Below are 231582 nucleotides of genomic sequence, written 5' to 3'. Positions count from 1 at the left end.
TTCAAACTGGGAGCATTTAACGTGTTCTTTTTTTTCTGTGCCTGCATCAAAAGAAAAAGATGGCACGTGGAAACTTATATTACCATACTAGGACAGACCGAAGGTCCATCAAGCCCAGCATCCTGTATCCAACAGTGGCCAATAAAGGTCACAGGTACCTGGCAAGATCCCAAAAAAGTACAATTCATCTTATGCTGCTTATCCTAGAAATAAGTCAAAAAACAAGAAAAGTAGAGTGCTATGGGAGAATCTAATGGTGGAGATTATAGGCAAAGTCTCATACTTGAGCAGCAGTTATTTTCAAACTTCTTAATTGCTGCTATCATTATAATCATAGGCTCATGCCCACCCTCCTACCATAATCTGAGCTATCAAACACGCTAATTTCCACTTTTTTCTTTTTGTAATTTTGTAATTTTTGTGAAGCGTGCTTTAAGCTTTTTTTTATTGCATACTTGCTAAAGGTGGCTTAAATTATTCATGACATCTAGAAATAAGCAGTGGATTATCCCCAAGTCCATTTTAATAATGGTGTATGGACTTTTCCTTTAGGAAGCCATCCAAACCTTTTTAAAACCCTAACTGCATTTACTACATTCTCTGGCAGCAAATTCCACAGTTTAATTACACATTGAGTGAAGAAAAATTTTCTTTGGGTGCCCCCTAGTCAGTGGCGTAGCTACATGGGGCCTGAGGGGGCCTGGGCCCCCGTAGATTTCATCCTGGACCCCCCTCCCGACGACCCTCTCGACCCCCCCCCCCACGAACCCTCCCCCGCTGCCGCCTACCTTCGCTTTTGCTGGCGGGGGACCCCAATTCCCGCCAGCTGACGTCCTCTTCATCCTGCAGTCAAAAAAGTCTTTGTTCTGTTGCATGCTGACGTCCTGCACGTTGTACGTGCAGGACGTCAGACTCAGAGAACAGAACGAAGCTTGTTCTGTTCTCTGAGTCTGACGTCCTGCATGTACAACGTGCAGGACATCAGCGTGCAACAGAACAAAGACTTTTTTGACTGCAGGATGAAGAGTCAGCTGGCGGGGGATTGGGGTCCCCCGCCAGCAAAACCGAAGGTAGGCGATGGTGGGGGAGGGTCCATGGTGAGGGGGGGGTCGAGAGGGCGGGAGGTTGTGAAAAGTGGCGGCGGGTCAGCAATGGCGGGGGGGGTCAGCGGCGCCGGGGGGGGCTAAAATGTGCCCCCTCACCTCGGGCTCTGGACCCCCCTCACACCGAAGTCTGGCTACGTCCCTGACCCTAGTCCTAGCATTTTTGGGAACAGTAAACAAGCGATTCATGTCTACCCATTCCACTCCACTCATTATTTTATAGACCTCTTTCATATCTGCCCCTCAGCCGTCTTTTCTCCAAGCTGAAGAGCCCTAGCCACTTTAGCCTTTCCTCATAGGGAAGTAGTCCCATTGTCACCCTTCTCAGTTCCTTTTCTAATTCCACTATATCTTTTTTGAGATGCGGTGACCAGAATTGAACACAATATTCGAGGTGCAGTTGCACAATGGAGCGATACAAAGGAATTATAACGTCCTCAATTTTGTTTTTCATTCCTTTTCTAATAATACCTAACATTCTATTTGCTTTATTTATTTATTTATTTGCTGCATTTGTACCCCACATTTTCCCACCTATTTGCAGGCTCAATGCAGCTTACATTATATTGCAAAAGGTACAACGTGCAGACATCAGCGTGCAACAGAACGAAGACTTTTGTGACTAAGAAAAATGGCTAGAAATGTAAGGAGGGGTGACAAAAATTTCTTCAGGTATATTTGTGAGAATGACTAAAAAGGGAATTGTGAGACTAAAAGATACTGCGAACCGCTATGTGGATAATGATGAAGAAAAAGCAAATTTGCTAAATAGATACTTTTGTTCTATTTTCACAGAAGAAAATCCTGGAGAAGGACCGCGATGGACTGGAAATAGTACAAATGAGAATGAAGTGGATAGAGCACAGTTCACGGAAGAAAGTGTGTATCAACAACTTGAAAAGCTAAAGGTGGACAAAGCCATGGGACCGGACGGGATCCACACCAGGATATTGAGGGAGCTCAGAGAGGTTTTGGCGGGTCCTCTTAAAGATTTGTTTAATATATCCTTGCAGACGGGAGAGGTTCAGAGGGATTGGAGAACGGCGGAGGTGGTCCCTCTTCACAAGAGTGGTGATAGGGAAGAAGCTGGAAACTATAGGCCGGTAAGCCTCACTTCGGTTATTGGAAAAGTAATGGAAGCAATGCTGAAGGAAAGGATAGTGAATTTCCTGGAAGCCAATAAGTTGCAAGATCCGAGACAACATGGTTTTTCCAAAGGGAAATCGTGCCAAATGAATCTCATTGAGTTCTTTGATTGGGTGACAGGAGAATTGAATCAGGGACGAGCTATGGACGTAATCTACTTAGATTTCAGCAAAGCTTTTGACACGGTTCCCCACAGGAGGCTCTTAAATAAACTGGATGGGCTGAAGATAGGACCCGAAGTGGTGAACTGGATTAGGAACTGGTTGACGGACAGACGCCAGAGGATGGTGGTGAATGGAATTCACTCGGAAGAGGGAAAGGTGAGTAGTGGAGTGCCACAGGGATCGGTGCTGGGGCCGATTTTATTCAATATATTTGTGAGTGACATTGCCAAAGAGTTAGAAGGTAAAGTTTGCCTATTTGCGGATGATACTAAGATCTGTAACAGAGTGGACACCCGGGAGGGAGTGGAAAACATGAAAAAGGATCTGAGGAAGCTAGAAGAATGGTCTAAGGTTTGGCAATTAAAATTCAATGCGAAGAAATCCAAAGTGATGCACTTAGGGATTAGAAATCCATGGGAGACGTATGTTTTAGGCGGGGAGAGTCTGATAGGTATGGACGGAGAGAGGGATCTTGGGGTGATAGTATCTGAGGATTTGAAGGCGACGAAACAGTGTGACAAGGCGGTGGCCGTAGCTAGAAGGTTGTTAGGCTGTATAGAGAGAGGCTGTCTCCCACCTAACCCACCCTCATCCTGTTAGACTGTCACTGAAATACTTTGATGTTTCACTTATATATACTGTCATCTACCAACATTTGCTTATTTCTGATCTGACGAAGGGCTACCTTTGAAAGCTAATAAAAAATGTACTAAGTTATGTCCAATAAAAAGGTATCATCTTACTTTCTTTTCCATGTTTTATTTCTATTGATTACCTTTAAAAGCGAACTAACACAGCTACCACATCTCGCTATTGTTTTCGGTGAGCTAAAGCTCCACCTACTGCTGCAACTCAGCCCGTATAATGGACTAGATAGGAACACCCAATCTCCTGTTTTCTTCAACCTCCTTGAGTTGGACTAAGGAGGTTTGATTGAGAACAGGATGGCATGACTTCAAAAAGTTGAAGCCACTTAGGTTAATCTCTGTTTCTCAGCTGTTGTTCTGCATACACTCAAAACAAAGCAAATAAACCTATGAGCTGCTGTATCCACATTGTCGTCTTTATTGATGGTAACATTTATTATTTAATCTCACATATCTGCAAACATGCCAGCTTGTGCAACACTTTGGATATACAGAGAGGAAGTATAATAACGGAATAATCTTTCATATGTAATTTGTTATAAATTATAATCAGTGTGTCATTTGGAGGGGCTGGTTATAGGGACTCCCTAGCATGTGTTGTATTCGTGCAGACATTTTTTTCTCCTGGTAAAGGGCCACTAAAAATTAGGTGCTGAACATTTAGAGTTTCTATCTATTTATTTATTTATGACATTTATATCCCATATCAAACATGAAGTAGGTTGAAACCTGGGAGCATTTCAAATCTTTTTTTTCCTGTGCCTAGATCAAAAGAGAAAGATGGGAACTTGCTCCTTTTCCTTTGTGGAATGCAGTGGTATATTATAAAAATGCACTTAATATTGTTTATTATTACTACTATTTATTAGAGAGATATTGAATAATGTATATAGATGCATCCTGGGAATAATGATGGATAAGGGAAATCAGCAGTAAAAGAGTTGGAGCTGAATGACAGGAACAAATCTGGTGGAGGGGAAATGAATCAGCATGAGTTCAGTAAAAGTTTTTATTGTGCCATGTGGGATGGTTCACTGTTTTTGTTTTCTTGTTCTGTATGAAATTTATCAACATGTGCTTTGAATAAAGATGATTAAAACAAAAAATACATTTTGGCTGTTACTGAATTTTATTCTGTCTCACTGTATTTCCAGTTTTGGCACTGTATATGTCATCACAAGGACAAAATATTAGAAAGCCAATGGACTGCATTAGGGCTTATAGCCTATTTAGTTATGCAAATGAGAGATCTGCATGAAAGAAAATATTTATTTTTATTTTGACTTATGAAAACCACTTGTCCATGAAACATGCTCAAAACAGAATAATCCATTTACAAAAGAGATGAGGTCAAGGTGTGATTCCATGTGCTCCAATGAAAGGAGAATTTAATTTTACTTCCAATGTTTGTAATACCAGGCTTCCCAAGGCAGATTACAACAACAGTTAAGATGATCTCATCAGTAAATAGGATATCCTCACTGAAATTTGGCCAGGTATTACTGTATTGTATAGAACAGTGTAGAAAAACGAGCACAAAATACATCCTTTATTAGTGCTGTTTCCACCAGCTACAATAATTTTTGAAACTGTTTTAGTGATATTCAGTTTTTATTTCATGATATTTATAACTACATATGGGAAGCTTTCAAATATAATAAAAATCTGTCAAATAAGTTAAAAATATTTTTGTCCTCCACCTTTTAAGGCACTGCCTATCCAACTGGAACAGCTTTTGACTTTTTACAGATGGACTTCGCATAGGCAGTCTGTTATTTCTAATGATCTTTTACTATTGTTTTCAACAGCATTTGCTATTGTTTTGGGTAAACCAGTATGATGGCAATCTTCGCCTACTGGCTTCAACCCATATAATGGACTAGAAAGCCTCGTACCATCTCCTGTTCTCAATGTAACCTCCTTGAAATGCCAGGCTGAGGCAGGGAATTTGAGTTTGAGAAAGAGGGAGAGATACCATGTATATATCAAAAATAAACAGAAACTGAGTTGCATAAGTACATAAGTGTTGCCATACTGGGACAGACCGAAGGTCCATCAAGCCCAGCATATTGCTTCCACAGTGGCCAATCCAGATTACTAGTACCTGGCAAGATCCCAAAACAGTCCAATACATTTTATACTGCTTATCCTAGAAATAAGCAGTGGATTTGTGTGCCCCCTAGTCCTAGTATTTTTGGAAAGAGTAAACAAGCAATTCACGTCTACCTGTTCCACTCCACTCATTATTTTATTGACCTCTATCATATCTCCCCTCAGCAGTCTTTTCTCCAAGCTGAAGAGCCCTAGCCACTTTAGCCTTTCCTCATAAGGAAGCCGTCCCATCCCCTTTATCATTTTTGTCGCCCTTCTATGTACCTTTTCTAATTCTAGTATAATCTTTTTTGAGATGCAGTGACCAGAACTGCACACAATATTCGAGGTGCAGTCGCACCATGGAGCGATACAAAGGCATTATAATGTCCTCATTTTTGTTTTCCTTTCCTTTCCTAATAATACCTAACATTCTATTTGCTTTCTTAGCCGCCACCACACATTGATCAGAGGGTTTCAACGTATCATCAACGATGATACCTAGATCCCTTTCCTGGTCGGTGACTACTAACGTGGAACATTACATTACGTAGCTATAATTCGGGTTCCTCTTTCACTTTGCACTTGCTCACAACACCATGATACCCAGGGGGTTATGTATGAGTTTTTCAGTGTCTGCTTCTTCCTCTCAGCACATGACATTCATAGGGGCAACATCGACCTGGTTGAGCACTATGTTGAGGTTGTCTGGGAGCAGAACCTGTTCTTGGCAATCCCTAAGGAGAGAACTCCCATCCTGTAAAATCTAGAGCCGCAGTTTGAGATTGGCCTTGTCCCTCTCTTGTAGAGGGCATCATGTTTGGCAATTAAAATTCAATGCAAAGTGATGCACTTAGGGAGTAGAAATCCACGGGAGATGTATGTGTTAGACAGTGAGAGTCTGATATGTACAGACAGGAAGAGAGATCTCGGGGTGATAGTATCTGAGGATCTGAAGGTGATAAAACAGTGTGACCGTAGCCAGAAGGTTGCTAGGCTGCATAGAGAGAGGTGTGACCAGCAGAAGAAAGGAGGTGATTCCCCTGTACAAGTCGTTGGTGAGGCCCCACCTGGAGTATTGTGTTCAGTTTTGGAGGCCGTATTTTGCTAAGGATGCAAAAAGAATTGAAGCGGAAATGGTATGGGATTTGCATTACAAGACTATGAGGAGAGACTTGCTGACCTGAACATGTATACCCTGGAGGAAATGAGAAACAGGGGTGATATGATACAGACAGTGGTGTGCTAGAGCCAGCTCACACCGGCTCGCATGAGCCGGTTATTAAATTTTACTGATTTTTGTGAGCCGGTTGTTGATGAAGTCAGGCAATGAGCACACAAACATCTTTTTTTTTCTCGTCTTCTCTCCCTCCTCTCCCAGCCCCCACCTGCCCGTGAGCCCCCAGCATACCTCAGCTTCCTACCTCATCATATCGTCCCTTAGGTTCATCATCCCCCCCCTCACCACCTGACCAACCCAGAGCCTTTTCTCTGCCAGATCCCACCCATTTGTAAGCAGGAAGTTTCATCAGCGGGGCAGTACTCGGCAGATACAAGTCTCCGGTTCGACCAGAGCTGCTGGAAGAGTAAGGTTTGAAAAATGAGCAGAGAGGGAATGGAAGCTCGAGGTAGGACTCGCAGATGAGTGGGAGGGAGATGATGCTGGGTTTGGATGAGGATGGAGACAGCATGAAGTAAAAAAAAAAGTTGAAGCTATTTAGGTTATTCTGTTTCCCCTTCCAGCACAGCTGTCTTCGCCAATAAACCCAAAACAAAATCAAGCAAACTTATGAGCTGCTGCATCCACGTTGTCGTTCTTTATTGTTGGTAGCATTTTAATTTAATCTCACTTATAAATCGTACTCGGTGTATCATTTGGAGGGGCTGGTTATAGGGTCACCCTCTTGCATGTGTTATATTTGTGCAGAGATTTTTTTCTCTTGGTAAAGGGCCACTAAAACAGATATCATGTTATAAGAATCAGGTGCTGCATCCATGTTGTCGTTCTTTATTGTTGGTAGCATTTTAATTCAATCTTGCTTATATTTTCAAACATGCCAGCTTTTGCAGCATGCAGATGTACACAGAGGTCAGAGGAAGTATAGTAATGGAATAACTTTTCAAAGAGTAGTAATTTGTTATAAGTCATAATCAGTGTGTCATTTAGAGGGGCTGGTTATAGGGACACCCTAGCATGTATGATATTTGTGCAGAGATCTTTTTTCTCCTGGTAAAGGACCATTAAAACAGATGTCATATTATAAGGATCAGGTGCTCAACATTCAGAGTTTCTATCTATCTATTTATTTAGTTATTTATGACATTTAACTCTGTTATTGGTGCAGAGATTTTTTTCTCCTGGTAATGGGCTTCTAAAACAAACATCATGTTATGGGAATCAGGTTCTCAACGTTCAGATTTTCTGTCTATTTATTTACTTATTTATGGCATTTTATCCCACATTAAACATGAATTAGATTGGAACCTGGGAGCATAAAAAAAAAATTCCCGGAGAGAGTAATGCATGACCCCCCCCCCCCCCCCCCCCCCCCGGCTCTCTCCCTGGGTATAGCCAGCTCTGCAATTTGGGGAGGCACAGAGGTGGAGGGGAGCGCAGATGTGGATGGGGGGTGCAGAGGTGGACCGGGGAGAGAGTCTTGTTACAAATTTACCAGCACACCACTGGATACAGATGTTCAAATATTTGAAAGGTATTAATCCGCAAACGAACCTTTTCTGGAGACGGGAAGGTGGTAGAACTAGAGGACATGAAATGAGGTTGAAGGGGGGCAGATTCAAGAAAAATGTCAGGAAGTATATTTTCACGGAGAGAGTGGTGGATACTTGGAATGCCCTCCCGCAAGGAGTGGTGGAGATGAAAATAATAACGGAATTAAAAAATGCTTGGGATAAACATAAAGAAATCCTGTTCAGAAGGAATGGATCCTCAGATGCTTAGCAGAGATTGGGTGGCAGTGCTGGTGGTTGGGAGGCGGGACTAGTGCTGGGCCGACTTCTACAGTCTGTACCCTGAAAATGACAGATATAAATCAAGGTCAGGTATACATATAAAGTAGCACATGAGTTTATCTTGTTGGGCAGACTGGATGGATAGTACAGGTCTTTCTCTGCCGTCATCTACTATGTTACTATGAGCCTACAAAGTGTCTTCTACACTTCTGCATTACACTTGTTTATGCATGTGCTTCCCACACTTACTGCATTTAATTGTGTAAATGCAAGCTCTTTCTATACCTTGTGGCCTTATTTTACCTTTGTTGCTGTTTTGAAACAGTGGTGTAGCCAGACATTCAATGGGGAGGGGGGGGCACAACATTTTTCCCCAACCCTCTCTCCATGCCCCCCCTTGCAATTCCCAACTTAACCATTAAATGCCTGAGCTGGCGGGGATCCCCAAGCCCCGCCAACTGAAGTGGTCCTCATCCAGCGGCCAGAATCTCCTGGGTTGCTGCTGGACCACTCCCCTCCTTGGGTTGCTGCTGGACCACTCCCTCCCCCTGCATATACTTAGTTTTTACACATGTTCAAAAACCAAGCATGTGGGAGGGAAAGGCAGTGTATGGAAAATACCCCCAGCCATGAGCAGTACAGAGTTTCCAGCCACTGGAGGAGGACCTGTTCTGCTGGTAGAGCTTGGAGATCCCCACCAACCATAGCAACAGTGCTGCAGTTGGGGGAGCCCTAGCCCCGAGCCTGAAGTGGGGGAGATACAGAGGGGCATAATTGAATGAAAACGTCTATCTCCATGGACGTTTATCTCCGAGAACGGGTCCGTGAAGGGGCGGACCGAACCGTATTTTCGAAAAAAATAGACGTCCATGTTTTATTCAACAATTTGTGAGCTGGGCGTTTTTGTTTTTCAGTGATAATGGAAAATGAAAGCGCCCAGCTCAAAAACGAATAAATCCAAGGCATTTGTTCGTGGGAGGGGCCAGGATTCGTAGTGCACTGGTCCCCCTCACATGCCAGGACACCAACCGGGCACCCTAGGGGGCACTTTTACAAAAACAAAAAAAAAGGTAAAAGAGCTCCCAGGTGCATAGCACCCTTCCCTTGTGTGTTGAGCCCCCCAAATCCCCCTCAAAACCCACTGCCCACAAGTCTACACCATTACTATAGCCCTAAGGGGTGAAGGGGGGCACCTACAAGTGGGTACAGTGGTTTGGGGGGGTTGGACGACTAAGCATTAAGCAGCACAATTGTAACAGGTAGGGGGGGATGGGCCTGGGTCCACCTGCCTGAAGTCCATTGCACCCCCTAACAACTGCTCCAGGGACCTGCATACTGCTGCCAGGGAGGTGGGTATGACATTTGAGGGTGAAAATAAAAAGTTGTGAAACATCATTTTTTGTGGTGGGAGGGGGTTAGTGACCACTGAGGGAGTCAGGGGAGGTCATCCCCGATTCCCTCTGGGGGTAATCTGGTCATTTAGGGCACTTTTTGGGGCCTTATTCGTGAAAAAACAGGGTCCAGGAAAAGTGCCCTAAATTCTAGCTACAAACGCATACTTTTTTTCCATTATCGGCGAAAGGCGCCCATCTCTCCTCGGCCGATAACCACGCCCCAGTTCCACCTTCGCCACGCCTCCGACACGCCCCCGTCAACTTTGCACGCTTCCGCGATGGAGTGCAGTTGAAAACGTCCAAAATCGGCTTTCCATTATACCGATTTATTCGTTTTTGTGAGATAAACGTCTATCTCCCGATTTGGGTCGAAATCTAGGCGTTTTTCTCTTTCAATTATAAGGTGGACAGTCTTCCAGGACTGCCAACCCCTGTGGCCATGTCACTGATCAGTCCAACTTTTGAAACTCTTTATCATAGAAGCCTCGTGAATAAACTGAGCAGCATGGAGATGGGTTCCAGGCAGTGGTGTAGCTACAGGTGGTCCTCAGTGGGCACAGGCCTACCCAGCGTCAGCCACTGTGCCTCACACCCCTCTCTTCCTCTGGTGGCCCGGTATCTGTCCCCTCTTTGAAGCCCCTCATCCCTCTCCAGTTTACCTCAGAGGCATCCTGGCGGCTGCAGCAATTCATTTTCACTGCCTGTGCCAGCCCCTGCACTTCAGGATTCCCTCTGCCACAAGCTGCCCTTGCTGACGTCACTTCCTGTTTCCTCACTGGTGGCACTGATAGTGCCACAGAATACCTGGGTAGGGCTGAGGCTCTCTGGGACCAGAGTCTGGATGAAGCTGGGAATTACACAGTTAGTGGTGATATTCAGGGGGTTAATTATGAAGATGCAGTAAAAGTTGGGCTTTTCTTGTATCTTAATTTTCTGTGGGATGACTAGCCTGTGGTATCTTGGTACTGCAGATTAGCTACTCCCACGGTACAAGAATAACATGAGCTGCAATTAACCTTGAAGTTTCAGCATTTTTCTGTCTCATGACTATCAGGCTGCAAAGCTGTGGCCCAATGCTCCTGAGCTGCTTTGGGGCTGGGGTGAAATCTTTTCTGTCCTTGGAGCCAGTTGAAGGAAATGGATGGATTGTCCTCTGTCTTTCTTAGGACGCACTAATATGATTAAAATGGTTTCTTGGGTCCAACTACTAGAGGTGTACTGGCCAAAAAAATTCATTTTGTTTGGTTTCCTGTGTCATTTATGTGATTTTTAATTTTATTTGGGATTTTTTTTGTTTTTGTTTTTGTTTTGTTTCAGGGGCATCATCAGTAGTGTGGGCACTACTGTGCACTGTTATCCAATAGTGTTCCTATTGAAAAGCAGTGCGCTCTATTGAACAATAAGGCATGCTACTGAGCAATCGTGTGCACTATTTTAGAAATAAGGCACATTATTCTGGCAATAGTGCACATTGTTGATGATGCAGGACAGGGGCATAGCCAGACTTCGGTGGGAGGGGGGTCCAGAGCCCGAGGGGAGAGGGCACATTTTAGCCCCCCCCCCCCCCCGCTGCCACCAACAACTTTGACCCCCCCCCCCCCCCGCCTACCTTTGCTGGTGAGGGACCCCAACCCCCGCCAGCTGAGGTCCTCTTCTTCCGGCGCAAGGCTTCGTTCTGTTTCTGTGAGTCTGACGTCCTGCACGTTGTACGGTGGTGGAGGAGGGTTGGAGGCAGGAGGGGGGGGGGTCGAGAGGGTCATCAGCAGGGGGGGTCCAAGGCCAATTCTACAGGGGCCCCATGTAGCAACGCCACTGATGCAGGAAAACCATATAATATGGGAGGTTTCCCATCCTTTTGAGTTAAAATTGGCATGAAAAAAATTCACATGCCTACCAATCTATATTATGGGCTAATTATATAAAGGATTTTTTCCCATGTCAAGGCCTTTCTATACATGTAAAAAGGCTCTTATAAAATGGCCCCGGGGGCACATGTGTAAAAGTACACACATATTGTACGTGATGCACATGTAGGCATGTTCTAGGATGCAGCATGGGCACAGTCACAAAGCATATATGCTTTTTATAAGATATGTGTAATTGCACATATTGGGGGCAATGCTATAAAGGGTGCTAAAAATTAGGAACCAAAATTCAGTGCACTGAGCATGAATTCTATAACGGCATCTTGAGTACTGTCATTACAAAATTATGGAGACAAGGCCTGGCCATCTTTCACTATATTTTGAGATTCTGCTCCTTTAAATTTGGATGAATAATGTCTTGTTTAACTGAAGAATTATCATGGGGTCAACAGACCCTTAAGACCACTGATATCAAAATCTAAGTGGGGAATGTTATACATGGAAGGGCATAATAGAAAGGGGAGCCCAAGTTTTCCTGAGGACGTCCTCGCAGGATGGCCCGGCGAAGGGGCGGGGAAACCCATATTATTGAAACAATAACATTTTTGTTTTGATAACACAGTCGGGGACGCCCAAATTGCAAAATTTAGGTCGACCTTAGAGATAGTCATCCTTAGAGATGGTCATCCCCAATTTTCGGCAATAATGGAAACCGAGGACGCCCATATCAGAAACGACCAAATCCAAGCCATTTGGTCATGGGAGGAGCCAGCATTCATAGTGCACTGGTCCCCCTGACATGCCAGGACACCAACCGGGCACTCTAGGGGGCACTGCAGTCGACTTCACAAATTGCTCCCAGGTGCATAGCTCCCTTACCTTGTGTGCTGAGCCCCCCCCCCCCCCAAATCCACTCCCCACAACTGTACACTACTACCATAGCCCTAAGGGGTGAAGGGGGCACCAACATGTGGGTACAGTGGGTTTCTGGTGGGTTTTGAAGGGCTCATATTTACCACCACAAGTGTAACAGGTGGGGGGGGGATGGGCCTGGGTCCGCGTGCTTGAAGGGCACTGCACCCACTAAAACTGCTCCAGGGACCTGCATACTGCTGTCATGGAGCTGGGTATGACACTTGAGGCTGGCAAAAAATATTTAAAAAGTTTTTTTTTTAGGGTGGGAGGGGGTTGGTGACCTCTGGGGGAGTAAGGGGAGGTCATCCCCGATTCCCTTCGGTGGTCATCTGGTCAGTTCGGGCACCTTTTTGAGGCTTGGTTGTAACAAAAAATGGACCAAGTAAAGTTGGCCAAGTGCTTGTCAGGGGCGCCCTTCTTTTTTCCATTATCGGTCGAGGATGTCCATGTGTTAGGCACGCCCCAGTCCTACCTTCGCCATGCTTCTGACATGCTCCCGTGAACTTTGGTCATCCCCGCGACGGAAAGCAATTGAGGACGCCCAAAATCAACTTTCAGTTATGCCGATTTGGGCAACCCTGTGAGAAGGACACCCATCTTGCGATTTGTGTCGAAAGATGGGCGCCCTTCTCTTTCGAAAATAAGCCTGATAGTTGATATTGTAATTTTCACATTTCTTAAGAAAAGTCCTGAGCCCTTAATAAGCCTCCAAAATGTTTAAATATAAGAAATATAAAACTGATTAAGTCCTGAATGACACCATATGTGTAAGCAAATCCTTTGTGCCCCATCTTGTATTATTTGAGGCTGGAGATACTGGTCCACTAGTGTAAGGCAGCATTTATGTCTACATTTAGGAGTGCCCACTTACACCATGTCTATAGCAAGCGTATATGTGTTTGCTTTAGTGTGCAAATGACAGTATTCTATAACCTAAGCGTGTAATTCTGCCTCCCCTTGTGAAAGCCTCCTTGTAGTTATGAGCCATTAGAGGTCTTTAGACAAACAAAACAAAAAGTTGAAGTCACCAAAACCCCAATGTTCAAGACTTTAAATAAAAAGACAATAGACCAATACAAATGATGTCCATCAAATTTATTCATCCATAAAAGGTTAAACCTAACATTTGCAAGACGTGTCTGATTTTTTGACAAGAGTAAAGGCTTTCTTATTTGAACAAGTGAGGAAAGAATGCCGAGCTTGGCCCATGAAATTCTTCCAACCCCTCTTCTTTTTGTGTGTATGTGTGTCTGTGTGTCATGTCTGTTCTATTTGCGTTTATGTGTATGTTTCTTTTTGTGTGTGTGTGTATATCTTTGTAGGTGTGTGTGTCTGTCTCATGTCTGTTCTGTTTGTGTGTATGTCTCTGCTGTTTTGTATGTATCTATGTGTATGTGCGTGTGTGTTTATCTTTGTAGGCTATGTCTATGTGTGTATAAAATGTATCTGTGTTTCATTTGTGTATATTTATATGTGTGTACACGCTTTCATGTGTGTATGTCTGTATGAGTTGGTGTGTGTGTGCATTTATGTCTGTGTATGTATGAGTAGTTTGTTAGGATCTATTTTGTATATTTCATGCTATATTTATTATTGTATCTTGTTCATTTGATTAACTTGTATACTTCATTGTTATTTGCCAAGAATGTCAGATTGGTGGTTTATAAGTGTATTCTAAATAAATATAATAAGAGACAATAATTTAAAAAAAAGTGAGCAGCCAAGCCAGAAAATAAAGCCAGATCTAACAAAGATGTGAAAATTGTTTTACTGAGTGAAAAACAATATCTGTGACCTTATCAACATAAAACCTCCTGATTCAGTGTTTTATGGCTTATATATCTCTTGCTGTCAAGCCTCTTAAGACTTGTTAACTGTAAAGCTCAATATCTTGAAGTATAACCTTCGCACACCAGCACACACCTGAAGTCTCTTTATTTTCTGAAGTTTCCTTTATTGAATAAACACAGATAATTTACTCACAGTCAGATGTTCAGAAGTGTTGCCCCAGGGCACAGAGACTCCGTAATTCTGAGAGCTGTATCAGTGGTTGGAGGTAGAAATCTGAAGAGAGGCAACTTTATTGCAGAGGTGAGAAAATAGTTGAACTGGTAGAAGTAGCTCAGAGCTGGGTGACTATCTCATTAGGAAGATATATTCAAGGTAAAAAAAAAACAAGTTCATTCCAAGGAGTTTAGCAGGACAAGTGCTGTCTGAAGCAAGATGGAGAATGCCTCATAAAGGAAGAGGCAGAGAGGCCAAGAAGGCTCACACTGGCCCAGGGAGGAAGGGGTAAAGAGACCAATGGGGACAGAGCCTGCCATCAGGTAGCAAGGGTGGTCCTAGAGGACAGCCCTCGATTGGAGGCAAAGGTCATACCTGGCTGATGTCTCAGGACAGAGATAGTAAGAATCAGTGCTTTTTTTGTAGAAAAAAAGGTGCCGGTACTCATTATGGGCGGGGTCACCACATATGGCCCCACCCCTATGATAGCCACACCCACATTAACCACACCCCCTATACCAGCCATGGCGCATATAAACAGACATCATTGAAAATATTATAGTACTATAGGAGAAAAAAATAACGTGATTTTTTTTCATGATAAATAATCTCTGTAAGCTCTTACAGCTCCAGTATACCCAGTGCAAAATAAGACAGCTAATGTAAATTCTCAAATTGGACATATTACAAACACTAAAATGAAAATAAAAATGATTTTTTTCTACCTTTGTTGTCTGGTGACTGTTTTTCTTTCCATATTGGTCCCAGTCTGTGATTCTGTTTTCCTTTGTTTTCGCTTAACTCTTCTGTGCCATTTGTCATTTTTGTCTCCTTCTTCTTTGCTTTCTTCAATATTTTTCAGGCTCTCTCTCTGTCCAGATTTAATTCATTCTTACTATGCATTCTTTAATTTCCTTCATCTACCTGTGGATTTTCATCTTTTCCTCACCCTTGTTCTCCCCATGCCCCTTCCTCTTATTCTCCAGTCTTTCTCTATTCCCCTTTTCCATCCAGCAGCTCTGCTTTCTCTCCCCATCCTTCCAGTGTCTCCCCTATTTCTTTCTGCATTCTTCCATCCAGCGTCTTCCCTCTTTCTCTCCCCATCCTTCCGTTTTCCCTCTCTTTCTCCCCATCCTTCCATCTGTTTTTCCCCGTCTCTCTCCCCATCCTTCCATCTGTTTTTCCCCCTCTCTCTCCCCATCCTTCCATCTGTTTTCCCCCTCTCTCCCCATCCTTCCATCTGTTTTTCCCCTCTCTCCCCAATCCTTCCATCTGTTTTTCCCTCTCTCTCCCCATCCTTCCCTCTGTTGGTTTCCCTCTCTCTCCCCAATCCTTCCCTCTGTTGGTTTCCCTCTCTCCCCAATCCTTCCCTCTGTTGGTTTCCCTCTTTCTCTCTCTCCCCAATCCTTCCCTCTGTTGGTTTCCCTCTTTCCCTCTCTCCCCAATCCTTCCCTCTCTCCCCAATCCTTCCCTCTGTTGGTTTCCCTCTTTCCCTCTCTCCCCAATCCTTCCCTCTCTCCCCAATCCTTCCCTCTGTTGGTTTCCCTCTTTCCCCAATCCTTCCCTCTGTTGTTTTCCCTCTTTCTCTCTCTCCCCAATCCTTCCCTCTGTTGGTTTCCCTCTTTCTCTCTCTCCCCAATCCTTCCCTCTGTTGGTTTCCCTCTCTCTCTCTCTCCCCAATCCTTCCCTCTGTTGGTTTCCCTCTTTCCCTGTCTCCCCAATCCTTCCCTCTGTTGGTTTCCCTCTCTCCCCAATCCTTCCCTCTGTGGGTTTCCCTCTTTCCCCAATCCTACCCTCTGTTGGTTTCCCTCTTTCCCTCCCTCCCCAATCCTTCCCTCTGTTGGTTTCCCTCTTTCCCTCTTTCCCTCTTTCCCTCTCTCCCCAATCCTTCCCTCTGTGGGTTTCCCTCTTTCCCCAATCCTACCCTCTGTTGGTTTCCCTCTTTCCCTCCCTCCCCAATCCTTCCCTCTGTTGGTTTCCCTCTTTCCCTCTCTCCCCAATCCTTCCCTCTGTTGGTTTCCCTCTTTCCCTCTCTCCCCAATCCTTCCCTCTGTTGGTTTCCCTCTTTCCCTCTCTCCTCAATCCTTCCCTCTGTTGGTTTCCCTCTTTCCCTCTCTCCCCAATCCTTCCCTCTGTTGGTTTCCCTCTTTCTCTCCCCAATCCTCCCCCCCCCCCCCCCCCGCGACACTCCGGGCGAGTCCTGCACTTAGTTTTTTTTTTAAGACTCAGAACGTGCGAACGATGCAGCCGGCAGCGATTGAAAGAGGCTGTCTGGGCTGGCGTCTGCGTCAGAGCTTCCCTCACCCTCTGCGAGTCCCGCCTTCGTTGTTACAACTTCCCTTTTCGCGGGACTCGCAGAGGGTGAGGCCATGAGGGAAGCTCCGATGCAGACGCCAGCCCAGACAGCCTCTTTCAATCGCTGCCGGCTGCATCGTTCGCGCGTTCTGAGTTAAAAAATAAAAAACTAAGTGCAGGACTCGCCCGGAATGTCGCGGGGGGGGGGGGGGGCAAAAAAAGGTGCCGGTACGCCGTACCGTTGCGTACCGGCACAAAAAAAGCACTGGTAAGAATGACCAGGAAATGATAGCAGGTAGACAAAGGAGTCAAGCTTGGCTGAGAAAGAGAGGAGGTCTAGGCAGCAGCACAAACCAATAGTAACAGTTCTTATACAGACAGGCAAGTTTGGCTGCATTGCCTGTGAACTACATTACACACAATGCATTGCTCACGTATCTTTGCAGTGAGAACTGCAGCAATGAAAATCCTTAGAAGTGAGAATAACAGTAAAAGCATTAAACACATTTTAGGGTCACATTATAAACTAGTGCAAGGCTGTCAGAGGACAGAACACTTGCATAGAGAGAATTTGCATGCTGGTAAAAATGGACATTGATTGACCGATATATTAGCTTTCCCTGTGTGAAACTCTTTTTTGCAAGACATACAGTATATGTTGGCCCTGGTAATTTGCACGTGGACTGTTAGGCACAATCCCCAGTGTTAAGGGCAGATTCTGTGTCAAGTATAAAATTCTAAAGCAATGTTTCTGAAGGTTCTTTGGCAATTATATGGCATATTTGCATATTCGGTAGCACAAATTCCAAAGTTGCATGTTAATCAGACCTTGAAGAAATTAAAGAAAGAAAAGCAGGAAAGGGCACTTTTATTGCCAGGAAATGCTGGATGAGGCTCAGCAACAAAATGTTTACATACAAACCAATATAAAAAGATCATTCAGTTTAGCACACCTTGTTACTCAGGTGTAGTGGTGCTTTCTGTGACATAAACTTTACTCACCATTTCACAAGGTTTTTAACGCACAGAAAAGAGTGCATTAAAAGTAAACGTGAGTAAAAATGTGGGTTAAATGGAATATATCCAAGCAAATCCATTTAAAAAAAGGATTACCTATTACTTCTCAACTGAGGGAAGTGTGTTAAAGCTCTGAAGACTTAGACTTTTTTACTGCCTGGAATTTAACTCCTTGCTCAAAAGTGAAGTAAAATTAACTTATATTTCTTGGGTTGGTTCTTTGCCAGCAGGATCTCAGACTTGAAGATCTTTGGTGTGAGGATGCTAGATTCAAATCTCAGGTCTGGGGCACACCACCTCACCTGGGAGCCCTGGGTCTGGGGAACATACCTGACAACACTATAGACCAGGGATGGGCAACTACGGTCCTCAGGTGCCACAACCCAGTCAGACTTACAGGCTTTCTACATTGAATATGCATGAGGTATATTTGTATACAAAGGAAGCAATATATGCAAATTAAGCTTATGTATATTCATTGTGGAAATCTTGAAAATCCAACTGGGTTATGGCCCTCAAGGCCCATGGTTGCCCTCCCCTGTCAAAGACCCTTGGTGTTCACTCCCGGACCTTGACAACTGCCAAACAGGTCAGGTTTTCAGGAAAGCCCTAATTAATATGCATGAGAGAGATTTGCATGCCTGATACCACCATTGTATGCAATCTCTTTTATGCATATTCATTAGAGATATTCTGGAAAACTGATCTGTTGATGGCTGTCAGGGACTGGGAGTGAATACCACTTCCACAGACTAACACCCAGTCCCACAAATGTAAGTTAACTGTAGTCTGTAATTTCTTCAAGGTCTGATTAACATGCAAGTTTGGAATTTGTGCTACCAAATATGCAAATATGCCATAGAATTGCCACAGAACCTTCACCCCCACCCACCTACTCCTCTATCCATCTCTATTTCTCTCACACACTAACCCTACCCTATCTATCCCTACATAACCACTAACTCACCCCTAACCCATTCACTTAACTCACTTTCTCCACCTACTCGGTAACTATGCCCACCTAATTCCTGTACCCATTACTTGGGAGTCAGCACCCAAGAAAAAAATCTAGGTGTCATTGTATACAATACACTGAAATCTTCTGCCCACTGTTTGGCGGTGGCCAAAAAAGCAAACAGGATGATAGGAATTAATAGGAAAGGGATGGTAAATAAGACAAGAATATTATAATGCCTCTGTAATGCTCCAAGGTGCATCCTCACCTCAGTATTGGAATTCAATTCTGGTCACCATATCTCAAAAAAGATATAGCGGAATTAGAAATGGTTCAAAGAAGAGCGACCAAAATGATATAGGCTTTCCTCTCATATGAGGAAAGGCTAAAGAGGTTAGGGCTCTTCACCTTGGAGAAGAGTTAACTGAGGGGAGATATGACTGAGGTCTACAAAATCCTGCGTGGTGTAGAATGGGTAAAAGTGAATTGATTTTTCACTCTTTCAAAAAGGACAAAATCCAGGGGACACTCAATGAAATTACATGGAAATACGTTTAAAACAAATAGGAGGAAATATTTTTTTTCAAAGAATAGTTAAACTCTGGAACTCGTTCCCAGAGGATGTAGTAACAGCGGTTAGCGTATATGGGTTTAAAAAAAGGTTTGGACGAGTTCCTGGAGGAAATGTCCATAGTCTGCTATCCAGCTAGAGTGGAGGAGTGGCCTAATGGTTAGTGCAGCAGGCTTTGATCCTGGCAACCTCGGTTCAGTTCCCACTGCAGCTCCTTGTGACCTTGGGCAAGTCACTTAACCCTCCATTGCCCCAAGTACAAAAAAAAACTTAGATGGTGAGCCCTCTAGGGACAGAGAAAGTTCCTGCATATGGCTAGTAGTGTTATAAAAATGAGTAGTAGTAGCAGTAGCAGATAGACATGGGGGAAGCCACTGCTTGCCTTGGGATTGGTAACTTGGAATGTTGCTACTATTTGGGTTTGGTCTGACCCAGTATGGCTAGTCTTATGTACCCCACCCACTCTCCAACCCACCCCTATCTACTAACCACTCCCCTAACCCATTCACCACCTCCATCCACCTAACTACCCCACCTATCCATTGTCCCTTCCCTTCCCCTCCCTTCCACATTCACAGTGAAGAGATCTCTGGTCTTCAAAAGCTCATGTCTCTAAAAAAAAATTAGTCTATAACGTGTCACTTGCCTCTGTCACTTTTTTCACCCAATCACTGTATACCCATTTACATAACTACTTCTCTATCCACTCAATGGATTAGTGAATGAGCAAGACTAGTAAGGCAGGCAAGAGACAGGTGACTGCGAAGGGGCATAGCCAGACTTCGGCGGGAGGGGGCACATTTTAGCCCCTCCCCGTGCCGCCGACCCCCCCACCACCACTTTTGACCCCCCCCCCCCCCGGCAGCGCCACCCCTCCCCCTGCTGCCAATCCTCCCCGGCCACCGCCAGGTACCTTTGCTGGCGGAGGTCCCCAACCCCTGCCAGGAGAAGTCCCCTTCAGCGCTGGTCTCCAAGTCCAGCGCGTTCACTGATCTGGATTCTGTTTCTGTGAGTCCTGACATCCTGCACGTTCCTACTCTCTGAGCCAGCTCCTTTCTCTTTTGTCCTATAGTCAAAATGCAGCAGCTGAAGATGGGAGCAAAAAGGAGTTGAAGGGTTACAGCAGAGAGCAGAAGGCTCTTCTTTGCGCTGATGTGCCAACTCCATCCCTTCTTCTCTCCAGGAACTGACTGTTGCCATCAGGGACAAGAGGAGAGGGAGGGAGGGCCAGAACAGAAATATCCCCCAGCCATATCTGTGACTACTTTGAATAAATTGGTAGGGAGGGAGAAGTGGAGGCAAAGAATGAATTAAGATGAATGTTGTCTCCTCCCTGAAGCTGACTTGGACCGTTTAACAACTTTTTCTTCTTCAAGGTCCATTTTGTCATGTGGTTTACAGCAGGTGTGAAATGACCAGGAATAGAGTTTCAGTAATGGAGGGTGGAAGGTGCACGAGAACCATGTTGAGGAGGGGGCTGTGTGAAATATGAGGCAGGGAAATACAGGGCATGAGCAGGTGGTTACAAAAGCCAGACAGTATGAGGGCTAGAGGAGAAAGGAGCGTATGAAAGAAAGCCTCAGATAATATTGGGTGGAGCAGAGTTGTTGATGGAAAGTGTCTCTATGCTAGAACCAGAAATGGTGAAGGTGGGATGGGTGACAGAGACAGAGTTGATGAGGAAAGGGTGAAGGTCTAAAAGAGAGACAGAGGTAGTTATTGATAGGGGACAAGGTTTGAGAGACACACACAGGGGATTGATGGGGATGGAATGGGTGTATGAAAGCCAGAAGGAGTGATGGAAAAGGTATATGACAGAGAATATGGAAGAAGGGGAAACTATACAAAGGGTTGACTAAGAGTGAAAATTAAATTTGAGTGTGGATAACTGGGAAACTTGTGAAAGGAGAATTGGGAGCAAGGGAGTCAATCCAGAAAGAATTGGAAGAATATAATAATTAAGTAAAATGAAATGGTTGAGATGAGGTGATGACAGGGGATGACAGAAAGAAGGGATGATGATAGGGAGAGAATCAATATGGGGATGATGAGGAGTGGTGAGAGGGCTACAAAGGAGAAAAAAGAAGCTCGAAAGTAAGAGATTGATGGAGAAAGCAACCCAATTAGGCAGAGATGGAGAGCTGAGAGGAACAAATGTTGTGACATGGGTAAAAGATAAATAAAGCAACGTACTCTTCAATCTTCATTAAAAACTCGGGCACAGTTGAACTCATTGTGCTACTATCAACACCTTGGCTCAGGTTACCCTAAATTAACCACCCTGATCACCTTTATTATTACCTTATTGTTTCCCTGGACTTTAACTATGCAGTCCGTAAATTATCACTCCAGGTATAATGGATGCTCTCCTATTCTGTTATATTGTTAACTGTATGTTGTGATCATTTAAGAAAAAAATACAATAAAAATATTTTAAAAAAATAAAGTTAAAGCGAGGCTAGATTAGGTCTAGTTATGACTGTATATAGTTAGAAGAGATAATGCTGTAAAGGTAGAGATTTAGTGGTATAGAAGACAGAAAAAGAGGAAAATGAGATAAAAAGGAAAATATTGGTGTCAGAAGGGAAAAAAGATGAAGGGAAGAAAGGTAAAATGGAAAGGAGAACCTGGAGGAGGGGTTAGGAGAAAGACAAGGAAAAAAAAAAAAGAAAGAGAGAGACTGAGACTGCAATGAACATGATTAGGAAAAAATAGTACCCAGGCAGCAAAAGTAGAAAAACGCATTTTATTTTCAGTTTAATAATTAGAACTTGTACAGTGATCAAGTAGTGGTATGTCTTCTGGAGTAAACTGGATGTATGGGAGCCCAATTCAAAACCTCTAGCCTGGGTGTAACGCCCACATAGAATCTACTTTTGGAAATAATTGGATTGCGTTGGCTAATTAGATTTTTTTTCCCTGGTGCATATTTAATTCTGTTATATGCAGAATGTACTCACCAGCCCTGAGTCTTATATAGCTCAAAACTACATTCTGGTAAGCAACAAAAGTTAAGGAATGTGGTTTTAAATATAATTGAGAGTAGATTCTGTAAGTTTTCATAAAGAAAGTCCACTGGATTTCCTTCATTCTCCACAGTGAACTTGCTTACTACAGGGAGCGAGTCTTGGATTCACCCACCAGAAATCGGGTACCCTTACCCCCTCTTTCCTTCTCACCGACAGGAGACAGCAGTGCTTTCAAGGGATCGGCACCCAGAAATTGTTCACTTTATGTTTTTTTTCCCTATTTAGAAATAAATGTTGTTAAGAGTGCACACTTTTCTGATGTTATGCACATACATGAACCAGTACTCTTGTGCAAACTATCGCTCACTGCGTAGTATTGGGGAAAGAGTGTGCAAATAGCACACACTCTGTAAGAAAAGTACAGACTATGTGCCAGATTCTATATATGGTGCCTGAAAAATCCACATGGAAATTATTTCGGCTTAAGCATATTCAATAAGCAGCGCCTAGATTTAAGCATGATATATAGAATACACTTAGTTGATATCCTAGTGCTTAAAATTATGCACATCCATTTATACCACGGAAATGTGGCGTAAATCCTGGCATGTAGATTTAGGTGCAAAGGATTATGTTCTATAAACAGTGCATGTAAAATTTGGAACACCCATGAAATGCCCATTCCCCCACCCATAGCTATGCCCCTTTTTGCCTGCATGCATTAAAATTTAGGTGCAGTGCATTACAGAATACCCTTAGCGATTTATGCGCATAAATTCTAATTATTGCCAATTAGTGTTTGTTCAGTACTGTTAACAACGCTGATTGGCTTAAGCCAACTAAGTTACATGCGTTGTTATAGAATATGCCTGGATTTCAGCGCGGAACACTAGGCGGGCTATATATAATCCAGCCATATGGGGGGGATTCTATAAATAGTGCTCAAAAATCAGTGAGGGAAAACATCAATGCTAAGCGCTATTTATAAAGGAAACATGCTTAGTGCTTAGCACCGATTCCTTCGCCCAACTCCGGCCACTAGACTCGCACCTGCTGAAACCTGGTGTAAATCCCAGTACCCAAGTAGGGCACGGAAACCCATTATTCTGTAACACTGCGTGCAACTTTTCAAAATGCCTCGAGCCACCCATGGCCACGCTCCCTTTTGGGTTGTGCGCAGATTTAGATGCCCAGCGTTATAGAATAGCACATAGCCAGATCTGCCAATTAACATCAATAATTAGTAGTTAGCATCCAATTATTGATGGATAACAGCTTGTTAGCTAATTCAGGTGTGCATCCCCAGATTCTATATATGGTGCCCAAATTTGCGTATCTCCAAAATTCTGTAAATGCTGCCTAAAGCTGGGTGCACAATTGTGTGCCCAGTTACAGAAGAGGGTCAGTTATGCATGTAACATAATTAGCTGGTTGATGCTAAATTGGCACTTTGTTGGAGATAAGTACCAATAATTGACTTTAACAAGCGCTCATTGGCACTAATTAACCGTTGCGCATGTAACTATCTTACACCCCTATTCTGTAAGCTGAGCACCTAACTTCTCTCATGCACAACTCCAAAGGGGGTGTGGCAAAGGGAGGGGCATGAGCGGGTCATGGGCATTCCCAGGATTTAGGCGTGGTGTTATAGAATATTTCAATTTCCATGCTTGGCAGCGGTTAGCACGAACATTTATACCAGCCTTTGGTAGGCATAAATGCTTGTGCCCAAAGTTAGGTGTCAAAATGACAAGCTAGTATTCGATGAAACCAGTTCTGCACAGAACTGTTCTTTATAGTATTTGTGCTCAGCTCACATCATCCTGGTGCCTAACTGTGGGTGCCATTTACTGAATTTACTCCTATTAGCAAACAAGATTTGTTTGAAACAATTGCCCATTCCTAGTGCTTTCTACATGGGTTCATTCATTCATTTAATTATTTCTATACTGCTTAGACCTAAGCAGTTTACAGTTTCATTTTACAGTACTGGGTCTGTCCCTAGTGGGCTCACAATCTAAGTGGTACATTGTACTACTGTTGTACCTGGGGCAATGGAGGGTTGAGTAACTTGCCCAGGGTCACATGGAGTCACAGAAGGAACTGAACCTGGTTCCCCAGGTCCGCAACCTTCTACACTAAGCATCAGGTCATTCCTCCACTCCATGTGTGCTTCCTTGTGACTCTGGGCAAGTCACTTAAACCTCCACTGCCCCAGGTACAAATAAGTACCTACATATACTAAGTAAACTGCCTTGAATTAGTTGCAAGAACCACAGAAAGGCAGTATATCAAGTCCCATTTCCCCCCTTCCTCACCTGGAATGTAATCTTCTAGAACTTCCTGGCTTCATAAAGCTCTGGCATCAGACTGAAGACAACAGAATGAGGCACACAGGCAAAAAAAAAAAAAAAATGTTGTGCCCATCTATTGATGGAAGGGATTGAGGTCACAAAATATTTGGTTTGATGTGCTGTGAGACTTAAATAAAAGTAGAGAAGTAGGATGCTAGGAAGGTAAAGTTCCTGGTGAGCAAATTTGAGTTAATAACTGGAGTGAAGACACAGAGGAAATCTATTGCACCAACATTTTAACTTTAAAAAGAGTGACTGATAAAATGAGTAAAGTGGTAACAAAAAATACATTTAAAAAATTAAAGAAAATAAAAATTAAAGTTAGCAGCTGCAAAAATTAAGGGGCTCATTTTCTAAAGAGAAAAACGTCTCAAAAACACCATAAAGTGGCATTTGGACATTTTTCTACAAAACAACGTCCAAATTATGATTTTCAAAACTTGGATTTGAGAAGTTTTTCTCTGCAATTTGTGCAAACCACAAGAGGGCATGTTAGGAGTGGGATTTGAGCATGCCCAAAACGTGGGATGATTTTCTGCCATAATGGAACAAAACAAAAAACATCCAGCTAAAAGTTAGATGTTTTGGTCTAGACCTGTTTCAATCACATCTAAGGGTCCTGTTTACTAAGCTGCATTATAGGCGTCATAGCGTTTTTAACGCATGTTAACCATCTATGCGCATTAACTGTATTCGTGCCTACAATATCCCTATAGGAGCCTACACAGTTAGCACGCACGCTAATTGTAGGTGCGTTAAAAATGCCAACGCACCTTAGTAAACAAGGTGCTCAGTCACACAAAGGTGCCCTAAATGACCAAATGACCACTGAAAGGATTAAGGCATGGCCTCCTTTATTCCTCCAGTGGTCACTGACCCCCCTCCCACCCCCCAAAGATATGAAAGAAACAGTACATACCAGCTTCTATGACAGCGTCAGATGTAATGTCTGTTTCTATTAGAGCATCAAGCAGGTCCCTAGAGTAGCCTAGTGGTCAGTGCAGTGAACTGTAGAAAAGAGGGCCCAGGCCCATATCCCATTCTAATTGGTACACTTGTGGTGGAAAGTGTGAGCCCTCCAAAACCCACCAAAAACCTATATATAAATGACACCTGCAAGCATAAGGGCTAGTGTAGTGGTATACAGTTAGGTACAGTAGGTTTTTGGTGGGTCTTGGAGGGCTGACTGTACAATATAAGGGGGTAATGTTGAGATATGTGCCTGGGACTTTTTATGTGAAGTCCATTGCTGTGTCCCCTAGGGTGCCCCAGTGCTCTGCTGGGATGTCGGTGTGGGCCAGTTTACTAAGAATGCTGCCCCCCCCCCCCCCATATATATCCCAGTGGCTTGCTTTTGTGCATTTTTCCCTTTGATTTTTTTTTTCTCAAAACTGGTCCAAAAAGATAGATGCACTGAGCATAGAAACATCTAGCAAATTGCCATTTTCAAAACAAAAAGTTGGATGGTTTTTTTTGTTTGAAAATGGCCATTTCCCAAAACGTGCAAAATTGAATTTCGATGTTATATCAACAAATCATGGGTATTGTCTAAAAATACCACTTTGGAGTCCCAGAGCAGCTGTATTCCACATGCTAAAAAGGGTGGAAGGAAGGTAAATGACAACTGACATGGCTAAATGGTAAGGTGAAGGAGACTATTATAGTTAAAAGAACATTTTTCAAAAATGGGAAAAGGAACTGAATGAAGAAAATAGGAAAAAAAACATCAGCATTGGCAAGTTAAATGCAACATAATAAGGAAGGCAAAAGAGAATATAAAAAGAAGCTTGGCACAGAGCCAAGAACTCATAAAACTTTTTCAAGTATATTCAAAGCAAAAACCTGTGAGGGCAGCCGTCTTACAGTGCAAACGCTGATATTGTCCCAACTGGACTACTGCAATGCAGCATACATAGGGTGTAAAGAAAACACACTAAAATCGCTGCAGACTGAAAGATACTGTCAAGATTCTTGGTGTTATAATTGATAATTATCTTTTTCTTACTCAGCATCTCTCATCTGTCATGCAAAATTCATTTTTTATTTTGAGACAAATTAGAGGCTGCCCGTCCATTTTTTTTTACTTAGAATCTCAGCGTTTACTTACACATGCATTGGTCCTCTTCCGCTTAGACTATTGTAACTCCTTACCTCATGGCCTTCCACAATAGCAATTACATCATCTTCAGTTAATTCATGGTTCCAAAGAATGATAGCATCTCTCCTCTGCTGAAATCAGAACACTGGCTCCCAATTTATTTTTGCATCATTTTAAAGATTCTAGTATTAACACATCTGACTCTACTCTGACATCCCATAAGTACATCCTCCCTATCTCAGACAGCCTGAAAATCTTTGGCATTACAATGGACCATAACTTCACACTAGACAGCCAAGTGAAATCCACAACAAAGAAAATGTTCCACTCAATGTGGAAACTCAAACGCTTGAAACCATTCTTCCCAAGGGAAACATTTCGCAACTTGATACAATCAATGGTACTAAGCCACGTAGACTACTGCAATGGAATTTATGCAGGATGCAAAGAACAAACCTTAAAGAAACTTCAGACCGTTCAAAACACAGCAGCCAGGCTTATATTTGGAAAAACGCAAAACCCCTCCTTGAAAAACTACACTGGCTCCCAATTAAAGAACGTATTGCTTTCAAAATCTGCACCTTGGTTCATAAAATTATCTTCCGCGAAGCCCCGGGATACATAACAAGCCTCATAGACCTACCAACCAGAAACACATCCGGATCAACACGAACATATCTAAATCTCCACTACCCAAGCTGCAAAGGACATAAATATAAAATCAACATATGCATCCAGTTTTTCCTACATAAGCACACAACTGTGGAACGCACTACCAAAAGCCATGAAAACAACGTATGACCACCTAAACTTCCGGAAATCTCTAAAAACTAACCTGTTTAAAAGGGTATACCCTACCGATCCAACTTAAATGTCTGAACTCTGCAACACAACGAAACCAAAGCACGTAATGAACATAACATAACTTTTCCGCTCTACAATTCCCTCATGTGTCTGTTCCACATGAACCTTATTTTATCACAACATCACTTTGTATTTGGTGAACGCCTCTCCGGTACTATGTAAGCCACATTGAGCCTTCAAATAGGTGGGAAAATGTGGGATACAAATGTAACAAATAAATAAATAAGTATTGCCATACTGGGACAGACCAAAGGTCCATCAAGCACAGCATCCTGTTTCCAACAGTGGCCAATCCAGATCCCAAAAAAGTACAAAACATTTTATGCTGTTTACCTCAGAAATAAGCAGAGGATTTTAATAATGATCTATGGACTTTTCCTTTAGGAAGCCATCCAAACCTTTTATAAATCCCACTAAGCTAACCACCTTTACCACATTCTCTGGCAACGAATTCCAGAGTTTAATTACATGTTGAGTGAAGAAATATTTTCTCCGATTCGTTTTAAATGTACTACTTTGTAGCTTCATTCCATGCCCCCTAGTCCTAGTATTTTTGGAAACAGTAAACAAATGATTCACCTCTGCCCGTTTCACTCCACTCATTATTTTATAGACCTCTATCATATCTCCCCTCAGCCGCCTTTTCGCCAAGCTGAAGAGTCCTAGCTGCTTCAACCTTTCCTCATAGGGAAGTCGTCCCATCCCCTTTATCATTTTTATTGCCCTTCTCTGTACCCTTTCTAATTCCCCTATATCTTTTTTGAGATGCGGTGACCAGAATTGAACACAATATCTGAGGTGCGGTTGCACCATGAAGTGATACAAGCGCATTATAACGTCCTCATTTTTGTTTTCCATTCCTTTCCTAATAATACCTAACATTCTATTTACTTTCTTAGCTGCAGCAGCACACTGAGCAGAAGGTTTCAACGCATCATCAACAACGACGCCAAGATCCCTTTCTTGGTCGGTGACTCCTAACGTGGAACCTTGCATTACGTAGCTATAATTCAGGTTCCTCTTTCCCACATGCATCACTTTGCACTTGCTCACATTAAGTGTCATCTGCCATTTAGACACCCAGTCTTGTAAGGTCCTCTTATAATTTTTCACATTCCTCTTGCGATTTAACAACTTTGAATAACTTTGTGTCATCAGCAAATTTAATTACCTAACTAGTTACTTCCACCTCTAGATCATTTATAACTATGTTAAAAAGCAGCAGTCCTAGCACATACCCCTGGGGAACCCCACTATCTATCCTTCTCCATTGAGAATACTGACCATTCAACCCTACTGTCTGTTTTCTCTCTTTTAACCAGTTTTTAATCCACAATAGGACACTACTACCTATCCCATGACTGTCCAATTTCCTCTGGAGTCTTTCATTAGGTACTTTGTCAAACGCCTTTTCACAATCCAGATACACCATATTAACCATCTCACTTTTATCCACGTTTGTTCACCCCTTCAAAAAAATGTAATAGATTGGTGAAGCAATTTGTGTTCAAGTTCCTTATTCTTTATTCACCAATAAGTTCCTCGTGCCCTTCTAATCAGCATTTGCTCATCATTCCTAGTCATTCACAGGTCCATTCTCATCGTACTAGATCCGCCTGTTTTTCTGTTGTTGCACCTACCCACTAGGAATTCTGGACCCTGTGATTTTTGAGCCGAACTCTCACTAACAAATGTCCAGGTAGCCTTAAAAACACACTTTTTTTTTTTTAATAAGGCCTTTATAGCCATGTAAAATGAATTTAATGATTCCATGCTATTATTCACTTTACCCCCGTTTGTGAGCCTTGGGATGTGTAATAGTTATGCTTTATTTATTTAGATTTTAATTAAACCTTTTTCAGTAGTAGCTCAAGGTGAGTTATATTCAGGTGCAGTGGGTATTTCCCTTTCCCTGGAGGACTTACAATCTAAGTTTGTACCTGAGGCAATAGAGGGTTATGTGATTTGCCCAAAATCACAAGAGCAGCAGTGGGATTTGAACCAGGCACCGCTGGATATCAAGACCAGTTCTCTAACCACTGGGCCACGCCTCCACTCCTTTTTGCCTTTCTTTCCTCACTCCTTCCACCCCTCTTACTTGCTGTTTTAGGGATAATTATATTCTCTTGTTGGGTTGGAAGTAAAGGTTTACCTTTTTGCGGATGACACGAAGATAGCCAATAGAGTGGATACTCTGGAGGGAGTAGAAACAATGAGAAGGGATCTCCAAACGTTAGAAGGATGGTCAAGGGTCTGGCGGTTAAAAGTTAATCATATCTAATCTTTTTATCCCTTATTATAAAGTAAACTAAATAAAATAAAATGTAGTGAAATAAAACATACTCAGTTCTATCAAATTCTTACCATTACATCTCCAGGGGAACATTTGGTAGAATCAGAGGAACCATTATCGCACCAGACAGTATGTACATACTCATCAGCCCCCTACTGCGAGGAAGAATGGTTCTATTACGTGTGCGGTCTGACCTTCTGTTTGATAGATGGCAGTTAACTGTGCTTAATCAACCAAGAGTACAATGCCTTACCTAAACAGGAGGTCAAATCTGCACACAATTAAATTTAACTGGTAAATACCCATTTATCACTGCTCTTGTATATTCATATATAACAACAGTGGTATTTGTACTCTACTGCCTTCTATCATGTACTAAGCACAAGATATCATTTGTAATAGACTATTGATTACTTCAACAAGAAAATACATACGATGACATGTATAATGAATCAAAATCACTCCCCATATCACGTCTAAATTGTGCTGAATTTCCTATAAGGGATCATTGTTCATATTACATTTGTTAGTCAATATTTTTACCATCACAAAGTCCCCTATGAAGTGTTACCACACTTTTATTTCTGCTGGTTCCATCCCCTGTGGATATATGATATCCTGTGACTCAGTGAAAGAACCCCCACTGGGCTTCAATGGTAGTGGTTCTCCTAACTACATGCCAATACTTATGGAAGATATATTCCCTTCCGGAGGCTTTGTGCTTAATAGCCACCGTCTGTCTGCGTGAATGGCCCTTTTAAATGCCCTTTTCACTGTGTGTTTCATGGCTCATAAATTGATCCTTAGTTGAGCATAACCTCTTCATGTGTGAAAATTGGCTGATAGGAATGTTATCCCGTAAATGCCTCAGATGGTAGCTAGGGTAATGGAGCAACATGTTCCGATCCGTTTTCTTCCTATACACTGTAGTAGTAATTTCCTGGTTCACAAAGCTGATAGAAATATCCAGGAAATTACTATGTGCATAGTCCCATTGTGTTGTAAATTTAATGTTGATGTCCACCTGATTAATGTCATCCACATATAACAAAAATTCATACACCGGCCCTTGCCAGTCACAAGAATGTCATCAATAAACCGTTTCCACCCAATATATTGTTCATAAACTGACTTTTGTACACATACTTGTTCTCAAAATTAGACATATAAAGGCATGCCACAGAGGGGGCTACAGTCACCCCAATGGCCACTCCTTTCATTTGTAAATAATACTGATTTTCAAATACAAAATAGTTATTCTCAATAATCATACAAGTCATGTCATTCAACAACCTTAATTTATCCCCAGATACACAAGCTTGAGATAGATATTGATCCATTATGGACAGTGCCTCCTGCTGAGGTATATTTGTGTACAGCGCTATTACATCTAAAGTTGCCAACAAAATAGGGCTGGCATCTGGGAACTTGATTTCTGCAAGAAACTGCACTAAATGTGTCGAATCCCAAATATATAGTGGTGCTAATTCCACAAAATGTTTTAAATAATAATCCACATACTGTGAAAGTGACTCCAACACAGCCATGTCCCGACACTAAGGGGCGTCCCGGAGGATTTGTGACTGATTAGTGTATTTTGGGGACAAAGTAAATGTAAGGAATGACTGGATGTGGCCAGTACAGAAATTAGTATTCTTTAATCAACAGTCTGCCTGCCCTATTAGCTTCTACTAACAAGTCTGAAACTTTCACTTGCATATCTGGAGTAGGGTCTCCCAGTAAATGGGTATAAAAGTTAGAATACGCCTCCTGTTTAGGTAAGGCATTGTACTCTTGGTTGATTAAGCACAGTTAACTGCCATCTATCAAACAGGTCAGACAGCACACGTAATAGAACCGTTCTTCCTCGCAGTAGGAGGCTGATGTGTATATACATACTGTCTTGGTGCGAAGTGGGAACATCTAAATGTGTGATGATGGTTTCTCTGATTCTACCAAATGTTCACCTGGAGATGTAATGGTAAGAATGTGATAGAACTGAGCACGTTTTATTTCACTAAATTTTATTTTATTTAGTTTACTTTATAATAAGGGATAAAAATACTGAGCTTGGGTATATGTGATTTATTCAAAGGGCACACTAGTATTGAGTTTAATAATCTTCCTAGGTATATAGTAGTTAGTTAAAATTTAATGCCAAGAAGTGCAGAGTGATGCACTTGGGGTGCACAAACTCAAAATAGAGATACCAGATAGGAGGGGAGAGATTAGTAAGCTTGACTCATGAGAGAGACCTTGGGGTGTTGGTGTCTGAGGATCTAAAGTTTAAGAAACAATGCGACAAGGCGGCAGCCGTGGCCAGAAGGATGCTAGGCTGCATAGAGAGGGGTATAACCAGCAGAAGAAAAGAGATGTTGATGCCCCTCTTCAAGTCATTGGTGAGACCCCACTTGGAGGATTGTGTTCAGTTTTGGAGGCCGTATCTTACTAAAGATGTAAAAAGACTGGAAGCAGTGCAAAGAAAAGCTACAAAAATGGTATGGGATTTACGTTGCAAACCGTACGAGGAGAGACTTGTCGATCTGAACATGTATACCTTGAAGAAAAGGAGAAATAGGGGTGACGTGATACAGACGTTCAAATATTTTAAAGGTATTAATCCGTAAACAAACCTTTTCCGGAGACGGGAAGGCAGTAGAACTAGAGGATATGAATTGAGGAAAAAGGGGGGGCAGACTCAGGAGTAATGTCAGGAAGTATCTTTTCACAGAAAGGGTGGTGGATACATGGAATGCCCTCCCACGGGAGGTGGTGGAGATGAAAACTGTAATGGAATTCAAACATGCGTGGGATAGATACAAAGGAATCCTGTTTAGAAGGAATGGATCCACAGAATTTTAGCGGAGATTGGGTGGCAACACTGGTAATCGGGAAGCAAAACCAGTGCTGGGCAGATGTTAATCTGCTCGTGAACCCTTGTGCCTAGCCCGAGGCTTAGGAAGGACCTTGGCCAAGGCCTAGGGTAGACCAAACAGGCACTAAACAATACCACAGGCCACAAAGACCCACACACTCAGGGCAATCAACAAGCACCACCAGAAAAAGGAGAGAGACCACTCAGGCGGGCCGCAAGGCCGATCCGGAACCCACTCGTACAGAGTCCAAGGCCGAACTGGATCCAAATCATACACTAGGGAAGGAAAAAGAATAACAAGAGGTCCCTAAAGGGACTGGAGCTCAAGCAACGCACACAGTGCCAGCCAGTGACACAAAGGGAAGGGCGATAGACAAAACTGGTGGATACAGCCTACAACCAGAGGGAGAGAATACACACAAAGGCTTGACAGAAACCCAGGTAGTGAAGGGCAAAGCCCACAGGGAAAAGGGAAAGCCGGGGACAGAATGGGACACTATAGACACGGAATCTACAAGAGCAAAGCTCCACAGGAATGGCTAAACAGGTAAAAACAGACTGAAGGAAAAGAATGCTTCCAAATAAGGACAGGAAAGAAGCAGGAACACAAGAGTACAGAAAGGGATAAGGCAGATACCAGAGAAAGGCTGCCTAACAGAGGCAGTGCTCACAGAAGGCAAATACCAAGCACTGCACATAAAGGGTTAACACTGAGTAAAGGGAACCTAAACAAAGCAGGAACAAGCTTACCACAAACAGAAAGGCTGCCTAACAGAGGCAGGGCTCACAGAAGGCAAATACCAAGCTCTGCACATAAGGGTTAACACTGAAGGGAACCTAAACAAACAAAGCAGGAACGAACTTACCACGGACAGAAAGGCTGCCTAACAGAAGCAGGACTCACAGAAGGCAAATATCAAGCTCTGCACATAAAAGGTTAACACTGAATAAAGGGAAACTTAAACAAACAAAGCAGGAACCAGCTTACTACAGACAGAAAGGCTGCCTAACAGAGGTAGGGAGAAACAAGACAGAAGACAGACCCAGCTGCACTGCAGAGAAGCAATCAAGGAGAGGCTGGTTACAACCAGCACACACACACACACACGGAGACCACAAACAAAAGGAGAGCAAGCAAAACTCCTCAACATACACACTGTGCCACGAGCACAGACAGAGTAAGAGAACCAGAGCTCAGCTGACAGGAATTAATGCTAGAGCATCTGCTGTAGGGAGAGGTAAGTTTAAATAGGTCTGACTTCTGATGTCTGCTGTTTCAGATGTCAGCTCAATCCCTGACAGGCCAATCAGAAGCGAGTCCTAGTCATTCCCCTGCCTGTCTCAGTAGAATCATAACAGCAGACTTCTACGGTCTGTGCCCTGATTGTGACTGAATAGGATGGACTGGAGTGTAAATTTTAAGGGGCTTCGACATTAGTTTCAGAACTTTTAGTACAAGAAGGGTGCTGGGCAGACTTCTACGGTCTGTGACTCAAGAATGGCAAGGACAAATCAAACTCGGGTATACATATAAAGTATCGCATACCATGTAAAATGAGTTTATCTTGTTGGGCAGACTGAATGGACTGTACAGGTCTTTATCTGCCATCATTTACTATGTTACTTATTACGTTGAATTATAACCTAGCTTCCTATTCTGTTCTTCCCTTTTCTTTTTTTTCTTATGCCCCTTTATATTCGTATTGCTGTAAAGTTGTAAACTGCTTAGATTGTTTTGATATGCAGTATATTAAAGTTGAACCTTGAATTTCTACCTGTCTGCATCAGAATGCCTCCTAATCCATCTAGAACAGGGGTTCTCAGTCCAGTCCTCAGTAGACACCCAGCCAGTTAGGTTTTTAGGATACACACAATGGATATGCATGAGGTAGATTTGCAGTGGCGTACCTGGAGGGGGGGGGCTGTCCGCCCCGGGTGTCAACGGGTGGGGGGGTGCTCTGCTGGCAAGTCCAGCTCCATCCACCCGGCAGCTATGTGGTGCGGCGCCTCACGTCTGTGCTGCTGTAAAAGAAGAAAATCGCCTCGTCGGCCCTTCCCTTACTCTCTCTGTCCTGCCCTCGAGGAAATAGGATGTTACATCAGAGGGCAGGACAGAGAGAGTAAGGGAAGGGCCAACGAAGCAATTTTCTTCTTTCACAGTAGCGCAGAGGCGCCGGGTGGACAGAGCTGGTAAGACAGGTGGGGACTGGGACTGGGGGGGGGGGGTTCACACAGTAGCAATCCGCCCCGGGTGGAAGTGAACCACGGAACGCCACTGTAGATTTGCATACAATGGAGACAGTGCATGCAAATTTTTCTCATGCATATTCATTGTGGATATCTTGTAAAAAAAACTGGCTTGGTGTGTCCCTGAGGACTGGGTTGAGAACCCCTGATCTAGGAGATGAGAAACCAGCTCCTTGTGACTCTGGGCAAGTCACTTAACCCTCCATTGGCCCATGTAAGCCGCATTGAGCCTGCCATGAGTGGGAAAGTGCGGGGTACAAATGTAACAAAAAGAAAAAAAAATTTGACAACTCAGTCTACTGAGCACCTCACAATATGCCATCTGTACAGGAACTCCTAGATCTGTTATGGAGATAACCCTGGTTTTCCCTAAGTTAGTGTCTGAAACTCCAGACAACAGCAACGCTATTTTCTTCGACACAGTGACAATACTGGGATTCACACAGGTGATCAAATCTCCAACCCAAGAACAGTAACATACTAGACTTGGTGTTCTGTAAAGCAGCAGACCTCCTTGAACACAATGCTATAATGCTGAGATTACACCCCCTATCATGGATAGGTCATTTTCTAATAACATTTTCTATAAGACCAACCTAAAACAGAAGGGCCCTACCAGAGTTTGGAAAGAAACTAGAGACATGAGAAATCTGACTACTGAGATTTCCTGGAGGTCTTGTCCTACCCTTAAGTGGATGAAAAGATGACCACAGATCCAAAGCAGGTTGACATCTGGAATTCACAATTGGCTAAGTCCTTCAAAAAATGGCCCCCAAAAGAAGGTCCTGTGCCTTATACACAAATTCTCTCCTTGGTTCTCTCCAGAACAATGAGTGGACCGTTAGGCACCAAGGACATAAACTAGAAAGGAAATGACATATATCCCACCGAGAGAAGGGCAGGATAAATTGTAGGAAACACATGGCAAATGTACCACCATCCCTGTAAGGTCATAACTCATAAGAGCATAATTGCCAAGGTTCATTTTGCCCATTATTTTGCTTTCAACAATGGCCTATACAGTTCGGCTGTTGTCTGCAACACTATGCGAAATAACAACAGAGGCCATGATAACCAATGAAAACCAGCAGGAAAAACACACATTTTGTGTTTAATTTAATTTTTTGTCCACAGCTGACTTGGGATTTGAAGCACCAAAGAGGGGATGCACTTCAAACTTCAGCAAGGAAAAAGAACTAATGGGGTAAGAGAAACACCAATTCCACTTTCAAACAGACATTAATTAATATTACTGCAGTAGATGCATGGATATTTATATCACCGCATGACAACATAAGATGCTGGAATTCATGTGCATAAGCTTTTTCCATATGTCTCCAAAGAAAACAAGAGCAGGCTATCACATGACAACGAAAATACGGATCTTCCTGCTATCACAAGGCCAAGGACATGGAATTTATGTTATCATCTGATAATATGAATACTCAAAGGAATGCACGCCATTGATGTTAATGTATGCTAATAAAAAAAGTAACTATTTATGTTAATTCGTCCAAACGCCCCCATCCTTTTCCTAAATGCTAATCCGCTCATGAATAGTCATAAAGAGAAAACAGAATTTTTCGCACTCGCCTGGATGATCCCCACCCCACGTCGTATGCTAACCAACTTCGCCTTTTGGCTGGGATCTAAGCAACGTGGTTAAGGGCTCGGGAGTCTGGAGCTTGGCTCCCTGTCATGGGCTATGCATATTCATGAGCTGTAGGCGTGGCTGGGCGTGGCTTCCGGGCTCCTGCTCCTGGCGCTCCGCTGGCTTTCAGCTCCGTGGATGGTCTCAATATTTTTTTTCCTCCCGGATCATAAAGTGAAAATAATGAAAACGAACGTTCCAGAGTGAAGATCTACGTCTTTCCTCGGATTCTTGGAGTCTGTGGCTGAGAGAGAGAGGAAGCCCTACTTACTGCAGGAGGTTAGACGGGTAAGTTAAAGTTTGTACGGAAGTTGTGTTGACAGCTTTCTTGGGGAGGGAGGGAGGGTGGGTGGGTTACCGATCCTTGCAGTGCACATTTGACCGATGGCTCGTCACTTTCCTCTGCCGTAACATATGGCTCCCTGCCTTATTTAGTCAAACGTCCTAAGAGCTGAGGTGCGACTTTGAAGTACGTGACTGATTTTGTGCCTCCTTTCTCTTGGGTGGGGTCCCGAACTCCCGATCATCTGCAGCTGGTTCGTAGGATCCCTGAGGCGGGTAAGCAGTTGTGACACGATCTATTTTGCAGCGGGTCTTTCTCTCTTCCCCCCACTATGTACGTTTGTCTCTAAATCTGACCGCACACGCACGCACAGCCACCCACACACATTCCATATTTATTTTCACAGCATTAATATGATTATTTATTGAGCGCTGTTATAAAGCATTGGGGAGCCCGTGATACAGGAGAAACGAATACAGAGCACAAAATCCTCCTACCAGAGTTAAAGGAACAAGTTCCTGCTCCGATAAGTTTACAGGCTTATTGAATAGGGATGCCACTCGCACCTCAGACACGGTACCGGACTTCTGGACTTGCCTATATCGGGTGCAAGATTGTGGGGCGACGTCTCCGGTTCATTAGAAGGAAGCTCACCTTTAAATTTACCTGTCTCTCTTAAGTGACCATATGATCGCAGTGTCTCTTTCATCATTGTTCCTCCAATAATTGCAGTCATTCGCTTAATTGAAAGGTGGTGCTGGTGAGGGGGTCGGCCTTAGAACTACTCCCCTCCCCCTCTGTTCAGGTTAGATATGTGCAGGGTGCAGAAAGCAGATTGGTGGTGTGGTTTTTTTTTAGAAGAGCCTAATATGGAAATATGAGGACAGAAAGGAAGGGGCAAATTACACCCTGTGTTTGAATTTACATGGGTGGTGGATGGGAAGGCATTTTCTTCTTGTGTCCGTGACACCTAGGTGTGACAAGAGTTGGTTCCCTGCTGGTAGATCAAAATGTGGTAGTGACTCCTAGGTATGGCAAGGGTTAATATCGTGCCTCGTGTCTGTATTTACATGAGCAGTGGAAGGAAGCGCATTTTTTTGCCATGACATGCAGGTTCCTGAGGGTGTTGGTGGTGTCCTAAGCAAATGGGTGGATTATGACTGTTCTCCTTGCTTAAGCTCCAAAGGTCAGTCATGCTGTCTGGGACACACAGACTGAGAGCAGCACTATGGGGCCCAAATGAGAAGGGACTTTGAAGACTGAGGGTCATGCTACCAGAATAAAGTGAGCAGGGGTGTAAAGGCTAGAGGATAGGGTGTACCATGAGACCCAGGTATGGGTGTTGGTACCCTAATGCTTTTCAAACAAAGCTTGATACTAATTTTCCCTTTCTGGACACACAGTGAAGGAGCTTGCTCAATATTGGGATACTCAAGCCCCCGCAGAGCTGGCACTTATGGAGACAGGTGAATACAGAATGTGACGAGCGGAAGGTGGCATTTACCATCTGGAGCAGGTGAACAGTGTATGAAGATTAGGCAGCATGCCATGAGGGACAACCGAGCAGCTGTGGTGAACTGCCATGTGCTTTGTTTTAAAATTCAAATTAAACTGGATTTAGCAAATTGATTTGAATTGGAAACTCTCAAGGCTAAGAGATCACTTTTGAGTTTTACACCTGATCTCTGTTGTCTTGTGAAAGTCTACAGCAGTGAGTGGGCCTTGGGGGTAATCAGAAAAGTCATCTGGGCAGAGGGTTCTGGGTAACGAGCACATGGCAATAAGAGAAGGGTTGCTTGGATTTTAAAAAGCTGCTGTGAAGTCATTAGGGGAGGTCATTATGGGGGGGGGGGGGGGGTGTCCTAGATTTAAGAAAAGCATGTTGGGGAACAGTTCAAATGCAAAAGCTGCCAAGTTACCCGTTCCAGGAGGGAGACTTTTTTGGCCATTCCTGGATTTCTGCCAAACCTCCATCCTGGTGCATTATGGGACCTGCAGCACTGATTTTAATGGATAGAATCATGGACTACACTGCTTTGGGATGTAAGTTTAAAACCAGGAGTAGACAGTCTCCCTCCTGCAATGGGTAACTTGGCAGCTCTGCAGATGTAGGCAATAGCACCTGCAAAGAAACCCTAAGAATTGGGGGTGGGGGGTGGTGAATAGAGAGACCTGTAAGAGCGTGTGGATACTAGAACTGAACCAAAGAGCATATTTTACTATTTAGCCGAATACGAAGAATGAAAAGTTTTTGGCCTAACACAAATAATGGGCATTGAGCTCTAACATAAGAAATAAAAAAAAAAAAAAAGCAGTGTGAAAGAGATCAAGTGTTTATTTCAGTAGTATTTAGCACAGTACAGCCCCAGATTATTCGTGATCAAATTTAAACCACTTTTCAGCTGAATAGAAATAATGTATTTGGGGCCCAATCAAATTGGATATGAATATTCAGTAGAGCCAGGTAAACTTGCAATATGGCATGGGAATGAGAAGACTGTGGATAAGGTGACCTCGGAAGATGAATAATGGTTGTATGATTAGTGCAATTCTTGAGAAGTAAGAGGCAGGGAGCAAGAAAAACAGCTGGAAAAGTCACATGTGCAAACACTTGTTCGTTAAAAAAAACCCCAACTTGACCTAAAAGCTGCTATGGTGGAAAAATATGTTTTTGTGGTAATGATTGATTGCTAATCAGGAATGTAGGGGGGGGGGGGGGTTACATATACTGAGAGAGACCCTTCAGAAAGGACAGGATCAGGATGAATTGGGGGAATCCTGAAAACTTGAGTTGCTATGGACCCTCTTGAAGGGGTCTGGTATCAACTAAGTGTAAGTTATTGCAATGCATCTCAACCCTCTCCTGGAGGCGCATCAAGCCAGGTGGCTTTTCAGAATTACCACTACGCAGGAGACACATTTACATGTAATGGGTCTCTGTTATGTGCGCATTTATCTCTTGCATATTCATGGTGGTAATCCAGAAAATCCGCCTGGCTTGTTATGCCTCCAGGAGAGAGTTGTGATAGCAGGCCTATATAGATTAGTGCTGTGCTTCTGAAAGAGAAGCAGTAGATAGGGACTTAAAAGAAACCAAGTGAAGCATAGCAAACAAAGGTGAGGTGCTGTTAAACAGAGCCCTAAATCTACTAAACAGTACCAGCTACAGGGTCAAATAGAAGTCGGAGCTACTGGAGTCCTTGCAAGCAACCTCGCTCAGGCAACGAGGTGAAGAGCCAGTAGGCCTGGTTCTGATAAATGGTGAGTGTCACTAAGATTATAATTGGGTCAGTGAGGTGTCTGGTACTCACTGTACTAAAACCTGTGTCCTAGACTCCAGAAAGCCTGACTTTAATGACTGATTTTATTGGGGGAGGGGGTGGCGCTGCTCGGGAATAGGTAGAGGGGAACTATGAATAGCGATAGAAAAGAGCACTGATATGTCAGCAAATCATTGTATCAGGCATGTTAGCAAGGAAGGGGAATCAATTGTATTTAAATCAGGTACTGTCTCTATCATAACCTACTCTGTAAGCCACATTGAGCCTGCAAAAAGGTGGGATAATGTGGGGTACAAGTGCAATAAATAAATAAAAATAAAGAGGGCACTTTAGTACGAAAAGGAAGTAGGCACAGAGCCAGTGTCTAACGCAGAAATTTGCAAGGGGGCCCCAAAGCTGCCAGTAGGCTGTGCTGACAGTCTTGGGGCCCCTTCTGATGGGGGCCCAGGGCAAGTGCCCTGTTTGCACTTCTCTACTGCTGGTCCTAAATAGGAGACAACATAGGAGAAGCAATAGCATTCATGGAGTACAAGGACAGAAAAACAGCTGGGGGTAGGACCCAAGTGGGTACTGGGGATAAAACTAAGTGGGAGGTAGTGAGAAGTAAAGATGAAGCCAGAGTTAATGAGGAAGACCAGAAAAAGCACATTACCCCCCTCCCCCACCAGTGTCAAAGAGTGCTTCTTTCTCTCTTTCTGCTTTTTCAGGAAGCGTAGAATAATTGATTCTTGGGCCATCAGGGACAAGGTGAGGTAGTTTCGCTTTTGTCCCCATTTCATACAAGATCTGTTTCCAGTTTCTTTAAGATAATAATAGGGTAAGTCTCTGTCAGTGGTTCCCAAAAACTGTCCTTGGGGCTGCCCAGCCAGTGTGGTTTTCAAGATACCTACAATGAATATTCGAGAGAGAAATTTTCATGCACTGCCTTCACTGCATTCAACTCGCTCTCTCTCATGAATATTCATTATGGATATCCTGAAAACCTGACTGGCAGGGAGTTCCCAGAACAGGTTTGGGAACCACTGCCCTACAAGGCCGCTGAGAGGGGGAGCAGGGGGGACAAAATTCCCTGGGCCCAGGCCTCCAAGGGGGACCCGGCACCATAGTCCCCTCCACCCGCCCTCCTCCATCCACCACCGGGCTGGGCCCCCCTGAGTTCAAATCATAGCACCTCACCTCAGCCTCGTTCCGTGTGAAAGAAGTGCAGCAGCGGCAGTCTGCAGATCGCCTCCTTTCGGGCCTTCCCTCCCTGTGCCCCGCCCACGCGCAAGTTACGTCAGATGAGGGCGGGACACAGGGAGGGAAGGCCCGAAAGGAGGCGATCTGCAGACTGCCGCTGCTGCGCTTCTTTCACACGGAACGAGGTCGAGGTGAGGCGCTATGATTTGCATTCAGGGGGGACTGACCCAGTGGTGGACAGAGGGTGGAGGGGCAGCGGCGACGAGCTCGGGGGGGGGGGGGGGCGCCCTGGCCCAGTCTCTCGGCGGCCCTGCTGCCCTGTATGCAAAGTGATGACATGCCTGTATTTTATCAGTGTGCCATAGTGTGTGTTGTGGCACTGTGTATACAAAGAAGCACCAGGATTTTGTCAGAGCTGCCAAGTTACTGAGTTCCAAGAGGAAGATTTTGAGCCATTCTTGGATTTCTGGCAACCCAGTCTAATGCATTCTAGTACACTGGTTCTCAAACCTAGGGGACCACCAGCCAATGAGGTTTTCAGGATATCCCTAATGAATGTGCATGAGAGAATTTTGCATTCCTGCTACCTCCATTATAGGCAAATCTGCCTCTTGCATGTTCGTTTTACAAGGTACTCACTGTGGTGGATTGGGAATGTTTGAATAAATGATTGAAATTAGTAAATAAAAAAAAGAATGAAAGTGTTTATAATAAGGAGTAATTAGTGTAATTTGTGGGCAGTTGATACATTGTGACTAATTACAAATTGGATTGTAACCCTTTTAGTACGGATAATTGCATGTTTGTTAGGGATATCCTGAAAACCCGACTGGCTGGTGGTCACCCAGGACAGGTTGGAGAACCGCAGCTCTAGAACATGTAGTTCTCTCTTCTGCTGAATGATCTGCCCTGCAACTAGCACCGTGTCTTGAGATGCATTGTAAAGCTCACACACAAGTTTGGATGTTCTGCTATGGTAGATATGGTAACAGCAAACCCGACTATTGCAACAGATCATTCTATAAGTTACCAAAGCATCAGCTGCAGTGCCTACAGTTCTACATGTCTGCTTTTAGGAAAGAAAGAACATGATCTTGTTACCCCCATTGAGATGCTCCATCTGTGCCTGAGTATAAAGGATCTTGGTTTAGCGAAGGGGTTCTTAACCCAGTCAGGTTTTCAGAATACCCACAATGAATATACATGAGATAAATTTGCATCCAGATCTCCCACATGCATATTCACTGGGCCGCTGAGAGACTGAGCCGGGCCTGGGGTAAGGCTGCCGCCGCCCCCCCTCCCCAGGATCGTAGCCGCTGTTGCCCCCTCCAGGATCACAAGCCCCCCCCCCCAGAATTATTGCAGCTGCTGCCCCCCCAATCACTACAGCTTGCGCTGCCTGGTGCCCCCTCCCCGATCACTGCTGCCGCCGCTGCCGTACCACCCTCCATGATCGCTGCTGCCACTCGCCCGCCGTAACTGTTAAGTATCTTGGCTGGTGGGGATCCCAAGGCCCTGCCAACAGAAGAGTTCGTCCTCCAGCACTGCTCTTCTTCCTTCTGCCGTGTGGCCTTCCCTTGCAGATGCTTTTTCTCTCAGGTCGCGCATGTGCAGGCTGAGGGGAAAAGCAGCCACAGAGGAATGCGGCAGACTGTGAAGAAGAGAATCCTGCCGTGTCTGTTCCCCCAGGTCCTCCCCAGCCTCCAAGGGGGGCCCAACGCCGGAGTTTTCTCTCTCCTGCTCTTGTTGGGACTCGATCACCTGGGTCCCGTCAGGAGCTGGAGAGAGAGGGAGACCCCAGAGCCAGGGAATTTTGCCCCCCTCCCGCCCCCTTCTCTTGGCGGCCCTGCATATTCATTGTGGGTATCTTGGAAACCTGACTGGTTGGGTGTGTCCCACAGACTGGGCTAAGAACCACTGCTTTAGAGGGTCCTGGATATGTGGGAAAAACTGGTTCTTTACATATCACCACAAGGAATTTGTGGTCTTCACAGCAGTCCCTGGTGCAGGTGCCTGCTATGTTTTGGTTGGAAAGTTCCCATCACCATGTTGTTGCTTTTGTAGGTCCCTCTCTGTGGAATTGTATTGCCCTGGAATGTTGCCAGCAGTAAACTGCAGAAAGGTAAAGGCTTAGTTGTTGAAGCAATGCCTTTTTTATCTACCTGGGAGTGTCTTGATTTATTGTTGCTCCTGTGAGTTAGGGCAGTGTTTCTCAACACAGTCCTCAAGACACACCCACCCGGTTGGGTTTTCAGGATAACCACAATGAGTATGCATGGTAGAGATGTGCAGGAATGTGTGTAAAGAGGCCGTGTGTATGCAGGTCTCTCTTGATTTTCATTGCAGGTCACCTGAAAACCTGACTGACTGTGCCTCAAAGTTAGGGTGTTCAGATTTAATAGTTCAAGACTCATGGATCCAGGGCCAGGGTGGTTTGTCATTGGTTTGGTTGGGATGGAGATGGCTATGTTATTATTAGAATATTGTTTGGACTTTTTGAGTAGATATGGAATAAATACAATTAGGACCGGTTGGGGGGGGGGGGGTGATTGTTCCTGGAAACTGAGTCCTGCTCATAGTGTGATCCAGTCATCATTCTTTCCAAGCCTCCCAGAACCATCTCCTTTCTGTCTGCTTCTTGGCCTTACAGTGAAGATTGGGGGGGGGGGGGGGGGGGGGAGAGTGGAACAGCTGTAGCAGCTGGCCACTGAGATAGTTCCCTCGACATATGTAGTAGGCCTTGCCAGTGTACCCATCGCTCTTTTATAAAATTTTACACCACACCCCCTCAGCTTCATTCTGGTCTCTCAGTTCCAGCAGACAGTGCTTCTTTTTCCAGGTTTGGGCCTTGCAGTGGGGAAGGAATAGAATCAATTTCCTCTTGGTTCTTCCTTTTTAAAGCCCAGAAGGGTGTGAGCTGCTTGAGGAGCCCGGGCCCTCCCTTTTGTGTGCTTCTCTCCAAGAGTCACAACTCTCTCTAACACTCTTTTTTTTTCTTCATCTTTTTCTCTTGTGGAGCAGCTCTTTGGACTGGCTGGAGTTACTTGTCTCTCCAGTTATGTTTCCTCTCTAGAGCGCACAAAATCCATCACAGACTTACAGAGCAGTGTTCAGTGGATATTGCTAAATTCTGCTTTTATTGTTGCATTTTGTATGTTTGCATTGTGAGCATGTTGCACTACCACAGCACACACAATACTGTATGTTATGGAGGCAACGTAGCAGATAGAACCCAACTATTCTGATCCTCATATTTAACAATATATACCTGTTGTTGGCTGTAGAAGCTTGGGTGCTCATAGGATACCACTCCTTTAATCCAAGTCACATTTTGTTGTCTTGCCATTCTGGGTGGATGAACATATAAATTCCCCATACTTAGGCCCAGATGCACAAAACTTTAACGACCCTTTAACAAAGAAATTTTCAACCGTAGCATGCATTAAAGGCCATTTTCCGACGATGCTAGCAGCTAACGAAAACGGAATGCAAACGAGTCACTTCCAATTGAAATGTGAACAATTCACAATGCACTAACCATACCAACGATTGCAACGAATCAATTACCGTGATATATTTAACGTGAGGTCAGAGCTGTCATTAAGGCCTGAGCTGTCATAGAGACACTGCTCCCCGCTTCTCCCTGCAGCATAAAAATCCAAGCTGGCATGTTTGAAAATAAAAAAAACCCACACAAACACATGGCTCCCCGCTTCCCCCTGCATAAAATTGGAAAAAAAAACCCCAAAAAGCAAAAAAGGATCGGGAGGGGGCAAAGGTGCTCGTCAAGAGCGTCCTGTATGGATGCCCTTGCCCCCCCTGCCCGAGGTCGACGCTGCTCCCCGCTTCCCCCTGTATTAAATAAAAAATCAAAACAAAACTCCAAACTGTAGCAGCCACGGACCCCCTCCCTTCCTCTCTCTCTATTTCTCCTTCTCCCACACAGCTCCGCCTCCCGCCATCCTTCGCCTCCGTGCCCCGCCCCCCGAGGTCGTCGCCGCCGCTACTCCCCCCTCCACCAGACCCCCCTCCGCCTTACCAGGCCCACACAGCGCCTCTCACCTCTGTGTGAAGGTGCTGCATGGGCAAGAACAGCTGATCGGCAATCAGTGATGCCTCCTCCGACGTCCCTCCGTAGGTTACTTACGTCAGAGGAGGGTGGGCCCAGGAAGAACAGAGGGACGTTGGAGGAGGCATCACTGATTGCCGATCAACTGTTCTTGCCTGTGCTGCGCCTTCACACAGAGGTGAGAGGCGCTGCGCGGGCCCGGTAAGGCGGGGGGGGGAGTCCGGTGGAGGGGGAGCGGCATCGACGACCTCAGGGGGCGGGGCAGAGGATGGCGGGAGGCAGAGCTGTGGGAGAAGGAGAAATAGAGAGAGAGAGGAAGGGAGGGGGGCCGTGGCTGCTACAGTTTGGAGTTTTGTTTTGATTTTTTATTTAATACAGGGGGAAGCGGGGAGCAGCGTCGACCTCGGACGGGGGGGGGGGGGGGGCAAGGGCATCCATACAGGATGCTCCTGATGAGCGCCTTTGCCCCTTCCCGATCCTCAGCTTCTTTGATGTTTTTTGGCATGCGCAGAGCAGCCAGCATAACGCTTGGCTGCTCTGCGCATGTTTTACGGGCATATTAACGATGGGGATTACACTTCTTTAATGCATTCGACTTTCGTTTACTGAACCGAACATGTGGGACTTGTTGTTTTATTTTTTTACTGCATTCTTCGTTTTTTCAACTTCGGTAAGGACTTTTACGTTTTTGATTTTTTTTTTACGTATGGTTGATGCATCTGGGCCTTAATCCAGTCCCAACACCTCCCAACCCTCCCACCTCACTTTGTAATAGTGATTTGTGTAAACAGCAAAACTGAGGTTGTTGCCTGAACATCTGCTACCTTTGTCACTGTGGCAGTGGCGTTCTGACCCTAGCTGACACCCGGGGCGGATCACCGATGTGCCCCCCCCTCGGGTGCAGCGCGACCCCCCCCCCCCAAGCGAAATGACACCTCTTCCCCCCTCCCCCGGCGAAATGACACCCCACCGGGTGCACGCCACTGGGGGGGGGGTGCCGTGGCGCGTGCCTGTTGCCCTGTCTCAGTCCAAGTTCACAATTCGCATGTGTTCACTGCTCCTTCTGAGTCCCAGGGCAGACTCAGAGGGAGCAGTGAACACATGCGAATTGCGAACTCGGACTGAGACAGGGCAACAGGCGCACGTCACAGCACCCGGGGCGGACTGCCCCCACCGCCCCCCCCCCTTGGTAAGCCACTGCACTGTGGCCTTGCTGAATGGTACCCAGACACCAAGACTTTAAGAGAATTCAGACTTCATGGTAGGATCTAGATTTGGGAGGGAGGAGGGGACAGTGTCCCTTCTGAATTCCAGCTCTGCTTCCCTTCAAATCCTCACCCCTTTCTCCTCTCCTGCACAAGTCTTCTTCCTCTCTCATCCAGTCACCATCCCCAGGTGCCCTCTCAGATAGATGTACACCAACTCTTGGCAGTTATCCTGCCCATGGTCACCCCACCAGACACAGTCGGTCTTCTCTCACTTTCCAGCCAATATTCTTTCATGCCGTTCACCATAGCCAGGTAAGTGTTGAATATCACACTTAACCGGCTATGTTTTCACTGGCTGCATAAGCCCGGAAAATTCAATGCTAGAGCTTGAACATGGCCCAACATTGAATTTCAGGGGACAACGTCAGTGGTGGTCAGGAAATTCTGATCAATATTGGCCGAATATCAAGCCTGTAGCATTACATTGTGTAAATCAATGTAACACTCTTGTTTTAGATGCAGAATGTGAAAAATGTATGATAGTGTGAAAACCTTTACAGGGCACTGTATATTCAAAAATTAGCCACCAAGTGCCATGGAATTTTAAAGAAAGGGGATGGGATTTGATATACTGCCTTTCTGTGCTTTCAGTCAAAGTGGTTTCTATATTATGAACAGGTACTTATTGTGTACCTGGGGCAATAGAGGGTTAAGTGACTTGTCCAGAGTCACAAGGAGCTGCAGTGGGAATCAAATTTTTGTTCCCCTGGTTCTCATTCCACTGTTCAGAAGGAATGGATTCTCAGGAGCTTAGCCGAGATTGGGTGGCAGAGCCGGTGGTTGGGAGGTGGGGATAGTGCTGGGCAGACTTATACGGTCTGTGCCAGAGCCAGTGGTGGGAGGCGGGGATAGTGCTGGGCAGACCTATACGGACTGTGCCCTGAAGAGGACTGGTACAAATCAAGGTAGGGTATACACAAAAAGTAGCACATATGAGTTTATCTTGTTGGGCAGACTGGATGGACCGTGCAGGTCTTTTTTCTGCCGTCATCTACTATGTTACTATGTCACTAACCATTAGGCTACTCTTCCAACCATGTGGTTGGCTCTGCTGCCAACCAAACAAATGCTTTTGATCATTGGCCTCGTGGGGTCCATAGCACTCACTGAAATGAGAATTGGGCCTCCCGCTGTTCCTTCTGAAGCTTTACCCCTTTTCACCAGAAGGAAACTGCAAAAAGTCCTTGTATCCCTCTTCAAATACAAAATATCAGTTTAGTACCTCTTGACCTACCTTTACAAAAAATTCTATAGCTAAAGACATAAGCCAAAGATGGCCTACACCACTCTCAAACTGAAAATTTCACCCAACTTTCTAACTGAAAAACACAACTGTAACTTTGCCTAAATGTAAATTGTAAGCCACTTTGAACCAAAACTTGTTTTTGGAAAATAGTGGGATACAAGAATGCATAAATAAATAAATAAACTATGCCCAGGCTGGGCTCCTTCCCCTCTGACATAAAGATATTTACCCTCCCAAACTGCTGCTCCCGTGAGTCTCCTCGTGTTTCATGCCAAAAGACACACATAGGAGAGAAGAAAAACTGATACAACAGGCATCTGTAGATTTTGTACAAAAGAGCTGGAAATGGTTACTTATCTTGTAGCTGGCTGCAAAGTGCTGATGGCAGAACATTTCTGTATGGAAAGATACAACAAGGTTGCATGACTCGTTCATTAGAAACATTTGTTAAACACATACGTCACTGTACCAGAAAAGTATTGGGATCACGATCCCAAGAGAGTTTATGGAGAATGAAGAAGTTACGATAACTTGGGACATCCCTATCCCAACCACTAAAAAAACAAAACAAAAAAACAATCTAGATGCAAGGAAGCTAGAGGTAGTGGTGAAAGAGGAAAATGCCAGAAGGGTATTAAACTGTACAGGGTGAGGTGAAAAAAAGTAACCCCCTAAGAAAGTTTTTTTTTTTTTTTTGCTGTTCTCAGCAACTGCTTTGAATTTCAACATGAAATTTTACAGCTTTATTTGCTGTTACTATCTATGTTTATGTGCTGAGTGGAATGAGATTATCTTTAAATACAGCGAAGTTACTGACTTTTTAACGTGACCACCCAACAAGTTTTCACGCATTCAAAAATGTTTGCAGTGTTCCTAAAATCCATAAAATTCTTATTACACCAGAAGCTCTGGACATACTCTGAGAAGAATTGAAATCCCATCCTCATCCTTGGATGGTTCCCACCAATTTCTTAATACAGTTGACTTCCGTGGCCGTTAAGAACAAATCTTTGTTCAACGGAGAGTTTTATAGTTGAAAGGAGTTTCCATGGGGCGTCTTCAGCCACAGAAGGTACAAATCTCTTCATGGCCCATTTGGAAAGCAATAAGATATATATATATATATATCTTCCTCCTTACAATTCCCTAATGTGTCACCTCGGTGGTGTGCTAGTGGCATTTTCATTGATGTATTTTCTGATCTGGGGGATTTTGTTAAGGAGTTGAACAGTATACACCCCACTGTTAGGTTTCAGTCTGTGATTACATTTTTGGATGTCTGTATGGAGTTTTATCAAGAGACATTTAGAACTACAGTGTATTCCAAGCCCACGGACCATAACTCCTCTTGACCTCTGACAGCATGCATCCCATCCATATTAACAGCTTACCATCTCTCAGTGTTTGAGATATGTATGTATTTGTGATTCAGAATGTACTTATAAAACAGCTGTCACTAGTTTAAAGGACAAATGCATTACTAGAGGTTATCCTCAGAAGATTGTAAATAATGCTTTTAAAAGATTTCTCTATAATAAAAATAGGGGTTTACATCCACAAAAATATGTCCCCGATGAATTTTTTTTATGTGTATTTTAAAATATACAAATTTGTCTTCCAAAATAGCTAGGATTATAAAACATCACTGGGACGTGCTATCAGTTCATGAGATTTTTCGTCATTCTCACTACATGGTATCCTTTGCTCAAAATAAAACTTTGGCAGATGCCCTGTCAGTTTCTGATGTATGGTCGAAGCATGTTATGAATGCATGCAGGCATCAAAAGTGTGGGTGGTGGTCTCTATGTGGGATCATGGGAAGAGGGTCAGGAGTTTTGGTGGCCGAAGGGCTGCAGGACAGTTCAGATTCGGTGCTTCGAAGAGGAGATATTTCTAAGTTATTACAACAATGTGAACAGTGCTGGATTTACCAATTGCATAATATCCCCTGCAGGATTGAATGATCCAATAGAATGGGATGCATTATTTTAGATGAGTTTTGAAGGCTCTGTCTCTTTTTTTTTTTTTTTTTCTACTAAATGCTGATTTGGAGGTATTTAGTTTTAGCGTTTTAAACCGCTCCTCACCATCGTGAATCAGTCGTTCTTGTTTGGAGTTCCTCCTCCTGAAGCAGCTCAAACTAAACATATGCTTAAAACCAGATTAACTGAACATAAACATTGTTTAACTACTAGAAAATTGGAGGCCCCTATGGTCAAACATTGTGTAGAAATGGAACATTAATTCACAGAATTGAATGTAGGGGATTGATCATATGCCTTTAATATTCCTAACAATAAGAAAAGAGGAGATATTTCTAAGTTATTACGGAAACAGAAACAGCACTGGGTTTACCAATTGCATACAGTATCCCCCTGCAGGATTGAATGGTCCAATAGAATGGGATGCATTCTTTTAGATGAGTTTTGAAGGCTCTGTCTCTATTTTATTTATTTAATTTTTTTTCTACTAAATGCTGATTTGAGGTATTTAATTTTAGCGTTTTTAAACCACTCGTCACCATCATGAGTCAGTCGTTGTCGTTCTTGTTTGGAGTTCCTCCTCCTGAAGCAGTTCAGCAAAACAAAAAGGGGGGGGTCCTTGTCGGGGTCGCATATTTGAGTGATCGGCAGCAGACGTGAAATATGCCTCAAGGACTGCGTTGAGAACCACTGCTCTTGGCCTCCGCGATCCTTGGGACCTAAATCCTACACCCTTCAAATGCACTACCAGTACTCCAGGGCCACCAACAGGTCAGGTTTTTTGAGATATTCCTAAGAAACATTCCTACGAGAGATTTGCTTATAATGGAGGTAGCAGACATGCAGATCTCTCACGCATATTCATTAGGAATATCCTCAAAGCCCAACCCATTGGTGACCCTCAAGGGCTAGCAGTGAATACTTAGGAGTTCCCCTTGAGCCCCAGCTCTCTGCAGGAAGGGTAGTGAGGAAAGTACTCCAACTCCCCCTCCCCCCCCCCAGTGGATTTTATCCATCACCCTCCTCTAGTGTCATGAAAACATATACCTCCCACTGCGAATAAATTACTGCCAGAAACAGCGGGTCTTCAGAAGCACATTTATAGTAAGGGCAAATTTATTAACTCCCTTACATATACAGTATGCCAAAATATAGTGGAAGAGCCCTCGCCTTCCTCCAGCTACATAAAGAAGAACTTGTGAACACACTCTACAGTTACAGCACAAATAATGAAATTCTTATGTATATGCTTCATAAAAGAGGGCTAGAATTCTGCAGACATAAGTACATTACTGGGAAAGACCAAAGGTCCAACAAGCCCAGCATCCTGTTTCCAACAGTGGCCAATCCAGGTCACAAATACCTGGCAAGATCCCGAAAAAAGTACAAACATTTTATGCTGCTTATCCCAGAAATAGTGGATTTCCCCCAAAGCTAACCACCTTTACCACATTCTCTGGCAACGAATTCCAGAGTTTAATTACACGTTGAGTGAAGAAAAATTTTCTACAATTGAATTTTAAGTTTACTACTTTGCAGCTTCATTGCATGCCCCCTAGTCCTAGTATTTTTGGACAGAGTAAACAGATGCTTCACGTCTACCCGTTCCACTCCACTCCTCAAACTGAATAGGTTTCTATGAAATCCTAACTAGAACATCAGTCCTAGTTTGCTGGCCTTGTATGCAGTGGCGTACCAAGGGGGGGGGGGGGCGGTCCACTGCTGGGGGTGCCGCGGCGTGCGCCTGCTCCGAGTTCGCTAAACTTCGTTGCTCGTTTGCTGCAGCTCCCTCTGCCCTGGAACAGGTTACTTCCTGTTCCGGGGCAGAGGGAGCTGCAGCAAAGCAAAGTTTAGCGAACTCGGAGCAGGCATGCGCCGCGGCACCCCCCCAGCAGCGTGCACCTGGGGGGGGTGTCATTTCACCGGAGGGGGGGAAGGTGTAATATAGTGGGGGTGCGCTGCACCCAGGGGGAGAGGCGCATCGGCGCTCCGCCCCGGGTGCCATCCAGGCCAGGAACGCCACTGCTTGTATGCAGTGCTCCTTGCTTTGAGAAGGCTTCCCCTCTCCTGTTAAAACTTCAATGGCTTCCCATAAGCACAAGGATCACCTTTAAAATATGCATGACTGTTTACCAAGTCATATATAGTTTAGCATCCTCCTACATGCAACAACTAATTGATTTACCTTTATGTAATACGGTTAAAACATCTAGAGAATACCTCATGCTCCACTATCCAAACTGCAAAGGTCTTTCTTACAAATCAATCCTTGTTACAGGCTTCACATATCAGAGTACCAGACTTCTCTACGCAATCAATTAAGGTACTTAGAAGATTATGAGATTGCATAAATTACAAAAGGCTGTTCTATTAAGTACATATGTAATCAAAAGACAATAACTAATGTTGCCCTCTCTTATGTTTCAACATAGCCAATAATCTAGCCTAGCTTCATGACAAACACACAATCATTCCTAATATGTTAAATGCTACAATTATCTGACATATTTTTGATGTTCTTCTTGAATGTAAGCCACGTTGAACCTGAGCTTGTTCGGGATAATGTGGGATACAAATGTCATAAATAAAAAATAAATTCTAAAATACCAAATAGGTTTGAAATAATGGTATTGAAGGTGTATCACTTTGTAACTCCTAAAACCCACAATCAGGATCGTTTTTGATACATCAACAAGGAACCTCAAATCTCTTCATAGGGAATACATTGCAACATTTGCTTAATCCACTATTTTTAAGAAGAGTAAAATAATATCACTGGTTCCAGTGTGGAGACAGAAAAAAAACCAAACGCAAAAACTCATAACTACATGAGAAAAACGAATGGTATAAAAAAACTCTCCTTCTCCACACCAGCTACAAGAGTTAAACAAAATGAACACCTCCCTTGAGAACCCGGTGTACTTTGCATACCTCCCAATCACCCTACTTCAATTATAGCCTGGGCCCCTAATACAGGCAAATATTTAAATCAACTGAATGTTATTAATGTCTTTGAGGAAAACGCAGGCTTCTCGCCCCCACTTACTCTTACAACTAATCAAATCTCAAAGACTTATCTTATTTGTTGGAAGCTCCAGGTTCAATTTGTATGTCCTTTTTGAAAGTATAGTGAAATTGGAAAAAAACACCCGTCTGCTCAGTTTCAGTCTTTGACACCGTCCCGTGTCTCCCTTCAACAAGTGCGGCCTTGTTTCGCCAATATACAAGCTGCTTCAGGAAGGGTACTGCCTCGGATCCACGAACGGACCTCTCAATATCTCCAAACAGACTGCTGATCGTTGATCCACACACTAACAAATGGCGTAAGTGAAAAAAAGCCGCCGGCAGAGAATTTAAACTTGACTGCATCACACCCTTTGTCAGACCTAGCTCCGCCCTAGGGCAAGGCTGCTCCAATGTATGCATTCCAGCCCTGTCCCTGGGCGTGGTTTAAATTAGATTAGTAATAAGCCATCCATTCAATCCTACCGATTTAAACATTTCGGTTCCACTGTTTGTAATAATTAATCCAATATTGCTCTTTTCTCCAAAGAAGGCTTTTAATGTCCCCCCTCTCTACCCAATGTCACTTGGTCTATACCATACAGGTCAGTTGATCAAAATGATGTTGAGAATGGACACAATGTCGTGTCATAGGTGCCTCCATTTTTAACTTCGTCCTATGTTCTTTTGTTTTTGAGTCCAAACATCTGCATAACTGAAATGATCCTTGTAAATTACGATTCCGTGAAAAGGGCAATCATAAATGATGATCCCGGAAAGCTGGTTGAGTTGACATTACCTTCCAATGTTTCCTCATGATGGTAGCAATTTGTGGAGACCTGATTTGTATATTTAACACACAAGCGATTACTTTGAATCTCCTTTTCTTTGTTCCTGCTCAGTCGGATGTATAGGAATTCTCTATGATTGACCACGACAATTAAAACCGAGTTATAGAACATCGGCACTGTATCACGAAGTTAAAATGGAGGCACCTATGACACGACAATTGGTGTCCATTCTCAACATCATTTTGATCACTGACTGTATGGTTATAGACCAAGTGACATTGGGTAAGAGAGGGGGGGACATTAAAAGCATTCTTTGGAGAAAAGAGCAATATTGGATTCATTTATTACAAGCAGTGGAACCGAAATGTTTAAATCGTAGTATTGAATGGAATGCTTATTACTAATCTAATTTAAACCATGCCCAGGGACAGGGCTGGAGTGCATACATTGGAGCAGCCTTGCCCTAGGGCGGAGCTAGTTCTGATGAAGGGTGTGATGCAGTCAAGTTTAAATTCTCTGCCGGCAGCTTTTTTTCACTTACGCCATTTTGTTAGTGTGTGGATCAACGATCAGCAGTCTGTTTGGAGATATTGAGAGGTCCGTTCGTGGATCCGAGGCAGTACCCTTCCTGAAGCAGCTTGTATATTGGCGAAACAAGGCGCACTTGTTGAAGGGAGACACGGGACTTTGTCAAAGACTGAAACTGAGCAGACGGGTGTTTTCCCCCAATTTCACTATACTTTCAAAAGGACATACAAATTGAACCTGGAGCTTCCAACAAATAAGATAAGTCTTTGAGATGTGATTAGTTGTAAGAGTAAGTGGGGGCAAGAGATTTGAGGTTCCTTGTTGATTTATCAAAAACGATCCTGATTGTGGGTTTTAGGAGTTACAAAGTGATACACCTTCAATACCATTATTTCAAACCTATTTGGTATTTTAGAATTTAAGTTTAGAGGGTTTGGAATTCCCAATTTTTTCTAGAATATTTTATAAATAAAAAATAAAATACACATAATTACCAATGAAATTGGAGGATTCCCATACCATGCATGATACAATATCTTCTTTAATTTGGCTTCAGAATCATTATCCTAGACCACCACCCAAGCAGATCTTGGTACCCCAAAGCCTTTGCAAAGACATAAAACACTTCTTGTAATGCTGTATAACCCGCAGTTGGAGATACTGCCGTATACCAGTGGCAGGCAGTTTTTTGGGAAGTACAAACGTCCCCTCAAATCACAAGTCAGGAACCTTGGAATACAGTTAGATTCAACACTTACTCTGATTCCCCAAATCCAAACAACCTTCAAGAGCTGCTTCTACTATTTGTGACAGCTACGCTGCCATCTCTCCATATGTCAAGAAGGTAAATCTTATCCAAGTTCTGCATGCCATGATAACATCAAGACTGGATTACTGTAATGCACTCTACAGTGATCTGACTACAAAAGGCCTGCACCAGCTCCAATTGATTCAGAATGCTGCAGCAAGACTAATAGAAGGTTGCAAGCGACGTGACCACATCACTCCATTTTTGCAAAAATTTCACTAACCGTACAATACAGGGCTAAATTTAAAACTCTATGTCTGATCTTGAAGGCCCTTAAAGGAAATTGCTCCGAGTACCTGAAGAGTAGGATGATCCTCTACATACCTCCAAGGACACTAAGGTCCTCTCAAGGACTATCACTAACCACACCCTCTCCAAAAGAAGTGAGCCTTCTCTACAGTAGCCCTCACACTCTGGAATGCACTCCCTGAAAAGCTCCACTTAACACAAGACTATCTCTACTTCAGGAAGCAGGTGAAAGCTTGACTCTTCAACCAGACCTTTTAATAGAAGAAGTAACTAACTTGTTAGTCTCACTCACACATACAGGCAGTGACACAGGCTGCCCATGCTGCAGCAGGACATGTTTATCCACTCCTACCGTAGTTGAGATATTTAATCATCTCTCCAACTTCATGTGCACCTCTCTTTAAATTTGTCACCTTACTTTCTAACTCCTCTTACTCTCCTACCTATCTCTATATTAACCATCTCTTTGACCTCATGTGCAACTCTCTTTAAATTAGTCACCTTATTTTCTAACTCCTCTTATTCTCTTACATATCTATATGTTCCATCTTTGCTTATACCTTACACTGTCAATTAAAATGTCTATTATGTATTGTGTTGACATTGTAAGTAGTATACCGTGCCATTCTTTGTATTATTTGAATATTTTAATGCTGTAATTGTCTATTACTCATATTGATTTATTCTTACTGTTTACCCGCCTTAATTGAATTCCTTCAAAAAGGCAGTAAATAAATCCTAATAAATAAAATAAATAAGCACAGGTCATAGGTTCCTAAATTGTACCCCAGCCCACATCACTATTATTTCCATTGAGTGCAGCCTGCTATTGCTCGAAGCTCTGATTGTTGGCGCATCGTAAAAGGTGGGCACTGAAAGATCAGAGCGATGTTTATAAAAGTGACTAACGCTCCTGCCTCAGCTTTACTTGTGACAATGGTAGCACTGGGTATTGTGCTGTTTTCTGACTAAAGTAGTAGAAAATGCATGAAAGATGACACCCTCTCAAAGTAGACATTACGATGATAAAATCAGCTGGGTAGCTACTTCTGGCAAACCTCATGCTCTTAGACCAGAGCCTCAAGGGGTGCAACCCAGTCAGGTTATCAACATTTCCACAATGACATTGACATCCTTTTGCATACAGTGGAAGTAGTACATGCAAATCAAGCTCATGCATATTCACTGTGGAAATCTTGAAATCCTGACTGTTGTGTTCCCTGAGGACCATGGTTGCCCACCCCTGCCCTAGACCACAGTGGAGGAGACAATTCAAACAGCATTTTACTGTAAAATATACGGGCTTTATTTTTCTTTTTAGAAAATACATTTTCTGATACGTGTAAACATACAGCTTAACTAGATGATTAGCAGAGTCATTGATACAGTAGATTGCGGCAGCTAGAAGTGAGGCAGCAGCAGCCACATGGAAAAAGAAATGAGAGTTTCATAGCCATAATAAACTGTCCATGTAAAGCAGACTTAAGAAAGATCTCTTTATATGGGAAAATCATGAAGATCTGAGTTTATGCTTAAAGCAGGAGAGGCAGAGTTACACAACCAGCAGAGAAGAACAGAACTGGCAAAAACAAAACCTCCTCTTCAAAAATACTGGGAGATTTGCAATATCCCTGCTGGGATCCAGACGGAAGGTGTCTTCCCCCCCCCCCCCCCCCCCCCCCCCCCCCTCAAACTGTGGACTGTACCGATCCCCAGACAAAAATGTTTGCCCACCTCTGCCATATGACGTCTAGTGTAATAATCCTTGGGTTAGGGAACATATAGAAAATCCAATCAAGAGTTTAAAAAAAAAAGGAGAAAAAAAGCCTCAGAAAGCCAGGGTGCTCAGATATAAGCTTAATGACAGGCAAAAAACCAACTTAAATAGTGCAGATATCACCAGTCAGACTCCAAGGTTGGAAGCCAGACAACAGCTTAAAATACTGTGAGGCTCATTTTCAAAGCACTTAGCCTCCCAAAGTTCCATAGAAACCTATGGAACTTAGCCTCCCAAAGTGCTTTGAAAATATGCCTCTGTATGGACTAGAGAAGAAATCACTGTTTTTCAGATGGGGCAGTTTGTTTAAAAAAAAACCAACAACAACAACAACCCTTCATATGAAAGCCAAGACCATCACTGAACAAAGTGACAGACACCCTGTTGGCCTCCACTATCCTGTCTCTACCCCCCCCCCCCTCCCCCAGCTTTTATTCTCCCTATGGAAGCTTTTTTTTGTGGTACCACCTTTTCAACAGCTGTTCTGTTTTCTTCCAGCACCACATACCTCATAGTAAGTCTGAACTGCTTGCTGCTTTCTGTCTTGTACAATAGAATGGGATTTGGGGCAGCACATAGCTCAGACTCCGAGAGCTGTGCGGCACATGTATTAAACAGAATAACTGTTTATGGAAGTATGCCAGCAGCAAGTCTGAGGAAGAGGTGGGGGAGACAGTGTTCTGAAGAAAGAGTCAGGGAGCCACACTTGGGAATGAGGAGAGCCACCACTGAACCCCAGTGAAGAACAGTAAGTTAGAGTGTACAGAATGCAAGAAACCACCAAATTACATAAGTACATAAGTATTTCCTCACTGGGGCAGACCAAAGGTCCATCAAGCCCAGCATCCTGTTTCCAACAGTGGCCAATCCAGGGCACAAATACCTGGCAAGATCCCAAAAACAAGTTCAATGCATTTTATGCTGCTTATCCCAGAAATAAGCAGTGGATTTTCCCAAGTCATTTTAATAATGGTCTGTGGACTTTTCCTTTAGGAAGCCGGCCAAACCTTTTTTTTAAACCCAGCTAGGCTAACTGCCTTTACCACATTCTCTAGCAACGAATTCCAGAGTTTAATTACACGTTGAGTGAAGAAACATTTTCTCTGATTTGTTTTAAATTTACTACTTTGTAGCTTCATCGTATGCCCCCTAGTCATAGTATTTTTGGAAAGAGTAAACAAATGAGTCATGTCTACCTCTTCAACTCCACTCGTTATTTATAGATTTCTATCTCCCCTCAGCCGCCTTTTCTCCAAACTGAAGACCCCTAGCCGCTTCAGCCTGTCCTCATAGGGAAGTCATCTCATCCCCTTTATCATTTTTGTTGCCCTTCTCTGTACCTTTTCTAATTCTAGTTTAATATTTTTTGAGATGCAGTGACCAGAATTGAACACAATATTCGAGGTGCTGCCGCACTATGTACCGATATAAAGGCATTATAACGTCCTTGTTTTTGTTTTCCATTCCTTTCCCAATTATCGCCCAGTAGCATCTATTCCGCTTATAGCCAAACTCATGGAGGGCATAGTGACGAAACAACTCACCGACTACCTAGATAAACACTCAATTATACACGAGTCTCAATCAGGATTTCGGTCAAATCACAGCACCGAAACTGTACTAGTGCCTGTAATGAACTCATTCAAAAAATCAATTGCAACTGGCAACAACATACTCCTCCTACAATTTGACATGTCCAGTGCCTTTGACATGGTCAATCATGGAATATTATTACACATACTAGAATACTTCAGAGTTGGAGGTAAAGTTCTTAGCTGGTTCAAAGGATTCCTGACCACAAGATCATACCAGGTAACAACGAACGCGGATATATCAGCCCCATGGAAACCCGAATGTGGAATACCCCAAGGATCCCCCCTCTCACCCACCCTCTTCAATCTGATGATGATACCCTTAGCCAAATTACTAGCTAATCAAAACCGCAACCCCTACATATATGCAGATGATGTCACGATCTATATCCTGTTTAAACATGATCTAAACGAAATCACCAACGAGATTAACCAAAGCCTCCAAATCATGCACTCTTGGGCAGATGCATTCCAATTAAAACTGAATGCAGAAAAAACACAATGTCTTGTACTCACCTCACAGCATAATACAAGCAACTTCACCACTATAACCACTCCAAACTTTTCTCTTCCTGTCTCAAACAATCTGAAAATTCTTGGAGTTACCATTGACCAAAACCTCACACTCGAAACCCACGTGAAGAACACTACGAAAAAGATGTTCCACTCCATGTGGAAACTCAAAAGAGTAAAACCTTTCTTCACGAGATCCATCTTTCGTATCCTGGTACAATCAATGGCAGGGCCGGTCTTAGGCAGAGGCGACAGAGGCGGCCGCATAGGGCCCCGCGCCTAAGGGGGCCCCGCGTGGTGCGCCTTAACTCTGCCTCGCTCATGCCTCCGCTCTGACCTCCGCCGCTGCTCGCCTTAGTTGCCTAAGATGATCCCCATTCCCGTGGCTCAGCTGCTCTGCTCCCGCCACCACCGGCGCGGCGCCCACCCCGGCTTGGGCCCGCTGAGTCCGCTGTCAGCTCCAGAGTCCCCGGACCCTGGCGACTAACTGAGCGATGCCAGCGAGCCAGCCCAGGCAGTGACGGCCCCGCCTCCGACGGCGACAACGACAGACAGTTGCAGCGCGACGGCTCACCTCCAGGCTCCAGCTTACCGCTCAATGTCCCGCCTTCTGATGTATTTTCTGTTTCCAGACGCGAGGGCGGGAGTCACTGAGTGGGAAAAGCTGGAGCCTGGTCGGAGGTGGTGAGGACGTGAGGTGAGCCATCATTGCTAACGCCAACAGTTGTGCACTTATGCCAAATCGAAATCTGATTCCATGAAGGCAGGAGATCAGAAGTGTCTCCCTCATCTAACGATGCTTGCGGATGGTGCAAGGGTTGGAAATTTGTGCCTCCCTGAGAGGAATTTGGCCCAACAACATTAGTTGCTGGAGAAGCTGAGCAAGTAAGATCTTCTGGCATGGAAGAGGCTGTTTCTAACATATCTGGGTTATTTTCACATAGATCTGCAGATATTTCTCCTGATAAAATTTGGATGGCAATAGCAGATTTAGCTAAAACACTGCTTCCAGTAATTAATGATATGAAACCTCGAATTAATCATTTGGAAGCTAGACTGCAGTCACAGGAAGCAAAGGTTACTAAGCTAAAATCTGAGAATGGAAATCATGAAGTAGCAAAATCTGATATAAAGTAGGTACAATAAGTTCAAACTATTTTAGTAACTGATGTGGCTACTTGCCTCTCTGGTTTGATGGGTTACAGAGTAATAGGGGAATTTGAAAGTACTGGATCTTTTCTTAATATTTTTCCTTTATTATCCTTTGTTATGAGAATTGGAACTACTAATTGTAGTGGACTTGAACTGAATAATTTCTGGGGAGGGGAGGTTTCATGATAGCATTGTGCTTATTATTTCAATCAGTTTTTTGTACAAGTTTAGCTTCATTTGTCTTTATTTGAAATTTCATAAATAAAAAAAAATTTCTAAAAATGGAATAATCTTATCAATGGGGCAGAGCTAGGGTGGGGGTGGGGCTAGGTGGGGCCCCACCAAATTGGTCTGCATAGGGCCCCGCACTTGCGAAGACCGGCCCTGATCAATGGTATTAAGTCATCTGGATTACTGCAACGCACTGTATGCTGGCTGCAAAGAACAGACCATCAAGAAACTCCAAACAGCCCAAAATACCGCCGCCAGACTCATATTTGGAAAACCAAAATATGAAAGTGCAAAACCCTTAAGAGAGAAACTCCACTGGCTCCTACTTAAGGAACGGACCACGTTTAAGATCTGCACGATCGTACACAAAATCATCCACGGAGATGCCCCGACCTACATGCTAAACCTCGTGGACCTGCCTCCCAGAAATGCCAAAAGATTATCCCGAAAATGTCTTAACCTACACTTCCCCAGCTGTAAAGGAAATACAAGCTTATACACGCGACCTCCTTCTCCTACATGAGTACGCAGTTGTGGAACGCACTACCAGCTGATCTGAAAACAATCGACAAAATATCCAACTTTCGAAAATCCCTGAAGACGTATCTCTTCAATAAAGCCTACAAAGAGGACCCATAGCTTAACTATACCACCTCATCAATCCATCCCAATCCGAAAGTCATCTTTCTATATCTACTTTCTTAGTACTTCTTTCCATCCTTAATCTCTTTGCAGCACCAATTGTATCTGACACCCTGGGATGGCAATGCCATAACAGACCTCTGTAAGCCACATTGAGCCTGCAAATAGGTGGGAAAATGTGGGATACAAATGTATCAACAACTACGCCAAGATCCCTTTCTTGGTGATTCCTAACGTGAAATCTTAATTTGTGTAGCTATAATTCGGGTTCCTCTTTCAAACATGCATCACTTTGCACTTGCTCACATTTAATGTCATCTGCCATTTAGACGCTCAGTCTCCCAGTCTCGTAAGGTCCTCTAGTAATTTTTCACAATTCTCTGGCGATTTAACAACTTTGAATAACTTTGTGTCGTCAGCAAATTTAATTACCTCACTAGTTGCTTCCATCTATAGATCATTTATAAATATGTTAAAAAGCAACGGTCCCATCACAGACCCCTGAGGAACCCCACTATCTACCCATCTCCATTGAGAATACTGACAATTTAACCCTACTCTCTATGTTCTATCTTTTAACCATTTTTAAATCCACAATAGGAACTACCTCCTATCCCATGATTCTCCAATTTCATCTGGAGTCTTCCATGAGGTACTTTGTCAAACCCCTTTTGAAAATCCAGATACACAATATTAACCGCCTCACCTTTATCCACATCATCATTGACCCCTTCAAAGAAATGTAATGAGTGGAGGAGTGGCCTAGTGGTTAGCATGGTGGATTCTGGTTCTGAGGAACTGAGTTCGATTCCCACTTGGGCACAGCTCCTTGTGACTCTGGGCAAGTCACTTAACCCTCCATTGCCCCAGGTACAAATAAGTATCTGTATATGTAAGCTGCATTGAGCCTGCCATGAGTGGGAAAGCGCGGGGTACAAATATAACTAAAAAAATAATAATAGATTGGTGAGGCAAGATGTCCCTTCACTAAATCCATGTTGGCTTTCTCTCATTAATCCATGCTTTTGAATATGCTCTGTAATTTTGCATATTACACAAAATCCTCTCTGGTAGCTGAAAAGGAACACAGAGAGCAAGCTGAATCCTCTCTTAACTAGAGGAACTTCCTCTAAAAAAAAACAGAAAAGCTGATTTTTATAAATTTAAAGAGATTACAAGCAGAAAAAATAAGGGATATATAAGAAATAACTCTACAACATAAAGGGAAATAACCAAACCATCTACGTAGCCCACATTACAGGAAAAATTGAGCAGTAATAACAAATAGCAAAAGTCTAAAGAAATTGTAGCATATTCCCATCATTTTGATACCTGTATTAGCTAACGCACCCCATCTGATATTCCTACCCCCCCCCCCAGTGCATCAGAAATCACCAGGATGTCTGTTTCCTGTTAAGAAAACACTCCAGCTGCAATGGATTCAGAAAAGCATAATGATTCCTCGGAAACATTCACAGGGGAAAATAAAAAATAGTACCTACTGCTAGCCCCCTAGCCTTCAGCAACAAAAAGGTCTTCTACACATTTGAGTGACCTGCCCCACATCCAGAGATACTTGAATCTTCTTTCCACAAAGTAAAGCGCCTCCTTTTTTTTAAATTATTTTTTAAAGCATGATTTAAAAAATAGTAACTTATCTGATTTGTAAGAAAAAGACTGAGTGAATCTCAAGGAAATATCATCTTCAATGATTCTTTGGCTGGGCCTCCCTGATTACCTCTCATCCCTTACTATCCCCTATGCTCCCTCACGTTCACTCCGCTCCATAAATGACCATCGCATTGCCCTTCCAAACCCTAAACAAGCAATCTTAGAAACTATTAGACACCGAGCATTCTATTTTGTCGCACCTGCTCTCTGGAAATCAATACCCCTACCTCTTTGTGCTGAATCCTCGTTAAAACAGTTTAAGATTGACGTTAAGACTTTGCTCTTCCATCTTGCTTTCACATCAGATTGAGAGTTTCTGTCCTAACTCACTGGGGTTTCTCTGTTTGTGTGTGTGTGCTCCATGGGGTTTTTTTCAATTACTCGTTATGATTGCACCTTTCCTTTCCTATTCGATATTGTAGTTCCTTTCGTTCTTTGTGTTTTGTTGTAATTTTTAGATTGTAAACCGCTTTGGTCTGCTAGTCAGCAAGGCGGTAGAGAAGGTTAATAAATGGAAATGGAAATTCTAAGAACTTGGTCAAATTAGAAGATGGGAGAAATCATACCCTACTCCACGCCATTAACAAAAATTTTAGTTCTACGCATATAAATACACATGAAAACCCAATTCTATCCACAATTAGGAATATTGAATACTTAAAGCAGTGGTTTCAAAACCTGGTCCAGAATATCAACAATGAATATGCATTAGAAATATTTGCCTGCAGTGGAGGTAGTGCATGTAGATAATATCTCTCATGAATATTCATTGTGGATATCCTAAAAATCCTTGACTGGCTTGAGATGCCTCCAGGACCAGGTTTAGGAACCACTGACAAAGTATTTTCTCAACAATATTATAGGTGAAAGCAATTGGGTAATAGAAGTACGTGGGGGATTTTTAAACTTTTTCCTAACAGAATTTTCCAGTGCCTCCAGTTTATAATGTTATATAAAATTAATCCATAAACAATTATTACTTTACTAAACTGTGTTTCCAAACAAAAACCTCTACAAGTGTCCAGTCTGTAAAGCAAAATCACTAATACTGGATGTATAGAAGGAAAAGCCTTAGAAGCTAGAAATGGCACTTTGATCTATGTTCAACATGCTTTCAATCTTCGGCATAAAAACTTTTCATTTTTTTCAACATCCTCTTAAGATCACTAAATTTACTTTATTTATTTGTGACATTATCCCAAACAAGTTTGAGTTCAGTGTGGCTTACAATAAACAGTATAGGATACATTATTATTATTATTTATTTTTATTTATTGCATTTGTATCCCACATTTTCCCACCTATTTGCGGGCTCAGTGTGGCTTACAATACATTGTGAGTGCTGGAAGTACAATATGTTACAGTACAATTATGGTTACATTGTGAAGAGTTATGAGAGACAGAGTCAAGTCAGAACATCTTTGGGGCGTAGAACAATGGAATGATACAATGGGGTGATAGAACAATAGCAGATAACCATAACAAATAATAATGCATAAGAAAGTAATTTGTTGTAAGAATCCAATTTTACAATACAATATCATAAACATACTGGGATAGCTACGGATGTTTAACATTTAGAAAATCTATTATGAATGTGAAATTGTACCTGAAGCAAAGAGAAAGTAAATGGTAGATAGAGTAATAACCAATTCAGGTAATAATTAATTGTTTGAGATATGGTTGTTCTTTGTAAGGGTTTGTTTGAATAGGAACCAGTGGCGTAGCCAGACTGCCAATTTTGGGTGGGCCTGAACCCAAAGTGGGTGGGCCCAAAATTTGTCTCTAAACCCCCCCCCCCCTCCCCCCCCCCCCCCCCCAGCAAAATTTAGTCACACTCAGATGCATTTGTCGCACAGGGTAAAGTGCTGCTTTTCAGTTCATCCGATTTCAGACAATTTATTTAATAGCCTAATCCTTTTCAGTGAGCTTTCAGAGGCCAAAACTTCCTGCCTCAGGGCAGTATAATGCTGTTACGGTATCCTCTCCTGACCTAAGGAAGGAAGTATTGGTCTCTGAAACTTTATTAACACCATATTACTTTATCCTAAATTAAAAATAAAATTATTTTCTTTACCTTTGTTGTATGGCCATTTACTTTTTCTCATTGTGTTGCTCCCAGTCTCAAGATTGTACTTTCCTTCGTTTTCGCTTAACTCTTCTGCCAGGGTTTCCTGGCCATTTGTCATTTTTCTCTCCTTTTTCTTTGCTTTCTTCAATATTTTTCTGCCTCTCTCTGTGTCCAGATTTAATTCATTCTTACTATCCATTCTTTAATTTCCTTCATCTACTTATGGCTTTTCATCTTTTTCTCACCCTTGTTCTCCCCATGCCCCTTCCTCTTATTATCCAATCTTTCACTACTCCCCCTTTCCATGCAGCAGCTCTCCTCTCTCTCCCCATCCTTCCAGTGTCTCCCCTCTCTCTCCCCATCCTTCCAATAGTCTCCCCTCTTTCTTTCTGCATCCTTCCATCGTGTCACCTCTTTCTCCCTACCGTTCCATCCAGCGTCTTCCCTCTTTCTCTCCCCATCCTTCTACCCATCTACCCTCTCTCCTGATCCTTCCATCTATTGTCTCTCTCCCTCCTTCTAACCAGTGTCTATCTCTCTACCCTTTTCTGTTCAGTGTCCCTTCTCTCTCCACATCCTTCCAGTCTCTCCCCTTTTTCTCTGCATCCTTTCATCCATCTCCCCTCTTTCTCTGCCATTCTTCCATCTGTTTTCCCTCTTTCTCTGCCATCCTCCCATCTGTTTTCCCTCTTTCTCTCCCCATCCTTCCGTTTTCCCTCTTTCTCTGCCATCCTTCCATCTGTTTTCCCTCTTTCTCTGCCATTCTTCCATCTGTTTTCCCTCTTTCTGTCCCCATCCTTCCATTTTCCCTCTTTCTCTGCCATCCTTCCATCTGTTTTCCCTCTTTCTCTGCCATTCTTCCATCTGTTTTCCCTCTTTCTGTCCCCATCCTTCCATTTTCCCTCTTTCTCTGCCATCCTCCCATCTGTTTTCCCTCTTTCTCTCTCCATCCTTCTATTTTCCCTCTTTCTCTGCCATCCTCCCATCTGTTTTCTCTCTTTCTCTCCCCATCCTTCCATTTTCCCTCTTTCTCTGCCATCCTCCCATCTGTTTTCCCTCTTTCTCTCCCCATCCTTCCGTTTTCCCTCTTTCTCTGCCATCCTCCCATCTGTTTTCCCTCTTTCTCTCCCCATCCTTCCGTTTTCCCTCTTTCTCTGCCATCCTCCCATCTGTTTTCCCTCTTTCTCTCCCCATCCTTCCGTTTTCCCTCTTTCTCTGCCATCTCCAGTGGAGCAAAACCAAATTGGGAGACCATAGACAGACTGCGTTTGAAGTGGGAGACACAGCCATCATGCAGAAGGTTTTAAAAACAAAAACACCATCTACCAACAAAGGGATGTTCGTGGCTCATTCAGCCTGCATGTCTAAGGCAGAAGACGGGCCCAGCTCGGGATGCTCTCCTGAGCAACTCCCAGGAAGTGGTTCTCACCGATTGAGAGTCAGGTTGGTCCACAGTATAGAAAGAACTTAGAGCCATGAAGTCTGAGACCGTAGATATGATGGTGGCAAGGATTGAGGAGAAGATGGAGGCCTTAGTGGCCCAAGTGGATGCAGCAGAAGGCTGCATAATGGACTTAAAGGAGGACCAGGCAGTGGCGGAACAAAAAGAACCAAACATTCCAATGACTGGAGGACTTGCAGGACAAAATGGAGAGCTATGAGAACGATAATAGGAGATCAAGCCTGCGGATCCTGGGCCTCTCCTGAGCAGAGAGGACAAAGCCTGTGGAGTTTGTGCAGAAACTGCTATTCATGTGCTTTCTTCATGATGTGGCCTCCTCTCTTTTTAGGGTTCATAGGGAGCTCAGACTCTGACTGGGCTCTTCCACCTCATGCCATGATTTTGAAATTGCTGTGTTTTTCAAGAAACTGAACTACTGCTGTGACAGGCAAGATCACAAAAGATTACTATGAAGGGATAGAACTGCGCGTATTTCCAGACCTTAGTCTGGAAACAGTGGGCTGGAGGCGAGAGCTAGGACACTTCAAAAAGGAACTGTAAGATAAAGGAGTCCAGATGAGCCTCTGGTACCCCACCAAATTGGTGGTAACAGTTCAGGGCAAAAGGAAGTTTCTGACAACGTCGAAATAGGTGAGGGCTTCACAGGGGTGTGCTGGTAAATTTTTTAACAACGGGCTCTCTCTCCGGGCATAGCTGGCCCTGAATTTTTTTTATTTTTTTTTAGGGGGGGGGGAAATACATGCCTCTCTCTTCCCTCCCTTGTGCGGGCACGCTAGGCATACCTTTGCTGAGCCCCACCAGCCAATAAATGGACTACCACCATTCTCTGCTGCTTGTTTCTGGCTCTGAGTAGCATGATGGAACCTTCTTGCGCTTGCATGAAATGTCCCAGCCTGATGCTCAGAATCAGAAACAAGGAGCAGGGAGCAGCAGCAGTCTATTTACTTGGTTGGTGGGGCCAGCATCACTGCCAGCAAAGTAAAAGAGAATTCAGAAGGGGGCCCAAGCCCACATTTTGGGAGTCAGTTGTGAAAGTAGCCATGGGGAAGCCTACTTTAACAACCGGCTCCCAAAATTCTTAAAAACTTAACAAATGGCTCTCGCGAGCCCGTGAGAGCCCACTCCAGCACACCACTGGGGCTTCAGAACCTCTCGTGTTTCTCCCAGTGGGAAAAGCACACAAACCAAGAGTTGAAAACTTTGATTGCAATGAGGGGCTCAGGCCGGACCTAAAGTTTTCCCAGAAGGATATGTCCAGGAGGCTGTAAACCACAATCGACTGACAGGGGGATCTCCACGAGTGATATGTTGAGTCCTCCCCCCCCCCCCCCCCCACCTTTAGATCGAAGCTGAATATGTGAAGGTATCTAGCGGTGAACAGAACTCTGAGGAGGAGACATCTGGTGAGGAGTTGGGGGACAGGACACATGAGGTCCAGGAAGACAGTCCAAATGTGCTTGAGCTGTGGGACAGACATCCTTTGTTATATTTTGATGCAGCACACCAGGCTAGCGGTAACTCATTTGACTGGAGAAGGAGCTGTTTTTGAATATTTTGATCCAGGCTCTTTCACAGTTATGGGCAAGAATTGGGGGGAGGGGATAGTGGGTTAAGAGTTTTGAATGTTGTATGACTGGTATTGTGTGAATAGAGGTAGAGGATAACTGTATGGGGAGGAGAGAATTCTTCTACGGTTTGCAAAGAAGGAGAGGGGCAAGGGGAATGCGGGAAGGGAGGGGAGGGGATAAAGGGAAGGACTGACGGTAAGGTGGTGGGGTTTTGGATCCATTAGATGGAAGTTAATTTTATCCTATAAACAGTGATTTAAGGGGAGTTGTGGCTTCTCTTGGGAAGTGGTAGATCCTCTCCCCCCCCCCCCCCCCAGAGTCTAGTCAGAGAGTGTGGGGGAGTCAGAGGCTGGATCGGACTGCTCACAACTTGCTACAGATTTATTTATAACATTTATACCCCACATTTTCCCACCCATTGGCAGGCTTAATGTGGCTAACTTCATTCCGTAAAGGCAATCGCCAATCCGGTAAACAAACAAATGAACTGTAGTAAGGTGAATAGGAAGGATAGTAATTACAAGGGACAAGGGAAAAGAGGGGAAGGGTAATAGAGTCCATCAGGTCCATAAATTAGTTGTATTCCAGGAATTATGGATTTAAGACAGGTCCATTAGGGTAACTCTTTCCAAAATAATTTACAAGTATATGATTTATTTTGATCATTGAATAGGCCGTAGTCTGCCCCTTAACTAGAGTGAGGAGCATAATATTGATTGAGTTGGAATTATAGTCGAATGGGTTCGATGTCCTGCTGCCCCCATTTTGTCAGCCCTTAGGGGAATTGGGGAAGGGAGGAAGCTGGGCGGGGGTTTCTTCTGGAATGGAAAGGGGGCAATGGGGGGGGGGGGGTGAAAAAGAGGTACTTTTGTTATTATGTTGGGAGTACAAAATTTTAATGAATTATGAGGCGTTAATTTGGTTTTATGAAAATTCTCTTTATTGAATAAATAAAATAACTTAGTAGAACACTTACAACAATCAATCAATTGAGGAATTTAACCCAGTGAGTTGCGTGGTGGAGTTTATATAACCAGTATTGTTCTCACTGTTGGAGTCATAGCATATTTTCAAAGAACTTAGCCTTCCTAAGTTCCATAGGTTTCTATGGAACTTTGGAAGGCTAAGTGCTTTGAAAATATGCAAGATAGCTGTCTATTTCCTCCTCTGGGACTAGCCAGAATGTGCTGTATTACAAAACCCCGCTTGGAGTATTGTGCTCAGTTTTGGAGGACATATCTTACTAAGGATGTAAGACTAAGAGGGGCATAATTGAACGGGACGCTCAAGTTTCGATAATACGGTCGGGGATGCCCAAATCTCCACATTTAGGTTCAGTGGTAATTGTCCTAGGTGGGAATTGTGCCACGCAGCTGCTCCCAGCAGCTAGGAATGCACCCGGGGGGGGGGGGGGTGTTGATGCGCCGGGGGTGTCATTGCGTCGGGGGGGGGGTGCCTCCCCCGTGTCCGTCGTCATTCGTTGGGAGAGCCTCCAACTTGTGAATGTTTAGTTTAAACCCTGAGGAATCCCCAAACTCTGCAAACCTCTCCATAAGAACTGGGGAGGGAGTCCCTTGGGTCGGCTACATGCACCAACAAATGGTCTGCATATGCGGCAAATTTAAATTCTTGGGACCCAGAATCCACTTCTTACACCTTCAGGACTATTTTTCTTAGCGAATTCACAAAGCTGGAATATAGAGCCCCTCAGCATAGTCTGTCCTGGTACGACCTTCCAACTATCTACCAAGGAAAACTAATCTTTAATACTTGATGGAAGACCCACTTTAGGTATAGAAGACCTGGGAGAAACTGATGTGCCTACTGGCTGAACAGGTGAGGTGTTCCAATCAACTGCAGTGCCTCCCCCAGTAGAACCAATATTACCTAGGACCTCCAAGGAGACCAGAGGAGGTGGGGATGGGGGCTTTACCACTGGAACTCAGGAAAATGACCTCCTCAGAAGATGAACTGTGTGCTTGTCTATGGCTCCAACAGGAGATCATAATACTAGTGGTTTAATATGAGCTTTATTCTTACTCATAGCATCGTAATCATGGTCTGACTGAGAGAGTACAAGTGTTTCCTCCAGGCTTCAAAGGAGTGTGCCCCTTTGGCCCCATGCCACAGGGAGCAGCCCTTAAATAGCTCTTCCTGGCATATGATGTCCACAGCCAATTAATTCAACTACCCCAAGCATGATGAAACTCAGACACCAGTCCCTGCAAGTACACAGTCATTCTCCTCTTCTAAAAAGCAGCCATTTAAATAATACATATAGAGTAAAGAAAAGAACTGAATGGATATCGACATATCTTTGTATATCATAAGTGGTTTCAGAATTTTATGCTTTCTAAGACATTTTCTAAAAAAAAAAACTGGTGTTCTTCAAGCATTTTCCAGAATTTCTTCCTATATTAAACTTTAATATTTCTTATTAAAAGCAGCATTGTTTTTTCCAAACCAGACTCACCCCAACATTGTTATATAAATCAATTTCATGCCAAGAAAGGCAAACAAACCTAACTAAGATCTTATTGTTGAAGGTCCTTGAAGACTTCAGGCCTTCTTGCTTGCTTGTTTCTGGCATCTCCGCTTCTGTTTAGTAAAATGTTCAAATGTTCATAATCACAGCTATTAATCATGGGCATATCTTCTGCCCTTGGCTGGATCTTTCCAGCACCTACAGTAAATTAAAGGAACTCACAAAGAAAACATAGGCACAACATGTAGAAAATGTCCTTTGACAGCAGGAGCTGCGCTTAATTATTTTGCAGCAAACAGAAAAACCAGTTTCACTTCACTCGTAACAGTTCAATTCATTGTTACCAGTCTTTCAGCAGTACTCAATGATTTTTTTTTTTTTTCAAGGACTGGGTTTTTAACAGTCTATCCTGGCAAGATATGGGTAACTGAGTAGTCCTCAGGTATTCCATCTGAGTTCACTATTATATGTGTTCTCTATCTGCTGTTGCTCAAATTGTGTTATGAATGGTGTCCTGTACCAAGGGACGGTCTCTGGAAAATGTGTGATCTTGGCAGATGCCTTGCTGGACCTCATCCCTGGCCCTGTCATCTCACTTTAATTCTGCCAATTTAACATAGGCATATGAAACTCTTCAAAGTTTCCCCAGAGAAGCTGTTGGATCAATCTGTCCTAGAGCTAGTAGGCAAGTTCTTCTTTCGTAGGTATCCTGATTCTATATAGTGCTCTTGGAGAACGTCAGCCGATATATTCATTGCAGCCAGATTTATTGTTCTATACCTATTCAAAACTTGGACTGTAAACTTGAGGCAATTCCAGTAGACTGTATCCATAATGGTTACTGCTGTATAAGCAAGTCCTCTCCAGTTCTGGGCTGAACATAGACCACCCTGAGAAAATGTTTGAAGTAGCCTCCATTAAAGTACCCAGAGCTAGGGTTTGTAATATTGGCAGTTCCACTTCTGGATCCATCTGGAACATCTCATACAGACACTAGTTACTGAAGCTACTTTAAAGCCAACCACAGTCTGGGCTTCCTAAATGTCATTCACTTTGCTTAAGTTTGACACAGTCTGCAGGAGCTCAGATCTAGGTACCCAATCATAGTATGACTCCCAAAATTTTCTCAGGATTTATTTACCACTTTTTTGAAAGGTCATTCAAGGTGTTGTATAGCGAGAATAAGTCAAACATAGGCAATTACAATTACAACAGTAAAAATATTCAAATAGTAGTACAAGATTCAGCATAGTTTGCTACTCCTACCCTAGCTGAGATAATATTTAACCATCTCTCTGACCTCGTGTGCAACTTTTTTTATCAGTCACCTTACTTTCTAACTCTTCTTACCTATATGTTACATCTTCGCTTTACCCTTCACTATCAGTTAAAATGTTCTATTACGTATTGTGTTGACATTGTAAGTAGTATACCGTGCCATACCTTATTTATTGTTATTTGAATATATTTACTGCTGTAATTGCCTGTACACTGCCTTGAGGGAATTCCTGCAAAAGGGCGGTAAATAAATCTTAATAAATAAATAAATTTCGACTCATTTTCGAAAGAGAAGGGCGCCCATCTTTCGACACAAATCGGGAGATGGGCGTCCTTCTCCCAGGGTCGCCCAAATTGGCATAATTGAAAGCAGATTTTGGGCGCCCTCAACTGCTTTCCATTGCGGGGACGACCAAACTTCCCGGGGGCATGTCGGAAACGTAGCAAAGGCGGGACTGGGGTGTGCTTAACACATGGGTGTTGTCGGCCAATAATGGAAAAAAAAAGGTCGTCGCTGACGAGCACTTGGCTGACTTTACTTGGTCCATTTTTTCTTGCGACCAAGCCTCAAAAAGGTGCCCCAACTGACCAGATTACCACTGGAGGGAATCGGGGATGACCTCCCCTTACTCCCCCAGTGGTCACTAACCCCCTCCCACCCTCAAAAAAAACTTTTAAAATATTTTTTGCCAGCCTCAAATGTCATACCCAGCTCCCTGACAGCAAGCAGTATGTAGGTCCCTGGAGCAGTTTTAGTGGGTGCAGTGCACTTCAGGCAGGCGGACCCAGGCCCATCCCCCCCCCCACCTGTTAAACTTGTGGTGGTAAATGTGAGCCCTCCAAAACCCACCACAAACCCACTGTACCCACATCTAGGTGCCCCCCTTCATCCCTAAGGGCTATGGTAGTGGTGTATAGTTTTGGGGATTGAGTTTTGGGGGGCTCAGCACACAAGGTAAGGGAGCTATGCACCTGGGAGCTTTTTCTGAAGTCTACTGCAGTGCCCCCTAGGGTGCCCGGTTGGTGTCCTGGCATGTCAGGGGGACCAGTGCACTACGAATGCTGGCTCGTCCCTTGACCCAAAGGGCTTGGATTTGGTTGTTTCTGAGATGGGCGTCCTCGGTTTCCATTATCGCCGAAAATCGGGGACTACCATCTCTAGGAACGACCGTCTCTAAGGTCGACCTAAATGTGGAGATTTGGGCGTCCCCGACCATATTATTGAAACAAAAGATGGCCGCCCATCTTGGGTTTCCCCGCCCCTTCACGGGGACGTCCTGTGAGGACGCCCTCAGGAAAACTTGGGCACTCTGTTCGATTATGCCCCTCCATGTTAACACGATATGCAGTAAAACATTATAGACGGCATAAACAAAGATGGAACATCTAGATAAGATAGATTAATGGAAGTTAGAAAATAAGGGAACTAATTTTAAAGAAAGTTGCACATGAAGTCAGAAAGGTGCATGCATATAATCTCAGCTAGGGAAAGAGTGGATAAGCGAGCCCTGCTGCAATATGTGCAGCCGGTATTAGTCCGTGTGTGACTAACAAGTTAGTTATTTCTTCCATTAAAGGCCTGGGTGAAGAGCCAAGCTTTCATGTGCTTTCTGAAGTTGAGGTGGTCTTGTATTAAGCAAAGCCTTTCAGGGAGTGCATTCCAGAGTGTGGGTGCTACTCCAAAGAAAGCTTGCTGGTGGGTACTGTATTGTGTGATGCCCTTTGGAGAGGGTGTTGTTTGAGATACTTATATAGCAAACATGAAAGTAGAGGAGGACCAATACAATTCCAACTTGAGAGTAATAAGCAGTTTTATTAGTCAGACTCAACACAAATTTGTATTTCAGCACGAGGGCGCCTTCCTCGGGAGTCAACAAATCAATCCAGATGGGTGTGGATATCGGTATATACAAACTCATGCAGACACTTTACAAGGTGTGTGGGGGGAAAAAAACTAAAAAACAGTGTCCTTGGTAATGCAAATACCAACAGAATAAAATATGGTGTGCTGCAACTAAATTACAGGTTTCAAAAAGGACACTTAGGTTTTTTTCACACGCCTTGTAAAGTGTCTTCATGAGTTTCTGTACATCGATATCCACACCCATCAGGATTGATTTGTTGATTCCTTAGGCAGGCAACCTCTGCACTGAAACACAGATCTGCATCAAGTCTGACTAATAAAATTGCTTTTTACCCTTGAGTTGGAATTGTATTGGTCTTCCCCTACTTTCATTTTTGCTCTGTGCCTTGATTCATAGGGTTTCTCTTCTTTTTTTTGTTAGAGATACTCGTATGTCACTGCATTATCATTGTCACAAAACTCCTAGCCACCCACCTGGGGCTACCCCGCTGTCACTTAAAGGCTGCATGTGCTCTACACTAGCATCCTCCTCCCACCAACTGAGTCACAACCGCCTCTGGGCGAGTCTCCCACTCTCAAATTATCCCCACTGATTTCTAGGGACCACACTTCCAGTGGTCCCACAGTTTCCATAAAGCACTCGCAGACCCAACCACCAGGATTCTTTCAGTCCAGACAAGCAGAGTCAACAAACTGAAAATGTTTATTGTCAGAACTTGAACAGTGAAACAGAAAAAGTGCAGTGAGCAAAACAATAACAGGTAACTGAAATATGGACCAATTATAACACTAACTAAACATTTGTATACTATCTAAGTAGTACCTGGGAAGATCAGGAGATATAACTGTTCACAGAGCCTCAGCAAAGAGATCTACTCTCTTTTCTTCCTGACTAAGACTGGAGCAAAAGCCTGTAGCTCCTGGGTAACTTCAAACTCCAGGCCAATTGGAACCCAGAAAAACAACATTTGAAAAATAGCTGGCTACATCACTGCAGGTTACTTCTCTATGTTAACTAAACAAGGAAAGGTCAGTTCTCTGTAATAGCTTTAAGCATAACATGCACCACCTGCTGGCCAAACTAGAGAAATACATTGCAGGAAAATATCAAAGCAATTGTCGCAGGCTTAAAACACACTGTTCTGTCACAATCATTGAGGGTTGCAGCTTCCAGGGCCTCCCTCTTTGAGTGTAGAGACCAGTTCTCATAGGTGTTTTGTATCACAGGATGATGGAGTTGAATGCCCCTGAGAAACACCTTCTTTAGCACTTAGCTCATTTAAACATTCAGGTAGGTCCTTGGTTAACAGTTCATGTCTTCAAGGACATGAACTTTCAGGAGGAGATGGGCCCACCTTTCTAGTACTTTCCCTATTGATTCCGAAAAAGGCACTTCATCTTGCTGAAGGGCTGTTGTCAGTTCCTAACAGGATATTAGCTCACACTGGATCCATCAGACCTCTAGAATTCCTATCTGGTGTGGTGGCAGTAATGCTGATGTAGGTCTGTAGCTCTGCTGAGGCAGTTGTTGAAGACTGTAAGGTAAATTAAGCTTCTCACTCATATAGGGCTTCTCTGCAAGGTGGTTCCCCATGTTTGGGCTGTGAAGGCACTAATGTCACTCACTAAGGTGTGAACCTTCTCTTTGTAGGACTGTGCTTCCTTATGCTACCTTTTTCGTCAAAAAGCCTGCCAGTTGGAACAGTGGCCAGTTTGAATTTTCCAAAACTGTAGAGAAATCACAAACTGGCCTAAAAAGACAAAACACAACTGTTTCACACAAAATCCACCATAGTCAGTGGTTCTCCCATAACTTATTTTTCATTATCTTTTGTGCTGTGGCTACCTTTAATATACTCCATAACTATACTCCAGCATTTTTGCACCAGGATGTCCAGAAGAGGTCAAATAACACAGCAATCACAAAACGTCTCAGGGAACAGATTCTTTATATCCAACCTGCCTTTCCTCTTCCACCCTCTCCCCAAACCAATTCCATCCTGTATGGGCTCTGGAGCTACCGAATTCCCTATTAGAGGCTGCAACAGAAATCACTGACTGAAGTGCCTGGGAACACTGGTTCTTGGGATTCTGCCAGCAATAGCTGGGAGGCTTTAGGCACAGGGAATTGCTCATTCCCTTGCCCTCCAGCTCAAAAATAGTTCACAGTCCATGTGTTTGTTCCAAACCAGAGACATTTACTAAGAAAAATCAAGGTTATACATTAGTACAGTAACTGTGTAGACGAACTCAAGGTCTGTAAAGTTCAGTTTTCAATCCTCATCAATTAAACACTTTGGCAGGAAAAACACATGGAAGGGAATTTTATATAACAGGGTGCAGGAGAAATGTAGATATGTTAAACCTCTTTTATAAAGGGAAATGTATGCACATATCTGTGTTTTGATAAAATAACCCCATTGAGTTAGACATGTTCAAATATCTGGAGGTTTTTTTTTAATGAACTCAAATGTATGAGTGCAAATTGTGCCCAGTCCCCACTCATAGGAATGCTAGTGCTCAGCTTAGAGAAACTTATGCATATGGAAAGGTGTGTATTCAGATGCTTACACACATAAACCTCCTGGCAACTTTATACAGAAATGCTTTTTATTTATTTACTAGTAAAAAAGGCCCGTTTCTGACACAAATGAAACGGGCGCTAGCAAGGTTTTCCTCGGAGTGTGTATGTTTGAGAGAGTGTATGTGAGAGTGACTGTGTGTGAGAGAGAGTGAATCTGCGAGTGTATGTGTGAGAGAGAGAGAGAGAGAGTGAGTCTGGGTGCGAGTGTGTCTGTGAGAAACTGTGTGCAAGTGTGTTTGTGAGACAGTGTGAGAGAGAGAGAGAGTGTGTTTCACACAGATAGAGTGTGTGCGAGAGAGAGAGTGTGTGTGAGACACAGACTCTCAGTCTCACAGAGTGTATGAGACCAAGAGAGTGTGTGCAGGGCCGTGCCTAGGGTCTCCGGCGCCCCCCTGCAGTTGGCCCCGCCGGCGCGCCCCCCCCCCCCCGAAAACGATCGCTACACTACCCGCCCTCTTCTCCCCAGATCCTTTCTGACATCAGAAGAAGGCGGAATCGAGCGAAGGGAAGAGACTGACACGTCGGGGCGGGGGAGCGCCGCCTCCTCACTAACGCTACGCTGCCACACGCCGGAGAGGTAAATTTAAACAAAAAAAAAAGGACAAGGATCTGGGGAGAAGAGGGCGAGGTAAGCATGGTGCGGCGGGGCGCCCCCCAGAGGATGGTGCCCTCCTGCCATGCTTACCTCGCTTACCGTGTCGGCACGGCCCTGAGTGTGTGAGTGACTGTGTGACACATAGAGAGTGAATGTGATACAATGTGAGACATAGAGTGTGTGAGAGACAGTGTGTGAGAGTGAGAGAGAGAGAGTGTGTGTGTGACAGAGATGCCTCCGCCCCCCTTCTTTCTCTCTGGTGTCTGAGCATTACTGTGCAGGACGCTGAGCTCTGGCTGTGCTTCAAGGAACTGACCAATCCTATTTAATAGAATGCACCTCCAACATTCTGAAGCCGAGAAACCTCATGTGGTTGGTCACTTCTGATTGTGACGAACCCGGAAGTACATGATGTCAATTCAGGAGATGGATACAGAGAGCAGGAATGCCTCAGCCATGCAGTCAGCTTCAGAATGTTGGAGGGGCATTTTATTATATAGGATTTATTACATTTATAGCCCGCCTTTATCCAAGGCGGATAACAATATTCACATACATAGTCTTCTTGAACATGTAACAATCAATAAGCACCTTAAGAATCCACAGACTTTCAAATCTCAAGAAATCTGGATCCCCCATTGTTCCCTCTAAGATTTGTTTCTCTCCAAATATAATACGTGATTTATATAAATACTACTACTACTACTACTACTTAACATTTCTAAAGCGCTACTAGGGTTACGCAGCGCTGTACAATTTAACATGGAAAGACAGTTAAAACACATCTCCAGCCACTGTCATCGCACATCAGAACATCCCTCCTTATACTGTTATAATCTTATAATATCTGAAAAATTGCAGCCTCAAAAAAAAATCAAAAACTCAAGCAGTTCCAATAATTCAGAATATCGGAAGAACTGATATGTTATTTCAATCTGCCAAACTTCGGACCATGATCTTCCGTGTCTTTGGGAGCCCATTTCCATCGACAGATGCAGAGCTACAGATTTCCAACCAAACCATTTCGTTCACACTCCCAACTCAGATCCAAGTTTCACCACATAGCTGTAGCTTCTTTAGGGGATAACTAGAAAAACAACAACATATTCTCAAGTCTTTATTCATGCCATAAGATTTCCACAGCACTTCTTAGGGAGTCTTTAAGTGCACTAACATTTTTAGCTCACACTAAAAATCATCTGGTGCTAAACACAGAAATTCCTATGGGCATCTCAGTATTTAGTGCCAGCTGATTTTTTTTTGTGCAAGCTAAAAATGCTAGTGCACCTTAGTAAAAGACCCCCCCTTAATATGATTTACAGTAGGCTGTGCACTTCTTTGCTCCAAGAAGACGCCTGGCAGTGGTGTAACCAAGGGTGGGCCCAGGCCCACCCAGTAGCCACACACCTATGATGTGGCTGGCAGGGATTCCCAAGCCCAACCAGCTGAAAACTCCCAACAACTGTTCCTCCTGCATACCTTGTAAATAGCAGATCTTCACCTGCAGCAAGCAGTGACTGATATATACTGCTCGCACCAACCCCACAGCCTTTCCCAGGGCCGTGCCAATACGGTAAGCGGGGTAAGCATGGCAGGGGGGCGCCGTCCTTTGGGGGGCGCCGCCGCACCATGCTTACCTCGCCCTCCCACTCCCATTGCCCAACTGCCCGCACCCTCTTCTCTCCCGCAGCAAGATCCCTTTCCTTTTTTAATCCTTTTAATTTTACCTCCGTCCGGCAGCGCAGCATCAGTGCAGGAGGCAGCGCTCCCGATGTGTCTAGCCTTCCCTTTCGCTCATGTTCCGCCTTCTTCTGACGTCATTTTCTTGACGTCAGAAGAAGGCGGAACATGAGTGAAGGGGAAGGCTAGACACATTGGGAGTGCCGCCTCCTGCACTGACGCTGCGCCTGCGCTGCCGGACGGAGGTAAATTTAAAAGAAAAAAAAAGGAAAGGGATGTTGGAAGGGGGGGGGAGAAGAGGGCGGGCAGTTAGGACATGGGAGTGGGAGGGCAGGGGAGAGAGGAGCATGTGAGGGCAGGGTTCATGGAAGGGAGAGAGGGGAATTGCTGGATAGGGTCAGGGATGAATGGAGGGGGCAAGGGACAGATGGGCATGGATGGATGGGAAGGTAGGGCTCAGGGAGAGAGGGGAATTGCTGGATAGGGATGAATGGAGGGGGCAGGGGACAGATGGGCATGGATGGATATGGATTGCAGGGCAGGGCTCAGGGAGAGAGGGGAATTGCTGGATAGGGATGAATGGAGGGGGCAAGGGACAGATGGGCATGGATGGATGGGCGGGTAGGGCTCAGGGAGAGAGGGGAATTGCTGGATAGGGATGAATGGAGGGGGCAGGGGACAGATGGTCATAGATTGGGAGGCAGGGCTCAGGGAGAGAGGGGAATTGCTGGATAGGGATGAATGGAGGGGGCAGGGGACAGATGGTCATAGATTGGGAGGCAGGGCTCAGGGAGAGAGGGGAATTCTGGATAGGGATGAATGGAGGGGGCAGGGGACAGATGGGTATGGATGGATATGGATTGCAGGGCAGGGCTCAGGGAGAGAGGGGAATTGCTGGATAGGGTCAGGGATGAATGGAGGGGGCAAGGGACAGATGGGCATGGATGGATGGGAGGGTAGGGCTCAGGGAGAGAGGGGAATTGCTGGATAGGGATGAATGGAGGGGGCAGGGGACAGATGGGCATGGATGGGCATGGATTGGGAGGGCAGGGCTCAGGGAGAGAGGGGAATTGCTGGATAGGGATGAATGGAGGGGGCAGGAGACAGATGGGCATGGATGGATATGGATTGCAGGGCAGGGCTCAGGGAGAGAGGAGAAATTGCTGGACATAAAGGGGAGGGAAGAGAGATGAAGGAGATGAAATGAGGGAAAAGGAAGAGAGGAGAAAAACTGCACATGGATGAAGAAAATAGGCAGAAGCTGAGGACCAGAAATGAAGAAGAAAGGAGGAAAGGAAAGAAATAAATGGAAAGGAAGCCCTGGAAACAGAGTTAAGAGGACAGATAGCAGCAGAATCAGATACTGGGCCAGAATGATCGGAAAAAGAAAGTCACCAGACAACAAAGGTAGAAAAAATCATTTTATTTTCATTTTAGTGTTTGGAATATGTCCACTTTGAGAATTTACATCTGCTATCTTATTTTGCAATGTATAGCAATTTGTTTCTAAGAATATTGCTGACAATTCCTGTCAGTGTGGCAAGCGGTGAGAGATCATTTTCACCGGGGGGGGGGGGGGGGGCGCCAACTGATAGTCTGCAGGGGGGCGCCACAGACACTAGGCACGGCCCTGGCCTTCCCTCTGACATATTCCTGCCTATCTGGAAATAGGAAGTTGCATCAGTGGGAAGGGTGTGGGGCCAACATGAGCAGTGTGTTTTAGTTGCTGCTCGCTGCCAGTGAAAATCTGCTATGTAAAACTTATGCGGGAGAGGGGGGATGTTTGAGAGACCATATGGCATGCAGGTGATCAAAGAAGAGACCAAATCACCTGTGGGGCGGGGCAGGGCGGGGTTCTTCTGCCCACCCATCTTGGACCCAGGCTCACCCAAAATTGGGTATCTGGCTACGCCCCCGACGCCCGGTAAAACTCAGGACATTCCAACAGTGGCCAATCCAGGTCACAAATACCTGGCAAGATCCCAAAAAAGTACAAAACATTTTATACTGCTTATCCCCAGAAATAGTGGATTTTTCCCAAGTCCAATTTAATAATGGTCTATAGACTTTTCCTTTAGGAAGCCATCCAAACCTTTTAAAAACTCTGCTAGGTCCCCTGGCAACAATGTGTTCCATTCAGAATTTGATCATCATAACTAAAATGGGGATCAGACTCCCTGTTATAGGAGACAGCTTGTCCCATAGTGTCCCCCAGAAGGGGGCATTTGAAAATGTAAGACACACAGTCCCCTGAGCCTTACTATAGTGCTATGTGAAAATTCAAATCTCATGTTTTTCAGTGGTGGTTTTGCCAAGTCCCTGCAGTGATATCATTGTTTTGTGGCTGGGTGTGCCTTGCTTTGTGAGCCTGTGTCGAGTATGATCCATGCAGGTCTTCACAGGGAACACAAGAGCATGTACAAGTGTGTATGTGATTGCATGTACCTAATTAACCTGTCTGGAATTCGGCCTTTCTGAGCTGGCAGGAAATCTCCACTCAGTGGTAGATATGGGCTGCAGTTTGCCTCCTATTTCCTCACTGTGCTGTTTTGGCAGTTCTTTGGGAAAAAAGTGCAGACACCACCCACTTGGCAAGCAGATTGGCTGTTTCAGAAGTATAAGAGCAATAGCCTGGCTGGCACACGTTTCTGGGTGGAGAAAAGACTCAGGATAACCCTCTCATCATCTTTAATCATAATTCTTGTTACTTACTCTGTGTAAAATAGCTTCAGTCCCTGTTGCTGGCAATCTGCAGGAAATGTCTAACATAGTTGCTGTTACTTTGGACATATCTTTGGTCTCTTTTGCTGGTGCTTGATCAATATTTGCAGTCACACCTGCTGAAATTTTGAGCCTGTCCAAGGCAATCAGCTTCCTGCATAATCTGATTGCCTGTCTCTTTAATGCACTCTCATTACTATGTATATCCACTTCTCCGTCTCTCTCTCTCTCTGTGTGTATATATATATATACTAGTAAAAAAGGCCCGTTTCTGACACAAATGAAACGGGCGCTAGCAAGGTTTTCCTGGGAGTGTGTATGTTTCATAGAGTGTGTGTGAGAGTGTCTGTGTGAGTGAGAGTGTGTCTGTTACAGAGTATGTGTGTGTGACATTGAGAGTGTATGCGAGTGCGTATGTGAGGCACAGTGAGTGTGAGAGAGTGTTTCACACAGATACAGTGTTTGAGAGACTGTGTATGTGAGACAGTGTGAGAGAGTACGTGTACCATACACATACTGTCTGTGAGATCGAGTGTATGAGATTGAGAGTGTTTGAGAGTGACTGTGTGACAGAGAGAGTGAATGTGAGACATAGCGTGTGTTGTAAGTGTATAAGAGTGAGAGAGACACTGACTGTGAGTGAGTGAGAGAGAGAGAGAGATTGTGTGTGTGACAGAGATACCTCCCCCCTGCCTGTTTGTGTTGGGTAGACCAGCTCCCCCTGCCTCTTCCGCTGTGTGCTCGCAGGACCCCTCCCCCATGCTGTCAGTTGCCGTGCTCACAGGTCTCCCTCCACCCCTCCTGTCAGGTGTCTTGATCTGCCGTTCGTCTTTGGTCTCAGGACCCCCTCACCCCCATCTGTGGTGTGAAGAGCCATTGTGGACCTCATCCTCCGTATGGCCACTCCCTCTCATGTTTATTTTCCCCCTCCTGTGTGGTGTGAGGACCCCCGTCCCCTGTGGCCTGAGGACCCCTTCCACCTCTGTAGTCTGAGGTCCGACCCCTGCCGCCACGCCCCTGCCGAAGTCACAACCGCTGACCTCTCTCCCCCCCCCCCCCCCGACAGGGTGCCATCGTGCCTCCCCCCCTCCAAAACCTGAAGTACTTCCATAAAGCTGTAGGAAAATAAGTGGCAAGTGGTGCAGAGCTCAGTGAAACCCCCTTACCAGAGCTGCAGCATGTAAAGCTGCAACGCGCCCACCTCGTCGCCAGAGAGAAGCCTCGGTCCACAACTTCAATAGCGGAGCGGGAAGGAACTGGCAGGCTCTGTTGTAGAATGATGTAAAAGCAAAGGCGTAGTTTGACTGTTTCATTTGGGGGGGCAAAGGAAGGGGCGGGGCATATTAGCATATTCATTTGCATATATGTATATGCAAATTATGCTAATATGGAGGAAGGAAGGGAGCAAGAGCTGGCTTTTTTGGGAATAACCAGTGTTCGTTTGCCAATGGATAGCAACTGAATCGGAGAGGCAGCGGGTTTGGCGGCAGGCAGTGGTGTTCTGGTAAATGTTTAACAACAGGCTCTCCCCCCGGTCCCCCTCTGCGCCCCCCCCCCAAATTGCAGAGGTGGCTATAGCCGGGGAGAGAGCCTGGGGGGGGCGGTATAAATAAGTAAATATAAACTTTTAATGTTGAGCACCTGATTGTCAAAGTGAACATATTCCAAACACTATAATGAAAATAAAATGATTTTTTTCTACCTTTGTTGTCTGGTGACTGTTTTTCTGATCATGCTGGTCCAGTATCTGATTCTGCTTCTATCTGTCCTCTTAACTCCGTTTCCAGGGCTTCCTTTCCATTTATTTCTTTCCTCCTTTCTTCTTCATTTCTGGTCCTCAGCTTCTGCCTATTTTCTTCATCCATGTGCAGTTTTTCTCCTCTCTTCCTTTTCCCTCATCTCATCTCCTTCCTCACTCTTTCCTCCCCTGCATACATGTCCAGCATTTCTTTTCTCTCCCCTGCCCTCCATCCACCCATGTCCAGCGACCCTTCTCTCCCTTTGCCCTGCAAGCACCCATACTCAGCGACCCTCCTTTCCCCTGCCCCCATGCCCAGTGGCCCTCCTTTCCCCTGCCCTCCATCCACCCATGTCCAGCAGTGACTCTCCTCTCCCCTGCCCCCATGCCCAGTGGCCCTCCTTTCCCCTGCCCTCCATCCACCCAGTCCAGCAGTGACCCTCCTCTCCCCTGTCCCCATACCCAGTGGCCCTCCTTTCCCCTGCCCTCCATCCACTCAGTCCAGCAGTGACCCTCCTCTCCCCTGTCCCCATGCCCAGTGGCCCTCCTGTCCCCTGCCCTCCATCCACTCAGTCCAGCAGTGACCCTCCTCTCCCCTGTCCCCATACCCAGTGGCCCTCCTTTCCCCTGCCCTCCATCCACTCAGTCCAGCAGTGACCCTCCTCTCCCCTGTCCTCATACCCAGTGGCCCTCCTTTCCTCTGCCCTCCATCCACCCAGTCCAGCAGTGACCCTCCTCTCCCCTGTCCCCATACCCAGTGGCCCTCCTTTCCCCTGCCCTCCATCCACTCAGTCCAGCAGTGACCCTCCTCTCCCCTGTCCCCATACCCAGTGGGCCTCCTTTCCCCTGCCCATCCACCCAGTCCAGCAGTGACCCTCCTCTCCCCTGTCCCCATGCCCAGTGACCCTCCTCTCCCCTGCCCTCTCTTCATCCCGCCCTCTCCCCGTTCCTTCTCCTCCCCCCCCCCCCCCGCAGCGAGCCAGTTCTTCTTCCTCCCTCCGGATCCGTCCCTCACCATCTTCGAATTCTTCACCTGCCCGCTAAGCGCTGACTCTCCCCTGCCGGTTCGCGCTTCAAAATGGCCGCCGAGACTTCAGCAGAAGTCTCGCGAGGCCGCCTCTGGAAGTCTCAGCGGCCATTTTTAAAGTGCGAACCAGCAGGGGAGAGAGCGCTAGTGGGCAGGCAAAGGATTCGAAGATCAGGTGGGTGAGGGACGGATCCGGAGGGAGGGAGGGAGGAGAGCCGGCTCACGGGGGAGGAGAAGGAACGGGGAGAGGGCGGGGCGAAGGGAGAGCTGCCTGGTGCCGGCCCTGCATTTGGGGGGGCATTGCCCCCCCCCCAGTCTACGCCCATGTATAAAAGGAACATCTATATATAAATAAAACCCACCTCAAACATTCTGAAGCTCACTCCGTCAGGGCCGTGAGGGGACAGGGGATGTGCATTTTTGTCGGGTGGGGAGTTTCGTGTGTTGATGCGGCTAGTGGGGGGGGGGGTCTGTGTTTGGCGGCTCCCTGATACTTGGTCCGGTGCAGTGACAGTTGATGTCCACATAGGGGGAGGAGTAGGGAAACACGCTCCGCGTGTTTCCCTACTCCTCCCCTTTGGTTTGGAATCAGCTGTCACAGATGTCAGTGCATTGTAGTCTGTGGAGACGACCTGAACGTTGTGACGCTGGCTGTGGGCGGGCACGACGTCAGCACGACGTCACTGCGTTTTGACGTGAGGGCGGGGCACTTTAAAAGTGGCTACAGAGCTTCGAACTTACGAACCCTGAAGCCACAAAGTGTGCCTTAGAACGTTGAGGGTGCGTTTTATGTACAGATGGGGCGTGGCTGAGGGCGGACCTATGAGTGAGGGTGAGTGTTCCTGATACCCTAGCCTACCAAGAGTCCTACCAAGAGTGCAGGAGTTCAGTGCTTTACTGCCACGGAGTGAGCTTCAGAATGTTTGAGGTGGGTTTTATTTATATATATATATATATATATATATATATATATATATATATATATATATATATATATATATATACAAATGCTGATCTATAGATTCTTCCATCAAAGCTGTTCTACTTCATCACATTAGTCCAGCAAATACCCCACAAATAACGTTTCCTATCTCAGTTCACTTCAAGAACACCGAGCAGACTCTGGCCATATATTGTCACTTACACATGGAAAATGTTTGTAATTTATAACATAAACTTAAATATTCTTATATCCTGAGGTCAGGCCTTTTTGAATCTCCTATAAATATTATTGCTGGTATATGGTAGTGAGAGACAATTCTCCTGTCCACATTTATTCAGTGTTAAAATATAAGTTGAATACACATACTTTTGTATTTCTAGTCCACTGTTTTGATTTTTGCTCTGATTTTTGCTCAAGGTGGTTTAGAACATTTTTTAGGTATATATCCCTGTCTCAAAGAGTTTATCTGAATGGGTACCAGAGGAAACTGGAGATAATTGGGGGACAATTTTCAGTATGTGTGTGCAATTGCAAAGTTGGTGAGTAGGTTTTACCTGCAGGCTTCACATCAATTTTGGAAAATTGGAAAACAGTTCCAGTTTGTCCTGATCTTATTTAAACTTACATTACCCAGATTGCTATGGCCTAAAATACAAATCTACCTATGCATCCAGCTTCTCCTTCATTGGCACACAGCTATGGAATGCGTTGCCCAAACTCTTAAAATCAACTCAGAACCATCTCAATTTCAGGAAATTACTGAAGACATCCTTATTCCAGAAGGCTTATCCTCCAGACTCAACTTAAGTTACTGTTTTTTTTTATCATAGCAAAATTTTTGGACCTTATTGATCTTTTATTATCTCTTATTATCATTGTTGTTTTATACAATACTTATACGATCACTACCTTACTTTACATTGTTTAACTGTATTTTACTGAACTGTAGTTTGCCCTACGGTATTGTGTAGGCCACATTGAGCCTGTGACTAGTGGGAAAATGTAGGGTATAAATGTGTTAAATAAATAAATTTTTAGAAAATAGCCTTGGTGGAAAATGCACACGTGCGTGTGCACACACAGATTATACCTGCTGTTTGTGCAAGTGCTTTTTCTACACAAATGTATGCACATAATTAAAAAATGCAAATGTATGTGCCCCAATGCATCCTTGTATTTACATAACCATATGCATGTAGTGGCAGTTTTCAGAAAGATAGAAAAATGGTTTTTAATCCCTCGTGTTGTGACAATAAAAGCTCTTTTGCACCATTTCTTCTGGTCTGCTCTTCTTTTGCCAGTTTTTAAAAACCGGTCAGTTCTGCACAAAAAAACCCTGTTTAGTGCATGGAGATACCTTTTGAAAATCGCTGATGCGATTTGCCAAGATTTACAGTGGGAGACATGGGACTTAAACCTTCGTTAACAGCTAATCGCTTTAACCGCTAGGCCAATCCTTAAATAACATTTAAGTTTAAATCCTGTTGGCCCTTCCTGCCCATCTTTTTCAGGTACTTAAATGCCCTAATTATTTTAAAGAGAGAATTTTTCATCTCATTCAGATGATTATGGTTGGTTTGCTTGTTCCCTGTATTTTGCTTCAGGCAGGATTAGTTTTGATACTGTCTCTGTGAATGCTGTGCTTGCTTCTGCAGAAAGAAACGGGTTTGAACATATGTTCCGTTATTTCCTGCCCAGTGAAATTGTACTTGGTGTCCCGACCGCCGATACTTAGCGCCACCTAACTGCACAGAGCCTCTGAATGTCTGCTCTAACCGCTGTAGTATTGCCTGGTTAGGGCCGAGGTGGTCTGTGGGTGTAACTGGGAAAGAACTGGCAGTTGTGCAGGCACTGGTCATATTGAATGCAGTATCCACATAGCTATGTGGACAAATAGGACCATTCAAAAAGTGGTCCTATCTTATGCCTGCTTAGCTATACAAATGCTGGAACTTAATAATAGCTGGCACCTACATAGCTTCTGGGTCAGCAGCTAACCCCCGAATATTCGATGCTGATGTCAGGACATAACCCTGACAATTTTCAAATGCTTAAAAGTGTCTGTCAGCCACAGGCTGAATACAGGCCTCTAGGAGTGGAGGAGTGGCCTAATGGTTAGTGGGGCTTTGATCCAGGCAACCTGGGTTCAGTTCCCACTGCAGTTCCTTGTGACCATGGGCAAGTCACCTAATCCTCCATTACCCTAGATACAAAAACCTAGGGGTCCTTTTACTAAGGTGTGCTGAAAAATGGCTTGCGCTGGTGTAGATGCATGTATTGGACACGCGCATGTCCATTTTTCAGCCTGCCTGCAAAAAAGGCCTGTTTATTTTGTTTTGGTCAAAAATGGACGTGCAGCAAAATAAAAATTGGTACGCATCCATTTTGGGCCTGAAACCTTACCGCCACCCATTGACCTAGCGGTAAATTCTCATGCGTTAACTGGGCGATAGTGGTCTATGCGCATACAATGGCAATTACTGCACGGTTAGCGCCGCACACCGGAAAATTTCATGGGCGCGCGTAAAAAATGAAATTACTGCCCGGCCACGCAGTAGCTGGGCGGTAGTTCAAAATTGACGCATGTAGGATGCACGTACGCACCTAAGTGGCTTGGTAAAAGGGTCCCTTAGGTTGTGAGCCCTCTAGGGACAGAGAAAGTAACTGCATATAATGTGTACAGCGCTGACTGTATCTTGTAGTGCTCTAGAAATGATTATTAGTAGGAGGAGTTTATTTTGCTGTATAGAAGTATAACACATTGCTCAGTCTCGCCTCCTGTACTGGCAGGAGATGCCAAGGAGAGAGGGGAGGGCAGGTGGGGAAATGACTAGGAATTGCTCTGGGATGTAAAGTATAGGAGGTTAAGGAGAGCTCACAGCACTCACAAATACCACAGAACTAAAACTAAATTTTGCATGTTGTGTTGCCAAGTTGGACTGAAAAGAGAACAATGCTGGTTTAAACTAAAAATGAATGACCCTATGCATACCCTCCAAGATTTGAGCACACTAGGGACAGAGAAAACTGTTTTGGCTGTACAGCTGAAAGGTGGTACATCAAATCCATGACCTTTTCTTTTCCTTTCCAGGGTAATTTATATGACAGAATGTGTAGGCTGTGAAAGCACGTAAATGCATATATTCTGCTTGGTTTAAGTCCTCTACAAAATTCTTCCCCCCCCCAAATCTCCCGCAAAATGTATGCCTGCTCCAAGACAGGTGCAACTCTTTTCTCCTCCAAATCAGAAGCATAGCCAAGTTTTGACATCAGGGGTAGCAGACCTTTTCTAAAATGGGTGCCAGTGCAAGGCTGCAGGCCCAGTTCACATAGGCACCATTTCATTCAAAATCTGTTTGGGAGAGCTGCTGCTTCCCTTGCACCCCTCCTAGCTATACCTCTGCCCCAAATTCCTATACAGTTGTTTCCATTGGCTGCTTCTTACAGATGTACAACATTCTTCATTAGAGGTCCCTCAAGCAATCCAGAGGTAGCTTTGGCTCCCACCTCTGGCTCTCCTTCCTTGTACTCTTCCTAGTTGTCACCTTCTTTCTGCTTTCCATATAGTTCTGACCCCTTTCCCCTTTCCCAAATTCCTGCTTTTCTTCCATCCTGTTTCACACTTCCTTTACATTTCAAGCTCAGCCTTTATTCATCCTCCTATCTTTGTCTGTAACATTAAATTACTAGCCCCCTTTCTAAGGGCCAGTGTAAAAGTGTTGGATTCTCTAAGTATCCTTCAGTCTTGTGCCACCCCCCCCCCCCCTACCAAAGGTGACATGCTTTTAAACTTACACACATACACAACAAAGTTTAATAGTTTTAATATGTATATAAATTCACATACGTACAAATGAGGGCAGTTTTCTAAAGTCATTTACCAAGGTAAATGGGTTAACTGAAAACTGTGCACTCTTCCTCCAGGTGAAATTATGCATTGCTGGTTCTTTGCATTTTTGCAAGGTTGTCAGGTTTTATGGTTTTGCTTTGACTGCAGCTTCTCTTTGCCCCCCCCCCCCCCTTCAGAAGCTGCTGTCCCAGATAACCAATGATTTTCCATCTTCCTCATTCACCCTCTGTCTCTTCCTGCTGCTCTTCACACTCTTTGCACCCGTCCATGCACCCTTCTGACTTTTCTTCCTTGATGCATATCCTTGTTCCTTTTTCCCAAGTGTTGGATTCTTCTGGTAGACACATGGTGCTTGTTTTAACAACAGATGTGTCCTATAATTCTGCTCTTGACACATTTTTTTTTGTCAGTTTAAGCATCTGTAGTTTTGGTGAGCTACAGAGAGAAGGCAAACAAGTTCAAATCCACGAGCAACAGAATGGGAAAGAGAGTAAAGCATGACAGTAGAGAAGAGTGTGAGCCTGACCTAACGAGACAGAGCACTTGGAGGACACAAAAATGAGAAAAATTCCATTGCTTGCTCTTCCCTATCTGGATATCTGGGCCCTGAGCACTGTGCACCATCCTTGTAAATGTTTTCTGACATTCATTTGAAATCTAGTGGGAGGCTGTTGCTTGGCAGCTGAACCAGGCCCTGCTTTACCTCATCAAATTCCAGCAAACTTAGCCAAAGTTACAAATGAGAAAAGAGAGAGAGAGAGATTTTTTCCAGATGTTTATTTTGTCCCTGTTAGGGATTCTGTTTGCTGTTTGCTGCTGTGAGGATACTTAAGGAATTCACCCAAGAAAGAGGGGGAGGGATAACTAATGGAGAAAGAAAAGGGGAGAAACAACTGAAGGAAAAGAAAATGTGAGAGGAAGTAGGGAAAACACTGGAAAGAGAGACAAAAGACCTGGGTTTGATGGGACTTTTATCAGGAATTGAGTTACGGCATACTTAAAAATAGTGAGATTTGCTCTTGCATTGTAAGTCTTGGTTTTGTAATCCTGGGTCCCTCCCTATTCCCCGTGTGTGTCTCACGTGCACTCTCTCGCTCTCTTTCTTTCTCTGTACTTGGCAGAGCAGGGCTTGTGTCACCAGAGCCGTTTCCAGCCTGAGGCGAGGAAACAGTCGGGTAAAGGGGGGGAATTCAGGGTTGGGGAGGGAGAGAGATCAGCAGGTTAAGTGTTGGTGTCTTTATCTGATTGGAATTACATTGAGTTAAATGTTGGGGTGATAGGATAAAGGCGAACTTGTGGCTTTCTTGGAATACAAGCAGATGGATCAGAACTCTCATACAGGCCTAAGCAAGTTTGAGCAGGGAGGAACTCGTTCTGGTACAGAGTCCTGATTCCAGAGCTGCATCCTGTTCCAGCTGTTACATCTACATGGTACAGAACTAGTCAAGTCAGGGACTGTGGGAGTTGTGACCCTAAATGACATTAAGGGTTGGCGCAAAGGTATTTGGGGTGGGGAGGAAAGATTTATTCTAGTATGGAGTTTGAAAGATGGTAATCACATTCTAGGGTGCTGAGGGGTGGGGTCATAGGTTTCTGTGTCCTTGGTTGTCATATCTGCCAATGTGAGGGGTGGAGCTTATGACTCCAAATATGCTGGTGTAAAAATTGGAGGGGGGGAGGAATCATGTGTTCCACTATGAATGGTGGGGATCGTAGTCCCTATGGGATTTTGGAGCAGAGGCATTGTGTTTGGCTTCTAGATGTGAGAGTCTTGGCTTTCTCAGTGGAGTAATGCTGAAATTGCATTCTTGTTGTTTAGATCTCATGCATCCATGTCTGTCTTTCTTTTCCAGGCATTGTTGACCTCTGTACTACTCCTCACTCAACTGTCGATGCTATGGCATCTGAACCTCAACTGGGAGCCACTGTGCCACCAGAAAAATTGGATATCGGTATGTGCCAAGCTAGAATAGAAGCTGAGATTAATCTGATGATAAAGAGGAAGGGAGAGGTGAGATGAGAAGAGCATTGAGATGAGAGTGGAGGGATGGCAGAGGAGAGCAGTGAGGTAAGGGAAAATTAAGGTAAAGAGCTGAGTTAGGGCAAGGAGAAGTGAAATGATGGCGACTGAAGGGAGCACGACAGTGGGAAAAGTGGAGACAGGAGAGTGAATGGCTATTTTGATAAGACTTTGGGCATATGCTTAGCAAATTCAAATGCTGTAGTTCTCATTTATTAAATCTTTTCTTCCATTCTGTGCCTGTGGAGGAAAAGCGAGGTAAATTCCTGCTTTATTGAGTGACAATGTAAGGGTTATTGAAGCTTTGGAGGAGCAGCTGCAGTTCTGCATGGCAGCTTGGGGTATAAGGAAGGGTCGCTTGTTGCCAGTACCTTAGGAACAGGTAGGCCTTGTTAATTTTTTCCATCTTTACTGCATTTGTGTCCCAGGGCAAACTCCACCGAAGCCACTTCTGAAACCCAAGCCAAGACTTTTGCCAAAACCTGCATTCCCAGAAAAACCGGTGACTTCTCCACAATCAGATGGACTGGCATGCTCTTCCTGCCCAGGCTTATACAGCCCAAAGTCACCATTGGCAGATGTTCCTTTGGCAGAGAAAATTAACATTCTTACTGGGCCAAAGCCCTATGGCAGCAGCACCACTGCAGGGCTCAATATCAAACGCCCATCTTTCACCTTCAAGCGCCAGAAATCGGAGACCATTTCCCATGAAGGTAATACTGAGAATATAGTTCCTATAGTCTCTGAGGCACGAAATTCATTGACTTTCTCAGAACCACCAAAAGCGTTTGTCCCATGGCGTATAGATGATACCGATGGAAGGAAACCTGATTGTGAAGAGCTCTCTGCAACCATCTATCCAGTTGCTGGTGTGAATTTGGAGACGAGAAAGATGGAGAAAAAAGTTGCTGGGGGAGAAACAACAGCACTGGCCTCGGATCTGGCAACAGCAGAGAGATCCCCTGAACAACGTAAGGCAGGTCCCTTCAGGGTAAAGCCGGTTCCTGTGGCAGTGAAACCTGGACGCTTCCCTGGCACAACTGTAGAGGAGATCCTGGCTAGAATGGAGGAGGGGAAGACAGCATCAGTGACTCAAGGACCTGACAGATCATGGGCACAGAGGCAGTCTCTCAGCTTTGATGGGGGCTCCCGTTTTGGCTCAAAGGCATATTCCTCCTTCCGCAGACAGCAAAGCATCACTGAGGCAAAGAAAGAATCTGAGGAGAAAGCAGCCAAGGAGGTAGAAAGGAAACCAGGGACGGGTCTTTCTCCCACAGGAGTTACTGAGCACCTACAGGGAGATCCTGTAAGAAATCAGGCAGTGGTGCCAGTGGCAGAAGAGGACAGGGCCAGGGAGAAGGGCGGTCAGAGTCCTGACTTGAGAAGTGCATCACAGCTTCTTCAGCAGCCAAGCACAGCTGTCTTTCCATTGTTGGAGTCTGCCAGCCCTGCTGTGCCCTCTAAGGAGAGGTAATTTTATCTACAGAGAGGGAATCTGAGTGGGGACAGTTTGTGCGTGGTTTATGCCTCCTTGTGGTGGTGTAGAGAGTGACTTTCTCTGTACAATATGTGGGGATGCGGCTGGGGTATTGGCACTGCTCATAAAATTGTTCTCGGATATGCAAATGATTCATGTCTCTGTTGTGTGTGCATGAATTATGCTTCCATGTTATATATGGGATTTGTGTGTCATTCTATTGTGCTTGTGTGAACTTGTGTATCTTTGTGTTGTGTGTGTGAATTTTCTGTCATGGTTTTTTTGTGTGTGATCAGTGTTCAGAGTACCCAGTGCTGAAATTTTTAGAGTTAATCCTGTGTATACTGAAAGATCACAGAGCACAGCCTTCCATGGACATTCCAGCGCACATGGGAAGGGAGCAAGGGAGGAGTTAACTCCTTGTGTTCTGAAAGATTGGTCTTTTTAGAGTGGTAGTGAGGACTTTTTTCCCAAAATGATAAAATCTACATATTGGTACTCTCTCTCTTTTTCTTTTTGTCTGCTCAGCTGCATCCTGCCTGCCTCCAGCTGGGACAGAAACCAATTCCAAGGTCAGCTGTCTCCTCCCAGGGTGAGTAAGATACTGAATTCATCTGGAAACATCTGCATTGAGATATGTGGCTGTGTTAGAGCAGGTCCATTTTCTCTCTTCCCTTCCCCTCCAATCTTTCTATTGCCTGTCTCTTTCATGCAGTTTTGTCTCCTAGATGCCTCTGTTTCCCCTCCAGTTTCTCTCTCCACGTCTGTTTCAAAAGCATCCCAAAATGACAAGTTTTTAGCCATGTGGCCAAAACTGTTCTAGCCCAAAAATACGGGACAAATAATTCATACACAAATGATGTTTCCTTCTCTGTTCACTTCAGAAACACCTAGCAATCCGAGAACTTCATACGACAGTCTTCATGAGTCAAAAATAAATGTGTTTTCTATTCAGATAACTAGTCTAGGAATTATTGAAGTACTGAATCAGAAGATGAGCTGACCCTGTACAAGTTTCATAGGGGACAGTTTTCAAAGAGATTCTCCAGGACACCTTTCAAAATTGCTCCTCCTTGCCCCCAGTATGGGGGAGAAATGGGCAGAGTAGGGCCATGGCAGCAAAGTACCTGTAGGAAGTTTAGTTCAGACTCCCCAGGGGGGAAATTGCCTCTGTAAACTCCTTAGGTACCTACAGACCCTGCCTGGCAAGAAATAAAAAAAAAAAAAAAAAGCAGTTACACGTGGAATTTCCCTTTTGAAAATGAAATTTTCAGGCCCATATGGAGGACGAAAATTTCAATTTCTACTTCCTTGTTTCACAGTTTAATGACCTTGATTTACATGGTAGGAAAACAATGTGATAAGTCAGTGGCCAAAGACAGAGAGAGATGCACAGAGAGAGATAGGCAAAGCTAGCAGGAAAAAGGAGGTGGTGGTATCTCTGTACAGCAGGGACATAGCCAAGGATGGACCTGGGCTGACAATGGACCTATCCGCTTGTGTCTAAGCCCCACCCAGCAACTGTATGCACCCTTCTGCAGTTGGTGGGAATCTCCAAGTGTCACCTACTGAAGAAATCCAGAGCCTGCCCTGATCACATAAAGTTTGGCTGTCAGTGGTTCGAAGTAGCGCCACAAGCATGTTTGGTTTAGCATGTGCTCAGCTCATGCATGAGAAATGAGCATGCTTGCAGTGCTGGCAGTCTGAATGCTGACTCTCCTCAGGTCACTTCACTGGCTTCCAATCAGATACCGCATTCAATTCAAGCTTCTCCTTCTTACCTACAAATGCATTCAGTCTGCTGCCCCTCACTACCTCTCCTCCCTCATCTCCCCCTATGTTCCCGCCCGTAACCTCCATTCACAGGACAAATCCCTCCTCTCTGTACCCTTCTCCAACACCGCCAACTCCAGGCTCCGCTCATTCTGCCTCGCCTCACCCTATGCTTGGAACAACCTTCCTGAGCCCTTACGCCAAGCCCCCTCCCTGCCCATCTTCAAGTCTTTGCTTAAAACCCACCTCTTCAATGCTGCATTCGGCACCTAACTCTTACCGTTCAGTAAATCCAGACTGCCCCAATTTGACCGCCCCTATCGGACTGTCCGTTCACTTGTCTCTTAGATTGTAAGCTCCTTGAGCAGGGACCGTCCCTCTATGTTAAATTGTACAGTGCTGCGTAACCCTAGTAGCGCTTTAGAAATGTTAAGTAGTAGTAGTAGTAGGACATATGGTACAAACATTTTAAATACCTGAAAAGTATTAAAGCCTAAGAAATTAGCACTTTACAAAGGAAAGCAACAGCAAGTAGAGGGCTGAAAGGGGGGTAGATTAAGAAGAAAAACCGCATAAAAAATGGGAGCGTGCCAGGTGCCCTTGACCTGGATTGGCCACTGTCGGTGACAGGATGCTGGGCTAGATGGACCTTTGGTCTTTCCCAGTATGGCACTACTTATGTACTTATGACTATGTTTTATGCCGTCCTATTTATTCTGTAATTTTTGCCGGTTAAGTGCTGAATATCGGCACTTAACAGGCTAAGTGCTGACTCCACCCCCAGAACACCCCCAAAATAACCATTTTTGGCTTGGGTGCTAACCAGATAGTGTCGTTGAAAATGTCTGGTTAGGCCTGAAAAGAGAATTTAAATGGCTAAGGAGCCTCTCCTGGCCATTTAAAGCGTTTTGAATATTGAGCCCATGATGATTAACTGACTAACCAGCTTCAAGTCCTCCATAAAAAGGGGAAATGATGCTAGTATGAGGTCTTTATTAGTGAGCTGACCCGACATGGCTGTGTTTCTGCACAATGCCTGTGTCGGGAGTCGTTATCTGCATAAGAAAACTGATATAAGCATAGTGCCCAGAAGTCATACGTTGCATCACAAATATATCTGAACACTGAAGAAAATGTGATGCTCCAAGACTTTTACCCTGCATTAAGAGCAGAGTCTTTTGGAGCATTATATTTTCTTCAGCATTCAGATATATTTGTGATGCTAAATACTGGGAATCATATCTTATTCCAATTACAACTGTTATGGAACCCTCCTATTTGTTCATCTTAATTAGATCCTCATGAGCGGAGGAGTGGCCTAGAGGTTAGGGTGGTGGACTTTGGTCCTGAGGAACTGAGTTCGATTCCCACTTCAGGCACAGGCAGCTCCTTGTGACTCTGGGCAAGTCACTTAACCCTCCATTGCCCCATGTAAGCTGCATTGAGCCTGTCATGAGTGGGAAAGCGCGGGGTACAAATTTAACAAAAATAAAATAAAAAATATTATATCTTGTTATTATTCCGTTAAAATGATTGCTACGATATTTTTATGCACCTATCTGTATCTTTATTCTGAAATTCTTATTCTATAATGTGTATATGTCGTAACATTTTTGTAAGCCACACTGAGCCGGCAAATAGGTGAGAAAATGTGGGATACAAGTGCAGCAAATAAGTAAACCTATGGGCCACATGATACTTGGTGGGCGTTAATGCCCATTAACACATGGTAAGCTTATTTCCTTTTCCAGATGATTTATAAATATGTTTAAAAAGCACTTGTCGCAGTACAAATTCCCGGGGCCCTCTATTCTTCATCTTTCTTCATCAAGAAAATTAACCATTTAGCCCTACAGTTTTTAAAATCCAATGTAATACCCTCTGTAACAGTCAAGACCTGAAATGACGTCCGGTGACTTCAGTAGCTGTAGTTCTAACTAGTTTGACTTTTTTTTTTCACAAGCACATTTTTTTTACAAGTTTTCTTCACAGGCGCAGATTGAGTGTACACAAGTTTTCATTATCTTTGATGTATCATGTTTTCCATTTCAAAGTTCACAAATTTCATAAGTCCCTTCTCCTGGAAACCTCTCAAGGGTTTAAACCTGGAGCTTTGGAGACTGGATCATATTTTAGTAGACAAAATCAGTGACACACATCATAACTAGACTTTAGATTTGAAGTGTGTGGTTTCTCCCTATCTTGTTCTCACTCAGTCTTACCGAATGCTTCCCTTTTTCGGAAGGTGCTATCCAGTGAATCTTCTCTAGTCTAAAGGTACCATATAGAAGGACTTCATGTTCTCTTTAAAGTGTAGATGTGTTGGTAAGATTCCCTCTTACTCATGGTTTCCTCACTGACTGAAAACATAACACAGACAAGGTTCCATACTCCACCCAGGACCTTAGGGCTTTACTAAGAGATCAGCTTTCTCTCTTCCATCGTCCTCCTGTGACTTGCAACTTCACTCACTCCAGCATCTCTCATGCACTGTTGCTCTCAGTAGACTCCGGCTCCAAACAGAGAAGCCAATGTTCAGAGCCGGACACCAAAGCTGCGCGCAGATGAGCCCACAACACAACAGTAATGTGTAAAACTAGCTCAACGATGCTCGAAGCAAATTATATTTGTACTTTGTGTGCAGTTAAATCGCACTATAAAACAGGAAGTGGAGGGTAAAACATGCCTGATACATGTGCACAAAGGTTTTGCAGTAAGTGCAGCTCTTGTGCGCATGCCCAGGCCAAAACGGAAGTGTCAGTATTCATCGGCACTTTTTCTTCTGCGCCTAAATATGAGCCTCAGAAATATTAATAGCACATGCCATTTTTGTGAGGCTCATTTAGACACAAGAAACAGGCACAGATGTGTGCTTTTACTTTCAGTTTTGCTTTGACACGCACAGATCTGCCAAGTCTCCCACTTTTGCGGGTCATCTCCCGCCGAGAAGCTGGGATCTCCCGCTGAGTGGCCTCCCTATCAAGCGGCAGCAGGAGATGCCTTGATAAAGCACCATCTCATGCTGCCACTCATCCCACGGCAGCAAGAGATGACGTTTTATGATGGTGTTTCCTGCTGCCATTGGACGGAGAGACCACTCCTTTTCCCGCTGGGTGCTGGCCACAAATCAGCTGTGCTGGGGTGGACCAATGTGTTTGGGTGGGCAAAGCAATGGGCAGGGTGAAGCAGAGCTGCGGCAGAGTGGGGTGAGCTGAGGTGGGCCCTTTATCTCCTGCTGAGTGGATCGGCCCCCTTGGCAGCTGTTCACGCGTGCATGTTTGTTACTTTCTGTCCGCCTTTAAAACTTACAAGAGCCACCTCATGCTTGTTAAAGAAGACAATGTGAAAAATTGACCAGAAATCCTCTCCTCAGTGCTGTCTATGCTGTCCCTGACCTGCTGAAAATTTTTCAGCATTACGGGCCATAATTTTCTAATGTACATTACAGCGCTTTCGTTTGTGCATTGTGAAGGAATCCGTACTGGCCTCATGACATTTCAAAACAATTTGCAGCCATCCATAGTGAGTACATTATGGCCCAGGTTCTGGCCCTCTGAGCATTCAGTGCACAATAACATGCGTGCAACCCTGGCGTTAACCACGAGCATCAGCCCCAGACTTGAATTGAACATCTTCCCTCTAAAACTGGGCTTCTCAACCCTCTCCCAGAGGCACACCTAGCCAGGTTTTCAAGATTATCACAATGAATATACATTGGAAAGATTTGCTTACAGCAGATCTCCAATATATGGAGAGTTCTCATGAATAGTCATTGTGATAATCCTATGAAAACAAGAGATTACGGGTTCTACCAGGAAGTTTCCGTTAGCTCAAATTCCATAATACAAAGACAATAGATGTAAAAGTGGACATACAACTGTGGGGGCAGAACACGTGGAATGCTTTGAGACAGGCATATAGCATGTGCTGGTTGGGAACACAGAGTGGAACCGAATGGTAAGTGACGTGGGTGATGAGATAAAGGTGAGACAGCAGCCCTGAAGAACATCCCTAGTTACAAAATGTCACATCTAAGGCTTAGATTCTAAGCAGATGATGATGGGTATTTGTGTATGGGGGGTGGGGGTGGGGGGAGAAGGTATTGGTCACTGAAAGCCATGCAGGTTTGTTAGGATAGGAGGTGGGGGAGGTGAGTTTACTCCATATTCCATATTGCCCCTCTCACAGTCATTAAGATCTCACTGGTCGATATTCAAAATGATTTAAGCAGCTGCTGACCAGTTAGATTGCTTGTTCGGGGCCATCTGCTAATGTTAACCAGTTAATGCTGCTGAAGATTAGCAGTTAGCGCTTAAGTGAAAACCAGCTATTTTAGGGATATTCCAGGGGTGGAGTCAGTGGTTTGCCGGTTAAGTGCCGATATCCAGCATTTAACTGACCAGGGTAACAGCATAAATGGGACCAAATAAAACAGTCTTATCTTTATGCTGCAACCCACAGCCAGTTAAGTTCTGAATATTGACTTAACCGGCAGCACGTTAACCGGTGCTGTATAAAGCAGACATTCAGTGCCAAAGCCCAGACACGGTCCAGCATTGTACCTTTGGAGAATAAAACTGGTAGTGGTCAGCAGAATGCTCGCTGTCACCTGCTGAATATTGACCCCCTCTGAATCAAAACCACTTATCTAGAGTGAGATTGTACTTGAGTGTGCATTTTTTTTATTTAGCCCCAGCTCTAGGGAAATCTCTTGGCCAATCTTCAGCTACAACAGGGTTTCTCAACCCAGTGTTCAGGACGCACTTAGTCAGTCTAGTTTTCAGGATGTGCCTGATGAATATGCATGAGCTAGATTTTCATTCACTGCCTTCACTATATGCAAATCTATCTCATGCAAATTCATTGTGGGTATCCTGAAAACCTGACTGGTTGGGTGTGTCCCAAAGACTGGGTTGACTAGAGACAAAAACTCAAGAAAGACTTAGACATATTATTTTACATTAGTTTTTTAGGTCATCAGGTCGATGGACTATGGCTCTGGAAGGACAATTCCCTTTTCCTTTTGTCTTATTGTATTTTATCTTTGTTTAATATTTAATTTTTAGGCTAGACCTGGAATTCTAAACCGTGTGAATAGGCATGTTCCAAGAGACGGTATATGAAATACAATAAATACGTTACACTATGAACTGGAGGAGCACACAATTCATGGATTGTGAAGGGTCATGGATTTGATATATCACCTTTTGTGGTACAGCCAAAGTGGTTTACATTAATTATATGCAGGTGCTTTCTCTTTCCCTGGTGGACTCGGTCTTTTGTACCTGGGGCAGTGGACGGTTAAGTGACTTGCCCAAGGTCACAAGTAGCCACATTGAAAGTTGAACCCAGTTCCCCAGGTTCTCAGCCCACTGTGCTAACCATTAGTCTATTCTCCACTACCAGTGCAGTAATCACAATGTTATTTAAGAAGGTGACGCCATTGAGGCTAGATGGAAGTAATTGATGTGGACAGGAGAGATTTGAGAAAGGTGATGTCATGAAAATCCTGTGAGGATGAGTGACCTATGAGGTAACCCCTAGGGAGGTACAGTTTGGATGGTTCACAAAATCCCAAGGCTTTGAGAATGGCAGACCTGGTCCACAGAAATAAATAAATAAACAGTACATAGGAGACCAGAGGAAGGCGGTTACAATGAGTAATAAGGTCAGCACACATGGATAAAGTGGAGAGGACTGTATGGTTGCATGATAGGATGGAGATGAGAAAAATTCAAAGGACTGTGTATAGGGATTGTGTGTTGTTGTGGGGCGTTGGATGAAAGCGGATGGTGGATAGGGCTCACTCCCCCTCCTCCTCCCCCATTTATATAACTGTAAATTATGAGAGGGTTCAGTTTTAAAGTAGCAGTATTTTAAAGAACTGTTTTTATTAATGCACTTGGATAAAACAGACTGGTTAGATCCCTTTTTCACTTTGATTTCTGTTTTGTTTTATTTTTAAATGACCACCTAAGAAGATTTTAGGGTTTAAATGGTTTTGAAAGATCCTCTGGCATAGTCTTGAATCTCAGTAAATCAGAGTTGCTGTGCTGACACTCATTTACTTTTACATGTAAAATATGAATAGAGCACAGAGAGCTGAAGAGCAGCTATTCATCAGAATTACATGCAGGAATTGCAGTACATATGGAGCAGAACTACAGCATGGACAAGTGCAGAACGTAGAGTCCCATGTTGTTGTTACACTGATAGCTGTAAAGTGTGAACATATACCATCGAGACATTTTGAGGAAACATGAGTGAGAAAACTTTAAAAATTGGAATGCCAGCATAGTAAATCGGTACACATGGGATAATTCAATAAGGGTTCTTTTTTGTTTTGTTTTTTTTGCAAGGAAAGCCTGTTTTACACATGGAAAAGGCCTTTTATAAAATTGTACAGTGGTATATACACATAGAAGTACCTGTGTTAACAAGATGGTGCGTACTTATACGCTCGGTTCTCAGCATTTGAGGAAGTGCCAGCATCTGCAGCTGATCACCCTGCCAGCTTCCTGGGGATCAGCCAGTGAATCTTAGTCTGGTGGAGCTTGGGCATCCCCATCAACAAAGGAATGAGTGTGGAGGGGAGGGGGAAACTGAGAGGAAATGCTTGGCTCTCCTAGTCCACACCTGGGCTCCCTCAAAATGGGCTTCTGGCTATATCCCTGATGTGGCATATAATCTCGGTCTCAAATTTACCACTAACACTTGCTGTAGCACTCGCATTATGCCAAAAAGACAGTGGCATTCTTTGGTCGGCTGCCACCCAGGGCGGATTGCCGCTGCACACCCCCTCCCCCGGGTGCAGCGTCATCTGTCCCCTCCCCCTGCAGCACGAAGCCCCCCCCCCCCCCCAGGTGCAATTCGTCTTACCTGCTGGGGTGCTGAGAGCACCAGCGCGGCTGTCGGCTTTGCTGGTTCCCTGCTTCCTTTGTCCCGGAACATAAAGTAACAGCAGAGGGAGTAGGGAACCGGCGGAGCTGACAGCTGCATAGCTGCTCCCTGCACCCCTCCTGCAGCATGCACCTGGGCCCCCCCCCCCCCGCAGTACGCCACTGCAAAAAGAGCTTCCTTCTGGAGTTCATAAGATGTAACATGTATAGGCAACTTATCCAGATGTGTGTGAAAATTCTTTAATCAGGCCTGTGGCTCCCAACATGAAGGGAAATATTTCTGTCTTTTTGCCACATTTCTTTGTCTTTGACTGCATTTCTTGGTACTTAAGGATCTTCCCTCTCTTAACACGGTTCACAGAGTAATAGCTTCGGCATGACACCTCTATGATCAATGCCAATGGTGTTTTTCTCTGCCACACGGGAGACCCAGGTTGAATTCCTGAATCTGCCTCCTGCTCCTTAAACGGGAGAGGGTATGGGTACCATGCCAGGCAGTGTTAACGTGTACCCTAGGGCAGGGGAATCCCAGACATATGCAGGCTTCCACAGTATGGTTCCTGCCTGAAAACTCTTAGTGTAATGGCTAGACTAAGAAAAGGAGGAAGTGAAAAATGGGGAAACACCACAAAACTAAAAAAAAAGAATAGTGTAAAAACAGCATGAAACTCCTAGAAATTAGACCAAAAGCTTTAAGAACTGGAACTTGTCTCGGTAAAATAGTGTTAGAAAATGAAAGCTGTACTTGGGAGGAGGGGGCAAGAGGAGCCCCTCACATCTGGTATCAGCTCTCCCTCTGTTTACTTTTGAAGCAGTTTTTACACACATGGAAGGTGAGTGCCAGAGAGAGAGAAAAGGAGCATGAACCAGTGTGGCGGCAGGTGTAAGAGAGAGTGCCCAGAAATTAAAGATTAACTTCCAGCTGTCCCTGACTGGCTATAGATAAATGTTAACTAGTTCAGCCCTGAGCCGGACTTCTTTTCTATTACCAGTCTCCTTAAACAAACATGTGCATGCAAAGTTTTAACAGAAAAAAAAAATTCCATCTGTGCATGCCACCTCCCTTGCCCTTCCCTTTCCCCAAATTAGGTTAGTTATGTCAGTGACACTTTGCAGTCTCTGTTTTCTTAAGTCTTTAGAAATTAAAAACTCCCTCATTCAGACCTTTTCCTTGGTCTGTTATTCTTCTCCTTTACCATCTTCCTTCTTTGTTGTTTGGTTGTGACCCTCCATTTCTTTCATGGTTTCTCTGTTCTATTCAGATTTATGTTCATCTTATTCTTTTCATTCATTTTGTTTTCTGTATTTCCTCTCCCCTGTGTCTGTTTTCTTTTCTGTTCCCTGTTGTCTTCCCAGCTTATGTTTTGTTTTGTTTTTTTTTAATCCCGACACCATTCTTCTGATGCTGTCACCTATGTTTTGTTTTCCTTTCCTTGCTGGGATTAACCCACTCTCTCCTACTCTATCCTTCTCTAATATCCCTCACTCTCCTCTTATACCCATGTTCCTCTTCCTCCTCCTCATCTCACACAGTGCTCTCAAACTGCTCCTCACATATCTCTTCTCTCCACCCTTTTGCTTCATTTCTATTCCCCACTCTCAATTTTCTTTACCCCCTTCATGCCTTATGACTTCCTCCTCCCTCATTTTTCCTCTTCTTCATCCATTCCCTCCTTTCTATGCTCTCTGCCCCATGGTTGCTGGAATTTACCTCCTCCCTACTCCATACTGCTGCAGCACACACACTTCCTCCATCCACACTATATGCCATCTTTCCCCCTGTCTCCTTCCTTTTTTATTTATTCCCTTTCTCCAACATCTCCCCTCACCTTTCTCCAGTAGTTGGCCTCCGACTCTTGCTTTTCTCCCCTCTTTCCTTTCTCTTTGCCAATCCCATTTCATTGAAGGTTGCGGGAGCCCACGGATCATGTGACTACCAATCTCTGCATCCTGTAACTACTGTTCTGACACTGCTGAAAAGGTTTAGAACATCTTACTGCTGATCTCGTGCATCATGAGGTCCAGCAGGCAGATGGTGTCAACCTTGTGAACTTTGGATCATCTTACTTAGCAGCACCAACACAGAAGTCGCAGGATATGTGGATCGGCAGCCACGAGATTGATGGCAGTGACATTATGTGACAGCACACATGAAGAAGGTGTAAAGAGAGTGTCCTGAGAGCATGCATGTCATCTCTTACATTGGGTAGGAGTTTTTCTCTTTCCTCCTCTTCAGATCACGCCCCCCACCCCCCCTCGTTGTCGTCATTTTCTGCATCTGTCCATTTCTTCAACTTTCTTGTTCGGTACATCTCTCAGCCTCATTCCATTTAGTGACTGGACATGCATAAAACAGGCATGGACAGGTGCAGTCCTTGTGGACAGCAAGCATGTCAGGTTCTCTGGATATCCCTAATAAATATGTATAATATAAATCAAGCAACTACGTTTCCAATATTGCATCAATTTATTCTTCTTATAAATCCCAATTTATAGTTTTTATCATATCAAACAGTGTGCTTTTATCTGTATTCACTCACTCTCAAACCACATAACATACATCTCACAACAAAACTCGTTATATCTATTTTAAACCAAAGGTGATCACATGATACTAGAAAATCACTCCCCGTAAGCAAGTTGACAACTTATAATTGGTTCCTTACTAATATGCTAAGGTATTTAGCAGCACAGTTGCATTATCACTTTTCTTTTCAAATTTGCAATTACACTTAACATAAAAGTCACTTATCACTTTCAGGAAGCGTCTGTTCATAATAATGGTGTTATTCCATCCGATCAAACTACTTTTCTTCAAGCTTCACAGCTGGTAACAAGTGATGGTTCTTACAATTCCGTCATCATTTCCAGTTACTAGTGTCACGGTTCTTCCTTGGGTGATCTCCTATAGGCTCACTACTTCACCTTCCGTAATGGCCAAATTTTAACAATCAGCACCAGACGTAACCATACGGAAGGTGCAGTAGTGAGCCTATAGGAGATCACCCAAGGAAGAACCGTGACACTAGTAACTGGAAATGATGACGGAATTGTAAGAACCATCAACCAAGCTTGAAGAAAAGTCGTTTGATCGGATGTAATAACACCATTATTATGAACTGAGGCTTCCTGAAATTGATAAGTGACTTTTATGTTAAGTGTAATTGCAAATTTGAAAAGAAAAGTGATAATGTGTTGCTAAATACCTTAGCATATTAGTAAGGAACCAATTATAAGTTGTCAACTTGCTTACGGAGAGTGATTTTCTAGTATCATGTGATCACCTTTGGTTTAAAATAGATATAACGAGTTTTGTTGTGAGATGTATATATGTGGTTTGAGAGTGAGTGAATACAGATAAAAGCACACTGTTTGATATGATAAACCTATAAAGTGGGATTTATAAGAAGAATAAATTGATGCAATATTGGAAACACAGTTGCTTGATTTATATTATATTATTAATGGTAGTAACTGGATTGAAATATAGGAACTCAGATTAATTACTTAATAAATATCTATGAGACAGATTTGCATACAGTGGAGGCAGTAACATAAGAATAGCCATATGGAAAGGGATGCAAAATAAGACCAAGAATATTATAATGCCTCTGTATCGCTCCATGGTGCGACCTCTCCTTGAGTATTGCATTCAGTTCTGGTCGCCATATCTAAAAAAAGATATAGCAGAATTGGAAAAAGTTCAAAGAAGAGTGACCAAAATGATAAAGGGGATGGTTCTCCTCCCCATAGGAGGAAAGGCTAAAGAGATTAGGCCTTTTCAGCTTGGAAAAGAAACGGCTCAGGGGATATATGATTGAGATCTACAAAATACTGAGTGGAGTAGAATGGGTAAAAGTGAATCAATTTTTTACTCTTTCAAAAAGTACAAAGATCAGGGGACATGATGAAATGACATGAAAATACTTTTTAAATGAATAGGAGGAAATATTTTTTCACTCAAAGAATAGTTAAGCTCTGGAACTTGTTGTCTTAGGATGTGGTAACAGTGGTTAACGTATCTGGGTTTTAAAAAGTTTTGAACAAGTTCCTGGAGGAAAGTCCATAGTGTGTTGTTAAGGTGGACATGGAGGAAGCCACTGCTTGCCCCAGGATTGATAGCATGGAATGTTGCTACTAATTGGGTTTCTGCCAAGTACTTGTGACCTAGATTGGCCACTGTTGGGAGCAGGATACTGGGCTAGATGGACCATTGGTCTAACCTAGTATGACTATTCTTATGCTCTTATAACGGTCCATTTATCCCAGTATTCTACTTACAACAGTGGTCAATTCAGATCGCAAGTACCTGACAGAATCCCAAATATTAGCAACATTCATACTACTGATCCCAGGGGCAAACAATGGCTTTTCCCATGTCTATCTTTATCTCAATAGCAGACTATGGACTTTTCCTCTTGGAATTTGTCCAAACCTTTCTTAAACCCAGATACACTAACTGCTGATACCACATTCTCTAGCAACAAGTTCCAGAGCTTAACTATTCATTGAGTGAAAAAATATTTCCTCCTTTTGTTTTAAAAGTAGTACCATGTAACTTCGTTGAGTGTCCCATTTCTGTGCACTTCTTGAAAGAGTGAAAAATGGATTTACGTTTACCCATTTTACACCACTCAGTATTTTGAAGACCTCTATCGTATCCCTCCTCAGCAGTCTCTTTTCAAAGCTGAAGAGCTCTAACCTCTTAAGCCTTTCTTCATATGAGAGGAGTTCCATCCCCTCAATTATTTTGATTGCCCTTCTTTGAACCTTTTCTAATTCTGCTATATATTTTTTTCTTCTTTTTTTAAGATACTGTGACCAGAATTACACATAATACCCAATGTGTGGTCACACCATAGTGTGATACAGAGGCTTTATAATATTCTTTGTCTTATTTTCTATCCCTTTCCTAATAATTCCTAGCATTCTGTTTGTTTGTTTGTTTTTTTTTGGCCACTGCTACACACTTGGTAGAAGATTTCACCATATTGTCCACGATGACACTTAGAATTTTTTCTTGGGTGCTAACTCCTAGGGTGGAACCTAACATCAAATAGCTATGATTTGAATTATTCTTCCCAATGTGCATCACTTTGCACTTGTCCACACATTACATTTCATCTGCCATTTGGATGCCCGGTCTTCCAACTTCTTAAGATCTTCCAGCAGTTTTTCCACAATCTGCATGTGTTTTTAACAACTTTGAATAGTTTTGTGTTATCTGCAAATTTAATCATCTCACTTGACATTCCCATTTCCAGATCATTAATAGATATGTTAAATAGCACCAGTCCCAGCACAGATCCCTGGGGCACTTCACTATTCACCCTTCTCCACTGAGAGAATTAGCCATTTAACACCACCCTCTGTTTTCTTTCCGTCAACCAATTCCTAATCCTCAGCAGAACATTGCCTCCTGTCCCATGGGTTTTTAATTTTCTCAAAAGTCTCTCATGAGGGACTTTGTCAAATGCTTTCTGAAAATCTAGATACAGTACATCAACCAGCTCACCGTTATCCACATGTTTATTCATGCATTCAAAGAAATGAAGCAGATTGAGGCAAGATTTACCTTGGCTGAATCCCATTAAACCATGTTTGCCTATGTGTTTAATGATTTTATTCTTTAAAATAATGTTCACAATTTTTCCCGGCGCTAATATCAGGGTTACCAGTCTGTAATTTCCCGGATCACCTCTGGATCCATTTTTTAAAATGGGCGTTACATTGGCCATCCTCCAATCTTCAGGTACTATGGATGATTTTAACGGGTTATAACAGCAGATCGATTTCATGTTTGAGTTTTTTCATTACCCTGGGGTGTATACCATCCAGTCCAGGTGATTGCAAAGAAGCAATTCAGCCTCTCTGTTATGGCCTTGTCCTCCCTGAATGCCCCTTTTACTCCTCGAAGATCTAACGGTCCCATGGATTCCCTCACAGGCTGTCTGCTTCTGATATACCTGAAAAAGTTATTACTGTGAGGTTTTTTTTTTGTTTGTTTTTTTTTGTCTCCGAGTCAAGTTTCCCTTCATATTCTTTTTTGGCCTTCTTTATCAATGCTTTGCATCTTATGTTGCCAGTGCTTCTGTTGCTTGTTTTCTTCATTTGGATCTTTTATCCATATTCTGAAAGATGTTCTTTTGGCTCTGATAGCGTGTTTCAATTCTCCCTTTAACCTTGCTGGCTGTTGTTCGCTCTTCTTTTTACCTTTATTAATACATGGAATACATCTGGTCTGGGCTTCCAAAATAGTAGTTTTAAACAACATCCATGCCTAATTTAAAGTCCTAACCTTTGCAGCTGAGCCTTTCAGCTTTTTAAAAACCATTTTCATCATTTTATCGTTTTGAAAATTAAATGCTGCTACCAGTGGTGTAGCTAGGTGGGACCACGGGTGCCTGGGCCCCCCAAACTTGCTCTGGGCCTCTGATTGGCTGGCAGGGGTCCCCAACCCCCGCCAGCTGAAGACTTTGTGCAGTGCTGGTCTGCGGCGCTGCCGCCGCCGCATTGCCTGGCCCTGCTCTGTCTTCCTGTCATGTTGGGTACTCTCCTTTTAGTGAAATTGCGCATGCTCAGTTTCTCTAAAAGGAGCATGCCGGACATGAGGGGAAGAGAGAGCAGGGCAGGCAATGTGGCAGCGTCGGAGACCAATGCTGGATGAAGTCTTCAGCTGGTGGGGGTAGGGGACTCCTGCCAGCCAAGGTATTTGCAGCAGCAGTGCTTCAGCTGGTGGGGGTTGTGGAACCCCCGCCAGCCAAGATGTGCAGTGGCAGCGGAGGGGAGGCGGCAAGGTGACGGAGGGGGGAGGGTGGCGGCAGGGTGATGACCAAAATGTGCCCCCCCCACACACACTTTGGGCTCTGGCCCCCTCTCACCTCGAGGTCTGGCTACGTCCATGGCTGCTACAGTAGATTACCTTAGTGACTGCATTCCAGTTATTAAGTCAAATTTGATTATGTTATGATCACTGTTTTCCCAGAAGACCCAACATCGTTACCTTTTGTACTAAGTCCTGCATTCCACTAAAGACTAGATCTAAAATAGCTCCCCTTCTTGTTGGTTCCTGGACCAATTTCTGCATGAAGCAGTCATTTATTAAGCTAAGGAATTTTACCTCCCTAGCACTCCCTGATGTGGCATTTAACCAGTCAATATTGGGGTAATTGAAATCACCCATTATTATACTGTTGCCAAATGCGCTTTTCTAATTTCTGTTAACATATCTTCATCTGTCCATTCTGGCCTGGTGGATGGTAGAATAGCCCTACCTGTATATTCTATCCCTTCACACATGGAATTTCTATCCATAAGGATTCCATGTTGCTGTCTGTTTCATGCAGAATTTTTTTGTTCGACTTAATTCCCTCTCTAACATATAATGCAACCCCCCTATCATTGTGATATATTTTATACCCTAGTAACAGTGTTCCATTGTTCTCTTTCCACCAGGTCTCTGAGATACCAATTATATCTACCTCTTCATTTAGTGCTATATTCTCTATCTCGCCCATCTTATTTTTTTAGGTTTCTAGCCAGTGTTGTGCTGGGAAAATTTTAACAACAGGCTCTCTCTCCGAACATAGCCAGCCCTTCAATTTGGGGGTGCCCCAAGGTGGACTAGGGGGCAAAACATTCCTCTCTCTCTCCTACCTCCCCTGTCCCCCCATGCGGGCACACTAGGCCTACCTTTGCTAGCAGGGATGCCGAGCCCCCACCAGCCAAATATATGGACTACCGCCGCTCCCTGCTGCTTATTTCTGGCTCTGAGCATACTTGCTGGAGAAGTCCTGGCATGCTGCTTAGAGCCAGAAACAATCAGTGAGGAGCAGCGGCAGTTCATTTATTTGACTTGCGGGGCTTGGTATCCCTGCCAGCAAAGGTAAAGGAGTTCAGAGATGCCAAGGGTGGCCCATTTCAAAGCTGGAGATTTACCACCACTATGCTGGAGATTGAAGGCCAATGAGTGAGGTTTTTCTTCTGGGCATCCAAAAGTAAACAAAAACTTCTACAGAGTACATCCAAAATGTAATTATTTTCTCATTTCCTTCTTCCAAAATTCCAGACAGCAGATGAACAGATCAACAGGACTCAAAGCAGTCCAAAACAAGTAATGTCAGAAACATAGTTTAGACTTAATTATTCAACCACCCTTAGGACTCACCTTTGGGTTTAAAAAGCAATACCATGTGCATGTAAGGACTGGATAAACAAATTAAAACAAAGTTTAAAGCAAATGCCCTTAATATGTAATTATTGGTACCAATAATGAAACAGTGATAGAATATTCACATAGCAAGCAGCCTGAGCCAACAGATTTATTTTCCATTGAACATAATTAATTTTACTTGAACTTGGTGGCTTAATAATGTTCTGAACTGAACTGGACAATGTTGGCACATTTAGGGGGATGTTTACTAAGGTTCGTTAGCGTTTCTAATGCGCCCTTTGATGCGCCTATACATTTCTATGGGCATGTTAGCGTTTAACACGCATAAACTATGTACATGCGTTAAAAACACTAATGCGCCCATAGCGCATCTTAGTAAATATAGGTGTCTACTCTGTACGGAACTTATGCATGAAAGAAGCCCTTCCCTCAATATTCAGTACCTCTCTATGAAATGGTAGTAATAAAAAAAAAAAAGGCAAGTGCATTTTTATAATATACCACTGTGGTCCACAAAACAAAAGGAGCACGTTCCCACATGCCATCTTTTTCTTTTCATGTAGGCACAGGGAAAAAGATGTTAAATGCTCCCAGGTTTCAACCTAATTAATGTTGTTGTTTTTTTAATTATAAATAGTAAGTATGTCTGAATGTTAAGCACCTGACCTGATTCTCATAACATTTTTGGTGGCCCTTTATTAGATGAAAACATCTCTGCACGAATACAGGGTGTCAGTATAACCAGCTCCACACAATGATTTACAATCTAACTGATGAAACCAGTAGTTCCTCTGCGTACATCCCTATGCTGCACAAGCCGGCATGTTTAAAATTGTAAGTGAGGTCCCAAATAAGAATACTACCAACAATAAAGAACTACAACATGAATAGAGCAGCTTACCGGCACCTCTTTGGCTGTTCTTGTTCTGCCGCCCGTCCGCAGCGGAGCGATTTATTTTTTTTAAGCAATGCTGGTACACGTTGGCAGGAACAGGCTGTTTAAGCCAAACCCAGGGGCCTTTCTTCAGCTTGTCCTGCCCTCGAGGGCTGAAGGCAGGCCCTGGGATTGGCTGAAGCAGCCTGTTCCTGCCAATGTGTACCCGCACTACTTTAAAAAAATTAATTGCACCGTGGCCGGCAGAACAAGATAAGGAAAGGAGACAAAAACTGAGCGCAGAGAGGTACTGGGGGGAGGGCAGTGAAGACAGAAGATGCCTACAGCCTAGGCCACACAGGGGAGGAGGATGCCGATGCCAGGAGGTTATCCGAGCCCAAATTTGGGAAGCTGGTTGTTAAAGTTGCTACTTTAACCGGCTTCCAAAATTCTTAAAAATCTAACAAACGGCTCTTGCGAGCTGGTGCAAGAGGGCTCCAGCATTTGTGTACAGACGTTTCAAAGTGTGTTTTTTCCTTGCTTCTACAAGCTGCTTAGTTGACAAGGATAGTTTGCAACCTTTGCTCTGTTCTACCCTTAAACATTCATGGCTTTCTCTCACGTTTGTTGAAACCTCTCTTTTGGGGTTCCCTAAAGATCCTGTTATAGTAGCATCTTTCAAGAATACCTGTTCCTGAATGACTGTTGGCTCCCCCCCCCCCCCCCCACCCCTGCCATTTTAATTTAAAAGCTGCTTTATCAGATATAGCTCATGCATATTCATTAGGGATACCTTGAGAACTTGACCTATTGGTGGCTCCTCAAGACTTAAAACTTGTGCGTCCTTGGTATATAGGGAAGCACAGAACTGACGGGAGATTTTGAGACCATATTGAAGAGGTAGTGGTAAGATGTTGGGACCAGCAAAAGGAAGAGAGATTGGAAAGGGTAGCTGGATTTAAAAAAAAAAAAAAGCCTGGCAGGCATACCTCCATTTTGATAAAAACTTTGGATTCCTCAGTACAACACACCATGTAGTGCATTTCCTGTCGAGGGGGTGGGCGGGCCTATACAGGAAAGTCCTGTACCCACACAGAATACCTTTATTAAAATCTTCTAAATATAAAAGTGCACATAGAAAAGACCAAAAAAGTGTTTAAAGAAAGAAAAATGGGTGGGTTAAGGAAAAATAGCACAAATTAGTTTAGTTTTTTGGGGGGATTTTTAAATCAAAAATCTCATATAAAGTCCACTCTCAACAAGCAGACATTTCTTCTCATGCCTCTTTTAGCTGGGCTGACTCCCTCCTAGTATCTTCAGCATGCAGCTCTTTTTGCCAACCAATCTCCTCTTTACACAAATCCTGAGCCTCCTTGTTTTCTCTGTCTCCCTGAAAACTCAGTCCCTCTGGTTACCTGCATTGAGTACAATGTACATGTGCTCTGAATCTTTTTGTGAACTAAACCTTGTTAAATCATGAGTAAACTTTTAACCCCAAAAAGATGGTTAAGCTTCCTGCACCTTTATTGCATCATCCTGTGCTTGGTTCCAGATTTGGAGTTATCACTCAGGAAATGGATCTTAGAATCATTGTGGTCAAAAAAGCAAATTAAATGTTAGAAACTATTTTGTAAAGAGATAGTAAAATTGAGAATATGTTCTTACTTTTCTTTTGGGGGTTCTAGGTTTCCACTGATGTGATCTCCAACAATTCTGAGTCTCCATCCAAAATCGAGATCACATCAGTCACCAGCCACACACCAAGATCTCCTGTTATATCTCCTAATGGAACCACTTCATCAGAGACCCCCAACCAGGATTCCAAGCAAAGACAGGGATCTCTGCAAGATTATCCTTCCTCGGCCCTTGCTACCTCTTCCCTCACCAAGGTCCTCAATCATTCCGATTTGGAGAGAGATGTTGTCCCTGACTTGTCTAAGGAAGGTGTTCTTACAGCTGCCTCAGTGGAAACCTCAAACTATCCCAGTGGCGCCACATCCATCCCACCAGTGCCTCCAAGACCCAGCAAAGCCTATTCAGAGCCAGATTTTGTCCCTGGGCTGCTTATCAGGGGTGTTCCTCTTACAGAAGCAACAATGGAGTCTTCCGCATACACCAGCAGAAATGGTTTGGAAAAGGAAACTGTATCTACCCCAGTAGTGCCTAACACTGATTCAGACAAAACTTTTGTCCCTCAGTTGCTTGTGCGGGGTTCTCCTGTTAAACAAGAGGCAGCATCTGTGGAATCCTCCATTTTCAAAGACACCAGCAAAGGTGCATCTGAACAGGGAGGTGTGTCTGTCTCAGATGCACTTCTGAAAGAAACTGATCTGTCATCCAAAACCAACCAATTCACAGATTTAAGGGAACATGGTGAAGTGGAATCAGTAAAGACTTTGAAAACAGCTGAGACGGTTCCTTCCAGAAAAGAACCCCTCTTCCATCCACATCTTGACAGCAGACACACCTCTGAAGGCATGTTAGACCCATCAGTAACAGGAAAAGGGGATGTACCAGCAGTATCAGAACAGGCCCTGGCCGGGTCGGACTGGAGCTTGTCCGAGTCCTTCGAGTGGAGTTCCCCATCTCGGAGCACAGAATGGACAAAGAGAAGGCAGAGCCCAACAACCTCTCCCATTGAGGAAATGTCAAATGCCCCTAATCTCCTTGAGGATAATTCAGTCACTTCAGAATCTGATAGGGGCATGGCCATCAGGAATGAAACTCTCACAGGAAGTGACCATGAAACAATGCAAGGGTCAGTTGAAATAACTGAGCGAGACAATCCCAAAGCCAAACCTAGAGGAATATCTAATAATCCCCCTACTAACTGGAGCTTGGCGCCTTCTGAAGACTCTGGAGGAGGAACCTTGAGGCAGCGTTCAGGTGATGGCACTGGGTTCCTAGCCTCTGAAAATTCTATAAAGGGAATTAATAATACTGTAAATAGCAGGCAGTCTCCTTACACAGAGACAGCTGGAAAATTGCATGAGACCGTGGACCCTAGGAAGATATTATCTACAACAGAAGTAGAGACATTAGAAATGCGCAAGGAGGAACCTCCAGCTGATGTACCTACAATACAAGGTCAAAAGGTGGGAGTAAACCTGTTTGAGGCAAAGGAAGTGAGTAAGAGTCACTCTGAGGTAGCTGAGTTCCGGGATGAATCTGAAAACTGCCACTTTCACCCCTCTCTTGGGGAGAAATCTTTAGAGAGTGTGGAGATCCAGAGATTACTGGAACCTGTTCATCCTATCTTACAGTCAGAGCCTGCAGCAGAAGCCTGTGTGATGTTTAACAAAGTCATTCATTCTGACCATGTCATTCCATCCTGGGAAGAAGATTCATACCTTAGTACATTAGAACCTGGAACAGGGACATCCATGGCAGCTTCTGACCTTAAGGAACACAAACTTGGGGAAGAACCAATGAGCCCTTCAAAGATGACAGAGAGAGAGAGGGAGGCACAGTTCAGCAGCAGGGCTAGAGAACTCCAGGATACATTTGACATCAGTGACTTTGACCCAGTGAAAAGTGATCCAGAGGAGAAACCCACAGAGGTCACAAATCTGGATTCCCAGTGGTTAGAAAAACTTCTTTCCCCAACCCCTGCTAATAGTGATGTTACAGAAAGAGATGTGGTGTTGAGAAGCAAGGATGAAGTGCCAAGTGAGGGACAAGAGGTAAGATAATGTTCCGTATTTTATGGGTGTGTGTTGAGGGGATTTAAAATTTCATTACACCTTTGAATTGGGCTGGCACAGAGTTTGGACTGTGGCTTGTGGCCTGCTTGCTCACTATTCAATGCAGCGTTCCCCTTATTCTATAACGCCTAAATGTAAGCTCTATTTGCACACTAAAATTATAGAATTCTAGCACTTATGTGGATGACAATGTTCCCTGTAAGCAGAGTGCATGAGCGATTGCTCGTATGTTTTAGGAGCGTCGCTCACAGGTTTTACATGGTTGCTCACAAAAATGTTTTTTTGTGTTGTATACAGAAATGCATTGCTAATACTGGTGCTCAAAAATTGTTGGCTTTTAAAACTTGTTGCTGACATGGAAAAAAGTTTGCACACACCAGGCCATTCCTTAGAGGAAACATTGATGGGTGAATATACATTCTCGCATATAAGTATTAGCTGAGCGCTCAGCACTATTCTAGAATTTAGGCCCACAATTCCCTTAGGGCTGGATTCAGTAAATGCTGCTCAAAAATTGGTGCTAAGCGCCATTCTATAAAGGGCCCTCTAACATGGCGCCAATTCCCACACCTAACTTTAGCACCAGATTTACGCCTGCTGAAGCCTGGTATAAATGCTGGTGCCCAAGTTAGGCGCACTGAGACTGTATTCTATCATTCAGCGCACAACATTTTGATGCATCCCTGACCACGCTCCCTTTTTGATGACGTGCAGATTTTAATGAGTGCCAACTAACTTCAATGATTGGTTATTAGCATTCAATATAGTTAAGGGCTTATTGATTTGCATGCACATCTTGGGTGCAATTCTGGACACCATATATAGAATCCAGGGGTTACTGTGTAAATGCAAGGGGGGGTGTACATGTGGGCAGGGCTCCCACTTATGCATGTAACTTGCTGTAAGTTTCGTGCTAAAGTGCTGCATTTCGGTGCATGCATTTTTGCCTTCCATCGGCATGGCATAAGTGGGAGGGAGAGTGAAACTAGTACAGGGGCGGACTGACAGTGCTGTGGGTTCCTGGGGCAGTAAAGATCGTCACCCCCCCCCCCCACCACCACCACCACCACCACCACACACACATTAATATGCCCTCCCTGGGCCTACTTTGAAGGGCCCTGGTGGTCTAGTGGCCTCTTCAGGGGCAGGAAAGAACCCTAATCTTTCCTGCCCACTGCTCTGCCAGGTGTCACCGTGTTCTCAAGATTGCTGCCCAGACTTCCTGTGGTAGACTTGCTGGCCTTGTAATGAAGTCTCAGCAGCTATTTAGAAAATGCAGCGGCGCCGAGCAGATTAGTGGCAGCGGTCAGGAAAGAGTGGGGTTCTTTCCTGCCCCAAAGAGGCCGCTAGATCACCAGGGCCCTTCAAGTTTGGGACCGGGGTAGGCCCACCGAGGCTCAGGGGGACTGTACTTTGCAAGGGGGTGGGAAAGAGCCTCTGGGCCTTCAGGTACTGCATGGTTGCCCATATGGTCAGTCTGCCCCTGGATTAGTACAGGGCAAGATGGAGATGGAAGGAAAAAAACTAACACAAAAGAAGTTGTGACAAGATAGAGAAGATGGAAGCATAGGAGAGATGAAGAGTAATAGGAGATGGAAATAAATGAAGGTTAACATGGATGATGGGGTCCAAGATATTTGACTACATTTTAAGTGAGTCTGTTTTAAATGGGATCCACAGTTGTTTCCCAAGTCCGGTCCTGGGACTTGCCAGTCAGGTTTTCTGGATATCCACAATGAATATGCAGGAAAGAGGTTTGCATATAATGGAGGCAGTGTATGCAAATCAAGTTCATGCATATTTATTGTGGATATCCTGAAAACCTGACTAGCAAGGGGCTCTCCAGGACCAAACTTGGGAAACACTACGTAATAAAAGAAATAAATGCAGTTCAGCCTTTGACTGCATTATAAACAAATCTGCTTTATCCTGAGCTGTGTTATAAGGTTTGCGGTGTAAGCTTTTAAATTTTGTATTGCATATAGTTTTATAACTTTTTGTGTTTAGCAACCAGTAGTTTGCTGTGCTCAGTTCTTGTATGTTCTAGATCCTGAAATATAGCAAATATATAGATTTTATTTTTGTCATTTTAAATGGAAAGTGGTTGGCACACTTTAACATTTTGCTCTCTCTCAATTTCAATTAATATGAAATCAAGCTCAATAAAACAGTATTTCATCTCCTGCTAATCAAAACCCCAGTCCCACATACATTAAAACAGACTTTACACCCAAACCTAACAATCTAGACTCCAAAGCCTTGCTCAAAGTACCAAGCTTGAATCGGTTGAGTGAAATCTATACGTACAAATTTTCATTAGTTCTATAGGCTAGTAATTTCATAAGATGGAGCCTATCCCTAACCTCCCTAAATCTGCACTCACGCTTAAACTGAAATTGATTGTTTTGGTGAGAATATTGTACTGTCAGATAGTTTGGAAAATGTTGTGTACACTCTGGAGATGCAAAAGTGTCTCTAGGAAGTGCATATTTTTTTAAAACTTAGGCCCCCTCCATTCTGGAACTTGGAAATTTTAGTCTAAACTTTCAGGGGACTATTTTCAAACTGTCTACCTAGCTGTCTACAGATCTTATGTCTAACACATATGACCATACATATATTCTCTTTGAAAATTGCTGTGGATGTAGAATACCTGTGGACCTTTGTACCTGCCTGATTTTTTTTAAAGTGAGTATATTTTCTACTGAAAATATCCAAAATAAAATTTACATATGTTATTTTTTTTCATCCTTCTCCACCTTGGTTTTACTGACCTGAGAGCATTGGGCCACAGAGCCTCAGCCCCATGCTCCTGGACACATAAAGGGCTGACCAGTGAGCTCCCCTGAGATTCCAAGCCCCTTTTGATCCAGAAGCCTCCCCTCACCCCCCCCCCCCCCACCCGTCAAGGCTTTCTGACCCAGTAGGCCCCCACCTTGAAGAACCACTTATATCTAGTGGGGTCTAGGCAGGAGGAACCCTTGTCACTCTTGCCGTGACTGGTGCCAGGTGGCAATCCCTAGCAGTAGTCTTGCAACAAGGATCCCTCCTGCTTGGACTCTACTAGACACTAAGAGATTTTCAAGGTAGGCTTGGGGGAACTTCCTGAGGGTGGAAGGGTCTTGGCTGATTGGAGGGGGGGTGCCATCAATGTCAGGAGGCTTACTAGGGAGGAGGAGGGTTCCATTAAGACTGAGGCAACATTATTGGAGTGGAGAAACCCTGGGGAGTCACTGGCCAGCCCCTTTAAGAAGTGCCCAGAAGCATTGGGCCACAACTGAGGTGATTATTCCAGCTATAATGTGGCTTGCGGTGTTCACCACAAGAAGCATTATATAAATTATACAATAAAGAGGTGCTTTGCATGCATTTGCATCTCATTACTATATACCTTGCAGTAACCTAAATACAGTGGTGGAAATAAGTATTTGATCCCTTGCTGATTTTGTAAGTTTGCCCACTGACAAAGACATGAGCAGCCCATAATTGAAGGGTAGGTTATTAGTAACAGTGAGAGATAGCACATCACAAATTAAATCCGGAAAATCACATTGTGGAAAGTATATGAATTTATTTGCATTCTGCAGAGGGAAATAAGTATTTAATCCCTCTGGCAAACAAGACCTAATACTTGGTGGCAAAACCCTTGTTGGCAAGCACAGCGGTCAGACGTCTTCTGTAGTTGATGATGAGGTTTGCACACATGTCAGGAGGAATTTTGGTCCACTCCTCTTTGCAGATCATCTCTAAATCATTAAGAGTTCTGGGCTGTCGCTTGGCAACTCGCAGCTTCAGCTCCCTCCATAAGTTTTCAATGGGATTAAGGTCTGGTGACTGGCTAGGCCACTCCATGACCCTAATGTGCTTCTTCCTGAGCCACTCCTTTGTTGCCTTGGCTGTATGTTTTGGGTCATTGTCGTGCTGGAAGACCCAGCCACGACCCATTTTTAAGGCCCTGGCGGAGGGAAGGAGGTTGTCACTCAGAATTGTACGGTACATGGCCCCATCCATTCTCCCATTGATGCGGTGAAGTAGTCCTGTGCCCTTAGCAGAGAAACACCCCCAAAACATAACATTTCCACCTCCATGCTTGACAGTGGGGACGGTGTTCTTTGGGTCATAGGCAGCATTTCTCTTCCTCCAAACACGGCGAGTTGAGTTCATGCCAAAGAGCTCAATTTTTGTCTCATCTGACCACAGCACCTTCTCCCAATCACTCTCGGCATCATCCAGGTGTTCACTGGCAAACTTCAGACGGGCCGTCACATGTGCCTTCCGGAGCAGGGGGACCTTGCGGGCACTGCAGGATTGCAATCCGTTATGTCGTAATGTGTTACCAATGGTTTTCGTGGTGACAGTGGTCCCAGCTGCCTTGAGATCATTGACAAGTTCCCCCCTTGTAGTTGTAGGCTGATTTCTAACCTTCCTCATGATCAAGGATACCCCACGAGGTGAGATTTTGCGTGGAGCCCCAGATCTTTGTCGATTGACAGTCATTTTGTACTTCTTCCATTTTCTTACTATGGCACCAACAGTTGTCTCCTTCTCAGTGCTTTTTTTGTAGAAAAAAAGGTGCCGGTACTCATTATGGGCGGGGTCACCACATATGGCTCCACCCCTATGATAGCCACACCCACATTAACCACACCTCCTATACCAGCCATGGCGCATATAAACAGACATCATTGAAAATATTATAGTACTATAGGAGAAAAAAATAACGTGATTTTTTTTCATGATAAATAATCTCTGTAAGCTCTTACAGCTCCAGTATACCCAGTGCAAAATAAGACAGCCAATGTAAATTCTCAAATTGGACATATTACAAACACTAAAATGAAAATAAAATGATTTTTTTCTACCTTTGTTGTCTGGTGACTGTTTTCCTTTCCATATTGGTCCCAGTCTGTGATTCTGCTTTCCTTTGTTTTTGCTTAACTCTTCTGTGCCATTTGTCATTTTTGTCTCCTTTTTCTTTGCTTTCTTCAATATTTTTCAGGCTCTCTCTCTGTCCAGATTTAATTCATTCTTATTATCCATTCTTTAATTTCCTTCATCTACCTGTGGCTTTTCATCTTTTCCTCACCCATGTTCTCCCCATGCCCCTTCCTCTTATTCTCCAGTCTTTCTCTATTCCCCTTTTCCATCCAGCAGCTCTGCTTTCTCTCCCCATCCTTCCAGTGTCTCCCCTATTTCTTTCTGCATTCTTCCATCCAGCGTCTTCCCTCTTTCTCTCCCCATCCTTCCGTTTTCCCTCTCTCAATTCCCATCCTTCCATCTGTTTTCCCCCTCTCTCCCCATCCTTCCATCTGTTTTTTCCCCCTCTCTCCCCATCCTTCCATCTGTTTTTTCCCCTCTCTCTCCCCATCCTTCCATCTGTTTTTTCCCCTCTCTCTCCCCATCCTTCCATCTGTTTTTCCCTTTCTCCCCAATCCTTCCATCTGTGTTTTCCCCTCTCTCTCCCCATCCTTCCATCTGTTTTTCCCTTTCTCCCCAATCCTTCCATCTGTGTTTTCCCTCTCTCTCCCCAATCCTTCCATCTGTTTTTCCCTCTCTCTCCCCATCCTTCCCTCTGTTGGTTTCCCTCTCTCTCCCCAATCCTTCCCTCTGTTGGTTTCCCTCTCTCCCCAATCCTTCCCTCTGTTGGTTTCCCTCTCTCCCCAATCCTTCCCTCTGTTGGTTTCCCTCTCTCTCCCCATCCTTCCATCTGTTTTCCCTCTCTCTCCCCATCCTTCCATCTGTTTTTCCCTCTCTCCCCAATCCTTCCATCTGTGTTTTCCCTCTCTCTCCCCATCCTTCCATCTGTTTTTCCCCTCTCTCCCCAATCCTTCCATCTGTTTTTCCCCTCTCTCCCCAATCCTTCCATCTGTTTTTCCCTCTCTCTCCCCATCCTTCCCTCTGTTGGTTTTCCTCTCTCTCCCCAATCCTTCCCTCTGTTGGTTTCCCTCTCTCCCCAATCCTTCCCTCTGTTGGTTTCCCTCTTTCCCTCTCTCCCCAATCCTTCCCTCTGTTGGTTTCCCTCTTTCCCCAATCCTTCCCTCTGTTGGTTTCCCTCTTTCCCTCTCTCCCCAATCCTTCCCTCTGTTGGTTTCCCTCTCTCCCCAATCCTTCCCTCTGTTGGTTTCCCTCTTTCCCTCTCTCCCCAATCCTTCCCTCTGTTGGTTTCCCTCTTTCCCTCTCTCCCCAATCCTTCCCTCTGTTGGTTCCCCTCTTTCTCTCTCTCCCCAATCCTTCCCTCTGTTGGTTTCCCTCTCTCCCCAATCCTTCCCTCTGTTGGTTTCCCTCTATCCCTCTCTCCCCAATCCTTCCCTCTGTTGGTTTCCCTCTTTCCCTCTCTCCCCAATCCTTCCCTCTGTTGGTTTCCCTCTTTCTCTCTCTCCCCAATCCTTCCCTCTGTTGGTTTCCCTCTCTCCCCAATCCTTCCCTCTGTTTTCCCCTCTCCCCAATCCTTCCATCTGTTTTTCCCCTCTCTCCCCAATCCTTCCATCTGTTTTTCCCTCTCTCTCCCCATCCTTCCATCTGTTTTTCCCCTCTCCCCAATCCTTCCATCTGTTTTTCCCCTCTCTCCCCAATCCTTCCATCTGTTTTTCCCTCTCTCTCCCCATCCTTCCCTCTGTTGGTTTCCCTCTCTCTCCCCATCCTTCCCTCTGTTGGTTTCCCTCTCTCTCCCCAATCCTTCCCTCTGTTGGTTTCCCTCTCTCCCCAATCCTTCCCTCTGTTGGTTTCCCTCTCTCCCCAATCCTTCCCTCTGTTGGTTTCCCTCTTTCCCTCTCTCCCCAATCCTTCCCTCTGTTGGTTTCCCTCTTTCCCCAATCCTTCCCTCTGTTGGTTTCCCTCTTTCCCTCTCTCCCCAATCCTTCCCTCTGTTGGTTTCCCTCTTTCTCTCTCTCCCCAATCCTTCCCTCTGTTGGTTTCCCTCTTTCCCCAATCCTTCCCTCTGTTGGTTTCCCTCTTTCCCTCTCTCCCCAATCCTTCCCTCTGTTGGTTTCCCTCTTTCCCTCTCTCCCCAATCCTTCCCTCTGTTGGTTCCCCTCTTTCTCTCTCTCCCCAATCCTTCCCTCTGTTGGTTTCCCTCTCTCCCCAATCCTTCCCTCTGTTGGTTCCCCTCTTTCTCTCTCTCCCCAATCCTTCCCTCTGTTGGTTTCCCTCTCTCCCCAATCCTTCCCTCTGTTGGTTTCCCTCTTTCTCTCTCTCCCCAATCCTTCCCTCTGTTGGTTTTCCCTCTCTCCCCAATCCTTCCCTCTGTTTTTCCCCTCTCTCCCCAATCCTTCCATCTGTTTTTCCCTCTCTCCCCAATCCTTCCATCTGTGTTTTCCCTCTCTCTCCCCATCCTTCCATCTGTTTTTCCCCTCTCCCCAATCCTTCCATCTGTTTTTCCCCTCTCTCCCCAATCCTTCCATCTGTTTTTCCCTCTCTCTCCCCAATCCTTCCCTCTGTTGGTTTCCCTCTCTCCCCAATCCTTCCCTCTGTTGGTTTCCCTCTTTCCCTCTCTGCCCAATCCTTCCCTCTGTTGGTTTCCCTCTTTCCCCAATCCTTCCCTCTGTTGGTTTCCCTCTTTCCCTCTCTCCCCAATCCTTCCCTCTGTTGGTTTCCCTCTTTCTCTCTCTCCCCAATCCTTCCCTCTGTTGGTTTCCCTCTTTCTCTCCCCAATCCTTCCCCCCCCCCCCCGCGACACTCCGGGCGAGTCCTGCACTTAGTTTTTTTTTTTAAGACTCAGAATGTGCGAACGATGCAGCCGGCAGCGATTGAAAGAGGCTGTCTGGGCTGGCGTCTGTGTCGGAGCGTCCCTCACCCTCTGCGAGTCCCGCCTTCATTGTTACAACTTCCTGTTTCGCGGGACTCTCAGAGGGTGAGGGAAGCTCCGACGCAGACGCCTGCCAGCCCAGACAGCCTCTTTCAATCGCTGCCGGCTGCATTGTTCGCGCGTTCTGAGTCTTAAAAAAAAAAAACTAAGTGCAGGACTCGCCCGGAGTGTCACGGGGGGGGGGGGGGGGGAAAGGTGCCGGTACGCCGTACCGTTGCGTACCGGCACAAAAAAAGCACTGCTCCTTCTCGCCCAGCGTCTTACTGATGGTTTTGTAGCCCATTCCAGCCTTGTGCAGGTGTATGATCTTGTCCCTGACATCCTTAGACAGCTCCTTGCTCTTGGCCATTTTGTAGAGGTTAGAGTCTGACTGATTCACTGAGTCTGTGGACAGGTGTCTTTCATACAGGTGACCATTGCCGACAGCTGTCTGTCATGCAGGTAACGAGTTGATTTGGAGCATCTACCTGGTCTGTAGGGGCCAGATCTCTTACTGGTTGGTGGGGGATCAAATACTTATTTCCCTCTGCAGAATGCAAATAAATTCATATACTTTCCACAATGTGATTTTCCGGATTTAATTTGTGATGTGCTATCTCTCACTGTTACCAATAACCTACCCTTCAATTATGGGCTGCTCATGTCTTTGTCAGTGGGCAAACTTACAAAATCAGCAAGGGATCAAATACTTATTTCCACCACTGTAACATTATGTTATGGCAAAAAAAAACTTGTGTTGGAGCCCTTTAGCACACCTGAGGAGCAAATTACTTGCATTGTTGCCTTAACATAGCTTGGTAATGACTTGCCCAGATAAGGGGGGTATTTACCTGTTGGCTTTGAAGATTACCTTTTTCAGAAGCTTAGGAAGTTAATACAGTTGTTACTAACTTAGGAAAGTATCTGGGGAAAAATGAATGTTTAACCAACTGAAAGTACGTTCTTGCTTTTAGCCACAGAGAGGATTTGAAAAGGTTTCCTCTCTGTGGCTAAAAGCAAGAACGTACTTTTTGAAAAGGCCACAAAAGTTTAAGAATGTGAGTAAATATCACCTGTTATCCTAAGCACACATGTAGCTGTACAAAGTGCAAGCTAAAAATTCTCATAAATTAGGCTGGCTAGATTTTGTCCTACCATTTGAGTGATTTGGAGCTAGCCAGCTAGCACTGAAAATCAAGAGTAGCCATCGAGTCTTGGTCCCTTTCCGTGTACACCCCTCCACAAATCCTGCCCAGTTCTAGAGTGGCTAAGTTAACCGCTCAGCATGGGGTAGGAGGTAGAGAATTACAGCACAGGAATTAGCCTGCTACCTGAGGCCCCAATGCTCAAAAGTAAATGTGGGCACTAGAAGCTACTAGTGCCCGCATATACACAGCACTCATGATCAGAGGGCGTCTGGCATGAGCACGCAGGGAATACCGCAGAGCACTGCGCTCTGATCGTAGGGGCGGAATAACGCCTTAACGCTAGGGTTGAGGCTCTTCCTCCACCCCACCCACCACCCCCAAATCCGTGCTAGGCAACCCAGGCTGCCACCATCGGGCCTGGTGGTCCATTGGAGTTTCTCCCTTATATGGTAGGGAAGCCCCACCCAGTGCATTCCAGGATGCACTGGGCAGGGCAGGGAGCCGCCATTTTGGAGCCAGCACTGAAAGAGCAGGGAGTGCTACTCCCTCCTCCATCACACAGAGGTATGGGGAGGAAGAAGGGGCTACTTGACCACCAGGGTGGGTGGGGGGTTGGTTTTGTAGCCCACTGGGCCACCAGGGATATATATATATATATATATATATATATATATATATATATATATATATATATATATATATATATATATATTTAGTTGTTGGGGGTTTATGGGTATGGAGATCCACCGCCACCCGCTGGACCTACTGGATCTCTAGCTCCCCCGTGCCCTTGTATTGGTGGGGGGCTGGAGGTCCAGTGGACCTCCAGCCCCCTGTCACTGTTTGGGAGGGCATGTGGGAGGCACTAAGCCATATCTTCTGTGTTTGACAGGTCCGGGCTTTTGACAGTCCATGAAAAAGGTATTGTCTTATTTTCTTTTCTGCATTTTTGTTTTATTTCTATTTATTACCATCAGAGACAAGGAAAGGAGTAAAACTCAGGACCAGATTAGCCCATACTGTGAAACAAAGCCAGATGGTCACCCTCATTCAACCCCAGAGTGTATGGGTGCCTTGTGTTTTGAAAATGGACTCGATTTTTGTGGGCTTGAAAATATGCATGACCTTGCAGTTAGAAATCTTACTGGAAATTTAACCTTTTAAGTATTGGATTTGGCGATGAGTATTTGTTCAGGACCGAATACATAGAATTGCATGCGAATGTTTTGCATTCTGGGAGCTGTAGGGTGGTTTATTCTCGTAAGAACATAAGAATAGTGATACTGGGTCAGACCAATGGTCCAACCAGCCCAGTATCCTACTTCCAGCAGTGGCCAATCCAGGGTCACAAGTACCTGACAAAAACCCAATTAGTAGCAACATTCCATGCTACTCATTCCAGGGCAGGCAGTTGCTTCCATCTCCATAACAGGACTTTTCCTCCAGGAATTTGTCCAAATCTTTTTTTTAAACCCAGATATGCTAACCGCTGTTACCACGTCCTGTAGCAACAAGTTAGACAGCTTAACTATTCTTTGAGTGACACAATATTTCCTCCTATTTGTTTTAGAAGTATTTCCATATAATTTTATTGAGTGTCCCCAGTGTTTGTACTTTTTGAAAGCATGAAAAATCAATTCACTTTTACCCATTCTACTACACAGAATTTTGTTCTTATGTTCTTATGCATTCTGGGTGGTACATTTTCATGTGTATATTTAACAGGATTTGTGCTATATTCTAGAATTGGAAATTAGGATTCCCTGTGCAACCTGGGAAGTTGTAATGTTTTGTGTACGTCTTCTGGTACAGGGGTGTGCAACCTCATTAATTCATTTCTGTATTTATATACCGCATAGACTTAAGCGGTTTACAGTTTTATTTTACAGGTACTGGGTCTGGCCATAGTGGGCTCACAATCTAAGTAGTACATTGTACTAGTATTGTACCTAGGGCAATGGAGGTTAAGTGACTTGTCCTGGGTCACACAGAGCTGCAGAGAGAATTGAACCTAGTTCCCCAGGATCTTAACCCACTGCCGACCATCATGCAGCAGCAGGAACTGACCCCAGTTTCCCAGGTCGGCAACCCACTGCACTAACCATTAGGCCACTCCTTCGCTCCACTCCTTGGTCTTCAAGGACCACAATCCAGTCGTGTTTTTAGGATTTTCCCAATGAATATGCATGAGATTTATTTGCATACAATGGAGGCAGTGAATGCAAATAGTTCGCTTGTATATTCATTGGGGAAATCTTGAAAACATGACTGGTTGCAGCCCTCGAGGACTGAGATTGCCCACCCCTGTTCTAGACCTCTGAGCACTGCACTGTTTGAGGAACTGCAGCTTGAGGTTATGAGAGTGTTTTGCAGGTTCTGCTTGGACTTCATTAGATTTATTTGGTTTAAAGTGGGTTGACTGATAGGTTAGAGAGAAAGCAGGCTCTGAGCCTGGAGTTCACAGAAGTTAAGTGCCTCTGGTAAGAGGAGGGGAATGTCTTGCTATCCACCAACCCTAAGGCCCCGATGATCAAAGATACATGTGGGCGCTAGTGGACCTCCAGCCCCTCCACCCACTCTGACCCCCCCCCCCCCCCCCCCGACAAAAGAGAGAGCTGGATGTCCGGTGGACCTCCAGCCCCCTCCTGGTGGTCTAGCACCCCCCCCCCCCCCCATGATGTAGCAGCTCGAAGCCCCTCCTTCCTTGAGATAAGGGAGAAAGGAGTAGCACTCCCTCCCCCTTCCAGTGCTGCCCTACCCAGTGCATCCCTACCATATAAGGGACCTGTCAAACAACGTCTGCGGGAGTATTGTACCTTGGGTGCATGCCCAGACAAAATCCTCCTGCAAAAGTAGCTGATCAAAATTAATAGCCCATGTGCAATATTAGTTTTGATCATTGGGGCATTGCTTCCCCATGCTGTTCCATACTAATTTTACAGCACTTTTCGGAACAGCGCAGGAAAGCTGGTCATCGGGAACTCTGAGAGGAATCTCCAGGTTGGTTCCTCTGAAGGATTTGAGGTGGAGAGAGTTAAACTGCCTGCACTGATGAGACTTGACAGTCACGCCTTGTGAGAGATTAGACATGTTAAGGGAGGGGCAAGTCCTGAACTGGAAGGAGCTTTGAGGCAATTACAATGAGCTGAATTTTCTGTCTGGAAAGCAGCCGAACAGGTTTAAGAAAGCTGGCAGGAAAGGAGAGAGAGACACATACACAAAGTGAGGTTTGTGTTGATGCACCAGGCGTGGAGCCTGTCTGCCACCCGCTTCTTGGGCGATGGCGTGGGAAGAGCAGGCTGGAGAGGTTTCAGTTCTACAGAAACTCTTGGCCAACGCCAGCTTGCGGGAAGCAGCCCGGTGTGCTTCTAATCAGTGCGAGCATGACACCGCCAGTACAGTCGCCTCCCCAAGTCTTCTTGTGGGCAGTGCACACAGTGGTCAGTCAGAATGGGTGCCGGAGGCAGGTGGAACCACAGCCCTTGTAAGTAAGAGATATTTATGCCAGCATTGTTACATACCAAAGTGCTCAGAGCTAGCTCTTGTTTATTTTGGAAAAAAGTTCAGTACGATATATAGAATCAGCAGTACTTTTTGCACAGTCATGAGAGAATCATAACACACACACCAGAGCTTCCTAAACTTTGGGTTGGTACTTCAAATGGGGTCACAAAACGTGCCTTTTGGGTCACGGCCTAAATGGGCTCTCCATAGGTCCATCATTATTCTGCGCCTTCAGGGGATCGCACAATTTTATTTGGCTGCAGTCATGGGGTCACAGCCATAAAAAGATTGGGAAGCCCTGATGTATGAATCGGAGAAAATGTTTTTTCACTCAACGTGTAATTAAACTCTGGAATTCATTGCCAGAGAATGTGGTAAAGGCGGTTAGCTTAGCGGGGTTTTAAAAAGGTCTGGACGGCTTCCTAAAGGAAAAGTCCATAGACCATTATTAAATTGACTTGGGGAAAATCCACTTCTTATTTCTGGGATAAGCAGCATAAAATGTATTGAGCTTTTTCGGGATCTTGCCAGGTATTTGTGTCCTGGATTGGCCACTGTTGGAAACAGGATGCTTGGCTTGATGGACCTTTGGTCTGTCCCAGTGTGACAATACTTATGTACTTATATTTCCACATTCAAGAAAACAATACAGAAAGACCTCTATTGAACATTTGTCTTGGGTACTGATGAAAACAGCGGTGATGTCACATCTTGCCTTGCACTCATTGCCAAGCTAACAGTTGGCTAAGGCCCTCACCTCTGTGGCCTCTCTTTCAGCTCTTTCCAACACAGACTGTCTCAGCTTTGATAGGAAAACTGCACATATTATCTCCTCGTTCTTGAGACCTACAGCCAGGTGCTTAGGCAAATTGTATCACCCTGTCCACTGCCATAATTGCCTCATAATAACTCCTAAAACCACATAAATATCACTCATGACTCAACAGGTCGAGATGACTTTGATCTCTTGCTGGGCAGTATAAAAGAAGTTTATAAGTGGGCTTCAATTCTGTCATGCTGTAGACATGTAACAGAACAGGGTCTCCTAATCCACACATCTGAACCTAAATGGAGGAGTGGCCTAATGGTTAGAGCACCCGTCTTGCAATCCAGAGGTGGCCGGTTCAATCCCACTGCTGCTCCTTGTGATCTTGGTTGTCACTTAACTCTCCGTTGCCTCAGGTACAAACTTAGATTGTGAGCCCTCCTGGGACAGAGATATCCAGTGTACCTGAATATAACTCACCCTGAGCTACTACTGAAAAAGGTGTGAGCAAAAGCCAAATAAATAAATATGGACCTGGAAATTGGTCTAGCAGCCTTCCATGCCATCTGATTGGGTTGAGAGTGCATTTGGCTTTTCTTAAGAAATCCAGTCTATATATCCAGTCTATATGTCCATATAGGCACTGAGACAATGTTCCCTTTAAGCTGTGCGGCAGTCCTCCCCCTACTTTTCTACCAGTGGGGGTGCTATTTCAACTAGAATAGAGGGGTAAATCTGTATATAAATACCAGATCCATACACTGTAACTCAAAAAAAATGTTGTTACTGCTAATACATTTATAGAATGTACAAACTTTTATTCATATTGCTATAAACCTTCTTAGTTTGAGAGTAGATTTTAAATGTAAAGGTTTATAGCAATATGAATAAAAGTTTGTATATTCTATAAATGTATTATCAATAATAAAAAAAAATTGGTGCTATTTCAACATCACATTTTTAAATAGCAAGGGACAGTCGAGTTCTGCAGGACTCCAGAGGACCAGCCTCCCGCGGGAGGTGGTGGAGATGAAAACGGTAACGGAGTTCAAACATGCGTGGGATATGCATAAAGGAATCCTGTGCAGAAGGAATGGATCCTCAGAAGCTTAGCTGAAATTGGGTGGTGGAGCAGGTGGGGGGGAAGAGGGGTTGGTGGTTGGGAGGCTAGGATAGGGGAGGGCAGACTTATACGGTCTGTACCAGAGCCGGTGATGGGAGGCGGGACTGGTGGTTGGGAGGCGGGAAACACTGCTGGGCAGACTTATACGGTCTGTGCCCTGAAAAGGACAGGTACAAATTCAAGGTAAGGTATACACATATGAGTTTGGAAACAGGAAGCTGGGTTTGGTGGACCTTTGGTCTGTCCCAGTGTGGCAATACTTATGTATTTATGTAGGACTCCAGCACAGTTTAGAGGGAGCATTGTACTTGGGGTATCATAAAGACTAGCTTAGCCTGTTTGAGTGACCTGCAGCCAGTTGGGAGAACTTGCTTAAAAACATTTTTCAGGTGGTGTAGCAGAGTAGAGCTGTCAAATCTGATCTCTCATGGCCTCTGCAGAGTGCAGTTTTTTCAGTATTACCCCAAATATGTTGAAATCATATGGGTGCTGGAAGCATGTCAGCATCAATAGATGTGTTTTTATGTATACAAAAATAAATTCATTAATATTTATTCAGGATATCCAGAAAACGAGAGCTTATGGATTACATGAAGGTTTAAGAGTCCATGGAGCAGAAGTGACACTTAAGTTTAGGGAGTCGGTGAACCCAGATAACACAAGAGGAGGTGTGTAAATTATTTTCCAGTCTTACTGCATTATGGGCCCCTTTTACCAGGCGGCGGTAAAAGAGGCCCTGCGGTGGAGTCGGCACACAGGTTTGCCATGCGTCAAGGCCGCCTTTTTACCCCTGCCCAGAAAAAGGAAATTCTGGCCAGGGGATGGAAATGGCTGTGCAGAAAGTGAAACTCTTGCCGCATGGCCAGTTCCCGGGGGAGCCCTTACTGCAACCTATTTAAAAGGCACAGCACTGCCCAATTACCACTGGGTAAGCCCCCGATTCAAAACATTTTTTTAAAAATCTGACGCTCTGGAAATGGCGTACATTGAAGGTGGTAGTGCCGGTTTAGCCCATGGTAAAGCGTCAGTATGGATACCACCGCTTTGTAAAAAGGGTCCTACGTTAGATGAAGAGCAGTACATCTTGGATTTTAATGTTGAAGTCCTTTTATTTTGTGTGTGTGTGAGGTGGGGGTGGGAGGAGGGATTCCTGAGAAAGCGGATATGAGCATGGAGAAGATTTTGGAAAGTTGTCCTTGTGAAGAGTAATTTTACAATAGGTTTCATAGGGTGGGAAGCCTAATAGGTGCCTATTTTGAGGCTATTTTATAAAGACACATAAATGCCAACGTGCATTGGAGCCGACTCTGTGGGTGCTTGAGCACCCCCATTATTGAGAAAATTCCTTGTATGTGTCCAGGGAGGGGTCATTTCCATTGGGCTTAGCACCCCCAATAATTTTGAAAAGTTGGCTCCTATGCCAACGTGTCATTATAAAACAGCATCACAGAGGCAGCTGAAATTACACAGTAACACAGTAAATGATGGCAGATAAAGATTAGAGAATGACACAGGGACAAAACTTTTTCCCATCCCCACCCCATCCCCACAATCTTAATTTCCTTCCCCACATCTCTCCGCTCAAATGATTTAAAAAAATTTCTCCATCCCCGCGGTAATACCACTGTATCCATTACCATATCACTCTGTAATAAAGACCAGCACAGTCCATCCAGTCTGCCAAACAAGGTGGCCAGAGCCGTGCCTGCCCCAGTCACCCATGCTTAAACGCTGGTTATCAAGTCTCCACCATGCCAGCCATAAAGGCAACCAAACGTGATGGAGTTTTGGTTATAACCACAAATCATCCCCAAGTATTGCTGACAGTATTCAGTTTACCAGTCAAGATGTCTTCCCTCCTCCCTCGCAGCACAAGGCTAAGTGTGGCCAGGTACATTTATTATAGCTCAGGAGTGGGTGTAAATATGCACAACAGAAGTACACGTGGAGGTGAGAATTTTTAAAATTACACACATTTGTCGTGCCTCTGCTACTAGCTCCACCCAAGCTCCTCCTCATATACACCTACCCTGTAGTCAGGTAAAAATGTGTGCTACCTTGACACCACCCATACTTCTACACATAGAATAATTTTATGAGACCTTTTTTAAGCATGAAATATTCTTTATAAATTACCTCTACAGGGCATCATTAACTGAGGATATCACCACTTTTGTGACTGACTAATAAATGTGCATGAGACACACATTTCAAATGTGTCGTATGTTGCCAATCACCTAGATGGCTCACAGTTCAGCAAACATAGTCATCGCACAAACAATAAAAGAACACCAGTATAATTTATTAGTAGTTTTTCCATTTTTTTATGAAAAGGTTTTAGGGGTTGTTTGGGTTTTTTTCAAGTTGAATCTGGGCTACAGGTTAGAATACTGATATCAACACACTACCTCATCCCATTACTTTCTAAAAGTGTTCTATTCAGGTTATGCCTTTATCTATGCTCTGACCAGAAGCCCACAATCCAAAAATACAAAACATCAATATTCAGAATTAAAGCTTGTTAACTATTGTTCACAGGGGATACTTGCATCACATGCTGTGCCCAAGCTCCGCCCATCTGCAAAATATGAACTTAGCCAGAAAATGGCCATTTACATACATTTTTGTTGCCTAAATGTAGAGAGTTCCTTTTAGAATTACTGCCAAAGTGAGATATTGCTGTTTTTCACCACCAGGGGACTGTATACATAGCAACTACTAGAAAAGTACATTGTTCATTCTTTAGGTGCCATCATATATAGGAACCATTTAAAAAGCTACACAGTTCAGTCACTAGGTTTTGCAGTAAATTTTATAAAGGAAATGAAATAAAACACTTGATTCACTAAGAAACAGTCCAGCAGCCATAGGAGCAGAGGTGTAGCTAGGTGGGGTGCAAGGGGAGCAGCTGCTCCCCCCAAATGGATTTTGGAATATTATGGCGCCTATTCAGATCAGCCCTTCAGCTTCACATTGACGCCTGTTTTACAAAAGGTCTGCTCCCCCTGACATCAAAACCTGGCCAGACCTCGACGGGAGATGGGGCTAGAGCCCAAGGTGGGGGAGGGGGGGACATTTTGGCTTGCCTCCCAGCTGCCACCCTCCTGCCGCCACCACTTCCCCCCTCCCCGTCGCTTTTGCCTCCCCGCTGCCGATGGAAGATACCGTCTCTGCCTCCCCACCGCTGCTTCCCCAACCCCTGCCAGCTAAAGCTTTTGTCCCATGCTGGTCTTACATTGCTGGCGCCCTGTCCTGTTTTTCAGCGCTGTGCATGCTCATTTTAATGTTCAGTTTCATTAAAACGAGTGTGCACGGCGCTGAAAAACAGGACAGGGTGCCAGCAATGTAAGAACAGCGCGGGACAGACACCTTAGCTGGCAGGAGTTGGGAACCCCCACTAGCCAAACTGGGGGCCCTGGAGCCAGTTTGAGGGGGCCCAGGCCCCCATGGCCCCCTGTAGCTATGCCACTGCTGCATAGCCAGCTCTGTGGGTGCTGTTTGTGCTTGAGCATGAGCAAACTCCTTGATTGTGCCCAATATTGCAGTGTGAGTTCATCTTTTTATGCTGGAATTGTCTTAAAGGTGTTTTCACTGGAACTATGTTTTAACCCTGTGACTTATCCAATCAATCTGGTGACTCTGGTGTCTGTTTTAAAGGTGCATTCTTTAGAATTGTGTGTTGAATCTACATTGCCAGAGACTTAATTCAATCAATTTGGTTACATACTATCTGGTGACTCATGGCTCTAGAGGAGGGGCAGTTTGTATAGATCTGTTTTAGTAAAAGAAAAAACACAGAGCTTAAGTTTACCTTGTGAGCTACGCTGGGCATTTTCAGACTTGGTTTGATTGCTAACTGAGGTTACCTGTGTCCTAGTCCCACCCACCCCTAGGTAAACTCCCTTTATATAGAGCAATCAAGGGACAAGTATCTTCATTACACTTAGTTGGTCAATCCTAATTCTTGTTACTCCTTGTCATAGGTCTCCTTTTCTCACTTGTGAATAACATCATTATGACCTTCATTCAGTGCAATACATGTTCTGCTTTAATCCTGAGGCAAACTATCTGGAACCCTAGAGCTTGTCCTATCTGTCTCCAAATGTCAGCCTTGAAAGAAGAGATCAACAAACTCAAGAAGGAATTAGCTACAATTAAAGAAGCATCAATGATTACTCATTTCCCAGCTAATTTACCACCACCACCACCACCACCACTGCCTCAGAGAATGAAACATCAGAGGAATAGATGGGTCACAGTAGGCTCTGGTAGACTAAGATCTGTGACACAAACACTCGCCCTCCCAAGCTTTGCCCCTGTAAATTCTTTTGCAGCGTTGCATCATTATGATGATGAAAAAAGAAATACTGTGGAGGAATCAGAGGCAATGAAAGTAGCACAACCCAAGAAACACCCCCCTCAAATAATGACAGAATTGTGAAAAGCAGATAATTCTTACTGCTCGGAGATTCCATTATCAGAGGCATTAACTTAGGAACACAGTTCAGGGGTTCCAACCTAGTGAAATGTCTTCCAGGATCTTCAGCTACAAGATGTACAGACCAAATACTGAAAGTGATCCAAGAAGAGAGCAAAGCTTCAAATGCTGATGTTGTAATTCACCTGGGGACAAATGACCTGGCCAACAATAGCAAATTTACAGCACAGAGAGCATTCCAGGGGCTTGGGGAGGGACTGAAACCTTTGGTTCGGACTGTGGCTTTTTCTGAAGTAATTCCTACATGGGGGAGGGGAGAGGAAAGACTACGCAAAACAGAGGAATTCAATAAGTGGCTTGAGTCATGGTGTAAAGAAGAAGGTTTTAGATACATAGGAGCATGGGGTAATACGTGGAAAAATAACAGGCTGTACTGTAATGATGGGCTACATCTTTTTGTGATGGGAAAAAGGATCCTTGGGGATAAATTCAAACAATTTGTTTCTAGACATTTAAACTAGAGGGTGGGGGTGACAAAAGGAAACAAGGGATTTCGGAAAGTCACCCCCAGAATAAACAGAATGGCAGAGGGAAAGGTCATGTAAACGTAGTAAACCACCTAAACTCACTAAGCACATGGAAAGCTATGTGCACAAATGCTCGTAGTCTAAGTAAAAAGGTTAAAGACTTGCAAGCCCTGATGTTTGAAGAAAACTTGGATATTGTTGCTATTATGGAGATGTGGTTCAACGATTCCCAAGAATGGGATGTGACCGTACCAGGCTATAATCTTTTTAGGCAGGATAGAGAGGGTCGAAGAGGTGGAGGAGTGGCTCTGTATGTGAGTGACAATAGGGTGGCTGAAATGCGGGAAACTGGGGAAGCGGTGCAAAGAAAAGCTACAAAAATTGTATGGGATTTGCGTTACAAACTGTACGAGGAGAGACTTGCTGACCTGAACATATATACCTTAGAGGAAAGGAGAAACGGGTGACATGATACAGACGTTCAATTATTTGAAAGGTATTAAACCGCAAATGAACCTTTTTCGGAGGCGGGAAGGCGGTAGAACTAGAGGACATGAATTGATGTTGAAGGGGGGGCAGACTCAGGAGTAATATCAGGAAGTATTTTTTTCACAGAGAGGGTGGTGGATATGTGGAATGCCCTCCCGCAGGAGGTGGTGGAGATGAAAACAGTAATGGAATTCAAACATGCATGGGATAAACACAAAGGAATCCTGTTTAGAAGGAATGGTTCTGTGGAATCTTAGCGGAGATTGGGTGGCGACGCCAGTAATTGGGAAACAAAGCGGGAGCTGGGCAGACTTCTATGGTCTATGCCCTGATCGTGACTAAATAGATAGGGATGAGTTGGAGTATAAATTTTAAGGGGCTTCAACACTAGCATCAGAACTCAGTACAAGAACAGTGCTGGGCAGACTTCTACGGTCTGTGCCCTGAGAAAGGCAAGGACAAATCAAACTCGGGTATACAAATAAAGTATCACATACCATGTAAATGAGTTTATCTTGGGCAGACTGGATGGACCGTACAGGTCTTTATCTGCCGTCATTTACTATGTTACTATATGTTGTATGTCTGTGACTTATTTGTGTATGTGTGTGTGTGTTGGTTTGTGACTGGTAGTGTGGTAAAAAGGAGAGAACTGCTGCATATCAGTTTTCATGATGCAGATATATGTCTCCCATAGAAATGCATTGGGTCACTCTTTTTTTTGAGTGGGGGGGAGCTTTATTTATATGGAAACCCCAGCCTGATATGGCCCATTTTTGGAATGGATTTGTTAATTTTATATACTGCATTTATACCAAAGTGTCAAAGCAGTTTACAATTTACAGTTTCAATACAGTATTACAAGTAACACTCGATTAAATAAAATCTATGACAGATAAATTAAAATGTTTGTGAAACAACCAAGTGTTGAAAAGTTTATAAAAAAAAGAAAATACGAAGGTGCATTGTGGAGTTCTTCTGGCAGTTCTTCCCCTTCCCTCCTTCCATGCCAAATTCAGTCCTTGTTCTATTACATTTTATGAGTGTTATTTTGCCCCAGACAGACAGACAGACATTTTTGACCCCTCTATTTAATTTCTTGTCAACATTTCTTAGTTAGGAAAGAGAATAACAGGAAAGAGGGGTAAGGGGTCAGCTCCATGGCTGAGATAGAAAGGGCTATGAACGGCCATGAAAAATGTAATCTGTTGGCTGGGGACACTACAGAGGCAGTGTAGTGTTGATATCCCATTCCCTCCCTCCTCCTCCCCCCCTCAAAGGGAAAGGGAGTCTTGAACGTTGCTTAAAGATGACACCTAGTGGCTGGATTTGAATTGCAAGGTTCCAGTAAATGTTCCTGACCAAGAACTATCACTGTCTAAGCTACGTAAATTTGAAAGGGGCAGATAAACAATAGGACGGGGGGGGGGGGGGGGGAATCTACAGGTAACTGAGAATGAAGGACCATATGGTAAATCCCAGCTCTGATCCTAGTTGAGCTAGAAGTAGAAAGAGCCAAAGAAAATTGATGAGTATACATAATTAGTTGTTTTTCAGGGGGGAGGGGTTCTTTCAGCCTAATTTCTTTTGCTATTTGCTGTCTGAGACCAATGCTGTTGTCGGCTATTTTTTTGCTCCTGAGATACAATGCACTCCACCCCCACCCCCCTGCCAATTTACAGTATAATGTTTTAGGATTTTCCTTTCTTTTATTCTCCCATAGTAGCCTTCTGTGAAAGTTCAGAATTATCTCCTTGAAAAATTCCTAATATGTGATTCCTTTTAGTCTTGTATAATCTGTTTTCCTAATCTAACACTAATGTCCGGGGTTTCATTTCAAAAATCGTTTATTTGGATGGGCATCATATAAGATTGCCTCTGGGGACCTCAGTTGTGTTTAGCAAGTGAGCAACTGTTTCCATTTGTGATCCCTTTTCTGAGTTGGACCTAATTAGTGTACAGACCTTGGAAATCCTGCAGAAGGGGTGTTTGCGGGTAATGCCAAAGGCCCTACAAAAAAAAAACAGTGTAATTTTCAACTTTAATGGTCCTTCCCAACAATTCACAATGCCACCGCACTCTTTTGGCCTGCCCAGACAGAGGTTGGAGAGAAAAAACAACCTGGAAGCCATTTCCTAATGTTTCAAATTGGTTGCAGATTACCACAAAGATTTGTCAGACATTTGATCAACCCTTGTTTTCATCATCCTCTTCAAGATGTTCAATATTTTATCCTTGATGCAGGCAGTCGCCAAAACATGGCCATGCTGGGCTTTGCTTTATCAATAAACAACCTTACCATACTGGTGGTTCCTGTCTTTGGCCATCTTTGTGTCTCCAAACCAGGTTGTCTTTTCTATGACTTCACTGTAGGATTGCCTCTTCTTTTCGCTGCTCTTCAGCACTATATAGATTCTGGAAAAGGTAGGAGTGTGCTGGTAAATTTTTAACAACGGGCTCTCTCTCTCCGGGCATAGCCGGCCCTGAATTTTTTTTTTTTGTTTTGGGGGGGGGGGGGGGGGAATACATGCCTCTCTCTCCCCTCCCTTGTGCGGGCACGCTAGGCATACCTTTGCCGAGCCCTACCAGCCAATAAATGGACTGCCACCATTCTTTGCTGCTTGTTTCTGGCTCTGAGCAGCATGATGGAACCTTCTTGCGCTTGCATGAAAAGTCCCAGCCTGATGCTCAGAGTCAGAAACAAGGAGCAGGGAGCAGCAGCAGCAGTCTATTTACTTGGCTGGTGGGGCCAGCATCACTGCCAGCAAAGTAAAAGAGAATTCAGGAGGGAGCCCAAGCCTACATTTTGGGAGTCAGTTGTTAGAATAGCCATGGGGAGGCCTACTTTAACAACCGGCTCCCAAAGTTCTTAAAAAATTAACAAACGGCTCTCGCGAGCCTGTGAGAGCCCGCTCCAGCACACCACAGGGAGTGACCCCCTATGTCCAGTGTTCTAATCAGGGGAGGAGACTCGTATTGGAGGGAACTGGTCAAAAGTATATAACCCAGTGCAGATTTCAGATCCTTGTCTTTGGTACACCTCTCTGCCTCTAATCACACACGTGATTTCCCTATGAGGAAAGGCTGAAGCATCTAGGACTCTTCAGCTTGAAGAAAAGACAGCTGAGGGGAGATATGATAAGAGGTCTATAAAATAATGAGTGGAGTGGAACGGGTAGACGTGAATCGTTTGTTTACTCTTTCCAAAAATATTAGGACTAGGGGGCATGTGATGAAGCTACAAAGTAGTAAATTTAAAACGAATGGGAGAAATTGTTTCTTCACTCAACGTGTAATTAAGGCGGTTAGCTTAGTGGGGTTTTAAAAAAGTTTGGACAGCTTCCTAAAGAAAAAGTCCATAGACCATTATTAAAATGACTTTCGGAAAATCTACTGCTTATTTCTGGAATAAGCAGCATAAAACGTTTTGTACTTTTTGGGGATCTTGCCAGATATTTGTGACCCAGATTGGCCACTGTTGGAAACAGGATGCTGGGTTTCAGGGCCGTGCCTAGGGTCTCTGGTGCCCCCCTGCAGACTATCAGTTGGCGCCCCCTCCCCTCCGTCTAGCAGAGCAGGAACAGAAGGGAGCAGGCAAGTAAGCCGGACCTCTGGAAAAAATAGCACTGTATGTATCCCTCAATTGATAAGTCTCTGACTCTAAAGTTTAGCAATTTCATTAAAGCAAAATGTATTTTCATAACACTTCAAAGATTTCCAACTCAAAATAGGAATGCTAATTCAAAATGTGAGCAAAGTCCTCTTAGTTTCCAAAGATTATTTTTCTAATCTCCTTTGCACCAAAGGATATAATTCAGATCAAACATTTATCTCTGATCAACTATCTCAGATCAAATATTTATTTCAGATCAAATATTAAGGTTTCCTTGCTTACAGTCACTTAAATCTACCTAGCCTTTATATAGCTTATAGGTTTTAAACACTCTTAAACTGAAATTCATCCTTTTCTATTCTTCATAAACTTCAAGTAATCCTGAAATATTCAGATCCTTTTCTCACTAGACTCAAACTTCAATCTCCCCCAACCTCTTTTCATTCATATTTTCTCATTTACCACATAATCAGGCACTCTTTTATAATTTCAGTCAACACACACAGGAACTCACAGCTGCATGTCTGTCTTGGCCAAACCGACTGTCTCACTCTGTTCCCTTCCTGGCAGATTTCTAACAGAAGCTGATTATCCAATCAGAGAGCTCTATTTGAATGCAGATTAACACACAGCCACTGGGAATATTTAGTCAAAAACACTAGATAAACCTTTCATTTTTGGACCAAACTTCACACTTTTGATCAGAGCCATAACCTAACATTAAGGCTGTAAACATTCCATCATTTTTATCCATAAATATGCAAATGAGAACCGCCCCAAAACTGACAAATTTGCATATGATTTAAACAAATCTGAGCATATGACAACCAAGTACAGTCTCCCAGCACCTGAATTCTGCAATTAGATTTAATGCAAATACTTTTAAAACTTATTTTTAGCACTTTGAAAATTTCAGGTTCTCTTTAATTTGAATGCTGTTCAAGCTCTGAAGCTCACCCTGAGTGAGGAGTTATCGCCAAACCAAAGCATATATAGCAATCTGGTTATATTCTCCCAAATAACTTGAAGAGCCTGCCTGCCTCAGTGAATACTGCTGTGTTGGGTTTACAATGAAAAGGAGGGCAGGGGAGATAGAAGAATCGGAACTCCAGGTAAAAGATTTTGCAAGTGAGCGGAAGGCAGGGACGGCAGGGCAGCAGCGCCCCTCGAAGGCAGGCGCCCCCCTGCCTTGCTTACCCCGCTAACTGCATTGGCACGGCCCTGCTGGGTTTGATGGACCTTTGGTCTGTCCCAGTGTGGCAATACTTATGTACTTACGAAGGGAGAGCCAACTAAGTCCCTACATCTCAAGTGGTAGAGGCACCTGATTACCCTAATTGAGACAGTCTTGAACTAGAAGTCTAGGAGCAGATACAGTAATCAGAAGCCACTTAAGTTCTGTACTGTACCTGGAAGAGGGGGAATAGGGAACCCGATGCACCCAATCTTAAGAGTTTGCAAGTGAAAGTGAAGTAGTTTATTGTGTAAGGACATTCTAATCCAAACTTATGATCATGGAACATCATTCAGAGGCTGAGGAAAATATAGGATCAACTTAGAGTAACCAGCTTCTTAGGGATACCACCTCCATCCAGGACCAGGTATGCAGTGGCGTTCCTTGGTCAGCTGCCACCCAGGGCAGATCGCCGCTGCGCACCCCCCCTCAGGTGCAGCGTCCCCCCGTGTGCAGCATGACACCTCCCCCCCCCCCCGGCGCATCACCTCCAAGCCCTTTCCCGTCCCGGTGCATTGTTCCTACCTGCTGGGAGCAGCCACGGGGCTCTCAGCTCCGCTGGTTCCCTGCTCCCTCTGCTATTACTTCCTGTTCTGGGGCAGAGAGAGCAGGGAACCAGCGGAGCCGACAGCCACGCGGCTGCGCCCTGCACCCCTCCTGCCGCGTGCACCCGGGGCAGACCACACCCACCACCCCGCCCTCAGTACGCCACTGTTTAACTTGCTACAGGAACCCTGAGTCTCCCTGCAGCGCTAATCTCAAAGACTGTAAGTGCTAATTCTCTTTAATACATGCTTGCTACTAAGTGACACACTGTTTTGGAGGAGTGTTACAGAGAGTATTCACATATTTTCACCAAGAGCAATGTTTGTTAGAAGGAGATTAAGGACTTTGTAAATAGTTATGCCTGCTGCCTATGCCTAAGTGACTGCTGCTTCCATTATTATTGTCCCAGTGTTTAATAACAAGAGACTCAAAGTAAACAAGTTTGTTCAGAACTCACTGAACAGCTGTGTGGTAATTGCCTCTGGCCTGCTAGTGCATACCAGTCCCAGGCCCTGGTCCCAACTAATAGAAATCTTTTTATGTACAGGGTTTGCTCTGACCTCAGGCAAGTATTAGTAGTCACCTAGGTGAACTCTTAAAGAAAAATTCTGGTTAACATCAGATTTTTAAAACTATTATTAGGACCTTATTTCTTGAATTCTTGCTCCTGGCAGTGTGAAATTTCTTAGTATTTCACTATTACCTTCTCCTCTGTAGGTTGTTCTCCTTGTATAAGTATTTAATTAGAGAAAGGGGATGGGACTTTATATACCGCCTTTCTGTGGTTACAATCAAAGTGGTTTACATATTATATACAGGTATGTATTTTGTATCTGGGGCAGTGGAGGGTTAAATGACTTACCCAGAGTCACAAGGAGCTGCAGTGGGAATTGAACCCGGTTCACCAGGATCAAAGCTACTACTTACTAGTACTACTGCTACTATAAATCACTTTTATAGCACTACCAGTCGTAGGCAGCCCTTTACAATTGAACATGAAGAAGAAAGACAGTCCCTGCTCAAAAGAGCTTACAATCTAAATCAGGACAAACAGACAGGACCAAAAAGGATAAGGGAAGGACAGACACTAACCACTAGGCTACTCTGTCACAATTACTATTTGTTGTTTACTGTATTGTCTGCTTCCTTTCTAAATGCTCTGCCTGTGATCTTTAAGTGTCCTGTCTGATATGTTGTGCTAATTAATCTGTGGTATTTATTACTCAGGTCTGTTGCTACATTAGATTGTCTTGTGCATGGTATCCTTGGTGCCAGCATGGTCCAAGGTCATATACATCTTTAGCATTTGCTTTCCTCCCTCCCAGAACCTGCCAAATCGTGGAACACATCCAGCCTGTCCTCATTCATTCAGCCGTCTGATTTCTATACAAGTCCCTAGAAGTTAGAAATGTATTCACTTCCTCAATATCTTGGCTATCATTTTGGAAAGACAGGTTCCATAAAAAGCCGTAATATTGTTTAGTATTTGCAGTCATTGCCAAAACCTGTCATATCTCGGAAAGCAGTCATACCTTTTCCCCTTTCATTCTTTATTCTGTTCTCATAACTTCTCTTTCTCAATATTTGTGTAGCCATTGTGTTGTGATTTCAATGGAATGAATTCCTGAGTAACCCTATATAAGCTCATGTTTCACAGTCCTTCCTTCCCAAAATCCACCGTATCCTAGAACACAATTCTGCCTTCCCTTTAACACGTATTGTTTCAGATCTTATAGGATTGTAGGATAACACATCACTCATGTTTTGGTCTTGAAGTCTTGAGTAGTTCTTCGGCCGTGCCTTTTCTGTGAGGAAGGGAATTGGGCTGTGCCCTTGAATTACAAATCTCTGTAATCCTGTAGATCTCTGTAATAGGCTCTTCCAGTGCACATGTCCCAGATCCCTGTGTCTTATGGGACTCATTCTACTGGCTTGCCTTGTTCTCTGTGCATGCGGGGCTAATTTCCCCCCTCCCTCCCCTCTCCATTGGGTCTGTAAGAGTTAGTCTGCAGCATATCTCCTCTGTGAACTGAAACTGCCTATGCTGTATTCTGCTGTATGACCCCCTTCAAGCTACTGTGACACTCTCAAGATTTTACCAGTGTAAAAGTATAAACAGCATTATTCTTGGCGTATTATTGAATTACTCCCCAGCTTCTCTATTGCATGAAGAGAAAGCTGGTAGATAACATTCGCCCAGTTTGCAAGGTAAAAACTCTTGTCCAGCACATCTGAACTGTAAGTTATTTTTCCTTGTTTGATTACTGCATTAAAGAAGATTTTGGCTGAAGAGTTCTGAGTCTTCTCGTAGTGATATTCTTTACTCTGGTTTAAGCTGCATGCCAGTCGCACCCAGTGAAAGGGCAGAACAGTGACTATTAACTTTTCTCCTTGCCTGGTTTCTCACTTATGTCATCCACCCATCCTATCCGTCTGTGAAATATTTTTTCCTCTGTCCAATACACTTTGTAAGATTGTTGAATTTTATTGTTGGTAGTAAAAGTCTCTGGCTTCAGTCTGTATTTCCTGGTTCCCGTGTTGGGGTGTTGGGTATCTCTCCGGGCCTTTTTCATTCCTCTGTGCTTTGTTTGGGCTGGATTACTGGGTCAGTTTTCATGGCCAATATTGTTACCAGCAGGAAACCCACAAGTGAGAGTAAACTTCAGGCCTGGTGTAATAGTAGTTCTAGCAGGAAACAGTTTGAGTGCAGAGAAGCAGCAGCAGCACGTGAGATCCAGGCTGAGAGTTTCCAATAGGCTTGCTATAGTTTGTGTTTAATGCAGTCAAATGAGAAACCTGTTGAGAAAAAGGTTTGACATGGCTTCCACACGAGGGTCACAAAACCACTTTTCTGCACCAGGCTATAGGGGCATCTAGGCATGCCACTTTTGTTGGCAATGTTCCTGTTGTCCTAGAAAACATTTAGCAGTTGTATCTGGCACCGTGCATAGCAGGGGCATAGCCAGACCTCGGCGGAAGGGGGGTCCAGAGTGGAGGACTGGCCTAGTGGTTAGGGTGGTGGACTTTGGTCCTGGGGAACTGAGGAAGTGAGTTCGATTCCCGGCACAGGCAGCTCCTTGTGACTCTGGGCAAGTCACTTAACCCTCCATTGCCTGCCACATTGAGCCTGCCATGAGTGGGAAAGCGTGGGGTACAAATGTAACAAAAAAAAAAGTGGGGGGGCACATTTTAGCCTGCCTCCCCCAGCTGCCGCCCCCCCCCCCCCCCCCCGCCACTGCTTCCGACCCCTCCCCCGCTGCCATCGCAAGGTACCTTTGCTAGTGAGGGTCCCCAACCCCCACCAGCTGAAGCATTTATCCGTTCCGCGCTGGTCTCGCACGCTTCCTCTCCTGTTTTTAGTGCGCCGTGGACTGCACGCTCGTTTTAATGAAACTCAGCATGCGCGAGCATGCTCAGCTTCATTAAAACAAGAGCATGCACGGCGTGACTGGAAACAGGAGAGAAGGAAAGTGCGAGACCTGCGCAGAACAGATAAACGCTTTAGCTGGCGGGGGTTGGGGTCAGGGACCCCCGCCAGCCAAACCGGGGGCCCCAGAGCCAATTTGGGAGGGCCCAGGCGCCTGTGGCCCATGTAGCTACGCCACTGGTGCATAGTACCAGGCATCAAATAGTAGAGGACAAAAAGAAGAGGAACCTTTCGCAGATGGTGTCCAGGAGAAATCTTTATTTAACAACAGTCCTCAAAATGAAAATAGGGGTCCCGACACGACTCGTGTTTCATCCATACTGGCCTGCATCAGGGGTCTAAAAAGTTTTCAACAAGTAAGTAAGTACATAAATAATACACACAAAAACCATAATCATAAAAACAAATAATGCGTAGTTAAATCAAAGAAAGAAGTATAAATAATACATACCTAGGAATTTATCATGTCACACATATTCCCAGACAAATCATGAAACAAAGCCTAAGAGTGAATACAAAAAGTAAATAAAATAATATATGTTACAAATGTATATAAATTAGTATGTAAGAGACACATAAGAAAGAGAAATAAAATCTAAAAACGGATAAATCAACAATGTATTTGTTGCAAATTTTTTAGACCCCTGAAAACTGTTATTAAATAAAGATTTCTTCTGGACACCATCTGTGAGAGGTTCCTCTTCTTTTTCTCCTCTACTGTTTGATGCCTGGTGCTTTCCCTCAGTCAAGGTTTTTTCTTCTGTTTGTGTTTGATCGTGTATAGTACTGCAGTTTCCAGATCAGTTTTGTGACCCCTGAAGCAGGTGGGTTTGACAGCCGAAACACAGCCCCGTGTTGCTGTTCTCATCGAGCCTCCCTGTCAAAGGTAAAGGTCGAATGAGAGACGCTCGCATCTTGGAGATAAATGTGTGGCTGCATGGCTGGTGCCGACGAGAGTGCTTTGGTTTCGTAGACCATGGGATCATAGGCGCCCCGTATAAGAGGCTTGCCTCCCCAGCCCAGCTGTGACCTTCCCTGCGGCCCCGCCTACCTCCTTCTCTAAATGCAGCCGGACTCGGAGACAACACTATGGACAAAATCTTCTGCTGCCCGCTTCTGTTGAGCAGCGCAGCGGCAGCCAGGAACGAGACGTACAGCCAGCATAACATAAGAAGAAAAAAAAAGCGGGGCCGCAGCAGCCTTCAGACATGCGCTGTCGGCTCTGCCGGTCTCTGCCCCGTGACGTCAATTTCCCGTTCCAGGGGCAGAGGACCGGCAGAGCCGACAACGCATGTCTGAAGGCTGCTGCGGCTCCGCGCTTCTTTTTCTTCTTCTGTCAGCGCTGCAGCAAAGAGGCCCGGGCTGGAGGGAGAGAAGAGAACATGGTCACTGGCGGGAAATGGTAGGAGGAGAGAGAGGGAGAGCAGAGGAGAGCCAGGGGGCATGGATAAGAGCAGTGGAGAGCCAGAGAGCGATAGGGAGAGAAAGAGGGGCTGTAGAAAAGAGCAGGGGAGAGCCAGGGAAATGGAAAAAAGCAGGGGAGAGCCAGAAAGAGATGGGGAGAGAAAGAGGGGCCATGGAAAAGAGCAGGGGAGAGCTAGGGACATGGAAAAAAGCAGGGGAGAGCCAGAGAAAGAGGGGCCATGGAAAAGAGCAGTGGAGAGCCAGGGACATGGAATAAAGCAGGAGAGAGCCAGAAAGAGATGGGGAGAGAAAGAGGGGCCATGGAAAAGAGCAGGGGAGAGCCAGGGACATGGAAAAAAGCATGGGAGAGCCAGAGAAAGAGGGGCTATGGAAAAGAGCAGGGGAGAGCCAGGGACATGGAAAAAAGCAGGGGAGAGCCAGAAAGAGATGGGGAAAGAAAGAGGGGCCATGGAAAGGAGCAGGGGAGAGCCAGAAAGAGATGGGGAGAGAAAGAGGGGCCATGGAAAGGAGCAGGGGAGAGCCAGAAAGAGATGGGGAGAGAAAGAGGGGCCATGGAAAAGAGCAGGGGAGAGCCAGGGACTTGGAATAAAGCAGGAGAGAGCCAGAAAGAGGGGACATGGGCGGGAGAGAGAGAGAGAGAAGCTGCTGGGGAGAAACTGGGGGAGACCCTAGCTGTCAGACTGAGAAATGCTGGCTGGATGAAAGGAGGGAGAAAGAGGAAAAATGCTAGAAGGAGGGGGCAGAATGAGGGAAGACACTGGTAGGGAGGGAAAGAGGAAAGACACTGGAAGGATGGGGTGAGAGAGGACATGCTGAATGGAAAAGGGTCAAGAGAGAGAACTGTCTAGAAGGAAGGGGAGCAAGAGGGAGACAATGGACGGAAGGATTGGGGGAGGGTAATGGGTGGAAGGATGGAGAGAGAAAGAGGGATGACACTGGATGGAAGGGTAGGAGAGAAAGAAGGAAGGTGCTGGACATGGATGGAGGGGAGGGAAGTATATGCACATGGATGGAGGGGAGTGAGGGGAAATGCTGGATATGGATGGAGGGGAAACTGTTGAATTTAAGAGCTGGATCAGGATACTGAAGGATAGGGACAGGGCTACAGATGGTAGACAGGACGCATAAGGACACAGGAGGATGGTGGACATGGTGAGAGAAAAAAATATCAAATGGAAAGAAGATGCTGCATAAAACAGAAGACACTGGGACCAAAGCGAATAGAAAAACTAAATGATCAGACAACAAAGGTAGAAAAAAGTATTTTATTCAGAATTTATTAACTGGAATATGTCAGCTTTTGGAAATGTGCATCTGTGATGTTTTGCATGTAAGTTTCAAGTTTTCTAGTATTGCTGCATGCTGAGTCTGACTTCTTGAGGTAACTTTCCAGTTTAGTATTTTGCCTTCATATCTGTTGTGTCATGTGTTTTTCATGTGATCAAGATGCAGTATTCTGCTAGCGTGTAGTATTTTCAGCCCTTTTGGGGGTTTTTTTGTTTCACTAGGTTGTGCACTGGTGTTTTAGAGCCCGGTGTAATTACAGTGCTGCCTTTCCATGCATAAGGTTGTAGCTTGTCCTGTCCTTGGAATTAGTACTGTTATGGTTTGGTAAGGTTATGAGTGTGCTTTTGCACAAGTTTGTGTATATTGTTTTGCAGTGGAGAGATTGTGTATTGGCCTTACTGAGGTGGCACCAAATCATCAGAAAGGGTTTTAGAGCCAAAATCATGACACACTACCTCTTGAAGGATCTACATATAGTCATTCATAAAAGGAGCTAATTGTGAACACTTTCCACCCTAAAAGGGTGTTTTGTGGCTCTACATGAGAATTGTGATATTATGATCCCTTGTTTCATATTGTTGATGGTCTGCATTTTCCGTATGGGTGGTATATTGGTTTATTAGGGTCTGCCCAGTGTTATGGTACAGTAAGGTTTATGAGTGTGTTTTTGCACAAATTTGTGCATAGTGTTTTGCAGTTGAGCAATTGTGGTTAGTACATGCTTTGAGCAACCACTTTATTCTTTGACATACGATACATATTTAATATCTAAATTTAATAAAAGGTATTGTGACTTTTTACTTTTTTTTTCTATGTTGTCAGACAATTATGGATGTAAGCCCCGCCCCTGGCCCCACCCCCTAACCCCGCCCCTTTAGCCTCCCGAAACAGTTGGGCCACCGACCGCCTATGCATGGGATGATTTTCCAAGAGGTACTGAGCAGTGATGGTGTCCATCTGTCAAGGAAGGGAAGGAGTGTCTTCAGCAACAGGCTGGCTAAAGTACTAGAGAGGGCTTTAAACTAAAATTGATGGGGATGAGTGTAGCTTAACTACAACACTTCACCACTCCACCCTCATTCTAAAAGTCACCTTTCTTAACTGTCTGCTTAGACCTTATTTCTCATCCTTGATCTTTTTGTAACACCAATTGTATCTGCTACCCTGGAATGGTGATGCCATAACAGGTCTTTGTAAGCCACATTGAGCCTGCAAATAGGTGAGAAAATGTGGGATACAAATGCAATAAATAAATAAAATAAATAAATAAAAGGCCACAAAGCCATAATTAACCCCAAGGAAGGTAGCACATCTAATGCCTCTATAGAAGTGAATAAAAAGGGTAAAATCTGGAGAGCCTTGTATACCAATGCCCGAAACAAACATCTAGATCTTGAGGCTACAATGATGGAAGCGGACTTGGATTTAGTGGCGGTCATGGAGACATGGTTCACGGAGAACCATGACTGGGATGTTGCTATACCTGGCTATAATCTATTCAGGAAGTACAGAGTAGGAAAACAGGGTGGAGGTGTGGCATTATACGCTAAGAATGATATCCAAGTGACAGAACTGCAGGATATGTGGGGTAGGGAAGAAGCGCTGTGGGTTAAACTGGAAAGAAAGAAAGGAAAATGTATCTATATCGGAGTGATATACAGACCTCCCTCACAGTCGGAGGAAATGGACAGGGACTTTTTTTTTCCAGAAATTTTATTGAAGTTTTCAGGTAACAAACAAAAGAGAAGGAACAATAAAATATAACAGTGATTTAAAAACAAAATAGAGAAGTGGTTCATGACAATATATGCATTAATGCTGAGATTAATTGAAGGTGCTATCATAATGAGTGAATATAGTCCGATAGTGAAGACCATATCAATGTCTTTTTGCTGAGAGATCCAGTGAGGCTTGCAGAGGCTGTTTCCATTTTATGATATAACAAAACTGACTGCCACCAGAAGTGTTCATTAAGCATTGAGGCATTTTTCCAATATGCTAAGATCATATGTTGTCCAATGGTTATTAAAATGTCAAATAGACTTTTTTAACGTTCTGTTAGACAAACTTCAGGTGAACAGGATTTAAATATAATTAATGAGACATTGAAATTGACATTAATGTGGAATATACAACAGATAATTGTCCAGATACTTTGCCAAAATACCTTAATTTTTTCACATCAGGTGAATAAGTGTGCCAATACGTGTTTGACAATGCCAGTATATATTGTAAGCTGCCAAATTAGCAGTTTGTAATTTCCATGGAGTCCATACAGCTTGATTGCATAAGGTTAGCAGAAGATAGAGGCCTAATCAAAGACCTCCAAATATGAGAGTGTACAGATTGCGGGAGTACTTGGTTGGTATCTGCTTCCCATACTTCTTTGAGTGAATAACTGTGCTTATAGTGGTGGGAAAGCAGAATCTTATATGTAGATGAGGCCATATGACCACTATTAATCAAGGATGCTGCAGTTTGATTGATAGAGGGTTCATGAGAACCAGTAGAATTTAGTACATTTATAGTCTTAACACAATGTGTCAGTTGCAACCATTGAAAGAAATGTGTCCTAGGAATGTGCAGGTTTGTTTGAATCTCCTGGAATGTTAGTAGATCATTCTGACCCTCTTTATATAAGTCTTCAATAGTCCAAACTCCACAACAAGCCCAAGACTTCCAGAAGAATGTTTTTTTGTTAGTACGGAATTTGGAGTTATTCCATATAGGTATTTGAAGAGAGGAGAGGATAGGAAGATCTAATAATTTGTCTAAATTTAGTAGACAAGTTTTAGTATTGGGTATAACTGGATTGTCTGCCTCAGAAGAGGCAGGAGTCATGTAGATAATTAAATGTAATGGTATTGGAGAGGTTATGAGCTGCTCTAACTGAAGCCAACTAGGTGAGTAGTCTTTTTCAACAGGAAACCAATAACAACCTTGTTGTGTAATAAATGCTTTGTGATACATTAATCCAAACTTTTCTTTTGCAGATTTGAGCTTTTTTTTAATGATATTCTAGGCACCTTAGACTTCCAAAGAAAAAAAACCAACAATTTCTCTACTTGTTTATAAAATGAGTTTTGGAATAATATTGGAATCATGCTCAGTATGAAATTTATTTTAGGAGAGACCACCATTTTAATGGTCTCGATTCTACCCCATCAGGAGATGTGAAGAGGATGCCATCTCAAAAGAAGGTCTTTTAGGAACTTAATTATGTTTTCACTGTTATGCTTGATGGTATCTTGTACTGTGTAATGTAAATCTATACCGAGGTATCTAATGTTTTTGGAAGATCAAACGAGATTAAAGGATTGAATTAAACTGGGAACTGCATGAATATTTAATGGTAACACTTCAGTCTTAGCTTGATTGATTTTATAACCCGATATTGCGGAGAAGGACTGTATCAAAGAGAATAATGAGGGTAATGAAGTCGAAGGATTGGAAATATATAACAATATATCATCAGCATATGCAGAAATTTTGAAATGTGTATTTTTATATAATATTCCTGTAATGTTGACCTGAGAATTGATGGCAATAATGAGTGTTTCTAGCACAAGATTGAACAAGTAGGGTGATAGAGGGCAGCCCTGTCGAGTACCTCTTTGTAGATAGACTGCTTCTGATAAATGATTATTAGCAATAATTTTGGCTGTGGGTTTAGAATAAAGTACTTTAATTTTTGAAATAAAGTCAGATGTTGCACCGAACCATTCAAGGACAGAGAATAAATAATGCCATTCTACCCTATCAAAAGCCTTCTCTGCATCTAGGGACATAGCTATGATAGTGCAATCTTGAGATTTAGCAATATGCGATAACTGAAAGAATAATCTAGAATTGTCTGATATTAATCTATTTGGCATAAAGCCGATTTGGTTTGGAGAAATCACCTTACTGATAATTTTCTTCAATCTATTAGCTAGTAATTTTGCATAAATTTTGTAATCTGAGTTAAGGAGAGAAATGCGTCTATAGTTTTGTACTAATTGAGGATCTTTATTAGGTTTAGGAATCACTGTAATAATAGCTTCTGTAAATCTACTGGACGAAACAGTGGAGGGATCTAGTGAACTAAATAATTGCGTGAGAGTCAGAGAGAGAGAATTTAAGAATATTTTATAAAACTCGGCAGGAATGCCATCTGGGCCAGGTGTTTTATGGGAAGGAAGATCTTTGAGAACCTGCATAATTTCTTGCACACTGAATGGTTCCGAAAGGAATTTACTATCTGAGAGGGACCATTGTGGATGGATAAGCTGAGACAGAAAGTTACTTATTTTACCAGAGTCTCCATCTGTTTCTGATGTGTACAATTCGTTATAGAATTGGTGAAATGATTTTAGAATTTCAGTGGCCAAGGTGACATTTTTGTTTTTGTAATTCCTAACAGAAGGAATTTGGATTTTAGGTTTTTTATGTTTTAGCTAGAATCTTGCCACTTTTATTACCTCCAATATAATATAGAGTTTTGGTTTGGAAGATCTCTTGCAAGGCCGATTCACTTACACCTTTATTATACTCATATCTGAGCTGACAGAGTTTGTTTAAAAACTGCTTATCTTGCGAAACAATAAATTTGTTTTCATATTCTTTAATTTGCTTTTCTAGACTATCAAGTAGAATACTTTGTTCTTTCTTTTTAAAGGCTGCTATAGAGATTATTTCTCCTCTTAGTGTTGTTTTGAAGGCTTCCATGATAGTAAGTAGTGGTAAAGCTTCTGTTGTATTATGGAAAAATTCAGAGATAAAGGATGTAATTCGAGCCTTAATATTATCGTCCTGCAAGAGGTTAGCGTTAAGGCGCCAAATAGGAGACTTAGTGAAGGATTGATGTATAGAGGATATACTTAAAGAAATGGGGGCATGATCAGAGATAACAATTGGATGTATTACAGCATCTGTGACTGAAGGGAGCAGGATGGCAGAAAGAAGGAAGTAATCAATTCTGGAGAAACTGTTGTGAGGTGAGGAGAAATAGGTATAATCTCTTGTGTCAGGGAATTTTGTCCTCCAAGGGTCTATCAAATTAAACTGAGTCATTAAAGAATGCAGCGTAGTATTAGCATCGGAGGTTGGTTTAGTAGCCTGAGAACTTTTATCTAACCATCCGTCAAGTGGGAAATTAAAATCTCCAGATATAAGTAGAGGAATTGAATCAAAAGTGGAGATTATACGGAACAATGTGTGAAAAAAGTCTGGAGAGTCAATGTTAGGTGCATATATGTTTACCAAGAGGAGCTGTTGTGAGGTGAATTCTACTCTTACAATTAACCAGCGTCCTTCGACATCAGCCATATGCTCAATTATGTTAGGTTGAAGATCTTTATGAAAGAGTATCGAAACTCCATTCCTTCTACCTATTGAAGGGGATTTAATTGAAGACATCAGCAAGATAGCTAGGAAAGGGGAAGTATTACTGATAGGTGACTTCAATATGCCGGATGTTGATTGGGGTGTCCTGGCTGCAGGGTCGTCTAGAAGCAAAGAGATCTTAGATTCCCTACAGGAAGAATTGTTCCAGCAGTGGGTAACGGAACTGACGTGGGATGGAGCTGTTCTGGACCTGGTGCTTACGAATGGAGAGTACATTTCTGACGTCAAGGTGGCGGACCATTTGGCATCTTAGTGATCATCGTATGTTATGGTTCAATATTAAAACAGAAGAGAGGGCTCATTCAAGATTGAAGGTCCTGGATTTCAAAAGAACTAACTTTGCCGAAATGGGGGAATTTCTCAAGGAACAGTTAGCGGGATGGGACCAGCTGAAGGATGTATAACAGCAATGGACAAGACTGAAAGGAGCTATATTAAAGGCAACTAACCTCTATGTTAGAAAATTACATAAAAGTAAGAGGAAAAGAAGGCCTCTTTGGTACTCGAATGTAGAAGCTGAAAAGATAAGGGAAAGGAGGCTCAGAAAGATGAAGACAGGAGAGAATACCTAAATAAGCGAAGAGAAGCTGGAAAAGCTATCAGTAAAGCGAAGTGGCAAATGGAGAAAAAGATAGCTAATACGGTAAAATTGGGGGACAAGATCTTTTTCAGATATGTAAGTGACAAGAGGAAATGCCATAATAGCATTGTGAGGCTCAAAGCTGAGGGAGAGAAATATGTGGAAGATGATAAGGATAAAGCTGAACTGCTTAACGATTATTTTAGCTCTGTGTTCACGAATGAAAGACCGGGGGTAGGGCTGCAGAAAACAAAGGCTCAAGGGGATGGATGTATGATAGACCTAGACCCGTTTACAGAGGACTGTATTCGTGAGGAGCTTGCCAAACTAAAAGTAGACAGAGTGATGGGGCCTGATGGGATACACCCGAGGGTGCTTAAGGAACTTGGAGAAGTTCTGTCGGCTCCGCTGACGGACCTCTTCAATGCTTCCTTAGAAACTGGAGTGGTCCCGTCCCAGTGGATTGGAGAAGGGCGGATGTGGTTCCTTTGCACAAAAGTGGAAGTAAGGAGGAGGTTGGGCATTACAGACCTATCAGTCTGACCTCGGTGGTGAGTAAGCTAATGGAAACGCTTCTGAAGAGGAGGATTGTGAGTTTTCTTGAACTACATGGAATGCGGGACCCGAGGCAGCATGGCTTCACTAGTGGCGGGTCGTGTCAAACGAATCTGACTGTCTTCTTCGACCGGGTGACCAAACATTTGGATGTGGGAGGGGCGCTTGATGTGGTATACTTGGATTTCAGCAAAGCCTTTGACACGGTTCTGCACAATCAACTAATAAATAAATTGAGTGCCCTCGGTGTGGGACCTCGAGTAACTGATTGGGCTAAAAATTGGTTGAATGGTAGGAGACAGAGGGTGGTGGTAAATGGAGCTTGCTCTGAAGAAAAGGATGTCGTCAGTGGAGTACCACAGGGATTGGTCCTGGGGTTGGCTCTTTTTAACGTCTTTGTGAGCGATATTGCGGAAGGGCTGTCTGGTAAGGTTTGTCTGTTCGCGGATGATACTAAACTCTGCAACAGGGTAGACACCCTGGAGGGTGTGAATGACATGAGGAAGGACCTAGCGAAGCTAGAGGAATGGACCGATATTTGGCAACTAAGGTTTAATCCCCAAAAATGCAGGGTCATGCACTTGGGTCGCAAAAATCCGAGGGAATGGTACAGTATAGGGAGTGAAGTGCTTCAGTATGCGAAGGAATAGCGGAACTTGGTGGTGATTGTGTCTGATGACCAGCTTTCAAACAGGTAGAAAAAGCGACGGCCAAAGCCAGAAGGATGCTTGGGTGCATAAAGAGAGGCATGACCAGCAGGAAAAAGGAGGTGATAGTGGTATTTTGCCGTTGTATAAGTGGTATTTTGCCGTTGTATAAGTGGTATTTTGCCGTTGTATAAGTCTCTGGTGAGGCCTCATTTGGAGTACTGCGTGCAGTTCTGGAGACCGCACCTATGGGAAGATATAAACAGGATGGAGTCGGTCCAGAGGGTGGCTACGAAATTAGTAAGTAGTCTTGAATGCAAAAATTATAGGGACAGGCTTATGAACGCTGGAAGAGAGTAGGGAGAGAGGAGACATAATAGAGACGTTTAAATATCTCAAGGGCATTTATGTACAGGAAGAGAGTCTTTTTCAAATGAAGGAGAGCTCAGGAATGAGGGGGCATATGACAAAGGTAAGAGGGAATAGGCTTAGGAGTAACCTAAGGAAGTATTATTTCACAGAAAGGGTGGTGGAGGCGTGGAATGGCCTCCCGGTGGAGGTGGTAGAGTTGAGAACTGTTCCAGAATTTAAAAAGGCATGGGATAAGCATGTGGGATCGCTTAGGAACAGGAAGTATTAGAGGTTACAGAGGATGGGCAGACTGGATGGGTCATGTGGCCTTTATCTGCCATCATGTTTCTATATCAAAAATTCCTGGCTGCACCACTGGGATATCCACAATAAATATTTATGAGATAGATCTGCATGTACTGCCCATTAGATATGCAAATCTATCTCATGCACATTCATTGTGGATCTCCTGAAAACCTAACTAGCTAGGTGTGCCCCGAGGACTGGGTTGAGAAACCCTGCCTTAAGGGAGCAGAACTGAGACTGTTTTCAAGAACAAACAAAAACCCTTTAATGCAGAATGATAATACAAACACAAAGCCAGTTCTGCCTTGTAGGCTATAAAATACTTAAGGTCCCTGGAGATCTCTAGCAGGGGATGGAGGCTTCCCCCAATTTGTCCCAGGACCTTCCCAAACTCAGAGGTTTTATCTTTCCTCATCTGGACCACACCCTTCTGACTAGACTTCCCTATCCTAACTTTTAAGGTGGACCAGGGAGTATGTTTTTTTTTTAAGGAGAACTAGGATTCCCATGACTCTTTAATTTTCTCAGGAGTCTCTCTTGAGGAAATTTATCAAAAGCTTTCTGAAAATCTAGATACACTACATCAACCGGCTCACCTTTATCCACGTTTATTCACGCCTTCAAAGAAATGAAGCAGATTGGTGAGGCAAGACTTCCCTTGGCTGAACCCATGCTGACTCTGTCTCATTAAACCATGTTTATCTACATGTTCTGTAATTTTATTCTTTATAATAGTTTCCATTATTTCCCCTGGCACTGACGTCAGGCTTACCAGTCTGTAATTTCCCGGATCACCCCTAAACCCCTTTTTAAAAATCGGCATCACAATGGCCACCCTCCAATCTTCAGGTACTACGGACGATTTTAATGACAGGTTATATATTGCTAACAGCAGATCAGCAATTTCATGGGTTTAAAATACTGACCACCGCTTGATGAACATTGACCAGATAATTGTTAAATAAATGTGGATGTTTCCCTATTTTCACATCCACAGAGGGGAGGTTGGTCATGCTGGGGATGTTGGTGTCTTTAGACTAGATAGGTCAGTGTTTTGTGGCAGACCCCATTGGCCCCGGGAGTTCCCTGTCTTTTTCCAATACATACTTCCCACTTTCCCCTTGTCCAGAAGCTGCTGCTGGCATTGCCTCCAGAAAAACTGCTCTATTTTCCATCACGATTGTGCAGCTCTGCCATAGGTGGGCCTGAGTGGGCCCAGGCACACCCAGTAACAGCACACCTATGATGTGGTCGGCGGGGATCCCCAAGCCATGCCAGCCAAAATCTCCTAACAACTCTCCCTCCCATGTACCTTTTAAATAGCAGATCTTCGCCGGCAGCGAACAGCAACTGATACACACTTCTCGCAGTGGCCACACAGCCTTCCCTCTGACACACTCCCGCCTATGCAGAAACAGGAAGTTGCATCAGAAGGAAAGCTGTGTGGGGCTGATGCGAGCAGTGTATATCAGTCTCTGGTTGCTGCCAGTGAAAATCTGCATTAAGAAACTGGGGAGGGATTGGGTTCAGGATGATAGTGAATGAGTAGAAGTGACTGGTAGGCAGTGGTGTGCTGGAGCCGGCTCACCAGAGCCGTTTGTTATTTTTTAAAGAATTTTGGGAGCTGGCTGTTAAATTTGGGCTGGGTTGACTCAAGTCCCATCCTGGTGGTATTGGCGTCTGGCTGCCCTGTGGCTTGGGCATCTCACTTGCTTTCCTTCTGTCCAACCCTCGCAGCAGCAAAACAGAAAACATCTTGAAACCGTGCACGGGGCCATAGCCCTGTGTGCGCTGCTGCCGGCTCCCTTCCTCCTCCCCAAAACAGGAAGTTACATCCTGAAGGGAGGGAGGAGGAAGGAAGCTGGCTGCGGTGTGTGCAGGGCTAATGCCCCGCGCCCGGTTTCATGCTGATTTTTGTTTTGCCCGCCACAAGTGTGAGGATCGCAGAGGATTGTGAGTAAGCGCAGTTTGTGATGCCTTCAGGCCGTCGCAGTACCAGGCCAGGAGGAAGAAGGAACCCGGCAGCAGCACATGTAGGGCTGCAGCCCAAGGAGATTAGATTGAGAACAGGAGATGCTTGAAGTAAAAAAAAAAGTTGAATCCATAGAGGTTTGTCTCATTCCCCTCCCCCGCACAGCCGTCATCCCTGTACATTCAAAACGAAGCAAACAGTCCTTTGAGCTGCTGCATCCACGTTGTCATTCCTTAATGTTGGTAGCATATTTATTTAATCTCTCTTATATTTTCAAACATGCCAGCTTGTGCAGCATACGGATGTACACAGAGCAAGTATAATAATGAAATAACTTTTTCTTAGGTAGAGAGTAATTTGTTATAAACCACAATTAGTGTGCCATTTGGAGGGGCTGGTTATAGGGACACTCTAGTAAGTGTTGCATTTGTGCAGAGATTGTTTTTCTCCTGGTAAAGGGCCACCAAAAGACATCATATTATGAGAATCAAGTGCTCAACATCCAGAGTTTCTATCTATTTATTCACTTACTTATAACATTTATATCCCACATTAAACATGAATTAGGTTGAAACTGGGAGCATTTAAAATCTTTTTTTTTTTCCTGTGCCTAGATCAGAAGAGAAAGATGGTCGGTATCCCTGCCAGCAAAGGGAAATGGGACTTGATATACCGCCTTTCTGTGGTATTGTGCAACTACATTCAAAGCGGTTTACATATATACAGATACTTATTTTGTACCTGGGGGGTATGCCTAGCGTGCCCACATGGGGGGGGAGGAGTGAGGAATGCCCCCTGGCCGGCCCCCTCCCCTAATTGCATGGCTGGCTATGCCCAGAAAGAGAGTCTATTGTTAAAAATTTTCCAGCACACCACTGTTGGTAGTGTTGCAGGAATTGAGATAGGAATTTGTGATGCTTCAGGAGTCAGACAGCACACACCAGTATGAGAGAAAAATCTTCTTTATTTGCCAGCAAACAAAGCAAGACATCAGTTCTAGCTCTCTTCTCTTTCTCTCAGCTCTTTTTGTGTCATGTGGCTTCTGTCTCAGCTGCTTCTCTTCTGCTGTCTCTCCTGTTGTCTTCCAGCTTTCTTCCTTTCTTCTGAGCTCCTTCTGACGTAAACTGCTTCTGCTCCTACTTAAATACAGTTCTATCCAGCCTAGCCTAGCCCAGCCCCCTTACTCTCCAATTGGTTAAGGAATAGATTGGTCACTTTGCCTCAACCAATCATTACTTTTGAAATATCAGTTACATAGGTTTGGTATTCCTCAAACTGACCTCTAACCTGGGGCCCCTCAAGCCAGACAATATGGCACTAGAACTCTTATATTCTCATCATGATTGATTTCTCATCTATAGCTTAAATTGCTTACTGGACTCTGGCATTCATTAAAGGGGTCAAAGGCTAATCTTACTTAATAGCATACGGCTATGGTCTGTTATTTCTTTCAGGAGGCCAGTCCTACACTTAGCTATAATTAATCAAGGAGAAGAGAGCTGACTAGCCCTGACCTCGTTCACCTATCAGCTTATACATTGAACCAGCCAGAACTGCAAATAAGTCAAAACACATGTTTGACCTCTTCACTGCAGTCCTTGCTTAGAAAATACAGCAGAGAGTAACATTAGATTTAAAAAGGTATTCTACATTTAACTACACAGAATCAGTATTTCTTATAAGACATATTCTAAATATCAAAAACTTGTAAATACTAATCTATTGCCTCTCTCTCTCTAAATAGTATTTTCTTCTAAGCATTTTAAACTAATCCTAAACAAACTGCCTGCAGTATGCCGGCTCATAATAGAATACATGTGTTTGCTTAGCAATCCATCACTCACAAGGGTGAAAGAAATTCCTGTCTCTGACCTTTCTAACCCAGCCCGGCAAACGTAAATAACCTAAACCAGATGACATTCCTTCACTTTAGTTGCCAGGTAAAAAGTTAGAATCCAAATTTCAAGCTTTTAACAGAATTAACCCTTCATATGATTTCTCAGAATTAATCAATTTCTTTTGCCCACTGCCTCATTCCCCCCTTTGAGACTAAAATCAGCTTATGCAGAGATAAGTCTCACAACTCAGACTCTGGAGATTATAGTGGTCCTAACTAGGAATAGACTTATGAACCACCATTACCCTACTTGTTAAGGTCCGACGGCATACTGCCGAAGCACATGAGGCCAGGAAACAAAACAACAACCCTGCTAAAACTAAGACTATTAGGGAAATGAACAAGGGGCGTATCCAGGAGGTCAATGACCACCACCAGGAGGTAAGGTCTAATCCTCCTCGGTAATCCTCCACATTAAGGCTGGCCAACTGTAGGACTTTATCCATGGCATGCCTAACTACATGCGTCCTATTTATGACAATAGTACAGCACTCTGAAGAATTTAGCACTGTGCAGAGGCCACCCTGAGCTGCAAAGAGATAGTCAAGGCCCATACGATTATACCGAGAAACTATACTTAATTCATTAATTTGATCCTGCAATGCATTGACTACCACGTTCAGCTCATGAACTAAAACATGGAGTAGGGACTGAAGTCTCCGGGTAGCCATACCTAGTTCAGTAATACCCGCTACCGGGCCTCCAATTGGAATCCAGGCCGTGGCAGAAAGGGCTACAAGTCTCTTTTTAGTCAGAGGATAAGTAGAATTGATATACTGGAGGGCTAATTCAATCGCCTCATCCTCTGTGGCAACGGAGGAGGGTAAGGACAAAGCCTCTCGCTTAGAGCGGTGCGGGGATAGTGGCTTAAGAGGAATAACTTTAGGAAAATAATTCAAGGTTACCAATACACAAAAATCATATGTAGGGGGAAGAATCATGTGGAGGACATTATCACAGAGCCAGTAATGACCAAGGAGAGGGTGAGGAAAGTTCCCAATAAATGTTGGCTCAGGCTGGACAGGGTACTTAGGGTGCCCATAATGCGAGCCCCTATCCCAGGGGGAACGAAGACGAAATGGAGACTTTGCACACCATAGGCGCCAATCCCCAATTGTGACAGGCTGCTCATTTGTTAGTAACTCTTCATACCCCGGGGACTTATGAAAGTAGAAAATAAGCTTGGACACTATAGTCTTCTCAGTGGTACGCTTAGGAGCCAGATAATCACCTGGGTCATAATCTGCAGGTATGGTAGCAGGGCACATAGGAGTACCTGGAGAAACTACCCACACAGATTCTCCTTTTTCTGGGAGAACATTAGTATAATTACAGGGAATGGGAAGAACAGTTGAGATGCTTCTTGTTAAACAAAACACTCCAGAGGCTGGATAGGGAGACGTAAAAACTGGCCTTAGAGAAGAGTCAGAGGGGGAAGTAGCATTATAAAAGGACCACCAAGTATAATCCTGGCTCCAAGGGCCTGAACTCGAAAAGTAGGGAGGTATAAGAGCTGGGAGCTGCACAGGGACAGGAACAGCTGGGACATCTGTAGTATAAGGAGAAAATCGGGAACACACAATACAAGGGGAAGTAATCTTTGCCTGGCTAATTAGTTCCTGGACTGAGTGTAACCAAAGGTTGGAGCGAGTTGGGGTATTAGGAACAAGGAGGCAAGGAGTAGAAAACAACAAAAGCATCCAAACTACTAACATTTTCTTTCTTCCTAATCTAAAACAAATACAGCAAACTAATTAAGCAATAATATTTCAACAGTCTGTGCTAATCACAGATTACTCTCATATAGTGTTCTCAGTCTTTGAGTTCTTATACCAGTTGGGATAGACCCTCAACTGATAAGGATCAAGCTCTCAAATTCCAAGAAAGCCAGAATCAGGGCAAGAAAGAGTCTCAGTGTGAAGCCGAAGTTCAGCCGCTCCTGCAGTATGCAGTTGACCCTTCTTTTCAGCTAGTAGATTCTTTGGTTCGGGTCAGGCGCAACTTCAATGGCTCCGCTGGATCACTTTCTGCTCTCCACTGTCTAGGCTCCGTCTGATCCGTGCTGGGCTCAGTCTGGTCAGCAGACTTAATTCGAGACCAATGGACCCATGGAGTAATCCCTGCGACCTTCACAGCTGCAGGGGTAGAAAGCAAAACAGTAAAAGGTCCTTTCCATCGGGGCCCCAAAGGCTGGAGCTTCCAGTCTTTCACCCAAACTCTATCCCCTGGCAGGAAGGAATGTACCTGAGCCTGGAAGGGGACAGGGTTTATTTCTCTCACATAAGACTGAAGCTCAGAAATTATCTTTCCCAAGAGGGCTACCTGCTCCTGCACCTGGGCAGACCCTAAAATCCCTATGTCTCCCTTAATTCCCTGTAAAATGGCTGGGGGCTTCCCATACACAATTTCAAAGGGAGAGAGGGCTGTTCCTTTAGTTGGGGTGCATCGGAGGCGGAAGAGGGCTAGTGGCAATGCCTGTGGCCATTTCAATTGGGTTTCCTGACAAATCTTTGCTAGGCTATTTTTCAAGGTTCTGTTTGCCCGCTCAACCTGCCCTGAACTCTGGGGACGATAGGCACAATGCAATTTCCAGGTAATGCGCAATGCGCGGGACAGGGCCTGAAGTGTAGCTTCAACAAAGGCGGGACCATTATCTGAACCTATGGCAAGGGGCAGTCCATACCTGGGGATGACATCCCTAAGGAGAGCTCGAGCTACTTCTGTGGCTTTCTCAGTGACTGTAGGATATGCTTCCACCCACCCAGAAAAGGTACAAACCATAACTAAGAGGTATCGGAACCTACCACTCCTGGGCATTTCTGTGAAGTCTATAACTAGGGACTCAAAGGGTGTTAGTCCTCTAGACTGAACTCCTGGTGGAATACGGGGTCCCTGACGGGCATTATTCTGGGCACAGAGAGTACATCGGGCTGAGGCAGTGGCAACCAGACTATCCAATCCTTCCAGCACCACTACTCGACTGAGTAGGCGGGCTAGTGCTGTTTTCCCTAAGTGTGATAGGTCATGAGCTTGAGACACTACAGGCCAAGCTAGGTGGCGTGGCACCAGAACTCTGGTATCAGGGAGATGTAACCAGCCATCAGGTCTCCTTACTGCACCTTCTTCTTGAGCCCATTTCTCTTCCATTTGGGTATACATAGGCGTCCATTCTTGCAATCGGATTTGGAACAGGGGGGTCACAGTACTTGCTGGGGGTCCTCGAGCAGCTTCTTTGGCCACCCGATCAGCATGGCGGTTCCCTCGGGCCACTGGAGTATCTATTCTTTGGTGTCCCCTGCAGTGAATAACAGCTACCTTCTTAGGGGCCCACACAGCCTCTAGCAGCTGAAGTATTTCAGGTCCATACTTAACAGGTTGGCCTGCAGCATTTATGAGTCCCTTTTCCTTATACAAAGCTCCATGAGCATGTAGGGTTGTGAAGGCATACTTAGAATCAGTATAAATGTTGGTTACCAGTCCTGCTGCTAGCTCCAGAGCTCGTATGAGGGCCACAAGTTCTGCTTTCTGGGCTGAAGTTCCTTGGGGCAGGGCTCTTGCTTCTATCACCTTGTCCTCTGTCACCACAGCATAGCCTGCCAATCGCTTAGAGTTCTCCACATAACTGCTTCCATCTGTGAAATAAATTACATCTGGGTCCCTCCACGGAACATCTTTAAGATCTGGTCGACTGGAGTACACTTCATCCATAGTTTGGATACAGTCATGATCTGGAGGTCCCTCAGATGCTGGCAAAAGAGTAGCCGGATTGAATGTAGCCACTGTTTCCAGGTGTATCCGTGGATTCTCACACAAGCTAGCTTGGTACTTAACCATGCGGTTATTTGTAAACCAGTGGTTGCCCTTATACTCCATGAGGGTGAGAACTGCATGGGGGACTTTAACAACCAGTTCTTGCCCCAAGGTCAACTTATCAGCTTCCTGGACCAGTAAGGCTGTTGCTGCAATGGCCCTCATGCAGGCTGGCCATCCTTTAGCCACTCCATCCAGCTGTTTAGACAGGTATGCAACAGGCCTCTGCCAGGATCCCATCATCTGGGTCAGCACACCTAGAGCAACCCCCTGTCGCTCATGGACATACAGTGAGAAAGGTTTCTCCACATCAGGAAGGCCTAACGCAGGGGCTTGGAGTAGGGCTTTCTTTATGGCAATAAAGGATTGTTGAGCAGTAGGTCCCCATTCAAATGGTTCCTTTTCACCCCCCTTTGTGGCTTGGTATAGGGGTTTCGCCATCAATGCAAAATTTGGAATCCAAATTCTGCAGAATCCGGCTGCTCCCAGAAATTCCCTAACTTCTCTTCTGGACTTGGGTTGGGGAATTGCAGCAACTGCTTGCTTCCTACTAACATCCAGTCTCCTACTTCCCTGGGAAATACAGAAGCCCAGATACTTCACTTCTGACTGACAGAGTTGGGCCTTTGAGCGTGAGACCTTATAGCCTGCATCCAAGAGTAGCTCCAGCAATTCTCTAGTAGCCTCAAAACACTCTTCCTGAGTCACTGCTGCAATCAGGAGGTCATCTACATACTGGAGTAAAACTCGCCTGGAAGGCTCAGATTTAAAAGTCTTAAGGTCTTGCCCTAGGGCTGTCCCAAAAATAGTGGGGGAATTCTTGAACCCCTGTGGCAGGCGGGTCCATGTATACTGAAGCTTCCTTCCTGTTACTGGGTTTTCCCATTGAAAGGCGAAAAGCAGTTGACTAGCGGGGGCCACCCGAATACAAAAGAAGGCATCTTTTAGGTCTAGTGTTGTGAAATGGGTAGCTCCAGAAGGTATCAATCCTAGCAGGACATATGGATTAGGCACTACAGGGTGTAATGAGATAGTGGATTTGTTAACCACTCGTAAGTCTTGGACTGGCCGGTAGTCCTCAGTCCCTGGCTTCTGAACTGGCAATAGTGGCGTATTCCATGGAGACTGGCAAGGTCGAATAATTCCATGGGATAACAGACGATTCAAATGTGCTTGAATCCCTTCCAGAGCCTTTCTGGGAATTGGGTATTGGCGAAGATGGATTGGCCGGGCACTTGGAAGTAAATCTACATGTACAGGAGGAATATTTCGGGCCAACCCTGGGGGATTATCTTCTGCCCATACCCCACTGACCTGAAAGCTGTCTGCCAGGGGTAGGTCAACTTGGCCCTGCGACTGATGCAGCCGCCATTCTTCTTCAAGAGGGCAACAGAAACTCAGTATACCCTTAGGGCTGGATGTTGGGGGCCGAAAGGAGACTGAAGTCTGGCCATCAGAGTCAAAAGAAATTTGGGCCCTAAGCTTGGACAGCAGGTCTCGACCTAACAAAGGGATTGGACAGTCTGGCATATAAAGGAATTCATGAGTGACTATGTGTGAGCCTAATTGGCATCTACGGGTTGTCAGGAAGGGCCTCCGGTTCTGCACCCCCGTGGCTCCCACCACTCGGACAGTTTTTCCAGACACAGGCGCTAATCGCTCCGTCACAACAGAATGTTCAGCTCCTGTATCAATCATGAATGGAATTGAGCGGCTCCCTATAGTTAACTTGACCATAGGTTCCTGGGAGCCCAGTTTGTAGGAACCCGGTCTGTCCTATTCGTCCCATTCTGCCATCTCGGCTATCCCGATGATGTCAGATTCAGGAGGCTCATATCTTCCCTCTCGAACTCGGCCTCGGCTTCCTCGATCTCCTGGTCCCCTTCTCAGTCCCTGGCGCCTCTGGGGGCATTCATCTTTCCAGTGCCCTCTTTCCTTACAATAGGCACACTGGTCCCTCTCCAATCTTGGTCTGGGATTCTCCCCCCTTGGCCGGGATTGATTGAAGGAATCTCGGGGCCTGGCTGGTGGTCCGGGGTCCCACTTTGGCTTCCCATTAGCTAGAGGTCGACCTCGGTTAAGGGTGGAATTAGTAATGGCTGCCGCTAAAAGGTCGGCCTTCTTCTGCATCTTCCGGTCAGCCTCTCGGCGCACCTCCTGATCTCTATTAATGAAAACCTTGGTTGCGATCTCAATTAGCTGGGTGGTATTCATCCCTGCGAATCCCTCCTGACGCTGCAACTTCTTCCGGATATCTGGCATACTCTGGGCCACCAATGCGCTATTCACCATTCTCTGGTTTTCTTGGGCTTCAGGGTCAAATGGGGTGTATGTTCTGTAGGCTTCAATTAGTCGCTCTAGAAAGGCCCCAGGGGATTCAGTTGCCCCTTGGAGAATTTCAGAGACCTTTGCCAGATTAATGGGCCTCTTTATGCCTTTCCTCATACCTTCCAGTAAGTCCCGGCAATAGCCAGACAACAGTTCATAGTGCTGCCCATCATTTGGATCCCAATCTGGAGCTGCGCGAGGAAACCGAGCTCTAACCCACCCCTCTAGGTCCGGTGTCCCCTCGGGAGCACGTGCTCGCGTGATGGCCTCAGCATTTTGCAAAATCTTCCGCCTCTCCTCAGTTGTGAAGAGGGTCAGGAGAAGTTGTTGACAATCAGTCCAGGTTGGGTTATGGGTGGCCATAATGCTAGCCACTAGGTCCACCACTGCCTGAGGCTTTTCAGTATAAGAGGGGTAATGCGTCTTCCAATTCAGGAGATCGGTGGTTGTGAAGGGTACTTACTGATAGGCCTGTGCCTGTATAACCTGACCCTGATTATTAGGATCCGGTCGAGTGGTAGTTACCTGACGAAGTGGCAGAACTCTCGAGGAGGTGGGAATGGAACCTGAGGTAGAGCTAGGAGCTACCCTCCTATCATGCTCAAAGGTGATTGCAGCAGGTCTAACCCATTCAGTGGAGGTATGTTGAACCCCTGAGGGATGGGGAGGGGTACTCATAGACTGAGAGGTGGTCACAGGTGATTCAGTCCATTGAAAGGGATGCCGGGCCCCTGATGAGTGGGTAGGGGTATTAGAGGGAGAGGCTGGGCTGTCAGGAGTTGAGGAGTCAGGGAGTGGAACCCAAAGCGGGTCTTCAGAGGTTAACAGGAGAGGATGTGGCAGAGGAGAGTAGAGACTGGGTGAAAAGTCCAACCTAGGATGTGGCAGGTTTTGCACAGGAGGGGAAGAACTATCCGGAGAAGCCTGTGCTGGAGAGGCTTGGGCTGGGCGGCGTGGATCTCTAGGGGCGGCACGGAACCCCAACAATGGGCCATAAGGTGGTGGCTCAAGATCTGAGGGGTCATCAGAGAGTATGGGTTTCTCGGACAGGGTAGGGGCGGAAGCCACCGATTGGGTGGTAGGCTTCCTAGGGCTCTTTCCCTCTTCTAATTTAGATTTTCTAATCTTTCTTTGAACACGGCCTAACATGAATTTTACTGGGGATCCCATATAAGTTTTTAACCAGGAGGGAGGGTCAGTCACAAGGCTGTCCCAGGAATCTATATAAGGGAGTTGTTCAGAATATTCTGGTTCTCCTACAACTATGCTGTAGACCTTCCGGATTACTTCAATATCTAAGCTGCCACTAGGGGGCCACCCCACTCCCATAGATGGCCACTCAACTTCACACAAGGTTCTTAAAGTACCTGAGCTTAAAGTCTGTCCATAGTCATTAATTAAAAATCCTTTCTTGAAGTTCTTAAGCATACAATCTAGAGGAGTATCAATTTGTCTAGATGATGTCCCACCCATAATGCTTACAGTTACAACACACAAAAAGGGAGGGAATTTTTGAAAGTGCAGTAAGGGGTCCGCACTCTCGAAACACTAGGTAGACAGACAGCAATCGTTTCCTTCCGTTGCTGACCAATTGAACTCGCGTTAATTGGAAATGCAGCTATAAGAAGTCCGCACTCAGTTAATCATTCACGCATCACACATTCCATACAGAAAATCCCACCCAACAATTTCAGATTTCTCAGATACAGATAAGCTCAAGCGTTTTCGCTTCTAGTCCCCGCGACTAGAAGGTACTAGGGCCTTCGCTGAGAGTTGATCAGGCTCTCCTTCCTCAATTTTTTTGAGGGGCTGATTTACAATTTTCTAGCTAGAATTACAATACAAAATACAGAATACATACCCGGCGAATGTTCTCCAGTCAGTTGGGTGCTGGGATTAATGCAGGATGCATCCCACCGCTGCCACCAAGAATTGTTGCAGGAATTGAGATAGGAATTTGTGATGCTTCAGGAGTCAGACAGCACACACCAGTATGAGAGAAAAATCTTCTTTATTTGCCAGCAAACAAAGCAAGACATCAGTTCTAGCTCTCTTCTCTTTCTCTCAGCTCTTTTTGTGTCATGTGGCTTCTGTCTCAGCTGCTTCTCTTCTGCTGTCTCTCCTGTTGTCTTCCAGCTTTCTTCCTTTCTTCTGAGCTCCTTCTGACGTAAACTGCTTCTGCTCCTACTTAAATACAGTTCTATCCAGCCTAGCCTAGCCCAGCCCCCTTACTCTCCAATTGGTTAAGGAATAGATTGGTCACTTTGCCTCAACCAATCATTACTTTTGAAATATCAGTTACATAGGTTTGGTATTCCTCAAACTGACCTCTAACCTGGGGCCCCTCAAGCCAGACAATATGGCACTAGAACTCTTATATTCTCATCATGATTGATTTCTCATCTATAGCTTAAATTGCTTACTGGACTCTGGCATTCATTAAAGGGGTCAAAGGCTAATCTTACTTAATAGCATACGGCTATGGTCTGTTATTTCTTTCAGGAGGCCAGTCCTACACTTAGCTATAATTAATCAAGGAGAAGAGAGCTGACTAGCCCTGACCTCGTTCACCTATCAGCTTATACATTGAACCAGCCAGAACTGCAAATAAGTCAAAACACATGTTTGACCTCTTCACTGCAGTCCTTGCTTAGAAAATACAGCAGAGAGTAACATTAGATTTAAAAAGGTATTCTACATTTAACTACACAGAATCAGTATTTCTTATAAGACATATTCTAAATATCAAAAACTTGTAAATACTAATCTATTGCCTCTCTCTCTCTAAATAGTATTTTCTTCTAAGCATTTTAAACTAATCCTAAACAAACTGCCTGCAGTATGCCGGCTCATAATAGAATACATGTGTTTGCTTAGCAATCCATCACTCACAAGGGTGAAAGAAATTCCTGTCTCTGACCTTTCTAACCCAGCCCGGCAAACGTAAATAACCTAAACCAGATGACATTCCTTCACTTTAGTTGCCAGGTAAAAAGTTAGAATCCAAATTTCAAGCTTTTAACAGAATTAACCCTTCATATGATTTCTCAGAATTAATCAATTTCTTTTGCCCACTGCCTCAGTAGGTGTTGAGAATGATTAGGATAGGGTTAGAGGAGAATGGGTTTTGGGGAGGTAAGACGGGAGAAAGGGAGAGGGTCTGGAGAATCAAATTTCATTTAATTTATACTTATTGTTTTGAGTGTGCCTAAGCAGCTGGATTGGTTGCATCATTGGAGAGACCCCCTTCCCTCTAACCTCCCAACCCTGCTTTATCTAGCACTGACCCCAGCTCTCACATCAGTCTTTTTTGTCAGTGTAGCCCCTGCTTCAAAAATAGAGATCCCTAAGCTACTTTGTCCCTTCCCTTCTCTTTATAGAGTTCTGAGATCATTGTAGTTTTAATCGTGCCACCTGTCTCATTTCCTTTTTACAAAATTCTTTCTTCTGAGCTGCCATTTCTGACCTATTTTGGGTTTAATCACTTCTGTAGCTTGTCTCAGGGCTGTGCAGCTGCAACAGGAAGCAAGTTTAATGTTTTACCTTTCAGAGCAAGCTGTCCTGTACTCTGCGATGTGTAGACGTGTGAAGGAAAGCCACAGAAAATAAAACAGTATTTCTGAAAAACTATGTTTAGTATTTCATTTACAGCTGTCTTTATTTTAAAGAACGTAAAACGTATTCAAGGAATCTTTGAAAAAGAAGGCATTTTCTCCAGAAACGATTATAGTGCTATAATAGTTTCCATATAGAAATACTGTCCATGTGTGTGTTGGGGGCTCTGTGGAAGCAGAAGTTTATTTTTCATTTAACTTTTTTGTTTTTCATTTGTGGTGGTTTTGTGTTTTATAAGACCATGTGGTAAATTTGAAAATGCCCATCCCTAGCCCCAGAGCAGAAGATGCTGTGGAATGACTGAGAAAGCAGAACAGGAAGGACCTGTTGGCAGCAGTGCTATGCCATACATCTCCTTTCCTGTGGGACCGGCAGGGATGTGGGGATGCCATTCAGGTGTTGCACTTAAATTCCAAGAGGGAGATCCACAACACTATAGCCATCCCTGCTTCTACTAGAGTGGTGCTAAGGGAGAGTGTTAGAGAAACAAATCCAATAAAATTCTGGGGGAAAACTGGGAACTAAAATTAAAACAGAGAAAAATACATATCAAAGGCCAAAAATCTTGACTATCATGGTTTCCTTGGCAACTTTCTAAACAGCTCTGGCGGTGTAGTTTGTGTAGATTGAATAAAGATGCTACTTTTAATCTTCTTGTACCCCTTGGTATTATTTGTAGACAAGTGACTTCTAATTTGGCCAGCTCAGATCTTCTGCCCATTGGCTCAGCTGCAGCTTGAGGTGCTGCAGAGGCATCGTTCACAGCCCCTGGAAAAGGGAATCGTGGTCTGTGCTCAGTCTGTGCATGCACAATCTGATTTCCCCAATTACATTTCTTAACAAAAGATGGTGCTGAGCAGCTATAAATGCAAATTTTTTCTTCAAGCTCTATTCTGGTTAACTAATAGGTGTTGAGTGATATCAGCACTCATTGGTGGAATGCATTACCTAAATATGTAAGAACAGTTCAGGATCACCTGACTTTCAGGAAGTCTCTCAAGACCTACTTATTTGGGCAAGCTTACCCTAAAGATCCCGTCCTGCCTCTGTGATTCCTGGACTCCAACTCCTCTAAAGATCTTGTGGACTTACCTACTTTCTCTTAACCCTGTACCTTTCAGCCCTCATATCACTTTCCATTTATTGTACTTTCCTGTTTGCAAACTTAATGTTGTAAGCCACTTTGAGCCTGCCAGTGGTGGGAAATTGTGAGATATAAATGATATAAATAAATAAGTGTGTGTTAAATGGTTGAAATAATGATGATATTGCACTGCTTGGGATGGCTCTACTGTTTAGAAGCTGCTGATGGCATTTGAAGTGTTAACTTATAGCACCACACTTGGTGCCAGAGGTAGGGTTGCAAACCAGTTGGCATTTGGCTAGTCTGTCTGGTTTTCATGAAGAGTTTGGCAGGACTTTTAAAAACCAGCAGTGTCATTTCTAGTAGTTTGTTTGTTTGTTTATTAGGATTTATTTACTGCCTTTTTGAAGGAATTCACTCAAGGTAATGTACAGTAAGAATAGATCAAACATGAGCAATAGTCAAAGCAGTAAAAATAACAATACAAAGTATGGCATAGTATACTACTTAACAATGTCAACACAATACATAATAGAACATTTTAATTGACAGTGTAGGGTGTAAACAAAGATGGAACATATTGATAGGTAAGAGAGTAAGAGGAGTTAGAAAATATGTTGACCTAATTTAAAGAAAATTGCACAGGGTGAATCACCTGCATCACTAGCTGAAGACCTTTAGTCTTTCCTGTAGTGTCTTGTCAGTCACCTCATCTTTTACATCCTCCACTCTCTCCTGTCATGCGCTCATCTCTCTGGAAGCCAGGAAGATAGACTAGTCCTGGGCCCACCTGGTTTGAGTGGAATGGGATCAGCAGGACGTAGACCCCCCTGTGACCCCTCCTTCAGGATGGGTACCCTGGACAAATTCTGCGCAGGGTGAGGGGCTTCTGTGGGGACTTTGAGCATGCACTGGTAAAAGCTTATGTAGCATAGTAAATGAGAGCAGAGAAAGACCTATATGGTCCATCCAGTTTGCCCAACAAGATAAACTCATATGTGCTACTTTATATGTATACCTGACCTTGATTTGTATCTGCCATTTTCAGGGCACAGACTGTAGAAGTCTGCCTAGCACTAGCCCCGCCTCCCAACCACTAGCTGTGCCTCCCATCCCCCAGTGCTGTCACCCAATCTCTGCTAAGCTTCTGAGGATCCATTCCTTCTAGCAGCCAGGCCCAGAACCATGGCAGTGATAGTCCCCTATAGCTTCCCCACCTCCCCAAAGTGATCAGTAGAAAAAGATGGGGTGGGGAAAAGATAAAGATCCTTGTTTGGGTAGGAAAGGGATGGTGAGAAAGTGAAGATTTGAGAGGGGGCAGGCATGGCCGGTAGATTTTTAAAAATTATTATTATGATTGGCTGATTGGTTACTTTTTGTAGTTGTTGGAATTTACTTTTTATTTTTTTTTTAAATTGGGATTTGAAACCACATAAAAGGAGAATAGATTTACTATTGGAAGAATCTTACTTCTGCTGGACTTTTCTTGGTGTGGTATAGCGCTATTTTTCTCACACTTGTTGTATCTGATTGTGCCTTGTATTTCCATGACAGCTCTGCTTGGTAATGCAGACCTTTTCTTTTTGTTCAGGTTTGTGAAGTCCAGTTGTACCATACTCTATCTGATTATGCCTCATGCAGCTTCATACATGATCTATCCTGGGTTCATAGATTTAAACTTTCTTGTTTTTCTCTTTACCTCTCAGGGACTTCTTGGCTGGGCTCAGAAAGATCTGAGGACTGAATTCGGTGTTGAAGAGCCAGAGAAGATAAGTACTTCTGATAGTAGGAAAAGAGTATGGGACAATGAGTTCAGTATTGGAGGGACCCATCAGAGCAGTGACTTTAGTATAACAGAGATGGATCAGAGTAGTGATTATGGGATTGCTAAGAGAGTGTGGGAAAGAGATTTTGGTATTCAAAGTACAGATCAGAGCAGAAAATTTGATATTGAAGAGCCATATATGAATAAGGAGTTTGGCCTGGGGGAGACGAGCAGGGATAGGGATTCTGGCCTGGGGGAGACAGAAAGAGACTTTAGTCTGGGGGTGATGAGCAGTGACAGAGACAGGGAGTTTGGCCTGGGGGTGACGAGCAGCGACAGGGAGTTTGGCCTGGGGGTGACAAGCAGGGACAGGGAGTTTGGCATGGGGGAGACGGACAGGGACGTGGAGTTTGGCCTGGGGGAGACAAGCAGAGACAGGGACTTTGGCCAGGAGGAGGTGGACAGGGACTTTGGCCTGGGGGAGATGAGCAAGGACAGGGACTTTGGTCTGGGAGAGAGGGACAGGGACTTTGGTCTGGGAAAGAGGGACAGGGACTTTGGCTTGGAAGAGATGAACAAAGACTTTGACCTGGAGGAGAGGAGTAGGGACAGGGAATTTTGCCTGGGGGAGCTGAGCAAGGACAGGGACAGGGAGTTTGGCCTGGGGGAGCTGAACAGGGACAGGGAGTTTGGCCTGGAGCAGATGAGCAGGGACAGGGACTTTGGCCTGGGGGAGACAGACAGGGACAGGGAGTATCACATGCACAGTATTGAGAAAGATGGCAAGTTACAAGGATCAAATCATCGTGATGAATACAGTGTACCAGAAGAAGACCTCAGCAATACATTTGGGACCAGGGACATGGACAAAACCGTCATCCCAGGGACAGACATGTCTGATTTTCATGTTGGTTTCACACAGGACTCAAGCAGCCTAGCACCTAGGTAAGGAAGTAATCTCATTTTGGCCTGAGGAAAATTGTTTTTGGGTGAAGCTCTTTGCGTTCTCTTCCTTGTAACCTAACCGCTTGTCTCAATGTTCAGTTAGCACAGGGAAAATTGCACCAGCATAGGTCCCTGAACAGTTTGCTAATTTTAGATTAAAATTTGATTTTCTTTAATTTTTCAGAGCTACATATACTGTATATACTTGTCTATAAGTTGAGAAATTTTGACTTTAAAATCCCATCAATAAACCAGCATCATCAATGGGTCATTTTCATCAGTGCCATAGCACTCTTGCTATTGTTAGCTTTATAGAAGTGTGGTAGACAGATTCCGAGTGTGCTGAAGTTACTCATGAGGATACAGCCAGTGCTAAATATGTCCCTAGTGTGAGAAGAACTCTTATTTCAGGGTGAACTTGTACATTGTGCAAATTTAAAGACAAGAGGTTTGGAGGAGCTGTGCAAACAGTGGCGTTCCTAGGCTGCCTGACACCCGGGGCGGATCGCCGATGCCCCCCCTTGTGTGCAGCGCCCCCCCCCCCCCCCCCACCGGCAAAATTACACCCTCCCCCGGGCGCATTTTTACCTGCTTGGGGGGGGGGGGGGGTGCCGTGCGCCTGTTGGCAGGGTCCGCTTGTTCCCTCCATGCTGCTCCCTCTGCCCCGGAACAGGAAGTAACCTGTTCCGCGCAGAGGGAGCAGCAGGGAGGGAACGAGCAGACTCAGCCAACAGGCGCACGGCACCCCCCCCCCAGCAGCGTGCATCCGGGGCAGACTGCCCCCCGTCCCCCCTTGGTATGCCACTGTGTGCAAATGAGACTGGGGAGTGATAAAAATAAATACTAGTGATTGATTAAAATCTGTAATTGTTCTAGTTGGTTGAAAGTTTGTGCTGAGCAAGTACATTGAGAGGAGGGCATGCCTGCAAGGAAGTGTGTATGACAATTATCAGGTAACAGCTAAAAGCCATTTGATTGGCTCAAGCAGTAGATTCAATGAGGAAGTTTGTCTGAGAAGTGTGGAAAGAATTAATGAGTGATATTCTGATTTGCCTTATTTTTTTAATATAAGAAAACAGGAGTGTGTGGGTGCTGAGAGATACAAATCACTCACCCTTCCTTGGATAGGAAGGGTGAGTGATTTGTGAAAATACATTTTGCTGTAGTGAACTTGTCAAAGTTTAGAGTGAGACTTATCAATGAGGGATAAATATATAATCCTCAGATACTGAAATCTAATGATTTAGCTGTTTCCTTCTGGCTTTGTCTGCTGGAGGGGAGGGGGAGTGAGAGGGGCAACGTTGGACTCTGAGCTGGAGGGGAAGGAGAGAGAGGGAGCAATGTGGGACCCAGCCTTGACTTGTACATGGGTCACAACTTACAATGGAGTCCAGAAAAAAGCACAAAGGGCTCTCGACAATGGAACAAGTATGCTTTAATAATGACCTAACACAAGCCATGTTTCGGCATGAACAAAAACGCCTGCCTCAGGGATCAATTACACCAAACTATACTACTACTACTACTTAACATTTCTAAAGTGCTACTAGGGTTACGCAGCGCTGTACAATTTAACAAAGAGAGGCAGTCCCTGCTCAAAGAGCTTACAATCTAATAGACAAGTGAACGGTCGGTCCGATAGGGCAGTCAAATTGGGCAGTCTGGATTCACTGAACGGTAAGGGTTAGGTGCCAAACGCAGCATTGAAGAGGTGGGCTTTAAGCAAAGACTTGAAGACGGGCAGGGAGGGGGCTTGGCGTAAGGGCTCAGGAAGGTTGTTCCAAGCATAGGGTGAGGTAAGGCAGAATGAGCGGAGCCTGGAGTTGGCGGTGGTGGAGAAGGGTACTGAGAGGAGGGATTTATCCTGTGAACGGAGGTTACGGGCAGGAACGTAAGGGGAGATGAGGGTAGAAAGATAGTGAGGGGCAGCAGACTGAGTGCATTTGTAGGTAAGAAGGAGAAGCTTGAATTGAATGTGGTATCTGATCGGAAGCTAGTGAAGTGACCTGAGGAGAGGGGTGATATGAGTATATCGGTTCTGGCGGAATATGAGACGTGCAGCAGAGTTCTGAACAGATTGAAGGGGGGGTAGATGGCTAAGTGGGAGGCCGGTGAGGAGTAAGTTGCAGTAGTCCAGGCGAGAGGTAATGAGAGCATGGACGAGAGTTCGGGTGGTGTGTTCAGAGAGGAAAGGGTGAATTTTGCTGATGTTAAAGAGGAAGAAGCGACAGGTCTTGGCTATCTGCTGGATATGCGCAGAGAAGGAGAGAGAGGAGTCAAAGATGACTCCGAGGTTGCGGGCAGATGAGACGGGGAGGATGAGGGTGTTATCAACTGAGATAGAAAGTGGAGGAAGAGGAGAAGTGGGTTTTGGTGGAAAGACGATAAGCTCGGGCTTGGACATGTTCAGTTTCAGGTGGCAGTTGGACAACCAGGCAGCAATGTCGGATAAGCAGGCCGATTCCTTTGCCTGGGTCTCCGCGGTGATGTCTGGTGTGGAGAGATACAGTTGGGTGTCATCAGCATAGAGATGATAGTGGAAACCATGAGATGAGATCAGGGAGCCCAGGGAAGAGGTGTAGATTGAGAAGAGAAGGGGTCCAAGGACAGATCCCTGGGGAACACCAACAGATAAGGGGATGGGGATGGAGGAAGATCCATGAGAGTGAACTTTGAAGGTGTGGTGGGAGAGCTAGGAGGAGAACCAGGAGAGGACAGAACCCTGGAACCCAAATGAGGACAGTGTGGCAAGAAGTAAGTCATGATTGACAGTGTCAAAAGCGGCGGATAGATCGAGGAGGATGAGGATGGCCTCTGGATTTGGCAAGGAACAGGTCATTACAGACTTTAGAGAGTGCTGTTTCTGTCGAGTGAAGAGGGCGAAAACCGGATTGGGACCAGGGACATGGACAAAACCGTCATCCCAGGGACAGACATGTCCCAAGCGGATCGAGGATGGCATGAGAGGAGAGAAAATCAAGGCAGCAGCTGTGGACTGCGTGCTCAAGTATCTTGGAGAGGGAGGGTAGGAGGGAGATGGGGCGGTAGTTGGAGGGACAGGTAGGGTCTAGTGATGGTTTTTTGAGGAGTGGCATGACTACGGCATGCTTGAAGGTGTCGGGGACAGTTGCAGTGGAGAGAGAGAAGTTTAGGATATGATAGATGGAGGGGGTGATAGTAGGAGAGATACATAGAGAGATACATAGAGAGATAGTAGGAGAGATACTAGGTACATAAGTCCCAAATCAAAATACATATGTAGTGGCACAACACAACAATAGTAGTCCGCTCTAGTAAGAACCTAGAGAAATTGAAATCCAGCGTTTGAAGTGGAGCAGAATACCAAGAGATCAGAATTGACCCCTGAGTCAAAAAAAAATCTGCAATCAAGCGGAGAACTCGAACGCCCCACGGGAAAACACAGAAATAGTTAAAAAGTGGGATGTTTGACCACGGAAATACAAATCCTGGAGACAATATCATAAAAACTTCTTTATTGAAAAAAAGACTCGACACAACTGTTGTGTTTCGGCCTACAGGCCTGCTACGTCAAAGCGGGAGATTCCTGATGCAGGCCTGTAGGCCGAAACACAACAGTTGTGTCGAGTCTTTTTTTCAATAAAGAAGTTTTTATGATATTGTCTCCAGGATTTGTATTTCCGTGGTCAAACATCCCACTTTTTACCTATTTCTTGACCCGAGTCAGGCATTTGTTCGTGCCAAAACACTGTCCTTGTTGGGTTATTTTTAAAGCACGCTTGTTACGTTCTTGAGAGCCCTTTGTTCTTCTACATGGGTCACAACATTTCTATTTTTTAGCCATTTTAGTCTCCAAACTGCCCTCAACTTATGCACAAGATTGGGTTATACTTATAGATAAGTATATACAGTATTTAAAAATAAATTCCTCATTGTTGTCTGTTGCCAGGCTGTGTTACTTGGGTTCACAGGTAATGAAAGTATTTCTCAGAGCTCACAGAACATCTTATATGCCAAAAGGACCCTAAAAAAAAATCACTCCCTGTATCTCCAGCATCCAGGAATCCTTCTGGAGTAATCCCAAGACATATGAGCCTTTTGAATTTTTGCTAAAAAAGGTGGTATTTTCCCCTTAATTTTCACCCATTGTTAAGGTCACAAAGATCTAGACGGGTATCGTAATTTTTTTCTTTTTATGGCTCTAATTGACACTGTAAGACAGTGGCGTAGCCACAGGTGGGCCGGGGCCCACCCACTTATGGCTCAGGCCCACCCAACAGTAGTGCATGTTTAGCGGTAGCTGCTGGGGATCCCAAGCTCTGCCAGCTCTTCCCCCTGATGGTAATGCAAACGCTACTCTCCACGATGCTGGTACCTGCGTTGCTCAGTTTTCAGTGCACGCCTGCTGCCAAGGTGGAAAGAAGCATTTTCCCACCAGCTGAGATTTTGTTTTTCTTTTTTTGTTGGTGGAGGAGCGGGAGAACACTTGGTGCCCATCCATTTCTTGCCTAGGGTCCACCCAAAATCTGGCTACGCCCCTGCTGTAAGGTGGAGATCTTTACAGAATTCTGCAAGAATGTGTAAATTTCAATTGTGTCATGACAGTTTCTGCTCCATGGCCCTAGTTCGGGCTGTGCACTAGGCTTGCAGTTAGACTATTATTTGTTCCTGTAATGCTACTAAACTTATGTGACATTGTATAGATATACAGAAGAGACAGTCCCATCTCTGCAGAGCTCAGTCTGGTTAGGGAGCTTGCTAGGTAGCCATCTAACTAAGAACCACAGAGGGGCTAGTGCTGGTTGTCTAGAATGTGCCAGGGTAGGGACAAGAATTGAACCCTTCAAGACCACAGCAGCAGCATTTGTGCCACCTTTACTTCAGTGCCCTGGGCTAGTTCTTAAAGTGTTGGACTCTTAAGCCCATGAAACAAGGGGTCTCAAAAGAACCACTGTTTGGAACATTTTAAATGGACTTGACTTACCACTTTTGGGTTGAAGTTATTTTTAACATGACCCTAAGATGTATTGTCTTCCAAGCTGCAAACCTGTACCAAGAGCCCTCCAGTCAGGTCTAAGCTGGCAGAGGAGGAGGAAGTGATTCGATGCTAAGTGGTTCACTTCCTCCTCCTGGCATGTGGTGGGGGAGAGAGCAGCTGATGCCAGCAGCTTCACAGATTTCTGCACATTCAGTGGGGGTGAGAAATTCTGCGCTGTACAGTTACACAGGATTCCCCAGGAGTAATTTTTCATTGAAATACCTTCTCTATTATAATTTAAAACAATATGGCTAAACATAGTCCAGGACATGATCACATACTTGTCACTTTGCCTTGTCCTTTCTCTGCCTATCTTAATATGAGGGGGGGGGGGGGTGTACAGAATAAATGTGTTCCTAATTATAGACTTACCCTTTTTTCCATTTCTAAATATTGGCTCCTTAGAGGTCACTCTTTGACTGTTTTGGAATATTCCTATGTAGACAATTATTCGGAGGAACTTTATGGGACAGTGGTACTTCGATTTGCTTCTGACAGGAATTAGTAGAAATTGAAGGAGGGGTTGTAGAACTGTAAATAAAGAACACTAGCTTGTGCTCAATTCAACAGTTTTTTTTATATATATATCAATATATGAGAACATACAAGTCTTAATAGTTGTCTAAATTCTGGACAGAGGCCAGTTCCTTATATAGGGAATTTGGCATCTTGAGCACAAAAGGATCAAACATAAAAAGATGTATTATTACAGGAGCATAGGTTAGTTTACTGTGGTTTATCATCTCCATGATAGTCTCCTTCACCTCTTACCCATCAGATTATCCATAATATATTGGAGTCATAAATTGCCCCCAAGTTAAGATACAAATGACTTACAATGTTTTTCCATTCCTAAAGGTCTCTAGATCACTTAACACTCTGATCACTCTGTTCTTTATAGTTAAACAGTGAAGTAATACACATTCAGAAAGTGATCATACTTACTAAATTCTAACCTACGATTCAAATATATTTCTAAGGTAAAATATTTTCCACCTACACGTACTTTTTCCCCATAGGATTGATGCAAAATTCAGAAATAAAAAGGAATCTCAATTATTTTGTTTGTTCTATCTGGATTAATTATTGAGGGCAGTGGTTCCCAAACCTGGTCCTGGAGGCACCCCAGCCAGTTAGGTTTTCAGAATACCCACAATGAATATTCATGAGAGAGAACCAGTCAGGTTTTCAGGATACCCACAATGAATATTCATGAGAGAGATTTGCATGCACTACCTACCTCCATGGAATTTCAGGAAGAGGCTATCTGACTGAGATAGGGAAATCTGCAGATTTCTGCCAAATGTCTCTTATCAGCCAATAATAATCCTATATAATAATTTGCACCTCCGTCTGGATGCCTGGGTTCATAACACACTTCCCATTGGTCCACCCTGGGGATGATGTCAGAGGGCAGACCAATGGGAAGTGAGAAGGACGCCCCCTTCCTCCCTCCCTCCTTCCACTCCCCTCCGAGTTCCACGCCCCCCTCTCCTCCGAGTTCCATGGCCCCGCACCTCCCTCAACAGCCCTCCTTGCCTTTGTGCCGGCCAGCCAGCACTTCAAACTCATTTTACTAACCTGACTGAAGTCGTGACTGCAAAAGAAGCAGAGTACAGCAGGCTCGCCTTCAGCCTTCCCCTTCTCTCTCAGCGTCCCACCCTCATTTCCTGTTTACACAAGGGCGCCCGTTTCATTTGTGTCACAAACGGGCCTTTTTTACTAGTTGACCAATAATAACATAGTAAATGAAAGCAAAAAAAGTCCAGATTGGCTTATCCATTCTTCACATGTGAGAGTCTTCCACTTGGGGTAGATGAGCTTACAAATTTCCATATGCAACCCAACACCAAACTCCCTACACACCCCCGTCATACATGACAAGGTTTATTTTCTTCAGTTGACCAGAGGCATCAAGGAGAACATGAAATTTTACAATTTCAGTGCTGGCATAAAGGTTACAAAATCATCCACCCTTGTAAATAAATAAATAAATAAATAAAAAGGTATTGTCTGATAATGTAGAAGCAGGACGACCAATAGAAATGCTATTCTGAATATAATTTTCTGAATGTAAGTTTATCTATTTTATGACTACCTCGACTTATTTCTGTAGTATATACTAGATAAATTCGGTACAGTTACACGAGCACAAGAGAAAGTCCCTGATCTGTGGATCAAATAAGCCAGTCAAATAAGGCAAGACTTCTAGAAATGTTACAATAAACAAAATTAAAATCAGGAGGGCAAAATATGCTCACCAGACTGTCATACGTCATTCAAAACAATAGCTGGGAGGCAATACCTCACCCTATTTCGGTGAAAGGTTTATTAGTAAGATGTGTTTTTAAAAGTACCACTTCCCTTTGCTCCTAGGAACAGACTCACATTTATGCCAGATTACCTGCACGCACTGGATAGCGGTGGCCCATTTTGGTTATGATATCACAAATGGTATGAGCCTATAGGAATCAAACACACAGAAGAAACCAGTCTTCGCAAAAAACAATAGCCGTCACAAACAGCGAAGATGACGTGAAAAAAGAAGAAAAAAAACAGAAAAAACACACGACACTAAAAATGAAAAATAAAAACAGAAGACGACACAAGCAAAAATGAAGAAATACTATGTAGATTTATTGAGGTGATATGACTCGACACAGCTGTGTTTCGGCCCAATCGGCCTGCGTCAGGAGTCTGTTACACCATATGAATGTTATCTGGTGGTATCGGTCCTTGAAGGGTTTTCAGTTGAACGTGACTTCGCAAACACTCTGCCTTTAGAAAGGCTGTGTGTAAAATTAGACACAAATCGTTAAAGGAAATATTATTACTATTGAATGCTAACGCTGGCGTGCCGATATCTGAGCGAAATACATATCCATTTCTTAAACCAGAATTTCCTTTAACGATTTGTGTCTAATTTTACACACAGCCTTTCTAAAGGCAGAGTGTTTGCGAAGGCACGTTCAACTGAAAACCCTTCAAGGACCGATACCACCAGATAACATTCATATGGTGTAACAGACTCCTGACGCAGGCCGATTGGGCCGAAACACAGCTGTGTCGAGTCATATCACCTCAATAAATCTACATAGTATTTCTTCATTTTTGCTTGTGTCGTCTTCTGTTTTTATTTTTCATTTTTAGTGTCGTGTGTTTTTTCTGTTTTTTTTCTTCTTTTTTCACGTCATCTTCGCTGTTTGTGACGGCCATGAGCCTATAGGAAACCATTTTGTGTGATATATGCAAAAAGATTGTTTTGCTAAGCAATCATTACCTAAACTGCCAGGGAGCAATAGTTCATTTGTTCCAGGAAACCTTATGTTCTGCTCTGGAATTGAAATATAGTGAGACATCGGATCCTTCTTTAACCAGTCAGATGCCACTGATGTCATAGCTGTCACACTGATTGATGTCATAAAGGCATTCCAGAAAACCAAAGGCCCCAATAGTCAAAGGATTTGTGCTTCTGACTTTGAAAGTTAGGCTCCTAAATTGGCCTCTGAAAATTTAGGAATTGAGTGAAATTTTAAGAGCATAAATAATGGATGGGAACGGGCGGATTTAGGATTTGGGGGGGGGGGGGGGGGGTAAAGTTAGGCGCTTAGTATTGATTTTTCAACACTAGCCTCAAAATTGGGCTCATAAATCTAGGCAAACAAATGGCAGGTCTAAATTTTTGAGCAAAGCATTTAAGTTCCTAAATTAAAATGAATTTTCAGCAGAGAAGTTTGGCTGAAAATAGTGTACACATTTTCGAGCATAAATTTAGGAGCTCAGCAGTGGCATACCAAGGGCGGGACCATAGGTGCAGGCAGTAAGGCTATCCCGGAACAGAAGCTGATATCGGAGAGGGCAGGGACCGACACAGCTGACAGCCACACTACTTGCTCAGTGAATCCCTTTACATCGTGGAGGGAGAGAGGGGGTGACACACCTGGAAGAGGGGGATGGTAACCAAGCTAGGTACACCACTGAAGCTCAGCTTTTTTTTGAAAATCAGGCCCTTAGAATCTAGAGAGAGTGACATTAGGAGCTAATCAAACATCCTTGGAAGCAAAATGACTTTACATATGATCTGAACAAAAAAGAGACATAGGTGAGCAAATCATCATCAAATCCTGCTTCTAAGGAGCAATGACTGCCTTTCTGAGGAAGGCGCCCTTTGCTATTGTGCGCACATATTTAGAAAATTCAGCACACATATGCATATATTCCTGATCTGGAAATTCAGTTTTTATAATCTGCACTCACCACATATACATGTATCTTCGGTTTGCACTATTCGTGTTTTACAAAAAGCTCAGCTCTGTCTGAATCTGTTATAAAATGTTTGCTTGTCTGCAAACTGATTTAGGTGCCCTTTTTGGTGCTCAGCCTACTTTTATAAAATTGTCCTCAGAACGCCCATTCAATGTAGAGTTTATTTTCACTGTTTCTCTCATGATCTGAGTGAATAAAGATCTTTAAGGGCAATTCTATACCCCCGGGCACTTACATTTACATGCATTATTCCCCAGATTTTATATACGGTGCTCAAAATTACACATGCAGTTTTGGGCATGCGTCCAATTTGCATGTGCATTTAATTGAGTAACAAGCCAATTAGTGCCAATTATTGGGCGCTAGCAATTATTGGTGTTAATTGGTAACAATTTGGATTTACGCGTGCATCTTGCAAAGTGCTATTCTGTAAAGATGCACGTATAAATCTTTCAGTGTGCAACTGAAATGGGGGCGTGGTCATAGGAGGAGCATGGGTGGGTGAGGGTCCAGGGCATTCACTAAAGATGTGCACACTATTATAGAATTCATGGGATCTGTGCCCAAGTTATGCACATGAATGTACACCAGGTTTCAGTTGGTGTAAATCCTCACAACCAGGGGCGTATCTGGACTCTGGCAGTAGGGGGGGCCAGAGCCAGAGGGAGGGGGCACATTTTAGCCCCCCCCCCCCCCCCCCCCCGGCGCCACTGATTTCCCCCCCCCCCCGCCATTTCCGGACCCCCCCTCGCCACCAATGACACTCTCCACCCCCTCCCGCCGCCGCCAACCCTCCCCCGCTGCTGTCACTTACCTTTGCTGGCGGGGGACCCCAACCCCCCGCCAGCCGAGGTCCTCTCTTCCATGCAGACTGCAAGTTGCAATGCTTCCTGTTCTTCTGAGTCTGACATCCTGCACGTACAACGTGCAGGACGTCAGACTGAGTTCCAAATTCTGAGTCTGACGTCCTGCACGTTGTACGTTGCAGGACATCAGACTCAGAAGAACAGGAAGCGTTGCAACTTGCATCCTGCACGGAAGAGAGGACTTCGGCTGGCGGGGGCTTGGGGTCCCCCACCAGTAAAGATCGGCGACAGGTTGTGGCGGGCGGGCGGGAGGGGGAGGTGGAAAGGGTCAATGGTAGGGGGGTCCAGGGCGAAATCTGCGGGGGCCCAGGCCCCTGTGGCCCCACGCAGATACGCCCCTGCTCACAACTAAAGCTGGATGTGGATCCTGGCACTATGCACTGTTCTCGAAACAGTGCCCAACTCGGAGAATTGTTTATAGAATAGCACTCAGTGCACTTGTTTTTGTCATCCAGATTTGAAGGAGTAGCCTAGTGGTTAGTGCAGCAGGCTTTGATCCTGGTGACCTGGGTTCAATTCGCACTGCAGCTCCTTGTGATCTTAGGCAAGTCACTTAACCTTCCATTGTGAGCCCTCTAGGGACAGAGAAAGTTACTTGCATATAGAGGGAGATTCTAATATGGTGCCTAAAAAATCAGTGCTGACTAAGCATATTCTATAATCGGCGCCTCAATATAGGCGCCAATTATAGAATACGCTCAGTTGATTTTTTTAGCGCCTAAATCTGGGTGCATTTATTTATTTGTTACATTTGTATCCCACCTTTTCCCACTTATTAGTAGGCTCAAAGTGGCTTACATAGTTCCGGAGAGGTGGTTACAGACTCTGGTTTGAACAAATACAGTATAGGGGTACTATTACAGTGACAAGTACAGTAAAGAAGTATCGGTAAATAGGTTGGGGTGATTCATACAAAATGTTAGGGTGTGATCATGCGTTGGGGTTGAAAGCTGTCCGTTTCCTGATTAAAATGCCATATTTCATTATTCGGCGTTTATGTCAGATACTGTGGGGTGAGTTTTTAGGTTTTTTTGGAATTCTAGATGATTATTCGTAGATTTCAGGTGTTTTGGTAGAGATTTCCAAAGCTGTGTGCATATGTAAGAGAAACTTGATGTGTATGTTGATTTATACTTCAGGCTTTTACAACTTGGGAAGTGAAAAGTTAAGTACCGTTGTGGCTGATTGCATTAATTTACACCAATGAAAACATGGCGTAAATCTTGGCACTTCTTTAGGCGTGCTATATAGAATCCGGGGGATAATGTGTATAGTGCTGCGTACATTAGTAGCGCTATAGAAATGATTAGTAGTAGTAATTTAAAGAAACTAGTCCTATGCAGTGGCGTAGCCAAGAGTGGGCCCGGGTGGGCCTGAGCCCACCCACTTTGGGCTCAGGCCCACCCAGTAGCAGCACACCTATGATGTGGCTGGCAGGGATCCCCAAGCCCCACTAGTCAAACTCCCAACAATTGTCTCTCCTGCATACCTTGTAAACAGCAGATCTTCATCTGCAGCGGCCCCACAGCCTTCCCTCTGATGTATTTCTGCCTATGCAGAAACAGGAAGTTGCATCAGAGGGAAGGATGTGGGGGTCAACATGAGCAGTGCGTATTAGCTGCTGCTCGCTGCCGGTGAAAATCTGCTATTTAAAAGGTATGCAGAGGAGGGGGGATGTTTGAGAGATCATATGGCATGCAGGCGAGAGAGGAAGAGGCCAAATCACTTGTGGGACAAGGCAGAGTTCTTCTGCCCACCCATCTTGGGCCCAGGCCCACCCAAAATTGGGTGTCTGGCTACACCCCTGGTCCTATGTGTGTAAAAGTATGACTATTGACATTTATGTACATGTGCACATTTGCACATAAATATTAATAATCACACTAAGTCAGGGGTCCTGGAATCCAGTCCTCAAGATCCACAAACTAGCCTGGTTTTCAGGATTTCTATAATGAAATATGCGTGACATCTATTTGCATGCAATGGAAACAGTGAATGCAAATAGATCTCATACATATTCATTGTGGAAATCCTGAAAACCACACTGAGTTGTGGACCTCCTCGAGGACTGGATTTCAGGACCCCTGCCCTACATGCTGTTTTGTACATGTCTGCTTAACTTACCAAGCATGTATTTGCAAGGGAGGTGTACACAGAGAGGAGCATGGGAGGGACGTAGGTAGAGTTCCCATTTGTGCACACAACATAAAAAATACTGTAAGTTATGCACATCCCTACTACATTTAGGCATCTAAACTTACACAAGCTTTATGGCTGGTGTACATGTAATCAGCTAAATCAGTGGTTCCCAAACCTGGTCCAGGAGGCACACCAGCCAGTCAGGTTTTCAGGATACCCACAATGAATATTCATGAGAAAGATTTGTATGCACAGCCTCCACTGCATGCAGATCTCTCTTGTGAATATTCATCGTGGGCATCCTGAAAACCTGACTGGCTGGGGTGCCTCCGGGACCTGGTTTTGGAACCACTGACCTAAATGTTAGTCACACCAATACTGGGTTACGCTGGTATTCTATAACAGAGCCTAGGCTTCTACTGCACACCCCCGGGTTGCCTAAATGGAAGCGGCCAGTTATTGAATTGCCTCCTTTTGTGTAACGGATATTTAGTACAGATAAATAGTATAAAGCATGCCAAAATATGGTTTTGAAAAAGCATTCATTTCCACCAACAGTTCCTACTTTTATCTTCAGGTATAGTCAGAGTGAAGAATTGTTTGGGTCCTCGAGCTACAGGTCACATGGTTTGGTGGAAGAGCTCTTAGGAACTGATTTGTCTAAACAGTCCAGTGGAAATGAGAAGCTGCTGACAGATGAGGGGAACCAAATAGAGGTGGACAAAGAACAGATGGACTTCAACCAGTTCTATGCATCACACAAGCAAGATCATAGCCTAGAGGATGACAGCCACACTGGTCAGCTGCATCCCAGCCTCATGACAAAAGCCAACCGGACTGATGAGACAGATGAAACAGATGCAGAAGTGCTTCCAAAAGAGGAATGGCTTAACCAAGAAGAGTCAGTATCACACCAGGCAGAGGGTCAAACCCTCTCTGAGCCTGAGGAAATGGAAGAAGCATCATCTCCAGAAGTAGATTTCACCTTCCTGGGGGTCAGTAAAGACTGGTCACTGTTTTAATGAGTATTACAGATCAGTGGCATAGTTACGTGGGGCCTGGGCCCCTGTAGATTTGGCCCTGGCCCCCTGGCGACGATCCCCTTGAACCCCCCTCCCGCCACCAACCCTCCCCCGCCGCCATCGCTGCCCGCCCCGCATCAGATACCTTGTTTGCTGCAGCCGAAGAGAATCTTCTTTAGTTCAGCGCCGGAGTAGCGCCTTCGTTCAAGGAAGTTCCTGCTGTGATCAGCTGTTTCTGACGCCTTATGTCCTGCACGTAAGGTGTCAGAAACAGCTGATCACAGCAGGAACTTCCTTGAATGAAGGCGCTACTCCGGCTCTGAACTAAAGAAGACTCTCTTCGGCTGCAGCAAACGAGGTATCTGATGCGGCGGTGGGGCGGGCGGTGACGGGGGAGGGTTGGTGGCGGGAGGGGGGTCCAGTGTGGCGGCTGTGGCTGCGGCGGCTGGAGGGGGGCAATGGTGGGGGGTGGCTAAACAGTGCCCCCCCACCTCGGGCTCTGCCCCCCCCCTCCCAGCGAGGTCTGGCTACGCCATTAGATGAGCACCAAGGTTGTCACTGCTGTGCATGTGCCATGATGCCCACATGCAATAATATCTTAATAATGTAGAGGCTAATTCAATCATAAAATGAACCTAGCTGTCTCCAAGCTCTTTCATACAGGGTATTAGCAATACAAACTCAAGTCACAGTACACTCAGATGGGCCTGGGTGGGCCAGGGCCCACCCATTTAGGGCTCAGGCCCACCCAACAGTAGCACACGTTTAGTGGTAGCTGGTGTGGGTACCCAGCTCGGCCAGCTGAAGACTTCCCCCTGATGGTAACGAAAATGCTACTCTCCATGATACTGACACCTGAGCATGCTCATTTTTCCGTGCATACCTGCTTCAGACTGCCAAGGTGGAAAGCAGCGTTTTCCCACCAGCTGAGATATTTTTTTGGTGGTGGTTGGGGGGGGGGGGGGAAGAACACTTGGTGCCCACCCACTTCTTGCCCAGGCCCACCCAAAATCTGTTGTCTGGCTACGCCCCTGCCCCAGCTCTTTACTCACTCACTCACTCACTCACTCACTCACTCATTCTGCAGTCCAAGTACCTAGACCTAACCATTGTACTAGTTATCATCTGAATTAATTTATAAAAAGCAATATATTACCAGCCCAGATTCCTTCCAAACACCTCATCCCACAGTGATAACATGATGCCACTGTCCAAAATTGTTTATATCCTATATTCTATCTTCTGTGCTTTCTTCCGAAGGAGGTTGATGTACTGGACTCCAGTGCCTGTCGGAGCCGAGCATTTCTTAACCGTAAGCGTGGACACCGTGCTCCAGTTATCCGCCCCGGTGCAACACTGAACTTGAACCTTACTGAGTCTGATGGGATGTTTCAAGATTCAACTGGTAAGAAAAAAATGCTCCATCATTAGCATTTCATGAAATCTGTGATTGATCGAGTTGACAAAGCAATTTCATTAACGCTGCCATATTTTTACGATGTTTTGGAGAAGTAGTTCTTAAACGGTCTTTTTTTATTTACAACACAAACATCCAGTCACAAAAAGTAAAACCAAAAATTAGAGTTGAAAAGCTCTAAAGGAGTAGGTATTTTATATTTTAAATTCTGGATAAAGCAATTAAAATGGGATTATAAATCCCCAGAAAATCTTGGAATGGAAGGTAAAGAACGGTAACTGGAATTTTTTTTTCTGGTATATGGCTATTATATTAGGGGCTGTCTTATTGATATCTATTTATCTATCATATGTGTGTGTGTGTATGGATTTATATGTAAATTGCTGATATTTCAGTACTCAGCAGCCAGACTTTTGTTAGAAGGGAAATGCTGGGAATGTGCCCATCCAGTGTTAGTCAAACTCTACTGGTTACCAATTAAAGAATGTTGTTTGCTTAAACTTCTGGTCATGTTGTTTAAAATACCACAGAGAGGAAAGTCTCTTTATTTAACTAAAAACATTAGACGTTATATTCCACGTAGGAAATTGTGGTCATTCTAGGGTAACCTGTTGCTGATACCTGTATTGGCTGTATTGGAGAAGGGCTTTTAGTGTGGTTGGTCCTTTTACTTGGAATAAGCTACCTTTTGGAGTTGAGATTGCAATCATCGCTGCTTTTATTTAGAAAAGGTCTGAAAACACTTTTGTTGACTGTAAATTAGATTTTTACTGGTTCATTGTACTGTGAATATCTTAATTGTGGTTTGTTTTATAAACTTTTATGTTGTAACTCTGTTTTAATAATTTGGTATTTTGAATGAGTTCATTCAGGGAGATAGTATAAACACACATACATAAATAAATAAATATGATGTATCACTGTAATATCCTTACCCAGTCCATCCACATGCAGTAGTTAACATAATTAGGGTTACCTCGATGATATCATTTTGTGATGTTTCAAAATGTGTCCCACATGAAAGGACAGCAAGCAACAAGATTTGGTTGCAAGGATACCTGACTGGCATCTCCTAGTGACATGGCTGGTTGGCAACACCCACTTGGAGGTTTGTTGTGCTTGCTCTTACAACTGTAGTTACTGACTTGATTCCAAAATTTAGTGCAGTCTAGCACTTAGATAACACCAGCACGGTTAATAATGTAAATATCTGGGTCAATATTCAAAGCGATTTAACCAGAAATGGCTGATTAAATCACTTGTGTGGGTTGCTGTCAGTGGCACCTAACTGGTTCATGCTGCTAAATATCACCACAGACTCCTAAAGTGGAAGCCAGCTATTTTGTGGGTGGTCTAGGGGCGGAGTTGGCACTTACGCTGTTAAGTGCCGATATTCAGCACATAACCGCCTAAGTTAAGCAGCCATATTGGACCACATAAGTCAGTCTTGTGTTTATGTGGTGCCACTCAGGCACTTAAGGTACTGAATATCGCACTTAACCACTTAACCTACTGCACAAACACAGATATTCAATGCCGGTACCCAGCCATGGCCCGGCATTGAATATTCGTGAATAACACCGCCAGTGGCTGAAAAATACCACACACCACTGCCGGCTGAATATCTATCCCGTCATTTTTTAACCTGAAAATCTAGATGTTCTGGCAGTGGTGGAATCCACTATTGCATTCAGTCCAGACTATTTACCTTGAGTTAGCTCATGCCTTTTCTTTGGCAGCTCAAGGTGCATTGCATTCAAGTACAGTAGGTATGTCCCTGTCCCTGGACCAGGGGCATAGCCACGGGCGGGCTTGGATGGGCCCAGGCCCGCCACTTTCACTCCAGGCCCGCCCACCCAACATCCCCTCGCCCGGGGTTTAAATCTTTTTTACCTCCATCGAAGCAGCCGCGTCATTGAAAGCCCTGCCCATCGAGCCTTCCCTTTGTGAGTTTGTTTCCTCAGAGTCCCGCCTTCTGATGTCATTTCCTCTTTCCGCGAGGGCGGGACTCTGAGGAAACGAACTCAGAAAGGGAAGGCTAAGACGGGCAGGGCTTTCAGTGACGCGGCCGCTTCAACGGAGGTAATAAAAAAGTTTTAAACCACACAGGGCGCTGTGACAGGAAGAAAAAGGGGGATGTTGGGGGAGAAGAGGGTGGGCAAGTGGAATGGGAGGGGAGGATGGGTGAAGGAGAATCGCTGGACATGGATGGGAGCAGCAGGGGAGAGAGGAGAATCACTGGGTATGGATGGATAGAGGGAGGGCAGGGGAGAGAATTGCTGGGTATGGATGGATGGATGGAGGGGGTTAGGGGCGAAAAGAGAATTGCTGGGTATGGATGGATAGAGGGGGCAAGGGAGAGAAGAGAATTGCTGGATATGGATGGATGGAAGGAGGGCAGGGGAGAGGAGAGTTGCTGGACATGGGTGGATGGAGGGGAGGGGAGGGCAGGGGAGAGAGGAAGATTGCTGGACATGGGCGGATGGAGGGGAGGGCAGGGGAGAGGAGGGTTGTTGCACATGGATGGATGGATGGAGGGGAGAGGAGGATTGCTGGACATGGATGGAGGAGAGGGAAGAGAGAGAGAGAAGAAATGCTGGACATGGATGGAAAAGGAAGAGAGGAGAAAAACTGCACATGGATGAAGAAAATAGGCAGGAGCTGGATCCACTGGACAGTCAAGTCTGCGGAGGACCCAGCTTTTACTTCCGGATGTAGGGCAAGAAATGAAGAAGAAAGGCGGAAAGTAAAGAAATAAATGGAAAGGAAGCTCTGGAAACGGAGTTAAGAGGATAGTTAGCAGCAGAATCAGCATGATCAGAAAAACAGTCACCAGACAACAAAGGTAGAAAAAATCATTTTATTTTCATTATAGTGTTTGGAATATGTCCACTTTGAGAATCAGGTGCTCAACATTAAAAGTTTATATTTATTTACTTATTTATGGCATTTTATCCCACATTAAACATTAATTAGATTGGAACCTGGGATCATTGCCCCCCCCCCCCCCTCCAGGCTCTCTACCCGTCTATAGCCAGCTCTGCAATTTTGAGGGGGGGCACAGAGGTGGACCGGGGAGAGAGCCTGTTGTTAAACATTTACCAGCACACCACTGTCTAGTGCCCACCCATCCAACCTGTTGGCCCACCCAAACATTGCCTTCTGGCTACGCCACTGACCTGGACTGCTTACAATAGTAGTTTGTACTTCAGGCTACAGAGGGCAAATCGATACTTCCGGTGACCTTAAACAAGTCATCAAGATTTGGACCCTGTCTTTCTGTTTTTCAGCCTACTACTCAAACTTTCAGTCAACTCCTCTACTTGATGGAAGGATGACCCACTCCTCTACTCAACCACTAAGTTGCAACCCTTTACGGTGACTTTAGTGTCCTGCCACCGTCTGTACCCCCTGATAATAAAGACTTGGCACAGTTATGATGTGCCTTTCTTGCCACTGTAGATTCTTCTCATGTCTAACCACTCTAGCATTTGATCAGTGAAGAAAGAATAGTGCAATGTTTGTTGTATCTGTGTGTAGCTGTTTTGTTTTGTTTTTTTGGGGAGATTGTAAACTGCCTTGATGGGTTTGTTGTTTGAAGATAGTCCTTCAAAATGTATTGTAGTTTTATTTTCATCCAGTGGTTGCACACAGTCAAGCTGAGAAATTGAACTATAAGACAGTTGTGAGGTTCTCGTGGTCATAGTTTGTAGTTGCTGAAATGCACTTCAGTATACACTCTCGCTAGCATTTGCTTGGGCTTAATTCCCTCTCTCTTGAACTGTTTCATTCTGGGATGTTCTACTAGAGACCATGAAGAGCTTCTCTCATGCCAATTTTGAAAGGTCTCTTGGGAACCACAATTTTAGTGGCAGTGAAGAGTTCTTTATAAGAGCACTCTTGCTTTAGCTTATTCTGCAAAGATAATTTCCTTGCATCAGCTTTAGGATGCAGTCAGATCCACTGGGACTCTGTGGATTTCTAAGTGTATTTCCTTCCTATTGTAACTTAAGTGCTTCACTTTATGTTCTAGAACCTAAACCTGTGAAACCAGAGTCATCAGATGAAGAAGTGGCAGAACCTGAGACCAGACGAATGAAAAAGTCCCCAGTGGCCCATGGTGTGAAGCTTGGCCTTTTCTCAGGCTTTAATCCCTTAGCACTGAAGGTACTGTATAGAGCAATAACTAACTTACTAACTCTAAGCAGGTGCCACTTTAGATCTAAAGGGCAGACATCTTCCTGAGCAGTGCTGTGAACCAACCACATCGCTGATCAGAATGTACCAATGACACCCTGCCCCCAATATTCTGTTCTCAGCACCAGCTAGGAGCATATACTGTATAGAGAGTAGCACACTTTGATTCCTCCGTGGACGCAGGGGGGAATTATTCCTGGAAGTTGACACTCTGCAGCCCAGCAGATAGCACTGTCAGTGGCAGGTATGCATGCACATCCAGCAACTGCTTCCTTCTCCTAGAAGTATGTGTCAGCTTAACACATGTCCTTCTATGTTTAGCCCCCATGGAAGCTTCCTCTTCTTCAGTTGCACAGACCAATGAGGAGCTTCTCAGGCACACAAAAAGTGGGGACCATATTAGAGGTCCATGGGGGCTGCCACTGGTTCATAGCCTTGCAACAATGAGCATTAGTTTAAAGGTTTTGGTTCTGTGTTGATCTGAGGAGATGCCAATCACTGATACTTGAAAAAGATAAGAGCATCATCTGTGAGAGATTTCAGTCAATAAGATTGAATCAATCATATTAGCTATAAATATGTCATTGAATAGTCTTCAAAGACGAACAGAAGACAAAACACATTGCAGAAAGGTCACCAGGAGTTGTCCTTGACTTGATGGCACTTGTTCATCATCATGAGAAAAGTAGAAGGAGTAGTGGATATGAATGTGATGGGGATGAGAGTGGAAGGGTCAGGGAAGGTTGGACTGTTGAGGCTGACAGTAGTAAGCTTGTTACATCTCAGACTAGCACTGAATTTCTTTCTCTTAGAGAACTGCAGAAAATAGGAAGAGGAAGAAACAAGCTAAAAATTGAGGACACGTGTCAGCTATCACAGACATAAACTATTACAGAAAAGAACAGAATGACAGCTCAGTAGCTGAATATTTCTGAAAGAAAGATTATTCCCTTAATGACTTTACAATAAATATGCATAAAAGAACACACAGACAAAATAGGCCAGAGCAGTGGCGTAGCTACAGGTGGGCCTGGGTGGGCTGGGGCCCACCCATCTTGGACTCAGGCCCACCGAAAATTGTGGCACTGTTACTGTGGCTGACCGAGATCCCTAAACCTTGCCAGTTGAAGATTTCCTCCTCTTCCAAAGAGCAGCCGGCAGGACTTGCCTGGAGCTGATACTGACATTGGCCCTGCTGCATATGCTCAGTATTCATGCATGCATAGCCTGCTGGTGGCAGTGTCAGCGGCAGCTCAAGACAAGTGCTGCCCGAAGAGGAGGAAATCTTCAGTTGGGGTTTAGGGATCCCTACCATCTCAGGTATTTCATATTTTGGGTTGGCAGGCGGTGGGTGGGAAGGGGTGGAGACAAATTCCATGCCCACCCACCTTGGGCTCAGGCCCACCCACCTTGGGCTCAGGCCCACCCAAAATTGGCCATCTGGCTACGCCCCTGGGCCAGAGTACCTAAAGAATAAGTTAGTCTTTTACACACATTTGAGACCTCTAAGGTCCTCTCAAGGATCATCACTATCTGTACCCTTGTCAAAAGGAATTGTACAATGTGATACCCAACAGCGAACCTTTTCAGGAGTGGCCCCCATGCTCTGGAATTTACTCCCAGAGGGGCTACATATAACTCGAGATTACCTCTACTTCAGGAAAGCAGGTGAAAGCCTGGCTCTTCTTCCCAAGCCTTTTAATATATAGGGTGACTGACTGTACACTCATTCTGCACCTGGACTAGCTTTGCACACACACACTGTAATTTAGATCAGTTCTTTATCTCTTGCTTAACTATAGAAAGAACTTGCCTTGAGTTTAGCTAACCATCTAATTATCCCAACTGACTCTACCATGCATCTTGTTCCCATCATATATCTGCACTTGGTCCCTCAGCTATATGGTAAGCTGTATTGTAGAAAATTATTAGCATCATATCTATGTAAGTTGAATGTTCGAATGCATGCTTATTAGGCATGAAGACATGAGTATTATGCTGACATTGTATTATAGCTCTGGTATATGAATTCCAGTGCAGTTAAATGTGTATATTTTTGGTACTGTTTCATGGTAGTTCTATTATTAGGTTTCAATTTACTGTTTCAAGTTTACCTCATTTATTGTATTTCTGTTTATTCTTGGTTATTTTATTATTGTTACGCTGTTAACAAAATTGTAAGTTTTATGTTAAACTGTACCTGCTGTACATCACATTGGGTAAATCTCTTCATAAAGGTGGTTAATAAATCCCAATAAATAAAATAAACACAGAGATGGAAAGCTTTCAAAATTAGAGCAATCAAACACTGAGACTGGTACAAAAGTACTCCATAGAGGTGTTGGCTTTCTATCCCATTATAAGATATAGGGCCTTTGAACTGTAAAATGTCACTGTCTTTCATCACTTCTATCTCACGTCCCCTTTAAATGCAGTGTGACTGTATTATTTCTTTACTGACTGGATGAAGAGAGGATAACTTTCCAAAGTTTGTCAAAGAAGCATTACGTTCTTATTTATTGAGATGGACATGCTTGCCCTGGGATTGGTAGCATGGAATCTTGCTATTTGGGCTTCTGTCAGGTACTTGTGAACTGGATGGGCTACTGTTTGGAAGCAGGATACTGGGCTGGATGGACCATTGGTCTGACCCAGTTTGGCTATTCTTATGTTCTTAAAAAGTATCACCTACAACTTGGTTATTTCTCTTAGGCCAAGCTGAAACAACGGAAATCAGTAGAGGAGGGAGAGCAAGTTGAATCAAAGTCGGCAAAAGAGAGCCAGTTTCAACGCTCCAAGTCCTGCAAAGTGCCTGCATCTGGAAAACCAGCAGTATTACCACCAAAGCCGGAAAAAAGCCCAGGGTATGCTTCTGTATGCACTGCGTAACAAAAACTAGAGAAAACAAACTGAGACTCTAAAAATCAAACAAGATAATGAAGAGTCCAGTGATAATACAAAGATATATGGTACTACTTTTAAAAAAGGAGGATAAAGACCTCAAAACACCCAAACACTTACTATGATTTCGGTGTCTTTCACTGGGGTTGTGGCATTCATCACTGGTCTAAAAAACTTTGTAATATTTTATTTTTTATTTTAATAATGACTTTACTTACTTTATTGTTTGTTAGACCTTTGTTAAAATAATTTTTTCTTCATTTTTACTTTTTTGATTTTGACAGAAAAATCACTCTCTTTTGACAATGCAATGGCAACTATATTCTTGTCTTTCAAAATAACAAGAAAAGTTGAACACTTAACTGGCACGACAGTGGCCAGACCCATTTCCAGTAGCTTCTTCAGGGGTTGTGCATCGACATTTGAAATAACAAAGGATGGAATCATTCATTAAATGATGGCATTTCGTTTTACTGACTGCTTGCTATACAAGTTTTTTAGACCAGTGATAAATGCCAGAACCCCAGTGAAAGACGCCAAAATCATAGTAAGCGTTTGGGTGTTTTGAGGTCTTTTCCTCGTTTTTTAAAAATAGTACCATATATCTTTGTATTATCGTTGGACTCTTCATTATCTTGACTGTATGCACTGCAACACAAACTCTTCCGTGTACATGTACTGTGGAATTCTATATATGGCACCAAATGTTTAGGTGCTACTTCCACACCGAATTTTCAGCGCAGAAAAGCATTCTAAAGGATGCAAGGTGCCAAAACAGGGCAGAAATGGCAGATTTACACAAAAACACACTTACACGCCCATGTATTGAACAGCCCTTAAGTGTTTTTGTGCGAATCTGCAAAGGGAGAGACACAGGCAGGTAAGGGGAGTTCCCTTAAAATGTGCACAAAGTTATAGAACAGTGCCGATCCTTGCCCAATTTGCTCGCCAGGTTTCAGTTAGTGTAACTCCTGGGCGTTACATGCTATAAGAGCACCGATCCCAGAACATCCAACTTTTTTTTTCTCATTGCTGAATTTTAAGTGCCATTTACTGAATCCAGCCCATAGCATATCATATATAAGATGATTAGGAAGTCTGTTTCTCCAAATGGACTTCATTTGAGCATGTCATAACAGCAATAAACATTGATTTTATAAGTAGGGGTCTGATATTAGATTTAACTGACAAACACCAATAAACACCCCTGATGCAAAAACGTTAAAACGGGTATTTATTGGCTAAACATCTGAAAAACACTTGGTGTCCTGGTTTCTCTTCTATCCTTCAGTCCGTTTTTATGCTCTTTCTATGCTGATGATTCCTGAGTGACACAGAAGTACATATTTGATTCCACCAGAAATGATAGCACCTGTGGCATGAAAATACTAATAACCACCAACTTGTGTACCTTGAAGGAGCCTCTAATTAGCTGGAAAATAAAGCGCCTACATTTATAATTTATAAACCTCTAATCCCTAGTTATAAACCAGGTTATATCAGGTACGATCTCAATCTCTTTAAATTTTACTGCAAGCATTTCCTTATTTGGCTCATTGTTTGTTCTATTGTTACCTGCCTAGAATGAGGGTTAGTACAAGCCATAAATATTTTTAATAATTAAGTTCTGCCTATCTTAATGGTTACACTTTATCAAAGAGCATGTAAGATGTAATACATACAGAACATGTCAAGGTGCATTTGGGCAATCTTTATAATAGGGCCAGACCATGGCATGTGGCCACACACAGCTCAAGGGAGGTGGAGGAACCAAAATTGCATCCCACCGTCTGCTCTTCTTGGTAGGGGCACCAGGGGCCATATTGCACAGGACACAATTACAGCTTGGTACAGTTGGCTTTATTGTGAAGTCAAACCATTGCATTTTGGTAAAAAATGTTTGGTTGGTCTTCAGATTTCTGAGTCAAAAACCATACCCCTAATCACCAGCACTAAACCATTTTCATCATAAATCTATTCAAACCCCCCCCCCCCCCCCCCCAGCTCTTTGTGGTTTCCTTGTCCCTGATTGTGCTTTCTCCTTACTTCTGACCTGTTTTCTCAGCTGCCTTGGTGTATGTCCCTAGATAGGTATGGTAATTGGCAACCCTACTGATAAATAGATGGTCTTATGGACAAGTGGGCTAACCCATTTTTTTTTACACCTGAGTGGTTGGCCCAGTTGTCAATGTGGCAAAATGGGGATAGCCCATTCAATCACAAGCAAAAATCTGCAAAATTCATTGGCTTTTAGCTTAGTCCACTTATCCATTGGTAAATATTGATGTCTTGATGCATTAGATCCCAAAATTACAAATCGGCAAAATTGAGGATTAGCCCACTTGTCTGTAAGACCATCCACATTTTCCTGGCCTCAGCAGAGGACCAGCTTGACAGGCACCAGTGCCTTGTCAACATAAATGCCTCAGGAGATTTGAGTCCAACTCTGTATATGAGGGAGACCAACTATGGAAGGAGCAGGGGCGTAGCTACGGGTGGGCCTGGGTGGGCCCAGGCCCGCCCACCCAAGCAGACACACAATGCAGCAGCAGCAGCAGCCTCCTAGCGTACGGCAGACAGACTGACAGAGACGGCACCCACCCGCTCGCACTGTGGCTCAGCTGATTCCTGAATCCTTCCAGCCCGATTTCGGCTCAGGCCCGCCCCACCACGCCACCCAAGCAAGCGCACATACTCACTCTGACAGACTGCAGCAGTGGAGGCTGGAGCTGAGCAGCCTAGCGTAAGCGCTACCCCACGTCGCGGGCACCCGCTCGGCTAAGGGCAGGGAGGGCCGGCTCAGCTGATGATCTCTGGCGCGTCGTGTTCTCTTCTTCCCATCCATCCTACGCGGACGTGGATGTGCGCGGCGGCAGGCGTGATCATCATCAGCCTCGCTCTCGCTCCGTCCGTCCGTCGTCAGCTCACTCAGCCTTGTGGCATCTGAGGGCAGCATAGCTGCAATGCTGTGCTGCACGTGCATGAAGGGGGTTGACTACTATAGTATTGATTTATTAGTGCGAGCCTCAGCCTGGCCCTGCCCTGAAAAATGTGGGAATTGACTCGAGAAGATCATTCCAGATTCCAGAATCCAGTAACTTTACTGCCAAGCAGCAGCAGTTCCCAGCCCAGCCCAGCAGCAGGTAATACATTTGTAAATGCTTTTTTTTTTTACATCATATAATTTTAACATCATCTTGTACTTTTTTTTTTTAATTAAGCTAGCTGGGGCTTGGGCATTATTAAAATTTATTGTTGTGGAATTTCTGGGTGGGGTAAGCACTTCACTGCCTAGGGCAAAAAATGTATATATTTAATTATTAAAATATACCTGTTTTTGCCCTGCAGTGAAGAGCCCACCCCCACCCAGAAGCCCACCACCATGACCTGCCAGCATTTTGATTACTCTTTTGTAATCAAAATGATGGCTGTGGTGTGGTCTGGTGGGCTTCTGGCTGGGGGGGGGGGGGGTAGACGTCACTTTTCACTGCCAGTGCCGCCCTAGGGCAATGAGGAGCCCATCCCCACCTAAAAATTCCCCAACAATAAATTTTAATAGTGCCGAGCTAGCTTAATTTTAAAAAAGTTGTCTTTCTCTCATTTTGGTGGGTTTTTGGGTGGGGATGGTCTCTGCAGTGCCTAGTTTAAAATTAAAAAAAAAAGTGTAGGCGTGGGCGGTTTTCTCTGGGTGGACCGGTGCGTGCAGAGGTGGGCATGAAAAAAAGTCTTTTTTAATTTAATTCCATAGGGGGTAGGTAGGGAGTAGGACAGGGCTCATGCTAGGCTACAGGGAGGAGTGGGGTGAAGGATAGAGATGATGTTTAGCTATGGGATGGATGGTGGGGAAGGGAAGTATTGGTACTGGGCTACGGATGGTGGGGGGGGGAGGTAAGGTAGAGAAGGGAAGGGCTGATGCTGAGCGACGGGGATGGGTAGAGAGTATTGAAGGGAAAAGCTGATGCCAGGCTGCTGGGATGGATGAGATAGGGTAAGGAAGGTCTTTATGTTTTTGTAATATGTTTTAAAATTAATGTGTGTTGAATTGTGATCTGTTTAGAATTGCAGAGATAATGTGGCATAAAAATTTAGAAAATCAATACATTTATAATTTTTGGTCCTTTATTCTGTAATTGAGGGTTGGTCTGTGGTCTGCATGTGACCACGAGCAGATGAGAGTTTCTGCTGGCATGTGGTTTGTATGGGGATCTATGAGTCTGGCTTTTCCAATGGGATGTGTATTGCTGTATATATATATATATATATATATATATATATATATATATATATATATATATATATATATATATATAGTGCCCACCCATATTAGTTCTGGGCCCACCCAAAATGTCAGGTCTGGCTACGCCACTGGGAAGGAGGTCAGTGTTCTATGTGTGTGTATAAATATGACTCATTTGAGTGTAACTGCATAACTAAAATAGCTGGATTTGCATAATGCTTTTATTCCCCTGACCTCTAGACTTCCTTTTTGTCCTGCAGGTCTGAAAGTTCCTCCCCACAATGGTTAAAAGCACTAAAGATTAAAAAGAGGTCTACAAAATAGATACTCAGGTAAGATCTTAAGTCCACTAAGAAGGAAGGAACGCAGATTAGTCAAATTATTAACCCTATTCAAGGTCTAGTGTGTGAGACAGGAGGGAATAGGAAGGTGCCAACCAGTGGATTTACTCCATGATTTGCAAATGTATGCGTCTTAAAGAGGGAGGGACAGTGACCAGCGCAACTCTCTATTGCAAGACCCTTCTACAGCAGCAGAAGATGTTCTGTTCTGTAAACAAAATCTCTGAATGTTGTACAGTTTAGACTGGATCACAGACAGTCCAGAAGTAAAAACTTGTTTATATGCGTCTCATATCATCACTACCTGCTAGATGGCAGCTCTCCTGCATCTCATGGTGATGGTATAGGGATTGGCTCAGATTTGCGTATGTGGAGAAAATATTTAGTGTTTCTGGCTGTGAAGAGTTGCAGGTGATAACAGATGAAGAGGAAAATTAGTCCCAAAAGAATATTCATTTAGGAAAATCTACATCCCAACGCCATAATCATTTTTAAAAAAGAACAAATACTAATGAAGAAACCCTTTTGCACAAATGAAGTTCATACAGTACATAAATACAGACCATTTTCTGGTGTGTTTCCAATTTATTACAGCTATGCACGCTTTTGAAAAATTTAAAAGCCCATTCTTGTCTACTGTATTTAGTTTTCTTTGCATTTTTTTTTGTTCCTTGAGATTTGACCTGAATGGAACGTGTTCTATTTGGCACAAACGCAGTACAGCACATTACCCAGGGAGCACCACAGGCTGGGAGATCTGTCAGGATAGAAAAGTCCTTAAGGAATACTTGCTGCCCTCTGCAAGAAAGGTGAAACTGGGACAGAAGTTCACCTTTCAGCATGACAAGGACATAGATCACACAACCAGAACTATAGAGGAGTACCGTTTGTACTGAACTTCAAATCGATATGCATAATTCAAGGGCAGTTTTTCAATTAAAAAAAAATGTGGTGACCCTAGCATAAGTCAAGGGTCCCCTCCAGCACTCCCTCCCTCACCTGGACCAGAACCTCTCTCCCTTCCTCCTCCAGGGTCCAAAATTCCAACCTCTTTGTTGGCACCAGTATTTCAACCTCCCCCCCCCACCCTCTCTCGCTGTGTACCTTCCAAAGTATTTTCTTTAGTGCCCTGGCAGTTCAACAATCGTAGGCTGCCTGCTTCATGCCCTGGAGCACTCTCTCTTGTCTGTCCTGTCTGCTCTGAGTCAACTTCCTGTTTAGCGAGACAGATCAGAGACAGTGCTGCAGGGCAAGAAGCAGGCAGCCTAAGAGGATCGCTGCACTGCTGCGGCTCTAAAGAAGATACTTTGGAAGGTACACGGTGAGGGGGTGGGAGTTTGAAAGCTGAGCCCACAGGCTGGCAGGGAAGGGATCATGCTGCCAACGGGGTTGGGGGTTTATTAATTTTTTAGGCTTCATAGATAAGACAACAGTGGGGGGGGGGGGGGGGGAGTTAATGCATTTTTTTAGCCAAAATGTCTTGACATATAGTCAAGTATATACGGTAACTAATAAATGGTAAATGTCTTTGAGTGGCCCAGTCAGAGCCCCAACCTCAATCCAATCAAAATGTGTGGCGTGACTTTAAGACTGCTATCCATCGATGCTCCCAAGGATCTTGACACAGCTTGAATAGGTTAATAAAGAAGAATGGCCTAATACAGGGTGAAGAAGTCCAGTCCTTGAGGGCTGCAAACAGGTCAGGTTTTCAGGATATACCTAATGAATATACATGAAACAGATTTGCATACAATGGAGGTAGTATGCGTGCAGATGTAGATCTATCTAATGTGTAGGTTACTTGGTATGTCCTGAAAATCTGACCTATTTGCAGCCCTCAAGGACTGAGCTTGTGCACCCTTGATGTAATAGTTGCTGGCAACCCATCTCAACAAATGAGTTGGGTCTTCAGGACATCCACATTGAGTAGGCATGAAAAACATTGTAATTGCTGCCAAAGATGCTTCTATCAAGGATTGGCTAAAGGGGGTGAAAACTTACCCAATTGCATGTCAGTTGTGGTGTTTGGGTATATATTTTATCCTTCAAGAAAACCATATTTCCCCTGGAAGGTGTGGACTATAGTGTGTTGAGTAGGAAAAAAATCATTTAAATGCTTGCAAATTTGACACACTGAAACAACAAAATGTGGTACAGACTTTCTATAGCCATTGTATACAGCTCACTAGCAGAGATATATACAAAAGCTAATAAAGTCTTTGAAGATTACTTTGGTAAATAGGATTTGTGAGACAATTTGATCCAAAAATAAAGTGGCATTGCCTCTTCATTGCAAAAAGTTAATTTGCCTTTAATGGGCAGGTAGATCTTAGTAACTTTATGAAAGGAGCCTTCACTGGGACTTTTTACCCTGCTCCCGAAGAAAACATGTTTTTAAGTTCAGCCATCAGCTTTGTAGAATGCAAGTCTCTCCAGCTATAAACAGGCATGAAATTCAAAAAAATAACCTGTGCAAACTCTCCCTTCTCTTTCAGATTCCCTTTTGGTTGTGGTAGCTTCATGGTCTGTGGCACTGAAACCTTTTCTCTGAAGATGGGAGGCAGTGTCTTGTCCCAAGGAGCAGTCAAAAGGCAGCATTCTACATTATGCACTTTCTACTTAAAAAAAGAAAAAAAAAATATGCACCCCTTTCCTGTCCAGGGTTTTGTTTTTTGTTTTTTACAAAAAATATTTACATTCCTTTTTATACAAATATAATTTTGTAGAATCTATATTATTTGTAAAGGATCAAAAATTAATTCTACTTAAATGGTGGAAAGAGCAACCTAAGAATTTAGTCCTGTGGGTGTTGGTTATTTTTTTGAGTGTGTGAAATATGAAATTTACTTGAAATAAAGTGAATAAAATGGTACATGGTCTGTTTCCTGACTGCAGAAAACCATGTGGTGTTGCCTTTCTCCTGGCTAATACTTGCAACTGAGGTAAACTTCATTGCAGCAAGAAATGTCTGTTCTCTTCTGGGTCTAAATGGTCCCTGCTTCATCGGGAATGCATAAAACCGATTTTTATACCAAGTTAGACAGATTGGGGAGAATCCAGCGAATGGCATCCAGAGTTAGGTAGTAAATAACAACCAGGGAAAACACCAGGAGGGGGTACTTGGGGGAACTGAGTACCGGTACCTTTTCCATTGTGTGCTAAAATTGACCCATGGTCCCCAAGTTTTAATGAAAGAGCTCTGGCTCTACACACCAATTCTGCCTTGTCATAGGTTCTGTGACTGGTTGCAGAGGGCCTTGCTATTGTGGGATGGATCCCTCAGTGATCACCCCACCTCTGAAGGGTGGCCTGGCATTTGAGTACCGGCACCTTTTTTGCTAGAAGAAACACACTGGAAAACACTCCACTTGCAATAAACCAAAATCCCCCCCCCCCCCCCCCCAAAAAAAAACCCAATAGTGGAAAATAACTTCTTACTTTTCACCACAAAATCTCAGATTATTAATGTGAGAAGCCAAAATAATGCAGGTTTTCAACTTGGGGAAGATGCAATCCTTCCCCCTTGGAAATTAAAAAGAGTAGGAAAAAGACCTCCGCTGGCTGTGATCATCAAATGAAAATGCACTCGCTGGTTCTATCAAAGACACTAGCTATTTCACAACGCAGCTCACAATTTCATTTTGCTCTGTGAGACTGAACGTCCTTATTGACTTATGAACACTGGCGGGGGAGTGAAAATCCCCTGAAAAAACCTGGGAGGTGAAACGGGTCCCTGTAGGATCACCACTGCTGCCCAAGTTAAGTGTTTTCCTGCTGCATATGATTTGAAATATGGTTACAAGAATTGGCATGATGAATTTCAAAAGTTTTATAGGCAAATGAAAAATGTATTAAAAAGAATCTAGCACACGGTCATGATTGTTTTGTGAAGAGAGCACAAGACACCACTGTATGCTATGGTTTTCTGACCAATGAATGAGAACTGTGTTAGGAGATAGCTCATGTCTTTGATAGAACCAGCAAGTGCATTGTCATTTGATGATCACAACCAGCTGAGGTCTTTTTCCTCCTCTTTTTCATTTCCAAGGGGGAAGAATTGTATCAAGTTGAAAACCTGCATTGTTTTGGCTCCTCACATATACAATCTGAGTTATTATGGTGAGAAGTAAAAAGCAAGAAGTTATGTTCCACTACTATTTTTTTTTTTGGGGGGGGGGGTTGCCCCAAGAAGATCCACGCTATACTAAAATTCTGCAAAGGTTGCTTTACGCAGTGTCCTTTGCCGAATACTGGCTTAGTATGTATCTCATGCGTAACTCCGGGCACAAGCTCTTATGCCTACTTGGTGTAAAAGCTGGCGTGCAACTAATAGCAGTTGGGTACATAAATAACACTATTTTATAACCTCTCACTTAAATTCCAGGAATGCCCCTGCCCTGCCCCTGCCCGTCCCATGGCTATACCTCCTTTTGAGTTGTGTACCATAAAATTTATGTAATCAAATGGACACAGCCAAAATATTTGATATAAATTATATTTAATTTCTACAGAATGGCCTTATGTGGCGTGGCTGTTCTTTACTTGTGTTGTTGGAGGAAAAAGCCTCTGAATTCCCGGTTCAGAACATATTACAATCTGTTTTTTCGGGATGGAATCTTCATTGGCTAAAAAATCTCCATTGATACCATTTAAAGATATAACTTATAATTTGTAATATGACTATGTCAATTAGACAATGTCTAACACTTATGGTGTCATAGTGTTACAGTATGGTTACACTCTGTTCTACTTCGGCGGTGGTGTGGTGCTGGCGCAAGGCAGCTGAGCAGGCAGAAGGCTGACTGCAATTCATTGGTTTACTTATTTATTTATTTATTGTTTGCATTTGTTTCCCACATTTTCCCACCTCTTTGCGGGCTCAGTGTGGCTTACAATAAGATATGAATAATGAAAATACTTTGTTACAACTTGGTTATGGGTTGCATTGTACAAGTTATGCGAGATAATCGAATTATCATTAGGAATATCACAATGGGACATCAACATTGAGACATTGGGAGGAGACAATGGGAGGCTTAAGGGCAGTGTTAAGACACAAAGGCACATGGTGTACATATTTCTGTGAGTAAATGTATGAGTAATGTGGAATTATGGGGGATGAGAGATCATAAGTGGATGTATGATGCATTGATGAACAGTGAGTGTGGACTCTATGTGTTTTGGTTCTTTCCGTAAATTGTCTCAAATAGATGGGTCTTCAGTAATCTGCGGAAGGATGCTTGTTCGTGGATCGCTCTTAAGTTGCGCGGCAGTGTGTTCCAAAGCTGCGTGCTCGTGTGAGAAAAGGTTGACACATGTAGCATCTTGTATTTCACGCCCTTGCAAGTAGGGAAATGGAGGTTGAGGTATGTTCGGGAAGATCTCCTAGCATTTCTGGGTGGTAGGTCAATCAACTCGGACATGTAGGCTGAGGCTTCGCCGTGAATGATCTTGTGGACTGGTGTGCATACCTTAAAAGTGATGCGTTCCTTAAGTGGAAGCCAGTGTAGTTTCTCTCGTAGTGGTGTTGCCCTTTCATATTTTGGTTTTCCGAAGATGAGTCTGGATGCTGTGTTCTGGGCTGTTTGAAGTTTCCTCAGTGTTTGCTCTTTGCAGCCTGCGTATAATGAGTTGCAGTAATCCAGATGGCTGAGGACGAGGGATTGCACTAGGTTACGAAAGACGAATCTTGGGAAGAATGGTCTTATCCTTTTCAGTTTCCACATGCAGTAGAACATCTTCTTAGTTGTGTTGTTTGCGTGGGTTTACCCTTTTTGGGCCATGTTAACATGTAACATGTCACCACTGCAGGTCATCATTGTTCTTCCTTCTTCCTGCCTCTCGGCATGTGGCCCTACTGTAACTGTAAAGATGGCTCTTCTGAATTGAAATAGCCTCCTCCACACCCACCGCCACCTAACCTTTCTCCTGCAACCTATTATGCTCTCCCTTGGAAACCCACGTTCTGGTCAGCCTTAACTGCAGGTGGCACCCCCAGTGCAACTTTTACAGGGATTGGGGTGTTTCCTGCGACCCATGCCACTTGCTCCAGCTCAGTGACAGAGCTCTAGTAGGGTATCTAGCCTGGCCAGCAGCAGTAGCTCCAGTCGTGCTACTGAAGGAGGCTAGTCCAGAGACAGTGGGGAAGAGGTAAGATGATTTCGCACATCCCATCCCATCTCAGTTTCCCTTATAGGAAGCCAGAAACCCTTTACACTTGTTCCTGATCTGTGTTTTCAATAGTTCATAGAACTATGTTAAGGTTTTCTATCCCTGTTCTCCACCTTATTGGGGCTAGCTGCTCACAAGTGTTTGAGGAGAAACCCACGTATAAAAAGTAGCTGTAATTTTAAGACCCTCTTTCCATATCTTAATTTTGTCTCTGTTTTGGCTATTGTTAAATGTAAAAGCACTGATAATAGTGCTGTAGGTCCTCAGAGATTCCTTTCTTCTTAGAAATGTTTTTTGCTACCAGCCTACACATTGATGATGCACTGCAACTGTGGTAGGCTGCAGAGTTCTGGCTAGTCTTCCCCACCAATAGTGGCAGAACCCAGGAGACCTTGCTAAAGAAACCCTGAATCTTTTCCCTTTTAAGAGAAGTGGTGTTCCTCAATATTAAACCCTTGTTGTATATAAATCTTCCAGAGTTGGGTCATTTTAGCCAGTAGTAGTAATCCTGTGAGTAATCCTGTGAGTTAAGCCAAATGCGTGGGATATGCATAGAGGAATCCTGTGCAGAAGGAATGGATCCTCAGAAGCTTAGCTGAAATTGGGTGGCGGAGCAGGTGGGGGGGAAGAGGGGGTTGTGGTTGGGAGGCGAGGATAGGGGAGGGCAGACTTATACGGTCTGTACCAGAGCCGGTGATGGGAGGCGGGACTGGTGGTTAGGAGGCGGGAAATACTGCCGGGCAGACTTATATGGTCTGTGCCCTGAAAAGGACAGGTACAAATTCAAGGTAAGGTATACACATATGAGTTTGTCTTGGGCAGACTGGATGGACCATGCAGGTCTTTTTCTGCCGTCATCTACTATGTTACTATGTTAAGATCTTGTAATAACTACATCATAACAACACTCTGTAAGCCACATTGAGCCTGCAAAAAGGTGGGATAATGTGGGGTACAAATGCAATAAATAAATAAGACATGAATATCTAGACCCTAGAGAACCAGAGGGACAGGGGAGAAATGATGCCAATGTTTATATCCCAGGTGTTCCAAGCCATCCCAAACTGCTTAGAAGTTTGATAGCTAGGAAGGGCTAAGAAATTGCTGTTGGTCATGGGAAGAATGCAAAATCTTGATGATTAACTCAACAAACGCCCCTTCCAGAGCAATCCTATAAAATTGCATAACTAGTCATTCCACCTTGTTTAAAAATAAAAATCTAAAATTTTTATGGTGTTTTGGGTAAATGGCTTTTGGAGATTAAAAGCAAAACCAAACAATTTTCCAAAAAACATTTAACCAAATAAATGTCTAATTAAAAATTGTCCACCCTCCCTGCCTTTATGATTCTTTTTGAGTTTGTTGCTGCCATCCTAGGCAAGTGCCTAGTCTGAGAAATGGTAAAGGTCTTTTTTATTACATGAAACCCTACCCATTTTAGCTTTTGTGTGTGTGTGTGTGTGTGTGTGTGTGTGTGTGTGTGTTGATCAAGGAATGAGAGGAACCACTTTGGGTCAGAGTAGCATTATATTAAATTATAGATATTCTCAAAATGTGTACTTTGACTTTTGTCTCTCGGTGACCCTGAACACTGCGGGTGCACATTTGGCATGGTGTATTTGAGTTGTTTGGGTATCCAAAAATTTGTGTGAACAAGTTGCTTGTTAATGTGTACCTGTGAATTAATGCACATGCTGTACAGTTGATCTGTGTGCACAAAAAAAGTTGTAGCATGCATAGAAGGCATGTAATTAAGAAACATGCAGAAACACCAAAACAAAATCACAAAAACTATATCCAAAACAGATTAACCTTTTTTGGCTCTGCACATCCCTAATTTACAGGGATTGCCTGTGCTGGCTGCAATATCTCATGCCTGTTTGTTACGGGTACCCTGAAAACTAGACTTTATTTGTCCCCTGAGGTCTACTCCTGCATTCTACCCAAAAGGCATAAATTTGCAACTATGACTATCAAAATAAGAGTCAAATTACTAGGGTTAAGTATAGCCCATTGGTTCTCAGTCTGATCAGAGCTGCATTATTCCAATTTGTGTAGAAGCTTTTTGGGTGTCATTGTGTCTAGGGACCCGAAGAGCTGGCTTTGTGAACCACTGGTGCATGAAAGTTTCATCCACAATACTCGGTGTTTCCCAAATTGTGCTACTGACTCCCCATACCAGTTGGATTTTCAGGGCATCCATAATGAATGCATATGAGAAAGATTTGCATAAACTGGAGAACCAATATATGCAACTTTTCCTCATGCATATTCATTGCAGATACTGTGACAACACAAAATCCTCCATTTCCCTTTTATTGGAAGGACCAGCAGTAGAATTTCATAAGTTTTTTTTTTTTCTTGGATCAGGCATATCGCCAACAATGCCCTCACAGTTAGTCAGGGGTGTAGGTGCAAAAAGACCTGGTTTTCAAGCCATGCATGAACATTCATTAATTGCATGGGGGGAAAAATATCCAGTTTATGTTGCCAGACTGGTCTGTGCACTTGGACTACAGTTGTGGATCTAGTCCGGGTATGGGAAAGGGAAGGAAGAAGGCTAGTCCTGTTCTTCCACCAGTTGTTCCAACCCTGACCTGTTGACTTCACAGGCAGGAGAAATTTGCTTGTGCTGGTCTCCAGTGAAGATAGAAATCTAATGTGCATTTATTGTGGCTCCTGTAAATCTGTGTATCTTATAGTGCCATCTAGTGGTCAGCCAAAGAGCAACAACCCACAGTCTGTCAAAGAGGAGCAAGGCAGTCTACAATATGTTACTCAGGTGGAAGAAAACCAACAACATAGGAAGCCTGGCAGCCTGACTGCTTCAGAAAGCCAGAAGGAAGAAGGAGAAATGCCTTCTAGAAAGATTTTTTTAAATCCCTCAGGTCTATGAAGTACTGAGATACAGTTTAAAGTTTTGAATGAGAAATATGTGTGAAAAGCATCTCAAATAATAATGCTCTTGCCTCTTATAAGAGCCCTTTTTAATAACAGAGACCTGCTGCTACAGTCAGGAAAACATCCTTCTGAGGACAGTAATATTGTGTGTATTTTAAAATACACAAATTTTTCTCCTAAAGTAGCTAAGCTTGTAAAATGACATTGGTCTGTATATCAGTTCATGAAGTTTTTCATCGGTCTCAATGTATGGTTTCTTTTGCTCGCAATAAAAATTTGGCAGACATTTTGTCAGTTTCGGATGTGTGGTCAGAATGGAAAAGTGAACACCTTGAACATCAGAAATGTGGACATTGTTCTTAATGTGGTATTATGCAAAAGTTTTGGTGGCCAAAAGGCAATTTTCAAATTTGTAGTACTATAGCGTGTGCCACCAGTAGGTATACATTTTACATTGCCCTTGTGACCTATTATACGTAAGTCAGACTAAACAGATGTTGAAAACTAAGGTAACTGAACATAAAAATTATTTAAATGCAAGAAAATTAGAAGCCCCCATGGTTAAACATTGCATAGAAAGGGGACATCAATTTACAGAACTGACGTGTATGAGGACTGATCACATTCCAGATAGCAAACGAAGAGGAGACATTTCTAACTTATTGCAACAATGTGAACAAAATTGGATCTATCAGTTGCAAATAGTAGCTCCTGCAGGTTTGACTAGACCAATTGAATGGGATGCATTCTTTTAATACAGGTTTTGGAGGTTAGGTCCCTTTACGTTTTCCCTCGATTTCTGATTGGAGGTCATAACTTTAGTGTTTTATACCGCTCATCTCCATCTTGAGTTAGAACATGTCATTGTTAAGTTCCTCTTCCTGAAGAAGCTTAGCAAAACAAGGGGGCCCTTGTCGGGATAGCGGATTTGAGCCTTTGGTAGTTTATGTAAAAGACTTTAAAAGTGAAGGACTGGGTCATTTGTGTCTTATCAAGTGGAATGATGCCATCATCAAAGACAAGTGGAAAATTTATTTTGGCGTGCCAAGCTCTATCCTGCAGAACATATTTTTGTATGAATATAAAATTAAGTCGAGAGGACAGTAAAACTAGGTTTGTTTTGTGTGCCGTGAGTATCTGCTTTTTTGGCAGTATTTTGTTTTTCTCCCTGAGTGGAGTTGTTTCCCACTGTTATTTTTGCAGTTTACCACAGAAGCTGATGAGAGTTAGCCCTTGAGGGGTTTTAAATAGTAAAAGTCTATGACTTTCCCCGGGCAGTTGAGGCTTGTTTGTTAAATTAAGATTGAATCCTAATATGTGTCTTCTCTCTTTTGGCCCCTTTTACAAAGCGGCAGTAAGCCCAACGCGGGTTTACGCTTGCTAAAAAGAAAGTAGCGCCGGGCTACTGCAAAAGCCCAGCGGTAGTTCCCACCCCCAACATGCCATCATATCCGGTGCTACAAAAACATATTTATTTATGTAGTGCCAGTCTGTACCCGGCAGTAATTGAGCAGTGCCGCCCACTGCCTAGTTACTGCTAGGTTAGTGCGGGAGCCCTTACCGCCACCTCAATGGGTGGAGGTAAAGGCTCCCCCCCCCCCCCCGAAAGACCTACCTTTTACCCACTGCGGTAAAAGGGGGCCTTGGCACGCATCAAAAACATTTTGTTACAGCTTGGTAAAAAGGGCCCTTAATTTTTAGAGCTAAAGTCTTAAAAGATTGTGATATTTCTGTACCAGCAATGTGATAAAATGTTACAGGGATTGTCTGTGAGGGTAAATGATCACATCTCACATACACATCTTAACTGTTCCATGTTCAAATTCCTCCCCCTCCCCCCCCCCCCCCCCCCCTCCACTGATGGCAGCATACCCAAGTGACTGAAGAGTCTTGACCAACTCAGAGTTGGTGGGCAGTTTTCCAAGGCACAGTAGATGCTGCTATAGAAGTTACAATGGAAGTTTAAATTTAAAGGAAAGCACAAAGAATGCAACTGATGTACTGCTGGTTTGCTGTGATGGTTGTGAATATTGAGAGGCATTACTGTTCAGGGAAGGACTATAAGAAACAAGGCCCTTCTCTACTCTTAGTCCTGTTGGAATGTATCATTCCTCCCATTGAGTTATCTTGTTTATATAGCTGGAAGTTTTGTTATCTCTGAAAATTCAATAAACAAAATAAAAAAAAAAACAGTGAGCCGATATATATTTAGTGTGTGTTTCTATTTTGTGTTTTAAAATAGAAGGCTGGTGAAATAAATACTAGTGCTGCAGTGTTATAGTATAGTGTCTGGTGCTGAGTTCATCATACTTTAGTATTAATTGTGACTGAGACTTTTTTTGTTGTTGTTTTGTTTTGTATTTTTTAATAATAATCATGTTGTATTATGCCCTCAGTGGGGCTGGAGAAAAGGGATGGTAACATGTCTATAGTGTACATGTTCTCAATCTCGTTGAAAAGGTTATACTAGGCTGCGCGTTTGGTTGCTATTCTTATAAAAAAAAACTCAGGCTAAGTTAGAAGAAGAAAAGGAATTTTTATTTCTCACTAGCAACAGCACAAGAAATATTATTGGCTCTTGGCATTAGTAGTTTTACAGAACAGAGTCTAACAATAGGAAAGAAAGAAAGATTCTTAGCTCTAGAGAATTAGTTTGTACGAAGGGAGAGAGCACCCCCTTCGGGAAAAAATAGGCCATGGGATGGATCTGAAACTCTCTTTCCAAGCATGACTAGTTTTTCAGAGAGAGTTTCTTTGCAGCGTGGTTTTATAGGCTGTGGTGAGCATCCACCTCTCCTCTACCCTGGACCAATCAAAGGTGCTGCATATGTGCTGGAGACTTGTAATTGGGTCTTTCACATAGGAGCCAACTTTTCAAAATTATTGGGGGTGCTAAGCCCAATGGAAATAACCCCTCCCTGGACACATACAAGGAATTTTCTAAATATTGGGGGTGCTCAAGCACCCACAGCACCCACAGAGTCGGCTCCTATGGCTCTTTCATATGTGCTGGAGGCTTGCTATTGGTGTCCTTGCCACACATCTTCTCAGTAAATTACATTTGTAACAAGTTATACCAGGTAGCTCAGTTGCCCTAGCAATGGAAGGCACCATCAGAGTTTGTGACCAGCCAGAAATTCCTTCATGAGGCTGATAGTAAAGAAAGATGGGGGATGGGAAATAGTGCAGCATACCTGAAGAAGAACATTATAGCTAAAAATTATAGATATCTTATAGACAAGGTCAAGAAAGGGGGAAAGCAGGAGCCATTCGCTTTCCCTGGTTTCCCCCGTGGTGGTTGCTTTGGAGATACTATGGCAGGCAATTGAGATACTAAGTACCTCGGCATCACAACCAGTGCAGGAAACTTCCAATCTTGCAGTGAAAGTTAACAATTTACCTCGGTCAATGGAAAATTTTAAGAACTACTCTGCTGAGAATATTGCAGCTGAAATATCTACTTTAAAAGGGAATGTAACAAGTTTAATAAAGGATCATTTAATGATTCATAGGAAATTTGAACAATTGGAGAATTTCAAAAAGTGTTTGAACCTTAGAATACGGAATTTTCCTGACCAGTTGGAGTCTGTTCTATGGACTTGTTTAAAAGATTTCTTGTTGAAAATTTGAAATTTTCCTGAGACTCAATTCTTCCGGCCAATAAAATTTATTATTTACCTATTTAAAAAGTGGTTGGCGAGACCCTGGATGGGTGCAAGATGAGTTGAAGTATTTGACTGCTATATTGGAAGAGTCAATGACTGAGGTGTCTGTGAGAGATCCACTATCTTTTATTTTTGAACAAGATCTAAATAGGATTCTGAGACTTTTCTTTAAGAACTTTCAGCTCCCATTTTGTGGTCAGAAAGTGTGTCTGTACCTTGATGTATCTAAAAACACTCAGGAGAGGAGGAAACGTTTCCTTTACTTGAGAGAGGATGTTAAGGCATAGGTGCTACATTTTTTCTTGCATATCCATGTAAATGTATGATTTGTTACCTAGGTGTGAAGTTTGTGTTTTTTGAACTGGACATCTTAAGTCTTTTATTGACCTGAAAAAGTTAGCTGAAGTCGGTTAATATCTTATGGTTGAATGAGTTAATTTGCGGGGTACTCGGGCTAGGCCTTTTCTTCTATACCACACATTCCTTTATATATCTCCTATGTTTATGGAGTCATTTCCCCATGTTATTGTGGTCTAAGGAGGGGTAAATGGGTATATTTTGCATTAAATATATCTCTTATTTTTTCCTTATCTGTTTTTGAGATTATTATGTACCCGATTGCCCTGTATTTCTTAAACAAGTGGATGCTTGTGAAGTTAAAAAAAAAAGGTCAAGAAGGGAGCAGCTTTGGCTCCTAATGCAGACCCTTCACCCAAAAATGGTTGAGTTGTAGCAACACAGTCCTTGACTAAGTAACGATGGGATTAAACTAAAACAGCATCTAGACACCGAGGGAGGAAGTTATCAATGTAGGCTACTGTTAAGACCTGTTATTGTACTGTTAACCTAAGTTATTAGTAACTAGAATAAATGTTTTATTAAAAAGTAAGCTTTCAGGATTCCTCTAAATTTAAATACAGGAGCACTGTAACTAGAATTCTGGGTAGACTGTTCCACATGGTCGGAGAAGTAATACTAAAAATAGAGGAGCGAATTGTCGAACCTACTTGTCTGAATGAAGATACTGTTAAAAGTAACTGCAATTCAAGAACTCATGAGCTTAGTCAAGATCTGGAGGCGGGGCTGGTGGTTGGGAGGCGGGGATAGTGCTGGGCAGACTTATACGGTCTGTGCCAGAGCCAGTGGTGGGAAGCGGGACTGGTGGTTGGGAGACAGGGATAGTGCTGGGCAGACTTATATGGTCTGTCCAGAGCCGGTGGTGGGAGGCGGGGCTGGTGGTTGGGAGGCGGGGATAGTGCTGGGCAGACTTATACGGTCTATGCCAGAGCCGGTGGTTGGGAGGCGGGGCTGGTGGTTGGGAGGCGGAGCTGGTGCTTGGGAGGCGGGGATAGTGCTGGGCAGACTTATACGGTCTGTGCCAGAGCCAGTGGTGGGAAGCGGGACTGGTGGTTGGGAGGCGGGGATAGTGCTGGGCAGACTTATACGGTCTGTGCCAGAGCCAGTGGTGGGAGGCGGGGCTGGTGGTTGGGAGGCGGGGATAGTGCTGGGCAGACTTATACGGTCTATGCCAGAGCCGGTGGTTGGGAGGCGGGGCTGGTGGTTGGGAGGCGGGGATAGTGCTGGGCAGACTTATACGGTCTGTGCCCTGAAGAACACAGGTACAAATCAAAGTAGAGTATACACAAAATTAGCACATATGAGTTATCTTGTTGGGCAGACTGGATGGACCGTGCAGGTCTTTTTCTGCCGTCATCTACTATGTTACTATGTTACTATGAGATAGGAGAATCCAGGGAGATCAGGGCTTCGCATAAAATGCCCAGCCCAGGGGTAGGGTCATTGTCTCTGGTTCAGTTCCCTGACCACAGCACCATCCTTTCAAGGGCACCATGGTTTGGCAAAGTCCTCGGCTATGTCCCTAAAACGTCTATGCAAGGGGACTAAAACAGCTTCTAACCTACGAGCTGCAGCATTTCTTATCTCCTAAAGGTAACGACTCTAACCCTGAGGAGCCAGGTTACTGTTAATACCTCTGTTGAACTTGAGTATTCTAGTAAAATTAAACGTGGTGTAAATAGTGAAGAAGCATTTTCCTAATTATATGACTATCCGAGCTGAAATAAACCATTTGCAGTTTGAAATATATCTGACTGTGCTACTACTTTTATTTTTTTAAAACTAATCTTTATTAAAGGTTTTAACAAATACAAATATGAAAAGCAGAGGTAGATACAGAGTGGTTTCTTTAGTGTACATATCTGCTACCCAGGTTAAACCTTTATCCCTCAAACCCCAACCCAAGCCCCTTAACATAAACCCAGCTGTAAAACACAAATCAACAAAACCAGAACACAGAGAGGGGCATAATCGAACGGGGGCCCAAGTTGTCATGAGGGCGTCCTTGCAGGATGGCCCTGTAAAGGGGTGGGGCAACCCATATTATCGAAACAAGATAGGCGTCCATCTTTCGTTTCGATAATACGGTCGGGGACGCCCAAATCATGAAATTTAAGTCGACCTTAGAGATGGTCATCCTTAGGTCGTTTTTGAAATGGTCGTCCCCGGTTTTCGGCGATAATGGAAACCGAGGACGCCCATCTCAAAAATGACCATATCCAAGCCATTTGATCATGGGAGGAGCCAGCATTCGTAGTGCACTGGTCCCCCTGACATGCCAGGACACCAACCGGGCACCCTAGGGGGCACTGCAGTGGACTTCAGAAAAATGTCCCAGGTGCATAGCTCCCTTACCTTAGGTGCTGAGCCCCCCAACCCCCCCCCCCCCCCCCCCCACAACTGTACAAAACATCTGGGCGAACATCAGAAACACTTATTCCCCAAAATATTGGAGAATAGGGCAATACCACCAGACATGACAATAAGTCTCTTGAGCACCACATCCTCCTCTCCAACAGTGATCTGTACCTGTGCCATACATTTTCAAGAACAATACTGGTCTGTACCAACACAACAGTATTTTGTAGCCATTTGCAATAATTAAGGTAGACACTCCCAAGCTCTTAGCAGGGCCGCCGAGAGACTGAGACTGAGCCGGGCCCGGGGCAAGACCACCGCTGCGCTCCCCCCAGGATCATCGCCACCGCTCCCGGCCCCCCCCCATGATCATCGCCACCGCTGCTGTGCCCCCGAAGGATCATCGCCACTGCCGCCCCCCCAATCGCTGTTGCTGCTGCCCCACGAACTGCTGTCGCCACCTCCCCCATCACTGCTGCCGCCCGCCTACCGCATCTGTTAAGTACCTTCGCTGGCGGAAATTCCAAGGCCCTGCCAGCAGAAGAGGTCGTCCTCCAGCGCTGCTCTTCATTCTGCCATGTGGCCTTCCCCTGCATCTGCTTTTCCCCTCAGGCTATCTGCCCTCTTTCTCCCTTCCACCTACCATCTGCTCTCTCTCTCTCTCTCTCTCTCTCTCTCTCTCTCTCTCTCTCTCTGCCCCTTCCAACCACTATCTGCCCACTCTCTCCCTTCCATCCACCATCTGCCCCTGTCTGCCCTCTCTGTCTCCCCCTTCCAACTACGGTCTGCTCTCTCTCTCCCTTCCATCCAGAGTTTACCCTCTCTCTCTGCCCCTTCTATCCACCATTCTCCTCCCTCTCCCATCCATACAGGGTCTGCCCTCCCTCTCCCTTCCATTCAGGATCTGTCCCCTCTCTCTTTCTCTCTGCCCCCTCTTTTCAGCCCCCAGTTCCAGCCCCATTATCCCACCAGTCAACAGTTTCAGCTCCAAGTTTCAGATCCAGTCCTAGGTAATAGACCATATTTCCATTATAATTCCCCAAACTCCATCACTTCTCCTTGTACTTGATCAAAGAATTGACCCAAACATATCAGGGTCTCAGTCTCCTACCTATTAAACAATGCTTGATCCCTCCCCGGTGAGAATTCCATGTTATATCCAATAGGTGAGCACCAGGAATAATGCCTGCCCTCTAGCAAACTAGCCTGTAACTTCTTCCAAATTCTTATGGTGAGGGCCTGGTAGGGACCCCGCACCCCTGCCCCAAACATACCTCCTTTCAGCTGCCAGAGGATGGAGGTGCATCAATGGCATATCACTGTCCTCCTCCTGCTCCAACCATTGCTTGATTTCTTGAGCTTGCCAGGTCAGGAGTGCCTGGGTCTATCCCCAGCACAACTCAGGTCTGCCTACATCTGCTGCTCATACTCTACACTGGCACCCTCCTCCCACAGACTGGGTCACAACCACCTCTGGGTGAGTCTCCCACTCTCAAATTATCCCCAGTGATTTCTAGGTTACTGGAGGTCACACTCCCAATGGTCCCACAGTTCCCAGAAAGCACTCATAGACCCAACACACAAACCACCAGGATTCTATATCAATCCAACAATTATTGTCTTTAAAAATTGAACAGTGTACAAAAAATGTAGAATCAGCAAACAATAACAGGTAACTGAAATATGGATCAATTATAATACTAACTAGAATTTGTTTACTTTCTAAAACGTACCTGGGGAGATCAAGACATTTAGCTGCTCACCAGTTATCAAATATAACTATTTCACAGGGCTTCAGCAAAGATCTCTCTCTCTCTCTCTCTCTCTCTCTCTCTCTCTCTTTCTCTCTTTCTCTTTCTTCTCCCAGGCTGAAACTAGAGCAAAAAATCTGTACAATCCAAATGAAAAGAGCTCCTGGGCCAATCAGAGCCCAGTGAACAAGTTATAAAAGAAAGCTGGTTACATCATTATAGGCATTTCCTTTATCTGTGTGCTAACTAAAGGAAAGAAAGGTCAGATCTTTGTAACAGCTTTAAACATAACATGCACCACCTGCTGGCCAAACTAGAGGAATGCACTTCAAGATTTAAAGGCAGTTTTACAGGCTTAAAACACACTGTTTTGTCACTGCCATAAACCCTCCCATAGGCCTCAAGCTCCTGTATAACCCCCCAATACAGAATCCCTGTCAAAGTGAATAAAATATCATCGGCAAATAAATTTATTTTATGATCTCTACTATGTACCCAAACTCCCTGAAATGTTTTCGTATCCACTGAGCAAATGGCACAATCACCAATGCAAATAGTGTCTGTGAGAGAGGGTACCCCTGCCTAGTTTTAATACAGATCAGAAATTGAGGCCCCAACCCCATCCTCCCCAACACTCAGAACATAAAGGACCAGGACACACAATCAAAGGCCGCCTCTGCATCGATCAAGAGTAGCAGCATAGCCTGACAGCTCCTTTGTGCTATATATATATATCACATTCAAAGCTCTCCGAATATTGTTCCCCCATTTGCCTACTGCTGACAAATTCCGACTGGTCTGGATGGACCTAACTAGGATTAGAGCCCACGAGTCTGTCCACCAAAATCCTTGTTAACATTTTAGTATCAACTCCCAATAACGAGATTGGCTTATAAGAACTGCAATGGATCAGGTCCTTACCCTCTTTGGATATCAGTGTAACCCCTAGGAGATGCATAAATGTAGGAGACCCCTCCTCCAGGGAATTAAAGAAACATAACAAAGGCTCCACCAGCCAGTGTTGTAACTGTTTGTAAAATGTAACCAAGAAGCCATCAATCCCAGGGGATTTCTTAGATTTCATGGAATGGAATGTATGTGCTACTTCAACCCCAGAGACTGGACATTCAACAGGTCTTCCCCCTCCCCTGTATACACTTCAAGTGAATACCATCCAAATAATTATCAGTGTCTCCATTTTACAGACTTCTACAAGCATTTATTCTAAAATTCAGACACGGAGCTGTTTCCTGACACTGGACAAAGCCAGCAAGCCTGTGTGTGGATGAGTGCCAATGAGAGGAAGGCTTGTGCTGAAACTGAGGGATATCAGCACCACATATCCCTACTTACCCCAATCAGTGAGCACTAGAGCATGTGGCTAGGGCTGTGCATTTAAGCTTTGCCTGGAAGCCAACACCATATCAAAGAGGACTCTGAGCATAGTAAAAGGGAGCCTCTGAGCAGCCAGGAAGACTAGGCCCATGACAAATGTGACCAGCCACACATTCAGCAGCACCAACAAAACAAGTCAGTGACATAGTATTCCAGCACCCTGAGTCATTGCCTGAAAATGTAAGTCATTCTGTCAGTGGATAGGGGGATCAAACAGTGGGGTGCATCAATTGGAGGAGTGGCCTAGTGGTTAGGGTGGTGGACTTTGGTCCTGGGAAACTGTGGAACTGAGTTCAATTCCCACTTCAGACACAGGCTGCTCCTTGTGACTCTGGGCAAGTCACTTAACCCTCCATTGCCTCATGTAAGCCGCATTGAGCCTGCCATGAGTGGGAAAGTGCGGGGTACAAAAATAAAAAAATAATAATAATAAATAATTGTCCACAAGGTCACTTGCAAAAAGACCCAATTCCTGTAGATCTGCAATGTTGCCAGTGCCAGGAGAAGTTCTTTGAGTCAAAGGATCCCTCTAATTCCTGCATAAATGAGAAGCCTCTCAAGTCAAACTTGGAGGAGCAGCGGCCATTTCTGAAAGCTGTCTTGGAGTGGGTCCAGCACCAGGAGCAAGGACTGCAAGACCAGCAGTCTAATCCAATGTGCTGGGACCAGTAGGGTGAGTACCAGGGAGGGTGCTTCCTTTCACCTTGAAAATTCTGCAGGTACCCCTAAACAGACCATTTCCCAGCTTCTGCCACCCAAGACGGAAACAAGATCAAATATAGGACAGTGGGATCCCTATAAGTGAGAGCGGGCTAATGAGCGAGGGGTACCCACAAACCAGAGGAGCCACTCAGCCCTGCCAGCACCCAGCTAAGTCTGTGGCCTACCATGCAACACAAAAATTAGGCATGTAAATGGGAGTCCTGCCTATATGTATACCCGCTGTGCAAATGTGCTCTCTCTCTGTCCCGGGCACTTCTCTGTGTTTCTCTACTCCTCCCCCTGCCTGGGAATCAGCTGTGAGTGACGTCATCCTGGCTACGGAGCCTAGCTCAGCAACTCCAGGAGCCACGGACACAGGCAGTCCCACATTAGAACATTGGTGGTGAAAATTATTATATAGGAAGTGCCGAATATCAGTACAGTGGCGTGTACATCTTGGTGCCAATTTAAGAATTACCTCCTTAGTGTCTGTTTAATACTCATAGTAATATAGTAGATGATGGCAGAAAAAGACCTGCCCGGTCCATCCAGTCTGCCCAACAAGATAAACTCATATGTGCTACTTTTTGTGTATACCTTACCTTGATTTGTACCTGCCCTTTTTAGGGCACAGACCGTATAAGTCTGCCCAGCACTATCCCCGCCTCCCAACCACCAGTCCCGCCTTCCACCACCGGCTCTGGCACAGACCATATAAGTCTGCCCAGCACCATCCCCGCCTCCCGCCACCGGCTCTGCCACCCAATCTCGGCTAAGCTCCTTAGGATCCATTCCTTCTGAACAGGATTCCTTTATGTTTATCCCACGCATGTTTGAATTCCGTTACCGTTTTCATTTCCACCACCTCTACTACTACTACTATTTAGCATTTCTATAGCGCTACAAGGCATACGCAGCGCTGCACAAACATAGAAGAAAGACAGTCCCTGCTCAAAGAGCTTACAATCCAGTGGCGTAGCCAGAAGGCAATTTTTGGGTGGGCCAACAGGTTGGATGGGTGGGCACTAGAGTTGCCAACTTTTTTGAAAGAGAAAAAACAGCAACCTAATGCACCCATGCTCTGTCCCTACCCCACTCCCCATAACTTCAATGAGGGTTGCAGTGCAGGCTTCAGTGGCTGCAGGCCAATTGAGACCTAAGGGAAGTACAATAGACTGCACCATTCAGACCCATTGAGCCACACATTCTGCATCCAGAGAACCTCCTGGCTCTCCATCAACAATGGATACAGAGCACAGCAAGGACAATTCTCCATAAAACTCATCATACAAAGAAATTTTGTTTTCTAGTGTAATCTCAATTACAGACATATTATAAATTAACTTTAAAAAAAATCTATAAAACAAAAGTCACTCAGAACCTAGAACAAATCTAGCATGCCAACACTAACTTCCAAAAACAAAGATCCTAACTATGAAAAAGAAGTGCCTTAAATATTATAGTAGAGCCCTAAAATACAAATACATTTATCAGGAAAGCTGAACAAGCCAAATTACTACACAATGCTACATGGAAACTTCATGCTAACAGAATACCTCAGTCACACAAACAAGACACAAATGCCAAATACAGAATAAGTGACCACAAACTCTAGAAATATAAATTAAACGGAAACCCCAAGAAACTAGACCTTGCATGTAGTACAACACCAGAGAAACAAGAAAGAAAGGCATTTGCTCCTGTGCAAAATATAAAAGATGGCACATGCCAGGGATGGTGTTAGGGGATGGAACTAGGGCAATTGTGCTTGGTTCCTTGGCCAGGGAAAGCCTGTATGCTGGTAGCTGAAGGCGCAGCCTGGTAATGGACTTTGGGGTCCTTTCCTAGATTTTTGTTCTGGACCCCAGCCATGTTTAACATCAACTTTGGCAAGATGTACATTTCAAATCCAACATGTTATATTCACAACATTGAAAATAAAATATTTTTTAATACCTTTTGTTGTCTGGTCATTTTTTCTCAAATCATATTGGTCCCAGTATCTGGTTTCTGCTTCCCTCTGTCTTCTCTTAAATAACTTGCCAGTGTCTCCTATTTGACATTTCTTCTTTCTTCATGTCCATCATCCATCTCCCATCTCTGTTTTCCTATATTTCCTTGTCCAGTATCTCCCCTGTGTTCATATCCCCTCATCCATCATCATTCCTCTGTGCACCTATGCACCCCATGCCCAGCATATCCCTTCTATATTCCTATTCTCCCCCTTGTCTGGTATCTCTCCCCCCCCCCTCTGTGTCCATATACCCCCCCCCCTCCAGTGTCCAGCATTTTATCTCTATTCCATATCCCCGTCCCCCCCCCCCCATGTCAGGCCCCTCTGTGCCCATGTGCCATCCCCATACAGCATCTCACATTTGTGTCCCTGTCCCCATGCTCCCACCTAATGCCCATCATCTCCCTTCTGTATCTGTATACTTCCCTATGTCCCCCTTCTCACTCCTCCACACACAACAATATGTCCCTCTCCTCTCTGATCCCACCCCTCAACCAGCTTTTCTTCCTCTCTTTCCTTCCCCTTATGCATCTGGCTCTTTCTCCCTGCACCTCTCTCTCTTCCCTCTAACACCTCCCATAGGTCCAGCACCTTTCTCCCTTTGCTCCAGCCCTCCTTGCAGGTCCACATCTGTCTCCTTTCCTTTCAGCCATCATCTGCATATCCAGCACCTCTCCTTCAGCCCCCCCCCCCCACACACACACATGTCCAGCATCTCTCTCCCTTTCATCCAGCCCCCCTACATGTACAGCACCTCTTTCCCTTTCATCCAGCCCCCCTACATGTCCAGCACCTCTCCCCTTCACTTCAACCCTCTGCGTATCCAGCACATCTCCCCTTTCCCTCCACCCCCCCTGCATATCCAAAACCTCTCCCCTTCCCTCCAACCTCCCCTCTGCAAATCCCAAACCTCTCCCCTACCCTCCAACCTCCCCTCTGCAAATCCCAAACCTCTCCCCTTCCTTCCAACCTCCCCTCTGTAAATCCCAAACCTCTCCCCTTCCCTCCAACCTCCCCTCTGCAAATTCCAAACCACTCCCCTTCCTTCCAACCTCCCCTCTGCAAATTCCAAACCTCTCCCCTTCCTTCCAACCTCCCCTCTGCAAATTCCAAACCTCTCTCCTTCCCTCCAACCTCCCCTCTGCAAATCCCAAACCTCTCCCCTTCCTTCCAACCTCCCCTCTGCAAATCCCAAACTTCTCCCCTTCCTTCCATCTTCCCCTCTGCCCTTGGCAAGTCCAGCACCCTTCAGCCTTCTGTTCCCTCCCCTCCCCTTCCTGGGCCAGCACCCCACTGACTTCCTCACCCTCTCCCACCCCTGCAGCGCTTCTTTTAATGCTGTCGACTGCTGTGCACAGTCTCCCACCCCCGCGGCGGCGCTTACACTTCGCTACAGCGCTGCCTGCCTGCCTGCCTGCCTGCCAGCAACTCTACAGATGCGGCACTGATGTCCGACGTCCTGCTCTGGGGCCTTCCGCGTCCCGCCTCCGTAAACAGGAAGTTACATCAGCGCAGCAGAGGGAAGGCCCCGGAGTAGGACGTCGGAAGTCGGTGCCGCATCTGTAGAGTTGCTGGCAGGCAGGCAGGCAGCGCCGTAGCGAAGTTTAAGCGCCGCCTCGGGGGTGGGAGACTGTGCACAGCAGCGCCGACAGCATTAAAAGAAGCACTGCAGCAGGGGTGGGAGAGGGTAAGGATCTTCTGGGCGGGCCTGAAGCTAAACTGGGTGGGCCTGGGCCCATCCAGGCCCACCCATAGCTACGCCCCTGTTACAATCTAATAGACAAAAAATAAATAAAGTAAGCAAATCAAATCAATTAATGTGAACGGGAAGGAAGAGAGGAGGGTAGGTGGAGGCGAGTGGTTACAAGTGGTTACGAGTCAAAAGCAATGTTAAAGAGGTGGGCTTTCAGTCTAGATTTAAAGGTGGCCAAGGATGGGGCAAGACGTAGGGGCTCAGGAAGTTTATTCCAGGCGTAGGGTGCAGCGAGACAGAAGGCGCGAAGTCTGGAGTTGGCAGTAGTGGAGAAGGGAACAGATAAGAAGGATTTATCCATGGAGCGGAGTGTACGGGAAGGGGTGTAGGGAAGGACGAGTGTGGAGAGATACTGGGGAGCAGCAGAGTGAATACATTTATAGGTTAGTAGAAGAAGTTTGAACAGGATGCGAAAACGGATAGGGAGCCAGTGAAGGGTCTTGAGGAGAGGGGTAGTATGAGTAAAGCGACCCTGGTGGAAGATGAGACGGGCAGCAGAGTTTTGAACCGACTGGAGAGGGGAGAGGTGACTAAGTGGGAGGCCAGCAAGAAGCAGATTGCAGTAGTCTAAACGAGAGGTGACAAGGGTGTGGATGAGGGTTTTGGTAGAGTGCTCGGAAAGAAAGGGGCGGATTTTACGGATGTTGTAAAGAAAGAAACGACAGGTCTTTGCGGTCTGCTGGATATGAGCAGAGAAGGAGAGGGAAGAGTCAAAGATGACCCCAAGGTTTCGAGCTGAGGAGACAGGGAGAATGAGAGAGCCATCAACAGAAATAGAAAACGGGGGGAGCGGGGAGGTGGGTTTGGGGGAGAAAATGAGAAGCTCGGTTTTGGTCATATTTAATTTCAGGTGGCGTTGAGACATCCAGGCAGCAATGTCAGACAAGCACGCTGAAACTTTGGTTTGGATGCAAGGTGAGATATCAGGGGTAGAAAGGTAGATTTGGGAGTCATCAGCATAGAGATGGTAGGAAAAGCCATGGGATGAGATTAATGAACCAAGGGAAGAAGTGTAGATAGAAAAGAGGAGGGGACCAAGAACAGAACCCTGAGGTACGCCGACAGGCAGAGGGATAGAAGTAGAAGAGGATCCACCAGAGTGAACACTAAAGGTGTGGAGGGAGAGGTAGGAAGAAAACCAGGAAAGGACAGAGCCCTGGAATCCAAGTGAGGACAGGGTATCGAGAAGTATGCTGTGATCGACAGTGTCAAAAGCAGCGGAAAGATCAAGAAGAATGAGGATGGAATATTGACCTCTGGATTTAGCCAGTAATAGGTCATTGGAGACTTTAGTAAGCGCAGTTTCGGTTGAGTGGAGAGGGCGAAAACCAGATTGTAATGGGTCAAGAATAGCATGTGAGGAGAGAAAATCAAGGCAGCGGCGGTGAACAGCACGCTCAAGTAATTTGGAGAGAAAAGGAAGGAGGGAGATGGGTCGGTAATTAGAGGGACAAGTAGGGTCAAGTGAAGGCTTCTTAAGGAGAGGTGTGACCACAGCATGTTTAAAGGCAGCAGGGACAGTCGCAGTGGAAAGTGAGAGGTTGAGAATGTGACAGATAAAAGGAATAAGAGTAGGAGAGATGGCATTAAGAAGGTGGGTGGGAATGGGATCAGAGGAACAGGTGGTACATTTTGAGGAAGAAAGGAGAAGTGTAGTTTCCTCAATAGTAACTTCAGGAAAGGAGGAAAGGGAATGAGGGGAAGGAGAGAGAGGGGAACGGACTAGTGGAGGGAGAGCTGGTGAGGTAGAGAAAGCAAGGTTTATCTTTTGAACCTTGTTGTGAAAGAATTCAGCAAGGGTCTGAGGAGATAATGAAGGGGGAGTTGGGGGAGGGGGCACCTTAAGGAGAGAGTTCAATGTGGTGAAAAGAAGTCGAGGATTAGAGCCAAGAGAGTTGGTCAGTTGGATATAATAATCCTGTTTGGCACGTAAAAGAGCAGATTGGAAGGAGGTCAGCATGAACTTAAAGTGTAAGAAATCAGCAAGGGCCCGAGATTTCCGCCAGAGGCGTTCGGCGGAGCGGGTACAGGAATGTAGGTAGCGGATATTAGAAGTCAGCCAAGGTTGGGGTTTTGTACGCCTTACAGGGCGGGTCATCAAAGGTGCAAGAGTGTCTAAGGCAGAGGATAGAGTATTGCCCGCGGGAGGGCATTCCAAGCATCCACTACTCTCTCCGTGAAAAAATACTTCCTGACATTTTTCTTGAGTCTGCCCCCCACTCAATCTCATTTCATGTCCTCTCATTCTACCGCCTTCGCATCTCCGGAAAAGGTTTGTTTGTGGATCAATACCTTTCAAATATTTGAACGTCTGTATCATATCACCCCTATTTCTCCTTTCCTCCAGAGTATACATGTTCAGGTCAGCAAATCTCTCCTCATACGTCTTGTAACGCAAATCCCATACCATTCTCGTAGCTTTTCTTTGCACCGCTTCAATTCTTTTTACATTCTTAGCAAGATACGGCCTCCAAAACTGAACACAATACTCAAGGTGGGGCCTCACCAACAATTTATACAGGGGCATCAACACCTCCTTTCTTCTGCTGGTCACACCTCTCTCTATACAGCCTAGCAACCTTCTAGCTACGGCCACCGCCTTGTCAAATCCTCAGATACTATCACCCCAAGATCCCTCTCCCCGTCCGTACTTATCAGACTCTCCCCGCCTAACACATACGTCTCCCGTGGATTTCTATTCCCTAAGTGCATCACTTTGCATTTCTTCGCATTGAATTTTAATTGCCAAACCTCAGACCATTCTTCTAGCTTCCGTAGGTCCTTTTTCATGTATTCCACTCCCTCTGGGGTGTCCACTCTGTTACAGATCTTAGTATCATCCGCAAATAGGCAAACTTTACCTTCTAACCCTTCGGCAATGTCACTCACAAATATATTGAACAGAATCGGCCCCAGCACCAATCCTTGAGGCACTCCACTACTCACCTTTCCCTCCTCCAAGCGAATTCCATTCACCACCACCCTCTGGCGTCTATCCGTCAATCAGTTCCTAATCCAGTTCACCACTTCGGGTCCTATCTTCAGCCCATCCAGTTTATTTAAGAGCCTCCTGTGGGGAACCGTGACAAAAGCTTTGCTGAAATCTAAGTAGATTACGTCCATAGCTCGTCCTTGATTCAATTCTCCTGTCACCCAATCAAAGAATTCAATGAGATTCGTTTGGCACGATTTCCCTTTGGTAAAACCATGTTGTCTCGGATCTTGCAACTTATTGGCTTCCAGGAAATTCACTATCCTTTCCTTCAGCATCGCTTCCCTTACTTTTCCATCAAGACAATTACACTCAAACCATGACATTTGACTCAAGTTGCCAGCACTTAGATGACTATGTTTAGGAGCAACGAATAATTTCAGGCAGGGATCCAGGAGTCTGGAACACTTATCTTTCTTAGGTTTCTGAAGGGAAAGATGAATCAGTACTCTGGACTTATTTGATATAACCTGTGATTAATGTACTAGTTATGCAACAGGCCCGAACTGTATTGGATTTGTTTTTAAATGTTATCCATGATTAATGTATTAGTAATACAGCTCAGCATGAGTTGAATTGGATCTACTTAATGTAATCTGTGACTAATGTATTAGTAATGTAACCCACCTTGACCTGAATTGGCTAAGAGGGCTATAAATGTCTATTTATTTATTTATGACATCTATACCCCACATTTTCCTCACACAAATTCGAGTTCAATGTGGCTAACGAGCTACAAGAAGACAGTACAAAATATGAAATAAAGACCATAATCCTACACATATCAACAAAGGAAAGAATCATAATGCAATGGGGGAGGTGGGGATTAAAAAAACTAGGCATCAGCATCAATTAACAGAAATTTTTTAAAAAGGAAATATTTCAAAAACTTGTGAAAAACCAAGTAATCATGCTGGGATCTAAAGTATTTTGGCAAGAAATTCCACAGCTTAGTACCTTGGTAACAAAAGTAGCAGAATAAATTGACTTATAGACTACTTTCTTACAGGTAAGAAAATGAAGATGCACAATAGGTAGCAGCACTGTGAGAAGGCAAAGTGACAAGAAGCCACATATAATCAAGGTCAGTGCCATGTAAAGTCTTTGCTGAAGCCCTATGAAAGCACAGAGATTAAAAACAACCCTGGCCTCAATAGAAAGTCAATGCAATTCAATCATCAGTATAGTAGCCCTTCCAAAATGTGGCACATGCAAGATTGATCTGCAATATTTCTAGGCACACTCTTTACAACCAGCATAGATAGAATTGCAATAATCAAATTGGGCCAAGACTAGATAGAGACTGGACAAGTAACCTGAAAATATCTATTGAAAAAAAGGACCTGATTCGCTTCAGCTTCCAAAGTACCTTATAAGATTTACCTCTCTGTTTACTAAGCCGCACGGCAATGTCAGCATTAGCGCACTGCAGCCGCTAATGTGGCTTAGTAAATGGGGAGGGGTTAGTGACTACAGAGGACACCTGAGATTAATGATCTGGAAAATGGAATGATGAGTGAGGCGATTAAATTTGCAGATGACACAAAACTATTCAAAGTTGTCAAACCGCATGCAGAATGTGAAAAATTGCAAGAAGACCTTAGTAAACTGGGAGACTGGGCATCCAAATGGTAGATGAAATTTAATGTGGACAAATGCAAAGTGATGCACATTGGAAAGAATAATCTGAATCATAGGTACCTGATCCTAAGGTAACTATGATTACCTTAGGAGTCACCTTGAGTATTGCATTCAATTCTGGTCGCTGTATCTCAAAAAAGATATAGCAGAATTAAGTTCAAAGAAGAGCGACCAAAATGATAAAGGGGATGGAATTCCTCCCGTATGAGGAATGACTAAAGAAGTTAGGGCTCCTCAGCTTGGAAAAGAGATGGTTGAGAGGGGATATGATTAAGGTTATAAAATTCTGAGTGGGATAGAAGTGAATCTATTTTTCACTCTTTCAAAAAGTACAAAGACCAGGGGACACTCAATGACATTACATGGAAATATTTTTAAAGCAATAGGAAGAAATATTTTTTCACTCAAAGAATAGTTAAGCTCTGGAACTCGCTGCTGGAGGATGTGGTAACAATGGTTAGTATATCTGGGTTTAAAAAAGATTTGGACAACTTCCTGGAGGAAAAGTCCATAGTCTGTTATTGAGATGGACATGGGGGAAGCCACTGCTTGCTCCAGGATTGGTAGCATGGAATGTTGCTACTAATTGGGTTTCTGCCAGGTACTTGTGACTTGGATTGGCCACTATTGAAAGCAGAATACTGAACTAGATTGGTCTGACCCATTATGTTCTTATGATAAGTGCTGATCATTAGCAATCCCCAATATTTTAAGAGTGGTTTCCAAGGGATAAGTAATGCAGTCAATGCTAAAATTGCTGCAGGGATCATGGTCAAACAGACTGATTAATACCAAAAATTTAGTCTTTTCCTGATTTAATTTAAGCCTAAATTCAGAGGCCTAAGAAAGCCACTTTGAGCCCGCAAAAAGGTGGGAAAATGTGGGATACAAATGCAATAAATAAATAAATAAATTAGGTCAAGGCCAGATTTAATTCTATGGAGAATTCCATGGATGCCACCTCTAAAAAGGAAGTATATAGTGACATTGTCAGCATAAATAAAAGAATGAAATTCCATAGACTGGAGTCTCCCCCCCCCCCCCCCCACCCCCAGCAGAGCTATTATAACATTAAATAGTATTGGGAAAAGAGGATAGCCTTGCTGTACACTACAGTCAGGAGACCAAAGTAGAGATAAGGAGCCAGGCATCTTCACTCTGTAAGACCTTGACTTCAGAAAACCCTGGAACTAGGACATGACTTTTCCACAAAGCCCAAATTGATTTAATAAATTTAACAGGTGATCACAATCCACCACATCAAAGGCACTTGATATGTCGAATTGGATAACTAGAACCTTGTTCCCTAAGCATATTTCTTTCCTAAAGTCAGAGACTAAAGTGGCTAAGACAGTTTCAGCCTGAAGCCAGCTGAAGCCAGCTGGGATGAATGAAGCAGGTGAAAGGTTAATAAATTAACTTGAACTTCCCCATACAATATTAATAGGTTGGAAGTGTAACACAGTGGGGCATTTCCCCTTCCAGTGTTAAGTCAGGCGTGTCTTGCTAGGTCCTTCAAGCTGCAGTACAAACAGGCTTTAGCAACCCTTACGTGGGTCTTTCCCACGCACTAAGACCACTGATTTTCTATTTCTTGCATTAATGGCCATGCACTAATGTTACCATTAGTGCAGCCATTTTTCTAAATTACAGTGAGCGCACTTACTGACACCTATTTTGTAGGTGGCAAGGGCTCCTGCGTTATCTGTGTGCTAAACAATTAGCGTGTGGTAATGTAGATGCACTGATTAGCACAGGAACACCCACTCTCTGCCCCTGACACGCCCCTCAAATTTTCTTTTTTAAATTTTAGCATGCAGTTAGTATATGCACATCCTTAAATTACCGTGTGATGCTGTAGCACATCCCTTGGTACTCCATATTTTGCAGCTTAATAAAAGCACCCCATAGTGGTGTATCTTGGTAGGGTGGCAGGGTGTGTGTATGTGATGGGGTGTGGTATGGGGAGGGTTTAGGTTTGTGTGTGGTGATATCTGGGTGTGTGGATGGGTATATGAGAGGTATACGACCACAGTCTTATCCCTACCCCCTGTTCTATCCCCTTTCTCATCCCCTTCTACTTAAAAGTTCTGATCACCTGTTGGCCGCTGCCAGGACCTTCACTCTTCACCTGGTGAGGCCTAGCTTCCGTGCTACCCTATGGTTCCTCCGATCATAACACTGACTCCCTTCCTTCTTGTACATATATGAACAGATAGATCTGAACTATGATAACAGGTGCCATTGCTTTTTTCTGAAATGCACTGAAACAGATGCATGATGCAATTGTGGTGGCTTAATATTTACCTGAATATATACACCTTGTTAGTGTGTGTGAATAGGTTTTGCTAATATTTTTGATAAGTCTCTGAATGTCCCATAAAATATGATGCAAACATTTTTATAGAACTTTCACTTTTGTTCAAATTTTGGTCAGCATTATGGCAAGAAAGCGTCATTTGAATGTCTCTCACCCACATTCCTGTCAACTTGTTTAAGTCCATTGTTTACATAGAGGCTCATTTTCAAAGCACTTAGACTCCCAAAGTTCCATAGAAACGAATGGAACTTAGCCTCCCAAAGTGCTTTGAAAATATGCCTCATAGTGTGACAGAGAAGAGGAGAGAGGGACCTTGGAAATAGGGTTACCATATGTCCGGATTTCCCCGGACATGTCCTCTTTTTGTCCGGGGCGTCTGGGGGTTTTGCCCACCCGCCCGTTTGTCCAGATTTCTGGTGGTCTAGTGACCTCTTTGGGGCAGGAAAGAACACCCTCTTTCCTGCCCAGAGCACTGCCTGTCCTTGCCCTGCATCATTCTCAGTCTCGGCTGGAGATTCAAAATGGCCACCAAGAGTTGAAGCGTCCTCATGAGACGTCAACTCTCGGTGGCCATTTTGAATCCTGAGCCGAGACCGAGAAGGATGCAGGGCAAGGCAGCGCTCCGGGCAAGAAAGAGGGGGCTCTTTCCTGCCCCAAAGAGGTCACTAGACTACAAGGGCAGTAGACAGTAAGGGGAGGGGAGGGGAATATGTGACCCGGGGGAGGTGAGGTGATGGGGAAGGGAGGGGAATATGTGATCCTGGGGGAGGGGAATATGTGACAGGGGGTGGGGCGAGGATGTGGAAGGGGCAGGGTGTGGGCAGGACAGAGGCGGGGTGTGGGTGGGACAGGGGCGGGACATGCATCCTCTTTTTAAGAGGACAAAATATGGTAACCCTATCTGCAAAATAGTCAGCCTTCCCCGGTACTCCCCTTTGTTTCCTATTGAAAGTAAGGGGAGTACCAGGGAAGGCTGACTATTTTGCAGGGAATAGGAAACACTCTCCCAAAACAGGGCCCTCTATGAGCCATGGAACTTTGCTTACCCTGGGGGGGGAGGGGAGGGAAGAAATTCAGACCCTGGGCCAGTCAACCCAGAAGTGTGAGCTAGACTCCCAGAATCTGCTAGGGAGGGAAGGCCCAGCCAGTTTCACTGAGAGCTCAATCTCCAGAGCTTCTGTTTCCAGGTTCCACCCACCAGTGAGTTAGAATAAAATCCTGTATAATGACAGAGGTCAGCCCTGGAGGGAGGAGGAGATAGAGTGGGATCCCGGCGCCCAGCCAGCCGCTGGTTCAGGAAACAACACTGGAGAGGAAATAGACACCTCTTGAGAAGGTATTTTCCCTCCTGCTATTGCCTGTTAAATGGTGCTGCCAAGGGGTCCTGATTTTTGAAAGGGAGATTTTTTTAGTGCAGGCCCCGGCACACCCATACTACATTGACTCCACCCACTCTGCCTCATGTCATCTTTTTCTTTTGGTGTAGGCATAGGAAAAAAAAAAGATTTTAAATGCTCCCAGGTTTCAATCCAATTAATGTTTAATGTGGGATATAAATGATATAAATAAGTAAATAAATAGATAGAAACTCTGAATGTTGAACACCTGATTTTCATAACATGATGTCCGTTTTAGAGGCCCTTTACCTTGAGAAAAAAAAATCTCTGCACAAATATAGCAGTGCTAGTGTGTCCCTATAACCAGCCCCTCCAAATGACATACTGATTACAATTTCTAACAAATTACTACTCTACCTATGAAAAGTTATTCCCTTATTACACTTCTGTATCTAAATATCAAAGTGGCAAATAGCTTGCTGACGCCATGCTTGACAAATTCAGGGTAATGATGTTTCATAAAATATTTTTATGTTTATGTACAAGTCGGGAAAGGACTGGATTCTATTCCATCTATTTTGAAACCTTAGTGTAATTATTAATGTAACATAGTAACATAGTAGATGACGGCAGAAAGAGACCTGCACGGTCCATCCAGTCTGCCCAACAACACAAACTCATATGTGTATACCTTACCTTGATTTGTACCTGCCTTATTCAGGGCACAGACCGTACAATTCTGCCCAGCAGTATTTCCCGCCTCCCAACCACCAGTCCCGCCTCCCATCACCGGCTCTGGCACAGACCGTATAAGTCTGCCCTCCACTATCCTCGCCTCCCAACCACCAACCCCTCTTCCCCCCACCTGCTCCGCCACCCAATTTCAGCTAAGCTTCTGAGGATCTGGCATTCTCTGTCTTCCTGGGCTAGCCACTGCTGTTTCTCCCGATGAACAGCAGCAGTGTGGGAAAACAACAAATAGGAAACATGGGGCTGCAGCCTTCAGGCATGCACTGTCGGCTCTGCCGGTCCCCTGCCCCAGAATGGGAAGTTGATATCACCAGGGGCAGGGGACCGGTGGAGCTGACAGTGCATGCCTGAAGGCTGGAGTGCCATGCTTACTGTTTGCTGTTTTGCCACCACTGCTGCTCATCGGGAGGAGCAGCAGCAGGGTGCTGTGGTGCAGTGTCAGCACTGAGCGGGAGAATTTCTGCTTTGGCGGGAGTGCGGGAGATGACCCGCCAAAGCATGAGTCTCCTGCTCAATGTGGAAGACTTGGCAGGTCTGAATGGTGTGTGAAGCTGCTGGACTTTTATGCACCTTACTGGGGTAGATTTCTTGGCTTCTGTTTGTGCCTGAAAGAGATCCGTAGGTGGGTAGGTGAGTGGGGTGCAACTGTTCCCTGCTTGCTAAACTCCATGGGGGACAGGGCTTCATCCTGTGCTGCTCTGAGGCTCCGCTGCTCAAAAGTATACATGGGCATTAGAGGCCATGAGCGCCATACTAGCACCCACATTTACCTGCGCAGAATGTTCAGAGGACCACAGCATGGGACCAACAAGTGTGCAGATGAACAGTGCAAGTAGCATGCTAATGTAGTCAAGCTCATGTAACGAGGTCTTTTTATGTTCCTCCCCAATGCTCAGAAAAGAGTGACCGAAACAAAACTGCCTTACCGCTGCTGTCCTTTGAATAAGGGTGCAACATAGGCGCCCCATATAAGAGGCTTGGGGAGACTAAGCCTCCCCAGCCCAACTGTGACCTTCCTCTGGCTGCTGCCCCCCCAAACGCAGGGCTGCCTGGCGTATCAGCGGTGCAGCCAGGCAGCTCTCGGACGGTCCCTCCGCACCTTCTCGCCCTCAGCTCCCCGATCGACAGCCCTCCTCTCCGTTCTTCCCCCCCTCCCCCCACATGTGTTTAACACTTTTAGTTTCAGGCGCAGCAACGGCAGTGAAGAGGACAACACAGTGAGCTCACCTCCAGCTTCTCCCTTCCCTCACACAGTGTCCCGCCTTCTGCGATGATGCATTTCCTATTTCTGCGAGGGTGGGACACTGTGAGGGAAGGGCGAAGCTGGAGGCATGTTCTGTCCTCTGACAGCTTCGCACTAGTTTATAATGTGATCCTAAAATGTGTTTAATACCTTTACTGTTATTCTCACTTCTAAGGAGTTTCATTGCTGCAGTTCTCACTGCAAAGATACGTGAGCAATGCATTGTGCGTAATGTAGTTCACAGGCAATGCAGCCACACTTGCCTGTCTGTATAAGAACTGTTACCATTGATTGCGCTGCTGCCTAGACCAGTGGCATAGCTATATGGGGCCTGGGGGCCTGGGCCCCCTCAGATTTGGCCCTGCCCCCCCCCACCGACTCCTTCAACCCACCCCCGGCGTCACCAACCCTCCCCCATCGCCGTCGCAATGAGTACCTGTGCTGGCGGGGGTCCCCAATCCCCGCCAGCCGAAGTTCTGTGTCTTCAGCCCGTCTATGGGCCTGCGCGTTGCAGCAGCTGATCTGATTCTGGGAGCCGGAAGCCGATTCTCTTTGCGTGGTATGAATCGTCCTGACGTCCTGCACGTAGGAACGTGCAGGACATCAGGACGATTCATACCACGCAAAGAGAATCGGCTTCCCACTTCCAGAATGAGATCAGCTGCTGCAGGCTGCAGGAACGCGCGGGCCCAGAGACAGGCTGAAGACACAGAACTTCGGCTGGTGGGGATTGGGGACCCCCGCCAGCACAGGTACTCGATGGCGATGGCGACGGGGGAGGGTTGGCGACGCCGGGGGGGGGTTAAAGATGGCATCGGTGGGGGGGTCAAAAATGGTGGCGCGGGGGGGGGTTCGGCGGGGGGGATAACATGTGCCCCCTCACCTTGGGCTGTGGCCCCCCCTCCCGCCAAAGTCTGGCTACGCCCCTGGCCTAGACCTCTTTTCTCTCTTAGCCAAGCTTGGCTCCTTTGTCTATCTGCTATCATTTCCTGGTCATTGTTACTATCTCTGTCCTGAGAGGTCAGCCAGGTGTGACCTTCCCCTCCAATCGAGGGCCGTCCTCTTGGACCACCCTTGTCACCTGATGGCAGGCTCTGTCCCCATTGGTCTTTACCTCCTCCTCCCTGGGCCTGTGTGAGTCTTCTTGACCTCCCTGTCTCTCTCTCCATGAGGCATTCACCATCTTGCTTCAGACAGCACTTGTCCTGCTTCACTCCTTGGAACAAACTTGGTTTTCCTGATGAGATATTGCACTCTCCAGTCACCCAGTTCTGAGCTACTTCTACCTGTTCAACTATTTCTCACCTCTGCAATAAAGCTGCCTCTCTTCAGATTTCTACCTCCAACCACTGTTACAGCTCTCAGAATCACGGAGTATCTGTGCCCTGGGGAAACACTTCTGAACATCTGACTGTGAGTAAATTACCTGTATTTATTCAATAAAGGAAACCTCAGAAAATAATAGAGACTTCAGATGTGTGCTGGTGTGCCAAGGTTATACTTCAAGATATTGAGACGTTACAGTTAACAAGTCTAAAGAGGCTTGACAAGGCGAGCTCGGCTGTGTTGTCTTCTTCACTGCTGTCGCTGCGCCTGAAAGTAAAAGGGTTAAATGCGTGGGGGGGAGGAAGGAACGTAGAGGAGGGCTATTGGGGAGCTGAGGGAGGGCAGGGAGAATTGCTGGACATGGATGGGAGGGGAGGGCAGGGAGAGAGAAGAGATCGCTGGAATTGGAAAGGC

The 231582-nt window shown here is 44.4% G+C and overlaps 1 protein-coding gene across 8 annotated transcripts; it reads left to right on the top strand.

Annotated features, from left to right (window-relative positions):
- The first annotated feature begins 36575 nt into the window (after positions 1-36575).
- TNKS1BP1 (tankyrase 1 binding protein 1) lies at positions 36576-199362 on the top strand. 8 transcript variants are annotated; one of them, XM_030187452.1, is made up of 13 exons: positions 36576-36776; positions 43296-43353; positions 90473-90571; positions 91068-92109; positions 92645-92708; positions 111521-113518; positions 169086-170089; positions 182955-183372; positions 184660-184804; positions 188850-188983; positions 191726-191877; positions 196412-196483; positions 198988-199362. In XM_030187452.1, exons 3-12 carry the CDS (start codon positions 90517-90519, stop codon positions 196473-196475), a joined length of 5076 nt encoding a protein of 1691 aa, XP_030043312.1. In that variant the 5' UTR covers positions 36576-36776; positions 43296-43353; positions 90473-90516; the 3' UTR covers positions 196476-196483; positions 198988-199362. The 8 variants fall into 8 exon arrangements, with proteins under 8 accessions (XP_030043312.1, XP_030043286.1, XP_030043303.1 ...); XM_030187426.1 differs by lacking the exon at positions 43296-43353 and adding an exon at positions 38175-38237; XM_030187443.1 differs by lacking the exon at positions 43296-43353 and adding an exon at positions 38175-38287.
- Positions 199363-231582: the final 32220 nt, after the last annotated feature.

The sequence above is a fragment of the Microcaecilia unicolor genome, chromosome 1, assembly GCF_901765095.1.
Source record: "Microcaecilia unicolor chromosome 1, aMicUni1.1, whole genome shotgun sequence".
Classification (NCBI taxonomy): Eukaryota; Metazoa; Chordata; class Amphibia; order Gymnophiona; family Siphonopidae; genus Microcaecilia; species Microcaecilia unicolor.
The sequence above is the reverse complement of the archived record's forward strand: the minus strand, read 5'-3'. Positions and strand labels throughout refer to the sequence as shown.

Bases quoted from the DNA above. Each gene is read 5' to 3' on its own strand.
- TNKS1BP1 (XM_030187426.1), top strand. The intron at 184,805-188,849 runs GTAAGAAAAAAA...TTTATGTTCTAG, and splicing joins GATGTTTCAAGATTCAACTG to AACCTAAACCTGTGAAACCA. The intron at 188,984-191,725 runs GTACTGTATAGA...TATTTCTCTTAG, and splicing joins TTAATCCCTTAGCACTGAAG to GCCAAGCTGAAACAACGGAA.